The following is a 255,997-nucleotide window of genomic DNA, read 5'->3' as shown; positions in this document are numbered from 1 at the left end:
TCCTGCAATACTAGCGGCCAACTTCACTCTTCCAAATCCAAACACTCTCTCCAAAAGCCTGAACTCATTCCCATACTCAAAGTTGACACACTGCTCCACATAAACAACTCCCTCTGTCCTCCATCCACAGCTGATGATATAATCAATTTCGTACCAATAATCCCGTAAGAGATCCATCCTCTTGAAAGACCTCACATCCTAAACACCAGCACTATCTTTCATTTCAGTACACACTCCCAAAACCAAACCTATTTCATTTTTGATCATCTCCAAACGCTAATCTAACCTATCCTCAAACTCCTCCTTCTTTTAGTGAAAATGGCGAAATAGACATACAACCTTCTATACTAAAATATCCATTCCCTCTGCTCCAATAAACATCTTCTTATCCATGCCCTTCAACAACACAAAATTCATGCCCCCCACCTCAATGAAACCTTTCTCCAACCCCACCATTCCAAATGTGTATCTCCTTACATCCTACATGACACTATTAATACCCATTCTATTGCTCATGGTGGAATAACAATCGTCCATCACCAAAAGGTCGCTTTTATTCCCCAGCTATTCCTAAATGATCCAACTGAACAGCTCACTGCCACCTTCTTTCGCCAAAATCTCACATTAACCCTCGCTACTATGTGCATCCATCCTAACCATCCTACACCTGACGATATCCTGACCCATGTAGACTAAACTTTTACCACATACGTAAGTTCAGCTGACCTTAACTTCACCCCAACACACCTGCTGGAAAACGGTGGTGGTGTCAATCTATCAACAGCCTCAATGGCCACAATATCTCTATCCCTGTCCACACCCATCCTGACATAAATACCACCCCTAATTCCATTATTGTCTCCACCAACCTCTTCGGGTGCACCGCAGTAGAAGTCCTAGATTCAACTGGGAGTGATCACCTACGTGTTCTCTCCAGATCTCATATCATGTACCAAACGAAACCTGCCCCGCTCGTAATCATCTGCCCTGAAATATCCAGGATTATTACTATGCAGATGGGAATGCATCCAATGCCAAAATTCATACCATAATCGAAAGCCATGATTCCAACCCTCAAAATCCTGATGACATCCAAAGTGAAACTGACTTCCTACAATACGCCATGTCGGATGCAATTTCCAACCTATCTTTCTCTGTACTGTCTTCTACAGCTGTCCTATTCTCCCATCATGTGCTCTTGCCCTACTCCAAGAATCACATTGTACATACAGAGAATTCCTTCATACTCATGTCTGGAACATGTTCACACAGCACTGACAGCTCCAGTGATATGTTGGCAGCTGCTTACAAGTAAAATTATGTCTGGACTGGCTCTTGATGCGCACTAAACTAAACGAAACTACAATAAACTCTAGAAGGTATTTAAAACCATTCCATATTCTCTCTGGAAAATATCCCAATCCCACCTATCCCATTCTATAGAACAACAGACCACTTTCAGACTACCTCACCAAAGCCAAACAATTCACGTCCTACTTGGAAAACACATTCACCATCCCACATGCATATGAACATACCAACACAACTATCCTACCTGTATGGACTGATGACGAAGTATTGTCCCTCCCCCCCCCCCCCCCCTTTTAAACCAACCAACCAATCCCATCTCTCGCTCCAAACTTCCAGTACTTACACAGTACTCCACAAACAGTACTAAACACATCAATAACAGTTGATGACGTTACATAAACACTCACTAAAAAGCGAAACACTGCACCCAGACACGGTACATTTACCTACTGCCACTTCAAGTAATATCTCAGAGCCTTTCATGTAACCCTTGCCATCCATTATCCAGGTTATTATTCAGAGCAGTGGAAAACATCAAATGTCCTCCTCTTCCTGAAACCTGATAATCTACCCTCACAGACTTCATCACATTAGCCTAGCAGCCTCAGGTCAGTTTTCAGCAAAATCTTTGAAATCATTGTTGTCCAACGAATCCATCAGAACCTTGCAATCCACATACGCATTTCCAAAACCCATTGTTGCTTTCGTCCTAACTATTTCATCGAAGACAAACTTCTTTTTCTTACCCACTTAATGTCCTATCAACTGAATGACGGAAGTTTGCCAAATTTGTCTCCCTTGATATCCAAAAAGCTTTTGAATGGGTGTAGCAGTCTGAACTGCTCCTCAAGCAACAATCCTATGAACTCACAGTTAACTATGTCCAGCTTATAGAATCCTTTCTTCACCACCGTCCTATGTAAGTAGCAATCAATCTCACCTTCTCTTGAATCTTTCACCTCACTGCAGGTGAGCCTCATCACTCTGTTGTTTCATCCCTCCTTTACATCCTGTACTCTGTAGACATTCTCAAACTGCAGTCCCCCCAAATTACGTTTTTCAATATGCTGACGACACCATCTACCTAGCCATTTACCATAACCATCAACTCTCCCACATGTCCTTCCAGTACCGCCTGAATCTCCTGGTCGAGCGGTGCAGTACATGGAAACTTGAAGTAAGTTCACAGAAAAGCCAAGACAACATCTTTGGTCGCATTGCTTGGCTTTTCTGGAGTCCACATTTCCACCTCTCCATCTACAACCAATTCATCCCTCTGACTAAAGTATTTAGAATCAATTCCTGACAGTAAATTAGCATGGAATTCACACTCCCTTCCATGGAACAAAAGCGTGAAACTGACTAAAACTACTGTAGCTACAAGCACGTCACACCTGGGATCTACATCCCTCTACCATTATCCTCATCTATAAACCGCTCGTCCGCCCCATCCTAACCTACACCAGCATTGAATGGATCTCTTACTTATCTACATTCTGGAAGTTCCTCGAAATCCCAGAAAGACATGAATACCACCTTGTCTTCTGCATCTTCCTACCTTCCCCAACTAACATCTTATACTACTCATCAACTTCCTACACCTTCTTCTCTTCCTAAAGCACCTTTAGAACCAATAAATTAATCGCAAAACCCAGTACCAAAACAGAATTTTCCACCCATTAACAACCCTGCTACACCACTACATCTACAGTCCACCTTCCATGCAACTTCGCGCCTCATCTAATTTCTCCCACCAGAGTTTCAATCAACTCTAGCTCGTCAATAACAATATTTGTCCTGAGATATATCTCTCACTCCAACCGAAATCACAGTACTCCACCTAGCACTATCCTTCCATTTTCTCCTTCCCCTTCATCCACCTTGTTGGCTCCTAGTCGCTACTTGCAGTTCTACAGGGCCCTGTAGTCATACTCATCATTGCGCCTTCATCATGATGCTTTTCTCATGTATCATCTAGTATCACCATAACACCATGGCATCATATACATTCATTAGTGATTATAAACTATCTATAACATAAAATAGTCAAATAAGGTTTAAAAACCATCACTATTTTCTATCTATGTGTATTTTACAAAAACCTCATTTATCATCATCTGTTTTATGTAAAAATTGTAAATATCGTCCACCATTGAGTTTTCTTTTAAAAAAATCACCTATTATTGCCGCCTTTTTATATGTTTTAACGGTCTTTCAAATCTAGTTTATGTAACCTTTGGCTGAAGATCGAATTTTATGTGCTGGCAGCCGGCCCCTTTGTGGAGAATTGAAATAACAACAAAGAAAAAAAAATACTGCAGCTCCATTCATTTCAAAGATATATTTTGGCTTTTCGACAAAATCGGCAGATGTGTCTTTTGTCAAGGTATCCTTGTGACTGCAGTAGCCATTCTAGCAGACAAATTAAAACCAGCTATTTGTATGTTCAGCTAGTTCATTCATTGCAAATTTGGAAACTATTGCTGTTGTGGTCTGGCACTATGTTACCACTGGATGTACTCAGCTTCTCACATTAGAAATGGCTGGACCATGGAGGAGGAATTGAGCATTGTTCATTTAAAACACTTTCTATTTATTAGCCACAAAAGTATTATTATTACAAATTCAAATTGAGCACCAAATAATTATTATCAGTCAACGTCATCATAACGAGGGAATCACAATTTCATTAGAAAGAATGTAAAATGGAACCATGAAAACTTACAAAATAGATAACAGAATTTTAGTGCTCTTTCAAGACTCATCTAAGTTTTGTACAAATGTCCTAAGGAACAGGTTTGAAGTGCTTTAGATAAGAAAAAACCACACATATGAACACACACACATGCACACACACATACACACACACACACACACACACACACACACACACACACACACACACACACACACAAATAGTAATCTTTACAAATGATAAAAGATAGAAATACCAAACACAACTAGCAGAATACAGACAATAGCATGTCCTAAGACCAGTCAAGGCTCCCAGCTGATGTGTCAACCATAACAGGCATACACAAGATCCGCTCTGGCTGCACAGGCACACGCTAAGGGGGGACCACGTTACGATTGACTTCTACCCTAAACCAAAACCCTTTAAAACAAGTTAGGAAATGCGTATTATAGCCGGCCTTTTTACCATAATTAAAAAAACGGTGTCTCAAGAGAGGTTGCAAATTTCAACAAATCCAGAAGTGAAATACCAAAAGGTGGCTCAAACAGCCACACATGCTTCAAAAACTTTACACCAGCTACACTAACCTGAACATGATAACATACAAAGATGAACACAATAAAACAGAAACGCCTTGCAACAGAAGCCAATAGCGAAAACAAATTACATCCAAGAACTAGGTTAAACACAACATTGCTAGATCGACATGAACCTTCCAAAGTCGCACTTAATAAGCAATATGGGCATGTTTCGAAATAAAGAAGAAATGATACACCACAGCAGGGCAAACGGGCATGCTGCCTAATAATATTCCAAGAACTGTGCTAAACGCTCCACTGCTGTATCCGAGGAAAACCACCAAAACATGAGGATAATTACAGCGCTCACCCAGTCTAAATAACTTCAGGAGCAGCAAGGCTTAATTCTCCAGATAAACCAGCACCGTTAGCGAGATCTAGAAAACAGAAGTCGCACAGGATGCAAGTCTTCTCATTGTGGTGCTTCCCCAGTGCGGGAACGTCCTCCTTGGCATGTTTAAACTGTTTCTCCTTACTTATCCAGCGAGCTCCAAACAGAGTCCTCCCATACTAAGCGCCGCATAGCTAAAACACACCTCCAGTAACCTCTTTCAACGACAACTATCAGAAATATCTCCCCAGACGCGCCCCAGACTGCTCTGTCTATGCAAACCAAATAGAGCCTCATCTTGGAGCACCACAAACATACTAGTGAGTCGGGAACGAGTTATCAACCTTGCCGCATGGCTTAGCTGTATTCTCTTTCTTTGAAGCTCTCAGAAATGTGAAGGTGAATAATAAAATTTTTGATAAAGACAGAGCACAAAACAGAATGATAGTATTCATAATTCCACTTCTTCATCCGCTGCTGGGGATTGTATGAACCATGAACATATTATTTGTAACATTGTCCTGTATCATACATCTCCCGAAGCCTTTAAACACCACTAACTCATTATTTACCATTTAATATCAATAAATCGTACCTTCTCCAATGATCCTGTGTGCCAATGTTTTGGAACAGCATTTATTTATATGATATAAGTTATACTGTGGTTAAAACATAAAATACGCCAAATACACTCCTGGAAATGAAAAAAAGAACACATTGACACTGGTGTATCAGACCCACCATACTTGCTGTGGACACTGCGAGAGGGCTGTACAAGCAATGATCACACGCACGGCACAGCGGACACACCAGGAACCGCGGTGTTGGCCGTCGAATGGCGCTAGCTGTGCAGCATTTGTGCACCGCCGCCGTCAGTGTCAGCCAGTTTGCCGTGGCATACGGAGCTTCATCGCAGTCTTTAACACTGGTAGTATGCCGCGACAGCGTGGACGTGAACCGTATGTGCAGTTGACGGACTTTGAGCGAGGGCGTATAGTGGGCATGCGGGAGGCCGGGTGGACGTACCGCCGAATTGCTCAACACGTGGGGCGTGAGATCTCCACAGTACATCGATGTTGTCGCCAGTGGTCGGCGGAAGGTGCACGTGCCCGTCGACCTGGGACCGGACCGCAGCGACGCACGGATGCACGCCAAGACCGTAGGATCCTATCGCAGTGCCGTAGGGGACCGTACCGCCACTTCCCAGCAAATTAGGGACACTGTTGCTCCTGGGGTATCGGCGAGGACCATTCGCAACCGTCTCCATGAAGCTGGGCTACGGTCCCGCACACCGTTAGGCCGTCTTCCGCTCACGCCCCAACATCGTGCAGCCCGCCTCCAGTGGTGTCGCGACAGGCGTGAATGGAGGGACGATTGGAGACGAGTCGTCTTCAGCGATGAGAGTCGCTTCTGCCTTGGTGCCAATGATGGTCGTATGCGTGTTTGGCGCCGTGCAGGTGAGCGCCACAATCAGGACTGCATATGACCGAGGCACACAGGGCCAACACCCGGCATCATGGTGTGGGGAGCGATCTCCTACACTGGCCGTACACCTCTGGTGATCGTCGAGGGGACACTGAATAGTGCACGGTACATCCAAACTGTCATCGAACCCATCCTTCTACCATTCCTAGACCGGCAAGGGAACTTGCTGTTCTAACAGGACAATGCACGTCTGCATGTATCCCGTGCCACCCAACGTGCTCTAGAAGGTGTAAGTCAACTACCCTGGCCAGCAAGATCTCCGGATCTGTCCCCCATTGAGCATGTTTGGGACTGGATGAAGCGTCGTCTCAAGCGGTCTGCACGCCCAGCACGAACGCTGGTCCAACTGAGGTGCCAGGTGGAAATGGCATGGCAAGCCGTTCCACAGGACTACATCCAGCATCTCTACGATCGTCTCTATGGGAGAATAGCAGCCTGCATTGCTGCGAAAGGTGAATATACACTGTACTAGTGCCGACATTGTGCATGCCCTGTTGCCTGTGTCTATATGCCTGTGGTTCTGTCAGTGTGATCATGTGATGTATCTGTCCCCAGGAATGTGTCAATAAAGTTTCCCCTTCCTGGGACAATGAATTCTCGGTGTTCTTATTTCAATTTCCAGGAGTGTATTTGATACTCAGCTAATGTCCTGGGGACTCTATAACGATGCCAGGGTTCTGTTCTGGTGTTATCTACTTCTCGGATGTGAAATATGAGGTATCAGAGTTTGTCTAATTTCTCATTAATTTTTGTGGACTTGAGCTTGATAATTTCTACGGTAGGTGCTCTTCATGCAGCGTATGTGAGTATGTATCGTGAAGCCCAAAATATCCACAGAAGGACTCTATTTTGTAATACCTGGATGTGCTGTATTTCGGTCTGCTAGTGAGGCCCTATGATGTACTTACCATAAAAGCGATTTGATAGTACAGTTGCCTTGCAGAATCTAAGTTTTATTCAGATGTTGATCTCCCTACTGCGGAATAGTGGCATCAGTTTCCTCACCATACCCGAGGCTTTAAGTTTTATGTGTCTCACGTATCTATGAAAAAAAAGGCACAAATCCAGTGTGACTTCCAGGTGCTTGACAGTTGAGCTGCATGGTACGTCTTGCCCCAGGGTAAAAGGTTTCTGTCTCGTCGTGGAAGTTTTCTGCTAAAGTTTATTGCTGTTGTGTTGACTAAGTACTTACGCCACTCTGTGGTGTTCAGTTGTCTTCTGATGATGGCGTTATGATGACGGCCAGCCGTAAAGTATATGTGTCATCAGCGAATTGCCCCAGCTGAACGTTTCCAGTTGTTGGCATATCATTGATGCAGATTTTAAACAAGAGTGGTGAAAAGGCCGAGCCTTGTAGAATTCCGCCCTGTATGAGTTTGACCTCTGATCTGGCGTACTAGCATTTTATGTTGCACAGAAGGCTTTCCATAAGTTTAATATAGTAGTCTGGGATCGTTGTTTCATCTCTCATCTTCCGTAACAAGTTCTCAAATCTTATCACAGGCCCGTTCCACGTCTAGAAAAACAGCAGCAGTCAATGTTGTCGTATTGCAATTCTTCATGCCATGCTCAGTAATTGTCAATACTTGGAGCTCTGCCGAAATCTTCCGCTGGAACTCATATTGCACTGGTCATATCTTTTCATATTTAGTGAACATGTCTTGAAGTGTGTGTGTAATGAACCTTTTGAAAGATTTTCCAAGACTTCTCAGTAAACTGATTGGTCTGTGATTGTGAGGTTGAGTTAAGTGGTTCCTTGGTTCTGGAATAGTAATGATGTGCATGACAGCTATTTTTCCGGAAACAGCATTTGAGCAAGCACCTGTTGTAAATTCTAGTCAATAGGATGAGTGGTTTTCTCAGTAGTCTCTTGTGCTGTTCATTTGTTATGGCATCCATCCCAGGTTCTTTCTTGTTCTTAGGATTCTTTAACCTCTTCCTGACTTCTTTGAGTGTTGTTAGACAAGGAGCATTCCTGGTCCCATGTATGACTGTTCGTTGCGCTGATTGATTAGTTGTTATTTCGTACTCTCTTCCCCAGATGTCCAGGTCTTCCTGGATTATTCGATTTTGAGTTACAAAAATCTTAACAAAGGCTTGCGCTTTCTCGGACATGTCATTTAGAAGTCCGTTTCCAGTCTCCGGTGGGTATTTCGGCTTCTTTCTCCTCCTCAGTTTCTAATCAGTTGCCACTCATCTCTGGTTTGCAGCAGATATTTCGACATCTTGTCTTCCCATTTCTCAATTTCCCATTCCAACATTCGCTTCCGTAATCCACGCTGCAATCTGTTTAAATTTCGTCTCTCGCCAGTGTCTCGACATTGTTACCACCTCCTCCTGGTTCTTTGTTCTGGTATTTGTGTTTCTGTATTAATAGAGGTAAAGCCTGTTGTCGCCATCTGTTGCGTATATTCGTAGTACTGGCCTCATTGGTCGCCCTTAAATATCGCTATGTCCAATAAATCAGGGCGATGATTAGTTTGTATTATAATACGTATACGTTCAAGGCGTCCACTTATGATGGCACCTATGTGTTCCTCTATGTTCAACAGCTGTTCCCGCTTCGGATTGGATCTGGTTGAGTGTTACAGAAGGTGCTTTGCGTTGAGGTCGTCACAAAGAAATACTTTATGAAACTGGAAATATCATCTGCAGGTCGTGAGGTACTAGCTGGGCATTTGGTCTTAAATGAGCAGCTACCAGTGTTACTTGTCTTCTTGCTGTCCAGGTCGTTACTGCTGTTGCCTAAAGGTGCTGTAACGGTCGCAACCTTTCTTTTCAAAATGAGTGATGTTGTTGTGGAATGATACTACAGTCCTCTTCTATTTTGTCTGTTTGCTTTATAACTTGTCATATTTCTTAGTCAGAAAGTTTCAGACATGCAGAGATATGTTTCTGTTAATAACAGAGCCCCAATATTATTAGTGGAGATGAAGTCCTGTAGTTCTGTTTTCTTATTTCGATCTTCATTTATATTCCAGGTGCAGATTTTTAAATTCTTCGTCCATTTTCATTCCATGGTGTGTGATATTTTTGGTCAATGATGTTCACTAGTTCTTTGACAAAGATCATCATCCTAGTAATGGTGTCAGTTCCTTCCCTCAGCTTCCTCCCCATGTTGATCAATTTTTGGAACAAGCAGCCATTTCTTTAGAATTGTTAACAGTTTGGTAATCTCTCTGATAGGGTTTCACCAACTTCCAGGTTTTCTGTCTTGTTGTTTGAGTTTTTTGCCATCTCATTTTCCCATTTGTTCAGTACAGTTGAATACAATTTTCCTCCTGGAGCATTCTTCTTGATGCATCATGGCGTATGGTTTCATTGCTTATTGATGTACTAGCTTGTGTCGTTCCAGTTAGTTCTTTCGTCATTGTTAGTGTCAATATTTTCTCTGCAGGCAAATCAGAATTATTTTTGTTTAACATTGCCTCGTGGGCTCGGATCGCTTCCTTGACTTTCTTGCGTCCTTTCCAATCTGCTGGATGACCATCTTCTTTGTGGTCTGCGCATTTGTCTGGTTTGTCCTTCGGGTGAGTACAAGTTTCACTGTTGTGGGGTCCTCCACATCTAAATGCACCTTGCTGGAAACCAGCAGTCGTTTCTTGTGTGTGTCCATCTTTGGCAGTATTTACACTGAGGTGGATCTGTCGTGGAATATAATTTTCTGTCGTGACTTTTACACAACTTACGTATTTGACATCATAGATGGCATCTAGTGTTTTTTTTTGACAGAATAGCTATAAATAGAGCAGGTAGAACCATTTGTCCAGTTTTAGGATATTTCTTGTGATACTAGTGTAATTGTCAGACCATGAAATTTTTGTTTTGAACTTTCTGTAGGACTTCTTCTCCTGTATCTGGTGACAAGTATTTAATGACTACATTTATTTCCCTTTTCTCTGGTTTCTAATGGGTGCAGAATGGTATTTTGTTGACTTGGCGAAAGTAGAATCCTCTTGCATATTCTATCATGCTGTCAAAACAATATGACGTGTTGTATCCTTTGAACATCACTCTGAGTCTCCTTTGTACCATATTTTTGACAGCCTTTGTCAGTTTTATATGATCTGCTTCGTAGTGGATGACAAGTGGTGGTAAACATTGTACTTCTCAATATCGTCTTGTGGCTCTGTGACCTGTTGTGCAAGTGGCTCATTTGAGGTTGTCGCCAAGGCGTCGTAGTTGTTAGTTGTCTTGATGTTCATCTTCCTTTTTTTTTTTTGTTCATGTGCTCTTTGTGAAATCTCCTGACATATGGATCTCTGAAGCGTGTCTTTGATGAATTGTTCTTCATAATTTTCTTCTTCTGTGGTGCCTTGGTTGGTGCCTATTTGTACTTCCATTTTTTCCTTTGTGTGTGAAACGTCGCTAGGTTCTCCTTCACTGCATTCCTCTAAACTATTTTCTTCCTGTAAAAGGTCTTGTCAGTTTCTTCTGATTTCTTTTAATGTCATTTTTCTTCATTGTCTTCTGCTTCATTTCTTGATTTTTTTCCTTCCTTTAGGTAGATCTCTGTTGTCTTTGGCCTGGGTGATGTTGTGATTGGTTTTTTCCATTGTTGCTTTTGGCGGTGGTGGTATTGGGAGGTAGTTACTGCATGCCTGCCTATTGGCTGGTCCCACTGTATAGGACCCTGAACCTGAATTTTCCATCCCTAATTTCCAGATAATCTGGAACTATCCCTTGCCTGTCATGCACTGACGCTCTATTATACGTTGTAACAATAAAATCACAACATTTACTCTTCTCACTATCTCGTAAAGGCTCTGAGCTGTATGTGCAACTGGGATTCCAACCTGAGTGATGTCTTCATAGGGCTAATCTGGAACTATCCCTTGCCTGTCATGCACTGACGCTCTATTATACGTTGTAACAATAAACTCACAACATTTACTTTTCTAACTATCTCGTAAAGGCTCTGAGCTGTATGCACAACTGGGATTCCAACCTGAGTGATGTCTTCATAGGGCTAATGTACCTTCATTTATATATACCTTACGACAGGGCTTGTGGCATACTTTGGCTGAAGCACCTGGCTGAGGCCATATTGGATTCTGTCAATCTTATACACTCCTGGAAATTGAAATAAGAACACCGTGAATTCATTGTCCCAGCAAGGGGAAACTTTATTGACACATTCCTGGGGTCAGATACATCACAAGATCACACTGACAGAACCACAGGCACATAGACACAGGCAACAGAGCATGCACAATGTCGGCAATAGTACAGTGTATATCCACCTTTCGCAACAATGCAGGCTGCTATTCTCCCATGGAGACGATCGTAGAGATGCTGGATGTAGTCCTGTGGACCGTGCACTATTCAGTGTCCCCTCGACGATCACCAGAGGTGTACGGTCAGAGTAGGAGATCGCTCCCCACACCATGATGCCGGGTGTTGGCCCTGTGTGCCTCGGTCATATGCAGTCCTGATTGTGGCGCTCACCTGCACGGCGCCAAACACGCATACGACCATCATTGGCACCAAGGCAGAAGCGACTCTCATCGCTGAAGACGACACGTCTCCATTCGTCCCTCCATTCACGCCTGTCGCTACACCACTGGAGGCGGGCTGCACGATGTTGGGGCGTGAGCGGAAGACGGCCTAACGGTGTGCGGGACCGTAGCCCAGCTTCATGGAGACGGTTGCGAATGGTCCTCGCAGGTACCCCAGGAGCAACAGTGGCCCTAATTTGCTGGGAAGTGACGGTGCGCTCCCCTACGGCACTGCGTAGGATCCGTGCGTCGCTGCGGTCCGGTGCCAGGTCGACGGGCACGTGCACCTTCCGCCGACCACTGGCGACAACATCGATGTACTGTGGAGACCTCACTCCCCACGTGTTGAGCAATTCGGCGGTACGTCCACCCTGCCTCCCGCATGCCCACTACACGCCCTCGCTCAAAGTCCGTCAACTGCACATACGGTTCACGTCCACGCTGTCGCGGCATGCTAGCAGTGTTAAAGACTGCGATGGAGCACCGTATGCCACGGCAAACTGGCTGACACTGACGGCGGCGGTGCACAAATGCTGCGCAGCTAGCGCCATTCGACGGCCAACACCGCGGTTCCTGGTGTGTCCGCTGTGCCGTGCATGTGATCATTGCTTGTACAGCTCTCTCGCAGTGTCCGGAGCAAGTATGGTGGGTCTGACACACCGGTGTCAATGTGTTCTTTTTTCCATTTCCAGGAGTGTATATTAGAAATAAGATACTAAAAGCAAAGAAACAGACCCTCAGAGGAGAGACTTATGGACCTGTGAGCCTTACATGTCTTCCTAAAGTGCAATAAATAAAATGGTTAAAACTAAACCTTACTCAGTCATCAAGAAGCGGAGATCACTGAAGAAGGGATGCGACATTCATTATATTTTATTTTAAAACACCTATCAAGAATTGCAAATCAAAATGTGCTCCAGAAAGTGACATCATAGAAACGATTACTATTATGTCACTGGTCAAAACCGACAGTTTGTACCACGAATTTCTCTTGACTTGCAAATATTTATTTATTTTAAATAATTTTATTGGAATTTTGTAGCAAACAATATGGTTTATACTCTGAACATGCAAAGAAACTGGTATACATGCATACTGTCTAGTAGGGACCCCGTGAGCATGCAGAAGTGCCACAACACGACGTGGCATGGACTCTACTAATGTCTGAAATAGTGCTGGAGGGAACTGACACCATTAATCCTTCAGGGCTGTCCTTAAATCCGTAATAGTGCGAGGAGGTGGAGATTTCTTCTGAACAGCACATTGTAAGACATTCCAGATGTGCTCAATAATGTTCATATCCTGGGAGTTGGGTTGCCAGTGGAAGTGTTTCAACTCAGAAGAGTGTTCATGGAGCCACTCTGTAGCAATTCTGGATGTGCGGGCTATCGCATTATGCTGCTGGAATTCCCAAGTCCGTCGGAATGCACAGTGGACATGAATAGATGTAGGTGATCAGACAGAATGCTTCCATAAGTGTCACCTGTCAGAGTCGTATCTAGACATATAAGGGGTCCCATATCACTCCAACTACACGCTTCACACCATAACAGAGCCTCCACCAGCTTGAATAGGCCTTCGCTGATATGCAGGGTCCATGGCTTCATGAGGTTGTCTCCAGACCTGTGTATGTCCATCCACTCGATATAATTTGAAGCGAGACTCATCCGACCAGGCAAAATGTTTCCAGTCATCAACAGTCCAATGTCGGTGTTGATGGGCCCAGACGAGGCCTATAGCTTTGTGCTGTGCAGTCATCAAGGGTACACAGCTTGAATGGTTCATAAGCTGACACTTGTTGATGGGCCAGCATTGAAAATTGTAGCAATTTGCGGAAGGGTTACACTTCTGACACTTTAAACTATTCTCTTCAGTCGTCGTTGGCCCCATTCTTGCAAGATCTGTTTCTTTCCGCAGCGATGTCGATTTGATGATTTACCGGAATTCTGATAGTCACGGTACACGGTACACTGATGGTCGTAAGGGAAAATCCCTACTTCATCGCTATCTCGGAGATGCTGTGTCCCGTCACTCGTGCGCCGACTATAAAACCATGTGCAAACTTGTTTAAATCTTGACACCCTACCATTGTAGCTGCTGTAACTGATCTAACAACTGCGCAAGACACCAGTTGTCTTATATGCGCGTTGACGACCGCAGCGCCGCATTTAGCATGTTTACATGTCTCAGTATTTGAGTACGCATGCCGACACCAGTTTCTTTGGCGCTTCAGTGTACTAGTAACTTCAGTTAAATCTCAAGTACACATTTACAACATATAAACATAAAATCAAAAAATGAAAATTAGAAATTCAGTATTTTATATGCCAGAACTTAACATCCATCTCTTGTAGGTAACATATGGTCAACATCTCCATTGTCTCCTTGATGTTCAGTGCATGTTAAAGAGTCTTTCTCCGTTGTCTTCTGGATGTTCAGTGCATGTAAGAGATTCTATCATTTCAATCGTGTAGAGGCGTGCAGGAAACATCCATGCCCCAACCTTATTCTAATAATTAATGTTATGTAAGTCCCTGGGAGATTTTTCCGACTGAATAACGGTTTTTTTGTATATTTCAGTGGACTGAAGCGATGTTTACCACTGTTGTTCCCACTGACTGTATGCCTCCTTTTTTTTAAAAAAAAAAAAAAAAAAAACATGAACAGTATATGAAAGCTACGAAAATATCGGGTCTCCTTCTTTGATGCTTCGTTTTGCAAGAGCATCTACTACTTCATTTAGCTGAATACTTGAGTTCCCCTTTACATAGGAATTTATTTTCATTGTTGGTATCGTTATTATTTCCAGCACATAGTACATACAACTGTTATCAGTTTTTCACTTTCACTGCTCAAATTTCACCGACGCACTTATAGGATCAGCAAGGAATATTGTTTTGCTATCCTTCTCATTTCCAAACTTGATTGCTTCTTTAATAGCGGTTACTTCTCCAGTGTAAATACACTTAATGGTGGTAGGAAAATTTTTTAGGTGGCTGTAGCATAGGGCAGTAATAAGCCCAGCCAATTCCCTCATAAGTTTTGGATCTGTCAGTTTATACGTGTAAATAATGTGACCATTCACTTTCCAGGTAATTTATTTCTTCCGTATTAGCTCTAAGCTGTTACCTATTCTGTCTGGTGGATAAAAAAACCTTAGGCTGGCAGACTGTTTCTTCTTATTCTTTACTGAACGCTGGTAATATTCGCTCTTGGTTGTAGGCCATTACAGAACATATTAATCCATGCCATAGAATAAGGAATATGTCTGATAGGGCTCCCCATCACACACGGTTGGTTGGATGGTTGGCTGGTTGGTTGGTTTTGGGGAAGCAGACATCAAGGTCATCGGTCCCATCAGATTAGGAAAGGATGGGGAAGGCAGTCAGCTGTGACCTTTCAAAGGAACCATCCCAGTATTTGTCTGGATCAATTTAGGGAAATCATGGAAAACATAAATCATGGTCAGACACAGGTCAGAACTATTGTACTCCCAAATGCGAGTTACCACACATGTCTAACAATGCCCAACACATTCTGAGCTTTTTCTGCTTTAATAGCAGTGTTATTAATATGTTCTGTCCAGGTTAGTCAGCTACCCAAACAAAGCTGCAGTAACTTTGCTGATGATCGTATATTAAATCTAAAAGGTCACAGGCTTATCACATCCATTTGTTACATTTGGTGTTTTCGTGTGAAGAAAACTTCAGAAGGTTCTGACTGTAACAAATTGAGAACATAGCTGAGCAACCATGCAGATAGTAGGTCAGCGACATTATTCAACCATGATCAATACAATTCCAGGCTGAGTGGTGCTGTATATGTGCAGACATCATCTGCATATTTAGCACATAAATAGTGGAGCCACATATGTTTTACAAACCTGCTACATAGAGGGCATATGAGAGGGTACTTAGATTAGCAACCTGCAGAAAGATTTTCCAAACTGCAAAGGGTCCATATAAACTGTTTTCTTGCATTCTAATGTAAACAGCTCTACAGTGTAAACAATTTTTGAGAAAGCAAAGATAAATATACAGGACACCGAAGTGGTCTAACATCTACAAGAGTAAGAAGACATTAAAGGAATCATACACTCATGATATATCTCAGAATAAAGCAGTAAGATAACCTTTCTGTTCAAATTTTTCTTCAATGTTCCTCATGTGGATACTTAAATAGTCCATAGTCCTCCTTCTGAAAGCTGTACTGTGACACTGGTAAACTTTTATTATGTTCTAACGACTAATCGAAATGTAAATTGAGAAGTAATTCAAAATCCTTTGTTAAGCACAAAGACAGTACACTTGGACGATATCTACATCTGCACCTACATCTACTGCACATCTACACAGATACTCCCCAAGCATGATGGAGGGTATCCTGTATAACTACATGTCATTTCCTTTCTTGCTCCACTCTCATGTAGTAAAGGAAAAATGAATGTCTATGCCACTGCATGAGCCATAATCTTAGCTACCTGGTCCTTAAGCACAAGACATGTTGGAGGCAATAAAACTGTTCAGCAGTCAGTTTCAGGCGCTGGTTTTCTGAATTTTCTCAATAGTGTTTCTCGAAAAGAATGCAGCCTTCCGTCCAGGGATTCCCATTAGAGTTCCTCACGTATTTCCATAACACTTACGTTTTGTTTGAACCTACTGGTAACAACCTCTGAATTGCGACATGGTATGGATCTCAAAAACTCTCGAGCAGTCCTCAACAATAGGTCGCACAAGCGTCCTATATGCGGTCTCCTTTACAGGCTGTTAGTGGCTCTGAAATTAGAGTCCAGACACTAGTGAATGAGATGTGAACAGAAACTGAGAAAAGCAAAGCAAATGCTGAAATGCTCCACTCTGTTTTCTAATGTTCCTTTACTAAGGAAAACCCAGGTGAATTAGCCCAATTTAATCACCATACCACTGGAAAGATGAATGTAATAAATATTAGTGTCAGAAGTGTTGAGAAACAGTTGAAATTGTTAAAGCTGAACCAGGCTCCACATCTCGATGGAATCATTGTGATTGTGCACTGAATTTCCAGCTCAGTTAGCCCCATTTGTAACTATAATGTATTGTAGATCACTTGAACAATAAACTGTGCTCAGTTATTGGAAAAAGGCACAGGTCACACCCCTCCACAAGAATGTTAGTAGAAGTGATCCACAAAACTACTGTCGAATATCTTTGACATCTAACTGTTGTAGAATCTTTGAAAATATTCTGAGCTCAAACATAATGAGGTATTTTAAACAGAGTGACCTTGCTGTTGATGACCTTGAAGACAATATTAATGCTAAAATCAGGCTTTTCACAGGTGATGCAGTTATCTATAATGAAGTACTACGTGAGAGAAACTGTACAAATATTCAGTTAGATTTTGATAAGATTTTAATATGGTTCAGAAGTCAGCAAAATTTTGCACTTCAAAAAACGAAAAAAAGGTAGTAACCTACGATTGTAATATTTGTGAACCACTATTGGAATCAGCCAACTCATACTAATACCTGGGTATAACGCTTTAAAGGGATATGAAATGGAATAAACCCATAGGTTCAGTCATGGGTTATGTAGTTGCTAGACTTCAGTTTATTGGTAGAATAGTGGGGAAGTGCAATCAGAATATAAAGGAGATTGCTTATAAACCATTCATACAACCAGTTCTAGAATATTGCTGACGTTCATGGGACTTTTACCAGATAGGACTATCAGGGGATATTGAGAATAGTGAGTGAATGGTCACATGTTTGTTTAATCTCTGTCACAGAGATATTGAAAGAACTACCTAGAAAACTCTTGAAGACAGGTGTAAACTATGCTGAGTAGGTCTATTAAGAAAGTTTCAAGATTTAAATTATTACTGTTGGGATACACTCCAGCCCCCTAGATATCACTCACTTAGGGACTGTGAGGATAACATTAAAATAATTACTGTATGTACAGAGCCATTCAATCAGTTGTTCATCCCATGCTCCATATGTGAATGGAACAGAAAGAAATCCTAATAACTGTTACAATCGGATGTATCCTCTGCCATGCACATCATTGTGATCTGTGGAGCACAGATGTAGATATAGATGTAGGTGAACCACTCTTACTTAAATAAATCAAAGTCGACCACACATCTTCCCTTACATAGTTCTCACATGCTCGTCCCATTTCATATTGCTTTGGAACATTATGCCCAGAGGTTCAAACCAGTAGACTGTGTCAATCAGGACACCAGTAAAACTGTATCCGAACAGTACACCTTTGTTCTTCCTACTCATCCACATTAACTTACATTTTTCGACATTAAAAAGTAGCTGCCATTCATGATAAAACTAGAAATTTTGTCTAAATCGTCTTGAATCATCCTGCAGACACTCAATGTTGACACATTACTGTACACTAAAGTAATCAGCAAACAACCACAAAATGCTGCCCACTCTGTCCTCTAAATTGTTGATGTACATAGAGAACAATGAGGTCCCATCACAGTTCTCTGAGGAACTCCTAACTATAGCCTTCTCTCTGATGAAAATTCGCCATCGAGGACAACAAACTGCGTTCTATTATGTAAGAAGTTTTTGGGCCATTCACATATCTATGAATTTTTTCCATATGCCGTCCCTATGTTAACAGCCTGTAATGGGTCAGTAGTATATTTAAGAGAGTTCCTGCACAAACAGCACATGTTTTAAGAAATCTCAGACTTAAAACCTAAATTTTAATTTCGTTGTTTCCCCCATTTAAAATTTTTTCTATATTCATGAACGAAATTTTCATTTAATTAAAAAATAAAAAACTAATACATTTTTCTTCATAAATAAGTTCTCTGACATTGCGTTTATCTATATCTGTAAACGAGATTTTCATTTATTTAAAGATCTAACAAATTTTTGCCTCCACAAATAAGCTCTCCAAAATATTGTTTATCCATATCCATAAGCCAAATTTTCATTTATTTAAACAATAAGAATGTGAAAAAACTTTCTCTTTATAAGCAAGCTCTGTCTAACCTTGTCAATCTATACATCAGGTAAAACTTTAATTAAAAACTCAAACTACGTTTCAATCATAAAAGTATTAATTTTAGGAAATCTAACTCTTCATGAGTCAGGTACCTCAGATGTTAGAGCACTTGTCCATGAATGTCCTGACTAAAAGTCAAAGTCTGAAACAGTTTTAATCTGCCAGAAAGTTTGATATCTGCGTACACTCGGCTGGGACTGAAAATCTCATTCTGAAAACAAAATGTACTCCAAAACTGAGCTAATTCTAAACCTAGAAAATTATTTTAAAAGAATATGTGGATTACATTATGCTGGATTAGAAATTATTGTAAGGCTATTCAAATATAACTAGAAAAGATCAAGAGGAAATTATAGATTAATTGAATATGAAGAAATGAATAAGAGACAACTAAGATATAAAAATATAAAATAATTTCAATCTATTTGTAATATGAGAAATGTAAAAAATCTAAAGTAAATATTGACAATTCATCGATCTTATTCTAAATCCTGTTGACAATATTAATAATAGTCTGCCCCTGATAGCTGAGTGGTCAGACGATGGCATGACATACCAAACAGGTCAGGTTCGATTCCCGCCTGTGTTGGAGGTTTTCTCCGCTCAGGGACTGTATGTAATGTTGTTTTTATCATCCTCATTTCATGCAAGTGATCGAAGTGGTATCAACTAGAAATACTTGCACCAGGCGAACTGTCTATCTGATGGGAGGCACTAGCCACATGGCATTAATATTTTTAAATATAATAATAATAACGATAACAAATGGGAGAAAAACTTCATCAAAACTGTAAACCGAAATATTTTAAAAATCATTATCAATTTTATAAACAACACTCAATTGATCTTATCAATAGATCTGGGGATAACATTAATAATATGGATAGCGATAAAAGCTTCTAGTTGATAAATATCAAGAAATTAAACAAAAACAATCTGAAAAGTTTTTCAGATTAAAATTGTCTAGTTAATGACGATTTTTAAATCACCTACATGCCTTAATAAAGAACCTTCTTTTTTAAATCGAGAATAATCACTTTTGAAGTTAATAATGTTGATAATATTATTGAACCATGAGAATTTTTTAATGCAATTAAAGAAGAAGTAATCACTAAATTTACGAATATTTTAATACAAGGAGGATCAGTTAAAGCTAATATGAAAATTTACTGTATTATAAAAGACAAGACAAAATACTAGATTATTTTAATAACAAGGAATGAAAGTCTTATGAAGTACAACTAATTTATAAAATTATTATTAAAATCAACAATTAAACTATTGACTGAAATAAGAGAAATGCAAAGGAAAATATCTGGTTGGTATTTAATTTAGGCAAGTAAGTAAGAATTAAGTGTTAACAGGCAATCCAACTTTTGGTTTTTCTAAGTTGAATTACTAAAAGAAACTAAAGATAAACAAGCTGACACTAATGTAAAAAACACTCATCAAAAACATTTTCCTTATTCAATAAAATTAGTTTGATATGCAGGAGATAATGACGGAGAAAGAGTTAGCAAATATAAAATGATGGAATAGACTTAAATGAAATTTTTGAAAACAATGAATTTAATTTTCTTGTTCATTTAACAGATATTGCAAAATTTAAAAAGAAGTCAAATATTTCAAATAATGTTTACTCTTCTGAAGAATAATTTATTCTAAATTATCATTATCATACAAAAAATAATTAAGATTAACATGTTATCTTCTTTCAATTCGAGTTTAAAATAATTGACATCATTGTTGGGTAAAAAATTTATCTAGATTAATTAGTTTACAAACAAGTGAATACAATGAAAAAAATTATCCTTGTGATAGATGTTTCAGGAGCTATTACATGCTTTTTCAGCATATTTCAGCTATGAAATCTTCATGGGTTATGAGCCAAGTGGTGAACTTCGACGAAAGATGAAGAACACAATCGATAGAAACATTGCGACTAGAAGACGGCGCTACTCATCTGTAACCTGTGAAGATTTCATTGATGATATGAGATTTTCATTCATAAGAAAAATCAAACTATAAGGAAAACGATTGCAAAGAAAACAAGGAACTAAAAATAATATATCAGGTGAAAGAGGTGAAATTCAAAATAATAATAATTCATTACAAGGTCCATTTTATTTTTGCACATTTTGATTGTCTTTTAGAAGATGTTAACACTTGTGTACCAAATCCTGAAAAAGCATAATTAATAAATATTAATAACATTTACAAATTTCATTGGGTTATTATATGAAATGGGACTATGATGATTTTAAAAATTCTGTTAGGTATCCTGGTAAAAGGGCACCAAAATGCTAAAACATGAATCCAGAGAAATTGATAATATATATGTTCTAAATAAATCAATGACAATGAGAACTGAAGATAAAATAAATTTCAGAAATTCAAGAAGTTATTTTATTTGTGAAAAATTAAGATATTGTATCGTGTAACAGGACAATATCAAGGAAGCCCTCAACAAAACTGTAACCTTCATTATATGTACATTAAATAAAATCAATTTTACATCCATAATTTAATAAATTATAATGTTACTTTCATTGTTCAGAATTAACAATAGATCTATAAGATATTAACGATGTTCGACATAATGAAGAAAGTTATTTTTCTTTTAGTACAGAGGTCGAAGATTTTTTGATACATTTGAATTTAAGGTTTCAAGTAATGATAAATAGTCTTCAACAGAACAATATGATTTATTAATTAAAAAAGTTGTTTATCCTTACAAATACATGTATTTTGAAGGAAAGGTAAAAGCAATAAATTATCTAAAAAAGAATGATTTTAGGGAAGACGTAATAAATAAAATATTTCTGACGAAGATCATAATTGTGCGATAAACAATTTATAAAAACTTGATGTAAAACTTTTTGGTAGATATAGAACATTATATAAAATTTTTGACATTTCAACTTTAGCAGGTGATTTCGAAAATTTTAGATATATATTAATTAAATCTTATAACCTCGATCTATATCAGTATTTACAGAACAGTTTTTATCATGGGAGTCTATGTTAAAAATAACAAATGTTAAATTAGGTTTATTAAACAATTATGATTTGAAAAAGGAAACAGAGGATGAAATCCTCAATGTTTTAAAAAGATGTGCTTCATCAAACAATTCGTATATGAAACAATTCTACTGCAATTATATTGCGACAATATCTCAATTTTTAACATTTAGTGGTTTCATTTGGTAAATTTCAAAGTCTATGAATTCTGAAAAAAACACTTAAAACCAATTAGTAATATATATTGTTATATTTTACAAGTCGATTTAAAATATTCAAAAAATTACACAATTTACCTAAAGATCTACTATTAGCACCAGAAGGAGGAAGTAAATTAGTAACTACATTAAAAAATAAGGAAATATATGTTCTAAGTAATAGAAATTTCAGCAATGTTTAAAAGTACGAAATTCATAGAACTTATAATTTAAAGAATCAGAGTGGTTTAAATTCTTTTTATTTTGTTACCAAAATGGTATCGAAAAAAAAAGATTTTGAAAAAGATTTATATAAACTGCTGAAGAATTCAGAATTTAGTAAGACATTAGAAGGTATTATAAACAGACAAAAAACCGATTGAGAAAAATATACGAAAATTACACAGTACCAAATTGTGAACATTCAGAAATTCCAGTAGCATTTAATGAGAAACAACTCATAGTATATCTGGAATGATTATTCTAGATACTTCAGAAATAAAAATGTATGGGGTTAAGTGTAACATTATGAAAGAAAAATATGGTGAGAATAGTGACTGATGTTATATGGAAACAGATTCTTGTATGATTGACATAAGAACTGAAGTTTTTATAAAGATATGAAGGATGTGGTAAACGATCTTTTAAAATAATATTTATTCGTTAAATGACAAAGTAAACAAGTATCCTTTCGAAACAATAGAAGAGGAAAACGACTGAAAAACTGCATCAGAGTTTGTTAGTTTAATATCGAAAACATATTTTTATAAACTTGTTGATAATGAAGGAAAAATGTGAATGAGTTAAAGCATCTCATAGAAAATCGGAAATTACCTTTGATGAATACAAAATTTATTTAGATTACAAAGTAAACAGTATAGAATAATGAATGCAATTATCTCATTTGAACAACAATTGTTTATAGTTGAATATAATAAAATTGTTTAAATCCTGTTGATTATAAACATATTTAATTTAAGTTAGACTTAATACATTAACGTTTGGATATTATAAATTAAACGCAAAAATTAATAGATGTTAACAACGATTTCTTACATGAATTAACAATTTGATAGAAGAAACTAATAATGAATTAAAAAATTAATGAGTTTTTATTATTTTTTCATTTCATGGTAAATTTTGATATGTTTGGAGATATTCTTTACAAACAAACATTCCACAAAAGCAATAAACATATTTATAATACCTTCCTTTATGTTTGGATCACATAACTAATGAGGAAGTATTGAATAGAATTGGGCAGAAGAGGAGCTTCTGGCACAACTTGACTAGAAGAAGGGATCGATTGGTTGGACACGTTCTAAGGCTTCGAGTGATCACCAATTTAGTATTGAGGGGCAGCATGGAGGGTAAAAATTCTAGAGAGAGAGCAAGAGATGAGTACACTAAGCAGATTCAGAAGGATCTAGGTTGCCGTAGGTAGTGGGAGATAAAGAAGCTTGCACAGGACAGAGTAGCATGGAGAGCTGCATCAAACCAGTCTAAGGACTGAAGACCACAAAAACAACATGTTTGAATTAAAGTTGCAGCTATGAATACATTTAGAAGAATTTTTCATTTTTATTTTACAATTTACACATGTAAATGTTTTTATTGAAGTTAGTAGCAAGTTCTTTTATATATTAATATTTATTTTCACATTCTTTATATTTCTTTTTTTCAATCACTACATCCCACTTATTGATGGGTGGTCCTATTTGTATATTTTGTTTCATCATCAATGGCTTTTTCTTGTGCGGAATGGACAATTCATGTTACATCCACTTTATATTTGTAAACAAATTATTAGAAAAGCTAAACCTTTCCAATTAGAAAGTACTGAGGAGAAATTTAAAACCAGCTATTTTCATTGCAAAAACAGACATAATGTCTTATGGGATAACAGCAATCAGTGATTTTATAATGTAGCATGCGAAAATTGCTGGATTTGGACGGGTTACTCCTGTAACTGAAATATCAGATCTGAAGATGGTTCTGAATGAACCGAAACCGGTCATATGAATAAAAAAAATTAGCAATAAAGACGGTTCTTAAGTAAAATTACAGCTATTTTCACATTCCATTTTATAACGAAAACCGTAATTATAACTTTAAAAAAATAAGATTTCACGAAAGAAATCATATGTAAATGAAGTCTGTTTTAGATCTTATATATATCAACAAAAAGCTTTTAATAATTCTCTATGGAAATAACTATCCATGGTAAATGTAAAACAAGTTGATGATATATTAGGTTATAAATATTCTGGAGATGGTATAAAAAACATGTCAAAGAAAAATATTGTAAAACATATAAAAACCAATAAAATGTTGGTATGTAAAAATATACATCTTCATACAAAATTTATTAGGATCTGCACTTATATTCTTCGGCTTATAAATTCACAAATGTTATTTGCAAAAAATTTAATGATTGGTCTCATCAAGAAGTTTTACCACCAATTCGAAAACATGGTGAATATAAATCAAAGCTAAATGTAAAACAGCTCTATGAAGATTTAAAGGACCTAATAAAATTATTTAAAAATATTGTCTGAAATATATCTTCGCCCTGTAGTAATATTACAGAAAAGATGTGAACAATTAATAGTTTATTAGAAAATGTTGTTCTTTGAACAACCGATGTAATTTAAGACATACTTTTGTTGCTTTAAGATTATGTGTTAATAATTTTAAATATGGTTGTTATTTTTTTCAACATAAATAAAAATGTTCAAACACAAAGAAAGAGTATAACAAATAGACATCCAACTTGTGATGTCCTTTTAAGAATTAATTATGTCCAAAAAATTTGTAAAGATTGAATACTATTTCTCATGACCGAGCGAGGTGGCACAGTGGTTAGACACTGGACTCACATTCGGGAGGACGACGGTTCAATTCCGCGTCCGGCCATCCTGATTTAGGTTTTCCGTGATTTCCCTAAATCACTCCAGGCAAATGCTGGGATGGTTCCCTTGAAAGGGCACGGCCGACTTCCTTCCCTAATCCGATGAGACCGATGACCTAGCTGTCTGGTCTCCTTCCCCAAACAACCCCCAACTATTTCTCATGGAAATTATTTCAATATTTTGGATAATTATTTACAAGAACTATTCTATCCTTCTGAATCTGCTTAGTGTATTCATCTCTTGGTCTCCCTCTACGATGTTTTACTCTCCACGCTGCCCTCCAATACTAAATTGGTGATCTCTTGATGCCTCAGATCATGTCCAACCAACCGATCCCTTCTTCTGGTCAAGTTGTGCCACAAACTTCTCTTCTCCCCAATCCTATTCAATACTTCCTTATTAGTTTTGTGATCTACTCGTCTAATCTTCAGCATTCTTCTGTAGCACCACATTTCAAAAGCTTCTATTCTCTTCTTGTCTAAATTATTTATCGTCCATGTTTCACTTCCATACATGGCTACACTCCATACAAATACTAATCTTTTTTTCGCCAATTTTTTACTTAGTTTTAGTATTATTAAATTTGTTACATATACATACTTTCATAGTTTTTCCTTTTTACTTTCATTTATATTGTTGAATGTTGTTTGCTGTTATTTTCATCAATTAATTTCTGAACTACTTCAATGTCTTTATAATTCCCTAGAAGAGGAAAATTTTCAATCATTTTTCTTTTTAATGTCCTATTCCATTGTTCAACAATGAATCCTTTTAATTTGTTAATAATTGAATAACATTTAAAAATATTCTTTTAAATAAATTTTGAAATTCTCTGTTGTAAATGCCTTTACCATTATCTATTTTTATTTAACTTGGTTTTCCCCCTTGAATGTTTTTTCAAAAGAATTCAATTAGAATATCCTTGTAGTACAAATGTTTTTCTCATTTTTTCGTTTGATGTCCTATTCCATATTCCAACAATATGTGCTTTTAATTCCCTAACAGTTGAATAATATTTAACATTTAATTTCTCGATAAATTTTGAATTTTTTTATTGTAAAATCCTTTACAATTACCTCTTTGTAATTTTATTAGATTTCTTGCCTAGAATATTTTTTCAAAAGAATCTATTATGTTTTTGTCAGCTATATCTTTTTTTAATATCACAAGAAAATTTTGAAAAGGTGTCTGTAACAGTTCATAAATATTTTCATTCTTTATTTTTGAAATCCTTCAACTCACCAGATCCTTTTCCATCTGGGTCACCCTTCCATAAAGCATCAATTGGAAAAAATAGTAAATTTTCTTTTAAAAATGTTATGTGTTGGTTCATGTCAATCAGAAATAATGTGTTCACACATACTTAATAAATCATCTTAAAAAATTTTTCAATAAATTTGTTTTTTCAAATTTCTCAATTCAATGTATTCTCTCAGTTTTTTGTTTTTGATACTTAGTCAATAGTCTATGAGGATTATTTGAGTCAGTAAACTTTTTACACTTCATGCAGTAGATGCGATTACGATTCAGTCTTAGCATATAATAAAAAAATATTAAACGAATTTGACAACCATAATTAATCTTACGTCAACTGAATTAATTTGAAATGAATCTTTTGATCCTTGATTAGAAAATTTGAACTGTGTAATATTTTTATTGATTGGATATCAGGAGTTATTTTGTAAAGATTGTCAAAAATACCTATTGAAAGATCAAAGTCATTAATTGTTAACTATTTGTTTATACTTTTACCCACAACTTTATTAAGAATAAAACTATATTCGTTGCTCTATTTGTTCGCCACCAGTAATACAATATAATAAAATGTTTGTTTATCATATAATTTAAGATGTCTAAGTCGTATGAGTATGGAGTTAAAATACTTTATTAAAAGTAATATGGTAGGTTAGTTTTATTGAAATAGTTATTCTACTGTGTTAAAATAATTCTTCACTCAGCATTAGTAAGAAAAATATTTTTCTTCCTATAAAAGCTTTTTATTAGTTGAATAACTTACATATGGTAGATTCTTATGTTTAAAATCAATATAATTTTTAAAGTAAAAAATTTTGGCTAGTTATTTAAAATTGATTGTTTAGACCAGTCATTCTTGGATTTATGAAGATATAAACTTTGGTTGCCAAATTATTTTTCTAATTTTTCTAGTGACGATTATATATCTTTATCTATCGATGATTGATAATTTTTAACTTTGGTCTCTAACAACTCTGAAGAAATTTTTTTCTGGAAATTTGATATACAATATTTCTTATGTTTGGTTGAAAATATTAGATTTTTTGAAAATCTTCTGATTTTGAAGTTAATTGTTCTATTTCTAATAATCGATAATCTTTTATTTTTTTCTAAATCGTTGCAGAAATTTGCAACTATTTCAGTTCCAAAAATATCCTATTAATACGTTTGATTTATAACTGGTAGTTGCTAGTTTTAAAGCACATAGACACAAATGACTACAAATAAATTCGTTAAAATGTCGTATGGTTTTGGTGTTGTAATACACTTGTTTCCTAAACAATGTGTTTTATGTTATTTCCTCTAGATGTAACAAAAACAAATTCATACAATATTGGGTCCCAACATAATAAGCTGTATCTATGTTTACTATTGCACATTCTACATTTTTTGTCTTAGCAGCTATTTCAGAAGTTATAAAAAACCCCTGAAATTATTTAATTTTTAATAATTTAACTATCTTTTCTATGTCAAAAATAGATAAGGGATTTTTATTTTTTGTGCTTATCACTTTCTAGTTTTGATACTTTTTTAAACCTTATCCTCTATTTACCAATTCCTTGAATATTTCTTTCTTGTTATTCCAATTCTTTATCAGCTTTTGTTTTGTTTATATCTGCATTTTCAATAAATGCAGCTACTGCAGTAGCACCAAAATAAATGTAGGTCTGACAACAATAATGGCCAAAATCCAGCATTCTGTTCTGTTTCTTCTTTGTTCAATTAATATTCAATCATTTTTTCACAACAAGAACACCACTTAAGTAAACATAGATCCAACATTTCTTTTTTTTTCTTTGAATCAGTTAAAAACGGTTGAGTAGTTTTTATTGGTTCATTATTTTATTTGAGTTTTGTTCTGTATGGTTTCATTTCACATTTTGGAAGTTGACTGTAATCAATTAAAAAAATTATTCGTTTCTATATACTAATAACAATTAAAGAATTTTTATAATCCTCAATCGTTTTTATATACATCATTTCCCAATTCCTCATTTTTTCTTCATGCATTATTCCTCTAACAGCCGTTCTTGCTAATTTTTCTCCAATTCAAGAGACTGAACCATATATTCATTCCATTGCAGCTACCTGAAGTTTTTTATCAGCTTCATGCTTTTTCAAATTTTTTATAATCTCTATAAAAGATCTAGTCTTTATGTACTTTATTCTTTTTCTCCACATGCTAATTTTTCAATTACTTTTGTCCAATTGCCACACCAACTCTAGCCAGATAAATGCATTTGAAGTGGTAAATTATTAATTTCATCATTAACTAAGACTTTCTGTTATTCACTTTCCCCAATTATATGAGTTCTTTTATACAAAATTTTAAAAATATTGTAATTTGTTTTGGATTGTTAAATACAAAACTATTAAATTTATTAGTAAACCTTTTTGTTGTTATAAATCTTTCGTTATATTAATTTTTATTTCCAGCTAATTCTCCACAGTGGATAACTGTTAATGTGCAGATGTATTCAACTTGTTTTTTTTTTAATGTTTTTATTAATTCTTCTTCAACATTATTAAATGAATCATGAAGATTTCACTGTGAAGAACTAGGAAAATATCTTTCCACAATTTTTTTAAATGTTATTATATTTATTTGATTACATTTTGATTATTATCAGAATATACAGATACAGAATCGATTAAAATTGTAACGTAATTTCTAAGAGTAAATTGTATACCTAAATCATCCAAAGTAATCTGTTTTTAAAGTTAAAAATTCTTTTTCTATAAGTATCTTCGTATTTTTCACATATTTTTAATTTAGTACCATTTAATTTAACTGGATGGTTACCAATATATTACCAATAGAGTACCATCAAGCTTTAATCCAGAAACAGTCACTTCACAATGATTGATAAATTTTAAGTTTCTTTTTTAATGCCTTTGATTTCGATTTTCTTCTGTCTTCGGTTTCTTCTTAATATTTATTCAGTGAGTCATTTAATTCTTAATTACTTAATGTAATCACGTGTATCACAATAATATTAATTGTTTGGATGTCATAAAATGCACCTAAATAAGGTTGATTATAAGGAACTATTTGTTTTTCAAGATCTCTATTTTTTCCGTACCTTTCAAAACATTTTTATCTAAACCTTAGGTTTCTTCTTTAACTTGTTCATATGTATTAGTAACTGGTTGATCTCGTTGATTAAATTTTTCGTATTCTGCTCTTGTTCTTTTCCAATTTTAAACTTTTCTTCTAAATGTTCTTTTACATTTCTATTTTGTTGAGCTCTTTCAACTTGTAGGTCATGCTTTGAAAACATCTATTCAGGATAAAAATGCAATATTAATTTTTTTCACCTTATGTTCATCTTTTAAATGTGCTAGGTTCTTATATTAAACATTTTAATTTCATCATACTCTACTATATAATTCTGTAAAATAGTCGTATTTGAAATTACATTCCTACAAATTCATGTAAAATATGATTTAAATTTGTAACATTGTCTGAAAATTTTAAATAATTAGGATTATCTCTAACTTTTGCGGTAATTTTTAATAATTTTTATTGAGTAAAGCAATTAAACATTTATGTCTCCTTCTAGTAAAATGTTTTCTGGGAAAACTAGTTTTTCAGAAATAAAACTATCAAGAATTACAATTGAATTATTGTCACCTTCAAGCAATGCAATAATTGCATCATTAATTCAATAAATAGGGATTTTTCGAGTCTTTTCATAAATCCTTTTTTATTTGTGTTTTAGTATAAACCAACAAATGATTAATATTTTCCCTATGACTGAACACTGAGTATAGTTTGCTAAAAATTGACATGCTTATATTTCATTTTTCTCAAGGATTCTTATTTGTGGTTCCTGATCTGTCATTTATTTTACATAATTTTAATTAATATAAATGAACAAATTAAAAATTGAACAATAATTCATTTGTTCTGAAAAAATTAATTGTTCATAAATGAATACTAATAGAAATGTTTCACTAGTTGGTGTTTAGTCAACTTTTTTAACTTCAAATATTAGGACAAAATATAATAAATTAACACTAATGAAAAATATATAAAATTAATTACGTGTAAAGGAGACCGTTTGAACCAAATTATAGGATTTTATAATCAACTTATGGTGGCTAATGAGAAAGCAATTTTTAAAAGTATTCCTAAACTAATTTCATTTAAATAGATAAATATCAAGTTTAATCTAGTTGATACAATGTTTCTCTAAACATAATGTTTATTTTCACAGAAAACTGATATTATTTCTTGTTTCAAACCAAATCTTGAATTTTGAAGATCAAAGATTTATGAATTATTCTATAAATATAGCATTTTTTATACTATTCAAAATTCATCGATTACTAACACTGGGAAAAATGATAATTGATTGACTTGAGTTGTGCTTGTGTAAAAGTAATTTTAATAATAAATTTCTTCTGTATCAGTCATGAAAGAATTCAAGAGTAATTAATTTTCTTCATATCCTGGTAATGAGAAAATAGACAATAATTTGAATCTTCCTAACAAAGAAACAAACATTAATATTAATATTGGTGATGAATTGATTCATCCTAAATGTGCATAATTATATATGACTTCCGATGTTAATAATACAGATGGAACAAATTTTTCAGTTTATGATGGCAAATTAAATATTAAACTAATTGATTATTAAGTGTTAAACTTGTTTGACATTATTATAATTAAAGAAAGCAAACAACATTTTTTCTAGAAAAGAACATCCATTTATTTCTCCATCACCTCTCATTTAATTATTTTCCTTTCTATCAAATGAATTAATGATGGAAAGATTTATTCTTGACAATGACCAATTAAAACCATTTAAAATGAAGTACTTTGCCCATCCGAATTATTTGGTATGTTTTTAAGGCTTTTAAAGAATTAATTTGGGAAGAGATTTAACAGTAATTTTCTCTTGGCATGCATAAAAATATAATGAAAACTGTATTTTCTGATGGATAATTAATAATTATTGTAATATGCTTCTAAAAGAAAGTAAAATTGTTAAAAGAAATAGGGAAATTCGTGTTGCTGTTTTAAATACGAACAAGAATATTCAATTGAACTACAACAATAAAGACAGAAAAATCCAAAAATTGCCATTTCTTTCTTGGAACTACAATTAACTGAATTAGCTGGATTAAATGGAAAAAGAAATTTAGAACTAGATATCACAGATTATAATAACTGTGCTGAATTTGATACGTCTTGCTTTCTTTTCATTGTTCTCCAAACCAATCGAAAATATAATCAGGTAAATGATTCTTCTTTATTCGATCATGTTAATTTACAGAATATGTATATAAAAATAGGCAGAAGTGACGTTTTCCACTATAATTATAGATTCTTGAGACCCACCAAATAGTCTGTTACATGTTAACTATGCTTTTAGTGATTTTAAAAGATTAAACTTTTATATAGCAAAATTAATGTAAATACATTCAGTTTTATTCCAAATTTTCCTATCTATGTTCTCACTATGACAAAATGAATGAATGTCATAGCTAATCAGAAAACAACTATGAAATTATTTACATATTTAACTAAAATATACTTAATGACACAATCGCATATATAATTATGAATGGAAAATGACTGACAATATCGAATTTTAACTGAAAATTTTTAATAGTATAAGTGAATAACAAATTTAAGTATTTTTATAAAGATATAGAATATAAAAATTGAAAAAAATGGTTTGATGCATCTCTCCATGCTGCTCTATCCTGTGCAAGCTTCTTCGTCTCCCAGTACTTACTGCAAGCTACATCCTTCTGAATCTGCTTAGTGTATTCATCTCTGAGTCTCCCTCTACGATTTTTACCCTCCACGCTGCCCTGCAATACTAAATTGGTGATCCCTCAATGTCTCAGAACATGTTCTACCAACCAATCCCTTCTTCTTGTCAAGTTGTGCCACAAACTCCTCTTCCCCCCAATTCTAATCAATACCTCCTCATTATTTATGTGATCTACCCATCTAATCTTCAGCATTCTTCTGTAGAACCACATTTCAAAAGCTTCTATTCTCTTCTTGTCCAAACTATTTATCGTCCATGTTTCACTTCCATACATTCCTACGCTCCATACAAATACTTTCAGAAACGACTTCCAGACAATTAAATCTATACTCGATATTAACAAATTTCTCTTCTTCAGAAAGGCATTCCTTGCGACTGCCAGTCGACATTTTATATCCTCTATACTTCGACCATCATCAGTTATTTTGCTCCCCAAATAGAAAAACTCCTTTACTTCTCATTTCTCCTAATCTAATTCCCTAAGCATCACTCGACTTAATTCGACTACTTCCATTATCCTCGTTTTGCTTTTGTTGATGTTCATCTTATATCCTCCTTCTTCTTCATGGATTTTAATTCCTACTCCGAATTTTTCTTTTGTTTCCTTTACTGCTTGCTCAATATACAGATTGAATAACATCAGGAAGAGGCTAAAACCCTGTCTCAACCCCTTGCCAACCACTCCTTCCCTTTCATGTCCGTCGACTCTTATAACTGCCATCTGGTTTCTGTACAAATTGTAAATAGCCTTCCGCTCCCTGTATTTCACCCCTGCCACCTTTAGAATTTGAAAGAGAGTATTCCAGTCAACATTGTCAAAAGCTTTCTCTAATTCTACAAATGCTAGAAACGTAGTTTTGCTTTTCCTTAATCTTACTTCTAAGACATACTGTAGGGTCACTATTGCCTCATGTGTTCCAATATTTCTACAGAATCCAAACTGATCTTCCCCAAGGTTGGCTTCTACTAGTTTTTCCATTCGTCTGTAAAGAATTCGCGGTAGTATCTTGCAGCTGTGGCTTATTCAACTGCTTGTTCGGTAATTTTCACATCTGTGAACACCTGCTTTCTTTGGGATTGGAATTATAATATTCTTCTTGAAGTCTGAGGGTATTTCGCCTGTCTCATACATCTTGCTCACCAGATGGTAGAGTTTTGTCAGAACTGCTTCTCCCAAGGCCTTCAGTAGTTCTAATGAAATTTTGTCTACACCCGGGGCCTTGTTTCGACTCAGATCTTTCAGTGCCCTGTCAAACTCTTCACACAGTATTGTATCTCCCATTTCGTCTTCATCTACATTCTCTTCCGTTTCCAGAATATTGTCCTCAAGTACGTCGCCCTTGTATGGACCCTCTATATACTCCTTCTAACTTTCTGCTTTCCCTTCTTTGCTTAGAACTAGGTTTCCATCTGAGCTCTTGATATTCATACAAGTGGTTCTCTTATCTCCAAAGGTCTCTTTAATTTTCCTGTATGCAGTATCTATCTTACCCCTAGTGAGATAACCCTTTACATCCTTACATTTGTCCTCTAGCCATCCCTGCTTAGCCATTTTGCACTTCCTGTCGATCTCATTTTTGAGACGTTTGTATTCCTTTTTGACTGCCTCATTTACTGCATTTTTATATTTTCTCCTTTCATCAATTAAATACAATATTTCTTCTGTTACCCAAGGATTTCTACTAGCCCTCGTCTTTTTACCTACTTGATCCTCAGCTGCCTTCACTATTTCATCCCTCAGAGCTACCCATTCTTCTTCTATTGTATTCCCCCCCTCTCCCCATTTCTGTCAATTGTTCCCTTATGCTCTTCCTTAAACTATGTACAACCTCTGGTTTTATCAGTTTATCCAGGTCCCATCTCCTTAAATTCCCACCTTTTTGCAGTTTCTTCAGTTTTAATCTATAGCTCGTAATCAATAGATTGTGGTCAGAGTCCACATCTGCCCCTGGAAATGTCTTACACGTTTATCAAACAGTATTTTGAGAGCCTAGATTTTTTGTATATAAATAAAAGCAAACCAACATGAACATGAATACTAGCATTGAAAATCTAGTAATTGATCTTTACAGTTATAGGAATGGTTGTGCAGAAGTGATCCTAAGATTAGCAGTGCAAAAGGAAAATAAATCTAACACTGTTTCATAGGATGAATTTTTGATAATTAAATATGGTGAAAAAGCTTTATTACTTCTAGATGATAAATACACTCCTGGAAATTGAAATAAGAACACCCTGAATTCATTGTCCCAGGAAGGGGAAACTTTATTGACACATTCCTGGGGTAAGATACATCACATGATCACACTGACAGAACCGCAGGCACATAGACACAGGCAACAGAGCATGCACAATGTCGGCACTAGTACAGTGTATATCCACCTTTCGCAGCAATGCAGGCTGCTATTCTCCCATGGAGACGATCGTAGAGATGCTGGATGTAGTCCTGTGGAACGGCTTGCCATGCCATTTCCACCTGGCGCCTCAGTTGGACCAGCGTTAGAGCTGGACGTGCAGATCGCGTGAGACGACGCTTCATCCAGTCCCAAACATGCTCAATGGGGGACAGATCCGGAGATCTTGCTGGCCAGGGTAGTTGACCTACACCTTCTAGAGCACGTTGGGTGGCACGGGATACATGCGGACGTGCATTGTCCTGTTGGAACAGCAAGTTCTCTTGCCAGTCTAGGAATGGTAGAACAATGGGTTCGATGACGGTTTGGATGTACCGTGCACTATTCAGTGTCCCCTCGACGATCACCAGAGGTGTACGGCCAGTGTAGGAGATCGCTCCCCACACCATGATGCCGGGTGTTGGCCCTGTGTGCCTCGGTCGTATGCAGTCCTCATTGTGGCGCTCACCTCCACCGCGCCAAACACGCATACGACCATCATTGGCACCAAGGCAGAAGCGACTCTCATCGCTGAAGACGACACGTCTCCATTCGTCCCTCCATTCACGCCTGTCGCGACACCACTGGAGGCGGGCTGCACGATGTTGGGGCGTGAGCGGAAGACGGCCTAACGGTGTGCGGAACCGTAGCCCAGCTTCATGGAGACGGTTGCGAATGGTCCTCGCCGATACCCCAGGAGCAACAGTGTCCCTAATTTGCTGGGAAGTGGCGGTGCGGTCCCCTACGGCACTGCGTAGGATCCTACGGTCTTGGCGAGCATCCGTGCGTCGCTGCGGTCCGGTCCCAGGTCGACGGGCACGTGCTCTTTCTGCCGACCACTGGCGACAACATCGATGTACTGTGGAGACCTCACGCCCCACGTGTTGAGCAATTCGGCGGTACGTCCACCTGGCCTCCCGCATGCCCACTATACGCCCTCGCTCAAAATCCGTCAGCTGCACATACGGTTCACGTCCACGCTGTCGCGGCATGCTAGCAGTGTTAAAGACTGCGATGGAGGTCCATATGCCACGGCTAACTGGCTGACACTGACGGCGGCGGTGCACAAATGCTGCGCAGCTAGCGCCATTCGACGGCCAACACCGCGGTTCCTGGTGTGTCCGCTGTGCCGTGCGTGTGATCATTGCTTGTACAGCCCTCTCGCAGTGTCCGGAGCAAGTATGGTGGGTCTGACACACCGGTGTCAATGTGTTCTTTTTTCCATTTCCAGGAGTGTATAAAGTTACACTTCCATACCGCGATACTAAAATTGTTTCACAGGGCGATGATAAATTTGAGAAAATTGTTGAATTAAATATTTTTATCGAGTTAAAATCAAAATAAAGTTCAGTAGTTGATGTTATTGAATCTGAACAAATATTTAAATTTTTAATATTAATATTAAATTTTAATTGAATAAATTTATTGCTTTAATGAAACGATTATATCGTTTGCAGTTGTAGATAAATTTTTTAAATGGGGAAAGAACTGAAACCAAAATCTTGGTTTTAAATCTGAGAATTCTTAGAAAATTTGTTCTTTGGTCAGAACTCTCATAAATTTACTACCCGGGTCAAACGACCTCTAGCTATTCCGCAATATGGCATCTGCCTGTTGTCCTTCATCCAAATGAATCTGCTGGTGATGGAGCTTCACTTGCCTTTAGTATAGGTACAATAATTTGTATGGTGTATTCTAGAGCAACTTCGCTTTCTGTCCATGTTGCGTTGTAATGATCTCTAACTGTAAGGACTTCATACATTCAATATTTATTGTCAATTCTAGTTTGTCAAAACTTCAATATGTTTAAGGACCTCACAATATCAATAACCTTCACAAAAACTGTCGGTTGACAATTTACAAGGTTAAGAATTTCAATAGCCAAAAGAATGTGTGTGCTGCAGTTATATCAGCTACAACTTGAAACCAACTTAAAACAACGGAAAAGACCAAATGAGTTCGAGAACGGTTGAAAAAAAAAAATAAAGGAGCGTCTAGTCGCTTGTGAATTTACTGATGGAACTCAGAACAATGGACTTGAAAGGCCTCATGAATTATTTTTCAATGAGTCCTCCATTTTATATCAAGTTATTGGAGTTAAAATGAGATGAAATAGAGAAGCAAAATACCTTAGTGAGGGGAGCAATCGCAGTCGATTAGGGATTGGGCCTGACTTACAGATTTCTGGCGTCAGGCTGGTCACGCTATTGATCGAAGTTCACTTCTGTAGTATCAGCTACTGCACTTAGTAAAATTCTGTGGAAACCTGTGAAGTATTTATGTCTGCCTGACAAGGAACTTTTTAGGCAGTTAACGTAAAACACTTATTTTACACTTGGTGATAGTGCGGTGAAATGGATGTGTATTTCGCAGAACTCATACTAGCCATTGCAGATGTATGACGTATTTTTCGAAATGGGAGCGTTTCTCGAAATTGACATGTATTATACTCTAGTACCAATCTGTACTATATTTTCGAATTAATGGTGAAGTAGTGTCATAGGGAATACTCTGTTAGCCATCCTGTTTTGTATATACCAAGATTACTCTCACATGGGTCTATTAAAATTGTTTTATCTTAAACGACACACTAAAACTTGAATTTGAGTTTTGGTATACAAAACATTGTATTGAAAAATAAACAGTCCACACTACCGCCGAGTGTCTGGTTCCTGATACTCTGTCAATATCTGGATGGAGAATATTGGGAAACCGTTAAAACTTTACCTCACACTTTCAGTATATATTAACAATACTGCGAATATTTTGAGGTACATCAATACTATTCGTCTATACAGGGTGATAATAATTAATGTTAAACTTTAAAAACACTGTAGAAATAACACCACTGGTTAATATGATGTCAAATTGCAGCGGAATGTGATTGGAGAGTGGGGCAAACGTATGGCAGAAGGAAAGAAAGTGTGAAAATTGATCAATAGATGGTGCTATATTTCTCAGAATATGTAAATGAAAACACCTGTCGTGTGCACGACCCATTGAATTTGGTATAAACACGCTGGATACTTGGCTTTTCCTCTTTTTGCATATGTGACTTCCACTATGTGTGTATCAATGCAGGAACTCGCAGCTTGCAAAGCTGTATTTAAAGAATGATTACAGAGCACACATCGGCCTACAGAAGTTCTGGACACTGAAGGGTTTGAAAAAAGGCTTTAGATTAATGACTGCCGTGGGTCTGGAGAAAATGATTCGTTGGTGTGCAACATGGTAGAGGTAGGAAACGAACTGATTCGATGTCAGTGGAAGGAGTGGCCACAGCAATGCAGAAGGAGACGAGTGGAGTTGAGCAAACGTGTAGTGCACGGAGAATTGCCCGAACATTGGACATACCTGTGAGCATGATGCCTAAAATCCTATGGAACAGCCTTTTTTATTGTCCATTCAAAATTACCCATACGCACAAGTTGCTTCCTGTTGACCTGCCAGCAAGAGAGACCTTTGCTTTAGAATTTCTCACTCACATGGAAGTGGACAATTATTGGCCATGGAAGATTTTTTGAACAAAGCCCACTTCCATGTGACATGATACATCAACACACAGAATTGTTGAATATGGGCAACGGAAAATCCACACACAAATCAACCAGTACCACTTCTTTTTGAAAAGGTCACTATGTGGTGTGGATTTACGGCATCATCTATCATAGGGCCATATATTTTTGAAGTGATGGGTGCTTCCAGTCCTGTTACCTGTACAGTCACTGGTAAGCGCTATGAGTGTCTTTTGTTCAACTACATTATTCCAGTTCTCTAACAGCGTGGATGTGTGGATGGGATCATTTTCATGCAAGATAGCGCACCTCTGCATATTACAAATCCAGTTAAGCAGCTGCTGAAACGCCATTTCGGAAATGCTAGAATTATCATCTGCATTTCCCTACACCCTGACCGTCCTGATCACCTGATCTTAATCCGTGTGACTCCTGGCTGTGGGGCTATCAGAAAGATGATGTGTTCAGTGTTTCGATTCCAAACTTAACTGCATTGAAGGCACGCATTGCGCAACACATTCTGAATGTGATTCTTGTAACACTTCAGTCAGTTGTGGAACATGCTGTTTCTCGATTTCAACTTGTTGCAGAAAATGCTGGACAGCCGTAGTCACATGGAAATTAATAATCCAATTTTATTTTGATTGACGCTTTTTATGCGGTTTTTGGCCTCAGGAGAATTAAAAACCCGTGTGATTGATGCTTTTTATGGAGTTTATGTTCTCAGGACAATTAAAAACCGATGGGAGTGATGCCTTTCATGCGATTTTTGGCCTCAGGATAATTTAAAACCGGTTTTTCCCATCCGATGTGATATGACTTTGCCATCGATGATGGGCTTAATACCTAACAATATCACACCTGTACACCCATGCACAGTGAATAGTACAGTTTGTATAACGTCAAGCCTACACCTTAAGCACTGTTGTGTGATTCATTAGTTATTTGTTGTCAAACACTATTAAGTTATGATGCTTAAAGCGCCATCTATTGCCACATTTTGTAACTATTTTCTTCTGCAATAAGTTTTGTCCCTTCTCTGATAATATTCCGTTGCAATTTGACGTCTTTCTGACCAGTGGTGTTATTTCTACAGCTGTTTGAAAGTTTAATTATAATCGCCCTGTATTTCTTGTATGGACAATACATCAATACGCGCCCTCAGACGGTCAATATATTGGCGGTTTGACAATATTATTAAACGTGGAAGTCACCTGTATACACCCCTCACGCCTGTATTCGGATTGTGTCAACTTTGGCTAAGCGCGACATCTGTGATTTGGTGTGTTATCATTGGTCGATGCGAAAGATGGGATGTATGATGTCAATTTAAATGTTAGAATTTACTGTTTTTAATTTGAACTTCGTTGGAAATGTTCTGTTTGTACGTTTAAATACATTTGTATCAAAAACTGTTTATTCAGACTGCTGTTGCCATGTAAAGCTTGATGGGAGTCACCACGAAGCCCAATGGTCTATTGCGAATTTTGATAGGTACTTCACTAAGCATCTTCGGCTGTGTGACTTTTTGTTGCTGTACTGCAGATTAACAGGCTTGTATTGAGTTGTAATTTCTCCCCTATTTGTAAAACCGGAGTGATCTTTTGCATAAAAAATAGAGCACTTGGCAATTAACCAGACTGTCATAAATGCAGAAACATATCGCGCACTATATAGGATGTGAAAGTTAAAGAATTTTGATTTTAGTCACTCGTAAGCTTGTATATGCGAAAGTTTATCGAAACATAAAATATTTGCTGCCAGCTCTAATTCGTTTAGTTCTACTGAAATGTTAGCAGTTTAATACTGCTTTGAAAAAAGATTTCAGATAAATTAGTTTATGGAAATTCACTAACAACTTATTAGTTAATAACGTTGCTGACGGATTTAAGTGGGGCAGGACATGGAGTGTGTTTACTAATATTCGCAGTTAATGGAATCTAAAACTCTGTTGCGTAAGCTCCTTGTGTCGAGTTTTAGATGCACGCAATGAGGATACATTCTTCCATTATTGCTAGCCAGTCTCTTCTGTGCACCCTAGACAACTGTCTACTTTAGGATTTCATCTTTTATGTTAATAAATGCTTTTTAGCCACGTTTTTGGTGTTTCAGTTTCCTCCAACAGGGAAATATTTATTTGTTCAGGAACCTCAAATTCAGATAGGAAATAGACAAGAGAGAGTAAGGTGATGGGCTCAAGAATCCATGTTGAAAACCTTTTTAAACTACCTGTTCGCATCATTAGCCTTTCCACAGTACAATGCTGTTACAATTTTACCCGTGCAGTAAGGTGGTGCAAAGAAATTTTTTTTACTGTGTTAGCAAATTTTACTCTCCTGGACAATATTGATTCATTTATTTATTCATTCATTCATTCATCCATCCAGAGATAATCTGGAGTGTTCTAGGATTTGTCATTGTAGTACAATGAAAATAAAATGCTCAAAGTATACACATACATAGAATAAACAAGTATGTTTTTATGAGCATAGGACAGGTGGTTGGCCATGGCCTTGGTGTAGGAGCACCCTGGCATTTAGGAAGACCTTAATTAGAGTGACCTCACAGAATCTTCACCCTCCCATCCATTCAGTTGGTCGCCGTAGAATTGTGTTCCTTGATTTATACACAATTTGAGCCAGATACCTTCTAAAACATAGTTTTGTATTGCATCACTGCACACGCTAAGGACTCCTGCAACTGACTCTTGGACCACAAACGTGGTACTATTGTCCTCGCACTCCCTCCATTGTGTTCAGGAAACTGACTCCAGGTCTATAAGCATACAACTAAGCCCCATGCTTATCTTCATTTCCTCCCCCCATTCCACGTGAAAAGCTGAGTTAGTATTCCCCCATTGGGAGTTAGATTTTGAGCTTGGGAGAATGACAAGATATTACTGTAATGGACTATAGTTTTCAATTGGCACATGATTTTTTTCTAAAAGCATTACATTGGCATCCCGTATGCCAAAGTAATTGTGTAATGTGCATTACATATTGAGAAAGTTTTAGCTGCATTTTTGAACAGATCTGTTGTTGTAATTTTTTTCCTCTCCTTGGTCAATTTGTTATACAGTTTTATTCCATGATAAAAAATGCTGTTTTGACTTTTTCCCTTGGTAAATGTAAGTCAGAACTAGCTGTATCTCCACAATTATCTATAAATCTATTAGTGGAATATTTTGTAGGCCTATTGTCTTTCTGATCTCCATGCCAGGTTGGTAGATGTACTGACTTGGTGCAGTAAGTAAAGGGTACCAGTTCTTTAAGGAGACCACACCCTGCCCATCTAACCTATGTTAATGTAGGCAAGTATTTGACCCATTTCTGAAAGATACTATGTGATGCAGGACCTTACTATTATAACTGTAGGTTACATGATGCTAATAGAATCAAATGTACTAAAATCCATGTGATCCATTTTATAGTTTTTAAGAAATACTTTTTTAAAATTTATTAGCAGAAGTATTAAGTTTTTTCTGCAGAAAATATTCCTTATTTGGGAATATTAATGAATGTAGTACCAGAGGTGGCTTTTTATGTTATGCAGAGCCTCTGAAAATGTCTTTCATTTATCTTTGATAGTTTCTGATGTAATAGGACGTATGTACTGAAAATTTTAGTTTGCAGAAAATTGACTTTAAAGAAAAAACTTTTGGAATTTGTTACTTACAGTTAATTAAAACTGCCCTGCTGCATATGATGTCCCTTCTTTGGCCCCTAGCAGGTCTTCCTGCTTCTTTTTCACCTCCATCGGTGTTTGTCTTGCTTTCTTGGCCATATTAGATGCAGACCTGTCTGCATCAGCTACCCTCATTTTATCGCAGTGTTGCAGCCCAGTGATTAATTCCCAGCTTTTTCAGTTCCCAACATTTTCCTATATTACCACAATTGAAGGTAATAACAGCATCATGAAGTCCTAGTTGCATTGTATGTATGCCTACAAATACAGTTTTAGGATGGCGGTTCCAAATTATGCTGTTGAAACATTCATTTGGGTTCTATGTCTGCCCATGCAGACATTTTCTTAGAAAATCAGGATGAGCCAAGTCTCTGAAAATATGTTTAATTGTTGCAATAATAGCAGCAGGAAGAGAATTCTGGTGAGAATAAGATTCTCCAGTTGCCTGAGCTGTATTGTATTTGCACCATGAATTCTCTCCTGATGGACACAATCCATGACATGGCTTATCATCAGTTGAGGACTTAAGGAAGAATATGGCCCACACATCTCTCTTCATTGCCTCCAGATTTTCTTTATTTCTCCTAATCGCCTGCCCATAGTACACTGCAAGTTTTCTATTTAAGTTTTAGTTAACTGACCCTGTCTCGTCAACAATTTTCCATCTTCTAATTTTTTTTCCTCTCATATCAACAGTTAGTTTTCTCAGCCTTGTTCCTAAACGTTTTTGATCATGGCCTATACATTCTGTTTTGCTAATAACGTCATCTCCATATGGCTTAGAGTTCACCACATTGTTGTATGCCTTACTGTCACCATCGCCCAAATATTTGGTGTACCGTACGCCTCTTGTTTCTACAGAGCGATGAAATATTTCTTGTACTCCATGGACTTCCATACCACCAACTGTTCCTCTAAAATTAGCCACACAGTTGTGTTCTTTATGTTCATTGACTTTATAACATTTGCAATATTTAGACATTATCTCCACATCTAACACTTTACTGGTGTGTACACTCGTGGCTGTCACTACTCCATTCAGAGAAGTATGTCCTCTTTTCTGCCAACTTCCATCAAGTGCAACTGCAATGTCCGAACATCCATCATTTTCTTCCACTGATTCCCTAGCAACCAGTTTCATGCTTTCCTGACTGACCTCACGTACAGCTTTCTCTAATATTGCAGTCAGTTTTTCAGATTTATTTGGTGGTTGATGTAAGTTCATCACTGAACAAAATGTTCTCCCTGCAGCCATGCCTTTGCCAATGGATCGTTAGGCATAAAGTAATCTAGTATAGATTTCATAAGGGCCACTTGCATCTGGTTTTGAAGAACTCATAAATGAAATCACAGCTGAGCATTTAGTTCAAATTAAATCCAAAGCAATTGCTAGGCCCTTTCTCCCACTGGCACTCTCACAAATTTTCACACTCTGCTCATAATATTCTCGCATTTATAATAATGTTATTGCACCCCTTGTCACTTACAGTAAATTCTTCGTAACTCTCTTGAAATGGTGAGAGCTTTTTTGTGATGCACTTTTTAAAGAATTACAATTAGAAACATCATTGCCAGGTGACATAACCTCTTGTACAGAAAGCTGTCTAAACTTGCTTCCTCTAAATTGTTGTTTCTTGAAAATGCCTTTATGTTTCGTCATCTTCAATAAACACAACGTTACACACCTAAACAAGCACTGCAAACATAAGTATAACAACTACTTGCAATCACACTTGAACAAAACTAACTGCGTGTTTGAAAGTATGTTGTTTACAAACAGCAGAAACAAAATAATACCGACTGTTGCATTCCAAGGATAGCCAACACACCCGGAAGTGTGTGTGTATAAACAGCTAATGTGCATTGCAGGGGATGTAAAGATCTAAAATATGTGCAGAAAAGTGGGTGTAGCACATATACGTGGTAGGAATATGCTCTTTAAATGCAAGGGAAAAAAAAACCCTCAGCAAAATCCTTTTCAGAGTACTTAAATAAAAGCTGAATCTATCGAAATATGACGAAAACCGAAAAACGATTTTTTAAATTTATTTGTTATTTTTTTCCCGACCTGAACCACGGTGTGGTCCCCGTAAGTAGTTATGTAAATGAATCCAATGACTACTTCTAGTTATCTTGTGCCTTTGATCCCCAGAAAACAAAGCATCATCTTTCTAGCTAAATGTAATAAAACTAGATATAAGGAATTTATTGCGGGTTATAAGTAATGGAAGCAGTGCATAGTTTATTTGCATAATTTGTAAACTGAGTATTGTAAAGCACTCTTCTCAGGTGGTACTGTTACTTCATGATGTTGTGACCCTATACAGTTAAGGAACCACGGCCAAGAAATGCTGAACTTGCATGCAAATTCAAATTGCAAATGTACCCTAGACATGTTGGCTCTATGGATTGAATGGTGACAATCCATCGAGGGGAATGCTGTTCAAATTGTGTTGTGTACCACACACACACACACACACACACACACACACACACACACACACACACACCACTGTGCCATCTGGGACAGAGCAATACAGGGACTGCACGAACTATCTTGGCATGCCTCATGGCGAATCCACATTCCCATTGAGTGCCATCTATCTGCATTCCCTGTTCATTTCCTCCATGCTCACCATCAGATTTCCACAGGAGGCCAGACAAATTTGTGCATCCATATGCAAGAAGGTAGTTCCATTCCCCAGCTGGACTAATGAAATTATTTGAATGCGTGGAATCTGTCCTTTGCAGTGATAACACACCTGCCTAGTAAGCAGCAAATCTTGGGTTTGGATCCTGGTCCGGTTCCACATAATGTCCCAATGCAGCTGATAGCAGTGATTCTCTCTTTGCCTTTCCTTTCTTCCCCTCTCCACCTCCAATTTACATATCGTGCATAACAGCTTTGGATTCTGTGTGGTGTCTGTTCTTTTGGACATGTCCAAAAGAACAGATACCCCCCATTCATATAATTTGAAAAGCCTAACTGTATAGTCAGTCCACCTTCTTCAATCTGAATGCACAAACACATTCTACCTCCCGTGGGAATCTCAGAGGGCAAACATGAAGGAAATGGACAGGGACAGCAGATAGCTGGTGCTCGATGGAAACGTGGATCTCCCGTGAAGTGTGCTGAGATAGTCTGTGCAGTTGCAATAACGCTGTGTCCTGGATGGTGCAGTGGTTAATGCACCTGCCTGGTAAGCAGAAAATCTTGGGTTCAAATCACAATCTGGTCCATATATTCACCTGTCACCCATGATTCCGCATAATGTCCTGATGCAGCTGACAGCAGTGGTCCAATCCCCTCCCCTTCATTCCCTTTCCTTTCTTCTTTTCCTCCCCTCTCCACCTTCAATTACTAATTGTCTTGTCTATAAAAGTACATAGAACAGATGATATTGGAGTCTACTTATGATGAAAATGTGTGGGATAAAATAGCAACAGCTCTTTGAAAATGCACAAATTGAAATGGTATCAGTGACGATGATGCAGCTGTAGCAACAATGATAACTAAAGTACAAAGGGTAACTATTAGTTTACAAGTATTTATTTATTTAGTGATGTAAATAAAATAGAAAGAAACTTCCACATGGGAAAAATATATTAAAGACAAAGATTCCAAGACTTACTAAGCGGGAAAGCGCCGGTAGACAGGCACAATAAAATAACACACACAAAATTTCGAGCTTTCGCAGCCGGCAGCTGCTTCGTCAGGAAAGAGGAAAGGAAAAGGAAAGATGAAAGAGTGTGTGTGTGTGTGTGTGTGTGTGTGTGTGTGTGTGTGTGTGTGTGTGTGTGCGCGCGCGCGCGTGCGCGTGTGCGCGTGTGGACGCGCGCGCGAGAGTATATACCTATCCTTTTTTCCCCCTAAGGTAAGTCTTTCCGCTCCCGGGATTGGAATGACTCCTTACCCTCTCCCTTAAAACCCACATCCTTTCATCTTTCCTTTTCCTTCCCTCTTTCCTGACGAAGCAGCCGCCGGTTGCGAAAGCTCGAAATTTTGTGTGTGTGTGTTTGTGTGTTATTTTATTGTGCCTGTCTACCGGCGCTTTCCCACTTGGTAAGTCTTGGAATCTTTGTTTTTAATATATTTATTTAGTGAACTAGATATAAGGTGGTAGTAGCATATCTCAATGAGGAACTTGAAACTTAGCTCTGGGCTGTAGCGTCCAGAAGAGCTATGGCTCAAGTAAAAAAGGATAGTGACCATTCATGCCGTAGATATGTACATGGTAGAAAAGTTTATGATGGGAGGGACCTGCCATGGTATACAGTCGCTGTAAAGTAAAAGATTACAAAGGAAGAACGCCTATTGCATATTAGGTATAAAAACATATTGCTATCGATAGTGAGATGATATATGAAACATGTTTGGCTATCAAGAAGTCACCGAATTGTGCCTTCAAAAACTATGATGGTAGAATATTATCGGCAGATTGCTCACAAAATCCGGTGAAATTCTGGTCGTGGGTGAAAGCTATTAGTGACACTGAAGTTAGTAACCAGACACTAATGATCGAAAAAGAAAAACGAGGATTTATCCTTGCACTACTGAAAAGATGGGTGAGTAGATTTTAGTGTGAATGGCATTGAGAAAGCTGAAATTATTAAACTTGAAAAAAAGTTGCAGGACTTGATGAAATACTGAATTTGGAGCTGCGTTAGACCCTCTTGTAACAATAATAAGCTGTAGGTCCCTTGAACAAAAAACTGTGCCCAGTTGTTGGGACAATGCACTTTTGTTTTACCTATCTATAAGAAACATGGCAGAAGTGATCCAAAAAGCTACTGTCCAGTATCCATCCATTTCTTGTAGAATTTTAGAACATATTCTTAGTTCAAATGTAAGGAAGTATCTCCAACAAAATGACCTCTTTCCTCATGTGACATCCTGGAAGCTGGTAGATACATTCAGTATTTCTTGATTTCTGAAAAGCATTAGAATTGGAACCACAACCGTCACTTGTGTTTGTTATTGGAAGTACAGCCATGTTGGGTGTCAGGTGAAAATTATAACTGACTTGAGGATTTCTTGTTAGGGAGGAAACGTCAAATTATTGTGGATGGAGAGTTATCAACAGATGTAGAAGTACCTTCGTGTGTGACCCAGGGAAGTGTGTTGGAACCCTTTCTGTTCATGCTATATATTAATGCCATTGCAGATAATAATAGTAACCTCAGATTATGCGGTTATCTATAATGAAATATTGTCTGAAGAAAAGATGCACAAGTAATTTGATAAGATTTCCAAGTGGTGCAAAGACTGACAGCTTGTTTTAAATATTCAGATATGTAAAATTGTGCATTTCACAAAATAAAAAAAAGAAATATAGTATCTTATGCAATTTGTCCCAGTTCTGTTAGGATGCTTCTGTGAAATCTCAAACTGCAATTTCCCCCTGCGGGCTCAAGGGTTAGAATAGGCCTGAGGTATTCCTGCCTGTCATAAAAGCTGACTAAAAGGAGTCTCACACCTTTCGGCCTTTATGTGATGGTCCCCTGTGGGGCTTGACCTCCATTTTTCAAAATTTTTCCGAAGAGCAAACCAATTGGACAACAGCGCCTTACATGGTGCATCATGTCCATTGTGCATTGAGATCTTTAGCCCACTTTCTCGTCGTGGCATTGCGGTCCTGCTCATCCTCCATCTGTTGAATGAGGACACCTTTTTGGATGTATTTTCCTCCAGCCACTATGCAGTGTTGTTTTCTGTGCCAAGAAGGACCATTGGAATTCTTTGCACCTCATATCCAGCATGGTAGCCAGTCCATTGTGGTGGGCCGCAATGTACCCTGTTGGTTGTAGCCCCATGACAACACAGGGATCGCTCTGCTGATGCCTGCACCGTTAACTCCCCACGTATGCCATGGAGTAGATGCCCATCTCCCTGGGGCATCAGGACTCCCAGCAATGGCCATCCTGCCAGGTGGCCTTTGGTGTGGCTGGGTGGCACCTGTGGGGAGGGCCCCTGGTCGGAGAGGGTGGCATCACGGCAGATGAAAAGTGATGAAGCATAGTACATCATCTCTTGCCGGTGGTCAAACACCAGCAGTCTCTAAGCATTCACGGGATCAATTCAATGCACAGAAATACGACCCCAAATCGTTCCCCTCCCTGGCCACACCATGGGAGTAATGTTAGGCTAAGGATGGAAGCAGCTCTTATTCGTCCCGGTACCTCGTATGTTCGAGAGCTGATGGGAAATCTTTCATGATGATGAAGCCTCAGTTTTTTGTTGGGCATTTAGAGGACAAATTTTGGAAGGTGGAGGGCTTGTCCAAAATGAAGTCTGGGTCAGTCTTGATCAAAACAGCATCCTCTGCCCAGTCACAGGTGTTACTCACTTGTGACAAGCTGTGGAATGTTTCTGTTACCATCATGTCCTATAAGAGCTTAAATATGGTCCAGGGTATCATATTTCACAGGGGCCTTCTTTTGCAGTCTGACGATGAGTTGTTCGCCAATCTAGAACGGCGAGGTGTACATTTCGCTTGGCATGTCCACTGGGGTCTGAGGGATAATCAGGTTGCCATCGGTGCCTTCATCTTGGCCTTTGAGGGTGATACATTGCCCGAGAAGGTCAAGGTGATGGTCTACTGCTATGATGTAAAACCCTATATCCCTCCTTCCATGCGGTGCTTTAAATGCTGGAAGTTTGGCCCTATGTATTCCCCCTGTACTTCCAATGTCACATGTTGAGATTGTGGACGCCCATCACATCCCAATACTCCATGTTCCCCGCCTCCCATCTGTGTCAACTGCGAAGAGTACCATTTGCCTTGCTCACCAGATTGCAGGATTCTCCAGAAAGAAAGGAAAATCGTGGAGTAGAAGACCCTGGACCGATTGAACTACACTGAGGCTAAGAGGAAATTTGAACGCCTACACCCTGTGTGTATGACATCGTCTTACACCGCCACTACAACAGTTGTAGCCCCATCACCTCTGCCAACCCAAGGACCCCTTGGAGCCAGAAGACTACACCTGCCCCCTTTATGGTGGGGACGTCTGTCCCCCCTTCTAAGTTGGAGAAGCGTAAAATTTCTTTGGCTGCTGTTGCTAGGAAGGGGTCCCTTGGGTCACTCCCTTCCCAGGTTTCTGTTAGTGGGAAAGATGACACACGCCAGTGGCTGAAGAGCCCAAAAGCAGCAGGTCGTAGAGCTTCACGCTCATCCTCAGTCCTGGAGACAATCAGTGAAGTCCTCACAGCCAGGGAAACCCAAGGAACAGTGAGAATAATCCAAAAGGAAGATCCCCAAGACCAAGGGAATTGCAGTGGCACTCACAACACCTCTACCTCCAAGCTTGCGTCTGCTGATGAGGTGGAGATTGTGGCGTCCACTGAGGACCTAGATCTCGCTGGACCCTCAGACAAAACGCATGTAGACCGCTCAGGCAAAAAGTCGGTGGCAGCAGCTGACCCTGAGGCATAAACTACCTCATTGAATGTTCCATGCCTTCCCAGTCTCACGATGGCGTCATCCTCCAGTGGAATTGCTGTGGTTTTTTCCACCGCTTGGCTGAGCTACGGCAACTACTAAGCTTTACACCTGCTTTCTGCATATCCCTCCATGAAACCTGGTTCCCGACAATGCGGACCCCTGCCCTCCATGGCTATAAGGGATACTACAGGAACCGTAGTGACTGTAATCGAGTGTCAGGTGGAGTGTGCGTTTATGTTCTAAACTCATTCTGTAGTGAACCTGTGCCCCTTCAAACCCCTCTTGAAGCTGTGGCTGTCAGAATAAGGACGACACAGGAAAAACTGTCTGCAATGTATGTCTTCCTCCAGATGTTGCAGTGTCCCTGAAAGTATTAAATGCACTGATTGATCATCTCCCTAAACCTTTCCTACTTTTGGGAGATTTTAATGCCCATAACCTCTTGTGGGGTGGCACCTTGCTTTACTGGCTGAGGCAGAGATCTCGTAACTTTACTGTCTCAGTTCGACCTCTGCCTCTTAAATACTGGGGCTGCCACACATTTCAATGTGGCTAATGGTAGTTACTCGGCCATTGATTTATCAATTTGCAGCCCAGGACTTCTCCCATCGATCTACTGGAGAGCACATAACGACCCAAGGTGGACTGGGAAACTTTCACCTCTGCTGTCACCATTGAAACTCCCCCACACGGGAACATCAATGTGATGGTTGAGCAGGTGACTACAACAATTGTTTCTGTGGCAGAAAACACGATCCCTCGCTCTTTAGGGTGCCCCCGGCGAAAGACAATCCCTTGGTGGTTGCTGGAAGTCACCAAAGCAATTAAGGAGTGTCGGCAAACTCTACAGTGGCATAAGTGGCACTGTTCCCTGGAGCACCTCATAGCATTTAAACAGCTCCGTGCTCACATTCGCCAACTTATCAAATGATGGAAGCAAGAGTGTTGTGAGAGACATGTCTTGACAATTGGGTGCCATACATCGCCTTTCCAAGTCTGGGCAAAGATCTAACGTGTTTTTGGGTACCAGACCCGAACAGATGTTTCGGTGTTAACATAAAAGGATCGACGCAATTGCGGTTGCTGAGCACTTTTCTGAGCACTGTGCTCGAGCCTCTGCGTCAGAGAATTACTCCCCAGCCTTTTGAACTCTCAAATGGCAGCTGGAAAGGAAAGTCCTCTCGTTCACTACACGCCACAGTGAATCCTATAACGCCCCAGTTACAGAGTGGGAGCTCCTCGGTGCCCTTGCACATTGCCCTGACACAGCTCCTGGGTCAGATCAGATCCACAGCCAGATGATGAAACATCTCTCATCTGACTGCAAGCGACATCTCCTCATCATCTTCAACCGGATCTGGTGTGATGGCATCTTTCCATCGCAGTTGTGGGAGAGCACCATAATTGCGGTGCTCAAACCTGATAAAAACCTGCTTGATGTGGACAACTATCGGCCCATCAGCCTCGCCAACGTTCTTTGTAAGCTGCTGGAACGTATGGTGTGTTGGCGTTTGGGTTGGGTCCTGGAGTCGCAGGGCCTACTGGCTCCATGTCAGGGCGGCTACTGCCAGGGGCACTCTACCACTGATAATCTTGTGTCCAGAGAGTCTGCCTTCTGAACAGCCTTTTCCAGATGCCAACACCTGGTTGCCATCTTTTTTGATTTACGAAAGGCGTATGACACCACCTGGTGACGACATATCCTTGCCACATTATACGAGTGGGGTCTCCGAAGCCCACCCCCGATTTTTATCCAGAATTTCCTGTCGCTTCGTACTAACCGTGTCCAAGTTCGCGGTTCATCTCCCGCATCGGCGGCACAGGTCAGGGCTTTCAATTGCAGTTCATGTCCAATCCCTTCTTTCTGAACTGGAGTCCTTGCCTGTACCAACTATACTTGAGGTCCATTCATGTAAACCTCCATGGTGTACACTTAGGCCATGGCTTTGCCTGGACCTTTCACATGGCCCTAAGGGCTCAATTAACCCCACTGCTCTCCGCTGCTATTTCCTCTCGATTCTTGACATGTACCAAGGCCACGAAGTGGTTTACACCAACAGCGACAGCTCGATGGCTGATGCTCACATCGGCTTCGTGTATGTCTTGGAGGACATGTTGAACAGCATTCCCTTCCTGATGGCTGCAGTCTTTTTACTGCCGAGCTGGAGGCTATATCTCGTGCTCTTTGAGCACTCCGTTCATGCCCTGGGGAGTCGTTTCTTCTGTGTACTGACTCCTTGAGCAGCCTACAAGCTATCGACCAGTGCTACTCTCATCATCCTATGGTAGCGACTACCCAGGGTCCATCTATGCCCTGGAACGGTCTGGACATTCAGTGGTGTTTGTCAGTACCCCAGGTCATGTCGGAATCCCAGGCAACACACTTGCAGACAGGCTGGCCAAACAGGCTACATGGAAACCGCTTATGGAGATCGTTTTCTCTATAACTGACCTGAATTCAGTATTACACCACAATGTTTTGCGGCTTTGGTAGATGGAACGGCGTAACCTCAGCATGCACAACAAACTGTGTGCCATTAAGGAAACTACAAATGTGTAGCAGTCCTCCATATGAGCCTCTCGCAGGGACTCTGTGGTTCTCTGCCGGCTCTGCATTGGCCATGCGTGGGTGACGCACGGCTACCTCCTGTGCTGTGATGACCCACCTCAGTGTCGGTGTGGCTCCTGGCTGACAGTGGCCCATATCTTGGTGAGTTGTCCTTCTTTGGCTGCCCTACGATGGACTCTTCAGGTACCAGACTTGTTGCTATTAATTTTAGCTGACAATGTCTCATCGGCTAATTTAGTTTTACGTTTTATATGTGATGGTGGGATTTATCATTCTATACAAGTTTTAGCACATGTCCTCTGTCTCTTTGTGTTCTCCACTCTAATGCTTTTAGGATGGATGTTTTCATGTGTCACAGAGTGGCTGGCTTTTCCTTTTTTATTCTTGTTGTCAGCCAGCCATAGGCATCTGCTCTCTTGTTTTTACCCCTTCTTCCTGGCATTTGGGAGGACGATGGTTCAATCCCGCATCCGGCTATCCTGATTTAGGTTTTCCTTGATTTCCCTAAATCGCTGCAGGCAAATGCCAGGATGGTTCCTCCTTTAAAAGGGCACGGCCGACTTCCCTCCCCGTTCTTTCCTAATCCGATGAGACTGATGACCTCGCTGTCTGATCTCCTCCCCCAAAGCAACCAACCAACCTTCTTCCTGTTTCTTGCTTCTCTCTGTGGTTTCCTGTTCCTGTTTTGGCATTAGTAGTGTTGGTTGTCCTTCTTCTGGTTCTTCCTTTCTCCTGTTATTGTGTTGTACGTCTCCTTTCTTTTTTTCTTTCTCATTGTGTAATTATTTTACTGGGAACAAGGGGCCAATGACCTTGCAGTTTGCCCTCCCTCCCCTCCCCCACTTTTAAACCAACCAACCAAACTTCAATGCTATCTTGTATTGAGTTGTACCGTTATGTTGTTTGAAGTTTCAGAAACAGCTGTGTAGACAGTCAAAGCACTAGCTTTGCAGCAGCAGTCATCCTGGCCTTGAATGTAACAGTATATGCCAGGCACTTGTCATAAAATGGCGGTGGTCCAGTTAGGCAGCATAAAGTTTTTTTTTAGTCCTCCATTGTTTATGGTGAAAATTCGAGAAATTCAATATGAATACTGAGAGGCAGGTTCGTGGTTGCTCCACCATGATAAAACCCCAGCCTACAAACCAAATATTGTGAATGAGTTTTTGGATCGCAAATGAACCACAGTACTGGATTACCCAGTGTATTTGCCGAATTTGGCTGTAGCCAACTTCTGATTGTTACACAAATTGAAGTTGGCTATGGAAGGATGCCATTATGACACAATTAAAAACATCCAAGAAAATTTTACTCGAGTACTAAATGCAACTCAAAAAAGGATTACTGTTTCCGTCTCAAAATACTTTTAAAATGATTTCAGCTGTGTTTTGATTCAGGGGAGACTATCTTGAATAAATTCAGTGATTTTGTGAATATAGTCCTTGACTTATTTTTCATAGCCACACTCCTGATGGAACTTGGACACAGTGTGTATTGTTGCAGTATCAGTGAATCACAGTTGAAATTGGTCAGCTCATGAAAATACATGTTGTAACAATTTGTGGGGATTTTAAATGCAAGACTCATGTAGGCTCAGTCATAGGTACAGCAGGTTCATTGGTAGAACACTAGGAAAATGTAATCCCTCTACAAAGGAGATTGCTTACAAAACATTTGGAGGACTCATTTCAGATTATAGCTCAACTGTTCAGAACCTCTACCAGACAAGACTAACAAGAGATATTAATCTATACAAAGTTTAGTTCAGTTTAGTTTAGTACTTGTTCCATAGATCATGAATACGACACTTCGTAATGATGTGGAACGTGTCAGGTTAAAGAGGTGTCTATACAAGATATCACAATACACAATATTTTACATGACTATTTTTTTGTTGGGGGCTGGGGAAATTACCCACTTACTATATCCAAAAAGTCATCTAATGAGCAGAAGGAGTTGCCATTAAGAAATTCTTTTAATTTCCTTTTAAATGCTATATGGCTATCTGTCAGACTTTTGATGCTATTAGGTAAGTGACCAAAGACTTTTGTGGCAGCATAATTTACCCCGTTCTGTGCCAAAGTTAGATTTAACCTTGAGTGGTGAAGATCATCCTTTCTCTTAGTGTTGTAGCCCTGTACACTGCTATTACTTTTGAATTCATTCCGATTGTTAATAACAAATTTGATAAGTGAATATATATATTGTGAGACTACAGTGAAGATCTCTAGATCTTTAAATAAGTGTCTGTAGGATGATCTTGGATGAGCTCCAGCAGTTATTCTGATTACACACATTTGTGCAATGAACACTTTTTTACTCAATGATGAGTTACCCCAGAATATGATGCCATATGAAAGCAGAGAATGAAAATAGGCATGGTAAGCTAATTTACTGAGATGTATAACACCAAAATTACCAAGATGGGCAGTCCAAGTGCTCGCAGGTTTGTTTAATCTGTGGGAGAGTATAACAGAGATACTGAAAACACTGTATTGGCAAACAATTAAAGAAATACAGATTGTCCCATGGAAGTCCCCTTGCAAAGATTCAACAACCAACTTTATTTGCCGAATCCAGGAATATACACACACTCTGTATGACTGGCCCCCAGAGCTGCCAAGAAGGCAACAGTAGAATGATGACAGAGGTTTTTATGGAATCATTCTTCCAGCTCTCCATAGATAGGAAGCCATAACAACTGGTACAACAGAAAGTGCCCTCTGCCATGCACATCACTGTGATATATTGAGGAGTTATGTAGATACTAAAGCAAGAGCTCTAAAGATTCTGAACACCTTACAGTGTCTTAATGGCAGTTACTGGAGAGCAAACAGATATCCACTGTTGGTATGTTGCAGAGCCATTGTTCAATCACCGGCCAGGGTGGCCAAGCGGTTCTAGGCACTATAGTCTGAAACTGCACAACCGCTAGGGTTGCAGTTTCGAATCCTGCGTCGGGCATGGATGTGTGTCATGTCCTTAGGTTAGTTCGGTTTAAGTAGTTCTAAGTTCTAGTCCCCAAGTTCTAAGTCCCAAAGTGCTCAGAGACATTAGAACCATTGTTCAATCACAGCTGGAATATGGCTGTACTTTATATTATTCTGCTTGACCAACCTACATAAAGACCTTGGATTCAATGTTCCATGATCTCATTGACATGGTTACAGATGCCGTCAATACAAGCCCCTTACCCAGCTTTTGTGCTGAGGCTGGGGAACTGCCATTAATAGTCCAGTGGAAGTTCTTCACAGTGTAACATGCATATAAAGTCAGTACAGTGTCTCCAGCCTCTAATCTCATGGTTCACCAATTAAAAGTACCCAGGTAGTTAAATCACAGTGGAGCAAGGTAAAAAGCTTGGTGTTGTGTAGCTGAAATTTTTAACCCAGTGTTGGAGCACTGATGATTAGTAATGAATTCAAGGCTGTTTGAAATTTGACAAAGTACAAGAAATCTTCTACACTGGCTCTTACTTTAAACAAGCCTTTTATGGGTTTTTAGATCACTGATATTGTGTCATTTATTCTGATGGGTACAAGCAGGGTTATGTTGTCAATTGATCAGTAGTTTCTCCAGACAGTGTACATAGGATTTGACATCCAGATGAATTTATAGTCTTTGACTCTGAGCTTTAAGTAGCTATAAATCTGCTGAGGTGCCATTGGCAGAATAATTTTCTTGTCATCTGCCCTGATTCCCCAGTCCTTACAGGCAATTCAGTAAACGTATCTAGCTGACTAACTAGTACAGAATATACAAACAACCTATGACCTTCATGTTTTAAAACAGTAGGGAAAGGAAGTATCATTCTGTTGTGTGCCAAGTATATATGGGAATGAAAATAATATACCACCATATGCTGTCTGTTTGGGTGATAATGCATTGTTATTCTAGAGAGGAGTTGTGTGTCAGCTGGACAACTAATGGCTAGAGTTATAAAACAACACGCTAATGCTGGTGAAGCCACTGTTTCTGTCATGGTAAACATACCTCCAGCCACTCTGATGGAAAGATGCAGCTATAACACAACTGAATATACTGCACTGTCCAGTGACACACTGGTGTCTGACAGACAGCCTGCCAATATGTGATGCTTGTGGCATATCATTGTTGGTGCACCACTTTCTACTTGCTGCATTTTATATTCTAACAAGAGGGAGAAATTTTTTCTCGATAATGATTAATCCATTATTTTAAATAATAATGAAACGGGGTGTGAAAAAGGTTTGTGGGTTTTATATGTTGTTGGGACTCTACCAGAAAGGTCCTTCTTTTCTTGATTAGTAATAAACTAGCCATAATTATGTGAATCACAGTTTACTTCTGAGAAAGTGTACATTTGTAATTAGTGTGAGTATGTACATGAAAAAATTGCTGACAGATCCCAAGCTAATTCATGTCTGGTGCACCTTCTGTTACTGTTGGATCTAGAGATAACTCATGTATTCTGCATGCTGTCTGTAGATGTGATCTGGTGCAATATATTTTAACTACTTCTTACACCAGCAGTCAGTGTATTAAGCTTCAATGCCTTCATGTATTTTTTGCTTATTTAGCATTTTGATTCTGTTTTGAGATTACAGATAGTTAATATTCCGGCCTTGGCATTCCTCCTGCTTTTAGAGATGGCCCTATTCAAAAACAGAAGGAAATGAATAAATCTGAAACACTTTTGGAGGTATTTGATGATGATTGTTAAGATGTTCCTAGTGAGAATGAAGTGCCGGATGAATGATTTTAGAGTTCTGAGGACAATTCCAGTGACAATGACATTATTAGGCCTGTAAGGAACCATAAGGTGACTGTTTTCAAGTAATTCTGACAGTAATGATGAATGTGATTAAGTTTGTGTGAGTGATTCATTTTGTCATAATATTATCCCAAGTCTTGAGTGCCATCTCAAATGTGGGAAATGAGATTCAGATTTATGTGTAAGCATTTATAACATTGATATATAGTACTGTTAACAAACTTCTTCTTCTTCATTTACTTTTACTCCCTCCTGCCTGCATTAAAAGTAAGTGATAGTAAATGTGTGTAAAGTAGGTAACAGCACATCTTGCTGAGACTTCTTCTAATACCTCAGATTTCTTAAATTTACGTCACAATACACAAAGGTGTTGAAAATATACCTGATCAGCTAATTTATTAGAAAATGTAGACTCAAGGATTGAATATTCATGTCATCTGCATAAAAAGCCAATACTCAATGCAACAGGCTCATATTCTTATGGGACATACGTAACAGCTGTTCCATGATAAACATGAGCATAATCATGTTGGTGAGTTAACCAAAGGTCACCTACAGGAGGCATCAAGCTAATACTCTGTAACCATCTCTAACCTTGATGATGGCCTCAATTGAGCCAGGCAATGTGTGTATAAGTTGTTGTTTAGATGCTGTAGAGCTATCAAATTATGAGTATGGTAATTGTTTGTTTCACCTACTGTTCTGACCAGCCCAAGATTTTTATGCGCAATTAGGGTCAGAAGATTTATCAGGCCACTGGAGGTGCGATAAGATGTCTGAAAGTTTTTCGACTTACGAATGTATGTGTGCAGCCCTCTGAACACAGCTGTTGTCATCTTGAAAGAAGGGAGTGTCCACAGTATACTCATTATCAAGATTAATAAGAAAAGACATTTGATCACAAATAATGTTGAAATAAATGTCCTGGTTCGTGTTCATGATAACCTGAATGACTGGCCTCGAGTCATGGTATGAAAACACCCCCAAACATCACAGAACCATCTGTATCATGATCTTCGTTGGACATTCAGTGTAGTTGTCACCTTATATCATTTGTAAAGAAGCAAAATCATCTCTCGTAGGACCACAATTCATGTTTCCAATCAGCTGCTGTCCACTTTGTGTATTTTTTGGCCAACTGTAGCAATTGTATGTGCCGCTGTGAGCAGTGGTCATTTGTTAGGTATCAGATTCCCAGTGTACACTGCTTTGTCCACTTTGTGTATTTTTTGGCCAACTGTAGCAGTTGTATGTGCCGCTGTGAGCAGTGGTCATTTGTTAGGTACCAGATTCCCAGTGTACACTGCATGCAATTCCCTTCGCAAGGATCACTCGAAAAATGTTTAAGCTGTGCCTGCATTCACTGACAGCAGCAATTGCTGACATTTTTGAGACCAGTTGTTATTAACAAGTCATGACACTGTTTCCGGTCATGTTGGTTGGGACCTTTTTATGAGCACTGATCTTGCAGTGTGTTACATGACTCAGAGTGACTCACCATTTCTTGTAGTAATGTTGGACGGTCCACACTGATAAATTGGGGAACTTTATGTATGTTGTGGTGATGGGCAGATACAAACTTGATAACTCCTAACTAAACAGTCCATGGATGTACTAACAGTTCATAATGTCAAATGAGAACAACATTTTGGTGATCAGGCGTGTCGCCATAGTCAGCTGTGCTGAAGAACTGAGCTCCTGGGCTTAGCTGAGAGTGTTGCCTGCTGGTGAAGGCAATGCTGCTGCTGTTCTTTCTGATAAGACCTACCATGAGAAGATACAGAGCCTGCAAGACAATGATTCCTACAGGAAGATCAACATTGACCCCACCAAGAAGACAGACAAAAGGGTGCTTCTCAAGGACTTAGACTCACCAGAGAGGATCATCAAGAAATTATTACTATAAGGACCTGTACTACCAAGATCTTAAGGACTCCTTAAGGCCAATGAAAATACGATGCCCTTAAACCCCATTGTCAGCAACATTAGGGCTTCCACATATTTACTGCCAATACACCTGACAGAAATATTAATCCTCTAGGATTCACAACAATTAATATTAATTGTAGGTTGTTTTTAGCAGAGTATTATAGGACAAATGTACAATTTTTAACTTGTTTTCATGTTTGAGTCCTTTTTTACAATGCTTTACATATATGTAGCATTGGGATTCGAGGTAATGGTATTGAAATGGGTAAGATAAATGTATAATCACAGTTTTGCGTTCTGAATCGATTTATTACAAAAGCTCATACTACAATGTAACAATAAACATATTTACATACATTTCTTTTTGTAGTGAAATTATGTGCAGCAGTTTCCGTTTTTGTTGAAGCACAGAAAAACTTTGCATTTTTGGCATTGAACAAAAGTATTCTGTTTCTTGGAAATTTTGAATGTTCCTCTTGTGTTATTTCACCGAGGAAAGTGTTAATTTTGTCCTTTTGGCATTCTAGCACTGGAGTTATTGTAGTAGCAGGTTTCTTGGATTTTTTTGGAGATATCTTCAGTACTTGGACATCTCCTCTTGTCCAGCAGATATCAATGCACTTCCAAGATTAGCTTGAAACTGTCTGAGAGAAACATGTTTTCAAGATGGGGCCTTGCAGCCTTTTTTATATTTCAGCCAGCTATTGACAACAGCTATTGTTATTGCATGCCAGAAGATATACAAACACTGTCTTCTGGATTTTGAGATTTTTGTGTAGAGATGTCAACATGTCACAAAGACTTACTCCTCCCATATAACAATTGTACATTTGAATATGGGACAAGACTATGTTCTTTCTTAGTCCTATTCCATCTTTTTGCCATGTCCTTTGGCTCTACACCTGTTAGCGAAGATAACAGTGTAACACATTTGTTGTCATATCATTTCACAATGACGAACTTGCCTGTTGTGTCAACTTGTGAAGCTATACTGTCACGTCCTTGTGCTGTTGTCTGCTTCTAGTTGGGAGGAATACATTGCTTGGATCTTCCAGCTCTTATAGTGCCAGTATAATAAATACCCCTCTTCAGTAGGCTTTCAGCAACATGACATGGTGTGGAGAAATTGTCTGCATAAGCCCTAAAACGTGATTGTCTTCCAATGGTGCAGTTAGCTTCATCACAACATTGTAACCAAGAGGTACATGTACCAAGCAGGTACATGCTTTGTTGCCTTAGAAGCTGCACCTTGGTAAACACCAAAATTGTACAAATATCCTGAGGAACCAGCTCTAGCCCACATTTTGAATCCCCATCTTGTTGGCTTGTTTTGTATATATTGTCAAAGACTACTGCGTCCATTGTCAACACATTGATTCTGCTCAGGCAGTTTTCGCAGGCAAACTTGTGAGAACAAAGTAAGCCAAGGTCGAATTTTCCATAGCTTATCTTCTTTCTGTGTTAATTCAGTAACAAAAAGATTATCCTGGATATGCAATAGAGGTACTAGTTTCTGAAAGCAGCTTCGAGCCATTATATCAGAAACCAGATTATGCACCATATGCTTTTCCCAGTAACATCACACACTAGGCATTTGTGCTAAGAGCATTTGCAAATAAATACCTAAAAGCTGCTCCAGCTCAGCTAGGGTAATGTCAGTAGCTTTACCCCATTTCTGAATACTATAAATATTGGTTTGTTGAACACAGAGTTACAGTATTTCACGTGTCACGAGAGATCTGAAGTACTGCTAAGGGGTGAGCACTTTTTCAGGTTAGTCTTCTGGAAGCTGCATGAATGAATGAATTTTTGGAGTAAAGTCACCACCAATCCACAACAACTCTGTATCTTCTAGAACTTCCTCAGGATTTACTGAATCAAAAATAGCCAAATCTTACAACAGCTCCGGAGTAGAAGTTTCTCTGCCATCATGATATGTGCTACTATTAGTCGGAATTTCAAAATCATCCTCATCATGAAGTTCAGAAAAATCACTTTCATTGGGATTAGTTAGAACCTCAAGAATGTCATCAATTGTCAACTGGAAGTAAAAGAAAATGCCTAAATGTCACAATACTAATAAAATAGAAAGAAACTTCCACATGGGAAAAATATATTAAAAACAAAGATTCCAAGACTTACCAAGCGGGAAAGCGCCGGCAGACAGGCACATGAACAAAACACACAAACACACACACAGAATTGCTAGCTTTCGCAACCGATGGTTGCTTCTTCAGGAAGGAGAGGGAAAGACGAAAGGATGTGGGTTTTAAGGGAAAGGGTAAGGAGTCATTCCAATCCCGGGAGCGGAAAGACTCCCCTTGGGGGAAAAAAAGGACAGATGTACACTCGCACACACACACACACACACACACACACACACACACACACACACACACACATATCCATCCGCACATACACAGACACAAGCAGACATATTTAAAGGCAAAGAGTAAGGGCAGAGATGTCAGTCGAGGCGGAGTATGCTTATAGTGAGTTTATAGCAGTTTAATAGTAATTAAATAATAATGCAATTTGTTACATTGTTTCGCTTTTTGATGTACACTCCTTATCCCTGAACACTCTTCTTTGTTTGAATCTATGGAACACAGTCAGTGAATGAATGAATGATTATAAATCATGGTGTTTGGGAGGAGTCTTTTGATGTTATGCTCCCATTAAATGAAGCTCATTGACTTTGTTGTTCACCATTGCCTGTAGCTTTACTTCTGTACTGTTTTCATAAATGCTGTGTCCACCCCCAGTAGCTGAGTGGTCAGCGTGACAATGTCAGTCCTAAGGGCCTGAGTTCGATTCTCGGCTGGGTCTGAGATTATCTCCTCTCAGGGGCTAGGTGTTGTGTTGTCCTAATCATCATCTTTTCATCCCCAAGACTCTGAAGTGGCATCAGATCGAAAGACTTGCATCAGGCAAACGGTCTACCCAACGGGAGACCATAGTCACGCGACATTTATTTTTATAAATGCTGTTTTTGTATACAGTGTCTATATGACTGTACTAAAGCAAATGCTTATATTCAGAAACACACTGTTGTTCTAAACTTGTGCTGTCAGAAAAGGAAATATTTGAAATGTGTCTGAATTGCTTCCTATTTGTGTTATAAAAATATATAAGCTTCTGATTATATAATTTTTGTTATGTAACAGTTGACTTTTTTGCAGATGCTGCATTGTAACACACAGTTGCTTTTAACAAGAGGGGTTAGGAAATGGAGAGTGAATATGGAGGTACCTGTGATCAGACAGAACTGAAAACCTTGCTTAATGAATTGGAAGTGTCTTATAAAGTGAGTACTTACTAACATTATCATTCAGTATCATTCATGGTTATTTTATTGGAAGTACTAATAATACTGCTGTATCAGTTGTATTGTGGTAAATCTAATAATCTTTGGGAAATATTGTGACTCGTTGGGAAAGCAAATTTCTACAGTGTTAAGTTGATGGTGGAATGGCACCATTTTAACAAAGAGCATATAGATTAGGTCATAAGAGATTTACCAAATTATTAAAATCACTTCACTGCATAACTACCACAGTGGCACTGGTGCAGCAATCATAATACATCCTTAGAACAGAAAAACAGTCTGTTTCACAAGATTGTTTTATTTAATCTTAACATGCCACGCATTTAACCTGTTCTGCTCACTGAATATGCCTCTTCACCTATGTTAGGTATACCTTTCATGCTTCAGTAACTTTCTTTTTCCTGCTGTCATTACCTTTTTTCATGTTGCTTCTAGGTGATGCAATGTAGTGTCAGCAGGGCTATTTGGCTATTACCTCCAAGTTCTTTGATGCTCTTAATCATGTTTGACACTTCAGTTACAAGTAGGAAGAATTTTATAGGTGATGTAATGAAGTATCGACATTGGCTATCTGGCTGTTACCTCCCAGTTCCATACTCTTAATTACATTTGATGCCCCTGTTATGATTAGCAAGAAGTTTTTATTGGAAAGCTCAGTTATGATGCAATATTCTATGAGTTGAAATTTATATCCCTCACCACCCACTGAAACACAAATGTGGCCCTGTGCTCCTAGTCCTGTCAGTGTATGTCTTCCTCTAGTTATTTTTAATTTACTCACTTATTATTGCCTTTGATAGCAATTTATACTTACACTGGTTTATAATTTCCCCATATTGTCTGATGATGCCTAGAACAGGTGAAATGCATCACATGTGAAGATTAAATAAACTTAACTTGTGCAACCAAGACTGTTTTTCTGTTATTTACCAAATTACATATAATATATACCTAAAAATACAGCGTCTACTCACACACCATAAATACTTTCCTTTCAGTCCAAAATGCAATGTGGCACGAGATAACATTTACTGTTTCAAATATTATTCCTTTTAGTGGAAGTCTTCAGCCAGTAATCACATTCATATTTATTTATCAACTGTTGGCCATGTACGTGATACGTGTTTTGTCAGGTATAAACATAATAAGTAGATACACTGATCAGGCAAAACATTATGACCACCTGCTTAACAGTGTGTTTGTCCATATTTGAAAGGGAATACATCACTGTGACATTGCAGTCAAGGAAGATATCAAGAATGAAGGGTTGCAGGTGTTTTGCAGCTGTCAGCATGTCTTCGAGTACCACTGCAGGTCCCATGCAAGTGCAGGCAGGAGAATGTCTCCCATAGTTTGCATACATGGGGCACTGCACATTTCGAGTTGCTGTTCAGCTCAATGACGATGTTTGTGGACATGATCATCAACCTAGTCTTGCATAAATGTGATCCACCCAAAGAGCCGACATGTTTCCATTGATCAGTGGTTAAATTCTGATGGTCTTCTGCCCACTGCAATCACAATTTACGATGTTGTTGGGTCAACATGTGGACATGTAGGTGTGGTCTGCTGTGGAGCTCCATGTCCAACAAAATATGATGAATGGTGTTCTCCGAGACACTTGTGTGTACCCCAGCATTGTAATCTTTCAGCAGGGATGCCACAGATCACCATCTATGCTACTTTACAGACACACCTCCAAAACCCATGTTCTCTGAAGAGTCGTGAATGTCCAGCCTTTTAACACCTAGTGGTAGTTTCACCATCCTTCTACCTCTTTTTGTAAATACTCATGATGTGAACATTTGACCAGTTTCGCCATTTTTGAGATACTTGTCCACGGGCTCTACTTAATATAAGGGGTTGTTCAAAAAGAGATGAGCTGGAGGCACAATTACAGAAACCACTACCTGTATGTTAGAAGTATTGACCCTGGCTGTTGAGACACTTCTCCCACTGTGATACAAGGCAGTGAATGACTGTCTCATAAAATTCCTGGGGCTAAGAAGTTAACCAGTTCGGCAAGTATGGCTGGACATCGTCATCTGAGGTGAATTGTTTGCCCCTCAGAGACTTTTTAAGGGGACCAAAAGGTGCCCCCCTTCTGATTCACTTCCTGCAGCACAGGACAACAGCGAATGCCTGGCATTACTTCCAAACCTTGACCACCCTTTGCCATGCGATCAAATCAAAATGACCAGGAAATGTCACCCGTTGGGTCATTCTGCTCCACGACAATGCAAAGCCTCATACGGCCAACACAGTTGTGGCACTCGTGCAGAAATTCAAATGGGAGCCTCTCAGCCACCCTCCATACAGTCCGAACCTCTCTCTCTGTGATTACACCATGTTTGGTCCACTTAAAAAGGCTCTGACGAGAAAACGATCCACCTTGGATGATGACGTACAGCTGTACATGCAGAACTGGTTAACATCGCAGCCCCAGGAATTTTATGAGACAGTCATTCACCGCCCATTTTACATTTCATTTAAATAATCTTTATGTGGATAGTAACTTTTTTTGAGGGGATACTTTAACAATTTTTTGAAGCTGTCCAATTCTGATGCTTCTTTTAATATCTTTATGTGATTTATTATATAGTTTTAAGCTCTGATATTGAATATCATTTTGTGTTTTCTTTTTAGATGCAGGCATTCACTGTTTCTTGTGTTTGTGTATAGAGCTGTCTGTGGCACATTGATTTATGGTTGTTACTGATATGCATTAGTATTTGAAAATATAATCACAGGGGACAGTCAAGATTCCAAACTCTTCAAATCATTCCAGGCAGTGAGCCTGTTTGTTCTTTTTCATTATTATTCTGCGACCAAGCTTTTGTCATTAGAAAAAAGCTTTCAAAGTTTTGTCTGTTTGTGCCCCAGAAAATTATACCTTACCTAGCAGTTAAGTGAACATATGCATAATAAGTTACTTAGAGACTATTACAAATGCACACTGATACTGGTAGTGTTAAAGCATAGCATACAGATGGAATTCTTTATGTTATTCTTATTGTATGTTCTCTCCACTTCAGTTGGCTATCTGTAGCCATCCCTAAAATTTTTGTGTTATTTACACAGCTTACTAGGTCACCAGTTTGATTTTATTTACCATTGTTGTTATTTTTGTTTGTATATAAATTTATTCTGTTTGTCTTCTGTATGGTAAGTGTGGTGTTATTCGATGTCCACCTTTTATCGTGTCATCAGCTTTGCACAGCAGTAATTCTGGAATCTTAACTGTGATTTCTATGTTGCTGTCACCAACAAATGGAAATTTGTCTCCTTTCATGACTCTTTCTGGGTATACATTAATACAGACCAAAAATAAAACTGAGGACGATATACACCCCTGTGGAACTCCATTGATGAGATGTTTGGCATATGATTAATGTTTCCTACTTTGTGGCCGAGTATTTTGTGATCTGCTGTGTCGAATGCCTTGGACAAATTAAAGAAAAAAAAATACTGCTACACAATTGCTTCTATCCAAGGCCTCCATTATGACTCTTAGTAAATTGTGCTGTTGATGATTCTGTGCTACAGCCCCATCTGAATCTTGATTGTGATTTCATTAGCAAATTATATTTATTAAGAAAGTCTGTCTTTTATGGCTGTTTCAATTATCTTTCAAAATGAAAATAATAGTGATGCTGGTCTGTAGTTTTCTATTTTCAGAGTCACCCATTTTGGTACCAATAAAAATCTAGCTTGCTTTAAACTCTCAGGAAAGATGTCTGAACTGAAGAATTTGTTTTTAATGTGTGTTATGGACCTCTTTAGGCTAACTGTGCATTCCTTGAGCACACACACTGAAACTTCATGTAGTCTGAATATTTTTTATTTTTTAATCTGCACACTACCTTTCTGACATTCTGCTCTTTTGTGGGTAACAATACCATTGAGTCAGTCATGTAGCTTCTGGCATATGATATGTATGATTATGAAAAGTTTTGCTGTAGGTTAAGGGGGTAGGACATAAAATGGGCTGACTTGGAGCAGGAGAGGCATAAATTTTAATTTCCAGTGTCTATACTTTTACAAATAAGTTCATAAAACTTTGTCAGCATGACCAGGAAGGATTCAGGATTCACACTCATTGCAGTGGAAGTTCGAAAACATAACAAAATAATTTTCTTTTTTACGTGTGAAATTTCATTATTTTTTTCACTTGCTAATGGCTGCATTTGTTGCTATAGGTACACTTTTCTTCACAAGTTACAGAGATTCTTCGATGAATTTTGCACAGCATACATAACATTCTTACAGGGGTATGGCACTCTAGAATTTATTTAATTTATGAAAAAATGAACGAGCTGTTATATTTTAAACTTCATGTTTAGGAAAAACAGAAATATTATAGTTAATTACCTCAATTTTTACCACAGTTTTTTAATAGATTTGGAAAATTCTAGAATTTCATATACCTTGAAGTATGGTATTTATGCTGTGCAAAATTCATCATAGAATCTCTCTTACTTATGAAGAAAAGTGAACCTATAGCAACAAATGCTGCCATTAGTAAGTGAAAAAAATGCTGAAATTTCATGTTTTAAAAAAATTACTTCATTATGTTTTCGAACTTTCACTGCTATGAGTGTGAATTCTGAATCTTTCCTGGTCATACTGACAAAGTTTTATGAATTTATTTGTAAAAGTATAGACAGTGCAAATTAAAATGTCCTGTGGTGCCTCTCCTGCTCCAAGTCGGCCCATTTGACATCATACTCCCCTTAAGGTAATGCTGATGGAAATATACTTGTATGAAATTGGCCAGTTTGCTTGGGTTATGGATTAGAACTCCTCTGTCTCCTACTTGGGGTTTATTTCTCTCCAACTTCTCCTTTCCAGTTACCTTTTTAAGGGTTCAAGAGCAGTTTATAATACCTGTAGTGAACCACTTATTATTTTGATACCTCCAACATAATATAATACTTTTGGGAATGTTGCCTCAAATTTCAGTTTAAACACTGATGAAAACTTACAGTACTTAGCCACCACATTTCCTTCAGCATACGGTTTTTCCCCTATCTGGTGATACAGTTGCTTTAAGTCATACTTTTTGGCTTGGAAAAAACTTTTCTGTAATCGGCTTCCTGTAAGATTTTTATGTATGTATATTAAGATAAATAACTTGGCAGAGATGGTCAGAAAGCCCTAGACCTTTTTCAGTTAGCTCATACTGAGGTTTATAATTTTCAGTTATGTGATCTGATGTAATAGTTTGAGAATCTTATAAGACATTTTTTACACAGGAAGAAGACAATGAAAGAAATGCACTGCCAAAATTTTAGCTGCAAAGAGGCACTGCCATGTATTTTGTAAAAAAAATTAAAAAAAAAAAAAGGTTGAAGTTACACATTTTTGCTGCGTGAAGAACAGCTTATTATAGCGGTTTGTACAGCCCTGCCCACCAATGCGCGACTCGGCAAATCACTCGCGCAACACCACGTAGCAGAATTATCCGGAGTTCACAGACATGAATTTTAAGCACCTAAAGCCTGGTTTACAATGGAGCGGATGGAAACGAACATGTGTAAATGAGCATCTGCAGAAAATTCACTACCATTCGCGTGTATATTGGTAGGATCATTTATACTAAAGGGAACGGAAGAGAACACTAGGTAGCAAACATTGCCTATGAACTCTGTATTATTAGTTTCTAGTTTTTGGGGCTAATATTCAGCATACAGCATACAACTGTCTTGTTAGAGAGACAATGCGAAACTTTGCTATTCAGTGAGGATTATTTGGCTTGGTGAGCGCACTGTTCTTGACGGAGTTTGCAAAATGGTGCAGGGAAGGTAGAATTTAAGTGTCTGTTTGTATCGAAGCTTGACATGTGTGGAGGTTATGCACTTTACATGGAATTGAATCTCCACCTCTCCTTACCACTGGTCCAAAATTTTCCTTGTATGTTGCCTTCCATATTTCCCTGGCTTCTCATTACCATTGAGGGGAAATTTATAAACAGAACACTGATCACCAGCATCAAACATTATCTTAAGAGATGACACAGCTAGCTTTTCCATTCTTTGTGTAAGGTCTAAAGGCTTTTATTTCCCCCCTAAAACAAAAATCATCTAGTTGCAAAGTGCGTTTCGTGATCCGAGAGTGCAGGGCCAAATCCCGTTTAGACCACAACTTTTCACTATGATTCTTAACTGAACATTCACTTCTCACGTATGTTGAAATGACCATGAAAGACATGTGGTTCGGATTCCACGTTAAACTGCAGGTCTCCATTTTCCAGTTAGGTAACTAGGGAAGGGTAGGGACACGTAAGTAGCTGCAATGGCACCCAGTTGAAAGATCTGCAAAATGCCCACCGTATACCAGACAGAATTCATTTTGATCGTGCTTGTTAGCTTGTTTGCTCTGGCGAAAACCTGGATTAAACTATACAAACATCTTTTTGAATAACTTCATATTGACAGTTCAGTTCTGAGACGTGTAATGCTGATAAAAGTGGCTAGCAGAGAAAATAAAATCATGACAATGTTTGATGTCACAGGCGACTTCCATCAATGAGGCCTTTTAATTTGTTGAAATGAAATGTGTCAGGTGGTACTAGTTTTATAACAATTCCTTTAGGTCATTCCTTATAATTATGTTTGGATGTTGTACATTTGACTATCAGTGAAACAATTCTTTGTTTATTTCTTGTAGTCATCACAAAAATGCGAAGTATGTATTGAATGACAAAAACAAACATTTTTCTTGCACTGGGCACACTGGACAAAGGAAAATTGATGCAGTCAGGCATTTTGTAGTAACCACTAGTTTTATTTAGACAGGCCTGGGATTGGTAGGAATACATTTCGTATGAAATGTTGAAAATTATTCTTTCCCATTTTTCCAGATTTTCATAAGTTGATTACAAGATCTTTTGCAACTAAACAGTCCATTTTTTGTTTTCGGTCCTAATTTACCTTACAGTTCTTGAACACAGATATACAGTTGTGGAAACAGTACACCACTCATACTTATCACTGGAATTATTGTTCATGAATGTGGCAGTGCATCAATTGATTGGGCAATTGACTCTGCTTTTTTTTCATCCTGAAATGATAAACTGGTGTGCGCACAGTTGTTTAATGAAATCTGATTGATCAGCATTATAAACAGCAGTTGTGGGGATAACAGCATGTTTCGTCTTTACATCAGTTACGAATTTCTCTGTAGCGTTGTCTTATCACTGGCAGCTGCTCGACATGTTTTCATGTCAAAAACTTGGTAATTTTGTGACTTACTATTTTGTATGATTTCTTGAACCTGCATAGCTAGGTCGACGAAGCCTGGAAATTAACAATGTTCATGTCAGATGCAATTAGAAGGGCCCAGTGTCATAGATCTCCATCAGTAATGGTGCATAGCCTGTCACAAGCAGTTCTAAATCTTTGGAACAGTTTTTCATTCAGATGGTTTTGGGTTTCCATTTGGCACATATTTCTTACTTCATGTAATTCATTCTTCCATTTGTATAGTTCACACTCCAATTTTACGAAATGAAAATGCGTTTGCACAGTGCGTAACTTCAAGCATTTTTTTCCCTCTTTCATTTAACCAATATTTCACTGTCTTTTCTTTGTTGCTGAAAACTATTGCAGTACGTGTTTTTTTAGGCTTAGAAGGTATTCTTCTTCTTCAGAACTGTTACTGGCACAAGTGATGTCGTCTGAACCACAATTCATGGAATCATCACAGTTATTTCCTATTTCTTCTAACATATTCATAATTTCAATCAAGTGTTGATATCATTTGAATGAAAGTCAAGGAAACCAACTAACAAACACTTATGTACGCCCTCAGGAGAAGTAGGTGATTTTGGCTGGAAACCCCATTCTTCATATTTCATCATTCCTAAACATTCCTAAATTTAGAATGTTAATTGGATTCTACATTACTGTGAAACTGGAAGAAAAAAAAAGTACTATTAGTAGGCATGCCTTATGAAAGCACAATAAATATTAATTCAGCTTCATCTGTATTGTCAGTAATTACCAATACTGCAAAAAGCAACTGATAATTTGTAATAGATGTACTTGAGTGGCTAATTCCTGAGAATAGTAACTGTGTACTGTAATGTCAGAGAAACTATCAGTGAATGGTAATCTGAAATGTCCTTTACAAATTACAATAGGATTGTGTCATGTTCTCTGTTTACAAATGTACGGCTGACCTCAGCTGTGTGTGTGCATAGTTGCGCATGAGCAGTTGTTACAGTGCCAGTAGGGGTGTACATTGCTACTGCTACCTGTTGCGCTGTGAATTTGGCAATTTTTAATTTTTTTTTTAAAAAAGAAGCTGTGACTTTTTTTTAATATAATTTTCCCATGTCGAATGTTTCTTTCTTATATATATATATATATATATATATATATATATATATATATATATTAAAAATAAAGATTCCAAGACTTACCAAGCGGGAAAGCGCCGGCAGACAGGCACATGAACAAAACACACAAACACACACACAGAATTACAAGCTTTCGCAACTGGCAGTTGCTTCGTCAGGAAGGAAGGAAGGAGAGGGAAAAATGAAAGGGTGTGGGTTTTAAGGGAGAGGGTAAGGAGTCATTCCAATCCCGGGAGCGGAAAGACTTCCCTTAGGGGAAAAAAAGGACAGGTGTACACTCGCACACACACACACACACACACACACATATCCATCCGCACATACACCTGTAAATAAAACAGAAAGAAACTTCCACATGGGAAAAATATATTAAAAATAAAGATTCCAAGACTTACCAAGCGGGAAAGCGCCGGCAGACAGGCACATGAACAAAACACACAAACACACACACAGAATTACAAGCTTTCGCAACTGGCAGTTGCTTCGTCAGGAAGGAAGGAAGGAGAGGGAAAAATGAAAGGGTGTGGGTTTTAAGGGAGAGGGTAAGGAGTCATTCCAATCCCGGGAGCGGAAAGACTTCCCTTAGGGGAATATATATATATATATATATATATATATATATATATTAAAAACAAAGATTCCAAGACTTACCAGTGCGGATGGATATGTGTGTGTGTGTGCGAGTATACACCTGTCCTTTTTTTCCCCTAAGGGAAGTCTTTCCGCTCCCGGGATTGGAATGACTCCTTACCCTCTCCCTTAAAACCCACATCCTTTCATTTTTCCCTCTCCTTCCCTCTTTCCTGACGAAGCAACTGCCAGTTGCGAAAGCTCGTAATTCTGTGTGTGTGTTTGTGTGTTTTGTTCATGTGCCTGTCTGCCGGCGCTTTCCCGCTTGGTAAGTCTTGGAATCTTTGTTTTTAATATATATATATATATATATTTTCAGTGCCTCTTAGCAGTTACAATTTTGACAGTGCATTTCTTTTGTTGTCTTCTTCCTGTGTAAAAATTTTCAGTGTTGGTTTCGACATGTCTTAGTGGACTGTTACCTTGTTAATCGAGGCTATATTGAACTTGTTCATGTTGGGAATCAGTAAAACTAAGCAGAAGATGATCATAACAATAACATGAAGACCTAAAGGATTGAACTGCATATCACGAGGCATTGTCAAACACCATTTCCTTTCTAATTTATTGAGGTCTGCAGAGTGTGATGGGCTCTATCAGTAGTGATGACTGTCTGCTTCTTAAACTTCATCAGCATGAGCACTGTTGAGTTAAGCAATGCTCGGTAGTGAGGGTCATAATAAATACACAGATGCTGACAGTAACAGTACTCAACAGGTAAAAATTAACCTTCCCCTTTTATTGTGGGTATTAATTGTCCTATTCTTAGTCTCACTATGAATTAAAAAAAAAAAAAATAATTTGTATACCTCTCTTCACTGTAAGAAAATGTGACAGAGGTTTTTTTATACTGTATAACAAAGAAAATATTAGAAGAAAGATGAAGGCATTTGCTTCTAAATCCAGTTCCAGCCATCAGTCTATCTAAGGGCATACACTCTCAAGAAACGATAATACACATGCTTTAATAAATTAATTCTGTTATCATGCCATGATATCAATAAATTAATGTACAATAAACTCTCAACTATCTGTGAACAGATTATTTGCTTAGTGTATTATGTGCGGCCTATTTCTCCCACTTTTTACTGCTACTGAAAATTTCCCAATAACTTGAGAGTGGTCACTGGTAAGTGATAATCTCACATTAAAACACAGGCATAGTAAACAGTGTGCTGCTCAAACACTGCAAGAGCTGTACTGTATTTTGTTTCAAAGTACTGTAAGGTAATGTGAAAAATGAATGAAAACTTCTTTTTATTTAAAAATAATGTTTTTCATAATGCTTAGGCATCATCTGATTGCCTAAAGTGAAAAAGGAGGCTGATTAAATAACTATCCTATAAACAATATAAGGAATGGTTATAAGTTACACCAAAGATTTAATTAAAACTGCAAACACCACTCATGGAAAACTGTCAAATGAAGTTCATTGCAATGGCTGCTAAAGCTCCATGTCAGCCACATATGCACACAACCGTATGTATGAAAATCCAGTCATCAGAATAACTGAAAGGAGCTGTGGGAGCGTTGACAGAAAATTTTAGAAATCAACCCACAGCCATGGTGGAAACAAGGTCTGAAAAATTAATAAAGGAAACCAGTAAAGAAATACAAATACCTTTGACCTGTTGTAGCAAGAAATAGAGCAAAGAGCAGTGTCACAGGGTCTGGACGCCAAACAGCTGAGCAGTGTAACCAGCAGTGGCACTAGAATTACTAATTGAAGGATGGCCACATATAACTGCACTAATACAATGAAAGGACAATAGATGCTGTTAGTAACTTAAGTTACGGAAAAGGCTAATGTGGGGCTAATAAACCTTTACTTAACTATAAGGAATAACTTGAATTAAAATTAAGGTTAAAATGAAATGGAAATTAAAATTATTGAACAGGAAATATGGGCCATGCAAATCATGTACAACACTATGTTGCTTAGTGTACATACTAGGTAATAGTATTGTGGTAAATGACAGTAATATTAAAAGTTAGCCAGCAAGTATGACATGGATGAAACATACAAAAGCAGTATTCATGAACAATGAAATAAATAAACCAATAAAATTGCAATAAAACTTACACAGATCTTTAAAGTGTAAAAAAATTGTGTGTCTGTGTGAGGTGCAGAATGCTATGACACTGCACTATTAAATGCATGCTCAAATACCACAATTACAGTGAATGTTCATATAAGGCAATAAAAACCTACACATTTAAGTTCCCATATGTTAGTCAGGGGGTTAAAGCACATTATACACCATACAAAAGATGAAAAAGGGAAGGTCAAGAACCGATGGTACACACTGAATAGGTGTTGGGTTAGAAAACAAGAACACGATGCTAAAACAAGTTGTTGGAAGAATAGTGCTAAGCCGGTGAGGAGACCTTATGGCAGGTATCATTAAATCTTAAAATGTGTGATTCTTGCTAACCAACTGATCATTAAGAAGAGTGCCACTATGTTCATATCAATGTATAACAAATTTCCATCTCTTCTAACAAATTCAGCTTTTTTCCCTTTTTGGCAGAATGGAGGACTTTTAAATTGCTTAGCATCAGTGACTGATGGCCACCAGATTTTACGTGCCCTTTTCTGTTCTGTAAATACTCTACTTGTTTGTCCTATATATGAAGCATCATATTCACTGCAATTGATCTTATACATGCCTGAGCCAGCAAATTTATCTCTGTATAGCTCTTCATTGTGGATATAATGGTTCCGTAGATCATTGGCCAAACCAAAAATAATGTCTGCACCCTGTTTTTTTAAATAGTTTGGCTAGCTCTTATGAAAGATTTCCTATGAAGAGGATTATCACAAAATTAGGATTAATAGGTGGTGATGCGAGTGGGACCATGTGGCAATCTTCCCTTCGTAATTCTTGCAGGGAGTCTATGGCTTCGCAATGGCCACACTTGGCTGACGTATGGCCACTCCTCCAACTTGGGGATCCACCCAAGTGTGGGTGTGTAGCTTACTCATGGTGGCCCACGTTGTACGAGGGTGAGTCAAATGAAAATCTCAAATATTTTTTTAAATATTATTTATTGTGCAGAAGTGGTACAAAGCTGTATCACTTTTCAACATAATCTCCCCGTCACTTCGTGCAAGTCCTCCAGTGCTTACAAAGTGCATAAATTCCTTTAGAAGAAAATTCTTTTGGTAGTCTGCGCAACCACTCGTGCACCGCATGGCGTACCTCTTCATCAGAATGCAACTTCTTTCCTGCCATTGAGTCTTTGAGTGGTCCAAACATATGGAAATCACTTTCAGCAAGGTCTAGTGAGTATGGTGAATGAGGAACACTCTCAAAATGGAGGTCTGTGATTGTTTCAGTTGTTGTACGGGCAGTGTGGGGCTTTGCATTGTCGTGCTGCAAAAGGACACCTGCTGACAACAACCCACGTCGCTTTGATTTGATTGCAGGCCGCAGAAGACTTTTTAAGAGATCTGTGTATCATGCACTGGTGACAGTGGTCCCTCTAGGCATGTAATACTCCAAAATGACACCTTTTTCAGCCCAAAAGAGTCAGCATAACCTCCCCTGCTGATTGTTCTGTTCTAAACTTCTTTGTTTTTGGTGATGAGTAATGGCATCATTCCTTGCTCGCTCTCTTTGTTTACGGTTGGTGGAGGTGAACCCAGGTTTCATCCCCAGTAACAATTCTTTCAAGGAAGCCATCACCTTCTTGTTCAAAGCACCGAAGAAGTTCTTCTCAAGCATCAACATGTCGTTCTCTCATTTCAGGAATCCACTGCTGTGGTACCCATCTTGCAGACACTTTGTGAAACTGGAGTACATCATACACAATGTGGTGTGCTGATCTATGACTAATCTGTAAACATGCTGCAATGTCATTTAGTGTCACTCGGCGGTTTTCGTTGATGAATTTCAATATGTTTCACGTCTTCACTACGCAAAAACCGAGTAACAGAATACTGTTCTTCCCAGGTGCAAGTCGCAAGTGGGACGGCCATATTCATGTTGATACTGTGACGGTATGTGTGCATTTGCACTATGCTGCCACATACAGGCCATTCCGCACGCTGTTTGTAGCACACTTACCAACTTACAGGATAACGGCGCGAAATTTTGATTTGGTATTACAAATTTAAGATTATCATTTGGTCACCCTCGTATTAGACTGCTCGAATTTGGCCACCTTATGGTGAATCTCCTCCCGCCATGAACCATGGACCTTGCCTTTTGTGGCAAGGCTTGCGTGCCTCAGCGATACAGATAGCCATACCGTAGCTGCAACTACAATGGAGGGGTATCTGTTGAGAGGTCAGACAAATGTGTGGTTCCTGAAGAGGGGCAGCAGCCTTTTCAATGGTTGCAGGGGCAACAGTCTGGATGATTGACTGATCTGGCCTTGTATCAGTAACCAAAACGGTCTTCCTGTGCTGGTACTGCGAACAGCTGAAAGCATGGGGAAACTACAACCGTAGTTTTTCCCGAGGGCATGCAGCTTAACTGTATGGTTAAACGATGATGGTCTCCTCTTGGGTAAAATATTTTGGAGTTAAAATAGTCCCCCATTCGGATCCCTGGGCGGGGACTACTCAAGAGGATGTCGTTATCAAGAGAAAGAAAACTGGCATTCTACGGATCGGAGCATGGAATATCAGATCCCTTAATTGGGCAGGTAGGTCAGAAAATTTAAGAAAGGAAATGGATAGGTTAAAGTTAGATATAGTGGGAATTAGTGAAGTTCAGTGACAGGAGAAACAAGACTTCTGGTCACGTGATTACAGGTTGTTGTTGTTGTTGTTGTTGTTGTTGTTGTGGTCTTCAGTCCTGAGACTGGTTTGATGCAGCTCTCCATGCTACTCTATCCTGTGCAAGCTTCTTCATTTCCCAGTACTTACTGCAACCTACATCCTTCTGAATCTGCTTAGTGTATTCATCTCTTGGTCTCCCTCTACGATTTTTACCCTCCACGCTACCCTCCAATACTAAATTGGTGATCCCTTGATGCCTCGGAACAAGTCCTACCAACCGATCCCTTCTTCTGGTCAAGTTGTGCCACAAACTTCTCTTCTCCCCAATCCTATTCAATAATTCATCATTAGTTATGTGATCAACCCATCTAATCTTCAGCATTCTTCTGTAGCACCACATTTCGAAACCTTCTATTCTCTTCTTGTCCAAACTATTTATTGTCCATGTTTCACTTTCATACATGACTACACTCCATACAAATACTTTCAGAAATGACTTCCTGACACTTAAATCTATACTCGATGTTAACAAATTTCTCTTTTTCGGAAACGCTTAGTAGGTAAATATGTTTTGGGGCTAAGAAATTAAAGAGGAAGCCGCCTGCTAGAATTTTCCACAGAGCACAACTTAATCATAGCTAACACTTGGTTTAAGAACCATAAAAGAAGGTTGTATACATGGAAGAGGCCTGGAGAAAGGTATCAGATAGACTATATATAATGGTAAGACAGAGATTTAGGAACCAGGTTTTAAATTGTGAGACATTTCCAGGGGCAGATGTGGACTCTGACCACAATCTGTTGGTTATGAACGGTAGATTAAAACTGAAGAAACCACAAAAAAACGGTGGGACTTTAAGGAGATGGGACCTGGATAAACTGAAAGAACCAGAGGTTGTACAGAGTTTCAGGGAGAGCATAAGACAACAATTGACAGGAATGGCTGAAAGAAATACAGTAGAAGAAGAATGGATAGCTTTGAGGGATAAAATAGTGAAGGCAGCAGGTGATCAAGTAGGTAAAAAGACGAGGAAACAGAAGGAATATTGAATTTAATTGATGAAAGGAGAAAATATAAAAATGCAGTAAATGAAGCAGGCAAAAAGGAATACAAACGTCTCAAAAATGAGATCGACAGGAAGTGCAAAATGGCTAAGCAGGGGTGGCTAGAGGACAAATGTAAGGATGTAGAGGCTTATCTCACTAGGGGTAAGATAGATACTGCCTACAAGAAAATTAAAGAGACCTTTGGAGATAAGAGAACCACTTGTATGAACATCAAGAGCTCAGATAGAAACCCAGTTCTAAGCAAAGAAGGGAAAGCAGAAAGGTGAAGGAGTATATAGAGTGTCTATACAAGAGCGATGTACTTGAGGACAATATTATGGAAATGGAAAAGCATGTAGATGAAGATGAAATGGGAGATACGATACTGCATGAAGAGTTTGACAGAGCACTGGAAGACCTAAGTTGAAACAAGGCCCTGGGAGTAGACAACAATTCATTAGAACTAGTGATAGCCTTGCGAGAACCAGCCCTGACAAAATTCTACCATCTGGTGAGCAAGATGTATGAGACGGGTAAAATACTCTCAGACTTCAAGAAGACTATAATAGTTCCAATCCCAAAGAAAGCAGGTGTTGACAGATGAGAAAATTATTGAACTATCAGTTTAATAAGTCACATTTGGAAAATACTAACATGAATTATTTACAGACAAATAGAAAAACTGGTAGAAGGTGACCTCGGGGAAGATAAGTTTGGATTCCTTAGAAATGTTGGAACACGTGTGGCAATACTGACCCTACGACTTATCTTAGAAGATTGATTAAGGAAAGGCGAATCTACGTTTCTAGCATTTGTTTTGACAATGTTGACATGAATACTTTCTTTCAAAATCTGAAGGTGCCAGGGGTAAAATACAGGGAACGAAAGGCTATTTGCAAATTGTACAGAAACCAGATGGCAGTTATAAGAGTTGAGGGACATGAAGGGGAAGCAACGGTTGGGAAGGGAGTGAGACAGGGTTGTAGCGTATCCCCGATGTTATGCAATCTGTATATTGAGCAAGCAGTAAAGGAAACTAAAGAAAAAGTTGTAGTAGGAATTAAAATCCATGGAGAAGAAATAAAAACGTTGAGGTTCACCAATGACATTGTAATTCTGTCAGAAACAGCAAAGGAACTGGAAGAGCAGTTGAACTGAATGGACAGTGCTTTGAAAGGAGGATATAATATGAACATCAACAAAAGCAAAATGAGGAAAATGGAATGTAGTCGAATTAAATTGGGTGATGCTGAGGGAATTAGATTAGGAAATGAGACACAAAGTAGTAAATGAGTTTTGCTGTTTCGGGAGCAAAATAACTGATGATGGTCGAAGTAGAGAGGATATAAAATGTAGACTGGCAATGGCAAGGAAAGCGTTTCTGAAGAAGAGAAATTTGTTAACATCGAGTATAGATTTAAATGCAGGAAGTAACTTCTGAAAAGTATTTGTGTGGAGTGTTAGCATGTATGGAAGTGAAACATTGACGGTAAATAGAAGAGAGAAGAAGCTTTTGAAATGTGGATCTACAGAAGAATGCTGAAGATTATATGGGTAGACCACTTAACTAATGAGGAGGTATTGAATAGAATTGGGGAGAATAGAAATTTGTGGTACAACTTGACTAGAAGAAGGTATCGGTTGGTAGGACATATTCAGAGGCATCAAGGTATCCCCAGTTTATTATTGGAGGGCAGCGTGGAGGGTAAAAATCATAGAGGGAGAACAAGAGATGAATACACTTAACAGATTCAGAAGGATGTAGGTTGCAGTAAGTACTGGGAAATGAAGAAGCTTGTACAGGATAGAGTATCATGGAGAGCTGCATCAAACCAGTCTCTGGACTGAAAACCACAACAACAACAATGACAATGTGGTGAAACTGTAAACTTTCTGACACACAACTCCTGGTGCCAGTGGACAATGCCAAAGTAGCTGATTTGGTTTTACATTTTACCCGTGAAATTGTTTCTTACTCCTCAGTGTGATGTAGTGCATATTAGCCTCGTCAGCCAGTTGAGGGAGTTTTTTTTTAGGGGGTGGGTGTGCCCCATTGCCTGCTCTGACATGTGGGGTCCATGGCTGCCCTTGCTTGATGGTCTGATCTGGCTCATGCCCTTCCTACTTTTCTAATTCTTAGTATTCTTTTACATCTGTTGTTGGCTGACAGAGTCATAGTCATTGTTCTCTTTCCTGTGATTTTGTGTTGCATATGTAGCTAGTTTTCTTGTGGTGATAGAGGGTGTAGCAGCATTGGTCAGATGTAGAGGGTGTCTCTCTGGTCGCATAATGTATCCCGGCGGTCTCCTGTTGTTTTCTGGGTGGGTCAACTCTCCCACCTTCACCCTCCCCCCTGCGGGTTTGGGGGTTAGAATAGACCCGCGGTATTCCTGCCTGTTGTAAGAGGCGAATAAAAGGAGCCCCTCCCCCTCAAGGGGGTAGTTAGCACCTGCGTCCGGAGACGGACGGATTCACGACCTATATTTGCGTTCATTTTGGTTTTTCACTTCTTCTGGTTTCTTCCTTCCTTTGGTTGGTTCCTTTTTTTGTTCTTCTCCATCTCACTGTCTTACTTACTCTTCTCCTTGCCTTCTTCTGCTTGCCTTCTTATTCTTGCCTCCTTCTCTGGTCTCCGCTTCGGCATTTGAGACATTCTGTCCTTTCTTTTCCTCTCTCCTTTCTTTTTCCTCTTCTTCCTTCCTCCCTGTGCGTGCCTGAAGGCCGACCCACACGTTCACACGCGTAGCCGGTGACGGGGTAACGCGTGATTCCCCGCCCTGGGTAGACAAGTAAGGCACGCACGTACCCCCTGCTAAAGGCCAGGCCCAAGGAGGGGTGATTGCCTGAGCTGACACCTTCCGACCATGCCGATTGGTCCCTCCGTCGGTTTCTCGGGAGGTGTGACCTGAGGTGTGAAGAATCACCTAAGGCGGGAGTGCCTTCTGAGAGCGTCCCCACAAGGAAGGAGCGCACCATCGGAGATGCTGGCAATCATGGGGGATTCCTCTGCAACGGATTTCTCTTCTTCTTCTCTCTCGACTTCTGCCCACAAACGGAAACTTGACCAGCCACCAGTGACAAAAGTACTACCGCCTGCCCCACAGTTCCTCGTAGTTTCTCGATCTGAGAATGGAAAGGATTTTTTCCTCTGTCAACCCTTTCGTTATCCAGGAGGGCGTAGATGCCATAGCCGGATCTGTCAAGTCTTGTACCAGGTTTCGTAATGGTACCTTGGTATTAGAAACTGAGAGCGCCTTTCAGGCACAAAAACTGTTTCGGGTCACACTCCTGTACACGTTCCCTGTCCGGGTGGAGGCTCACCGCACTTTGAATTCGTCTCGTGGTGTGGTATATACTAGATCACTCGACGGATTGACTGACGAGGAGATTCAGTCTTCCTTCACTGAGCAGGGCGTGACGGCTGTCCATAGGGTCATGAAAAAGGTCAACAATGACCTTGTACCGAGCCGGACACTTTTTTTGACCTTTGATAGTGTTCATCTGCCATCGCACATCAAAGCGGGCTACGAGGTTATTTCTGTTCTCCCCTATGTCCCGACACCTACGTGCTGCTACCAGTGTCAGCGTTTTAATCACACTCGCCAGTCTTGTTCCAATGCGGCTACATGTGTGACTTGTGGCAGGGATGCCCATGAGGGTGACTGTCCAGCTCCGTCTCCTCATTGTGTGAACTGTCACGGCGACCATGCAACATCCTCCCGCGACTGTCCCATCTACAAGGAAGAACGCTGTATCCAAGAAATTCGGGTCAAAGAGAAAGTCTCCACCTCGGCTGCTCGCAAGCTATTCGCTAGTAGGAAGCCCACGTTGCTCCCAGCGGGGAAGTACAGTACTGTCCTCGCCTCTCCTCGGACTACCAGGGAGGTGGCGAAGCAGGCATGTGATCTGACCTTCAGCACTACGGTCGTCCATTCGGCCAGTGCTAAGATTGCCTGGTTGACGTCTCCTCTTCCTCCTGTCGCCCCTCCGACACAAGCACCCTTATCAGCTTCTGCCAGGACGAAGACCCAGAAGTCAGAATCACGGGCCTTCAAGAAGGAACTGTCTCGTGCAGCCCTTCTACGTACCTCGAACCCTCAGCCATCGACCAATCCTTCCACAAAACGACCTTCCAAGAAGGCTCATAGGAAGCACAGTTCTCCTTCCCCGCCACGGCGCATTTCTCCTCCTGTGCCACCCAGCAATTGCCGCCCCAGGCCGTCATCCGTTTTGCCTGGCTGCACTGCTGGTAGCCGAACATCTGGCCGTTCACCAGCGGAGGAAGCTCCCCCTCCCGGCCATCTTCACAAGATGGCCGATGAACCTATAGAACAAATGGACGATGACTGTGCGCCTCCTGCTAGCGACGGCAGTGCTCGCTCGAAGCTGGGCCCTCAGCGGCCTTCGAGATGACCCCTTCTTGCATCTTCTTCTTCTCACGATGGCACTTATTCACTGGAATATTCGCAGCATTCGCTCCAACCGAGAGGACTTGACATTGCTGCTCCGCTTGCACCATCTGCTCGTCGTAGCCCTCCAGGAAACGAAGCTACGCCAATGCGATCAAATTGCCTTGGCACACTACATCTCTGTGCATTTTGACTTACCCCTGCGGCAGTTATTCCGGCTCATGGAGGGGTTATGTTGCTGGTCCGGGATGATATCTACAATGATCCCATCACATTGCACACCGGCCTGCAGGCAGTTGCCGTCCGCATTACTCTCCCCACTTTTACATTTTCCATCTGTACCGTTTACACTCCATCGTCGTCTGCCGTTACCAGGGCAGACATGCTGCAAATTATTGCTCAGCTCCCAGCACCATTTTTGTTAACTGGAGACTTCAATGCTCACCATCCTCTTTGGGGCTCTCCATCATCCTGTCCGAGGGGCTCCCTGTTAGCAGACGTTTTCAACCAGCTCAATCTCGTCTGCCTCAATACTGGCACCCCTACTTTCCTTTCAGACACCTCTCACACATATTCCCATTTAGACCTCTCTGTATGTACTACTCAACTTGCACGCCGGTTTGAGTGGTATGCGCTTTCTGATACGTATTCGAGCGACCACTTCCCGTGTGTTATCCATCTCCTGCATCATACCCCCTCTCCGTGCTCAACTAGTTGGAACATCTCCAAAGCAGATTGGGGGCTCTTCTCATCCAGGGCGACCTTTCAGGATCAAACCTTCACAAGCTGCGATAGTCAGGCCGCACACCTCACGGAAGTCATTCTCACTTCTGCTGAATATTCCATCCCTCACACTACTTCTTCTCTACACCGTGTACCGGTCCCCTGGTGGACCGCAGCATGTAGAGACGCCTTACGTGCTCGTCGACGTGCTTTACGCACCTTTAAACACCACCCTACAGTGGCAAATTGTATCAATTATAAACGATTACGTGCGCAGTGTCGTCGTATTTTTAAAGAAAGCCAGCTGGGCTGCTTTCACAAGCACCTTCAATAGTTTTACTCCTCCTCCTGTTGTCTGAGGTAGCCTGCGCCGGCTATCTGACACTAAGGTCCACTCACCAGTTTCTGGCTTGACGGTCGCGATTGACGTCCTTGTGGCCCCTGAGGATGTCTCCAATGCCTTCGGCCGCTTTTTCGCAGAGGTTTCGAGCTCCACTCATTACCCCCCTGCCTTCCTTCCCCGAAAACAGGCAGAGGAGGCTCGGCCACCTAATTTCCACTCCTCGAATTGTGAAAACTACAATGCCCCATTCTCCATGCCGGAACTCGAAAATGCACTTGCCCGGTCACGGTCCTCCGCTCCGGGGCCTGATTCTATTCATATTCAGATGCTGAAGAACCTTTCTCCTGCGGGTAAAGGTTTCCTTCTTCGTACTTACAATCACATCTGGATTGAGGGACATGTTCCCGCACATGCTGGCGCGAGTCTATTGTTGTACCGATTCCTAAACCGGGGAAGGACAAGCACTTGCCTTCCAGTTATCGACCCATCTCGCTTACCAGCTGTGTCTGTAAGGTGATGGAGCGAATGGTTAACTCTCGTTTGGTTTGGCTGCTCGAATCTCGACGCCTACTTACCAATGTACAATGTGGATTTCGTAGGCGCCGCTCTGCTGTTGACCATCTGGTTACCTTGTCAACCTTCATTATGAATAACTTCTTGCGGAAGCGCCCGACCGTGGCTGTGTTCTTTGATTTGGAGAAGGCTTACGACACCTGTTGGAGGGCGGGCATTCTCCGCACCATGCATACATGGGCCTTTCGCGGTCGCCTCCCTCTTTTTATTCGTTCCTTTTTAATGGATCGACAGTTCTGGGTACGTGTGGGTTCTGTCCTGTCAGACACCTTTCGCCAGGAGAATGGGGTGCCACAGGGCTCCATTTTGAGCGTCGCTCTCTTCGCCATAGCGATCAATCCAATAATGGATTGCCTCCCAGATGATGTATCAGGCTCCCTTTTCGTGGACAATTTTACCATCTATTGCAGCGCGCAGCGTACATGTTTCCTGGAGTGCTGTCTTCAGCGTTCTCTTGACCGTTTTTACTCCTGGAGTGTCGCCAATGGCTTCCGTTTTTCTGCTGAGAAAACGGTCTGTATCAACTTGTGGCGCTACAGAGAGTTTCTCCCACCGTCCTTACGACTCGGCCCTGTTGCTCTCCCATTCGTGGAGACAACAAAATTTTTAGGTCTTACATTTGACAGGAAACTTAGTTGGTCTCCACATGTGTCAAATTTGGCTGCCCGTTGCAACCGTTCTCTAAATGTCCTCCGTGTTCTCAGTGGCACGTCGTGGGGAGCGGATCGAACAGTCGTACTTCGCCTATATCGGTCGATCGTCCGCTCCCAGCTGGATTATGGGTGTTTTGTATACTCCTCTGCACAGCCGTCCATCTTACGCCGCCTCAACTCCATACGACATCGAGGTTTACGGCTCGCGATCGGAGCATTTTATACTAGTCCCGTCGAGAGTCTTCATGCTGAAGCCGGTGAATTGCCACTCACCCACCGGTGCGATATACTGCTTTGTCATTACGCCTGTCGGCTACTGTCAATGCCCGACCACCCATCGTATCGTTCCTTTTTTGACGACTCTCTCGACCGTCAATACTGGTTGTATGTCTCTGCCCTGCTACCCCCTGGAGTTCGCTTTCGTCGCCTCCTTCAACACCTTGATTTTTCACTCCCTGCAACCTTTAGAGTGGACGAGAGCCACACGCCACCTTGGCTCCAGGCTCAGGTTCGCGTTCACCTTGACCTCCGCTCGCTCCCAAAGGAGGTTACCCCCGGTTCAGTATACCACTCCCGTTTTGTCGAACTTCGTTCGAAGCTCATTAATATGACCTTCATTTATACAGATGGCTCTAAGACCAATGACGGGTCAGGTGTTCTTTTATTGTCGGGGCACAAAGTTTCAAATACCGGCTACATGGCCATTGTTCGGTCTTCACAGCTGAGCTCTTTGCCCTCTACCAGGCTGTTCTTTACGTCTGCCGCCACCGACATTCTGCTTATGTCATCTGCTCCGATTCTCTGAGCGCCATCCAGAGCCTCAGTGATCCGTATCCGGTTCACCCTTTCGTGCACCGGATCCAATGCTCTCTTCAGCAGCTGGTGGACGACGGGTCTCCAGTTAGCTTTATGTGGGTTCCTGGCCATGTCTGTATCCCTGGGAACGAAGCTGCAGATGCCGCGGCCAAGGCTGCGGTCCTCCAGCCTCGGACGGCTTCTTGTTGTGTCCCTTCATCATATTGTAGCACAGTCATTTGTCGGCGCATTTTATCGCTGTGGCATGCCGATTGGGGTGCACTTAGGGACAACAAGCTTCGGGCCTTGAAACCTCTTCCCGCAGCTTGGACGTCCTCCTCACGTCCTTCTCGGCGGGAGGAGGTTGTTTTGGCCCGGCTACGAATTGGACACTGCCAGTTCAGCCATCGCCATCTGCTGATGGCAGCGCCGGCGCCGTTCTGTCCATGTGGTCAATTGCTGACGGTCCGCCACGTTTTAACGTCCTGTCTGGATTTTACTACGCTGCGTGTTGATCTTGGCCTGCCATGTACTCTGGATGCCATTTTAGCGGATGACCCAGGAGCTGCTGCTCGCATTCTTTGTTTTATCAACTTGACACACCTGTCTAAGAACGTTTGATTATGCTGTAGTTTTTTAATCCTATGCCTGTTAATACGTCTTTTATAGTGTTGTCCCTTTTAGTTGCTGTTTTAACCTTGTGCCTCGCTGTACATTCCTAAATTAGTCAGGGCGCTAATGACCATTGTAGTTGTGCACCCTAAAACCACAAAAAACAAAAAACCTTCACCCTTTTACCCCTCTCTTTCTTCCACTTGCTTTTATCTCTTGGCTTGCATGATTCTCATGCACAAGAGAGTCCATTGGGATTTGTCTGTTGTGTACTTTATCTGTGGGGACTATTCCCATCTTGACACACAAACGGTTAAGGGACTGATGACCTCATAGTTTGGTCCTTTAACTCTATCAATCCATCCATACATTGCCCAACTGGAAAAGAACAGGGCATGCTACCAATAACTGGTAAATACAACATAACACTTGGTTAAATGGAAACAATGTGCCCTACAAAAGCCAGAGACAATTATTCTAACACATTTCCTACCTTACGTTTGGGAGCACTAAGGACAAGGTAGTGGAAGGGGCTCCCAGCCAAAACATGGCAAGTTAGAAAAATATCCATAAAATGAGATTTTTTTCTGTTGTGATGTAGGGCATATCTTAATATATTGCGTGGGAGCCAACATTCTGTAGGAATTAGGTATCCTATTACATGAGTAGATTAGTACATTTACTTCTGTATGCATCCTCTTTGGTTTGAAGCTGGCACAGTACTTACAGTAGAATATCTTTGGCTTTCCTCTCAGACCCATGCCTCCATCTTTGCTACCCTCCTTGTTTACCTTTCCCTTGGGTTGTGAGTAACTGAATCCACTTTCCCTTCTTCCCCTTTTTTTGCCCTCTCTCCTCCCTGACAAAGGAACAAAGCTCCGGAAGCTAGGATACGTAAATTTTCTGTTCTGTTTTGTGTATCTATCGGCTGTACTGAGCTTAGGTAAGTACTGGCCAGCCCCTCTATGTCTTTGTTAGTATTTAGTACATAAATAATAAGACATAAGGACTTTATGAGAGAAGATGGTGGAATTAAAGTGGAAAAACTGCAATCAAACAGTAGGTTGTGAAGTGAAAGTTCATTAAGAGAAGTTAAAATTGATTTTCCAGCAGGAAATACTACGGTGTCTGTGTTTTGAGAGAAACAGGGTTTCAACATTATTGACTAGTTGAAAAAGAGAACATCCACCATTAACTCTCATGTTGTTGTTGTTGTTGTGGTCTTCAGTCATGAGACTGGTTTGATGCAGCTCTCATTACATGACATTATTAGACTGTTTACGCAGTGAGTTGAATATTTTGTGCAGGATATTAATCATTTTGGTGTCTCACACAACTGTCAGACCCCGACTGAGGTGGTAATTGATGTAATGTGTCGATAGGTCATCCTCACAAAAAACAAACCAGATTAAAAAGTGAAGCACACTATGATTTTTTTTTAACCTAAATGTGACATTTTGTTTTTAAGGTGAGTAGTTGTCGTTGTCTGTCCTATCAATCGGTTTTCGTGTTCCGTACAGGGCTTTCCACTACAGCTATAGCATTTTCTGTATTGGTATTTGTGCCTATATATTCTTATATCTTCTACTGTTTTAATCTTTCATAAATATTGAACTATCACTTATTTTCACCAGATGCAGGAAAAAGAAGCTAAGTACCATGTGATCAAACTTCAAGAAGAGAGCTTAAAAGTGAAACAAATCCTCTCAAAGATATCATTGGTTGTCAGATCTGCTGAACAGAAAGGAAATATTGATGATTATCAAGCACTTTATAAAAAGGCTATCGAGGTATGAAAGTATTATCTGCCTCTTTCATGCATTCTGTTCTATTATTATGAATAATTTCTTGGGTTGTTAAGACATGAGTTGTTATATTTATTTCATTTTTTAGGAACGAGATGAATATAAACTGAAAGCTCACAATCAGTCATGTGCTATAATGAAATTAGAAAGAGAGCTGTGTAAAATAAAAAACGGTATCTTGGACAACAAAAACGTTGGTTCAAATAGTGCATCATATTTGGATAAGGAAATTGATTTTTTGCATACAGAAAATGCCTCTCTCAGAAATGAACTCAAATGCCTTAAAAACCTTCTAAGTGATCAAGAGCGTTTGAAGAAAGAACTGTCTGACAGCAACTTGGAGAATATTTCTCTTAAAGAACAGATTGTGAATAAACAAACAGAGTTAATGGAAATGCAGTATCAGTTTGACAGTAAACTGAAAAAAGTACAGACAGAATGTGAACAACATACATTAAATCTACAAAAGAAACTTTCAGAGTGTCAAGAACAACTAACAGAGGCCAAGATTTCAAAGGAGTTGACAGAGAGTAATCTGAAGGAGAAATATGAATGTGCTTTGAATAAAGTGAAAGAAATGCAGCAGAAGCTTGAGAAAATGGTTGACGATAACGTAAGTACATCTTGAATGCTGTGCAATGAAACTTGATTCATTTCCAAGTACAGTAGGTGTATCAGAGTGAAGTTCATATAACAGCTTGCTGTGTATGTTGTATTTGCATTCATCATCAATGGGCTTAGGTATATTTCTGATGCTTGAAAATCAAGGTTGATGCTTGTTACATTTTCTATGGCCCGACGAAACTACAATTTTTCAGTCATAACTGTGGGTTCTTTGATTGTTCTGGGAGATGGTTGGTTGGAACTACAACGTATGAAATATTAATTCACCTTATTACATGAATGATAAAAAGATTTACTTAACTTTGTACAATCTTATACTTACAACTGTTACTGAATACTAAAATATCACTTGATGCACACTTTTACTATACTTTTCTCTCCAAATGCAAAGATCTCAGTGTTCAAAAGTACAGTTCCAGCAAGACATGATTAGAATATGAGCCCTAACTAATCAATGTTATTGTCTTGATTGGAGATCACGAACTTTGGCTTGAGCCTTCCTCTCCTCAGCTGTGTATTGGCATCCATGCAGTGGCATTGCGGTGCTAAGAGAGAAGGCATGGCTTTGCCAGTGCCTCCCATTCATTGTTGTGGAGTGCAGCAAGACATTATTAACTTCTGTGATATTGATGTGAAGTGCCAACTGTCATGGCACTTCGATCTTTGGACAATACCACAATTTTAATCTTATGTGAAGCCGCTAGCTGATAGGTGAATATTCAACTACTTTGTAGTAGTGAAATTTTGAACAGTGTTACAAATGAGAAACAGAAACCAGAGATACCTGTTACCCAACATTTCACCCTCTGTGAATTCAGGATTTTCCATTATAACTGCATAATATAATCTCTAAATTTATTTTCATGCAGGAGTTTTCACTCCATTTTGCTTACACCATATATGAAATATTCTGGGTTAACAGCCAGATTGTCATGGAAATATGCATGATATTATGCCCCCCCCCCCCCCACTCCCCGACTGAACAGTTAATTTTTTTTAAATATATATAAACCAAAAACATGCTTGTCAGAACATACTCCTCATAATTTTCATAGGAGGAAAGCATAGAGCTGCATATGTAATACATGTTAGCAAGAATTTGATGGTACACAAGCAATCTTAAAATTGAGATGTGGGGTGGGGACAGTGGCAGTTGTAGAAAATATTATTTCATTTTGGTGCTTACCTTCAATGTTAATAGAAGAAAACTGATTTTAATTAATAACTGTCATGAGGAAAAAAATGAAACAATTTTTAAGTTAAAATTGGCATATTCATGTAGTAGAATAAGTTGCAAAATGACGACAAAAGAATAAATTAACTAAAATACTTCATAGAATATTTTATGGCATGAATTGAATATTTCATTCCATTTTTCTGCTATGCCCAAGTTGAGATGACCAAATGAAAACCATTTTGAGAAAATAAAAAATAGATGACTTCTACATACCAAAAGAAGGGATGGAGGAGGAGGTGGTTACAGTTGTATTTCATAACTGCACAACAGTCTGGTGCATATTTAATGTTTCACCAGTTTTATTAATTGTTAAGAACTGTGTCTAGTACCTTACACACTGAATTTATGAAAATTATGCTTCTTGGAGAGTAATGTGTGATGCCTGGTTGGCTAGTTTGTTGTATACATTCTACGTTTAATGAAGTACATAAAATGATTCACATTACTGTTGCATTATAAAATGCTGTCAAACTGATTTGTATATTAGTGGCACTAGTAGATTTTAAGCTGTAAATTGATTCAATGAATGTTAATAACTTATGAAATAAAGCCTGAGAATTAAAATAATTACTCTGTAAATGAGTACAATATTGCTTAGTCCAATTGTAATCAAGTAACTTGTAGAAATACCACAGCTTAACAATTTTGTTGGACATGAAATGGAATTCTCACATAGGCTCAGTCATGTATAAATCACATGGCAGACTGGTTCAGTGGTGGAATAGTAGGGAAATGAAATTAGTCTACAAAGGAGGTGCTTACTAAACATCTGGGTGACCTATTCCACATTATTGCTCAAGTATGTGAGACCCATACCAAATATGGCTAACAGAGGATTTTGAATGTATACAAAAAAGGCCAGCATGACTGGTCAAAAGTAGGTTGAGTGCATGGGTGAGCCTCATGGAGACGATGAAAAAACTGATCTGGCAAACATTTGAAGATAGAAACAAAGTATTTCATTAAATCCTACTTAGAAAGTTTCAAAAATGAACTGTAAGTGATGAATCGAGAAATATACACTTAAAAAAAAAAGAGCAAGGTACTAAAGGTTGGAAATTGGTAAATGTGACAGACATGTGCAGCAAACAAATGATTACAATTTCAGAAAAATTGGGTGATCTATTCAAGAGAGAGCTTCACAAACTATGCAAGTCAGTGATGAGTTAGTCCACCTCTAGCTCTTATGCAACGTCCTTCTATGAAAAGAAATGGGACTCCGTGCCATCACTCTTGGTTGCTGGGCCATATGGCAAGTGACTGTTAGATTGGCATCCCATTGCTGCTTGAGGCATCTCCAGAACATCCTCTTTGGCCATCAGTGCTCAGTTCCAAGTAGGACTCATCAATGACGACAGTTCTACTCCCGTCTGTGAGATTGCAGACCGAATGTGCCAGACACCACTGCAAATGGGCTTGTTGGTGTAGAGAGGTCAATGGTAATTGGCAAGAGTTGCACTGTGACCTCAGATCTTCTCTGTGAGTGCCTATTAATGGTCCTTGTGGCCACTGAAGGACCAGTTGCACATCAAATTGATAAGGAATCTGGGGCTCTAAGTGCCAGTTTGATGATTGCTTGGTCCTCACGTTCTGCTGTCTCTTTAAGTTGACCTCTTCTTGATGCCATGTTCTGCCATGGTTCATCTGTTCCTGCCAACATCAAAAAGTGGCATTGCTCCATTAAAATGTTGAGCTATTTGCGATTGCCTCAACTGGCTTCTTTAAATCCAACTACTCATCCCCTCTCAAATGCTGACATGTGCATATTATTCAACTGTCTGTCTGTGAGGCATAGTTATTGTCCAACTCAGTACAGGGAATGAAATTCAAAACTAGTTTATGCCCTGGTATCAACATGCCCCTGTTTACTATCATTGCCAGTTGTGCAGTGATTGCACTGCAGTGTCAGTTATCCATCGACTGTGGAAGTTTACAATTTTGCATTTTCCATCGAAATCTGTGAGAGTATCAATTTGTGAATTTTAGAGTGTATTACAACCCTTATATATGATTTCTGTGGGGATACAAAGACAATGTTAGACTAATTACAATGCATTCAGAGGCATTTCAGCAATCATTCTTCCAATGCTCTATATGAGAATGGAATGCAAAGAAGCTGTAATAACTGGTACTATTGGTATGAATTCACAGAGGTTTCCAGAGTATGGATATAGGTCTATGCTGACAGACTGAGTGTGCCAGCATCAGATATGTGACTAGATTTCCACCAGGTAGTATGGATGCATGGTATTATATGTAACATCATTATCATGGAGGTTATAGTGGTTATTTTCGGGTTTTCTTTTGGTATTGTAATATCTTCACCTGGTATGTCCAGAGATTGAAAATTATTTGGTTATTTTATAGGGAAATATGTTGCCCAGTAGGTGTGCTTGGGGAGAATATTGATGTGGCTTTAGATGAGACAGAGGAACAGCTGATAGAATAATTGTGAGTTGACAAATAATGGAAAAACATAGTAGAGACAAGAAATCTCATAGGAGGCAGGTGACCATGGTTATATTATAATGTAATATTGTACTGGAGCTGAATAGTTCACTTCAAGAAAGCCATACAGCCAGTGAAAAATGACTCTTTTTACCCATACTGCTCAATTGACGAGTTGTGGACTTATTTCCCTCATCAGATATCCAAGAGCACAGAGGACCCAGGATACAAGTGCTAGTAGATGAATAAGTAACTTAAGTTGACAGACTACTCTGACTTTCAGTAGTCTGTCAACTTATATCCTTTCATTTTTCCCTCTCCTTCCCTCTTTCCTGACGAAGCAACTGCCAGTTGCGAAAGCTCGTAATTCTGTGTGTGTGTTTTGTTCATGTGCCTGTCTGCCGGCGCTTTCCCGCTTGGTAAGTCTTGGAATCTCTGTTTTTAATATATATATATATATATATACTTGTATATCAGATCAAACATCAGAAAACCCAGGATGGAATGTAACAATATTATGAAAAGGAAAGTTGCTACTTGCCATATCGCAGAGATGCTGAGTTGCAGATAGGCACAACAAAAGACAGTCTTTTTGTCATGCCTATCTGCGACTCAGAATATCTGCTATATAGTGAGTAGCAACTTGTATATCCGAAACACATCAATTGAGCAGTTTGGGTGATAATTATTTTTCATTGACTATATGGCTTCTCTGAATTGACCTTTCCAGTACAGTGCTACATTATAAAAAAAGAAAAGTTCTATGAACACAGTATAAATATGCGCTTCCTATATATCGATTTCAAACAAGCCTTCGATAGCATAATTTGGCAAGAACTATACAGAGTGCTGACAGAAATTGGTATCTGAGCCAAACTAATAAATCTAATAAAAACCTCAATGGCAGAGACAAGAGAAAAAGTACAAATATTTAACAGAAGTAGTATAAGCTTTGTCTTCTATTAAGGAGCCAAGCATGGGACAGTCTCTCTGCTGTGTTATTCAATATAGCCCTTCACAGTGTAGTACATAACATGAATAAAAGAGGCATTATACTTATGAAAACCAGCCAGATATGTGCTGAGGGTGGTGACAACAGTAGGAAGAAATGCTAACACACTTGAAGAAACATACATGGCAATGAAATAAGGGGCATTAAAAATCAGCCTTACAGTAAATGGAAAAAGGGGGAAAAAAGATAATGCCACAATCTGAGGCCAGAACAACTCCTACAGATGGAAATATAAATGGAAAATTTTTCAAAGGAGTCTCATCTTTGGCAACCTTGCATCAAATAACAGCAGTGTAAGCACTATAGGGGAAAGGCAACAAGCAGGAATTGCATTGTATTGTGGTAAGTTCCTATGGGATCAAACTGCTGTGGTCATTGATCCCAAGGCTTACACACTACTTAATCTAACTTATGCTAAGGACAACACACACATCCATGCCCGAGGGAGGACTCGAATCTCCGATGGCACGAGCTGAGGCAAGGTGCCCAAGACCAAGTGGCTACCCTGCACAGCAAGAAGCAGAAAACAGAGCTTACTTTGCAGATTTACAGCTGTTCAAAAGTAGCCTTGTTACAAGAAGAACAAAACTCCTAATATATAACTCCCTAGTTAGCCCAATTTTTACATGTGGGTTTGAGGTATGGATGCTGATAGAAGATGGCAAAAGCTCTTTAATAACCTTTGGGCAAAAAGTAATACATAAAATGTATGGCTGAATAATGGAAGAAAAAGGCTGAGGAGCACACTGTAACATCGAGCTACAAGCACTAATATGAGTAGGCGGTATAGTAAAATTTGTCAAATCATAATGAATAGAATGGGTAGGACAGTTGGAGAGAATGGCAGAGGGTAGAATACAGAAGAAAAGGATGAAAGGTAATAGTCATGCTGCTAGATGGAAAGGGAGACCTAGAAGAAAGTGAACTGATGATGTAATAGAACTCATCAGCATGGAGGTCTGTGGTTGCAAAAGAGCTGCAAAAAACAAGAACCATGTAGGAAAGTAATTGAAGCAGCCAAGACTCACTTTGGGCTGTAATGCTACAGAAGAAGTAATGTGGAAAACATACACTGTAAAAAGAAGAAGAAGACGTACCCAGGAAGGAATTATTGAAATGGACAGGAATCGGTAGATGTGATGTGCATGTACAGACAAACAAATGTCTGCTATTTCAGTAAAGTTAAAAGTTGCACGATTTATTCAGGAGAAAGAGCTTCACAAACTGAACAAGTCAGTGATGTGTTGGATCACCCCTGTCCCTTATGCAGGCAGTTATTTGGCTCAGCAATAATTGATAGAGTTGTTGGATGTCATGCTGAAGGATATTGTGTCAAGTTCTGTCCAACTGGCATGTTACACCATCAAAATCCTGAGCTGGTTGGAGTGCCCTGCCCATAATGCTCTAATCTTGCTGGCCAGGGTAGGATCTGGCGAGCACGAAGACAAAAAGTAGAAATTCTTTCTGTGTGCGAGCATGCTTGCTGAAATATAACCTCAGGATGGCTTGTCATGAAGAGTAACAAAATGGGGTGTAGAATATTGTCCACATACCATTGTCTGTAAGGGTGCAGTGGATGACAACCACAGAAGTCCTAGTTTGAAAAGAAATGGCATCCCAGACCACCACTCCTGGTTGCTGGTTGTATGTTGGGTGACAGACATGTTGGTATCCTGCTTCTGTTCGGGGTTTCTCCAGACATAATCACTGGTCTTCGGGCCTCAGTTTGAAGTGGGAATCATCACTGAAGACAATTCTACTCCAGTCAATGAGATTAGTGGCCAAAGATTTGGAGACACCCCAGACAGTGGTTGAATACCAACCTGACTGTCAGCCACCATACAGCCTGACAACCAGGAGTGATGGTCTGAATTGCCATTTCTTTTCATAGCAGGACCTCTATAGTTGTCTTTCACGGCACCTTTACAGCACGATGGTACGTCACTAATATTCTGTGCCCTGTTTTGTTGTCCTACATGGCAAACCATCCTGGGCTTACATATCAGCAAGATAATGCCCACTTGCACACAGTGAGAGTTTCTACTGCTTGTCTTTGAGGTTGCCAATCTCTACCTTGGCGAGCAAGGGCACTGGGTGCCTCCCTGATTGAGAATGTGTGAAGATATCCTCCAGTAGGACATCCTACGACTGTCAATCCATGCCAAGCCGAAAAACTGCTTGCCTAAAGCCCAGAATTGCTCAATTTGTGAAACTCTTTCTCTTGGATAAATTATCCAATTTTTCCAAAATTGTAATCATTTGCTTGTTTGTACATGTTCATCACATGTAGAGATTTTCGTCCCTTTCTGATAATTCATTTATGGTGCATTGTGTTTGTCTTAGTGTGTCTATATCATGACACAACTCTAATCTCTCTGCATCAAGAACCAGTGTTGATCATGTGACGAACCAAATTTGAATCCAAAGTGGAATTTGGGCTAAGGCATCAGACTTGCATTTAGAAACAGCAAGGCCCAAATCCTTTGTAGTTAACCAGATGGAGGTTTTCAGTGGTTTGTGTGGATAAATTTAAGTGAATGACAGGAAGGTAACTTCAAAAATAACATAGCCTATACTCTTCTCCATTCCTCCCCTAGTGGCCACTTTTATATTGTGACATTAAACGCTAATTTTTTTGCCTTCCATTATCGACAGAATGTTAAGTCCTAGCCTTCCTTTCTTTTCCATACTGAGATGTCATGTTACTCCTCAATATGAATATGGGACATAATCACTGGAAATCCTTTCTAAACTGATGTGAGTACTTGTGAGTTTTCTTATTAACTACGGTACTTGTATAACACGAATCATTAGATTTTTTAAAAGCATGTACAGGCATTGGCAGTAACATGGTCCTCTGTTTCAGGGAAATGAAGGTAGATGTATAGTGGGCTCTCCACCAGACAAGTCTGAAAGTAAGTGTGTAAACAATACTGTTGTCAGTTAATAGTTTTGTGCATGTTTTATGACTCAACTATTAAGAAGACTCATTAATTTTTGACATATTACCTGGTTGGGAGTTTAACAGAGAAAAAAATTTGCTTTACGAGGAGAAATGTAAAAATTGGAAAAAAAAACTGCATCATTTATTTGTCTGTGATTTATGTAGATTCAGTCAAGATGGCAAATGAATTTGCTGAATCAAATGGTTGTGAACAAACCAAGATCACCACTGTTATCACTACTACCAGAAGTAGCAGTAGTACCATTACTACTACTGAAAAAGTTTTGAAGACCTCTTATTCATCAGAAGATTCCCCAGAGGTAAGAATAATTAGTTTATAATACTTATGCCTGAAATTTTTGTTGATGTTATTACTGAAGGTACACTTCTTTTGTGTGGGCTACTTTTAAAGACACACTGCAGGGGGATTTTGCTTCCCTCAAAAAACATGTAGAGAAGGAAAGCAATTGGAATTCTATGTAATAAATGTAATTGACAGTAAGACATAAGTAGAAGATTTTTACTAATTTTTTGCATGAATTAACATCATTCTTCAGTTATAAAAGCAATTTGGTAACATCTTTAAATTCATAGGCATATTGATGAGCTGGCTAACATTTACCTTCAGCCCAGTGTGGGTGATAGACATTCACAAGTAGAGGCACGTCAAACCTTTGGAGTCACAAATTTCTTCTTCAGGATAGAAAAGATGAGCAAGGTTGGAGAAAAAGGAGAGAAGAGGTGGGTAGATAGCATAGTTCAATCAGAACTTGAGGAATCCATCGTGTCTTGTCTAAGAAGGAAAGGAGATAAAGATGAAGGTAACTGTGCCAGAGTAGGAAGTCAAAGGCAGAACATTACAATTTTGTTATTTATTTACAATGGTTTTCAACAACTTAATTATACAGCTACTTACAGTAATAACATGAAACACACAAATGAGTTTTTGTGCAAAACAGTTATTTTTAAACAAAACAAAACATCACATGCAGTAACAACTGTAAATAAACATTAGGCATTACATTTTTAGAAACCTGTGATGTGCAAATAACAGAGTTACAGTGTTTAGGAAACTACATAAAAATGGGTTTTGCAATAGTAAAGGGATGATTATGCTCATGGAAGATCAATGTATCTTTACTGCTTAAATGAAAACCTTTCACGAAAAAAAATAATAAAATTATTAGTGTTTGTTAGATATGGTTTTGCTTTTTATTATGAATGTGATGCTTTTTCCACCTTGGTGTGGAGCCTGCCAAAGTTAATACCAATAAATGAAGATACATTCAGTTTTTTTGAGGTAGGGAAGTAATGTGGCTTGTTCTTAACACAAAAGATGTGGCCCCTATCTCCAAATGAACTACTGCCAAGTCTATTTTAAGCATATTAGAATCAACCCAGAATGTGCAATAATTGAATTCCATTCTAATATATACCAAATTTAAGTGTGGTTTATCTGTTTGTGCCCGTTTAAATCCACAACCCACCCTTTTTTCGTTAAAGGACACTTTATGCCCTTTGCATACAATTTTACTAGCTGAGAAAAAAATTTACAGTTAAATGATGTGACTGATGCCAGATAAGCCGGCCGTTGTGGCCGAGCAGTTCTAGGCACTACAATCTGGAACCGCGCGACTGCTACGGTCGCAGGTTCGAATCCTGCCTTGGCCATGGTTGTGTGTGATGTCCTTAGGTTAGTTAGGTTTAAGTAGTTTTAAGTTCTAGGGGACTGATGACCTCAGAAGTTAAGTCCCACAGTGCTCAGAGCCATTTGAACCATTTTGATGCCAGATACTTAAACTTCTACTGCTGCATCACCAACTAGCTGAGCACCCAATGGTGCCCACTATGTATTTATTTCCCTCCTCTAGTAGTCCGTCTCCTCCTCATCCACCTTTCTGTCCACCTGTTCGTACCCCACTGCCTATGCGCTCCTTCCATCCCCCCCCCCCCCCTCGCCGCCCATCTCCTCCTCCACCCTTCTAGCTCCACGTTATCACCTTGACCCCAGTAGGAGGCTGGTGGGTCTTACCACAGCAGTACTTCATTTCAGATTGTAACTAACATGTGTACCAAATTTACTTGAAATCATTCCTGGTGTTTAGGATGAGCTTTTCACCCTTGGGTTTGCCCACGTACACACGTCAAATATATGTATCTCTGGTAAATTTCAGCCTGCAGTTTCATTTTCACACAGCTCAACGTATTTCCTGCATAATGTATCGTACAGAAATATATGTATACTTATAGGTACATTCAGCAGCATATGTGGATACTGTCTGTGAAATGTGTAGTGAATAGAGTTAGTACTAAAGTAGTTAGAAATTAAAATGTCATGCATGATTTGGCAGTTTTTCACACATCTCAGCATTTGATGTCATATCTTCTGAACTGTGTGTTGTACAATGATATATTTTGGTTGTTACATTCAGGGGCATATGCGAATACTGTCTCTGAATTGTGTTGCAAATACAGTTAGTAGTAAAAGAAGTAATAAATTAAAACATCGTGCTTCATGCAGCAGTTCCACTGCATGAACAGTGATTAAGTAGTAAGTGCACTGCATGAACAATGATTATGTAGTAAGTGCTAAACTTCTTTTTCATTTTATTGTATTGTGTCGGCGAGAAAAAGTTTTGCAAAGATTTGAAATTATGTGTGATATTTATTGCAAGTCACTAAGTGCTCTTATTTTCAAATTCTGAACGAATGAAGTATAAGATGTGTCATGTGCTACACTACTTTTTCATTCTCACCCTCACCTCTTGGATAGGCAGGTGTTTCTTACACTCACAGCAGTTCTTTCCAGACACTTTGATGATGTAATTCAAGGCACAAGAATCTAAATACCAGATCTCAATTTCATGAAACTGTTTAGAAGCTGCAAGGAAGACATTTTTGGTCTGGCTGTTTCCTAGTTACATTTGCTTTATCATTATTTTTTGATGAACATTGTCCTTTTTCAGCCTTTCTAGAAGACTATTTAGCAATACTATTTGGCCTATTCCTCTTTCAGCATTTAATAATGAGTTTTATTTGATGCTGTTTACGTAAATATAATGCTGATTGTTCATTTGCATTGACATGTCAAGTTTGACACCTTGTAGTAGCTTTATTTCAATAGAATCTCCGGTGATGTGTGTGCTGTTATTTTCATACATGGGAATAATTTGTCTGGTCCATGAAGAATATAAGGGGCCTTTGTCTCTCTTCTTCCAAGAAGCATCCGCTTCCATTTGATACAAAAGAGAGATGGCTGTAACATCCCACAGTTTGTCTTGCACTAAAAAGTGTTCATAGAAAAATTTCCGTGTTGAATAATTTTCACATCTGATCAGCATTACAACTGTCTGAAGTCCAGATGAGGATTTATCACTCATTTTTAGGACTGAATGTATAAAATAAATGGCAGTCTGTGCACGGAAATGATCACTCTGCTTAATCAATAAAAAATCGGCACACATGGAACTTACTTACGAACTGACTCTAGATGTCTGCGTGCAGCATCTATTGTTAACATTTATAAAATGTTGCTTTCATAACTGAGCACATAATGTTTTTGTGACACATTTTTAGTATAACTGACATGAATGGCTTGTAGAAGTATTTTTTATTAACTGAGAAAAGCACTATTTGCCCAACAGTGACTACACGTATATGAAAACACAACCACCACAGACTAAAGTGAAAACAAGGAGGAAACTGTTGATACTAATTTAGATATTTCAACAGATTTTGCCAGTGGTGAACTGAAACGAAGGAAAGAGAAAGGAAAGTGAAGAAATGAAACATATGAGGAGTGAGAAGCTCGTTGGGATAAGCAAAGTATGAGAAAAAAGCGATTGAGAGAAAACTTAACAGATGAAATTAGAGAAGAAGATTGAATGAGACACTCAGCAAGCAGACATAGAGAAACTCTGGATGGAACAAGATTATGTAATGAACTAAGTAGATTTACAATGATTAAAGCTTGTGAAACACAATGATTGCAAGTGTGTAAGTAAAACATTAGTGTACAAAAAGTGCAAGCAGAAGAATTAGATATTTCAGTTTCTCAGGTGGAGCATTCTTTTATGATCCCACTAAAAGAACAACAAAACAATTACAATGTCATTGGCAAAACGGATAAAGTATTTCACTTACGCGGTGTCAATAAATTCAGTATAGAAGCACCAGATACCTGTTGCATGAGTGGAATAGACCAAGCTAACAATTTTTCAGTTAATTTTTAAAGTTACACTACCAGGAAAAAATGCAACTCACTCAAGGACAACGCCATTTTATTGACAAGTGATTCATTGTTATAGGAGTATAACATAACAAATTCAGACCAAATGAAACACAGGTCACCGATACACAGTGTATCTCCCTCTGATGGCAACATAGCCATGTATTCTCACACACAAATGTTAATACAGGTGCCAGATGTCATCCTGTGATAGATTGTCCTATGAATCTTTAACTTTTTGTTGCAGTTTGGCAATGGTTCTTGTAAATGCTAAAGGACAATTAAGTTGTCACTTCTTCATGTCCTGTGTGTGTTCAGTTGCTAAGAGATCTACTGATCGTGTTGGTTGGGGCAATTGTTGTACACTATGAATAACATAATGTCCCAGCAGCTGTGTGCTGATGCATTACCCTGCTGAAAAACATATCACCTTTGTGATGAAGAAATGCCAGTAGTATGGGGTAACAACCTGTGTGATGTTGTGGTCACTGGTTACTTAACCCTGCAGAAACACCAAATGATACCACAAGCTCTGTCTGATGCTTCTCCCCCCTCTACCCTCACTCCCCATCGCCACCCCACTCCCCTCCGCCACCACACTCCCCACCGAGTGAACATGTGGCATCCCCGCTGCTGCTGGATTATCCACAGAATCCACTTGTCCTTGCATTGAGAGCTCTGCACCCACATGGATTCCTGGCCAGGTGCATGGAGGAGCATGCTGGTTGACAGCCATGGAGGAATTCTACTGGACTCTTCTCCCTTATCAGTGTCGACTGCAGGAACTTAGAAAAATTGTTAGCAGCTCATTTGTAGGAGAATCGGCCACATATGTTATCATCTATGTTTTAAAAGTTTGCATCAATCTTTTGGCCCCACCATTTGATTAGGGCTGCAAAGACAGAGACAGAATGTTATGAATTCCACGTCTGTGGCTGAACAAATTTGGGAGCAACATTATGGTCCATTGTCCAACACCAGCATGAGAAGAACTCCTTCAGTAGCAAAAATTCTGGTGAGTGTGGTGATTGTTCTCTCTGCACTTATGGATCAGCAGCGGACCGTCAGTGGACCACATAAGGAAAGTTGGCAGAACCTGCTATCATGGATGTGAGGACATCAGCCAGCATGGGATCATTTAGTGGACAACTCCTTGCTGTTATTCTCACTGATGCCAGTTGTCGACATGATGTTTGACCTGCGACATGGCGCTAGGGAAGCAGCTTATTTCACGAGACACCACTGTTACCTTGGTGCAAGAGCCGCAAGATAGTTCACTGGGGAGGTTGTGAGGACTACCTGGGGATATTGTTGATCCATGGTTAGTAGGGATCACTTCATCCACCAGTATTAGATGTTGGTGGAGGTGGAAGTAATGCTGCAACAATTTTGAGCATTTACTGGGAATGTGGTCTGACCATCCCTGTTGTACGTACTGCCGCACCTTTGCAAGATTGTGTACTTGGCCATGGCTGTAGCCACACAGGTCTCTGTGATTGGAAAAGTGCCCATGACCTGTTGAGTTTTTTGCCCAACTGGAAGCACAAGATCACATTTTGGTCGAACTCCACGTCAGGGCCCAATGGAAGAGTGCCTGTGTATTGCCTATTAAGTGGTACTGCAGAAGTGAATTTTGTAATTTTACCTGCAGACAAAGAGTGCCTAGTGGTGGAATCCTGTTGTGTAGGTTTGCTGCCAGACTGAAGAGGGAGATTATGGCTTATGACCTGTAATGAGATGATACTTTATTTCATGTAGGAATATATGGATTTTCTTCAGTGCAAAGATGATCGCGAGGACTCTCTCTCTCTCTCTCTCTCTCTCTCTCTCTCTCTCTCTCTCTCTCTCTCTTGAATAACACTTCTGCACAGCATTTAGTGTCTTCAACACAAATGCGATTGAATGTTCAGAGCCATGTGGGTCTCTGTGCCAAGATGGTCCCTGTGTTCTGTTGAGAGGCTTCTGCTGCCACGACTGTTTGCTTGATTGAAATATTTCTCAATATTGCTGACTGGAGGGCCTGCTTCAGGTTCTTGAATGCCTGTTCACATGCCTCCAACCTTACTAAAGGCATATTATTCTTCTGTAGGATGTTGAGTGAGTGTGCAGTTAATCCCATGCCCGGGACAAATTTTCTGTAATACATTATTTTTCTCAGGGAGTGGAGCTCCCTTAAATTTGTGGGTCAAGGAAGGGCAACAACAGCTTCAACGTCTGTCTGTGTGTATGTGGGTGGAGGGCTTATTACCTTAGCAAGAGATGATGTGTCCTAAATAATCCACCAACTGTTGAAAAAAAAGAGATTTTTTGAGATTTCGTTTAAGGCCTGCCAAATGGAGGTTGTGGAACTGCCACTGCTGGTTTCATAAGTATTCTTGCATTGTGGCTCCCATTGTCACAATGCCATCTAGGTATTTTATGTGGCCTAGAACAACCTGCAGCTGTTGCTTGAGGAACCTTTGAAAGACTGCTGGAGGATTGGTCACCTCTGAAACTAAGTGTTTAAAACTACTAGTACATTCTGTGGTTTCTCATCAAGAGGTAGTTGTAAATAAGCTTTGTTGAGATTGACATTCAAAAATACTGACCACCTGTGAATCTGTAGAAATGCTCGTCTGGTTTTGGGATGTGATACTTAACGATATCTGACTGGGAACTAACCTTAATCTCCGTGCAGGCACAGTTTCCGTGACAGTTTTTTCACAATAACCAAAGGTGTTACTCATTCACTTGCAGACAAGGGTTCAGTGACCTCCATGGCATCAAACTATGTGCAAAGCACGTAAGTTATCCAGGAAAGAAGCAAGGGCATGCCAATTTTTTTAATGTAATATGCACCATAAAGTCCTTCACTTTTCCTAGACACTATGGACCGAGTCATGGATGACAAATCTGAAAGCAGAGAAAACATTGAGACTGAATAGATCCTCTATCCCTGCTGTGAACCACAAGAAAGGTAGTGTGTTGCGTGACATTTTCGTATGTTGACGCACTTGGGGTGTTGCCCATTAAGTGCAATGTGTTATTTTCTATATGCTGCCAAGTGGTGAGCTGTGAATTAAAGGGGAGGTGCTCCCAGTTGGAGATGTTAGAGAGAGCAAAAGGGACACGGTGACACCAATGTCAACCTGTAGCTAAACTTGTTTATTGTACAAAACAATGAATAATTTCGTAGGTGACACCACAGTAGTGTGAGACTCCGATGAAATCATATTAGTGTCCGTTATGTCGTAGTGAGACGTGGTATTTTACAAAGGATAAATAGGACTCGGTAGCAACACAGTTAGGCAGAGCACTTGAAACCTGTCTCAAGTGGAATTGTTGATTAACTTCTCACAAATTTCGTCTGTCTGTATTATTCCAACTAAACAAAGAGGATTATTGGTACACATGTTGAGGGATTTATTGTGTACAGATTCATTTGTCATGGTTACTTGAGCTATAGGGAAAGGAGTATTTGACCTGAAATGTCTGAGGATTGTAAAAATGGAGTGGTTGTTTGCTTTCATGTGAACCCTAATTTGGATGGCAGTGTTAGTCAAATGGAGGCCGACATTAAGGAAAACTGTGGAGTTTGGAAAAGAGTAAGATAACTTTCAATAAAGAAATCAGTTAGTTTCTGGAAGGAAGTGGAATTTTTCATCTTAACCATAAGCCTAGGGCACAAACTATTGTTGAACCTCCCATGTGTCTTTGTGTTCTGGCAGGACACAGAAATTTTGAAAGGTGCCACCATAAGCATCACATCATTTATTGGACAGAGTCAATTTCCACCGAAGCCCTTACATCACAGATAACAGTTGCTTTTATGCATATCAATGAGTGAGTGCTATCGATTTCTGATTGTTCATCCAGTGCCTTTTATAATAACTACATAATAAATTTAGCTTCTTTTGTGGGTAATATTTGAAAGCATTTTGAAGTATCAACACTTGGAAATAATGGCATTACCAAAGTATATATTCTCTGTTAGATACAAAGTATTTGCTAGATGTTGTATCTTCATTAATAAGTCAAGTCCTAGTTAGGTGACCTATCAAAATGTTGCCGTACAATGGAACCATAATGGGTTAATTGCTGTCCACCAGATTTATTTACATCTCTGACCTTCAAAGATGAAGACCATACGTGTAAGCATGATGTTGATTAACGTGACAATCAGTGGAGTTTGTGGGATACTTCTAGCTTGTCATTGCAAGAAATAATAATTAAAGAAATAGTGTTAGACATAGATATCCTACATAGGAGGGATGCCGGTGTAAAGAGAGGTTGCATTAGTGACGACAAGGTAGGTTTTAGCTATAAGGGAGTTAGGAATATAGTCAAGGTGTGCAGCAAAATTGATTGTTAGTGACTTTAAAACATGCCTCAGTGAAATGGCCGGAATAGTGGTCTCTGTGTCACAGTACGTACTACTCTGCTTTGGTTTCCTACTATATCTCTCTCTCTCTCTCTGATGGATTCTCATTTATCTTTGTGTCCTTTCTTTCTGTGTCTACATTGTCATACATATTCTGCAAACCATTGTGAAATGTGTTGCATAGAGTACCTTTTCAAGCTACCCGCTAGTTTTTCATGTGCAGCAAGCACGAAGTCATTTTCTTGATAACTACTATAATTTATATATAGCCATTGTGAAAAATGACCACAATAAAAAACAGTAATTAGTTTCATCTTGGCTTTGTGGTCGCTATGAGAGTGAAGTGTAGGGAATTGAAGAATGTCTCTTGATTCTTTGCTTAACATTGGCTCCTCCAACTTTGGAATAATGGACTTCTGTCTTCAACCATCTACCAGGTCAGGATTTTTCAGCATTTCTGTGATGCTCTCTTGTAAGTTGAGTAAATTCGTGACCTTTCATGCTGCTTGCACATTCACTTGAGGATGAAATAGTATTGGAAATCAGTGTGGTTTGTAGTTTTGTAATTAATATTTGGTACCCAGTTTTAGAAAAAAGAAACCATATTTGTAATTAATGTATTGTACCCAGGTTTAGAAAAAAGAAACCGTATTGGTGTATTGCTTATTGGGATGTCTAGTGAAGATTACCAGGGGGCAGAAGAAGATAACTCCAATAACCCCAGACCCACATCAGAGAAGAAGGGAAATATCAAGGTCAAAAGACTAAGCCATTTGGTGATTGCTCTAGTTCATGGCTGTGAACAGAAGAGAGAGAGATGTTTTTAGACCATGGTTCAGAGGGCCATCTGTCTCGCAAGTCAGGTGATCCTGCAGCATGATTTGATTGGCAAGGCAGCTTTGCTAACAACAGTTTGGTCTATTCTGACATGAACAAGTTGATTGTTGTTGCATCAACGAAAGGTGATGGATGAAGAAGGTGGCCTTTTTGTAAAATTTAAATAATGAAAATTATTCACATCTGGGACACCTAGTACATATCTTTTCCTCTCCCTGAAAGAATTCACCATTGGTAAATTTGACAATCTAAGTGTAACCTTAAATCTAGCGAGTAACAAAATAACACAGTTATTACAGCTCTGTCTGGTGACTAGCTGGGTGCACAGGGCTATGACAGCCATGGCAGTACGAAGGTAGCCAAAGCTGGCTTCTGAGACATTTTTAAGGAGTACAAGTTACTGAGACACTTATAAGTCAAGGATTAGAACGTAACATATAAATAATCAGTACATGTTACAGGTTAGTTTTTTTAAAATATATATAACGATTAAGGAGGAATTGAATGATTGATTTCTAGCATAACTAGGAGAAGTAATGGATCTAGCATGATTTTCAATAGGGGCCACGTGATGTTGAAAGGCTTCTTCGTCAGATTGTAGTTTGTTTTTTAAAAAGATGTGAGCACACAGTGCCCTAGCTCTTTCAGGGATTGGGTAACCACCAGGGAGACACCGACTGGTTGTCAAACCGACAGTAAAGCAGATTGAAATCAGGGAACAGAATTTTGAAACACAAGAGTTATTTTAATTGTAACCAGGGAGGACTGAAGCATTTTAGGTAAAATTTGTTATGAGTTTGCTAGCACCACCGACTATGTCTTGTAAGTAATGTTGTAATTATTTAAGTGATCAAAGAAAAGTTTTAAAACTGAAAATATATTAATGTGTGGAAGGCACTAAGTTACCTTCTGAATTGAATCTGAGGATCAACCAGAATGATCCATGAAAGTAAACAGATTTGACTGACAGAAGTGTAATGTGACAACTACAAAATGTGAGGCTTCTCACTGCATTAATGCATCTCATAAATCAATAACAACATTTAGAATAAACACCTGAACGTTGATTCCTTTGACTCAGTTTTTTATGGTCATAACAGCTATGTAACTAAATTCTGTTAAACTGAATAAAACGATTGTAGAAATAACGCATCACAACAGAAGATCAAATGAATATAAGCACAATAATAAAACACCATTGTTTGAAACAAGTCACAAAGTAAGAAGATTATAAGACAAATACAGAATAATAGTGTAATTAAAGAAAACAGTCCTAGGTGGGATTACAAAATTATAGTTCACGACAGTAGAAAAACAAAAGTTAAGGTCAACTTTTGTATTTCATCTCAGTACAGTCCACTGGAATTAGGCGAAGGCATTCAATCATCTGGAGTGGCTGTATGCATTCTACTACATAACTTGCAAGTGAAACAGCAATATAGTCATCCTCAGTATCAGAATAGCAAGTAGGGTGAAAGTTACTGCGGGAAAAGCTAGGGTACAGAGAAATTTCTGCATAATGGCCTGAGACGAGTGAATCAGGCCTGACCGACTGCCATGTTGTCCTGTGCTGATGCTTTCAGCAGATGTGGTACCGGGAGGTGTGTGGTCAGCACACCACTCCTCCAGTCATTCTCGGTTTTCTTGATTATGAAACCACTAGCAGTTGGTCAAGTGGCCCTGTCGGATGATCTTATGAGGCTGAGTGCACCTTGTACTCCAACCAAGGAAAAAGCCTTATCAGTACCAGTAATCATGATGAGTGCCCAGCTGCAGATTTGGACACTACAGAAACACTGTTAAGTAAAATATCGTGGTAGTGGAATCCTCTAACATGAATGGCAGCTAGATCTAGTGTGGTTTGTTGTTGCTGCTGCCGCTGCCACTGCTGCTGCTGCTGCTGCTGCTACTGCTACTGCTACTACACCATCAACTAATCCAAGGACTTGACCAATTCAGTGTTTTTAGTCTCCAGAAGAATTGTTAAGATTGGATGTGTACTGCCTAAACTTAAATTCTGGAATGACTAGCAGGAATGGTTCAATAGTGGAATTCAGAGTTTCTTTCAGTTGTGTGTAGAACCAAAATTCAGGTTTCAGGATGTCACAGTTGGATGCTTTGAATAGAAATCTGATATTATTCAGTATTTGCATGAAGTGAAACTCCAATCGTAACTCACAAGTGAAACCACAGTTATATATGGGACATTCTATAACCTACAGCTTCTTATGCGGTAGCACAAAGGCTGTGTTAATTTATCAGTCAGGGATGTGGAAGTTGTTTAGTTTCTGCTAACAACAGAATAATTTCAAAAAGAGGGGTGTTGTTGTATAAAATTAAATCAATACAAATATAGTTTGACCTACAGTGGCAATTCTGTGACTACAGCAGACAAAGCTCTATTGAGTATGCTGTTCAGCACAGTGACTAATTGGAAGGACCATAGTTGGGTAATACCTTTATGATCACTCTCATTAGCCATCGTGCCAAGTATCAACTTAGTTTGTGAGGCCGATAGTTGCAAGTGAATAGGTAAAGTTAAACCCTGTATCATTCCAATTCACAAATCAGACAAGGAGGTACCCACAAGTGAAGAATAAGTTTGAGATAATTTTGAGTCAACTTCACAGTCACACAGTTATGAAACTGTGGCATAAAACTAGAAGCAAGGGGTATATCTTTTGAAGAGGCAGGTATAGTTGCATTAAGATATTTATAAGAGTATAAAGTAAGGATTCAGGAGGAATTAAAATCAAACTGACCTTATTTTGTAATCCAGTTTATATACCCAAAATAATACACCACATCCACTTGGGCATGATCGGAGTTTATTGTGCAAAACAGGGTTTTCTAGTATCATATCATACTTGCAACATCCTAAAGTCACAGCAAATTACTTAGTTGGCTTTTCATAGCATCCATATTTTGATTAATTAAATCACGAAGGAGTTTGTAATGAGATAGCAACTGAGAAGTGACCAGTGAACTTTGTTGCATATGAGAACAAACTGTCTTCAGTATGTTAAAAGGAGGAAATGAAGTCTACACAAGACATTGAAGTGTATCACACATGTGTAAGCAACGGTGATGATTTGCCTCGCCAGTGTCTTCTCGGAGGCAAGTTGTGTCTTGCAGTGCCGGCTTGCACTTATTCAGTTTCTGTTGAACAATAGGTGATTCCATCCGAAGAAAAGTGTGATCATATTTCAAAAAAAAAAAGAAAAAGCAAACATCACAGCAGCCTTTTCCATTGTACAGAGTTGCACCCTTGTAGCACAAGTTTTCATATTTCATAAACTTTGAACATAATTTTCCCATACCAGCCAGTGATGAAAACTATGCAGTGACAATGTATCAGCATAGTGAAACAATGCAAACATATGACAAAACCATTCAGTAGTAGAGGCACATAATAAAATATGGAGGAATAAGTAAAAGAGCAAAAAGAGGCTAAAAGGGCATAATGGTTCATTTGGTTGTAATGTGAGTGTGTTACACACAAATGTAAAAGCAGTGGTGTGTTAGTAGCACAGAGGGCTGCTAGGCATGTTACTAATTGCACACAGTGGAGAAAAGGCATCATAGTCCAGTCAATGAAGCAAAATTGGGGAGAAAAGTTCGTATAATTGCAAATTTTTGCACAGTTGTAGGAGAAATATACTAAAAGTTCTGACTGTGGGGCATGTGCACATGTGTTTGTGGATGAGTGGGAGGGGGTAGGGGGGGGGGGGGGGACTGAAGAGTGAGCGTGGTATTCCAAACACTCCATAATCCATTACTTCACTAAAAGGCGCTACAGGGTATTTCACACAGTTATACTGACCCTTCTGCATCTTGCTTCTTGAATCACTGGTAATGAAACATGCAGGTACATCTAGGTGATGTTTATTTTCCAAGAAGTGCATTAGCGCTATACATGGAACACATATATGGTTACAAATAACAGTAATGTAAGACAAGCATACGTACAAAGTCTTGTAAATCTCTGCACACTTTCGTACACTGCTAGAGAGGAAATTAATTCATAGTCATTCTGTATGGCAGTAATGTTCTTCGGGGAAAGTCATCTTCCCCCACCATGACCAGTGTTTGCTTTTTAGTTTACAGGTGGACTATACCCCACCAGCATTTTCTGTCCATTTCTCTTATGTGTGTGTAGAAAAAAATAGCTTCACAGAGCTCGTATTTATGTCGTGTGGAGCTATTTTCGCTTTATCAAGTGCATACTGTGTCTCAGCAGTTCATGCGGTGAACTTTGGAAGGGCTGATTTAATTTTGTGAAACACATTATAGTTGCTTCTTGTGAAGTGGTGTAGTTGAGAGAGTGGGACTCATCTACTGGGTCTTCAGTTTTCAGGCCTATGAAGGAGGGAAGTACAGACCACAATCCAGTGAATAGCTACGTTCACACATCATAGAGGCAGAATGTAAATTGTAACAGGAATTCATTGGTTGCTGTGTAAATGTTTTACTGGGCTTGGCTTTTGTGTCAAATGATTCTTTCTGAATTTAGCTGGATCCACTACAGGAATGGTGTATTGCCACCCTTTGCACTTGGTTAAGTGGGAAAAATGAGCTATAATCTTCTGATCTGGGAGCTGCAATTCAACACAGATAGGCAATGTGAAGTGCGATATCTGGAATGGTCCATCCAAATTTGTTAGCTCTACCTGTTTCCATAACCATTTGCCATAACATTACATGATCCACCTGATTTAGCAGCATCCTAGTGTTTTTTTTGAATATGGAACTGTTGTCTCTGTGTCACAGCTGCAATGCTCTGCTGAAATCTTTCATATAAACTGTAATCTTTTAGCCAGATACTTCACTTTGCTTGAATTTATTTTGGGCAGCATCTTCTTGATCTTGATAAGGGAACTCTTTTGTGACCATAAACATCCTCATAGTCTCAACCCTGTTGTTTCATGTACTGTGGCATTGTCTGATGAAATCACAAATAGCAATAGACAATCCTAACCTGAGTTTGAGCTATTCATGTAATAAGACATTTTAACTACAGTTTTATAAAAACAGTGATACCTGACGTTTCTTGTAAGGGGGTATTAGGCAACGATCTGCCATGAACGGTACAGGCCTGTGAGACAGCTATCTGGCTGTAGAACAGGTGGAAGTAAGAGAATCAGTAAGCACATTAACATGCTCATAACCAGAAAGCCGATCTGAATGCCCATGAATCTGTGCATGCACATTGTTGTTGTTGTTGTTGTTGTTGTTGTTGTCTTCAGTCCTGAGACTGGTTTGATGCAGCTCTCCATGCTACCCTATCCTGTGCAAGCCTCTTCATCTCCCAGTACCTAGTGCAACCTACATCCTTCTGAATCTGCTTAGTGTATTCATCTCTTGGTCTCCCTCTATGATTTTTACCGTCCACGCTGCCCTCCAATACTAAATTGGTGATCCCCTGATGCCTCGGAACATGTCTTACCAACCGATCCCTTCTTCTGGTCAAGTTGTGCCACAAACTTCTCTTCTCCCCAATCCTATTCAATACTTCCTCAGTAGTTATGTGATCTACCCAACTAATCTTCAGCATTCTTCTGTAGCACCACATTTCGAAAGCTTCTATTCACTTCTTGTCCAAACTATTTATTGTCCTTGTTTCACTTCCATACATGGCTACACTCCATACAAATACTTTCAGAAATGACTTCCTGACACTTAAATCTATACTCGATGTTAACAAATTTCTCTTCTTCAGAAACGCTTTCCTTGCCATTGCCAGTCTACATTTTATATCCTCTCTACTTCGACCATCATCAGTTATTTTGCTCCCCAAATAGCAAAACTCCTTTACTACTTTGTGTCTCATTTCCTAATCTAATTCCCTCGGCATCACCCGACTTAATTCGACTGCATTCCATTATTCTCGTTTTGCTTTTGTTGATGTTCATCTTATACCCTCCTTTCAAGACACTCTCCATTCCGGGCAGCTGCTCTTCCAAGTCCTTTGCTGTCTCTGACAGAATTACAATGCCATTGGCGAACCTCAAGGTTTTTATTTCTTCTCCATGCATTTTAATACCTATCCTAATTTTCTTTTTGTTTCCTTTACTGCTTGCTCAATATACAGATTGAATAACATCGGGGAGAGGCTACAACCCTGTCTCACTCCTTTCCCAACCACTGCTTCCTTTTCATGTCTGTCGACTCTTATAACTGCCATCTGGTTTCTGTACAAATTGTAAATAGCCTTTCGCTCCCTGTATTTTACCCCTGCCACCTTTAGAATTTGAAAGAGAGTATTCCAGTCAACATTGTCAAAAGCTTTCTGTAAGTCTACAAATGCTAGAATCGTAGGTTTGCCTTTCTTTAATCTTTCTTCTAAGATAAGTCGTAAGGTCAGTATTGCCTCACGTGTTCCAGTATTTCTACAGAATCCAAACTGATCTTCCCCGAGGTCAGCTTGTACTAGTTTTTCCATTCGTCTGTAAAGAATTCATGTTAGTATTTTACAGCTGTGGCTTATTAAACTGGTTGTTCGGTAATTTTCACATCTGTCAACACCTGCTTTCTTTGGGATTGTAATTATTATATTCTTCTCGAAGTCTGAGGGTATTTCACGTGTTTCATACATCTTGCTCACCAGATGGTAGAGTTTTGTCAGGACTGGCTCTCCCAAGGCCGTCAATAGTTCCAATGGAATGTTGTCTACTCCAGGGGCCTTGTTTCGACTCAGGTCTTTCAGTGCTCTGTCAAACTCTTCACACAGTATTGTATCTCCCATTTCATCTTCATCTACATTCTCCTCCATTTCCATAATATTATCCTGAAGTACATCGCCCTTGTATAGACCCTCTATATACTCCTTCACCTTTCTGCTTTCCCTTCTTTGCTTAGAACTGGGTTTCTATCTGAGCTCTTGATGTTCATACAAGTGGTTCTCTTATCTCCAAAGGTCTCTTTAATTTTCTTGTAGGCAGTATCTATCTTACCCCTAGTGAGATAAGCCTCTACATCCTTACATTTGTCCTCTAGCCACCCCTGCTTAGCCATTTTGCACTTTCTGTCGATCTCATTTTTGAGACGTTTGTATTCCTTTTTGCCTGCTTCATTTACTGCATTTTTATATTTTCTCCTTTCATCAATTAAATTCAATATTTCTTCTGTTACCCATGGATTTCTACTAGCCCTCTTCTTTTTACCTATTTGATCCTGTGCTGCCTTCACTACTTCATCCCTCAAAGCTACCCATTCTTCTTCTACTGTATTTCTTTTCCCCATTTCTGTCAATTGTTCCCTTATGCTCTCCCTGATACTCTGTACAACCTCTGGTTCTTTCAGTTTATCCAGGTCCCATCTCCTTAAGTTCCCACCTTTTTGCAGTTTCTTCAGTTTTAATCTACATTTCATAACCAATAGATTGTGGTCAGAGTCCACATCTGCCCCTGGAAATGTCTTACAATTTAAAACGTGGTTCCTAAATCTCTGTCTTGTTGTTGTGTTGTTGTCTTCAGTCCTGAGACTGGTTTGATGCAGCTCTCCATGCTACTCTATCCTGTGCAGGCTGCTTCATCTCCCAGTACCTACTGCAACGTACATCCTTCTGAATCTGCTTAGTGTACTCATCTCTCGGTCTCCCTCTACGATTTTTACCTTCCACGCTGCCCTCCAATGCTAAATTTGTGATCCCTTGATGCCTCAAAACATGTCCTACCAACCGATCCCTTCTTCTAGTCAAGTTGTGCCACAAACTTCTCTTCTCCCCAACCCTATTCAATACCTCCTCATTAGTTACGTGATCTATCCACCTTATCTTCAGTATTCTTCTGTAGCACCACATTTCGAAAGCTTCTATTCTCTTCTTGTCCAAACTAGTTATCGTCCATGTTTCACTTCCATACATGGCTACGCTCCAAACAAATACTTTCAGAAACGACTTCCTGATACATAAATCTATATTCGATGTTAACAAATTTCTCTTCTTCAGAAATGCTTTCCTTGCCATTGCCAGTCTACATTTTATATCCTCTCTACTTCGACCATCATCAGTTATTTTACTTCCTAAATAGCAAAACTCCTTTACTACTTTAAGTGTCTCATTTCCTAATCTAATTCCCTCAGCATCACCCGATTTAATTTGACTACATTCCATTATCCTCGTTTTGCTTTTGTTAATGTTCATCTTATATCCTCCTTTCAAGACACTGTCCATTCCGTTCAACTGCTCTTCCAAGTCCTTTGCCGTCTCTGACAGAATTACAATGTCATCGGCGAACCTCAAAGTTTTTACTTCGTCTCCATGAATTTTAATACCTACTCCAAATTTTTTCTTTTGTTTCCTTTACTGCTTGCTCAATATACAGATTGAATAACATCGGGGAGAGGCTACAACCCTGTCTTACCATTATATAATCTATCTGAAACCTGTCAGTATCTCCAGGCTTCTTCCATGTATACAACCTTCTTTTATGATTCTTGAACCAAGTGTTAGCTATGATTAAGTTGTGCTCTGTGCAAAATTCTACCAGGCGGCTTCCTCTTTAATTTCTTTGCCCCAGTCCATATGCACTTATTATATTTCCTTCTCTCCCTTTTCCTACACTCGAATTCCAGTCACCCATCACTATTAAATTTTCATCTCCCTTCACTATCTGAATAATTTCTTTTATTTCATCATACATTTCTTCAATTTCTTCGTCATCTGCAGAGCTAGTTGGCATATAAACTTGTACTACTGTGGTAGGTGTGGGCTTCGTATCTATCTTGGCCACAATAATGCGTTCACTATGCTGTTTGTAGTAGCTCACCCGCATTCCTATTTTCCTATTCATTATTAAACCTACTCCTTCATTACCCCTATTTGATTTTATGTTTATATCCCTGTAGTCACCTGACCAGAAGTCTTGTTCCTCCTGCCACAGAACTTCACTAATTCCCACTATATCTAACTTTAACCTATCCATTTCCCTTTTTAAATTTTCTAACCTACCTGCCCGATTAAGGGATCTGACATTCCACGCTCCGATCCGTAGAATGCCAGTTTTCTTTTTCCTGATAACGGCATCCTCTTGAGTAGTCCCCGCCCGGAGATCTGAATGGGGGACTATTTTACCTCCGGAATATTTTATCCGAGAGGACGCCATAATCATTTAATCATACAGTAAAGCTGCATGCCCTCGGGAAAAATTATGCCCATAGTTTCCCCTTGCTTTCAGCCGTTCGCAGTACCAGCACAGCAAGGCCGTTTTGGTTGTTGTTACAAGGCCAGATCAGTCAATTATCCAGACTGTTGCCCTTGCAACTACTGAAAAGGCTGCTGCCCCTCTTCAGGAACCACACATTTGTTTGGCCTCTCAACAGATACCCCTCCGTTGTGGTTGTACCTATGGTACGGCTATCTGTATCTCTGAGGCACGCAAGCCTCCCCACCAACGACAAGGTCCATGGTTCATGGGGGAAGGGAGGGGGGGGGGGGCATGCACATTAGAGGGCAGTAACTCACACATATGCAGAAGGGGGTACTCAGAGCATGATTCTTACTTGTTCTTGTTGAAATCAAGCAAAAGAAATATTTTTTCCCAACAAACTGTGTATTATATAATCTGTTTCTGAAAAGCATTGTTTGTACTGCATTATTTGTATTTTAGAAATGGAATGGACCAAACAAGCGTTAAGCATCCTAATTCAGCCATATAGTGAGGAAAGGTGTCTGTGTTACCATCACAACCCCTGTCTCAGAACTCATTTATTACTGAATAAATATGCATATAACTTGAAATGTGTGGTTTTCAGCTTGTGTATGTAGTGTTGTAATTGACAGAAGGTTACATTTGATTTGATTACATCTGTTTCTTCACTTCAGCAAGCCAGGAGGGAGAAACTGGCAATAGGCAGCAAGAGAATCCTATCACAAAATGAAAAAAACACATGGTTAAATTCTTACTTTCTGCTAAGTAAAACTGCCTCCTACATTATTTTGTTACTGATTTGTGGATCTTTGGGCCTCAGGTCCTTTGTTAATATGGATTATTTCCACTGCCTTTATCCATTCTTCCCAGCCAGGGTTGAACTCAACAATGTCTGGCTTTTCACCATTGTCCTTGTTAGTGTGCTCTAATCTAAGAGTTACAGGCACTGGAAGGCAAAAGCACTGAAAACAAATGCGTCCTCCTTGTGCAAACTTTGTATAAATGTAAATTTAAATAATAAATATATTCTTGTGCTATCAAGTGCCATAATATAAACTGAATAGTTCAGCCCATAATTCAGAACAGTAATAAGATAATTCTGTGACAGTTACATAAGAGAAGAACAGTTACGTAATAAATAATAACAAAAATAAAAACAGTTAATTTATAAGTAGGAACCTTCAGCTCTCAGAAATTTTTATTACAGTCCTCTTCAAGATTCACACAGTATTGACGTCTAGTGCACCTGCATGGATTCACATGAGGACTATCCCACATGCATCATGTAATTGGGCAATGTGAACCAGTTTGTCATTCTACCTTAGGTGCATGGGTAACATGGGCTGTAGAGTGAAATGGTGTAGTTGTCCACTTTTTTAAGTAGCCGACATACCTGTACCATAAGTTTGATCATTAAAGCTTGTCTCTCGGTGTGTTGTTATGCCTCTGGACTCCAAAATGGTAGTAATAAATGAGCGATGGATGCTTTCTCAACTGTCTCTGCGATCATATTTTCAATAGATATCATAATAAGATAGCAAGAGAAATGGTCACTTATGGGTAAAACTTGTCTATTTTGAGCTGTTATGGGAAACTGTCTCACAATATCAAGTGCAACAAGTTCAGAAGGTTCTACTGCCCCAGGTAGAGTTTTGAAGAGGTATATTTGGTCTTCACCCTTGCACTCTCTTAGAGGGAGACAATTTTGAATGAGTTCTTCTATATTTTTCTTTTTTTTTGTGGCCACCAATAATAATGGCCTGCAGTGTGAACTAGTGTGGTGCTTTTCCCATTATGACATGCCTGTATGCAATCATGACATTATCGCAGTGTGCACTACATTTTCATATATAAAATGTTATCTCTTGCTATTAAAGCTGCTGTGGTTGCCAGTTTCTTATGATCATTATAGAGTTCCTGTGCTTTTTTAATTCCTCTGTAAGCATGTTGTCTTCTTGCACGATCTCAATTTTCCTACTCAGGATATTCTTATTTAACGTGCCAGACTTGTGACATATTCATAGTGTTTTAAGGCCCATCTAACATCTCTAAATCCTCGCACAAATGAAAAAATGCGTGACATCGAAATAAGTGTCCAAGGAATATAAAAGCAACTGGAATCACTCAACAGAGGAAAGTCCACTGGACCTGACGGGATACCAGTTCGATTCTACACAGTGTACATGAAAGAACTTGCCCTCTTCTAACAGCCTTGTACCGCAAGTCTCTAGAGGAACGAAGGTTCCAAATGATTGGAAAAGAGCACAGGTAGTCCCAGTCTTCAAAAAGGGTCGTCGAGCAGATGCGCAAAACTATAGACCTATATCTCTAACGTCAATCTGTTGTAGAATTTTAGAACATGTTTTTTTGCTCGAGTATCATTTCGTTTTTGGAAACCCAGAATCTACTCTGTAGGAATCAACATGGATTCCGGAAACAGCGATTGTGTGAGACCCAACTCACTTTATTTGTTCATGAGACCCAGAAAATATTAGATACAGGCTCCCAGGTAGATGCTGTTTTCCTTGACTTCCGGAAGGCGTTCGATACAGTTCTGCACTGTTGCCTGATAAACAAAGTAAGAGCCTACGGAATATCAGACCAGCTGTGTGGCTGGATTGAAGAGTTTTTAGCAAACAGAACACAGCATGTTGTTATCAATGGAGAGACGTCTACAGACGTTAAAGTAACCTCTGGCGTGCCACAGGGGAGTGTTATGGGACCATTGCTTTTCACAATATACATAAATGACCTAGTAGATAGTGTCAGAAGTTCCATGTGGTTTTTAGCGGATGATGCTGTAGTATACAGAGAAGTTGCAGCATTAGAAAATTGTAGCGAAATGCAGGAAGATCTGCAGCGGATAGGCACTTGGTGCAGGGAGTGGCGACTGACCCTTAACATAGACAAATGTAATGTATTGCGAATGCATAGAAAGAAGGATCCTTTATTGTATGATTATATGATAGCGGAACAAACACTGGTAGCAGTTACTTCTGTAAAATATCTGGGAGTATGCTTGCGGAACGATTTGAAGTGGAATGATCATATAAAATTAATTTTTGGTAAGGTGGGTACCAGGTTGAGATTCATTGGGAGAGTCCTTAGAAAATGTAGACCATCAACAAAGGAGGTGGCTTACAAAACACTCGTTCGACCTACACTTGAGTATTGCTCATCAGTGTGGGATCCGTACCAGGTCGGGTTGACGGAGGAGATAGAGAAGATCCAAAGAAGAGCGGCACGTTTTGTCACAGGGTTATTTGGTAACCGTGATAGCGTTACAGAGATGTTTAGCAAACTCAAGTGGCAGACTCTGCAAGAGAGGTGCTCTGCATCGCGATGTAGTTTGCTCGCCAGGTTTCGAGAGGGTGCGTTTCTGGATGAGGTATCGAATATATTGCTTCCCCTTACTTATACCTCCCGAGGAGATCACGAATGTAAAATTAGAGAGATTCGAGCGCGCACGGAGGCTCTGACAGTCGTTCTTCCTACGAACCATACGCGACTAGAACGGAAAAGGGAGGTGATGACAGTGGCACGTAAAGTGCCTTCCGTCACACATCGTTGGATGGCTTGCGGAGTATAAATGTAAATGTAAATGTAACAAGTCTGGCACTAGAATCTTTTATACTCAAAAGCCATAGTAAAGCTACATGATCTGTAATTATTGTGAACTGATGATCATGTAGGTAACACCGAAAGTAATGAATGCCAAAAACCATGGCCAGAAGTTCATTTTTTGTTGTGCTGCATTTGGCACAGTCGATTCTGTTGGCATGATTTGTAGCCAGTTGGTTTTTCTTCATTGTGTTGTATTTCACTCAAAATGCAGATGACAGCAATATTGTCAGCATCAAATGATAGGATAAAAGGTAGCACAAAATCCAGATAAGCCAGACTGATGACCATAGATGTTAAGTCCCACAGTGCTCAGAGCCCAGATAAGCTAAGACAAATGAACTTAAAGAAGCATGGTAACCCACGGAATTTTAATGTCTCTGCCTCCAACATTATCTATGCCGACTGGCAAAAATGTTCCTTAGTCTGAAACATTAATTCGAGATGCCTCTCATATGCTGTTTACTGTCTAAAACTTCATTTCTTGTTTATGGATCTATTAAGAAAATATATCATCGTAAAAAAAAAGGCTTTCTTCACCTCTATCCAAATGATTTCCCCTGTACCAACCAATATTTTCTCAGCTTTATTTAACTTCAGTACTGTGTATATGATTTGGTGAGTTGGGAGTAGATTTAGCAAACAAATCACAAAAACACCTAATGCCAAGTACTTCATTTCAGCGATTTCAGTAGTCATTAGACATTGAGAGAGAGTAGATTGGGGTGCTCCATGGAACTCACGTACTTCACACATGGTCAGGTGATTGGGTGTAACTTATGTCATATGTCTGTGTGCGACATTTCCACACTCCTAAACATCCCTAGGTCCACTGTTTCCGATGTGATAGTGAAATGGAAACAAGAAGGGACACGTACAGCACAAAAAAAGCATACTGGCCGACCTCATCTGTTGACTGACAGAGACTGCCGACAGTTGAAGAGAGTCATAATGTGTAATAGGCAGACATCTAACCAGACCATCACACAGGAAATCCAAACTGCATCAGGATCCACTGCAGCACTACAACAGTTAAATGGGAGGTGAGAAAACTTGGATTTCCTGGTCGAGCAGCCATACATCTTGCCGGTACATCCCAAACGGCACCTCGCTTGGTGTAAGGAGCATAAACATGGGATGACTGAAAAGTGGAAAAATGTTGTATGGAGTGGCGAATCACAGTACACAACGTGGTGATCTGATGGCAGGGTGTGGGTACGGTGAATGTCCGGTAAACATCATTTGCCAGCATGGGTAGTGCAACAGTAAAATTTGGAGGTGGTGGTGTTGTGATGTGGTCGTGCTTTTCATGGAGGGGGCTTGCACCCCTGTCGTTTTGCATGGCACTATCACAGCACAGGCCTACATTACTGTTTTAAGCACCTTCTTTCTTTCTACTGTTGAAGAGCTATTCAGGGATAGCAATTGTATCTTTCAACATGATCAAGCACCTGTTCATAATGCACGGCCTGTGGCGGTGTGGTTACACGACAGTAACATCCCTGTAATGGACTGGCCTCCACAGAGTCTGGACCTGAATCCTATACAGCACCTTTGGGGTGTTTTGGAATGCCAACTTCGTGCCAGGCCTCACCGACCAACATCAATATTATACTGTGGGGGATATTCAACTGGACTTTCATGGGACACGTGTTAATAGTTGAAGGGACCATAACAGTTGCGGACTGTGTGAACATTATTGTGTACTGCCCAGATCACTTCATGCTAAATGTCTTCCTTGATTTTGATAGCAACTTCCAGCTGGATAACTGTCCCTGTCATAATGCCAGAGATGTGCCACATTGATTTGAACAGCTTGATAGTGATCTCACATTGATGTTTGTCTACCAAACTAGCCTGATCTGCTCCCAGTGGAACACATCTGGGAAGTTTTTGGGTGCCAACTCTGCACCCATAAACCTCCAGTTTGTAATCTATAGAAATCACATGACCTGTGCATAAACATCTGGTGCCACATACCTCCATAAACCTATCAAGCAAGGGCTTTTTTTAATCTTTGCCCCATAGAATCACAAAGATGGACCAGCACTATTAAGCAGGTGGTCATAATGTTTTGGCTTATCAGAGTGCATCAGTCATCTTTGCAGTGGTGTGAGAATTAAATTGGCACAGTACTCCTCTATCTTCCATTGTAAGGGAACATTTGAAAATGGTCACCATTTCCGATTCTGTTTTTTGCTGTAGGTTTGAGTTCTCCCTCAAGCATGGTTGTGTGTGTTGTTCTTAGCATAAGTTAGTTTAAGTACTGTGTAAGTGTAGGGACCGTTGACCTCACCAATTTGGTCCCTTAGGTTTTCCACACATTTGAACATTTTGAATCTGTCTTTGCTTTGCTGCTCTCAATTATGGTTCATGTCATTCTTGAGCATCTGAGCACTAACTTTTGTGCCACTTACAGCCTTTAAATACGACCAGGATTTGAGTTTTGTGAGAGATGTTTTGATAAGATTCTGCTAAAATAGTCATTGAAGGTTCATTTGCTTTTCTGAGAGCCAAATACTCTAGATTCAGGTTCTCCCTGTATACAGATCTCTGATTCATGTTTTACCTACTATACAGTAACATTTAAACAATGGAAACTCCAGGTAGGAATATCAACAATGTAGGGGAAGATAAATTGCTACTGACTGTAACGATAACACACTAAGTTGCAGACAGGCACAATTAAGACACTTACACATAAGCTTTCTGCCACAGCCTTCGTCGGGAAAAGAGAAACGCACTCCATTTATTCACAAAATCACACCTCACGCACACATGATTGCCAACTCCAGCAAGTCAGGCCACAGTGCTACAGTAAGTGTTGATCTGTCTTTTTCTACATTGTACACAGTAATAATTGTTAAAGTTCCTTTACAGCAACTGTATATTATGGAGCCTGGACTGTTCTACTAGGTTCATGTCTATCCAGAAAATGGTCATCTTTTCTTTTAAATTTGAGCCAGTGTTGCTTCTAATTGGCCCTGGCCAGGGTTAGTTTTAAAGTTTGTCTTTCAGATGTGACATGATGTGCATATTTATACTTCTTTTGGTTGCCATTTGTGCTTTAGTAATCATTGTTGCTACAACTGTCTGACGGTCACTGATACAATTTGCAATGTGGGCATCCTCAAAGAGGTCAAGTCTCTTTGTTTCCATCAGATTAAATATAATTCAATCATATATGGCCCCCTGGCTAATGGCTAGTTTTCAGAGAAGGCATTTGCAGTTATTTCGACTGTTGCATGATTGAAATCTCCTCCAGTTAGTGTGTTCAGGGTATCTCCAACCTTATCACTTTTAACTGGAGTTGGGTGGTAATTGGTGGAAGTGCCCAGTTTTTAACCTGGGCTCACATTTGATACTGAGTCTTGCCAAAACAATTTTACATGCAGCTCCAATTTCTATCTTTGCCAGTTTGTTTCATGTCTACTGAAACACTTATGTAATCACCATTCCCAATTGACCTTGCATTTCTCAGTACACATGCATAAGCCCAAAAATCTCACTGCTGATTGTTCCAGATTTTAGCTGGTTTTCTGTACCTGGAATATAAACTCCACTGCTTTTTACAAATTCAAATTGTGGAAAATTTATTTTGAATGTTTTGTTAGTTGTTCAATATGATTTTAATCAGATTGTGTGTGTGTGTGTGTGTGTGTGTGTGTGTGTGTGTGTGTGTATGTAGGGTTAGGGGTGGGGATGGGGGTGGGGGTGGGAGTGGGAAGAGGAGGGTCATTCCTGTGGGTCTTGCACTACAGCTATCATTTTCTGGATTCAGCAGAATCACATATGCCAAAAAAAAACCTTGTGTGAACTCCACAGACATTCAGCTAAATATCTGATGTGTAGTGCATGCATGACTCATAGAGGGTCCTTACAGTTCTCAGCCCTATGGTGCACTAACATTATGCCACTTAAAACCTTCACGTACAACTAGAATTTGAGTTTTGTGAGAGGTATTCCAATAAGATACTGTTGTGATAGTCATTGACAACTTCATGCTTTTGCCTTTTGAGAGCCAGATGCACTACATTTGGCTTCTCCCTATGTAAAGCCCTATGTTTCATTTTACATCTATCATGCAGTAATCTTTGTGATGTTCAGAGTTTCTTTACAGTATCTATACACCATAGAGGGTCCTAGTCCTCATGAACTTTTCTGCTAGGTTCATATCTATCCAGGATGCCAAAGTCTATATTGTCACAGAGCCTTCAAAGAGCCTGGTTTAAGTCTTCTACTTTGTTCAGATTGAGGGGGGGGGGATGATCATTCTCTAAGGACAATTTGCAGATTGTGAACTTTATTGTAACTCCTTGAGTAAGGCTGGAATTCTCCAACTTTTGTACCAGGTGCTGGACTGAACTTACTATGGTCTCAGAGACCAGGTGACAACTATCACTTAACAAATGATATGGGCCTGCTGTCTGTCTTAACAGGGGTTCTGAGTGAGCACACCCCCTTCATTATCATCTCTCTACCCCTACAGTTTTTCCTTTTTTTCGACTTTCTGCGTGTCCGTGTCCGTGTGTGTGTCCGTGTCCGTGTGTGTGTCCGTGTGTGTGTGTAGATATAAAGAGGGAAACATTGCATGTGGGAAAAATATACATAAAAACAAAGATGCTGTGACTTACCAAACGAGAAGGCATTGGTATGTTCATAGACACAATAAAAAACACACACACACACACAGATTTCAAGCTTTCGCAACCCAAGGTTGCTTCATCAGGAAAGAGGGAAGGAGAGGGTGTGGTTATATATATTTGGCTATAATAGGAGCTGACCTCTTAAAGGAAAGTCCAGTTCATTTGTCTCTTTGCAAATTTAAGAATTTTGTGACTACAATTTTCCTTTGAAATTATTATCATCATGTAGAGTGCCAATAAGCAATATATATATGGTGGTTCAAAAGTTGGTATGTTTATTCAAACTCTAGAAACGTTTTTTGCCTGTAATTTTATAGTCAGTTTACTATTGTTATACTTTTTTGCAGTTCTCCAAATCCTTTTACACTCATCACTCACTTATTTAAAAACACATCATTGCTACTTTTTTACTTACACATTTTCTTGTTGTATTTACAGAGGAATGGTTCAGACAAAAATAATAAAATAAAATTGAAAAAAGGAGTAGCAGTGTGCCTTTTGGATGATGAAGAGTAAGTAAAAAAAAAAATTAAAAAAACATTCATTACTGCCAAATTTGCGTTTACAATAAGTACAGTTTCTTCAGTAGTTCTTTCTGTGGTATGCACACACACCCCTCAATCCTTGAATTTATGTACTTTTATTAATGATTGCTATACCAATTTTTAAAGTTACTCGAGAAAACAATTGCTTAGTCAGTTTACATTTATCGACCAAGAATTAAGAAAAGTTATGTGATGTACTCATTTTATGGCTTTTTTGTTTGTAGTTAAATGAAGTTCAAACTTCTAAAGTCTCATCACCAGATGAACAGATGGCTAACACCATTTGTTAATGTTCATAATAAAACTGCAATAGCACGTTCTCTTCCTAAAGACCTTTCTCCAAATACCAGTTCCCAATCTCCACCTTTTTGCTCCAAAGCCTGTTCATTTCAAGTCTTCTACTCTAGAATCTACAACAGCTCTCACATTTCTCATGATAAAGTTTTAAAATATTTTAATTCAAATTTAATGAAATAAGAAGAGATCTTACAAGTAAATAGCTGAATGAGACTTCCAGTTAATTATGAAAACTAATTCATTAATTTATTTAATAGTAGTGATAGAAGCAGGAAAGAACTTCCAGTATTACAAGGAAGCTTTAGGTAAGTATAAACTTTAATAAGAGGGAGATTTCACTGCTAGATGGCAGACAGGTGAGATAATGTGACAAGACTTAAAAGTATTGTGTAAGGATTTTGCTAAGAAGGATTGGTAGTGAGGGGCTGGTTTGTAGCTCATAACTAATTATACTGTGGAGGATCTGGACTTACATGAAGATAAATTTGTGTGATAATTTTTAGGATGACTAGACCTTTTTTTAGGGTAGAATCAGTTGTTTGGTATTCCTGCTTGATGGAAGTTAGTGAATGGAGTAGTGCAGATCAGAAGGCTTGGTCAACATGGGGGAATTAGAGGCAAAGTGAATAAGATGGTAACATACCTTCTCAGATATCATTTGTATATCAGAACTTCATATACTTGGAAATAAATTATTAAGATTTCCTCTGGAGCAATATTTCAGACCAGATTCATCATGAGGAACACTTTGCAACTCACAATAGTGGCAATTTATGTCAAATTTAATGTTTCATTCAAAAGTATTGCTACATTAAACCACTATATATATATCAAATGTTTGGGGGATGTACATTGCTTCTTGAATTTTCAGGGAAAGACTTATGATAGTGGCATCTACTGCTGATTTCCCTGTTCATTTTAAAACTTCAGACACTTCACTGTGCCAATGTCAGTCCTTAAGACATAAAGCACATTTTGCATGCAGATTTCAATATTGTTTTGACTGATTTTCCAAGAGAATGACATTGCTGAATCTCATTGAGTCATGGAATCTGGTACAGTCAGTTTACTTTTCAAATAAAGTACAGGGAAAGTGCAGCACAAGTAGTAGTAGATAATATCTCCATTGTAAATTCTTTAGATTATTAGTAATATTGTGTTGGACTGTAGCCCCCAAACACTAGAAACCGTGAGCAAATCAAAGAAGAATCATATCCAAGGCAATTAACAAAATATTGTGATATGAGTCCACTTGCAATGCAGATATTTAAATCTGATATCAAAGGGCACATTTGACTAGAAGTCTACCCTACTGACAACTTGGAGGCCAAGCTGTATAAACTACCTATTTACCTGGCATTACCTTGGTACTTGTGTGTCACAGTCTTGTGTAGACAGGAAAAGCCATCTCTAGTAGAAAATCAACGTAATGTTATTGTATGTTTTAAAATGTATAATATATAGCATACAAATTATAAAATAAAATCTCATGAGAGGTGTCTGTGGACTAAGAAGTGCTATTCTCACTAGCTAGACGTTCCATATCCTGTGATGTATTCACAACATGGATCACCGGAACACGAAATAAATAAATAAATCAATCAATCAATAAATAGATGCCCAGAAATGAACTAAACGTATGAAAATGCCATACACATATCCTCCCTCTGCCCTTCTCCCCGTCTTTCCATTTCTTCCAATGCCCTCAAGACAGCCATTCACTTCTGAAAATTTCCAGGAAGTTCTGTTGAGTTCTTTTTGATTGAACTTGAACAGAAATGCCACTGGAAGATTGTGGTCATTTCTGATGACCACAAAAACTAAGGATTATGCACTAATTCTAGTTGTTTCCAGTTCTTTTTACATGTAGTCCGTTTCCACTACACCAGAACCCAAAAGTTAATGTAATTTAATGACTTTTAAAAAAGAAGCAGTAGCAGGAGAACACAAAGTTCTCATCTCATCCAGTAAGTCTCTTATGACCCGGGGTTTTGGGTGACTTATGTGAACTCTACCCATTTCCATTTCCTTCACATCACCAATCCTTTTCCATCACCCATCTTCCATCTCCTCCAACTGTTCTCTAGAAGGAGCCACTGCCTCTGAAAGTGTGCAAATTTCAATATCTTTAAGTGTGTGTTCTCCTGCCACTGCTTGGTGAGTTGAATGTTTTTAACCATCCAATTACATTATGTTTTCGTTGATACAGAACTCAGAAGGTGTCTCAAAAGCTTCCCCCATCTGCCCCTGGTATGTTAGTCACTACATGACCAGCAAGTTATCCTGAAATGGCTCAAAATGTTCCTGAAGTAGGCTTATTTTCAAATACTATCTTTTTCTCATCTGCTTCCCCACTTCACTCACACATGTGCTGCCCCACTTCACTTTTACGTGCGCGCATTGGGGGTGGGGGGTGGGGGGGAAAGATAGGCATGTGCATTTGTTTGGTTTTTGTTAGCTCACCCTCATCTTAACTCCAAATAATACGAGTGGTGCAACAAAAGCTGAAACATGACCGCACAATACATGCTGTAAAAGAACGTTGATAGTAAAAATTGTTAATTACATCATCTACATTATTCCAAGACTGAATTTCTACATTATTTTAGTGATATTAACACTCTGTCTCTTTCTTAAATTCTCTCTTAACTGTAACATTCATGTCTGTCAGAAATTGTTTCTAATTTCCTTTTAGATGGTATTCATTGTAGGTAGCAACTTATCATTATCATTAATTATTCATTTAATCATCATTAGTAAATTACCCCACATCCTTGTAATCATCATTAACGGTTTACTGCAAGTATTAACTATTCACCATTGTCGCTAGATCAGCACACATGCAATTATCACATTATATTTCATCTTGTCAGTGATCAGCCTTTCAGTTATTCTCACAAATTACATCCACCACTTCGCCTCTTCCAACTTATTTAATACATCAAAGTATGAATGAAATAACAATAATCTCAGAAGGAAAGTTGCTACTCACTGTATAGCGGAGATGCTGAGTCACAGGTCGGCACAACAAAGATTTTCACACTTAAGGTTTTTGGCCAATGGCCTTTGTCAACAATACAAACTCTCTCTCACACACACACACACACACTCACACTCACACTCTCTCTTGCAGTCTCAGGCAACTGAAACAACGCAACCGATGTGTGGCTGTCACTGGTGGCAGTACTCATAGCATCTGATACCAACCTCAGAATTATGAATAGACACGCCTGGTGTGTTGTCTGTGACAAATGACACAACAAAACTAACAGCAGATAAAGCAAATGTCAGATCGAAATTCGTTGGAAGAATGCTCAGGAAATGTACTCCACCCACAAAGGAGGTAGGCTACAAAACCTACTTTGAACCAGTACTTGAATATTGTTCATCAACCTAATATCTGTACCAGATAGGATTGACAGAGGAAATAGAGAAGATCCAAAGAAGAGCAGCACATTTCATTAAAAGTTCATTTCGTAAGCACAAAAGTATCGCGGAGATGCTCAGCCGACTCCAGTGCCAAACACAACAAGAAATGCATTCTGCATCACTGTGTGGCTTACTGTTAAAAGTTCTGAGAGGGTATGTTCCTAGAAGAGCTAACCAATATATTGGTTCCGTGAAGCATTTGTGAGCGAGCGGCAAACAGGAAGTGACTGTGGTACATAAATTACCCTAAGACACACACCACAATGTAGCCTGTAAAATAAATCTCATTAACAATTAAAATTGAAATATGTAAATTTTCTTGGGAAATTAATAATAGTTATAATTCCCTTTGATATTAGGACTAGATTCCTAAAGCTTTATCATCAGAAGGAAAAGCATTTCAAGTAGTACTGAATAATAGGAAATGAAACAATGCAAAATCCATGATGAAATGTAACAATAATAGGAAAAGAAAAGTTGCTACTCACCATATAGCAGAGATGCTGAGTCACAGATAGGCACAACAGAAAGACAGTGACAAATAAAGCATTCAGCCAGTAGGGCCTTTGTCAAGAATAGATACACACATACACACTCTCTCTTTCTCTCTCTCTGTATCTCTGCATTTCACACTCACAACTCCAGTCTCAGGCAAGGGATAACTGTTTACACCTTGAATAACTGAGTATGTCATTTTATGACTTGAACTAAATTTCTGTTTAAGTATTTCCTATAGTAAATTATGGGTTATGTTAAAATTGTAAGTTGAAAATTTAGCCATGACGATAAATACAATTATAACTACACAGTAAAAAGTTGTTTATAGTGTTGAGTTAGAATTATGTATCTTGTTAACCAATAGGGAAACCTCGATTTGTCACATTAAAAGGTATGTGTCAGCATGTGTTCCTTCTGTCCCATAACTACAGTAAAACTTGTGGGGGACGGACAAAGTTATGGAGAGAGGCAGCCTCAACTATACACCAGTGTCTCTCAGCAAAATCAAGTACATCCTCAAAAAGCATCAAGTAACAGTTGTCTTCTGCTTGCCCAATAAAACACAGGACTTACTAGGGTGTGTTAGAGATGACATTGGTTTATGAGAGGCAAGGGTACAGCCGGTTATTTGCCTTTATGGAATAACATATGGTGGGTAAACAGTGCACACCAGCAAAGATTGCTGCCGGGAATACTGGGCTAAATATCCTGCCATGTTGCCAGTCACAGAGCACTGTTCATCAGAGACACACATGAGGAAAACTAATGCACCATGGTTTTAGCACAAATATCAAAATACCGGGATACCATCATTTCGGAGGTCATCCAAATTGGACCAAATACAGTCCTATTCTGTGGGACTGAAGCTATACCCTGAGCAAGGCTATGGAACCTGCGCTGAGTCTAATACGATGAGCTGGTACTTAAGGTGGGTGTAGTTACTACATCCATGGCGCCACAGCTTGGGCGCCCAGTCGCTGATGCACACCCTCGGGCACAGGCCACGTATAGTGCAACCAATGGGAGATGTAGGGGGAGAGGACATAAGTTGGCTGTGTAGCCTCAGGAAGACAGTGCCTCTGACTCTGCTGATGTGTCTGCGTGCCAAAATATTTTCCCTGCCAGACATAGTGAACCAGTATAACAGCTGTGGACTATTTGATCAGATTTCAAGACTCTTAACTTATATTGCCCAGATATTGTATTGCTATGCTGTTCGTCTAAATTTGGTTTAAAATTTAAAGGAAAAATATAATATTCTGTATACAGCCGTATACAGAAGGTTCAGATCAAACAATGAAATTCTGGAATGGAATAACAATAACATGAAATCGCTTCTCACCACATAGATGAGGCCTGAGCAACAGAAATGGCACATTGAAACACAGTGTTCATCTTGTGTGCTTGTCTGCTGCTAAGTACCTCTTCTTTGAATGGGGCAGCATTTTATACTGAAGGTTTGGGCTCATGTTTCAGTGTAGCATTGTTTCTAGTTCCGCAGTGTTTTAAAACCATATTGGTAGGGCAATAATAATTGTAATATTGAGTAAAAGTTTTGTATTTGTTGTCAGACCCTTTCACCTGATAAACAGTTTCTCTTTTCTCCTTTGCTATCTTATTTTTATAGCTGGTAGTTAATTGTATTCATAGTTTGTTTCCGTTAGACAATTGTTGTTATTTTTGGCATAGCTGAATTCAGGTACTATCTGACGAGTAGTTTGATTAATTAAAATGAAACGTTATATTTGAGATTTCTGTTGATTGTCGCATGATCTATTCCAGTGAGGTTTGCATCAGTTTCTCTGGTGCTGTAACGACCAGGGGGATGGCGATGGCTACTGGTTGGTGGGAGTCATCTGAGAGGTTGTCAGTAGGTTCTCGAGCTGAACCTGGGACATTGTGGGCTGTTTTGTTTGCTTGGAAGACAGAACTGATATTGTGGGTAATTGCAGAGAAACAAAATGTGAACACAAACTGTCCTTTATTAATCCATTAAACTTGAATAGGCATTTGAGCGCGCTCTCGCTCTGATTGGCTCGTAATATCCCCACGAGTAGTGATAACTAAGGTAGATACAATGTGTGGTGTACACACACTGTCCAGGGGGTATTGCTGGTAGATCTGGAGCTAAGTCAACAGTAGTGGCCAAGCACTGGACTTGGCCTTGTTACAACACAGGGCAATGCAGTGACTTCTTTTAACTCTGCAATAAGTTGTGGTATTGCAGTGATATGTTGTGGCATTGCTTAAAGTCAGACTGTGAGCAGAAAGGGGCAGCTGGCAGATAACAGTGATGTAGAGGCAGAGCTGAGTGGTTTTGTTTGTGCCTTGACCATGAGGTGGCAGCTTGTACATCAGTGAGCAGTCTCATTGAAGTGGTATTGGAATGTTGGCTGTCATAGTTAGGATGGTGCTCCAAAGCCATGGCAGTAGAATTCGTGGAAACAACTGATACCCAGCAGGCACTGTGCATAGCCCTGCCAGGTCAATCATGACCCACTCTGCTTTGTGGGAGTTCAGATGCAGCTGTCTGGTGACAAATATAACTGCTGCATTCTGTCATTCTGTTGAAACCTCTGGCTGACACAGAAACTTCGCAAAAGTCCGTGTTCCAGTCTCGGCTAATTCTGGGTGGCAGTATGTTGAAACATGGAAGTGACCAGCCTCTTGCTGAGGGTGCAGAATTGGCAAGTAAATGACTCAACTGAAGCAGTCAGTGTCTGGAATTAATTGTTGTGGATACATCTCTAGTCCCTATCTGTGTCGTATGCTGCTACAGTTTCTCCCTCCTTAGGAAAATCCAATCCCTTTACTTCAACTTGAGAGTGTAGCTGTAACAGAGAAATCGTAGACACATGCTTTACATACACCTACCTCAATTCACAGAAGCACATCTTGCATAACTTCTATCTTTGCATGTGCTTCTTCCCTTTCTCTGTTTCACTAAAAGCACTGTCTCACAAGCACTGTGGCTGAGTCATAGGTAGCCATAGTGTCATCTCACATTGTGGAAAGAGGATGGGCAATATAAGAAAGACATTGTAACAGTGTGATCTCACTAGTCTTCCCACTTACTATTTGTACACTAAAATTCCCATCTCCCAAACTCTCATATTGCATATATCATATACTTATATTAATCTAAATCAAATTCTCATGTAAATAATTAATCGAAAATCTCATATAAAGTTGTGAAACAAATACTAACAAAGAGATAGAGGGGCTGGCCAGTACTTACCTCAGCTCAGTACAGCTGATAGATACACAAAAAACAAAAAACAACCGAAAATTTACATTCCTATCTTTCGGAATAAATGTTCTTTCACCAGGGAGGAGAGAGGGGAAAGAAAGGGAAGAAGGGAAAGTGGATTTAGTCACTCACAACCCAGGTTATGAAGCAACAGGGAAAGGAAAACGGGTAGGGTAGCAAGGATGGAGGCATGGTTGTCAGAGGGAAGCCAAAGATATTCTACTGTAAGTACTGTGCCAGCTTCAAACCAAAGATGATGCATACAGAAGTAAAGAGGTATATAGTATAAAGATGTAGGATGAAAAGATGCATGAATGGCTAAAGAGGAAAGGGAAAGAGGAGAAGACTGAAGAGTAAATGGGAGTTAGGTTGTTTAACGTAGGTTCAGTCCAGGGGGATGGCGGAATGAAAGGATGTGTTGGAGTGCAAGTTCCCATCTCCGCAGTTCCGAGGGACTGGTGTTGGGTGGGAGAAGCCAAATGGCACATACGGTGTAGCATGTTCCTAGGTCCCTAGAATTATGCTGGAGGGCTTGCTCCACTACTGGGTATTGGACATCTCCTAGGCGGACAGTTCGTCTGTGTCCATTCATGCGCTCAGCCAGTTTAGTTGTTGTCATACCAATGTAAAAGGCTGTGCAGTGCAGGCATGTCAGCTGATAAATGACATGTGTAGTTTCACACGTGGCCCTGCCTTGAATTGTGTATGTTTTACCAGTAGCAGGGCTGGAGTAGGTGGTTGTGGGGGGATGCATGGGGCAGGTTTTGCAGCGGGGTCGGTTACAGGGGTAGGAACCGCTGGGTAGAGAAGGTAGTCTGGGAATATTGTAGGGTTTAAAAAGGATGTTACAGAGGTTAGGGGGGCGACGAAAGGCAACTCTGGGTGGTGTGGGGAGAATTTTGTCAAGGGGTGATCTCATTTCAGGGGTTGACTTGAGAAAGTCATATCCCTGGTGGAGTAATTTATTGATGTATTCGAGGCCAGGATAATATTGGGTGACAAGGGGGATGCTTCTGTGTGGTCTGAGGGTAGGAACATTGTTGTTGGACGGGGAGGAATGTATGTATGTATGTATACATTTCTCCCCATACAGTCTTCTCCTCTTTCCCTTTCCTCTTTAGCCATTCATGCATCTTTTCATCCTACATCTTTATACTATACACCTCTTTACTTCTGTATGCATCCTCTTTGGTTTGAAACTGACACAGTACTTACTTTGGCTTCCCTCTGACAACCATGCCTCCATCTCTTGCTACCCTACCTGTTTTCCTTTCCCTGTTGCTTCATAACATGGGTTGTGAGTAACTAAATCCACTTTCCCTTCTTCCCTTTCTTTCCCCTCTCTCGTCCCTGATGAAGGAACATTTATTCTGAAAGCTAGGAACGTAAATTTTCGGTTGTTTTTTGTGTGTCTATTGGCTGCACTGAGCTGAGGTAAGTACTGGCCAGCCCCTCTATCTCTTTGTTAGTATTTGTTTCAAATTCTCATATGTAATGTTACGACATGTCTTGCACTTTCACAAACAGTATTACATGCTTTTCAGTTATAACATCAAAAACTCTTTGACCTGTGAACTGGTTTACATTAATCTAACTGCACGCTATCCTGTTGCCTAACAAATGATGAAAACTGTTAACAAAAGAAACGAATCAGCGGCAGCATTACATTCTCAGTCGTACTAATTGGAGAAAACACAGTCCATTCTATCTTCCTAATACAAGCAGCAGTTTCACAATACATCAATACTCTCTCATAATACTTCATAATATTCCTCACAGTACTTTAGGATGAGCCTCTTTATTTATATTCACAACTACACCTGATTCAGAGATTCTACAAGCAGTCAAATGACCCCACTATAGTGAGCTCTCTGCTATCGTTCCTGGGTCACAGCTGCCTTTTAGCTACCCTCCTGTGCTCCTGATACACTATGAAAAACGTCATAAAACTTCCTCCAGTACTGGATGTGTTCTCCCATAGCAACAGATTTCTACAGACATCATTGAAAAATTTATTGCTATTATGTACAATGTATCCAAGCAGACTTAGAGTGATTTAATTGATGTCACATCTAACAAACATCTTGCATCTGTGTGGTGTCTCAGCATATTATTGCTTTGGCTCAGTGTTGCATAATGTAAAGACACAAAATCTGAACCATCTGAATGTGTTGTGACTCTACTTGGTTTGTGCCGACCTACCAGTGGTTACATCTACCTTATTGCTTAACATGCTATGCTTTAATTATTTGCATATGCCATGTAATAGAAGTCTAATCTAAAATCCTCTAACCTGTTACATAAACTTTACTATTTACAGCACTCACTTTACTTTACAAAATTCTTTTTAACACAAAAAAATTACAGCTATTTCCTAAGCTATCTCAGCACCCAAGATTTCCCATGCCAAAGTCAGGCGTTTGTGTAACCTAGTAAAGTAAATAACGCTGTGTCTATGTTACCAGAGTTCATGGTTTGGCTCTCAGGCCTTTACCAAATACAGTTAAGTCTTAACAGAACAGGCTACAAGGATGCAGAGGATGCAAAGATACAAAAGTATGGATTCCACAAGTGCAAAATTACACATCTGTGCCACTACTCACATATATTGCTGTCTCAGCTGGATGACTGTTTGAAGTGTTCTGTCATCAGAATGAAACATACATTCTTCTTTGTCCTCAAAACATCCGACTCCTGACACCAGAATGTCCAGGAGGAAAAGACCATTGCCAGTTGGTGGGAGCCATCTTGGAGGTTTTCAGGAGGTGCTCTTCTCCCACCTGGGGTGTTGTCAATTTGTTTGGTGGCAGAGGAAACAGAAGTTGTGGTGTCATCTGAAGAACAAGGCAAAGTTGGTATTTCTCAACAGAATCACAAGTAAACATATTCACTGCCAGATGCAGCAATGAATGAGTGACATAGGCATAGATAGTCTGTAAAGAGTCCCTTATGCCACTGCTACAGAACACTTACTTATGGCAGAGCAGAGTGCCACTCACATCAATCTGCAGTCATTGCCGAAGATGACGATTGTCTCACTCCAGCCATCAGTGTGAGAGCTGTATTAGATAAAAGTGCAGCAATGTTTATAATCAGTACTTCTAAGGAATAGACTATTATATTGTTCTACATCAACTGATATGTTAGTGTTCAGTGACAGTAACAAATACATGTGACATTCCTGTGGCTATTAACTTTTTCAGAGCTGAGTATTTCAACTCACAAAAAATTAATCTAATATTTTATAAGTGTTATAGTATAAACTGAGCCTTTTCCATAAGTAAATATAAGAACCCACCACTGTGGTGACGAGTGTTATTTTGCCCGGTGCAACAGTAGTGATGTTGTGGGCAGCTGCAGAGAAACAAATGGTTAACATAAACAGTTATTGTTAGTTATTAATCCATTAGATTGTCATCTAAGAACACCTTTGTCTCTGACGCAGTTTAGTGTTGACTTGTAATATTCCAACTCATAGCAGTGGGCGATGTAAACTCGGCATGTGGTGTACATGCGCAGCCTAGGTGGTGGTCTGCTGAGCAATTGTTGCTGGCATGCCAGACAGAGGCAGCCAAACACTGAACATGTTCCATTGCGGTATGGTGTAAGAAAGCGACGTCTTCCAACTTCATAGTAGTCCACAGCATCCCAGAGACAGACAGCAGTGTTGCCCAAAGTTAAACTCTGGACCGATGACTAGAGAGCAGTGGCAGGCAGATGGCAGACTAATAGTGGTCCAAACATGGAGATTGAGTGGCCATCTGTTCATGCCTTGGCCATGAGGTAGCAATAAGTACGTTGGCAAGCCATCTCATTGAGATGCTGGTGGAATGTCAGTGGAGCCATAGTTACAGAGTGTCTCTAAGGCTACATCAGTAGAACTCACGGTGATAACTGACACGTCAGCTGCCATGCAGACCCTGCCGTGCCAGTCATGGCCTGTTTGGCTTGACGGGGGTTTGAATGCAGCTGTTCTATGCTGAAACAGGCAGAAGAGATATTACTGTCATATTATTTCATGTGATTGAGCCCACTGGCTGGCACAGAAGGATCCCAAAAGAATTTTAGTGTTACAGACCTGGTCGTTGAACCATGGAAGTGGCCGGTGTCATGCAGAGGGTGCAGTGTTGGCAGATAAATGACCAAAGTGATCAAGGTCCAGAATTTGGCACTCTAGATATATACACTGATCAGACAGAACATTATGACCACTTACCTAATAGCTGGTATGTCCACCTCTGACACAGATAACAGTGGAGACGAGACATGGCATGGAAGCAGTGAGGCTCTGGTAAGTCGTTGGATGGAGCTGGCACCACATCTACACACAAAAGTCACCTAATTCTGTTTAAGTTCTGGGGGAGGGGGATGGGGGTGAAGGGGGGGGGGGGGGGAGGCAATGTACTCTGACACCAAGTTCACACACATCCCAGATGTGTTCGATCGGGTTCAGGTCTTATGAATTGGGGGGCCAGCACATCAACTGGAACTCGCCACTGTGTTCCTTGAACCATTCCATCATCCTGGCCTAATGACACGACACATTGTCTTTCTGAAAAATGCCACTGCTTTCGGGAAACATGATCATCTTGAAGGCGCGTACATGGTCTGCAACCATTGTATGATACCCCTTGGCTGTTGTGGTACCTTGCACAAGTTCCACTGGACCCATGGCTGCCAATGTGAGTGTTTCTCAGAGCATGATGCAGCTAGCTTGTCTCCGTCCCGAAGTCCAAATGTCAAGGAGCAGTTGCCCTGGAAGATGATGGATTCGCGCCCTCCAATTGGCATTATGAAGAAGATATCGTGATTAATCACACCATACTATGCTCTGCCACTGAGCCAATGTTTAATATCAATGGTCACGTGCCAATTTCAGTCATAGTTGCCAATGTCATGGTGTAACATTGGCACCTGCATGGGTCTTTGGCTGCGGAGGCCCGTTGTTAGGAGTGTTTGGTGCACTGTATGTTCAGACGTACTTGTACTCTGTCCAGCATTAATGTCTGTTGTTAGTTCCACCAGAGCTTGCATCTATCCTGTTTTACCAGCCTGTCCAGCCTATGATGTCCGATATATGGAAAGAGGGGTGGCGGTCCAACTCCAAGATGTCTTGACATAGTTTCACCTATGTTTAGCCTTGTTTTGATGACACTCACCTCAACGCTCCTCAAACACCCGACAAGTTGTGCGGTTTCCAAAGTGCTAGAGCCGAACCTGGAGGCCATCATAATCTGCCCTCAGTCAAACTCGGATAGATTGTGCATCTTCGCCATTCTACACATGGACAGATGGGGAAGGTGGATAGTCATCTTCGGTTCATTGGTAGAATTTTGGGAAGATGTGATTAATCTGTAAAGGAGGCCACTAATAAAGCAGTAGTACAACCTATTCTTAAGTACTGCTCGAGCGTTTGGGATCCCTGTCAGGTCGGATTGAGGGAGACATAGAAGCAGTTTAGAGGTGGGCTGCTAGATTTGTTAGTAGTAGGTTTGATCATCACATGAGTGTTACGGAAATGCTTCAGAAACTCGGGTGGAAGTCTCTGTAGGAAAGGTGGTTTTCTTTTCGTGAATCACTACTGAGGAAATTTAGAGAACCAGCGTTTGAGACTGACTGCAGTACAATTTTACTGCCGCCAACTTATATTTCGCAGAAAGACCACAAAGATAAGATAAGAGAGATTAGGGCTCGTACAGAGGCATATAGGCAGTCATTTTTCCCTCGTTCTGTTTTGGAGTGGAACAGGGAGAGAAGGTGCTAGTTGTGGTACGAGGTACCCTCCGCCATGCACCATATGGTGGATTGCGGAGTATGGATGTAGATGTAGATGTAAATGTAGACAGCATGCTCACTGATACTACGTGCACCATGCATGTTCCTGACTAGCTGTCATTCCTCGCCAGGTGATGCTGCTATCGCCTATATGGGTTTAAACTGATAGTAGGTTGATGGCCATAATATTCTGGCTGATCAGTGTATCTCTGGACACTGGCTGTGTTCTGTGCTGCTACAGTGCTTATTGTATTTATCAATTGTATGAGTTCAATCCATACATGAGTTTCATTTTTTTTATACCGTCAGAATTAGTCATAAAATATAGTGAGGTCAGGACCAATTTGACCATCTGTACTACTAACTCCTTCTTAAGAGTGGTGTTAAATAAATAAGAGAAGTTTTAACTGCAATATGTTTCACACAAAAAGTTGCCCACAATAGCTAGTTCCTAGTGAGTAACTTTCTACTTTATAATGTAGTGTTCCACTGGTTTTTAGTCCTCGACAGGGCAAGGCAGGCGACGGTGGAGAGGTCGAAGGGACTGGCGAAGGGGCCGGCGGCGAGGTCATGATCATAGGTAAGCTCGACGTAGGGAGCATGTAGTCACTCAACGGAGTGTGTGAAACCGGAATAGAGGGCGAGGTTGGAGGAGAGCTTGACAATTGGAGCTGCAAGTCACTTGACGGAGTGTGTAAGTCCGACGTGGAGGGAGTGGTCGCAGCGTCATGAGTCACGACAGTGAGTGTCGTGGTCGTGGCCTGAAGTGGGGTAGAAGAAGGCTCGACATAAGCAGGCTTAAGTCTGTTGAGAGAGACTGTAATAGCTGAATCTTTCATCTGGATGTCATAGGTGGGTGTTGGGTGAGCGCCGGAGAACTCGGTACAGGCCAGTATGTGGAGGTTGGAGGGGAGCACGGACAGTGTCATCTCGGAGCATGATGTACTCGCAATGGTCCAGAGATTTTGGGACATGAACCTTAGGGCAGGAATCGCTGGCGGGCGGAGGGATATTGGAGATTGATGAAGTGGCGTCTGACGTGGTCCACAAAGGGAGGTAAGTTAGACTGAGGGAGAGAAGTGGAAGGGCTGACAAGTTCGCCAGGGAGAACAATGTTCTGGCCATATACGAACTCGGCTATTGTGCCTCTGAGGTCTTCCTTATAAATCGCACGAATGCCGAGTAGCACAAGGGGGAAGGTCCTCTGCCCATAGAGTGTTGCAGCATCGAAGAGCCGCCTAGAAAGTGTGGTGCCAGCGCTCAACTAGCCCGTTACTTTGCGGGTGATATGCTGTGGTATGGATGTGCCAGATGCCGCAAACGTTACAAATCCCATTGAACAGGGCTGACTCAAATTGTCTGCCCTGGTCAGTCGTGATGATAGTTGGACATCTGAAACGCAATACCCATGACTCGACGAAAGCTCGAGCAAAAGATTCTGCCATAATATTGGGGAGGGGGACAGCCTCGACCCAGCGAGTTGTTCGGTCGATAGACGAGAGAACATAACGAAAGCCGTTAGAGTGGGAGAGAGGGCCGACAATGTCAATATGAATATGCTGGAAACGCCCAGGAGGGAATGAAAAGGCGCCGAGGGAGGATGAAGTGTGCTTGTGTGCCCATTGCTGCCAGTCCTTGTTGACATTTCTCCACACAAAGCGCTGCGCTATGAGGTGGGCAGACGCACAAACACCGGGGTGGGCTAAATTATGCAATTCGTTGAAGTCAGCTCGATGGCGCATGGTTGGGATGAGGGGGCATAACATGCCCGTATTGTCGTCGCACCAGATCTCACCAGAAATGCCAGGGAAGTTGGTGCAGACGAATTGTAGTGAAGAAGTAGAGTCTGAAATCAGGTTTTGTGTTTCCTTGTCGATGGGTTGGAGGTTCTGCAGTTCAGAGAGGTCTAACAGCGAATGGATGGCGTCAGCTCGTGAAAGGAAATCAGCAACTATAGTGTCAGCACCCTTTCTGTGTCTGACATCGGTGGTGAACTGAGATATGAAGTCCATGTATGTGAAGCGGTGATGAGGTGGGTCAGCTGGCAGGTTTGTAATGGCCGCTGCCAGGGGTTTGTGGTCCGTTAAAACTTAGAAAGGGCGTCCTTCAACACCAGTCTTAAAATGCTTAATCACTTCGTAGACCTCGAGCAACTCCCTGTCAAACATGGAATATTTCCGTTGTGCATTGGTGAGCTTGCATGAGAAGAACTGCAGAGGCAAAGTTTGGCCATCGATTGTCTGGCTAAGGACAGCGCCGATGGCAGTATCGCTCACGTCTGTGGTGATGAAAAGCTGTGCATTGGGATGAGGATGCACGATTGTGCTGGCCTCGGCAAGAAGATTTTTGAGGGCAGAGAAAGTGAGTCATGGCAGGTGTCCATTGGATGGGCCGAGATCCAGAAGTTTTGGTGGCTGCCAAGGCGTCCATCAGTGGAGCCTGAATCTCCGCAGCCAGAGGTAGATGTTGGCGATAATAATTAATCGTCCCCAGAGAGCACCGAAGCTCTTTGAATGACGAAGGTCTGGGTAGGTTTAATATTGTTTACTTTCCCAGTTGGCGGTGAAATGCTGTCCACAGAGACCCGAAAAACAAGAAATGTGACAGCGGGTTGATGTAGCTGCAATTTGTCCCGGTTGGTCTCTATGCCTGCTATCGCGAAAGTGTTAATAATAGTTTGCACATGTCAAATGTTGTTCTTGACAGAGGAGCTGAACACAAGAATGTCATCAAGATATGCAAAGCAGAATTTTAGTGTTTCCAGGTCTGGGTTGTGTTTTTCCAACCAAAGGGCATGAATCAAAACTGAAATAGCTCGATCGGGGTGGTGATTGCTGTCTTCTCAATGTCTTCAGGTGCCATGAGGATCTGATGGTAGGCCTGTTTGCAATCAATGACAGAGAACGTGGTCGCACCTGCGAGGGAACTGGTTAAGTCGGCAATGTTGGGGTATAGGGTAGGTGTCCATAACTGTTCGTGGGTTTAGCCGACGGTAGTCTTCGCACATGCGCCAGGACCCGTCTTTCTTGGGTCTCATATGTGTGGGCGTAGACCAGCTACTGGCAGAGGGTTCAGTGACGCCGGAGCTTAGTAGTTCAGAAATCTGTTTTTTAAGTTCAGAGAGGCACTCGGGACAAAGTCAACGTGGTTTACTGGAGATCGGGGGACCTGGCTTGAGGCAAAGCTTGTGAGCCATGCTGTTGATGATGACGGAAATGTTGTCGGTGACACGGAAGGCGGTTTGTTTACAATCTGTGGCGGGCGGGACAGGTGAGGCGTGGTCGTGGTGTTCGGAGCCACTTGGTGGGTCCGACAGGAGCCAAGGTGGCAAAATGTCCCAGAAGTCAACGCGACAAGATGGCCGCCGGCCCAAAGTAGTGGCACCCTGGTCGGGTGAGCTCGGTAGAGTTTGTGAGCCGTTAGAGAGTCCATTGTTCAAGGGCGCGGCCTGTGGCAGTCGCATGGTGGCGTGCAGGAGCCGAAGTTGCATAATTTGAGGTGCTGTCCACGAGGGGCAGGGTAGGAGCCATCAGTTGGCGAACACGTGACGCTCGTCGCGCATTCGCACTTGTGTCCGGCCGAGTGTCAAACACTGCCGTGTTAGGAGGGTGTGGCCCTGTGGAACTGTCAGTACACGTTATGGCAGTCTTGATAGCACAATTGCAACGGTAGCGGGAGGTACACACACGGAGGCTCAGTTGCTGGGATTGCAAGCAGATTCAGCACACTTACTGACCCTGCTTTGTCCTTTCTGTAGTGTCTGTAATTCCTTTGCTGCATCGGAGAGCTGGAGCTGTGTTTCGTGGAGCCGGAGGGAGAGCTCGAAGTTTTCCTTGCATAGGTGAGTGACGTGTTCAAGCTTGACAAGGCACTTTTGTGTGGTTTCTTGTAACATCGTCCACAGAGATGATCATGTATGAATGAGATGAGCCTGGACCGATGTGTCACAAGAGGAGTTGCTCGACGGAGCACAATGGAAGTGAGTTTTGGACGGACGATGAAACACGGTGTTTCGCACTAGGTCCAGTAAAAGTTTGTGGTGTCGCAAGAAGTCAATGCCTAGTATAGGTTTGTCAGTTTCGCACATTAAAAAAAGTCCACTCGACTTTGCAGTTTGCGGAGAGTGAGACGACGTGGGAAGTTGAACTCGAGCATTGTAGTTTAGTTGAATTCACGACTTGCAGTGAAGTATGATAAGGGCAAATGTTCGACGACACTAAGGACATAGGCAGCAGCGAAACATCAGCACCTGTGTCCACTAGGAAAAGGTATCTCAATGAAATGTCTTTAATGTAAAGTCGTCCAAAATTATCCGCTCGTTCCCAGAAAGAATGGAGCACTGGGGGATGCCTGTCATGTTGTGCGCAGGAGGTGGCACCCTGACCTGCCTGCAGTTGGGGTTTGGGAAGTAGCAGGGTGGTCTGCAGTTCTGTGCTGCCTCACCAAATCGTGTGTGGAAGTAACAGTACGGGTAGCGAGGTTGCATTTCCTGCGCAAAAGTTCGTTGCCAGTGGCGGTGGCCGAGGTTTGGTGTGGGTTCGGTTGCAGGAGGGGGTGTGACTGTGGGCGGAGCCGGTGGCATCGCAGTTGCTCGTTTACTGCTTTCTGGAGCGAGCGGAATGGTCAGCACAGTACGGCCCCAGTCGCATCCGGCCGCAGGGCGATGATCCTGAACCTGAGACTTGTCAGGTAGGCGGTGGCTGTCAAAATAGAGCAGTGATACTTCGTGTATCTTGTCAGCAATTGTCATTCTTTGCTTGACAGGTTCAGGAGACCTTCGAGCCAGAGCAAAGCAGATGAGGAGATAGTTTATCTGACCAGATGGCGAGGAGAGCTGTGTCAGAGAATAGATTGGCACTGCCCAGGACACGTAGCCGTCTCCAGAGCTGGGAAGGTTTGCCGTTGCCTAGCGTGAAGCACTTGCCGTATTGCTGCCTCAGTTGAGCGTGCAAGCTCAAGCTATAATGTACCGGGTAGATGAGTCCAGGGCGTTGGCCAGGTCAGCAATCAAGTTCTACTGGTCGTGCAGGTGGGTGATGAGGCACAGAAACCTGGTTGACTCATCGAATTTGTAATGGTTGAACAGTTCATCCACAATTTTGAACCAGGTTGTTGCTCTGTCGGAATTAAATGGCGGCAGCGACTGTAAGCGTTGTAGAATGTTCAGAAGAACAGGTTGAGTTGAGTTTGTTGGGGCACTGCCTGAATTGAGCTGTTGTTGCTGTTGTATTCCAGGAGAGTGTGCCTCCAGGGGATGTGGCAATGACATCTGTTTGGGTGGCAGCATGATGGTGACACGTTGTGGTTGAACGCGATCCATTGTGATGTGGAAGGCCGACGCGGGTGAGACACCATAATGTGTCGATTGCGGTTGCAGAAGCTCAACACGTTGCGGGTGTGTTCAGATTGACGCATTGCGGAAGTCCAGCGCAGATGAGGCTCCGAGATGTGCCGAGAACGGTAGTGGATGCTCGACTGGAGCCGGCGCAGGGGCGACAGGTGAGAAAAAGTTCAAAGTTTGAGAACACGTGTTAGTCCGCAGAAAGCTCGACATATGGTCAGAGCCGGGGCCACCTGTGTTGCAGGGAGGCTGCGGAAGTGTGGGCTGTGCAGAAGCACAGTGTGAGAAATGATGTCGAACGTGGGACAGAATGTGTGAATGTTCACTGTTCATAGTCACTCCACTCAAAATGGTGTGTGGATAATGTGAATGTCGTGGCACAAAACACTGAGGCATAGCAGTGGGACGGAGGTGGAGGTCAGGCACAGATAACAAGTTATTGTTCCTGTTGCAGGCTGAGGTATCGAAGTAGGAAGGCATGTGCTGATGCTGAACTGAGGCAGGCGTGGGCGTGGTCAGATGCTGAGGAGGTAGACCTGTGAACGAAGCAGTTCCGGGCACGTTGCAGGTATCCGCGTGGTACTGCATGGATTGCGGCATGGCAAATTGTTGTCCTGGTGGTAGTAGGTTGTCCGACAAAGCATTTGCAGAAATTTGCATTGGTCCCGCACTGCACGGAGATCCATAAGAGGTAACTGCACAGTCGATGAGGGAGGGCACATGTGGTGGGAACAAAGGCATTTGATAGCCGGAGTCGTGCGCACTCCAAACCTCACTTATTGTTGCAGGCTCAAAAATGTCCGGCGAAATCGGTGTAATCATTGAGTGAGAGGCATTGTGTTGCAGTCCCTGCGGGTGTACTTCGCCCACAACACGATGCATGTCGATCACAAAATCTGGCGTTAGGCGGTGGGCCGAAGTCATTGTTCAAATGCTGTGTCGATGTAATACGCGTGAAAATAACCGACGTGGAGGTTGCGGACACAATAAAATGGTGAAAACGGAAGACGTTACAAGTTGGGGTCACCAGTTAGGATGATTACCAGGTTGGTTGCACCAATAATCACACCCATTTAGCAATAGTTCATTTATTAACCTTAACACATATAAGGATCACAAAGAACTGAACTGAACATGCGGAACAGCCAAAGATAATGCTTAGAGTCCAAAGATGAATGCATAGCTATGTTGGTGTCGATTTCATCGGCACCGCAAGCTCATTCTTTTGATCCCATGTGCAGTTTGTTGTCCAACTACCACCACACGTAACTGCATGTTATAGCACCTCGAGGTAGAATTCTACTGATGCCGCAAGAAAACAGACCAGGGCCAGGGCAGCCGAACTTCACAGCCTTAGCCGTAAGTGTTAATTCGTTACTGATGCCCATGATGACTCTTATGCAGTTTCTATTGTGTGTGACACGATTATTTGTTTAGCTCTGGACACAGGTAGTGGGTGGTCAAATTGAAGTATGGGGTGATGTGGCAATAGTGTTAAAAGATGTGTGCACCAGGATCACAGATAGTTTGCACAAGTGGTGGTGATGGTGGTAAACATGTGGGCCCTGCACACCGAGTAGACCAAGGCCATCCAAAGCAGCTGTGACCACCACAGTGCCAGCATCAGCATTCTATGTTTCCATCTTTTCCTTTCTGTTTTGCCCAGCATGAACATTTGGTGTGCCCTAAGTGCTGGGCTACTTTTAATGCTTGCCAGAAGAAACACTACTTTGCCTTAATGTGCTGTTTGCCAAAGGTTGCTCAGGATATGGACATATACTGTGAGACTCCAAAGCTTGTGACTTCTTGCAAGTTCTTTATCGAGGTAAGTGATTTTTGCCAAGTGCTCCAGCTACAGATCAACACAGGTGCTGCAGTCACATTATTGAATTCTCAGAGCTGAGTGAGTTTAGGCTCAAAACCATCATTGACACCAGTCACACAGATGTTGGTCAGTCCCTATTGGGACAATTTATAGCCTCTGGCTGTTACAAGTCAGTGGTTCATTCCATTACATTTTTGGTGGTTGCTGATACTACTTTTGAGAACTTGTTCGGGATGGACACATTTTAGGCATTTGGATTTTCTATCACCGATGCGATTTCCTATCACTGACACAGGTCACCTTGTGTCTCATCAGGTACCATATTCTCAATTGGAAACATTGTGTGACGAGTTTTCAGACTTGTTTTTGGAAGGCGTAGGATGTGCTACGAATTTGTGATCGTATTTCTTTGATATCCATGGCTCGGCCTTGTTTTTGTCATGCACATCCTATTCCTGTCACACTTAAAAATCAAGTGAAAGCAGAATTGGACAGACTTGAGTCTCTATGGGTAGTCCAGTTTGTTATGACTAGTGAATGTTTGTCTCTGCTGCTCGTACTTTGGAAGGTGTTGGGGAAACTTGGTCTCTGTGACGACTTCAGTACTATTGTCAGTGTGCAGTCGAGCATGGATACGTATCCTCTGCCACACCAAGAAGAACTGTTTTCAAAAATATTTGGGTGCCCAGTACGTTTCCAAAATTGATATGTTTGAAGCATACCTGCAAGTTTCTGTGGATGAACAATGTCGGCAAGTGGTTTTGAATCCTCCTTTTGGTCTCTATCAATATTTGTGCCTTCCTTTTTAGTTCCCTGTCCCAGTTGCATTAATTATATGGGTGATATTGTTACCACAGGCTCCTTCATGGCCAATCACTTGAAAAATTTGTGAACTTTGTCTTCTGTCTTACACTCTGTACACCTATGGAGTAACCTCACGAAATTTCAGTTTTTTCAACATTCTATTGTTTATTTGGGGTTTGAGGTATCGCAGGATGGGGTTCACCCTCTTCCACAACATGTTTCCACTGCTATGTCTGTGCCCCACACCTCATTCATGAAGAAACTTCAGGCCTTCCTAGGGAAGAGAGCCTACTTAGATAAATTTCTGCTAGTGGTACCCACATTGACTGACTGGTTGCATGCCTTATTGTGCAAGAATGTACCTTTTTGCTGAAACCCATATTGCAAATGTGCTTTTTAAATGTTCAAACCCAAACTACCCTCAGCCCCTTGTTTAGCTATGTTCTCTCTGGACCAGCACATTGTTTCGGTGACTGACGCCTCACAGTATGGCCTAAACATGGTGCTAGTGTGCCAATATGCTGACAGCTCTGAACGACATGTGCTTTCGCCTCTAAATCTCTCACTCTAGCCCAGAAATTTACTCTCAGATGGAAAGAGAGGCTCTTGCCATATTCCATGATTTCTGAAAGCTTCAAATATTTTTGTATGGCTCAAAGTTTCCCCTTATTACTGATCTCGCACTTCCTTTCATGACAAGGCAGCATACTGCTTACAGTGCTGTTCTTGTCTTGCTACTATTACAGAATCCATTTTTGACCTACATCTAAACATGCCATTGTGAATGCCTTGTCTTGTCTCCCTGTGTGTCATGATCCTGACTTTGCTTCCATCTTGAAGTTGAAACTCAGGCCACAGTCAAGGGCTTCCCAATTACCATCTGGCATAAAGTGGCTGATGTTGCTCCTGAGCCAGTTCTCCACCAGGTGATTCGGTTTGTTCCATGAGGTTGGCCAGATAAACCACAGGTTCAGGTTTCAGACCCCCTGCACAACTATTTTTCCTTATGGTATCATCTATTTGTTTTTGACAATGTTTTGCTGTTGTCCTCTCCTAGAGTAGTTATTCCTGCTGCATTTCAGTACAAGGTTCTGTCCCTTCTCCACCAGGGCCATTTGGGAATTTCACACACTAAGCTCTTGGTTAGGAGACATGTTTTTTGGCCACGGATTGATGGCAAAATTGTCCATTTTGTTACAGCTTTAGAACAGTGTGCCTGACGACAGGCAGCTCCCAGGGCATCCCTGTACCATGTCCCGCTCCCCCCAGCCATAAGAATGCATTCATGTAGACTTTTACAGGTCCCTTCTTGAATTCCTATTGGCTCTTGGTTGCGGATGCATTTTTCTAGGTTCCTTGTGTGTGTGTGTGTGTGTGTGTGTGTGTGTGTGTGTGTGTGTGTGTTTTGTGAACATTTTCTGAGGTCACAATTCGTACACTTTTGAGGGCTTTTTCTATTGAGGGGTTGCACGGTACTTTAGTTTGTGATAATTGGCCCCAGTTTATTTCCCACACCTTTCAGTTGTTTTGTTCCCCTCTTGGCATTTGGCATTTTACGGCTCAACCATTCCACCTCCCAATCAAACAGTGAGGCAGAATGACTAGTGCGGCATTCAAGTCCGGAATGAAAAAGTTTGTTGTGGATTCTTCACTGGATGATGCCCTTCTCTGTTTTCTGAGCATCTATCGCTTCACACCCATGGGAGAGCAGGGCCTGACTGAGTTGCTTCACAGCCAGCAGCCACGCATGCTCCTTCACCTTGTGTGGCCTGTGCTGCACTGTTGCAGTTCATCTGGCCACTTCGCACTGGGATCGTTGGTGTAGGTTGATGGTGGCCCAAGTGGATACTGGCCACTATTGTCTGCTGTTGGGGATGTAATCATCATGATGTCCGTACGGCTGAGTGTTGGTGATGCGCCACTTTGATTAGTAGCATACCCTCTCACTGCTGGAAGCTTCAGGTTTGCAGGTGTGGCCCTTGTCACAGCAGCCCTGCTGCGGAGACACCCCCATTCCATTGGTTGCCTCATCCATGTTTTGCACCCTGTGGTTTCTGTTTCCCAGCACCAGGCTCCAAGTCTGTCTCTGATCATAGGTGCATTGCCACTGCGTGCTGTTCCAGTCAGGTCACGTTCAATGGCCGCTTCCTCAATGTCGCCTCAGCCAGTCACCTGTGGGTCCAGCTCTGTCTCCTCTGCTCTGGGACTTGCCTGCTGATGACGATGCCAGAGATGGCGATGGCACTCTCCTCTCCGGTGCTGTCGTTGGATGCTGCAAGGTCCCACCGAGTTTGGGCATACCTATGTCCTCGCACATTCTGGCTCTATGCTCCGCTGTGTGCCCAGGACATCCTCCCACTCTGTGCACGGTGTTTGGAGTCACTGCATGTGTGTGCTTGAATGAGTCACTAACTGTACCAGCATGGGTCAGCCACTGGAGGCTGCCTGCGGGAGGCATGAGCATGGCTTGGTCTCTGCCACGCTGTCTGCTGGAAACTCACACATATATATGTGTGGACCACCACAGACTGACCTGCACTGTGTTCTACTACCAACAACAATTGTTCTGTGTCTTATACATGTGGGTTCATGAGAGCCTTGTTTCCATTACTGTTATGAATAAAGCCATATTTATATTGCTTGGATCGGTGTCATATTAATTGGTAACTACGTAGGTGGGTAACTTATTGGGGTTGTAGAAGTGCAGTCATGTGTGTAATGTAAGCAAGCAAATATTATAGTGTGAGGTTGCACTGTCTAGTGACACTCAATGTCCAGAGCGCATTTATCAGCAGCAAGTGGCAAGACAGTCCATATGGTGATCCAGAACGGAAGTCAATTACTGTGTTGTGGATGAAAGATTGGCATTTGATTGACAATATTTAGAATTCGAGAACTCAACTTTACCCTTTTAAGATTGTGGTCTGTGCTTGGCGATTATGAGTTAATCATATGACACAGCAATACTTCCAACTTAAGGATGAGAATAAAATGACCTAATAGTGGACCTAAAAATGAAAAGCACTGGTGTCCAAGAAGAAATTTAGCTTTCTAAATAAGCAAAGAACATAAGGATGATAACAAGAAATTAACAATGATCATTTTTGTTGAAGCAGAGGTTAACTGAGATGCCAAAATATTATGCTGAATCCTTCACTAGTACACTCCCCAGTTGTTTGTGCTCTTGTGAAAAGCAGCAAAATGGGGGAGGGGCAGTGGAGCATAATACTACTGAATCTCAAGAAAGCAACAGCTGCATCTGTTCTTCATAATGTTTCTGCAGTAACTGTAAATGCAGCTGGTGCCATGGCTGCTGTCTTGAGAACAGTTATTCCTGAAGAGCCAAGTGCTAATGATGCTTCACATACTGTTACATTACAAGGATGCTCTGAAATGTTCTCACCATTGTCCATAAATTAGAGCACTATTGCATGACTAAGGATGATAGAATGGTCAAATTGCTTAGTGTGAAAGTGCTAGTCATTCCCTCCAGTTTTTGGCTGTAGGCAGGTGTCTGAATAAGGTACACTGATGAATTCTTGGAAAAGGAAAGGGGAAGGGGAGTAGAGTATCATGAAGTGATAAACTTTCTATATGAAAGTAGGGTTGATGCCAACTAAATATCATTCAAGGTTTATAAATGTGTATGATAACACTTCAGTTTCCACCATGAATAAATGGACTTCTGAATTTAAGCAAGGCTATAATAGTGCCTAAGATGATCCATGTGTAGAATGTCCTGGAAGTGTAACCTCACCAGAAATCATCAAAAAAGTGCACAATATGATTTTGGAAGATCTGTGTATGAAGGTATGTGAAATTGCCAAGATTGTAGGTATTTCAGATCACCATGTCGGCTATATTTTGCATGAAAAATTAGACATGATACCCTTTGGGATGTTGCAACTGCCCATGGTGGATCAGAAACAAATTCATACAGTTCCTAATAGTGTTTAGTTGAATCAGTATGTGGTAATGGATGAAACATGGATTCACCACTACACACTGAAATGGAAACAACAATCTAAACAGACAGCTCCAAAGAAGGTGAAGGTGATGTCATCAGTGGGAAAGTTCATGGTACCGGTGTTTTAGGAAGAAAATGAAAATATGGAAATTGACCATTTCCAAAAACTAAAACATTAGCTGGAGAATATTATTTTAAACTTCCAGCGGATTTGGATGTGAAAATTAGAGAAAATAGACATGGTTTGTTGCAGATTGGGGGGGGGGGGGGGGGGAGAATCATTTTGTGTCAAGACACTGCACCTGCCCACAAAAGTGTCTTGGAAATGGCAACGTTGAAGGATCTGCACTGTGAAGTATTGGAAGCTCTGCCCTATTCCCCAGTTTTGACTTCCGCAGACTTTTGTAATCTCAATCTTCCTTGCTGGTAAGTGTTTTTTCTTCGGCCAAGAACTGATTGTAGATCTAGATGAGTATTTTGTGGCAATTTCATACCACTTGTGCTTTAGAATGGAATAATGTCACTGAAGTACTGGCGGTTGAGGTGTTTTAAGATAAAGAAGAAAGGGCATATGGTTAACATGTCAACATGTCTGTCCCCACCTTTAATGCATCCCTCCACCCAGATTATTTCACATTTCGGTTATGTTGTAACCTCTTTCAGTATTTTTGAGTTCTTTGCAAAAGTAAATATGGTGTTATCGTTGGCATCTGCCTATCCATAAGATGTATATTTTTATCAGAATTTAGTATTTTGTCACTGTTCGGTTCCAATTTCAGTGAGCTTTTTGTTCCTAGTATTATGTTGGCATTATTACCTATAATAAGCAAAAAGTAATTCAGATACCTTTACATGGATGTTCCTGCAGTTTGCTAATATTAAATTAATTTTTTTTTCCTTCTGATCAACAAGAATGTAAGCGGCTTCAAATCAGAGGACCACAATTGATTCCAGATAAAATGCAGCAAATAGTGAGGCTTACATTACATGTAAAGAACACAGCAAGCACCAGTTCAGCGAACCCTATAATGGAACTGAGGATGGTCTGATTGCAGGAGGTAGACACCATTACTGTAGTACGACCTTTATACCCAGTACGCTTAGTAGCCTTTGGCAAAGCCTACAAATCTCAGACAAGACTTTGTAACAAATTTACTGAATATACATTGGCCTTCTTTTCTGCTTTACCCACTTTTTCCCTAAAGGCTTCCATCACCCATCTAAAGCTGGGCCTCCCAATGACCAAAATACCCTCTGTGTTTGTCTGATCTTGGCAGAAAAGTTGGCAATGAGGCAGTCTCTGGCTGAGATTGTTATCAACACTAGGGAGCACTTCATATCTGTTGCTAAGGCACAAGGGGATGACCATATTCCCAGCACCCACATGCAACTTCCACACAGATACATGCGAATGCACAATTGTCCAAACCAATCAGATGATGTGCATCAGATGATGCAATGAGATCCTGTTTTCCAGGGATTGACAACAGCACCAGAGATGTTGCAGCTTTCACCACTGGTACCACAACATCACTGCTGCTAAGAGAAGTAGTCTGAAGTCTGACAACACTGGGTAATATAGCTCCAGATTTTCTCAGTGTGTGGCCAATGCATAAGATTGAGACTTGCAGTCATCACTGTGATCTTAGGTTATTGCTGTGTAAGTTGTAAATGTCAATAAAGAAATTAAATTTTTGTCTGTTCTACCCTGCAAAGTATTCTGTTGCACTTCCTCCAAAGTTTTTAAAATTTTGATCCTAAAAATTTGGGACACCCTACATATGATGTTAGACAGATACCTTTGTTCCCATTGATCTGATGCAGAGCATGTCTTGAGTATTTTGACTTAACCACTATTTGTGATTTGGTTGAGAAATGACAAGCCTAGAACTATGAATAAACTGGTAGTATAGAGTATTAGTTCTAATAGTTATTGATGAACATTACCTTTTAAAAAATCAAAAATTAAGTTCCTGGTTTGTTAGTTTTCTCCTGCTGTATAGTTATAAACAGTCCAGTTTTTCACCTCCTGTGTAGTTATACACAGGCCAGTCACATTAATGTGACCAATGCCTATGTTACACATCAGTATGCAATAACTGCTCACAGATGGCAGGTGGCAGGTATATAAAGCATGCCGGGGGCAGAGAAAACAGTGCAGTCTTCGTTGTAATGTGGAAACGGTGATTATCTGATATCCAAAAGGGCATGATCATTGGCTTTTGGGCTAAGTGTGGAAGTATTTCCAAAATGGCTGTGTGTGTAAACTTTTCTGTGCTGCCATGGTTAAAGTGTACCATGCATGGCAAAATGGAGCTATCTAAAACCAGTGCCAAGGCAACTGTGGTGTAACGGGCCGTAGATGACAGGCGTGAACGATGGCTGCGGAGATGCTTACAGGTGAATAGACATGCAACTGTTAAGCAACTGACCACCCAGATGAACCAAGGGCCACCAAACATGTTTTTTCAAAGACCGCTCAGTGGACCTTGCTTTTGTATGGGGCTTCTATGGCAAGCACCTGGTTCATGCATCCATGCTGATTGCTGTTTATTGTTGATGAAGGCTGGAATTTACAGACCAATACTGCAATTGGATGCTTGCTTGCTGAAAGATGATAGGTGGCCTTTTCAGATGAATCATGTTTTATGCTGCATCGGACAGATGGACGTTGGTGTGCACAGGGAACACATTCCAACAGTCACTGGAAGGGTCCAGGCCGGAGGAGGGTATGTTATGATCTTGGGTATGTTTCTGTGACATTCCCTGTGTGATCTCATCATTCCGGAAGGCACAATGATTCAGTATAAGTATGCTTCTATCTTTGGTGATATCTCCGCCTCTACATGTAGTTTATAAAATAGAAAGAATCTTCCACATGGGAAAAATATATTAAAAACAAAGATTCTAAGACTTACCAAGCGGGAAAGTGCCGGTAGACAGGCACAATAAAATAACGTGTTTGTGTGTTATTTTATTGTGCCTGTCTACCAGCGCTTTCCCGCTTGGTAAGTCTTGGAATCTTTGTTTTTAATATATCTACATGTAGGACATGCAACATGTCACAAAGCTTGCAGTGTATCTGCATGGTTTGAATAGCACCAGGATGAGTTTACTGTACTCCCCTGGCCATAAATTCTCTAGTTTTAAACAAAATTGAGAATTTGTGGGACAACCTTGATCAGGCTGTTTGCACTGTGGATCTCAACCAAGAAACATAGTGCAGCTAGCCATGGCACTGAAGTTGGAATGGCTCCACATCCCTGTTGGTACCTCCAGAACTTCACTGACGCTCTTCCTACGTGTCTTGCAGTGGTCCGCACTGGAAATGCTGGCAGATTTTCATTTTTCATTGTTAAAAGCAGAACCAAACTGTAAATGTTCTCTCTGTAGTTATTTGTTTATTTATTCATTTTGAATACCTGCTTGTAAAGTAAGCAACAGGAAATACGGTGTTACTTTCATTTTCTCAATTTACGGAAAACTGATTTTTTTTTTCTGTTATTCTAATGAAATGGAAATTTTATGCACTTAACTACAGTTTGAATGAGGAGCTGGAAGCTACAGATTATTTAGAACTTACCTGTGTATTGGCTGAAGTGAAACATTGGTGTTATATTTATGTATTTTTGGAGGTCTAGTCTTTCCTATGGTTTCATTTCTGCTGCGAGTATTGGTGTGGCCGGGCTTTTTCTTCAACATTCATTTTTATTTACAAACTGAAAGGTAGAACATTAAATACTCTCTGTGAAACATACTACTACTGATTGAGATGATCCCACAACCTTTTTGCATTAAATGTGCCAAGCAGCAATGTAAGAATTCATTAAACATGCTACTCTTACTACATGCTGACTGAGCGTGGACTAAAAACTGACCTGTACTATGTACATATTTCAACAGTACTAACACCACACAAAAACTGCCCCAACTGAATAGCTGTCATAGTATTGTTCTTCAAATTTACAATTTTTCGTAGTTTTGCTTTTTACAAATATTTTTTAAAATTTAATCACAACTTTGAATTTGTTCGTTATGCCCTCATATGTTTTTATACAATGTTGACTTGATTTCCTCTTGCAACATGAACACATGTGTGCACACAATTCATAAATTTTATATGACTGATACAGAAAATCATAATTAACAGACATGTGTCATAAATTACGCCAGGAGCACAATGAAATACTAGTTTCTAAATCTTTTCTTGCTCCTTTTTTTCCCACCTCCCAAACACACAACTATCTGACGCTGTGCCTTTTGGCATTCTAGTCCCTGCACACAGCCCAGACAGTGTTGATTTCTCTCCCCGTCCATATACTACTATCCCTTCCCCTTCCCTGCCTCCCTCCAGACTGCTTCTTGCATTCCACATGATAGTGGCATTCTGGCCTAAGGTGCTTGAATTGGCGGTCGTGTGTGCATGAGGTGAACTTGCATGTGTGAATGGTGTGTGTTTCTCTTTTGCTGATTAAGGCTGTGGCTGAAAGCTTTATGTAAGTGTCTTTTGATTTTTTTTTTGGTTGTGCCTGTCTGCAACTTAACATGTCTTCTTTATGGTAAGTAGCAATCTATCTTTACCTAAATTGTTGATATTCCTAGTTTATGTCCTCTAATTCAAAGTCATTGAAACATTTTATTGAATATTATCAGTTTTGAAATTCATAATTTTCCTTGATTAGAGCCTGATAAGATGAAAGCTGGACTACAAATTAAGTAAATATAAGTAACGATATTTTTTACATGAAATCTGCCAAGCAGCAATTTAGGAATTCATTAAAAAGTTGCCTCAAATTGCATTACTGTTAGCATTTTCATTAAGTGTGTTGAAAATAAGTTAATTTACAGACCACATGTATCACTGGGAATGGATACAATATTTGTCACTATCTCATTTTATCTAGTTATTGTATAACACATTAATTTGGTTGTTTACATTCTTTTCCAGGCAGCCGGTGGTTAAAGAAGAGGAGAGGTCAGGTAAGCTTTCATTAATTAACTCCATTTGTTGTGGTTTCCAGGCATCTTGCAATCTGGTCTTGGTTATTTGCCTTCTTTATAGCTGTAGTTCCCCCATTTACCCCTCTCCTACTGAATGGAAACAATCCACAGATTGAGTTTGTACCATTCATTGCAATATCCATTTTTCCAGTGGTCCTAATTTAATGAGATATCCAGCAGAACATCTATGGAGTTTGGAAAGTAGCTGAGAGTTGTTGACTGAATGAGAGCTGTGAAGGTGGATCATTAACAATTCCTAAATAGTTCGGTCTACAAGAGCATTGCTAGTGAAAGGCAGGAATCTTATTTCAAGTTCCATTCTATCACACAGTTTTAACATTTTAGTGCATTCTTTATTGGTTCTGCAGTAGCGTTGTACTTCATAATTTACAAAATCACATTCTGCCATGTATTACATAATTTTATTTTACAGTGAAAATAGGTTTGTATATTATACAATCATGGATGAATGAAGTGCAGCTCAAAATTAAGTATTAATTTCATGCAAAAATGAATATTTTGGCGTAATTTTGCCTTGCAAACACTGTTTGCTAAACCAAATGTGTTGTGTTGACTTTGCTTTTTGTTTCAGTAATCTACTATAAAAGATGGATAAATGTGCCACAACAGCACAATTATCTGTCTTTCATAGTAGATTACTGAGACAAAAAGCAAAGTCAACCAACACATTTGGTTTAACAAACAGTGTTTGCAACGCAAAAGTGCGCCAAAATACATCTCCATAAAATATTGTAGAACAAAAGCAAACTGGTGCTTTTCATTTATTATAATGTTGTTCTACCAAGAACCGACAGAAGATTCTGTTAACATAAAAAAAGGCAATTGGCAATAGTCATTGCTTTGTATCTCTGTAATGATGTTAAATGGTCTGTTGGAAATATAACACTCATATTCATATCAGTATATTGTCTGCCTTCAAACAAAAGTGTGTCAAAGCCTACTGGTTGCAAAATTAGTGAATGTTTATATTTCTAATTGTAAGTTGCTATAATGTTGCTGAAATTAGCTGTCAGGTGTGGTAGACTTGTGGGTCTACTGCAATAAGTAAAGGAAAGGTGAAGCTGTGGTTCATGTTTTTAAGGGAGGCCAAATGTTTGAAATGAGGAGAGAAATACAAGTATAGTATCCAAACTAATATTCTAGAGCTTCCAGGTGTTTCTATTATGGCTCTGTTGAGAATTGTGGTTGAACACTAAGCTGTATGAAACTTTGTACATCTTGGGTGGTGAAAGTACACATGAAGATTAAGAGTGCAAGTGCAGTTATGTTTCTTGAGTGGCTTAATGAGGGAGATGAGTTTCTTTCCCATACTGTGGTGAAGCAATGTCTCTCTTACTGCAAAAAAATCCTGGTAGTAACTGTCATTTCAATTCCAATCAATTACCAACTATTTGCTAACTAGAACATGTGGGGGCTGTTTAAGGTTCAACCGTTCTAAAGTTTTCTATAAAATTGTATTATTTTGGGGGATCAATTATTTGCTGTTCATTTTGCAGCTCTGGACAGTTACTTATCACCAACATCTGACTAGGGTCTCAGGCTTGATGTCTTCTACATTACCCTAAGAATTAGTCGCCGAATAGCAGATGTGTTGAGTTGTTGCTTCTGCTATTCTGTGAGTAGTCTCCATTGTGCCAAAAGTATTTACATTCTGCCTGAACTTTCCCTACTAAATTTGTCCTAATAATAAAATAGATTGTATCTTAAATTTGGTTTCCTGTCTACTTTAATGAATTTTAAATGCATTAGTAATTCTCATTGGATTTGGCAATATACTGCCCAAGGGTTGTGCTTTTTGTGGACATATTTTCAACATACAACTTTCTTTTCAAAAGAAAAGCTTTATGAAATGCCAATGGAGGATTCTAATAGGTGTAACCACCTCAGATTTAATCCAAAAGGAAAACTTGCGATTCGCATCACTTCCCTTCCCTTCATACAGGAATGTTGCATGGGCCTAGAGGCTTTATTGAGGGAAACTTGCCATAAATGTTTGTGATGTCCACAGTACTTTCGTAATTTGCTCTTACCTATTAATCCCATTTTGTCCCCACTAATATTGTTAAGAATTATACAAATATAGTAATAGGTGAGGGGTTTTATAAGGTGAAATGGGTGGGTCAAACAGAGGTGAGGACAGGAGGAGGAGTCTATTGAAAGGAGACTGACTGGTGGGAGGGAGAGGTATTGAGTGAGTGGCATAAGAAGTGGCGCTAATGAGCCCACCTTGGCATCTACAGTCATGGTCTAGTGACTAGCTTTGCTGCCTGTGGTTCGCGGTATCTTGAGTTCAATTCTTGGCTAAGTTCTCTGCCCGTAAACTGGGTGTTTGTGTTGTCCTCATCATTTCATCATCATTTATAAATTATAAAGTGCAGCAATCAGTTGTTCTTTTTTAGATTCTAGGGCATATTGAACAATGGCTTTGAGTTTTTTCCATTTGTTCTCCACATCTTTGTTCTCATCACCGAATATTTGATGCTGAGTGCTGAGATATTCTGAAATTTTTATCCTGTCACCCTTACTGAGCAAATCTACCTTCCTACCTTTCTTAACATTCCTTGTAGGACCCGTCATCATAGATGCTGTCACAGCCATATGATCACTGATATCTTCCTCTATGTAACTGAGTCGATAAGTTCAGGTCTGTTTGTTTCCAGGAGGTCTAAGATGGTACCCTCACAAGCTGGTTCTCTAACTATCTGCTGAAGGTTATTTTCGGACAAGACATCCAGAACAATGCCACACAAATCACTATCTGTGGTACCAGTTTTGATTCCATACCACCCGCAATCTGTACTTGGCAAGTTTAAGTCACCCCCTATTAAAACAGCACGATCGGGCAAATTACTAATGATATTCTGCAAATTCTGTTGCAAGTGCTCTACAACTACAGATTCTGAGCCAGGTGATCTATATAAGCATCTGATCGCCATATTTGACCATTATTTGATACTCAATTCACACAGATTAATTCACATTCTGAATCCGTGATAACCTTGCTAGATTTTATCGAATTTTTTACTGCAATAAACATGCCGCCTCCATTGGCGTCTTTACAATAAACATTCCTATCCGAACTTAGGATTTTGTTGTCGTTGCTGTATGGTTTCAACTAGCTTTCTGTTCCCTGTGCTTTATAATCTTCAGTAAGTAATACTAATTCTGGGACCTTTCCTTGGGTGCTCCTGCTGTTTTCTATAAGCATATTAAACTTTTCTATCTCTGATCTGTGAGGACCAAGATTCTCTAAGGTCACTGTGACTGATTTAACAGGCAATTTGTCTTTGATCCCATGGGAGGGGTTCTCTAATCTAAAAAAGCCCCATGTGCATGCCGCACGTATTCTGTTACCCTAGTAGCCACTTTGTGTGTGTAGTGCACACCTGACCTATAAAGGGGAACCATACAATTCTGCATCCAATAGCGGAGGTCGAGAAATTCACATCAGATACTGTTGCAGAGTCACCTGAGCCTTTGGTTTAGACCTTCCACTCTGCTCCAAACCAGAGGACTACAATCAACCTTGGGTTCAATGCTATAAACAGACAGCTTAGCCTGCACCTCGCATGCATTGCTAATAGCCTTCACCAAATCAGCCAGCTGCCGAAAGAAGCCGAGGATGGCCTCAGGACCCTAGTGCCAGGTGTCATTTGTGTCAACATGTGCCACTACGTGCAGTCGGTTGCACCCAGTGGGCTCGATAGCCGTCAACAGGGCCTCCTCCACATCATGGATGAGATCTCGCAGCAAACATGCCTAATGCACACTGAAATTCTTTCCTGCCTCACTTGCTATCTCCCTGAGGGGCTCCATCACCCGTGTAACATTGGAGCTCTCAATGACAAGCATACCCACCCTCAGCACTTGTCTGGACTGGGCAGGGAAATTGACTGCTGGCCCAACAGGAGAGGCATCTCATGCTGGCTCAGACTTGTCAACAACACTGGGTAGCATCTCATACCTGTTGCTAAGACATAGGGAGCCAGCCACACAACTTGCTCCCTCTTTCGCCTTCTGCCCAGTGACACACGAACCCACTACTGTCTGCCACCCACTCTGGAGTGAGGACAGACCGCTCAGATGTTGCGTATCAGTAGCTGCAGCAATGTCCGGGTCACCAGGCAATTCCAATGGCACCAAAGGTGTCGCAGGTCTTGTCACTGGTGCCCTGACATCACCGCAACTTTCAGCATTAGCCAGAAGCTTGTCAAGGGTAGTCAATGCAGCTACCAGCTGTTAACGGGCAGTAGCCAACTCCCCTTGTCTGCTCACAGCAAGCATGGTCCCCAGCCATATCATACTCTGTATAAATAGATATAAGGTCTCAAATGGCGTTACTGAGTTTGAAATGTGTACAAAATATACCAAAGGAGAATAAAGTAACACTAAAAGTTGCTGTGCAGATTTCTCACTGTACTCTGAGACTGCAAGCTATTAAACAGGAATAAATTTTATGACCACAAACTCCAGCATCTCAGGCCAGACTGAAGTTATCACGTGTGATGCAAGCAGTAACCTGTAGGGGGTGAGGAAGGGGGAAGGATAGTAGTGTATGAGTGGGTGAGAGACAAATGCTATCTTGTGGAGTGCGCAGGGACTAAAATGCCAACAGGCACAGTGTCAGGAGGTTATGGGGCAGGGAGGTGGAGTAAAAAGAAGCAAAGAAGGGAAAGATTGGTGGATGAATTGGCAGAGGGCACCAAATAAAAAGGAAGGGAGATGAGAATGGGGAGGAGATGATAGGACAGAGGGGGTGGAAGTCGTTGGGTGGAGGGTGCAGTGACAGTACATTACTCCACAACTCTCGTATGGATACGACACCGTCTCTCTTTTTACCATATACATTCCATCATCCACACCAATGGCAAGAGCTGATTTCCTTCATGTCCTTGGCCAGCTTCCACCCCCTATTTGCTGGTTGGGGACTTCCAACGCCCACCACCTACTTTGGGGATCTCCGCGTCCTTGTCCGAGAGGCTTCCTATTGATTGACCTCTTCCACCAAGATTATCTTGTTTGTCTCAGTACTGCGGAATCTACTATTTTGTCAACCTACTCTCATTTGGACCTTTTGGTCCATACTGTTCAGCTAGCTCGGCTCTTTACATGGTTTGCTCTTGCTGATACACAATTGAGTGATCATTTTTCATGTGTCCTTCGATTACAACCATGACTGCCATCTATTCACCCAAGATACTGGAAGTTTTTCCAAGCTGATTGGGCACTTTCCTCCTCTCTAGCAACATTTGCTGACCATCAATTTCCTAGCATCTGTGATCAGGTCACTCGTGTTATGGAAGTTATTTTACAGTCATAGAATGTTCAATACTGTGTAGCTCCCCTTTGTCCCAGCAGCCCCCAGTTCCTTGGTGGTACAAGGCGTGCCATGACGCAATATGTGAGAGGAGACGTGCTCTCCACGTTTTCCACCATCGTCCTACGTTGGCCAACTGTATCCGCTATAAGCAGTTACGTATGTGATGCCATCACATCATCCGTGATGGCGAGAAGGCCAGCTGGGACTTCTTTACAAGTTCCTTTAACACCTTCACTCTCTCATCTGTAGTATGGAGACGAATTGGACAGTTATCTGGCACGTCTAGTTTCTCCCCTGGTCTCTGGACTGAGATACCTTAGTGGACCCAGTCACAATTTCTAAGTCATTGGGTCAACACTTTGCTGAGATTTCAAGCTCTTAACATTACCCACCAGCCTTTCTCCTGAAGAAACAAGCAGCTGAAGTGCAACCTCTTGGTTTCTCCTCGCAAAATCGTGAAAGCTATAATACTGTTTTTTCTATGTGAGAACTCCAACACACACTCTCATCCTCTCACTCTTCTGCCCCAGGACTTTTTCTCTGCATTTATCATGCCGTAGCCTTTATCTCCTTCACCTTTATAATCGAATTTGGACTGACAGTACCTTTCCCAGAAGATGGCAGGAGCTATTGTCATTCCTGTTCTGAAACCTGGAAAGGACAAACATCTCCCCTCTAGCTATTGCTCCATCTTCCTCACGAGTCGTGTTTGTAAGGTTTTGGAGCGTACGGTAAATTGCTGTTTAGGCTGGTGGCTGGAGTCCCGAAACCTTTTAACACCCACCCAATGCGGTTTCTGAACGCATTGTTTCACAGTTGACCATCTTGTTGCTCTCTCCACTTATATCATGAACAATTTTCTTAGGAAACACCAAACGGTAGCTGTATTTTTGGTCAAGAGGGGGATGCGATACCTGTTGGAGGACAGGCATCCTCCCCACACTGTTCTCTTGGGCTTTTGAGGTCAGCTACCCCTTTTCATCCATGAATTTATGACAGAGCGCACATTTAAGGTGCAATTGAACACTACTCTCTTCTGTACCTTCTACCAAGAATACGAGTTGCCCCAGGGCTCCATGCTAAGTGTTGCACTGTTTGCCATTGCCATAAATCCCATTATGGATTGTCTCCTTCGCGATGTCTCAGGCTTCCTCTTTGTCTACGATTTTGCAATCCACTACAGCTCTCAATGGACCAGCCTTATTGAAGGATTTCTTCAAGGATGTCTCAATTGTCTGCACTCATGGAACATGAAAACTGGCTTTCGATTTTCTCCCAGTAAGACCGTCTGTGCAAATTTTTGGTGACATGTGGAGTTTTATCCTCCTTCCCTATATCTAGTCCCTATTGACCTTCCATTTGTGGACATTTCCAAATTCTTGAGACTATGTTTGACAGAAAATTGTGCTGGTCTTCCCATGTTTCATATCTTTCGGCGATCTCTCAATACTCTCTGTGTTCTGGTGGTACCTCCTGGGAAACGGACTGACTGGTCCTCCTCTGCCTATATCGCACCTTAGTGTGCTTGAAATTGGACTATGGAAGCATAGTTTACTCCTCTTCACGGCCGTCTATTCTTCAGCGTCTAGACTCTATCCACCACAGTGGATTGTGTTTAGTGTCTGGCACTTTTTACACTGGCCCGTGGAGAGCCTTTACGCTGAGACTGCTGAACCTCTGCTGTCTAATCAGCGAGCTGTCCTTCTGAGCCATTACGCTAGTCATCTGTCTTCCATGCCTGCTCATCCAACCCATGCCCTTTTTTTCAATGCCTTGTCCGATTTAGGGCATGCAGGCCGCCCTTCCTCTCGTCTAACACTGGGAGTCCACTTCCGTCAGCTGCTGCATTCCCTTTCCTTCCTGTTTCCTGAAACTTTCTTGACAAATGGGGGTATGGTGCCACCTTGGCTTTACACCCGGATCTGACTTCTCTGTGACCTTTGCCAGCTTCCCAAGGATAGTACCTCCCCCTATAGTTTATTTCTGGCATTTGCTGCTCTATGCTATGTGGCGGATGCTTTTTTACACTGATGCCTCAAAGATCACCTTTGGTGTTGGGAGTGCCTATATTGTTGGCGACACCCCTATTCGATTTCAGCTTTCCGACCAGTGTTTGGTTTTTGCTTTGGAGCTTTATGCTGTTCTCCAGACTTTCCAATACATCCGTTGCCATAAACGGATAGAGTATATTATATACTCAGATTCACTCGGCTCTATTCTTGACCTCCAAGTTCATTATCCTGTCCATCCTCTGGTCCACTGGATTCAGGACTGCTTCTACATGCTCCACTTGGGGGGCGTCTCTGTTCCATTCCTCTGGATCCCAGGGCGTGTTGGTATCTGCAGAAATGAGGCAGCCGATATAGTGGTAAAGGCTGCAGTCTGTCTTCCTTGGCCCACTGTTTGCACGGTTTCCTTTGCCAATCTACAGTGCATTTTATGTCGTCATATTGCTCTTTTATGTCACGTACATTGGTATGCACTACCTGATAATAAATTATGAGACATAAAACCTCTTCCCTGTGCTTGGACCTCTTCCTCCCGGACCTGTTGTTGGGAGGAGGTAATTTTAACTAGATTCTGGATTGGCAATGTCTTCTTAGCCATCAAAATATTTTAAGTGATGATACTCCCCCACTTTGTCCCCATTGCTCTCAACCTTGGACAATGAGACACTTTTTACCTAAGTGCCCCTATCTTAATCTGCTATGTGCCCGTTTATAGCTGTCACCTGACATATCTTCCCTTTTAGCAGATGACACGCCCTCAGCTGATCACATCCTTGAGTTTATCAGTGTCAGTGAGATGACATCGGTCATTTGAAGCTCTTTTTGGGGATAACAGACCCCTCTCAATAGCTGTTTTCTAAGATTTCCCTCCGTTTTTAGTTTCCCTCCTCCTTGAGTTTTGCTCCCATTGCAACTGATTTAAATTTCGGTTTTTTATCCTTCACTAAGCCACAGAATGGGCGCTTATGACTGTAGCAGTTATGACCATAACAGTTTTGTGCCCTAAAACCATAACAAAAAAAACAAAAAAACAAAAAAAAAAGAACATTACCATAGGTTGAGACCAGGGTGATAATGGGAGCAGAGAATGTGTTAAAACACCCTGCAGTGCCTACCTGGCTGAAGGCCTCCACCAATTATGACCCATCTATCTATAAACTCTGCCAGAGTGATCCTATCCCATCCCCTCCAATCCCTGCTTAAAGCCTTAGGCCCTTGCCAGAAAATCTCCCCTGAATCTATTTCCCTCTTCACCCCTATGTCACTCCGCACACTCACTTTCTACATGCTCCCCAAAATCCACAAATCTAACAGTCCTAGACATACCATTGTGGCTGGTTGTTGTGCCCCCACTGAAAGAATTTTGGCCCTCATTGACCAACACCTCCAACCAGTTGCCCTTAATCTAGCCTCCCATGGCAAGGACACCAACCACATCCTTCACCAATTCCCCACCATCCCCATCCCTTTACCTCCTGGATCCCTACTTATCACTGTTGACATCACCTCCCTATACGCCAAAGTCGCTCATGCTCATGGCCTTACCGATACTGAACATACCTTTCACAATGTCCTTCAGACTCCAAACCCACTACCTCATTCCTCATACACCTTACTAACTTTATCCTAACCCACAACTATTTCTCCTTTTAAGGGAAGGTATAGAAATAAATCTGCAGCACAGTTATGGGCAACCAAATTGTGACCCCCCACCCCCACCCCCTCCTATGCAAACCTTTTTATGGGACCAAATCCCTAGTCTGATTCAGGTTCATCGACCATATCTTCATGGTCTGGACTCATGGCCTAGACGTCCTATCTTCATTCCTTCACAATATCAACACCTTCTGTTCCATCTGCATCATGTAGTCCTCCTCCGTCTCAGATGTTGACCACCTACTCTTTGATGGCTCCATCCCCACCTCCGTCCACATTAAACCCACCAACCGCTAACAGCACTGCATTTCAACATCTGCCATCTCTTTCACACAAAAAAATCCCTCCCATACAGCCTGCAGTGACAAACCCTCCCTTGCTCTATATGCTGAGAGTCTCACCAAGGCCTTCACAGATAGGCAGTATCCCCCAGATCTAGTCTGTAAACAGATCTCCCATGCCATTTCCCCCTCCCCCCCCAATCCTCCCACCACCCCCAAGAACCAGCCACAAAGGAATGTCCCCTCCATCACCCAGTACCATCCCAGACTGGAACAAAAGAACCACATCTTCTGCCGGGGTCTTCATTGCCTATCATTGTGCCCTGAAATGAGGGGCATCCTACCAGAGATCCTTCCTGAACCTCGTGAACTGATGTTCTTTTCCCCATCCAACCTTCACAACATCCTAGTCCATCCCTATGTCACTCCCAATCCCAACCCCTTTCCCCAAGAATCATATCCCTGTGGAAGACCTAGGTGCAAGACTGCCCAATCCTCCCACCCAGCACTTCCTATTCCAGTACTGTCACAGATGTATCCTACCCCATCCGGAACTGCCCCACTTGTGAAAGCAGCCATGTGATTTACCAGCTCTGCTGCAATCATTGGTATGGCTACCAGTCAACTGTCCACCACCTTGAAGCTGCCACCACCAAACTGTTGCCAAGAGCAAAGTAGACCACTTGTTGGCACAATATACAGCTGAACATAACACACTTGATTTTGATGGCTGTTCACTACCCAAGCCATGTGGTTCTGTCCCTTCACCATCAGCTTTTCTTAACTGTGCAGATGGGAGATATCCTTACATCACATTCTCCGCTTCCATTATTATACCAGCCGGAACCTATGGTAAGATACTGCCTCCACCCAACAGTTTCCACCCCTTCTGTCCTATCATCTCCTCCCTATTCTCATTTCCCACACTGTTTATTCACTGCCCTCTACCAACGCACCCACCCATCTTTCCCCGCCCCTCTCCATTTTCGCTCCTTTTCCCCCCACCTCCCTGCCCCACAACCACCTGATGCTGCACCTGTTGGCATTCTAGTCCCTGCACACCCCACCAGATAGCATCTGTCTTTCTCCCTACCCATACACAACCCCCCCCCCCACCCCCCTCTCTTCAGACTGTTGCTTGTGTCCCATGTGACAGTTGTATGGTTCATGTGTTAAACAAAAAACTTGGACTGTAGATATAAACTGTTAGTGGTGATGTATGTGGAATGTTAGCTGCTGAAAATGTATGATATATTTTAAACAGAAACACAAGAATGGTTGTAAAATTTGATAACAGAAATACACTTTCAATGCATGCCAGTGAAAAAAATTTGGTGCTGATGTTACATTTCAGGCTGAAAGATATTTTACAAGGTAGCCATCTCATAATTAGTCATGGGGCTAATTAATATTTAGCAGCAAATGCAGAACTGATTTCTTGTTAAGCACCATCAAAGCAAGGATACTCTACAAGAAATATCAATGGTTAAATGTTGCTGTGTATGCTAAAAGTACTTATGCTTATGGGAGTGATGCTTAGGTGGCTGAAGAATATCTCTCGATTCTTCATTGGTTCTTGAAACTTTGCTGGTAGTCTTGGTAGTCTTTGGTGGTATAAGTGGCATCTTATCATCAAGAATATGCCAGAATATTTCCATGACACTCTCAAGTGAGTCAAACATTCTGTGTCTGTTTGTGCCACCTTTCATTGTATACCTTCAGCATCCCCTTTTATTCCTATCTGGTATTTGTCTCACACACTTCAGAAATATTCTGAAATGCAGAGTTCCAAGTGATTTGTAAATAGTCTCTTTTATAGACTGACTGCGTTTTGCAAGTACACTGACAATAAATTGAAGTATTTCACTTATCTTACCTATGACATGGTCTGTTCTATTTCATATCCTTACCAATTATTACACCATGGCATTTGTATGGGTTGATCAGATCCAAATGTGAATTATTGAGTTATGTTAGGATTTTTTTTAAGTTTTTTGATGGATATTTACGTGAGATCCTGCTGTTGAAATCACTGGTGGGTGCAGGCACAACCCTATTGAAGATCAAATGCTTTTCATTCTGCACCTCTCTATCAATAGTTCTATGCTTTTATTAACATCTATTGCGCAGAAGTTGCTATTTCTTTAGAAATTTCTTTGCACTGACTGTATACTGTAGAGGGTCACTCCTGTCAATACAGATCTATACAGTTCATGGTTCACTATTCTTGTAAACTTAGCTACAGTTCTTCTACATGTTACTGCGCAGAGACAAATGAGTTCAGTCACTCTTTGAGATGTGACATAACTGCTTCTAAATCCAGCGTACTGAACTTGGGAAACTTTCTTCTTTTTGAAGCTGTTGTTTGTACTTTAGTAATCCTCTTTCTATAACAGCCTCATGGTTTCAACGTGGATGTCCTCAAAGAGGTCATGTCTAATTTTTACTGTAAGTCCTAATACAGTGTGGGAACAATAAAACTGACCCAGAAAATATTTACAATAAGACTGGTGTGTGCATGAACCTTGGTAACCCTCCGTTACACGCACCGCGGACTGTGAGTCTGCAGTTTTATCTTTCCATCAACAATCGCTTATAAATTCAAGATTTCCATTAGTGGCTTTTTCTACCTTCCCCTCCTTCCGTAATGAATTACTAGCAACAATTGCAGTTAGTCATTATTGCCAGAAGCAGCAGTCTCGTGAGGTGCGGAGTGTCAGTCTGCGTGTGTGCATTCGTTTGGCGCAGTTCTATCATCAGTTCTTTTATGATGTATTGCAGGTAAGGAGGTTTCTTCCTTTACAGTTATGTTTAGAAACTTCTTATTTATTATCCAAATTGTCATACAATTAAGAGCTGTTTCATTGACCAACACCGATTAGTTGGAGTTGGGTTGTTTGGGGAAGGAGACCAGACAGCGAGGTCATTGGTGTCATCGGATGAGGGAAGGATGGGGAAGGAAATCGGCCATGCCCTTTCAAAGGAACCATCCTGGCATTTGCCTGGAGCAATTTAGGGAAATCACGGAAAACCTAAATCAGGATGGCCGGACGCGGGATTGAACCGTCGTCCTCCCAAATCAGAGTCCAGTGTCTAAGCACTGCACCATCTTGCTCGGTACCAATTAGCGAAATAAGTTATACACTTTTTCTTCTCAGAAGAACGGTGGATGATGATCAGGTTTTGCAGTGGTTGGACGAAGAGTTGGTAATGAAGAATGCAGTGATCTGGAGTCAATATTTGAAAGTGATCACTATTCAGATAGTGAACAGTCGCTGGACGAAAGTGATTTTATCGAAAAATTTGACTTGTATTTGGGGAAAGATGGTATGCAATGGAGCCATTGACCTCTAATCCAAAACAGAAGAGTAAGAAGACCTCAACATAATATTGTCAAGCATTTACAGGGAGTTATAGACGAAGCAAAAAATGCCAGTCATCCAATTGATTGTTTATGTTCACAGATGACATTTTAGAAGAAATTGTTCGCTCCACTAATATTTAAATTGCTACCATCTGTTTTAAATATTCCAAAGAAAGAGATGCTGCAGACGCTAACATTACAGAAATCAAAGATTGTTTAGGACTCCTTTTCTTGGCGGGTGTGCTACGAACATCACAGACAAATTTACTAGATCTCTGGGCTGCAGATGGTACTGGAGTGGAGTACTTCAGACTTTCAATGGGCTTAAACCGTTTTCGTTTCTTGCTGACACATCTGAGATTTGATGATTTCAGAAACAGACAAATTAGCTGCTGTCTGATTCTTGATAGATCAGTTCAATGAAAACTGCAAGAAACATTATAGTTTATCAGAACTGGTTACAGTAGATGAAATGCTGGATGCATTCAGGGGCAGATGTGGATTTATACAATACATTCCATCAAAACCAGCAAAATATGGTATAAAAATGTTTGCACTTACAGATGCAAGGATGTTCTATACCAGCCATTTAGAAATATACTGTGGAAAGCAAGTGGATGGACCTTATCTCTGTGATAACACACCTCATGCTATTGTCAAAAGAATGGTGAAATGCATATCCAAATCTGGCAGAAATGTAACATGTGATAACTGGTTCACATCAATCCCACTTGCGGCTGACTTGGAAAATGACAAGCTGACAATGGTTGGAACAATTCGAAAAAATAAACGTGAAATTCCTCCATTTATAACAGTAGCAAAAGGTCGTCCTGTGGATGAGGACAGTATTGACAGTAATTCAGAAAATTGCAAGCCAGAAATAACAACATTTTACAATGAGACTAAATCTGGTGTGGACAAAGTTGATGAGATGAAATGTACATACTCTGTGACAAGAATTACCAGAAGATGGCCATTTATAATTTTTTCCTTTCTTCTAAATATTGCTGGAATCAATTTACAAGAGCAATTCGGATTCAACATTTCCCAGAAAAGATTACCTAAAAGTTCGTGCCAAAAAACAGACCAACAAGATTTTCCTGCAATGTGTGCAATAAATTTGTATGCCTGGAACATGTTGGTGCATATCTGTGCAGTGAGTGCAGTGAAAATGGCAACCACCACAAGTGGTTTACTCGAATTGACAGTGAGGCTGTAAACTATAGTTTTCTGAAAAAGTTTCTGAACTAATTTACTTAAGATAAGTATTGGTTAATATTCATATAGAAAGCAGTGAAAAAATAGAATGAACATAAATTTCAGCGAGTACAATAAATGTTCTTATTGGTTTATGGGTAAATTATTAGCTAAAATATTTTATGTACACTACTAATGCTGAAATACATCGTGTTTATGAATTCATTGTTTTATTTATGTTATCCAGACTCGAATCTATTATTATATTTGCCAACTGTAATGTCAGAATTGTTCATGAAAATAGTATAAAACGCAATGCGGACTCTCAGTCCGCATGCGTGTAGCGGTGGTAAAAAAATCGCACGTGTAGCAGAGGGTTAAGGAACATCACAGGTGATGCTGGAAATAGCTACTATTGATGTCGATGCAGCACTGCACTCAGTTTATTGAACTGAGAGAAATGCATAACAGTTGTGTCTGAGGCATAGCAGCAATAACTTTTTCATTGTTCTGATGTAACTTTTCCAGTGTGTGAGAATTATTGGAGTACATCTGATCCTTCCTTCTGCTCCACAGGTAAAAATCACAGGGGGAGAGATCACACAGTCAAGGTTGCCAGGAGAAAGGACAGCTTCGGCTGATTGTCTTACCATTGAACACCTCATGCTCTGGCGACAAGGTTTTGTTAGTGGTGTATTCTGTTGCTCGATCTTGTTGAAAATATCCATACAGTTGTTTGTTCTCTGCAAACTGATCCACGTACTGATCAAATAGTTTCTGATCATACCAGTTTGCATTAAAAGATGGGCACAAGACACTGTGTACCAAAGACTAATATTGAGACTAAGCAGTGGCTCTTCAAATCACTGACAAGGGTTTTCTGATTCATAATGGCTTATATCTGTGATTTTACATACCCTGTCAGGCTGAATCAAACTTCTTTGAAAATATGAAAAGCTGCAGATCCAAAAGTCTTGATTCCACTTCACTGACAAAGGGAGGCCCCGATGTTGGGATCGCAGATTTACTTCAAACTTTGTACACCTTTAATAGGCCATTAAAACAGCACAGTGTGCACTATTTTGTCAATTATGAGAAAATTGCAAGAGAGGTTTTATGCTTCAACTACGTAATTCATATATCTGTGCATAGGTGCCTCAGGTTAGAGTTCATGGTGGTCAAGTGGGTAGCGTTTAACCTCCATAAAACGCTTGTGTATGTAACAATGGTTCGACTACCAGTCAAACTTAATTTTAATCTGTATTTTTTTCATCAGTGGTCATATTATTTAATTTGTATGATGTTTGAGAAGTAATATGAATAAAGTAACTTGTGTATTTGCATGAATTTTTAATGAATTTAGTGTTATTTGATTACTTACTATCTTTAATTTAAATTTAATTATTGGACCAAACATGCTTATATCTATCTACAAGTAAATGAATAAATGCATATAGTTATCCTGAACATGTATGCCTGTCATGATTTGAGAGATTCCTTATACATGCAATCTGGTAAGGTACCCAGAATCACTTTCCACCTCACACAAAGGCAGGACCAGTTTGCAGTTAACCTGCAAAGAGGTGAGACATTGCTAATGTTGCAAGAACAAATAGTGTAGGTGTTACAGAATTTACACTTGTACTACAAAACGAATGTTTAAGCGGGAGTCAAACTGTCACCTCGTACACATTCATCTTCCAAAGCTCAAATGCTAATAACTTTTTTTTCAGTTTGTTGTTGGTAACTGTTCATTGCATTTTTTCAGGGTAGTCATCCCATGACGCTTGAAGTTCATCATTGATTCATGCATTCAGTTATTTTATTACACAGGGCAGGTAATCCTCTGACCAAACACGCTGAGCTACCATGACAGCATTTCACTTGACCATCACGAACAGTCATTATGTACAGGGATCACACTGCTGGTGCCTAAGTTGCAACTTCCCAATCTGGGACTCTGGGCAACGGCTAATATGCCAGGCAACCTTCGCTGTGGTGGGGTGGCACCCATGGGAAAGCCTCCGACTGATGTGAGTGGTGTATCAGGAAATTATCTGCAATGAAATGGATCAAACACAGCCTTAGCAGTGACTGTGCCAACATGACTCTCAGCAGACAGAAAGCAAGATTTTAATGCAGAGGCTTACAACCGCTTTAACATTACTGTCTTTGTCCATGCCATGGGATGAAAGTCCATCAAGGAGAAGTGGAGGTACATTTCTTCCAGATATTGGTATGCTCCAGAATCGAGAGAGAATCTTTCACAACATTGTAGCTAATGTTTTTCATTGAAAATATTGAGGATTGTTTCAAACAAGTTGCTGCAATGAAGCATATGTGTAATGGATCATTATGGATCTAAACACTGAATGCTAACCAGTCAGTGACACTTCACACCTTTCACAAGCTTGGGGATTTACCAGTTACCATCTCTACTTATAACAAACTCAGCAGGATTCAAGGGGTCATCTTTCATCAGGACCTAATGCTTCAAATGGATGAAGATCGGTGTGGAGTCCATTTTGATCATCAATCCAGAAAAGATTTAAAGATAATAGGGTGATCAGTGGAGTATTCATCCTAACCTCTCATGGAAATGTTTTCCCTGAGAAAATGAAGGTCATGGTTTATAGTTGTGATGTCAAACTGAAGTCTCAAAGGGACAAGAAGGATAAATTGGAAGTTAAACTAAACTCTACAGCTCTGCTCAATCCACCATCCCCACTCCCCCATGGTCAAGCCCATGAAGACTGATGAAGAACGGCACATTCAGGTGGTGCAGCAAAGTAATTCATATTCCTATTTCCCCTTCACTGCTTTCTCAGATCCCATTCTGATGTTCCTTTAATGGAACTGTAATGGCTACCATTGTCAAATGGCTGAACTCTGTCAACTAATGGTACTCACTATGTCGTTGGCATGGCGCTTCGGAAGATATGGTTCTTTAAATCCCAATTCCCTACTATTAAAAATTACAAATTGCATTGACATCGGAAGGGCATCTGGAGAAGTCTGCACCCTCATTCAGTCTGACACTTTCAATGAACAGGTGCCACTCACTGCTGCGTTGGAAGCCTTGCCTGTTTATGTCTTCCTGTCAGTCAGGGTAACAGTATGTAATATCTATCTACCCCGAGACAGATCTATACTATATTACGAGCTGGTGGAGCTAGTGGGACTGTTGCCTCACCCCTCTCCTGCTTGGGGACTTCAGTGCTCATCATCCTCTGTGGAGTAGCCAAACCACACCTAGCAGAAGCCACGCAATTGAGCAGTTACTTTCAGAACTGAAAGCCTGCCTCCGTAACAATGGAACTATAACACATTTCAGTATGATCCATACAACATACTCCACCATAGATATTACAACTGCAGTCTGAGCACCTTGCCCTTAATGCAATAGTCGATCCATAGCAACCTCTGTCACAGCGACCACTTTCCTATCACTCTCTTTTTCTAAATACATAGACTAGTGGAATATGCACCTCGACAGTCACTTCAGAAAGCCAACTGGTAAGCTTCCACCTCCAAAGCAACTTCTGAAACCAGTCAAGAGAAGATTGTCTTAGAGGAGTGGTACAAGAGGCTGTTGACATGATTATACACACTGTGGAAGCTTCAGGCTCTTCCATATGGACACTGGTGAGATGTCAGTCTCAAGAAATAGGTGCAGCTGTCAGAGCATTGCAGGGTAGTTAAAAACATAATCACTGTCCTTCTACTGAGCATTTAATAGCATTGAAGGCATGGCTTTTAATAAAGAAGAGAAATCAGAAATGTTTGGAACAGTATGGTATCATCTGTGGGAGCCCACACACTATCGTCTCAAGTATTGACTAAAGTCCACTGCATTTGTGGCCACCCATCATCCACAGTAGTTCCAGCCATCTCACCTCAATGCCAATATCTATACTGATCGTGCAGTCATTGCTGAATGCTTTATGCCTTACTTCACCAAAGTGTCCACATGCAGTAACTGCCATGCTAATTTCCTGATTCAGAAATGCCCACTGGAGCGAAACTCATTAGCCTTCCTTACAGAAGACTTTGAATTGTACAGTGTTCTATTTAATGAATGGGAGTTCCACAGCACTTTAACAGTGTTGAGAGACGGCCCCTGGCCCTTATAAAAATCCATAACCAAATGCTTAAACACTTTAGCAGTAGCAGCATAAAACAAACTCTTCGGTTATCAATTGTATTTGGCAGGAAGAGTGTTTCCCTCTCAATGGCAGGAAGTGGAGTTTGCCTGCCAATGGTTGGAGGGTGTTGTTATTTCTTTCCTGGAACTGGGTAAAGACTATCAAATTTTGACTAATTATCGACCATTTTCTCTAACAAATGGGCTGTGCAAATTATTTGAAAGAATGGTTTCCCAATGTCTGCGTTGGTGCCCAGAAGCTAGGGAACATATATCACAATTTCAAAGTGGCTTTCGGGAGTTCTGCTCCATTATAGACCAGCTGATTCATCTGGAATCGGCAGCATGTTATGCTTTCGCACATTGCCACCATCTGTTCACCATATTCTTTGACCTACAGAAGATGTACAATACGATGTGGTGCCATCATCTTGTCTACACTGTGTGAGGGGCTTCTGGGGCTGTTCACCCATTTCTCTCCAGAATTTCCTACCCCTTGAATGATTCAAGGCCTGTATAGGTTCAATCATCAGCGACCAATACTTGCAGGAAAGTGGAGCTGTGCACAGATCAATTCTGAGCATAACCCTCTTCGATATTGCAGGTAGTTGTGTCATGACTGATGTGGGACCCATAGCCTCATTATCACTTTAGGTGAACAACTTTTGTCTGTCTTACAGCTCTCCATCATTGCAAACCACAATGTGTCAACTTCAGAGGGCCATATAGCGTCATGGATATCAATTTTCACTTGTGAAAACTTGGGTCATGCACTTGTGTTGTCGTCTCAGGACTGTGCAATTGGACCAGAACTTTGTCAGTAACCAGTTGCTTGAAATCGCTAAAATTTTCAGGTCTTTTGTTTCACAATAAGATAACTAACACAGTTACCATATGTGCACCATCTCAAGGCAAATTGCATTAGGGAGAATATCCTCAGATACCTTAGTAGCACCTGCTGAGGCACAGACTACAAGATCATTTTCTGTGATTTTATAAAGCTTTGATTTAATCCCAATTGGACTATGGACATGTTTGCCTACAGATCAGCTGTGCTGTCAGTACTGAACTTGTTAGATCTGGTTCACCACAGTGGTGTGCTGTTAGCATCTGGAGCCTTTTTATGAGCCCTGTAGATAGTCCTCCTGAAAGTAGTTGGTGCCCCACCACTGAAGGTCAGATACCAGCAACTCTTGGTGAACTGTGTGGGCATAATGTTCAGGTGTCTACCTATCTGTGTTAACTCTGTTTCACAAACAGTAGTTCAGACTGTTTACAAATTGCTCAAAAATGGGTAGACCAACTGAGATACAATGGGGAACTCTGTTCAAGGGCCACCAACTGGGGTCAGATACCAGCAACTTTTGGTGAACTGTGTGGGCATAATGTTCAGATGTCTACCTACCTGTGTTAACTCTTTTTCACTAACAGTAGTTCAGACTGTTTACAAATTGCTCAAAAATGGGTAGACCAGCTGAGATACAATGGGGAACTCTGTTCAAAGACCACCAACTGCCCCTTTCTTATCTGTCTTTGTAAAGTTCTGTCTTGGCATTCCCTGTGATATCTATAACTAATCCTGTGATTCAAATGTACCTCTTTGCATCCCAAAGAAAAATGCAGATTTAACCATTCTCAGATGCCTATTGCTTTTGCTTCTCGGTGACTACCCAAATTTGACATACATCCACATGGATGGATTGAAAACTCCTCATCCAGCCATCCTGATTTAGGTTTTCCATGATTTCCTCAAATGGCTTAAGGCAAATGCTGGGATGATTCCTTTGAAAGGAAACCTGAGCTTGTGTCCAATATCTAATTGCCAACCTGTGGGTGGGATGTTAAATACTAATTTTTCTTCCTACCTTCCTTTCTTTCTTTCTTTCTTTCTTTCTTTCTTTGCACATGCTAAGGAGCATGAGAAGTATTGTCTGCCAATTATATACAGTGTATACACTGCAGAGTTAGTCCCCATATTACATGCTCTGCAATAAATCAAAACTCTTGCCCCATAGGATTTCCTGGTTTGTTTGCAGCTCCATGAGCTGCTTACGAGGTACATCTTAGTGCTAGCCGAAAAAGCTTTTGGTTGCTAACATCTAAGACCTCCACAACTCCAGAATGACAGTAACATTCATCTGGACACCAAACAATGTGGGTATACTAGGAAGTGAATTTGCTGACAAATTAACTGAAGAATCATCCAGAGGCGTCAAACTTGAACTTGGAGTTCCAGACACAGACTTAAGATTGCAACCGCAACATCAAATACTGAAAACATGAGATATTGAGTAGCAGGCTACCCTCACCATCACAAGTTAAGAGCAGTCAAGGGGTCTACACGGTACACATGGTGTACTTTTCTTCTGGCTTCTTGGAAAGGTGCCATTACAATGTGCTGTGTGCATATCAGCCACACCAGACTTACTTATGAGTTCTTTTTGTGTCAAGAGGACTCTCCTCAATGCAGCTGTGGTAGTCATCTTACAGTTGTCCATATTCTCATTGAGTGTGCACTGCTGCCTCATCTTAGATGATTGATTAGTCAACCTATCTATGTCGCTCCTTCAGATACTTGGGATGGGCAAGCAGCCACCAAGGTCAAACATTTCCAGTGGGAAAACGGATTTTATAGCAAACTTTACTACATCTCCATGTTCAGGGTCAGGGACAGTCTGGTGCATGTGTACGTGTGTGAGAAAGAGGTGGGAAGGGGAGGAGGGGGGGAGAGTGTCTCTCACTGCGGTGTACGCCTGAGTGGTGTCACTGCACTGTTGTGCATTTTTGTACCTTTACAGTTAGTTGACTACTGTGGCATATTCTCCATTTCCCATTAGCCTATCCTTTCTATATACATTTAGATTTACACCAGAAATGCCACATTTCTCAATTTCTCTTTTTAACCAGCTGACTGTACTTAGTATTACAAGCTACTGCTTTTTAAGATTGCTTTAAACTCGGGAATTTGTTGCAAATCATTTGGTAGTTGATTTTAGTCATTCCATCTATGTTGACCATTTCTGTAAGTCTTGCACTAATGCTAGGTCTCTTAGAGCTGTCATTATCTGGATTGGATTGAGAGCCACCTAATCAAAATATCCTTCATGTGCACTCCACACATAGGCAACTACCTAGGTAGCAGCCTCCGATGTACCTTTTTATGGGGCCCCTACCATTTTCATCCCTTTGGCCACGAGACCAAGAAACCACAACTAGCTTGTTACAAAACCTTTGAAGTCAGTGGTTCAAACTTCGTACTTAGTTTAGAACCAGAGGGCGTCAGTCAGTTCTGGAGACAATACTGTGGATTGAGAGCGTCATTGAAATTGTGAGCAAAGCTGTTTTCAGTACTCTCTGCCAGTTGGCGAACTGATCAAAGTATGATCCTGAATCCCAGATGACGAGCATCACTTGCTCAGGCGTGTGCCAGTCTGCAGTTGGATGGACCTGAGGCACACACAGAGTGCACAAGGTGACTTTTTTAATCCATTGTTGCCAAATTTTCCTGATTGAAATTTGCCATATGTTTGAACTGGGGATAGATGTAATATCCTAACTGATCACTGCCCCACCCCCCTCCCTCCCTGTCCCCTTCCTCTTCCACCTATACCAGGCCCCTAGACCTACCACTGACGTGCCACTCATAGTGTAGTGGACAATTGGTGACAGATCCTGTATTTCCTGTAGAGGAGGGTGCCTCTACAAGAGGGGACAGTTCAAGAGGTAACTTTGGTAACAATATTATTTTAGTTTCATGATCTCTGTTACACTTTGAGGATTGTAAAGTTGCTTAAAATCCAAAGCCACAACATCCATGAAAGTGTCCTGTGTAAATAATGGATAGAATTGACAGGTTCCTTAAAAATAAATTTGTTTCTTAGACTTTTGATAAGGTTATGCTCAAATAGATTCATGTATCAATGTCGAAAACAGAGCTGGTATACACATATTTCGACAGTAATAATTTGTACAAAACAATATTACAATGCAGTTGCTGAATTGATAAAAGCAAGGTTTACACTGTGATCATAAATTTTCAAAACACTGACATAGAAGAAGCAGGTTAATTAGTGGAGAAAGTGTTAAACTAAATGTTGTGGTTGGCAGGAGAGCCAACCGTGTTCCTAAAGGAGGCCGAAATGCATGCGTTTTAGCTCTCGCAGGCTGGTGTGAGGTCTGGAACATGACAAGGGAATTAGAATTGAGAAAAACGGACGTAGCTGGTGAAATACTTAACTTTAATCCATTAATGATGAACGTCGCTCTGGACATTACATGATTAACAATATCAATAGAAACTGATCATGGCGCCTTGCTAGGTCGTAGCAAATAATGTAGCTGAAGGCTATGCTAACTATCGTCTCGGCAAATGAGAGCGTAATTTGTCAGTGAACCACCGCTAGCAAAGTCGGCTGTACAACTGGGACGAGTGCTAGGAAGTCTCTCTAGACCTGCCGTGTGGCGGCGCTCGGTCTGCAATCACTGATAGTGGCGACACGCGGGTCCAACGTATACTACCGGACCGTGGCCGATTTAAAGACTACCACCTAGCAAGTGTGGCGTCTGGCAGTGACACCACATTCCTCCCCCACAAATCAGCGTACGGTTATGGTATAAGGCTGCCGCCCGCCGTGGGGAGGACCCCATGTTGACGTATGCGACGAGGTGGGGTGCCTAACAACATACGAGGCTGTACCATCCGCACCCTGCCATTCGGACCGCGGGGAGCTAGGAAACGCCTGAAAACCTGCTCCAGGGTGCAGGCCAACATGCAGTGTATGCGCCCGTAGAGAGACAGGAGGGGCCGAAGGGTCGACCTCCATCGGGGCGGGGCACCCGACGGGCGAAGACGACATATGGTCCGGAGCGGGCAAGAGTTCCATGTCGGAGGACAACTAGTCACTGAAAGCGATTGGCGTCGCGTGACCCAGGGAGGCACCTGGCGGTTGTAGCGACGCGTCCACTACGGGCGTCGCCGGTGGGAGAACAGGCATCGGCGGCAGCGGTGGTGCGTTGCCATGGGGCAAAATGGAAGGCAGCGTTGGTAACACCTGGGGCTGAGGCGAGTCAGTAGATGGGTCCCCAGGGCGTTGACCGGACAGCACCATCGCTGAAAGCAGTAGGCGAGCGGCAGATCCCGTGCGACGACAGAGACGCAGCTGATTGAGTCACCGACGCACCTCACCAGAGGCCCCCAAATCCAGATACATAGCACGGCCGAGGCAGTGAAGTATGTGCCCTTCGAGCCAACGCCGTGAACCTCGATAGTGGCGATAGTAGACAACGTCGCCTGGAGCAAAAGCAGGTGTCTGCCGCTGCACAGAAACATGATGCGGCGGATGTATCAAAGACATCAAGGTTCGATGATGACCGTGGAGCAACTCAGCCGGCGAGCGACCATCTCAGGGCTGAGAGCGATACGAGGATAAAAAGAGCAATAACGCGTCCTCCCGAGAATGCGACTCTTTCAACTTCGACATCTGTGACTTGAAAGTCCTGACCAATCGTTCAGCGGCACCGTTTGACTGTGGCGAAAACTGTGCGGACGTCAGATGGTGAATACCATTGGCCTTGCAGAATGACTGAAATTCTGCAGACATGAATTGTGGGCCATTGTCGGAAACAATAGTCTGTGGAAGACCTTCAATGCAAAAGATAGCAGATAACGCTTGGATGGTGGCAGATGATATCGTGGAAGACATCCGGACAACAAAAGGAAAATTACTGATTGAATCTACCACAACCAACCATCGAGCATTCCAGGATGGCCCAGCAAAATCGATGTGTAAGTGTTGCCAAGGGGAAGTGGCTTTTGGCCATGCAAAGAATTTCTGCGGTGGTGCCGATTGTTGTTCGGCACACACCATACAAGAAGAGCACATATTCGTAATCGCGGCATCTATTCCGAACCAAGTACACTGCTGACGAGCAAGTTGTTTTGTTCTTAGTATACCCCAATATCCTTGGTGGAGAATCTATAAGACAGAAGACTGTAACGAACGTGGTACCACGACAAGGACTGATCATTATCAGAACGCAACAGCAAAACACCACGTCGTACAAAAAGTCTCTCCTTGTGAGCAAAAAATCGGCGAACCAACGGGTCCCCAATCTGTGACTTTGACAAGGGCCATTGCATAGCAACAAAATGCAGAACGGGAGCAAGGACAGGGTTGGCAGCTGTGGCTGTAGCTACACGACGAAAATCAATCGGAAATGATTCGACCACGTCATCGGTTTCCGCATCAAGGAACATGCAAGCAACTTCGGAGGAATCGAATGCCCTATCCGCAGCAACAGGCAAGCGGGACAACGCATCGGCGTTTCCGTGCTTAGCAGTGGACCGATACAAGATATCGTAGCGGTACTGCGAGAGGAAAAGAGACCAGCGAATGAGTTTCTGCACTGTACGTGGAGGTACAGGCTTGGTCGGATGAAAAAGCGATGTCAAAGGTTTGTGGTTTGTGATTATGGTAAAGTGACGACCATACAAGAAATCATGAAACTTTGTAACACCAAATACAAGAGCCAATGCTTCTTTCTTGATCTATGAATAATTTCTTTGCACAGACGAGAGCAATTTGGACGCAAAGGCAATAGGGCGATCGTGCGATCCATCTTTGTGCGCAAGCACAGCACCGATCCCGAAATCCGATGCATCCACCATCAACAAGAGCAGCTTCTGGGGATCGAACGGCGTAAGGCAAGTATTGGAAAGCAACGCCGATTTCAACTGGCAAAAGGGGTGTTCGCATTCCGTTGTCCAGACGAACAGAACACCCTTACGGCATAAGCGATGAAGCGGAGCTGAAATGGAAGAGGCATGCGGCACATATTTATTGTAATACGCAATTTTTCCCAGCACACTCTGTAGTTGCTTCAAATTCCGTGGCGAAGGCAGGTCTTGTATGGCACGAAGGTGCATTGGACTGGGATGTATGCCTTGGGCATTGATTACATGTCCCAAGTATGGTAAGTCCCGAGCAAAAAACACACATTTGTCCTTCCGCAAGCGAAGACCATTTTGTCGCAAGACCTGAAATAATGTTCTGAGATTGGCCAAATGTTCTTCTTCCGTCTTTCTGGAGATCACAATATCGTCCAGATAATTTGCTGCAGTAGGGACAGACGTACAAACAGTTCGGAGATACTGCTGAAGCAATGCCGGGGCGGATGCACACCCGAATGGCAGTCATTTGAATTGATACAACCCAAGATGCGTGTTAACCACCAAAATGCGCTGGGATTCTTCGTCCACCGGTATTTGCAAGTACGCATCTGCCAGGTCCAACTTCGAAAAATATTTACCCGGGCACAGTTTTCTGGGCGGGGTAAAGGAAAAGTTGCAATCACTAGTTGTGGATTCACTGTTGCCTTGAAGTCCACACAGTGTCTCAACTTTCTGGAAGGTTTTGGCAAAATTACTAAGGGTGATGCCCAGAGAGAAGCCTTCACACGTTCAATTACACCTTGTGATTCCAATTTGTGTAATGTTTTTGCGACCTCATCACGCAATTCGTGGGGAAAATTGCACGCTCTGAAAAATTTCGGTTGCGCGTTTACTTTCAGTTCCAAATGTGCTTTATAGTTCTTAGTGCAACCAAGTCCCGGTGCAAAAATGTCTGCAAATTCTTCACATAGACAAGAAACACTATCTGAAGGCACAGTCTGGTTCACTGATAGGACCTGATTTACTATAGACAAGTTAAACAACTGAAATAAATCAAAAACAGACAAGTTCACTGCAGAAGAAGAACGAAGGACATAAAATGACACAAGTTTTGTTTGTCCTTTGTATGTTGCAAGAAGGCTGCACTGTCCTAACACAGGGAGCTCTTGACCCGAACATTTGCGGCACGCAATGGAGGTGTTCCCAGCAGTTCGTAAGTGTCTTGATTGATCAGTGAAACTTCAGCTCCGGTATCGAGCTGGAATGGTATCACTTTGCCGTTAATGTCCAAGTCTACAAAAAGTCTACAAACGACAGGCGCGTCTCGAGCAACGTGAACTGACACTGGTACATAATCACTAGCGACTTGACGGGAGTTCCAGCAATGTCGACGCACACTATTTTTGGGACGAACACAGGCACTGTTAGAGAGAGTGGCACTGCGCGGAGTGGAATGAACTACATGAATTTCCATGGGCGAAGTTTCGTGAGCCTGAGTATCCTTGGTTCGATTCCGATTCCGGCGTGAAGCAAAGGGCCTGGAACCGTTTGAGCTTCCGATCTGAGCTTTGTCTGGCAAACACTCTGAACATGTCCTTTTTTATTACAATAAAAGCAAATAGCTTGGCATGACGGGCAGTTCTCACGCGAATGTTTAGTAGCACACTGCGGGCATGATTTGATCACTGCATTTGCTTGCCGGCACGGTACACGTGGCTGAGAGCCTGGCGGCCAGGCGCGACAGCTATTTACTGCTCCGTGCAGCTCGCTTGGCGGGCCGGTTAACGTCACACACTGCTGGCGAAGTTTCAAATGATTCCTGAGCAAAGTCAAGTGTGTCCTGCCGATCCAATATGTCCATCACTTGTTGAAGGGAGGGATTGACTAGTTTCAGAATCTGTTCCCTTAACATCAGAAACGTTCTGTGCAATTGCATCACATACCATAGTATCTGAATAAGGGAGTCCACATTGACACTCAAAAGCACAATCCCTAGTAAGGCCCTGCAAGGTTGCAACCCACTCCCGATTAGTCTGACCTGCCGTACGGTTTGTACGAAAGAAGTTATACCGTTTGGCAACTACATTGACTGATTCTATGAAATAAGCATCTAATGCAGACAAAATTTCTTCGTAGGACAGAGTTGCAACGTCGCGTCATGGAAATAATTTGACTATCACACGGTACGTGGTCACACCTACGGAAGAAAGGAGAAAAGGCTGCCGCTTGTTACCTTGAATTCTGTAGGTGGTGAGATGGAATTCAAATTGGTATGACCACTCCGTCCAGCTTTCCAATGTAGCATCAAAAGGTCGAAAAATTGGTGCAACAGTGTGTTGTGGCTGCGTTAGCTGTGGAGCAGCTGCTGCCGCATCATTTTGCATCGCACGTTGACCCTGGACGAGCTGTCCAAGGGCATCCAGAAAGGCCCGCGTCTGCTGATTCTGTAAGCGATAAAATTCGGACAGTATATCTGGAGATTGTGGCGAAGCCATTACACAAGTAAATCAGGGCAGTTTAGATAAAAACACTTTTACTCTCGTCGCCAATGTTGTGGTTGGCAGGAGAGCCAACCGTGTTCCTAAAGGAGGCCGAAATGCACGCGTTTTAGCTCACGCAGGCTGGCGTGAGGTCTGGAACATGACAAGGGAATTAGAATTGAGAAAAACGAGTGGAATACTTAACTTTAATCCATTAATGACGAATGTCGCTCTGGACATTACATGATTTACAATATCAATAGAAACTGACCATGGCACCTTGCTAGGTCGTAGCAAATAACGTAGCTGAAGGCTATGCTAACTATCGTCTTGGCAAATGAGAGCGTAATTTTTCAGTGAACCATCGCTAGCAAAGTCAGCTGTACAACTGGGGCGAGTGCTAGGAAGTCTCTCTAGACCTGCCATGTGGCGGCGCTCGGTCTGCAAGCACTGATAGTGGCGACATACGGGTCCGACGTGTACTACCGGACCGTGGCCAATTTAAAGGCTACCACCTAGCAAGTGTGGTGTCTGGCGCGCTGTAATAAAGGGAGAAACAACTTTCTGAAAAAATATTGCTACCAAGAGTTACAGAATACACTACTGTAACTTATAATTTTTCCCATGTGGAAGTTTCTTTCTATTTTATTTACATTATAATTTACTATGGAATACATTATGCGCAACAGTCATAAATTGCCAGAATTTATCAAAATACACCATGCCTCATGTAAATACACAATGAAATTAGGGAACATTTGTTTTTGAATGAGGATGCTGTTGGCAAATATTTCTACAGGTAAAAGAACAGGCTCAGTTCCAGTAAACAATATATTTCAAATTTTGTGCAATACACACAGCAGCTCAAAAACACCCAGTATATCACATTATACATAAGCCATGAGAGAATCAAAGAAAGATTATGAGAAAACAACGTGAACAGTAAACTATTATAATCTATTACTTCAAATTTGAGCTATCTGCTGCACATGGTCTCATACTAAGAAAAATCCAAGAATCACCTTTATATGCAAATAAACACATGAAAAGCATGGACTTTTTACATAGCTCAATTAATGACAGCCCCCACACTAGTGTGCCAGTAATGACCATTGCAGTGTCAGTTTGTCAGACTCAAAATAATTAAAATCATGTATACCAACAAAGCAAATCTCCTGCTTCAGACAAATAACAATGCAGCTACTAAGTCTTGAGATGAACTACCATCTCTGTTTGCCTTCTATACATAATTACTCAGTATTGTATTAATACTTGTCAATTTCTTGCAGATGACTGTGAGGATGAGGATTTGTCAGAAGAGGAAGTTGATGAAATGTAAGTTCTGTGTTTCAAGCTTTTTTATCTTATATCTCATTAGTTAATAAGTTCAAGAAACCTGTGTTTTAAACTGTCCTTGCTATAGCTCAATATTGTTTGTTGTTACAGCAGCAGTAGCATTTTGCTTATCATATTTGTGTCACTATCTGTAATAGTTGTAAGAACGTGCGGATTTCTTGGCTAGAAATGAAAGTTTCCTATTTTTTACAAAGACGTGAAGATCACCTTCAAAAACTAAGTAACTGATATTCTGGACACCATCTGATCAATACTTAGAACACAGAATTTGAAAATAACTTAAGTTCATTTTTAGCCAAACTCATAGGAGTCAGTGTATGATTAAAAACAACTGTCACTTCTGTAATCCTTCTGGCCTCTATCTCCACTGACCCACTGTTTGAACACCCTCTGCCCAATAACTTCCCCATCCTCCGCACTGTCACTCTCCCCCTCCCGGTCCCTCTCAGTCCATGTAGTCTTCGCGCGCCATACCTCACTGGCTCCTCCCACCCCTCCCTCATTTCTAACCTGATCTCCTGACATGTGTGCCTGTCGGTGGCTCGATGTTCCTGTTGTATGATGGGTGTTCTCCCTTACATGTAAATCATTTAATTAGAAACAGTTATGTATCATTTATGCTACCAATCATTTTAGGTTGTAATAACATTAATGTTCAGTGTTACCATAACCTGGTGTTATTGTAATCAAAATGATTAGTAACATAATTAATAAATAACAAGTGCAGAAAATGAACGACTCATATAGTTTCTCAGAAATTTTTTTTCCAATCTCTTTTTGTTTCTTTTATTGTCTGGATGCAGTGATTTGTGGAAGCTTTAATAAAGTGCGGCATGAGGGGTCAAAACACATCATTATAGCATGGCTGCAAAGTTTTGCTATGAGCTGTGGGCACTAAATATGTCAAAATGATTTACTAGGGTATGTGGTATAGCCACCAGTTGCAGATCACTTGCAAATAAGAATATACACATGATAAAAAAAAGACAAAAATGCTAGTACTTGAAACCACACATTTTTACTGATGGTAAATACTTTCCTCTCGTTGATTAATCATGTTTCTCTTTATTTAGAAAGACAGAAATGTTAGCAACTGAGTATGTTGTCAAGAGATGCAGCTATTCCAATGAACTATAGAAATAAATGCAGCTCTTTCACATTTAATCTCTTCATTAAGGAGGTTAATGGTAAGAAGAAGCATTTCTTTTCGTACTTTTTTTTAAAGAAAAAGAGAATAGGTTGTCAATTTTTTCTGTGCACACAGCATCTCCTTTTCTCACAGCACAGAGCCAGTAAGTGTGTAGCAGATGGTAGCTGTCCTACTTCTCCCATCCTATTATGACAGGAGTATGGGAAAAGACAAAAGAGCACACATTGTTTCAACTGTAATCTACAATGAATCTATTTCTGTTGTAAATGCATGTTTTTAAGTGAGTGCAGATCCTCTGTTTATCATTAATCATTTTAAGCTGTTTGATAGAATTTATCTGTGTACTATTTGCCAGGTTAATTGATGCCCAATCAACATTGGAAATAACTGCCATCGTTCTTTTGTAACAAGTTATTCTTTTAGTTCCTTGGTATTTATTTAAAAATAAGTATGCTTAATATGTAAGTGTGAAACCATTCTCTCATGCAATACCACTCAATACCACTTTAAGTGAAATTGAATCTACACATGTACTGCAGTACAATATTTGTACTAAATAACAATGTTACTTCTATGATTTGTTACAATTACTGACAGTATCTTAACAAAAATAAAAATGAGCCACCAGCTGCACAAGAAAACATGGTTTCAGCAGTTTAAACTGTCATCTTCAGAAGTGAAATAGGCTCATATGCACAACATCAAAATAAGAGTGGGATGGCAGTGTCCTACAAAGTATTGAAAGAAAATACATGTATAAAAACAGATGTGCAAAGATTGAACTGAAGTAGTAAAGCAGATCTGAATGTAAAGGAGTTAGGTTTGAGAATCACAACATACCTACTATGCTGCAGTATTAATAAAATAGTGACGTCTTTAAAATATGATATGTGCAATGAGTAGCAAAACAATGAACTGCCAAATCATGGATTGTGTGTAGTGTGTGCAAAGGAAACCAACCAAATAATGGTGATATGAGCAACATTGAACAAGCATATATACAAAGTGGGAGCACTGGTGTGCATATAAACTGTAATGAAGTCTAAAAAACAGTTGAAGTTCAAGTATATGTTAAAGCTTATAAAACCATATAAAATGATTAACAAAAGCATTTAAAATGCCTTATCATTTCAATACATTGTTGATTAAGTGTTGCGTATTCACAAGTGTATAACAATATGTTATATAAGCGTAGAGTGGACACGTAGCAGTTGCATAACCAGTGTTGAAAATGTAGCTGTGCTTCATCTCAGTTACACAATGAATTGTTATCTTTGCTTCTTGCTGTGTTTGCTTTCACAGAGCAGTGCACAGATTAAAAATGGCGCCTTGGAAAGTGACAGTAATGTACTGATTGAGCAACTCAGCTGCTCAATGTTGGCTAACATCTTACAACTATAATATTATATCTTCAACAGCTTTTATATCTTTTGCTACTTAGATTGCGAAACAACAAACTAAAATACATTGGAAAAGATTATATGTTTTTCTTAGTGCAGCATGTTTTCCCCAAATACAGTACAATTTCAGCTTATAGACAATTGGCATAAGATGCTTGATGGCCTCTGTGAACCAAAATTCTTAAGATGCTCATAGTTTGTAAAGGATGGTGGTAACTTGATGCTTGCTAGTTAAATCCAAATAGATCGGTCATGTGGTACATGGAAGACCCTAGAGATCCATCCTCCATCTATTGAACTCATGGTTCCAAAACCAGTAGAAAACTGTTCTTTTTCTTGTGATTTTTGTCTTGTGGCCATTAGGCCATGGTCCAAGGCATATATGATGTACCTAACATTTTGTCTTCCAGTGCTGAAGACATCATCAGAGGCTACAGAGACTCAGAAAACAGTACAGGCTTAAAGAAGCTCAGCAAATCAAACTGTTTTATGTATCTGTGCAATGGTCAGACTGAGATGCCCTCAGACTGCTGAGATCACTGAGTCACACCAGCATATGTTGTGGAGCTTGCAGTGGAGAAGATTTGGTACTGTTATTTACCGCTAAGGCTCACCAGCTCCTTCTCTTGGCCTTGAAGGCCCAGTGGATTTTCACTGGCTGCCATGTCAATCTTTGCCTGCAGATGCAGTATCGAGGGACATGTGGTCAGCATGCCACTCTGCCAGGTGTTTTGCCAACTTTCCATACCTCAGAGCTGCTGTTTCTCATTCAAGTAGCTCCTCAGTTGGTATCACTAGGCTGAGTACACTTCTTACTAGACGTCTCAACCAGGAAAAATCCTGGGCAGCTCGCAGCTTATCTAATTTCAGTCCTTCTTTTCTAGTAAAGTTGTTTCTGTGCTTTTAAATTTCTATGGCCTCTCTGTACACCCGAGCATAATTATGATTCCAGCAGCTTGATAAAACCAAATTGTCAGAGAAATAAATTTGGTGGTTTCTTGATACCAGTGCATGATCCGCTTCTGCTGATAGATCTATGTTTCACAAACTCTTCTCTTTCTTAAGTTGGATGTTACTGCTTCTTTTTGCAGTTTCTATGTACACTTAACCATATGTGCAAGAGGTTTAATTTACTCCTGCTGTGACAGGCAGTGAGCATATGATTTGTGCATTGCTCAAATTTTTCTGCACCCGCAGTGTGTCAGTGTCCGTCTTTTTGGCACTCTGCTTCTGCAACTTGTAACTGTTTTTACAAGTGAGAAGAATACTTTCCCAGTAGTTGGCTCTTTTTCACTAGCAGCTCCATATATTTTAGGGTGCAGTGCCATATTTATCCGAGTAGCCATTTCTTCTGTAAGCAGTCCTACATGTGGGGCTTACTGTGCTTCCAAGATTTTTTTACCCCAAGCAATTAATGTTTTGATCACTCTTCTTTTTTTGCAAGGGAAAGTGACTGGTATGCCCGTGAATATATCTTCCCATGTGGGGTTCCTGTAGACTTTGTATCCTGAAGTTCCTATGTGTTTTCTAAGTAGTTGTATATCCAAAAATGAAATTTGAATTTCTTTCTCCTTTTTTTCCACCAAAGTGAAGAGCATATTAGAAATAATATCACCAGAAAATTTAGAAATTATGATGGTTCTTGTTCTTTCTGAGAAAATGCAGTGAAATTGGCTCCAGTCTGCTGAAACCAACATGAGAGTTTCTCCTTTGCCATCTAAAGGACTACTTTTTCAAATTTTGACCATATACAAATTCTCTGCAATTATGCTGAGTGGGTTTCCCATAGCCACTCTGTCAGATTGTCCATAGCATTTGTTGCCCTGTTCAAAGTAAATTAATGTGAGATAATGTTTAAAGAGATCTGCCATACCTTTAGCAGAAATCCTTTCCAACTGTGACATTCTTATTAAGAGGAACCAAGTAAACAATGATAAAACATCAACACTGACCCATAATGTCTCCTGGACGCAACATGAAAGATTTTAATTGTTTGATAAAATGACTAAAATCTTTAATATAAGTATCAGTATTTCTATAAATAGCTGTAGGGCAGTGGCAAAGCATTTGGTTATCCCATAGTTTGGACAGTCAATAGGGCTGACAGTAGGTCTCAGTGGAATGCCAGGTTTGTCAATCTCAGTGGTAATTTTTCATTTGGTAAAACCTTCTTGTGATTTGGAGAAATAAGAGGCAACTTCTTTATTATGCTAAGAACAGAAGTTACACCTTCTCCTTTAAGGTGTTTGTATCTTTCTGCTTATAATATTTTCTGAATTTTACTGTAGTATTGCCCTTACCTGATGGAACAATTTGAATGCCCTTGTTGTCAGTCCGGAGACTGGTTTGATGCAGCTCTCCATGCTACTCTATCCTGTGCAAGCTTCTTCATCTCCCAGTACCTACTGCATTCTACATCCTTCTGAATCTGTGTAGTGTATTCATCTCTTGGTCTCCCTCTACGATTTTTACTCTCCGCGCTGCCCTCCAGTGCTAAATTTGTGATCCCTTGATGCCTCAGAACATTTCCTACCAACCTATCCCTTCTTCTAGTCAAGTTGTGCCACAAACACCTCTTCTCCCCAATTCTATTAAACACCTCCTCATTAATTATGTGATCTGCCCCTAGCAAAATGTAAATGTCAAGAGAATATTCATTTAACGTTTAGTAAGATACTACTAAGTGGTTTGCTTCTAAGCAGTATTCTGAATTATTCCACGTGTAATTAAACTACAGGTTGTTTAAATTAAAAAAAAATATCAATCTTCAATATTAGCAACAGTGCCTTCTACTGGCATTCTAGAAGGTGCAATTACATAATTTCATCCTTTGGCAGTACGAGTCATATCTGCAGACTATTGAATTTTTCCTTCTGTCTATTAACTGACACCACAGAATCTACTTCTATGGTTTGTAACATTAAACTATCCAATTTATCACAAATATTATGACAGAACTTATTACTGAAGAAAGTTGCAGCTCCATTAGCTTAGAGTTCACAGAATCACATGTGATAGATGCACTCTCAGAGGAGCACTAACTCTTTGTGATCGTAGATATCATGCACAGTTGCTGAAGTGAAGTTTCTCTTCCCCTTAGAAAATCCGGTGTTGTTGAGGTGTCTCTGCATCACAGCAGCAAGGTGACGGAGCTAAATAAAAAAGATTTCTTGTGAAACTAGGGAACCATGAAACTCATTTCTCCAATATCTTTTACCAAGATCCAATCATTACTATGCGAGAATTTATAGCAAGAAATTCGAAAGGACAAAAAACGTTTAACAGAAAAGAAGATGGGCTGAAATTAGACAAGTGCTAAATAATGCAAACAATGCCAACTCTTCCCCCTTACAAGCTCCACAACATGGGATGGTGTGACTCAGCACTCTCAGGCAGTGGCCTGATAATGTCACGATCCCATCATTGAGGGGATATGTATAAAAAGTTGATTTACTGAGCTTTCTCAGTCTTTATAACTCTGATTATGGCTTCAACATTGGCGCACAAAATTTTTTGTGTGCACTTTTCCAATTCCACAGTTAACTTTCATTCTCAATGAAGAAGTTGAGATGCATCAAGCACTCTATCAATTTACTATCATGGTACAATAGGGGCACTATGAATATATTGTCAGAGTATCCTGATTATCTATTAGGTTTTAAGACTGCATAATTGAGCAGTTTATTTTCAAAATCTTGCAATGCTAAATTAGCCATCAGTTACAAAAAGAAACTACTAATCATTAAATCATCTCTCTCTTCAAAATTCTGGTTTGTAAATAAATAATAAATGGAGCTTTGCCCATATTTATGATACTATTCCCAACTCAGGTTTGCAGTTAATGAATGATAAAGATTGAGCATTAGATACTTCAGTGAATAGCAAAATTAACAAACCAGGGCTGTGAAATGCATTGTTTTTCTCTATACAGGATGAACATTAATAAAACCAACACACTGCAGGGACAGATTCCTAACTGGAAATGCAGGAAAAAAGGTCCTATGAACTTGTGTCCAAAAGTGGGCGGCATGTGTGCAATGACAACATCCATGTCACAACAAATGTTCAAAGTGCCCTCCATGGTATGCAGTGAACAGGTTCACACATCACATCATGGATTGCTTTACTCTTTCATAAGTTCCAGTCTCTTTATGAATAGCGTCACAGGCATCATGAAGATGCTATTGAACGCTCTACACATCAGTAACTAGTTTAGCATAAACAACATTTTCAGATGTCCCCAGAGGCTAAAATTCAGGGAGTTTAAGTCCACTGATGTAGCAGGCCTTGCTACAGGGCCTCCACATCCTATCCAATGTCCAGGGTAGATGATGTTGAGGTGCCGGTGAACTGTAATGCGGAGGTGGTATGAAGCTCCATCATACGGAAGCCACATAACCTACTGTATTGTCAAAGTCACATTCTCAAGAATCCCAGACAGAGGTTTCTGGAGGAAGTCCAGTTACGTTTTTCCGTTGAGGCATTGTGGAATAATAACTGGTGCAAGAATGTTGTCACCAAGAATCCCTTCCCACACACTGATGCTGAACCAATGCTGATGAGACACCTCAACTATTCCCCTGGGATTGTCTGTCATCCACAGGTAATGATTATGCAGGTTGATGATGCAAGTTCTGGCAAAAGTTGCTTCGTCGATAAAGAGAACTGATGACAGAAATCCCATAATTGTGATGATCTGGAGCCAAAACCAATGACAAAATCCTTCCCATAGATATCCACTTCTGATAATTATTGCACTTGTTACAGGTGATTGAGATAGTAGCGGTTATCATGCAGGTTACACATAATTGTACTTTGAGTTACACCTTTTTAGTGGGCCACTTTCCTGGAACTATATGAGGGTTCATCTCAAAATCCTGTAGAATCAGGCCCTCCAAGTCTGGTGTAAGCACATTCTGCTGCTTCCCTGCACATTTGTCTTTCTGAGAGGACCTGTGATCACACACGTGCCCAAAAAGGGCTTGAAATGTTGTGTAATGTGTTTGGTGTCTGTGAGGGTACTTGTTTTGGTGTAGCCTTGGTGACTCTTGACCATTTCCATCTGCTTGTCCAAACACAAACACCATCTTGGCTTGTGAATTTTAAAATTTTCCCGGCGAATTGACTGTTCAAACAAATTTCGGACTTGCAGCCAGTCATCATTCAATACTTCACACGATATTTCACCTGGGCACCTGCCAGTCAACTTCAGGTGAGCCGTCGCAGACTGGCGAAAACGTCCTCCGTTCTGCAATATATAGCGTACTGTAACTATTGTGCGCATGTGTTGAAAACTTGATAGATGAACCACACTGCTCGCCGGCAGCGCCCTCCCTGGTGGAATAGCAGAACTCAGTCGCCTTCTGCGTTCCTGTTTGTCACGGCCGTCGACGCACTCTGTCGTCTTCGATTGGAGCAAATGATGGAAATGATGGGATTCCACACACCGTCCAGCTGGTAGCCGCTGTCATGGTTTAACAGATTTTCCGCCAGTCGTATTTCTACGGATTCTTTAATAATGGAGTCCCAGAAAGACGTTGCTGTGGACAAAATCATTGTTTTCTCATACTCCATTGAATGTCCAGTAGAAATACAATGTTCAGCAATAGCACACTTGCTTGGCTGCAAAAGGCGGATGTAACGTTGATGTTCAGTGCAGCGTTCTTTCACGGTGCGTGTGGTTTGATCTATGTAAGACATACCACTTTGGCACGGTATCTTGTAAATTCCGGCCTTTCATAGTAACAGATTGTCCTTAACTGATCCCACAAGGTCCGCAATCTTTGGTGGTGGGTGGAAAACCATTTCTACCTGAAATTTTCGGAGGATTCTTGCTATTTTGGTGGCCAACCTTTTTATGGAGGATTTTGAGGAGAGAGCGCTTGAATCAGCTGCCCTGAAACCAACAGTTTTTTGGAGGTATGTGGATGACACTTTCATAGTGTGGCCCCATGGAGAAGATAAATTAATGGAGTTTCTACATCACCTCAACTCCATTCATAGCAACATCCGGTTCACCATGGAAATAGAGAAAGATGGTTGTTTGCCTTTCTTGGATGTCCTGTTTCGAAGGAAGAATGATGGTTCTCTAGGGCACTCAGTTTACCGGAAACCCACTCATACTGATTTGTACTTGCAAGCATAGAGTTGCCATCACCCATCACAAACTATGAGTTTGCTTAAAACACTTGTTCATAGAGCTCATACTTTCTCAGATCTAGATAGCTTACCTCAAGAACTCACCCACCTAAAGACAGTATTCAGCGAAAATGGGTATTCCATCTGGCAGATTAACAGGGCACTAACAGTTAAAACTAAGAAGAAGAGGAGAACGTGCCGGAACAATCTTAAGCTTTTCTTCCTTTTGTTGGCAACACTTCATTTAAAATAGCAAGAATGCTCCGAAAATTTCAGGTAAATGCTTAATTTCCATGTTAGAGCTCATTTTAGTTTCGTCAGTATGTACTGTACTTCCTCGATTCACTGCCATGATTTCGTATGGGATACTCTACCTGTGCTGCTAGAACATGTGCCTTTACAAGTACGACACAACATGTGGTTCATGCACGATGGAGCTCCTGCACATTTCATTCGAAGTGTTCTTATGCATCTCAGCAACAGATTCGGTGACTGATGGATTGGTAGAGGCGGACCAATTCCATGGCCTCCACGCTCTCTTGACCTAAACCCTCTTGGCTTTCATTTATGCAGGCATTTGAAAGCTCTTGTCTACGCAACCCCGGTACCAAATGTAGAGACTCTTTGTGCTCTTATTGTGGACGGCTGTGATACAATACGCCATTCTCCAGGGCTACATCAGCATCAGGGATTCCATGCGACGGAGGGTGGATCCATTTATCCTCACTAACGGAGGAAATTTTGAACATTTCCTGTAACAAAGTGTTTGAAGTCGTGCTGGTACGTTCTGTTGCTGTGTGTTTCCATTCCATGATTAATGTGATTTGTAGAGAAGTAATAAAATGAGCTCTAACATGAAAAGTAAGCGTTTCCTTACACATGTCCACATAATATATTTTCTTTCTTTGTGTGTGAGGAATGTTTCCTGAAAGTTTGGCCGTACCTTTTTGTAACACCCTGTATATGTTAACATATATGATACGTCATTGCTATTTTGCAACATCGTATACTGTAGCTATAAAGGATTCTGTTTGTTTTTGTTTCTTTCCTCTGTGAGAGAACTGTAGTAAGTCCCTCGATAATTGGATGTGTCATTTGACAATTAAAGTGAAAATAGGACAGTGAAAGGTACACTGAAGTTAAAGATCACATGATTGTAAGAGTAGAAGAAACAGCTCCAGGGAGAATGAAATATAAAAGTCTGAAGCAGTTAACTCAGAACCAGGCAATTGCCAATCTGTGTAATCTGCAGAGATGGCAAATTCTCCTGAGGGTTTGAATTTCTGTAATTTATCAGTATTATATAAACATTTCTCTTGATCCATTCTGGGATTTGGAAGAAACAAGGCCTTAGGATGCGAAAGAAAAAAAAATGCTTGTATTTTTCTTTATATTTAAATTATAATAATGCAATGTAATCTCAGAGATCACAGTGCCCACATGCTCTACTCACAAGTCTAGTGATTGTCTTTAATTTGCTTAATCTTACAGCTAATTCATAACAACTGAAAGTGCTGCTTTTTTATTCGTGATGTAGTTCAAATACTCTCCTTTAGGTGTGACCAAGCATTAAATAAATAAGTAATAAGGTAATAAAGCAACAGATGTAACTAAATATAATTATACACTCATATCAAATAAATAAAGTTCAAATTGTGTTGTAGCAAACTATGTGAGAGACATTGCATCACTAATGGTCGATGATATCCCTGATTATTAACAAACAAAGTGCATCTGTGTAGTGTAGCTCACTGGACCTACCATAGAATCAATTTCTAACAAACACTGCTGTTTCAACCGACAGTTGGTGATTTGACAACTTATGTAACAACTACTGTATTCACAGCTTAATACTCCATTCCTACATTTGTTCATACTCGTTTGCTTATTACAGGCAAACTTAAACCCAGTATATACTGTAGTATCTCCATGTATGGTCCAACTTTCTTGACACACATTACATTCAAAGCTTAAATCTTTGCATGATTACCCATTACAGACAACAATTTTTTTCAAAATGAGGTTTATGGACATTGTATTATATTCACATGGACAGTGAAATTTTTCTTGGTGTTCTACTGTATTTTCCGAAAAACTAGGTGTAGTGCTGATACATTCTACTTTTTCCTTTACTTTTTGTTTGACATGTTCAGTTTCCTCCAAACTAGTCAAAGTGTTTGGGGTATGATTTACTTCACCAAATACATTATTTTTTCAAACACCTCCATTTTGTCTCTTTGAAATGTATAATTAATATCTTAGGTTCATTGTGTTCCTCAATAAACTGTTCATTCATTTCGTTTCTTACTGGATTATACTGTTTATGTAGTTCAGTCTGTAACTTCTCAGGCAAATTTAATAAGGTCTATTCTATATTAGAGATTTTATCCACTTTCGTAGCTACCTAAGTTCCTTGTGTTTTTAAATCTGTAACACTATTTGACAACTCTTCTTTATTGGCTTCCATACTGTCAGATAACTCTTGTGCAGTGGCTTCCCCATGAGTTTGGAGGAGTTTAACACTAGTTGACAGTTCATCTAATTTCTTTAATTTCTCTGCTTGCTCTTTCATAAGAGCCAGTAATTCTTCTTTTTGTGTGTGGTGAATGGCATACAGTAATAACAATATATATACTCAAGAACACTGAAACCTCTTACTCTTTTTTTTTTTTTTTTTTTTTTTACGGTAACTCACAAGATTAGTGAAACATATTTTGCAATACTTTGCTTTACAACTCACCTAATCGAGCGTGCAGCAAGCTGCACTGCACTGCTGATGTGATTTGCATGGACCCAGTGACATGGAGATGAGCTGCTGCATATTCGTTGTGGAGCCATCTGACTGGCTGCTGCACTGTGAAGTGCAGCTGCACCATTGTACTGGTCAGGTGCCACAGGGGCGCCCTTGGAGATCCATGCTACAACTGTAGCCTCAAAGTCACAACACAAAATTCTTCCATGTTGCCTATGAGATTCTTCTGCACAAACGAGCCAAAAGTTGCTTAAGCAGAGTAGTGTCTATTGCTGTTGAACTTCTTAGTTATTCGATTTAATTTAGGGCAATACCGCAGCATGTGCCCACTTATATTTTCTCAGTTTTGACTTTGGTTGCTCTGGGCAGCTTTGTATCTTCTTCTTTTATTTTCATTAAAATCCATGACAAATCTTTATTGTAACCAATGCTCTCTTTCTTTTAGTACATCTAATTTTCATCCTGCATCAGGGTGCCAAAATGAAGTGTAATGTTGTGACAATTTTTGTGGTTACACCTATGTACAATCTGTTTCCCGTGTAAGTTTTACCTTGTAAATAACTTCTGTTGCAAAGCGCGGTTGCTGGAAAAGAGTGCTGATCTATGCAAGCTACTAAATGACAAATGCATTTCACTGTCAATTCTTCTGTATTTACTACAAAATCTTAAAATTGATTACAATTTGTGGTGAACAGATGTTTTATAATGAATAGTTCTCAGAAAGTCATAGTATGCATTTAATGCCAGTAGATAGACTACTAAATCAGAAGTGATAGTTCTTAAATCTCATCTCCAACTTTTCTGCCATTTTCATTTATGCCAACGTCCTTTTCTCTGAGACTTCCAAGCCATGTTGCCAAAGCATGAGTGAGTGTCACAGCAGGAGCAGATACCCAATTGCTGCCAGAGCTTGTTGATGTTCAGAACAGGTGGATTTCACTCCAAATCTGTACATAGAATAATAATATACATGAACATCTTCTGTTGGCCTATGAGTATAAATGTGGAACATGTTGTTCCCAATAATCCCCTATTACACCACACCATTCTGGCGAAAGGTGACTTTAAGATGGGCTAACTCAGCTGACAGACTTCGAGTCATAGTAGGCATTGGCCCTATGAGCCAAGGTACAAAGTATGCCTTCACAATGAGGTGGATAATGACAACTATCAGCCTGAAGATACAAATTAGTGTGAGCTGGCTTCCATAAATAGCATGTCGCAGTGTACCATGAACCGTCGTCCTGACCAACACATAAAGGATGGGAAGGTAGCAGTCGTTCTCCAACACCATAGTGAAGCAAATATTCAATTACAGGGCAGATCCCTCAGTCTTTCATTAACCAATTTGCAATAATAGGTAACAAAGGCCTCACATTGCAGACTCCCTCTGTCTGCTCATTGAGTAAACCATAAGTGGAAGTCAACGTGTTGAAAAAGGTTATTTAATTCAACACCAAACCTAGCCCCAATTAACTGTAATTAATTTGACTGAGGAACATGAATGAAGAGAGAAATCACATCAGAATTTATTAAAATATCGGACTCATTCGAACTCAGTCCCTCTGATCAATGTAAGAAATCCATAAAGCTCCTAATGTGATGTACTCACCAACCCTTGTGGACTCAACAGATAGCAAGGTGTTTTGCTACATGGCATATCAGAGTACATACATTACTCACAATTGATGTTCAGAAAGCCATATAATCTAAGAGGATGTGACAAGGAACACTTTTTCTAGAGGTTGTTAGCCTTCCCTCAACACTTTTTCTCAGGTCAGTGACACACTAGATAACACAGAAAACTCTAAACCTTTTGAACATAATCCTAATTCCAGAATGAGATTTTCACTCTGCAGTGCAGTGGAGTGGAGTGTGCGCTGATATGAAACTTCTTGGCAGATTAAAACTGTGTGTTTGGCCGAGACTCGAACTTGGGACATTTGCCTTTCGCGGGCAAGTGCTCTACCATCTGAGCTACCAAAGCACAACTCACACCCGGTACTCACAGCTTTACTTCTGCCAGTAATTCGTCTCCTACCTTCCAAACTTTACAGAAGCTCTCCTGTGAACCTGCAGAACTAGCACTCCTGAAAGAAAGGATACTGAGGAGACATGGCTTAGCCACAGCCTGGGGAGCTTCTGAAAAGTTTGGAAGGTAGGAGACAAGATACTGGCAGAACTAAAGCTGTGAGTACCGGGCGTGAGTCGTGCTTTGGTAGCTCAGATGGTAGAGCACTTGCCCACGAAATGCAAATGTTCCAAGTTCGAGTCTCGGCCAGGCACACAGTTTTAATCAGCCAGGAAGTTTCATAATCCTAATTGTCCAATACAGCAATAACATTGCCCTTGTCCACAGATAAGGTAACAAAATCAGGATTCATCCTTAGTGAATGCAAAGCAGCTCCCCGAGCTGTTGTAATACACTTTGACGAGAATGCTCTAGTCAACAAACTGCATGGCTCTGTCACAAACAGTGTCTGAAGATATTTTAAAAACAGTGCGTTCAATAGAACTTACAAAATTAAGAACTGGTAAATTCTTAGGTGTCTGCACAGAGTTTGATCATTTCCCTAGCACAGATAAGGCTGTGTCATCCAAAGATTTCTCTCTTGGATTAATCACAGAGCACCAAAATGTAATATAACACTCCAACCCACAGAAACATTGAAACTCAGCCAAATGCCGAGCAATTAGAGAAGAAATTCCCAGTCAAACTGTAACCAAAAACCAATGTCCAGCCAATCCCAATTAATTTATTAATTTGTTGGATTTTGTTTGCTGAATTCATCTAGTCTTTTCATGCACCTGTAACTTCTTTTTCTGCTGGACCAGTTGCCATCCATTATCGTAGGTATTTAAATCTCTCTTCCTTTTGAGTTTTTTCTCCTTGTATTATTTTCCATTCCTTTATTATTTTCTATATCAATTAATTAATTGTAATCTGACACTTTCTCCCTGCACATTTGCTACTCAAGGTTTTTCTGCCGAGAGTAAAAATCTGTTTCAAGTAAGCTGTGAAATACTGAAATCGTGCAATTAAAAAAATGAATCTCTTACAACACTTCTGTGAGAAGTTACTTGACAAATACAGGGTCCCAATCGTTATTAGTGCTATTTCTCTCCCCATGTGGCAAATCTAACTTGAAGCAAAGAAAGAATAAAAGCCTTGTAACCAGCTGTTTTCTCAACTTGCTGTACCACCAGTATGAGAAGAGTATACTGGAGTTGCCATACAAACACAGGCAATAGATATTGGTGCACACCCATTTACATGTAAATTTACATGCAATAACTTCAAAGTTGATAAGCCTACAGCTACTTTCATATACACTATGTGATCAAAAGTATCCAGACATCTGGCTGAAAATGACTTAGAAGGTCGTGGCGCCCTCCATCGGTAATGCTGGGATTCAGTATGGTGTTGGCCCATCCTTAGCCTTGATGACAGCTTCCACTCTTGCAGCCATATGTTCAATCAGGTGCTGGAAGGTTTCTTGGGGAATGGCAGTCCATTCTTCATGGTGTGCTGCACTGAGGAGAGGTATCAATGTCAGCCGGTGAGGCCTGGCACGAAGTCAGCGTTCCAGAACATTCCAAAGCTGTTCTATAGCATTCAGGACAGGACACTGTGCAGGCCAGTCCATTACAGGGGTGTTATTGTCATGTAACCACATTGTGTTCCATGACTTGTGACTCCACACAGCATTTTTCCACTGTTCAATCATCCAATGTTTATGCTCCTTACACCAAGTGAGGTATTGTTTGGCATTTACAGGCATGATGTGTGGCTTATGAGCAGCCACTTGACCATGAAATCAAAGTTTTCTCACCTCCCACCTAACTGTCATAGTATTTGCAGTGGATCCTGATGCAGTTTTAGGAGTGTGGGAATCTCGTGTACAGATTTATGAGGTCTGTCTAAAAAGTATCCGATCTTTGATTTTCCCATGCGAAATGGAAGAAAGCATGTCACTACTGTACACAGTAAAGGAAGAGACCTTTATGTGCATGCTCTAATGGTTTCGGCGACAAGAAGAGAAGCGGTGGAAAACTGGATTGCAAATTTCACACTTCTCTTACTACAGTTGAATAACTTGAAACATTTAGCTGATCTTCTTCTCTGAATATGCGGCTGTGTCAATCACCACAACTTATTCTCTCCGAAGAAATAATGCTGGTTACAGGAACTAACAAATACTCTCTCTGTCTCTAGAAATAACTCGGTATCCTCATACCTGCAGTTAAGTTCAGGTATATTTTCATCTCCACAAATTCTTGCAGCTCAACTACAAGGATACCTGTTAGATACTATTACATTGTGGTGCGTTTCATAACCACCAGAAATTCAAAAACAGGTTTTGCTTCTCGCAAGTCTTACACCATGATTAAGACAAAGTCTCTAGTCAAAACACGTTTCATTGTTCATAACAATTACAATCATTATGCCATCAAAAAATAATGTGTGCTCACTCCTTGTACATCACACAGCTTCTATGCCGCGAGCGGCAAACACTTGACAGCATCGCTCATCCGACGCAGCTCCTGTCCTCCAAGGTCCATCGTCCATCCTGCACACACACACGTGTTGTGCAGTAAATAGGCTCTCTCTAACACTTATCTTTAAAATATCGCGTGTTTGAGGCGAAGGTTGAGTGGTTCTAGAATTTACCTGTAAATTCTTGAAGAACTACATATCCCCCTCCTCAGATCGAACACGCAGTATTTTATACATAACCATTATGTACATTAATATTGCAGTAGTAACAATCCACCCTTCAAAAGTAATCATGTACTACATAAAATTTTATGCACAATTTCCTCTTTTTTTCTTCATAAATCCTTGTACTCTATAGGCTTTCTACTGATCCTTTGATCTACTTTGTTTTTAGAACATAAGCCCCTATTTATGATTTAATTCTGCATTTCTTTTACTTATAAATGGTGAGGACTTTCTTTTCAGGTCCAATCATAAATTCCAGATGTTATGGACATTTAAATATTTCATCATCTATTATTATTTTTTGTACTATTTTTCCTCAGTAGCGACTAGTATCATTATTCACAGTAGTTTGTATTCTGGAGGAACTCTGGGCAAATTAAAGTGTTCTTTCCAACACTCTTGTTGTTGTTGTTGTTGTTGTCTCCCGTCCTGAGACTGGTTCGATGCAGCTCTCCATGCTACCCTATTCTGTGCAAGCTTCTTCATCTCCCAGTACTTACTGCAACCTACATCCTTCTGAATCTGTTTAGTGTATTCATCTCTTGGTCTCCCTCTATGATTTTTACCCTTCACGCTGCCCTTCAATGCTAAATTTGTGATCCCTTGATGCCTCAGAACATGTCCTACCAACCGGTCCCTTCTTCTTGTCAAGTTGTGACACAAACTCCTCTTCTCCCCAATTCCTTATTAGTTATGTGATCTACCCATCTAATCTTTAGCGTTCTTCTGTAGCACCACATTTTGAAAGCTCCTATTCTCTTCTTGCCCAAACTATTTATTGTCCATGTTTCACTTCCATACATGGCTACACTCCATACAAATACTTTCAGAAACGACTTCCTGACACTTAGATCTATACTCGATGTTAACAAATTTCTCTTCTTCAGAAATGATTTCCTTGCCATTGCCAGTCTACATTTTATATCTGCTCTACTTCGACCATCATCAGTTATTTTGCTCCCCAAATAGCGAAACTCCTTTACTACTTTAAGTGTCTCATTTCCTAATTCCCGTAGCATCACCCAACTTAATTCGACTACATTCCATTATCCTCATTTTGATTTTGTTGATGTTCATCTTATATCCTCCTTTCAACACACAGTCCATTCCATTCAGCTGCTCTTCCAAGTCCTGTGCTGTCTCTGACAGAATTACAATGTCATCGGCGAACCTCCATGGATTTTAATACGTACTCTGAATTTTTCTTTTGTTTCCTTTACTGCTTGCGCAATATACAGATTGAATAATATTGGGAAGAGGCTGAAACCCTGTCTCACTCCCTCCTCAACCACTGCTTCCTTTTCATGCCCCTCGACTCTTTATAACTGACATCTGGTTTTTGTACAAATTGTAAATAGCCTTTTGCTCCCTGTATTTTACCCCTGCCACCTTTAGAATTTGAAAAAGAGTATTCCAGTCAACATTGTCAAAAGCTTTCTCTAAGTCTACAAATGCTGGAAACGTAGGTTTGTCTTTTGTTAATCTATTTTCTAAGATAAATCGTAAGGTCAGTATTGCCTCATGTGTTCCAACATTTCTAAGAAATCCAAACTGATCTTCCCTGAGGTCGGCTTCTACCAGTTTTTCCATTCGTCTGTAAAGAATTTGTTTTAGTATTTTGCAGCTGTGACTTATTAAACTGATAGTTCATTAATTTTCACGTCTGTCAACACCTGCTTTCTTTGAGATTGGAATTATTACATTCTTCTTGAAGTCTGAGTGCCCCTGTCCACACAGTATAGATCAGCCTTTCTTAGGTCTGTCTCTCTGTCTTTTATATTCAGTAAATGCTGGTTGTGCTCCCCTTGTCCTGTATGAGTAGGCCTCGTGAATCCTTTCCCTAGTATACATCTTTATGTACACTATAATTAAATGTTTTCTGGTAAAGTAACAAATCTATTTTACACCTCTACTCCACTTCTTGATACTTCATTTAGTCCCTGGAGTCCTCCCCTACTTTTCAACTTATACCTACTTGGTATATACTATGTCTCTATACACCATTCAATACATAATATGTTTACTTAGGTTATAAGAGCCCCACTATTCTACAAATCGTCAGAATATTTGTTGGATTGACATTACTTAATAATTACCCCAACTTATTTCTCTCTGGCTTATGTTCATTTTTCTTGCTCATGCCTCCTTCTTATGTATACTCGGAAATCATTGCATTGTCATAGTTCTTATATGTATATATATTTTCCCCTATATACGTGCAATGCAGAGCCTTCACAATAAACAACAATGTGTGTACGAGCAATGCAGAACCGTCACAATAAATGACAATGTGTGCATTCTGGGGTAAACATTCCTTCCCCCTAAAACGCTTGGTTCTCCCCTTTACATGTGTAAGATAATTGTTTGTGTAATCATATGTTTGTGTGTATGCGTGTGTTTGTGTAGCCTGATTCTTCAGCCTACTTATATAAAATAAGTTGTAGGTTTTTGGAAACCACGGAAAATAAGGAGGACTTCAGGAATAGAAATATATGAATATGGAAAGAGGGAAAGATAGACTGGCACTTAGATGAGAAGTAAGAAAGGAAAAAGTAGAAATGGTTGCTTAGATCGAACAAGAGAAAGAAGGTAACCCCAAAGACAGGAAACCCTTCCCACCTCCCTATCCCAGGATTCCTACTTCGCCGTTACTTGAGTGAGAAGCCGGAGGAGGTAAGGTGTTAAATTGTCTCCTACAGAACTGACATTGTCACCCTCACCCTCGAGGTCCCCGAAGAAAATCTTAGCAACCCCTATGGAACAGCAAATGGTGAAGAATCAGTCACACGTATTTGTGAGGGTCGTTTGAAAGGTGTGGTGTGTGTTCTGTGTTAGCCATGTTTGTATTTACACTACCCACCCAAAAACTAATACAAACCCTCCCATCTACCTCGCATTTCACACAGGGTATAAAATATTCTCTACTAAATAAACAGGTATACACTAGAATCAAATAGTTATTTAGTTAATCACTTTACACTATTTTTTATACATACATAAAATACTGTGTTCGGATTATGTCGTCTAGAAATCACTCGGTTCAAACAGTGTCATCGTATTATACCTTTCACACAAATAATATTTTATTCATTTCATTTCACGTGTAGAAATCACTGTTCATCTATGATTCTCTTAAGTTCACTACCTTACCATCATATCTGGTTTTCTATGTACTAAAATTATAGGATAGTTAAAGAATTTAAGAATAGATTACAGAATAGATTAAGATTTGAAGGGAATTTGGTGCAGGAAAAAAAAGCACAGAAGAAACACCAAAAACAACTAGGGATCCAAAGATCATCACTCCGCCCGTTAACGTCCCTGGGATATATACAAATTTGTCTTTTACATTGTATTTTCCTTTTTCTGATCCTGTTATAGGATCTACTGAAAGTAAGGCTTTGGGATGTATTACCGCTTGTACTTGGTAAGTTCCTTAATACTTTTGGCAAAATTTGTGTCTCATCTTCCTCAGGGCAGAGCTCTGAAGATGCTGTTTTATGAGAACTAGGTAATCGACCTTGTGCTGAGGTTCGATGCCTTTCCCCATTATGTTTACTCACTCATTGTTGTGCTTTGACAACTAGATTTTTAGAAACTATTTCCGGTTTCATTTGGTAATCATCAGTTGGTTGTTCAGGCCAGATGAAATATTTAAGAAGAGGTTCTCCTACAAGGGGTCTGCCTATTACTTCTAAAGGTGTTAATCCTGTTCTCTGCCCTCAAAGAATTAACAGACAAAACCAACCTATAGAGATCTTAACCACCCTCCCCCACACACCACAAAAAAAAAAAATCCTGAAACCTAAAATGTCTCTCTCCCTCCCTTTCTCTCTCCCTCTCTTTCTCTCTCTGTCTCCCCTTTTACACACACACACACACACACACACACACACACACTAAAAAAAAAAAAAAAAAAAAAAAAAAAAACTGTCACCTCTGAAAGGTTCAAAACAACCGCCAGGAACACCTTCAACTGTTCCACTGTCAGCCATCTTGTTTTTACACCTCCAGCTGTTCCACTGCCAGCCATGTTTTGTTTTCATAGCTGATAAACAGTGAAACAGTGAGTGACAGTGACAGTGGCAGTGGCAACTCAATATTCAGTGTTTGACAGTGATGAAGACGAAAAAAGAGTAAGTGAAACACCATGTAAATAGACACACACACACACACACACACACACACACACACACACACACAGAATTAAACAATTTAAGGCATAATAATAACATAGTTCTTCAAATCGTAATTTTGGCTTAAACAATTTATCTACTTTAAGGTATAAGTGGTTGCAGATGACAAACTGTCGGTCACTATAGAAACACAAGACGTCAGAAAAACCACACCATTTGGTAAAAAGTTATGGATTTTCATAATTTATGTGTTTCTTCAAATATCTATAATTACATTCTTTAAAAACTAATAGCTACATGTATACAAAACAACAAAGAACGTTCTTTATCTTTAACAGATGGAAAATAAAAGCCCACTGAGGATGCTGCAACTGCAGTGAAACATGTTTGGGTTATAAAACAAAACTGTGTTTTGCTAAAGGCGGACCCTATCCAAAAACATATATATTGTTAAAGCAAACACGGGAAAAAAAAGAGCTTCAATACCAAGATGATTATTGTTGATAAATGTGGTAGTTCATTTAAAATAAGTTCAAAGTCATTGATCTTCGTTGCCAATAAAGTATGTTTTTCATGGTAGAAGGTGCGGCGTAATTTCCCAATCTCTTTCAGTACTCATTCACACGAATTTGACAATGGGCTATAGTTGGATATTAATACTTGACGAACACACACATTTTTGTCCTCATGGAGTGTTGGTCGAAGTACGTTAAGTTGCATCTTATTAAGAAAACAAATACAGCACCATGATATACTGTCTACAACAATACTTTCTCGTGTTAGGAAATCCAAAATGATTTCTATCCAATAATGAGCCACAGTTTGTCAGTAATGAATTTAAAGACTTTCTAGAATGGGAGGATGTTCGTCAAGTATTAATATCCAACTATATACTTTCAATAAATATATAGAGACAGAACAAGACAACCCATTACAATCTATGAATTATTGTCCAAATTTGAGAAAGCACAGTATTTTAGCGCGATGGTCCTGACTGCTGGATATTTGCAAATACGGTTACATCCTGAATCAAAGAAATATACAGCATTTTTATTTGATGGGAAATCGTATCATTTTAAGGTATTACCATTCGGGCTCAATATCGCAGTATCTGTGTTTATACTTTTTACTGGACAAGGCATTAGGAAGGGAATCATTAAAGAATTTAATAATATATGTAGAGGACATAATGTTAATCTCATCTACCTGACAAGAGCGTTGCCTGACCTTGTGTAAAACTCTGAAAAGGTTTAAAGAAAAAGGTATTACAGTAAAATTGTCTAAATCGCACTTTGCGAGGCAAGAACTTAAGTTTTTAGGGCATATCGTATGAGTGCAAGGAATTAGACCAGATCGGGAAAATATAAAAGCCATTTAGGAGTGTCCACCCCTAGGAACATAAAACGATTGAAGGGATTTATTGGAATGGCTGGGTACTACAGACGATATTTACGAAGTCAAGAGCTGAATGACTTAAGACTTTTATGTTTATTAAAGAGGGGAATACCATGGGTTTGGGACCAAGAGGCCAATGATGCATTTAAAAATGTAAAAAGAGTGGTCGAATGACACACTTTACACTATCTGGTTATGAGTGAGCCATTTAAAATTTCATAGTGACTATGGTATAGCAGCAGAACATTTCCAAGGAGAAGGTTCCAAGACTTATCAAGCGGGAAAGCGCCGGTAGACAGGCATAATAAAATAGCACACACACACACACACACACACACACACACACACACACACACACACACACACACACACACACAAAATTTCTAGCTTTCGCAACCAACAGTTGCTTCTTCAGGAAAAAGGAGAGGAGAGGGAAAGACGAAAGGATGTGGGTTTTAAGGGAGAAGGTAAGGAGTCATTCCAAACCCGGGAGCGGAGAGTCTTACCTTAGGGGGAAAAAAGGAGGAAAAAAGGACAGGTGAACACTCGCACGCACACACACACACACACACACACACACACACACACACACACACACATCCATCCGTACATACACAGTCACAAGCAGACATTTTTACAAATGTCTGCTTGTGTCTGTGCATGTACGGACGGACACGTGTGTGTGCGTGCGAGTGTACACCTTTCCTTTTTTCCTTCTTCCCCCCCCCCCCCCCCCCAAGGCAAGCCCCGCCCCCCTGCCCCCTCCCCCAAAACCCACATCCCCCCGTCCCCCACGAAGAAGCAACCGTTGGTTGTGGAAGCTAGAATCCCGTGTGCATGTTCATGTTTGTTTGTGTGTCCATCGACCCGCCAGTGCCCCTGTTTGGTAAGTCCGATCATCTTCGTTTTTAGGTATATTTTTCCCACGTGGAATGTTTCCCTCTATTATATATTTGCGGGAAAGTGCCAGTAGACAGGCACAATAAAATAACACACACACACACACACACACACACACACACACACACACACACACAAAATTTCGAGCTTTCGCAACCGGCGGCTGCTTCATCAGGAAAGAGGGAAGGAAAAGGAAAGATGAAAGGATGTGAGTTTTAAGGGAGAGGGTAAGGAGTCATTCCAATCCCGGGAGGTAAGTCTTTCTGCTCCCGGGATTGGAATGATTCCTTACACTCTCCCTTAAAACCCACATCCTTTCATCTTTCCTTTTCCTTCCCTCTTTCCTGATGAAGCAGCCGCCGGTTGCGAAAGCTCGAAATTTTGTGTGTGTGTGTGTGTGTGTGTGTGTGTGTGTGTGTGTGTGTGTGTGTGTGTGTGTGTGTGATTTTGTTGTGCCTGTCTACCGGCATTTTCCCGCTTGGTAAGACTTAAAATCTTTGTTTTTAATATATATAAAAAATAGAAAGAAACTTCCACATGGGAAAAATATCTTAAAAACAAAGATTCCAAGACTTACCAAGCGGGAAAGCGCCGGTAGATAGGCACAATGAATAAAACACACAAACACACACACAGAATTTGAGCTTTCGCAACCGGCGGCTGCTTCGTCAGGAAAGAGGGAAGGAAAAGGAAAGACGAAAGGATGTGGGTTTTAAGGAAGAGGGTAAGGAGTCATTCCAATCCCGGGAGCGGACAGACTTACTTTAGGGGGAAGAAAGGACAGGTTTCCACTTTTATGTTCCTAGGGGGTGGACACTCCTTAATGGCTTTTATATTTTCCCGATCTGGTCTAATTCCTTGCACTCGTACGATATGCCCTAAAAACTTAAGTTCTTGCCTCGCAAAGTGCGATTTAGACAATTTTACTGTAATACCTTTTTCTTTAAACCTTTTCAGAGTTTTACACAAGGTCAGACAACGCTCTTGTCAGGTAGATGAGATTAACATTATGTCCTCTACATATATTATTAAATTCTTTAATGATTCCCTTTCTAATGCCTTGTCAAGTGAAAAGTATAAATACAGATTCTGCTATATTTAGCTCGAATGGTAATACCTTAAAATGATACGATTTACCATCAAATAGAAACACTGTATATTTCTTTGATTCAGGATGTAACCGTCTTTGCAAATATCCAGCAGTCAGGTCCATTGTGCTAAAATACTGTGTTTTCTCAAATTTGGACAATAATTCATCGATTGTAATGGGTTGTCTTGTTCTGTCTCTACATGTTTATTCAAAGTACCCGCGTATAGCACTAACCGGACAACTGCCATAGCCCTTTTTTCTACTACTAAGGGGTTATTCATGATTCTAGAGCTACGTTCTGTTATGTTATTGTCAATTGTCAGTTTCCTCCTTAACTGGTTTTTTTGAGACTTGCTGGTGTTGGGTATGGCTTACAGAAAAATGGAGTATTATCTTTGATTTTAAATTTACATATATAGTCACTAATAGTACCCAGACTATCGCAAAATACCATTTCATATTCAAATAGTTCGCTTACTTTGTTTTGTATCTCAGCTCAATGTGATAAACGACTTAAGTTATTGATTTTTGGTGCCAGTTGTGCTGTTGCTGATAATCTCAGACATCAATTGTCTGTTGTTCGTTTATCAATGTAGAGGTCTGTCACAAATGGTATCCAGTATCTACTATCTCCTTTTTCAAAACATAGAACATTTTCCTGAAAGTTTAAAATTACTTTATATTCCAACAGCCAATCTAATCCAAATAAGATATCCCTGTTAATATTTTCTACTACTAAAAGTGTCTGATGAAATGGGATATCCCCAATGTTGCAGTTTACTTGGGTTTTGTATTTGACCATCTTACTTTTCATTCCAGTTATACCAACTATGTACGCTTCAGTTACTGGCAAAAGCAGTAAGTGTTGTTTAGCCTGTAATGTGTTAAAGAACGCTCTAGAAATCAGTGACACCTCACTCCCGTAGTCTATAAATATGTTATCTTCAACATTCTCCACTTTTCCTACTATTATTGGTTGTGGATTATCGATAGTCCAGCTTGGTTCTTCTAACAACAACCATTCTTTTGTTGGTATTTTATGCATGAAATTAACATACCTATTATAAACCAGGCCTCCTAATGTATTTCTAAGACCTGAGACCTGGCCCTGGATCCAGATTGCACTAAGTTTTCCTCATTATTGGTGATCACTGGTTGGTTACCAAATTGAGGTATTACGTTACCATTTTGTACTCTGTTACTGGTTGGTACAAATTCTTGTGAAGTAACTGGGCCTAAATTTGAAGGTGGATGCTTCTTTTGATAATCTTCATTATCATTATTCCGGTTACACTGGTGTACTCTAGCTAAATTGGCCTCATGTCTCTTAAAATTGCTATTGCTTTTATTACTACCTCTTCTGAAATTCTGATTTTCACTTTGATGCAAGTTCTCATTGCGGTCTTTAAGGCATCTAGTGCATCTACAAAGGATAATAATTCTTCTACAGTTTTCCACCTGCTACATAATATATCCTTTCTTGCGTAAATAGGTAAATGTCTTATTAAAAATTCGCACCAACCCTTCAAAATTAGCCACATATATTTTTAAATTATTATTATTATTATTATTATTATTATTATTATTATTATTATTATTATTACCTCTTCTATAATTCTGATTTTCACTTTGGTGTAGGTTCTCATTGCGGTCTTTGTTTAAGGCATCAAGAGCATCTACCAAGGATAATTATTCTTCTACAGTTATCTTTCCTAGTGTAGATGGTTAATCGTCTTATTAAAATTCGAACTAACCCCTCTTCCTCCATGAGCTTGTCTAATTACTTAGCACATGTCAAATGCTAGTTGGAATACTTTCGCATAGTATATCATAATCTGTTGTAATACTTTGGGTCCCACAAGTCGGATATTACTTTTTCCTGGGCGCTTGCTGATCAATACTTCTCCTTAAACTTCTTCTGGAAGTCTACCCAAGATGAAAAGTTTTTGATGTTTACTGTACCCCACTCTGTGGCCTCTCCTAATAGGTACCCCACCACAAGTTCAATCTTTTTTGAATCTTCCCAAGTCTTGATTGAACCTTTCCAAAAAATGAGAATGATGTACTTCCTCATCTGGCTTAATGTTAGGGAACTGTCTGGATAACCCTGAATTTGCTCCCCATTGTATATTTATTGGTCCTGTGAACCATACACTGTACAGGGGTACATAAGGTAAATCTGTCATTACTTCACATGGTTAACACCATGTTAGGAGAAGTTGCCTTCTTGTCTACCTTATCCCGAATAAGTTTGAATTTTTTCCATAAATTATCTATGCTTCTCATAGTATCAGTAAGTTCTCAAGCTAAATTTGAAAAATCGTTGTTGGAGGTTACCATCTCGGCAACTTTTTGGTAGATTATTTCCTGCTGTGCAGGAATAGCCGAGCGGTCTAAGGTGCTGCAGTCATGGACTCTGCAGCTGGCCCCGCCGGAGGTTCGAATCCTCCCTCGGGCATGGGTGTGTGTGTGTTTGTCCTTAGGATAATTTAGGTTAAGTAGTGTGTAAGCTTAGGGACTGATGACCTTAGCAGTTAAGTCCCATAAGATTTCACACATATTTGAACATTTTTTGATTATTTCCTCTACCTGTTCCTCCAGATTAATTATATTTACTATGTCTGAAGTGGCTAGTTTATCCTTAACATTTCGTTCCACGTCATCTACTTGAATGATCATGCGTTCAATTTGTGATTGGATCATAGGTTGTAATTTATCCTGTTTTTCCAAACACTCTCTTAAGATGTGCAACCTCTGCTCCACAGCATCGAATGTGACATTGCATATGCTTTTTGCTAATTTCAGTTTCTGCATTATTACATTTATCTTCAATATCAAATTCTATTTTCTTAGCTAAATTCTGAAATTGCTCATTTTGTCTGTGGTCAAAGTCAGTAAACAGTTGATTACATGAGTATTCAAAGAACTAGTTAGTTCACTCTTTAAATCTAACTTCAGATTTTCACCTTATTATTTGTTGTTGTTGTTGTTGTGGTCTTCAGTCCTGAGACTGGTTTGATGCAGCTCTCCATGCTACTCTATCCTGTGCAAGCTTCTTCATCTCCCAGTACCTACTGCAACCTACATCCTTCTGAATCTGCTTAGTGTACTCATCTCTCGGTCTCCCTCTACGATTTTTACCCTCCACACTGCCCTCCAATGCTAAATTTGTGATCCCTTGATGCCTCAAAACATGTCCTACCAACCGATCCCTTCTTCTAGTCAAGTTGTGCCACAAACTTCTCTTCTCCCCAATCCTATTCAATACCTCCTCATTAGTTACGTGATCTATCCACCTTATCTTCAGTATTCTTCTGTAGCACCACATTTCGAAAGCTTCTATTCTCTTCTTGTCCAAACTAGTTATCGTCCATGTTTCACTTCCATACATGGCTACACTCCAAACAAATATTTTCAGAAATGACTTCCTGACACTTAAATCTATATTCGATGTTAACAAATTTCTCTTCTTCAGAAACGTTTTCCTTGCCATTGCCAGTCTACATTTTATATCCTCTCTACTTCGACCATCATCAGTTATTTTACTTCCTAAATAGCAAAACTCCTTTACTACTTTAAGTGTCTCATTTCCTAATCTAATTCCCTCAGCATCACCCGATTTAATTGGACTACATTCCATTATCCTCGTTTTGCTTTTGTTGATGTTCATCTTATATCCTCCTTTCAAGACACTGTCCATTCCGTTCAACTGCTCTTCCAAGTCCTTTGCCGTCTCTGACAGAATTACAATGTCATCGGCGAACCTCAAAGTTTTTACTTCGTCTCCATGAATTTTAATACCTACTCCAAATTTTTCTTTTGTTTCCTTTACTGCTTGCTCAATATACAGATTGAATAACATCGGGGAGAGGCTACAACCCTGTCTCACTCCTTTCCCAACCACTGCTTCCCTTTCATGCCCCTCGACTCTTATGACTGCCATCTGGTTTCTGTACAAATTGTAAATAGCCTTTCGCTCCCTGTATTTTACCCCTGCCACCTTTAGAATTTGAAAAAGAGTATTCCAGTCAACATTGTCAAAAGCTTTCTCTAAGTCTACAAATGCTAGAAACGTAGGTTTCCCTTTTCTTAATCTTTCTTCTAAGATAAGTCGTAAGGTCAGTATTGCCTCACGTGTTCCAACATTTCGACGGAATCCAAACTGATCCTCCCCGAGGTCCGCATCTACCAGTTTTTCCATTCGTCTGTAAAGAATTCGCGTTAGTATTTTGCAGCTGTGACTTATTAAACTTATTGTTCGGTAATTTTCACATCTGTCAGCACCTGCTTTCTTTGGGATTGGAATTATTATATTCTTCGTGAAGTCTGAGGGTATTTCGCCTGTCTCATACATCTTGCTCACCAGCTCGTAGAGTTTTGTCATGACTGGCTCTCCCAAGGCCGTCAGTAGTTCTAATGGAATGTTGTCTACTCCGGGGGCCTTGTTTCGACTCAGGTCTTTCAGTGCTCTGTCAAACTCTTCACGCAGTATCGTATCACCCATTTCGTCTTCATCTACATCCTCTTCCATTTCCATAATATTGTCCTCAAGTACATCACCCTTGTATAAACCTTCTATATACTCCTTCCACCTTTCTGCCTTCCCTTCTTTGCTTAGAACTGGGTTGCCATCTGAGCTCTTGATATTCATACACGTGGTTCTCTTCTCTCCAAAGGTCTCTTTAATTTTCCTGTAGGCAGTATCTATCTTACCCCTAGTGAGATAAGCCTCTACATCCTTACATTTGTCCTCTAGCCATCCCTGTTTAGCCATTTTGCACTTCCTGTCGATCTCATTTTTGAGACGTTTGTATTCCTTTTTGCCTGCTTCATTTACTGCATTTTTATATTTTCTCCTTTCATCAATTAAATTCAATATTTCTTCTGTTACCCAAGGATTTCTAGCAGCCCTCGTCTTTTTACCTACTTGATCCTCTGCTGCCTTCACTACTTCATCCCTCAGAGCTACCCATTCTTCTTCTACTGTATTTCTTTCCCCTATTCCTGTCAATTGTTCCCTTATGGTCTCCCTGAAACTCTGTACAACCTCTGGTTCTTTCAGTTTATCCAGGTCCCATCTCCTTAATTTCCCACATTTTTGCAGTTTCTTCAGTTTTAATCTACCCTTATTATTTAGAGTGTCAAATTCAGTCTTTAATAAAGATATTTTTGTTGCTTGACTGTTCAAGTTTTCACTCTGATTACTTAAAACTTCACTCTGAGCATCTAATTTAATATTTAATTGGGTATTCACCAAATCTAATTTAAGACTTTAAGCATTTAAAACTCCACTCAGTGCTTCTAAATTTTTACTTGAAGTATTAATTTGGGCATATGACTCTGTTCTTTGGTTATCTAATTTAAAAGTGATTTAATTAAATTTGCTATTGCAGATCAGTGTGACATTTCCCTTGTCACTTTAATAGCTGCGGGTGGTTCTGCTAGTTGCTGTTCTTGATCCATATTCTTTCTACTTTTAGATCAAGTTATCATAAAAAAAACCTCACTTCTAAATATACTAACTATAGTCTTTGAATGGTATCTGTAACTTTCTATTCAATCAATCATTGTCTCTTGCTCACCCGGCGTAGAGTTTTAGGCTGTGTTGGTGAACAGGTGTGGAATCAGCACCGGTGAACAGCTTGGGCACCGGCGGTGTCGAATGTTGGTTTCAGCACCGACGTTGGCTGCGATGTGTGTGAGAGCTGTTTACTCTCCACAACAAATCTTCTTAGTTGAGGTATTCTGAGCGTAACTCCTCTAAAGGTTGAGGTCTTCTCTCTGTTCTTTTGACATTAGTACTTTCTTACGGCTTTTACTGTGTTGCATTTGCAACTTTCTTCCACTTAGTTTCTTGGACTCAATCCAATTACTTGAAACAATTCTCGTATCTTGTTATGCCTGGTTGCTATGGCAACTCAAATTATCTTCTTCCCTTTTCCATCTTAAAATTCCCGTTTTCTTCGGGTCCTGTCACTTAGGTCGCCACGTTCTAACAGTTTCAGTGACGAGAAGTGATGCGAAACTGGATGGCGAACTTCACACTTCTCTTACTACAGCTGACTTACTTGAAATGTTCAGCTGATCTTCTTCTCTGAGAATGTGGCTGTGTCAATCTCCACAACTTCTTCTCTAAAGAAATAATGCTGGCTAGAGGGACTAACAAATTCTCTCTCTCTCTCTCTCTCTCTCTCTCTCTCTCTCTCTCTCTCTCTCTCTCTCTGTCTCTCTCTCTCTCTCTCTCTAGAAATAACTTGGTACCCTCATACTTTGTCACTGTTTGTCCTTCCAGTGCATATTCGTGATGCACAATCCCATGGACATCAAAGAAGGCAGTCAGCATCACCTTGATTTTGCTTCGCACCTGCCACACTTTCTTCGGCCTTGAAGACTCGGAATGCTTCCAGTGCAATGAATGACTTTTTGTTTCTGGGTCGTACCCGTACAACCATGACTCATCTCCAGTTATCACAGAGTTCAGAAACCCAGGTATATTTTCAACTCCACAGGTTTCACATGATGATGATGATGAAGATGATGATGATGATCACGATGCAGTCCCATACTCAGAGGAGCGTAGGGGACGATGCGGGAAACCCGCACCGCTGTACTAGGCAATGTCCTAGTGGAGGTGGTTTCCCATTGCCTTCCTCCGACGGTGATGGGGATGAATGATGATGATGAAGACGACACAAAAACACCCAGTCATCATGAGGCAGGAAAAATCCCTGACCCCTCCAGGAATCGAACCCGGGACCCCGTGCGCGGGAAGTGAGAACACTACTGCAAGACCATGAGCTGCGGACAGGTTTCACATAAACATACAAATTCTTGCAAGTCAATTACAATGATGCCTGTTAGATACTATTAAATATAATTACATTGTGGTGGGTTTCATAACCACCAGAAATTCAAAAACAAGTCTTGCTTCTTGCAAGTCTAACACCAAGATTAAGAAAATGTTTCTAGACAAAACATGTTTCATTGTGCATAAAAAATACAATCGTTACCCACCGTCAAAGAATAACACGTGCTTGCTCCTTATACGTCACATGCGGCTTCTATGATGTGAGCGGCAAACACCTCTCGGCTTCGCTCGTCTGACGTAGTTCCTGTCCTCCCAGGACCAACGTCCATCCTGCACACACAGACATGTGTTGCACAGTAAATAGGCTCTCTCTCATACTTATCTTTAAAATATTGTGTGTTCGAGGTGGCAGAAGGTCGAGTGGATCCAGAATTTACGTGTAAATTCTCGATGCACTACAATGCGTGAATTTTGTCCCCGCCTTCCGGTGCATCAGTCGCTGCCTGTCAAATTTTGTGAAAAGCTTTGTGATTCTCAAAGCTGAAACAATTCGTAAGATTCAGCTGGTGTTTGGAGAAGATGCGAAGGGTGTAACACAAATAAAGGAGAGGTTCAACCGATTCAGAAATGGACGCACATCATGGAGTGCAGCTGTTGTTGAGAGGGTGCAAAATTTGGTGATGGCAGGTCATTGTTTGACTGTGCGGGAGATTGCCCAAGAGGTTGGAGTAGAGTAAAGACTCTGTACATGCAATATTGCATGATGATTTTAACATGCACTGAGTGGCTGCGAAATTCGTGCCCCAGTTGTTGTCGCTACACAGGACCTTCTATGCACCACCAACACTGATCCTGGGTTTCTGAACTCTGTGATAACTGGAGAAGAGTCATGGTTGTATGGATACGACCCAGAAACAAAGTCATTTATTGCACTGGAAGCATCCCGAGTCTCCAAGGCCAAACAAAGTGTGGCAGGTGTGAAGCAAAATCAAGGTGATGCTGACTGCCTTCTTTGATGTCCATGGGATTGTGCATCACAAATATGCACTGGAAGGACAAACAGTGACAAAGGAGTAATATCAAGATGTTCTCCAGCAACTCCATGATGCAGTTCGGTGCAAAAGACCAGACATGTGGACGGCGAAAAACTGGCAACTGCATCATGACAACACTCCCGCACATTCATCCCACTTGATCCAAAATTTCTTGGCCAAACATGGAATTACAGCCGATTGCCAACCTCCCTACTCTCCAGACAATGCTCCTTGTGACTTCTGGTTGTTTCCAAAATTGAAGATGCCATAGAAAGCATCCCATTTTGAGAGTACAAAAGAGATAATATGGAACACGACAACAGAGCTGAACACCATTCCAAAAGAAGACATCCAGTGGTGTTTCCAGCAGTGGAAGGGTCGGTGAGCTAAGTGTGTGCAAGCACTAGGGGCCTACTTTGAAGCGGATTAGGTTCCCAACCCTGTCAGGTATTCAAAATATTTTTTTCTGGCCAAAGGTTGTAAAGTTTTTAGACAGGCCTCGTATTGCACAAATCAGACCCAATCACCTGACCACGTTCGAAGTCTTTGAGTTCTGCAGAGCCCCTCATTCTGCTCTCACACGATGTCTAATGACTACTGAGCTCACTGATATGGAGTACCTGGGAGTAGGTGGCAGCACAGTAGACCTAATATGAAAAACTTATGTTTTTGGAGATGTCCGGATACTTTTTATAACATAGTGTATGTGTTTCAGTAGAAGGCATTAATATATTGCACAGACAAACTCGTCACAAAACCAGTTGCTCAAGTAGTTCAGCCATTTACAATTAGCCTACAAGCCAAAATCCATACCCAAAAAAGGTAAAATCCAAAGAAGCCCAGCACAAAACCAACAGATAGCAGGTAAATATTAGTGGGTATTCTCTGAAACGAAACTAGAAATATATACTATCGAAGTGGGAAGTTATCTTACTTCTCCACTGACTGCCCAACTTGTCACCAAAACAGAGAAACAGGACAAAAGAAAACACCTTATGATTACTGCAGTTGAATGTAAACTGCTTAAAACTATAAGTGGATGAAATAAACCTTTCAACACAAAAGCCCTCTTGTCTATAAATAGAAGAGTCATATTATAACCCTATGTTTAAAGGCTACAGTATACACAAGAAACTTGGTGAGTATGCTAAGGATAACTGGCAGTATTCATCGATAATACATGCAATCTCATATTCGTTACACTTGCCACACCTCTATATAAGCAGTTGCTGTCCAGGTTTACACGCCATTTGTGTGTGTGTGTGTGTGTGTGTGTGTGTGTGTGTGTGTGTGTGTGTGTGTTCGTTCATGTTCATGTTCTCCTGTACCTCTCACTTCTTGACTCTGTAGATAATTAGGCACTTGAGGTTCTAATCCCTCCCTCCTTGTCGCTGCATCCTCCTCATTACATGCATTGGGACATTAATAATATTGTGAAAAGGATAGAGTGCTACTCAGCGTAGAGAGGAGATTTTAAGTTGCAGAAAGGCACTGTGAAAAGGCTACTATCCATCTTAGCTTTCAGCCAAGAGGCTTTCTTCTAAACTAGAAAACGCACACACAAAAGAAAATGCATGACCACTGCCTCTGGCCACCGTGGCCAGAGACAGTGATCGTGTGTGTGTGTGTGTGTGTGTGTGTGTGTGTGTGTGTGTGTTTGTTTTCCTTTCTTTTCTGAAGGCTTTGGCTGAAAGCTTAGAGTGTAACACCCTTTCCATTGTGCCTGTCTGCAGCTCAACATGTCGTATTTACAGGAGTAGCAATCTATTCTTTTCATATTTTCTGTGCGTTTTTTATTTTAGAAGGAGACCTCTTGGCCAAAAGCTAAAATGTATAGCTGTCTTTTTCTTGTGCTGATATGCAACTCATTGTGTCCTCCATAAGGCAAATAGCACCCTATCTGTCCCATAATTTATTGTTGTTCTATCTTGGACTTCCCCCCGTAGGGACTTAACATTTACTTTGGTGGGAATCAGTTAATACCAATGCTCCTCTTTTCAAATGATGTCTGCCATGTCAAGTGAAAGAAAGTGACACACTTCATACCACTGACAGATCATCTCCATTGATAAACCCAACATTTCGCTGTTTATTACTGTCTGATACTGTCCGTTGAGAAGTGGCAGAGAATTTGCTCTCCTAGTGTCAATTTTCTCATGTGGATCCACTACCAGTTTATCGGTGCTTCAGCACATGCCGCCAAGTCACCTAAATTGTTATTCAGAGGTACCACCTGGATGCTTTAGTACTAGCTGTATTTGAATACAGATCCACTATCCAGGACATGGTAGAACTTCTCACTGTTGTCATCCACAGGGCTGATGTCTGTTAATTCTGGTAGATGGCTAACCCCTGGTGGAGTGATGTGGGTGCCATTTACCTTTCAGAGCAGGTAGGTGGTACTGAGAAAGCTCTCTCACAATCCACTTGCTGATGACAACCTTACAGCCTTTTTCTGTATTTAGGCAGGTTCCATCAGACTGGACAAAGCAGTAATCACACCAATCTTTAATCATGGAAACAAAAAAGATTGTAACAACTACAGAGGATCTCTTTAATCAGCGTTGTGGGTAAAATCTTCTCAGGTATTGTTGAAAGGAAAGTGCGAGTATTAGTTGAGCACCAATTGGATGAAAATAAGTGTGGGTTTAGGCCTCTTAGAGGTTGTCAGGACCAGATCTCTAGCTTACAGCAAATAATGGAGAAGTGTTATGAGTGGAACAGGGAATTGTATCTATGCTTTATAGATCTGGAAAAGGCATATGACCGGGTTCCTAGGAGGAAGTTATTGTCTGTTCTATGAGATTATGGAATAGGAGGCAAACTTTTGCAAGCAATTAAAGGTCTTTACATAGATAGTCAGGCAGCAGTGAGAGTTGACGGTAAATTGAGTTCATGGTTCAGAGTAGTTTCAGGGGTAAGACAAGGCTGCAACCTGTCTCCACTGTTGTTCATATTATTTATGGATCATATGTTGAAAACAATAGACTGGCTGGGTGAGATTAAGATATGTGAACAAGAAAAAGCAGTCTTGCATATGCGGATGACTTAGTTGTGATGGCAGATTCAATTGAAAGTTTGCAAAGTAATATTTCAGAGCTAGATCAGAAATGTAAAGACTATGGTATGAAGATCAGCATCTCCAAAACGAAAGTAATGTCGGTGGGAAAGAAATATAAACAGATTGAGTGCCAAATAGGAGGAACAAAGTTAGAACAGGTGGACAGTTTCAAGTACTTAGGATGCATATTCTCACAGGATGCCAACATAGTGAAAGAACTGGAGGCGAGGTGTAGCAAAGCTAATGCAATGAGCGTTCAGCTACAATCTACTCTCTTCTGCAAGAAGGAAGTCAGTACCAAGACTAAGTTATCTGTGCACCGTTCAATATTTTGACCAACTTTGTTGTATGGGAGTGAAAGCTGGGTGGATTCAGGTTACCTTATCAACAACGTTGAGGTTACAGATATGAAAGTAGCTAGGATGATTGCAGGTACTAGTAGATGGGAACAATGGCAGGAGGGTGTTCACAGTGAGGAAATCAAAGAAAAACTGGGAATGAACTCTATAGATGCAGCAGTCAGGGCGAACAGGCTTAGATGGAGGGGTCATGTTACATGCATGGGAGAAGCAAGGTTACCCAAGAGACTCATGGGTTCAGCAGTAGAGGGTAGGAGGAGTCAGGGCAGACCAAGGAGAAGGTACCTGGATTCGGTTAAGAGTGATTTTGAAGTAATAGGTTTAACAGCAGAAGAGGCACCAATGTTAGCACTGAATAGGGGATCATGGAGGAATTTTATAAGGGGGGCTATGCTCCAGACTGAACACTGAAAGGCATAATCAGTCTTAAATGATGATGATGATGATGATGATGATGAGGCAGAATCCCAAAATAAATGGGAATTAACTGAGAGGATAAGGTTGGTCCTCAGCTCCAATAACACCAAAGACTACGAGGGGCATCACTTTTGTATGAAGGAGTTGAAGCCTTTTGATACATGTGGCTTGTAATACAACAGCAGTGCCAGACAAAGTGTACAAAGACATGTTGTGAATTTGGAATACTGACCTCAAAAACTAGCTCCTCATGTGTTTTAATAAAATCTAGTCTGAGAGAGAATCGTGAACCCCTGCCTGAAACCTGATGAAGATCACAATAGCCCAAGTAGTTACCTGTTGTGTAGTGAAGATAGAAGAGCAATAAATCAACAATACTGTTTGAGACTTCCATGACTTAACAACTGCTTGAATGTTTCATGGGTGTTGCATTGGTTGGTGTTGTGTAAATTGTGCAATATTGCCACAAGGAAGTTACTTGTAATTTTCAGATGCTACTGATACATTGTTGTGGTTCGCAGTTATTGTGCTGGCTCATCAGAAATGAACAGATGCCAAGGGGGAGGGGGGGGGGGTCTGTAATGTATTTCTAGAGGACATCAACATCCAGAGTGTCCTGCTGGAGAAACAGGCTGCAGTGTCCACAAGCAGTCACAGGAAACACCCTACCACAAGCTGTGAAACCCAGTGTATGCTTGCAGACAAGGCTTTTAGCACCCAGTTTAACTGTCCTAGCTTTGAGTCCACATCTGTGTTAATGTGTCACATTGTAAGTCTGTGTCTGACAAGCTGCAGTGCCACTGATGCTGTTTCTCATGTTTTGCTGAGTTGATGTGTGTATCTAATAACTTAACAGAAATACAGAATATTTAAACTGCTTCTTTAATGACGGAGCCCAAGTACATGGAGGTGGATGAGAGGATCTTCGCTTCTCCATAATTCATCCTTTGTTCAGGAACTACACTGATAGAGGGCATTTTACATCTTTTCAAACAAATGCTTACCTCAACTTACTATTTACTTAGAGACCAGTATTTTCAACAAACTGGTTGTGTTACTGTGGATAGCCATCCTCCTCCCATAGTAGCCACTCTCTGTGCAAGACTTCAACCAGCCAAACATCTGCTTCACCATGAAAATGGAGTGTTCTGGTGTAAAAGTCAGGTGCTGGCATGATGGTCAGGAATAGTCGAGAAGAGAGGGCTGTGAAGAAGACGTCAGCCAATTTAACTCTGACTGATCCAGGACGACACCGAGACAGCAGCGGCCTCTAGGCAAAGAGAACATAAGGGCTGTGCCGTGTGGTTGCAGCCCAGTTGAAGACTAGCTGTTTTACGAGCTCTACAGCAGCAACTTAGGGACTTTATTGTTTTACTTGTATTAGGAGTTGTGTATACTGAAGAGATGTTCTTATTTTGTCTGTTGCATATTGCTTGTTACCCACCATTGTAAATTGTCAAAGTTAAGTATTGTCATTTATCTTGCTGTAGTAAAAATTCATTAATATGATTTGCTTGAGTTGTTGTCTTGCAACGTGAGACAGCAGCTTTCCTAGGCACTGTATATCAGACGAGTGGGCAGGACAGCATGAAGAAAAATGGAAACCTCCTGTTTCTGGACATCGTGGTTTGTAGAAATGAAGAGAGCTCCTTGGGCACAGTTCAAGAGTGCAGCAGTGTATTACAGGCCCTTGTTCGTAGGCTTAGAGCTGACTGATTCAGAGACCTTACCACTAGAGATTAACCATTCCTGTTTGATGCTTGTCTAGAATGGGCACTTTGACAAGCAATGAATTTTGGCAGCATGCACTAAACCTCAAGAGCAGCGCAGAAGAAATGGAGGACTCCATGCGGATGGTGTTCTGCCTTATGGTGGTGGTGTACCCTTTAAAATTGGCAGGCTGTTTAAGAAATACTTATTAATTAAGTGTGTTTTCTGTCCTGCAGCACAAGTGCAAATGATACTGGGTTCTGTTAAAGATGGCCTAGATCTAAGGAGACCAGGAATATATAAAATGATGTGCCAGTGTGAGAAATCATAGATCAGCCAGACATGTTGCACTGTGGAAGACACCTACGGTGAACATAGACATCAGATCAGATTGGGTTAGTCAGAAAAATCTGCTGTTGGTGAACAGTGTCTTGATATGGGACACAGCTTGAACTACGGAGAGACCAAGATCCTCTTGTCCACTTGCACTTACTGGGACCCTATCATTAAAGTAGCAATCCATATATGTATAGATAAGGACTTATTTAACAGAAACACAGGGTTTCAACTCAGCAGAGCATAGGAACAAGCATTGGCAGCATTAAGACATCCATCGGCCACATACAGATGAGTACAAGTTAACACAGATGGTGAATCGAGGTCAAATCAGTTGAGCCAGGTTCCAACACCTTTCCCTTGTGCATATTCCCACTTCCACATCTTGGGTCCAGGCTTTTTGCACACTGTGCACGCAGGTATGGCCCATTTCTCCAGCAGGAGGCTCTGGGACTTGATGGCACTACAGTGATGGTACATCTCTAGATCCTGTTGCCTATGCTTTTCTAACGTGCCTATGTGTAAATTGGTGACCAGCAACAGCAGTACGTCAGTAGCACCTGAAGATAAGTCTTGTGGAAATATTGTGCAGTTTATATAACACAACTGGACTCGTATTCGGGAGGAGGACGGTTCAATCCCGTCTCCGGCCATCCTGATTTAGGTTTTCCGTGATTTCCCTAAATTGCTTCAGGCAAATGCCGGGATGGTTCCTTTGAAAGGACACGGCCGATTTCCTTCCTCATCCTTCCCTCACTCGAGCTTGCGCTCCGTTTCTAATGACCTCGTTGTCGATGGGACGTTAAACACTAATCTCATCCTCCTTATATAACACCACCCTAGCCAATGCCTCTGAACCACTCAAGTCATCAACAAGTTCTTAGTTTGGTCTCTAAGAAGCAGAAAAAGGCTCAGTGTTCTTCAAAGCAATTTTGATATGTTCCATTTAAGACAAGATCAGACCAAAAATTTTTTTGGAAAAAAAAGTCTCACTTTCTTTTTCCTTTTTGCCCTATATAAATATATTGGTGCATAAGTTTTGTAATAATTCAGTATAGTGTATTTTTTAAATTTTACTTCACATAACACGATGTCTGCATTGATCTTTGATCCCTTCAGATATATATTCAAATCTCAGAAATTATGTGATATAGAAGGCTGCGCTTTAGCTAATATTCTCTTTGGGCCTGTTTATCACAGATTGGTTTCATTGGTTATGAAATATTCCTTGCTCATATGTCTTCATGGAAAGTGTTAGAGAGGCATTTAACTATACTGTGAGTCTTTCTAGGCATAAAAACTTATATGTTAGGTGTGTGTGATGCAGTGATATCCTTCATGGATAGAATTCCTTAAGAATAAAAGTCCTGGATCAGCTGGAAATAAATATAGAACAGAATACAGTAAGAATATTGACAATTACAGATTGATATAAACATAAAAATTGTGGAAATTATTAGTATAGTGGACCTGATTATTTATTTATTTATTTATTTATTTACTTATTTAGTGTATGGCTCATAACATCACAGTAAAAATCACCTGATTATATGGATGTATGATTAATGTTTAGAAACTATATAATTGATGCTGTGTTGTAGAAATCACCATTCTTCTTTAAAAAAAAAAGTGTGTGTGTGTGTGTGTGTGTGTGTGTGTGTGTGTGTGTGCGCGCACGTGCGATATTCCAGATTGGAATATCACAATATATGGAAAAGGATAGATAGCTACTCACCTTAAAGATGAGTTGCAGACATGCACAACGAAAAGACTGTTCTGTTACCTGTCAGCCAAAGCCGGCAGAAAAGGAAACACACACACACACACATTCACACAAGCAAGCACTCATTACTCTCTCTAACAGCTTAGACTGGACTGCAACTGTCATGTGGAACAAAAGCACCAGTCTGGAGGGGGCAGGGAAAGGGAAAGTATAGCAGGTGTGCTGAGAATGAAGAGTGCTGTCTGGGGAAGCATGTACGGACTAAATGGAGGCATGACAAGACTGCCACCAAGTATAGTGTTGAAAGGCTGTAAAGGAGTTGGAGGGCGGGGGTGACAAGTAATGGAAAAGAAGAGCACTACAAAGCAGCATGATGACAAATAAGAATTTATTGCATGTTGTGTTTATCGTTCTTATGTGTCCTCTTGATTTGAAGTGTAAGAAGATTCACAGCACAGATTAGAAACTACATAAGTTTGTGCAGTGCCATAACAACCAACCATACAGAGATTTTTTTTGGTATATAAACTCTTAGATAACTCACATTGCTCCTTTCGTGATTGCCAATGCCTAAAATACATACAATAAACATTGTTTTTTACCTGTTCAACACTTTCAGCATCCCCCCCCCCCCCCCCAAAAAAAAAAATATAGTGGTGGTTTTTCAATAAATTTAATTTGCAGGTGTAGGCAGGGCACAACAAACTTTCAGCAACAAATTGAAAAGTGAGAATGTAGGGAAATCAGTAAAGAGAAAGAAAGTGTTTTGTTCGGTAGTTTCCATGGAAGAGGTGTTGGCCAACTTTTTCAGGATGAACTAGGATCAGAATACCAGGTCACCAATTTTTTTATACCTAGTGCTGGTCTGGAGCATGAGACAGAGGATTTAGGACTACTTTGCAAATATTTCACTAAGGAAGACACTGTGGTTATAGTGGGTGGGGCAGGTAATAGTAGTGACAGAGATACTGGGTACATTATAGACTGTCACCTAGCAAAGATTGCATTAGCATCGAAGCATACTAGTGTTGAGTTTGTATCTGTTCTTGGGCGCCATGACTGACCTCATTTGAACTCTTCTGATGAGAGAGTTAATTTGGAGTTGGAACGGCTGCTTATGTTGAGTGCAGGGTCACACATTGGTGTGGTTCCTATTGATTCTCTTAGTAGGTGGGATTATACGAGGCATGACCTTCACCTCAACAGGAAAGGGTATGGTAAACTGGCTGGGAAAATAGCAGGAAAGTTGTAGGGGGCACTGTCATGAGTGATAAAATACCAGTGGTTATTAGAGATGGGCAAAACTATTCTTTTCAGAAATCGGATCAGAACTGTTCACTCCCTGAAATGAACTAGCTCTTTTTCATGACTCACCACTCATTCACAGTAGAAAATAAATGGAAGGCACATTGCCCTTTAAACTTGGTTTATTCCAGTACTATACCTGTATTTTGATCTTATTTGATCCTATTTTTAAGTAACACAGATAATGAGTAAGAATTGTATATTGTTTGTTGAAATTTCCACGATACGCCAAAGTTTTTGATTATTTATTTATTTTGCACTATCGTGGTTTTTTGGGTGATCAGAAAATGTTGTAACTTTACATTTACATTAACAATATATTTGGCTATAATGTACTAAAATTTCATTAACCTCGTACAAATACATCGCAAGCCATATATTTTTAAACTGAATGTTTCCTTCCGAAGACGTCTAAATTAGCAAAATCCATACCAGAATATATATATATATATTAAAAACAAAGATCCCAAGACTTACCAAGCGGGAAAGCGCCGGCAGACAGGCACATGAACCATGAACAAAACACACAAACACACACACAGAATTACGAGCTTTCGCAACTGGCAGTTGCTTCGTCAGGAAAGAGGGAAGGAGAGGGAAAAATGAAAGGATGTGGGTTTTAAGGGAGAGGGTAAGGAGTCATTCCAATCCCGGGAGCGGAAAGACTTCCCTTAGGGGAAAAAAAGGACAGGTGTACACTCGCGCACACACACACACACACACACACACACACACACACACACACACACACACACACACACACATATCCATCCGCACATACACAGATACAAGCAGACATATTTAAAGGCAAAGAGTAAGGGCAGAGATGTCAGTCGAGGCGGAAGTACAGAGGCAAAGAAGTTGTTGAAAGACAGGTGAGGTATGAGCGGCGGCAACTTGAAATTAGCGGAGGTTGAGGCCTGGCGGATATCGAGAAGAGAGGATATACTGAAGGGCGAGTTCCCATCTCCGGAGTTCGGATAGGTTGGTGTTGGTGGGAAGTATCCAGATAACTCGGACGGTGTAACACTGTGCCAAGATGTGCTGGCCGTGCATCAAGGCATGTTTAGCCACAGGGTGATCCTCATTACCAACAAACACTGTCTGCCTGTGTCCATTCATGCGAATGGACAGTTTGTTGCTGGTCATTCCCACATAGAAAGCGTCACAGTGCAGGCAGGTCAGTTGGTAAATCACGTGGGTGCTTTCACATGTGGCTCTCCCTTTGATCGTGTACACCTTCCGGGTTACAGGACTGGAGTAGGTGGTGGTGGGAGGGTGCATAGGACAGGTTTTACACCGGGGGCGGTTGCAAGGGTAGGAGCCAGAGGGTAGGGAAGGTGGTTTGGGGATTTCATAAGGATGAACCAAGAGGTTACGAAGGTTAGGTGGACGGCGGAAAGACACTCTTGGTGGAGTGGGGAGGATTTCATGAAGGATGGATCTCATTTCGGGGCAGGATTTTAGGAAGTCATATCCCTGCTGGAGAGCCACATTCAAGGTCTGATCCAGTCCCGGGAAGTATTCTGTCACAAGTGGGGCACTTTTGGGGTTCTTCTGTGAGAGGTTCTGGGTTTGAGGGGATGAGGAAGTGGCTCTGGTTATCTGCTTCTGTACCAGGTTGGGAGGGTAGTTGCGGGATGCGAAAGCTGTTTTCAGGTTGTTGGTGTAATGGTCGAGGGATTCAGGACTGGAGCAGATTCGTTTGCCACGAAGGCCTAGGCTGTAGGGAAGGGACCGTTTGATATGGAATGGGTGGCAGCTGTCATAATGGAGGTACTGTTGCTTGTTGGTGGGTTTGATGTGGACGGATGTGTGCAGCTGGCCATTGGACAGATGGAGGTCAACGTCTAGGAAAGTGGCATGGGATTTGGAGTAGGACCAGGTGAATCTGATGGAACCAAAGGAGTTGAGGTTGGAGAGGAAATTCTGGAGTTGTTCTTCACTGTGAGTCCAGATCATGAAGATGTCATCAATAAATCTGTACCAAACTTTGGGTTGGCAGGCTTGGGTAACCAAGAAGGCTTCCTCTAAGCGACCCATAAATAGGTTGGCATACGAGGGGGCCATCCTGGTACCCATGGCTGTTCCCTTTAATTGTTGGTATGTCTGGCCTTCAAAAGTGAAGAAGTTGTGGGTCAGGATGAAGCTGGCTAAGGTGACGAGGAAAGAGGTTTTAGGTAGGGTGGCAGGTGATCGGCGTGAAAGGAAGTGCTCCATTGCAGCGGGGCCCTGGACGTGCGGGATATTCGTGTATAGGGAAGTGGCATCAATGGTTACAAGGATGGTTTCCGGGGGTAACAGACTGGGTACGGATTCCAGGCGTTCGAGAAAGTGGTTGGTGTCTTTGATGAAGGATGGGAGACTGCATGTAATGGGTTGAAGGTGTTGATCTACGTAGGCAGAGATACGTTCTGTGGGGGCTTGGTAACCAGCTACAATGGGGCGGCCAGGATGTTTGGGTTTGTGAATTTTAGGAAGTAGGTAGAAGGTAGGAGTGCGAGGTGTCGGTGGGGTGAGGAGTTTGATGGAGTCAGGTGAAAGGTTTTGTAGGGGGCCTAAGGTTCTGAGGATTCCTTGAAGCTCCGCCTGGACATCAGGAATGGGATTACCTCGGCAAACTTTGTATGTAGAGTTGTCTGAAAGCTGACGCAGTCCCTCAGCCACATACTCCCGACGATCAAGTACCACGGTCGTGGAACCCTTGTCAGCCGGAAGAATGATGATGGATCGGTCAGCTTTCAGATCACAGACAGCCTGGGCTTCAGCTGTGGTGATGTTGGGAGTAGGATTAAGGATTTTTAAGAAAGATTGAGAGGCAAGGCTGGAAGTGAGAAATTCCTGGAAGGTTTGGAGAGGGTGATTTTGAGGAAGAGGAGGTGGGTCCCGCTGTGATGGAGGACGGAACTGTTGCAGGCAGGGTTCAATTTGGATAGTGTCTTGGGGAGTTGGATCATTAGGAGTGGGATCAGGATTGTTTTTCTTCATGGCAAAGTGATATTTCCAGCAGAGACTACGAGTGTAGGACAGTAAATCCTTGACAAGGGCAGTTTGGTTGAACCTGGGAGTGGGGCTGAAGGTGAGGCATTTGGATAGGACAGAGGTTTCGGATTGGGAGAGGGGTTTGGAGGAAAGGTTAACTACTGAATTGGGGTGTTGTGGTTCCAGATTGTGTTGACTGGAATTTTGAGGTGTTGGGAGGGGGGGGGGGGGGGGGAGTGGAGCTGGAAGTGGGAGATTGAGTAGATGGGAGAGAGTGGGTCTGTGTGCAATGAGAGGAGGTTGAGGTTTGTTGGAAAGGTTGTGGAGGGTGAGTGGGTTGCCTTTCCGGAGGTGGAAAACCAGGAGATTGGATAGTCTTTTGAGGTGGAGGGTGGCATGTTGTTCTAATTTGCGGTTGGCCTGTAGGAGGATGCTATGTACAGCCGGTGTGGATGTGGGAGAGGAAAGATTGAGGACTTTGATTTGGGATAGGAGTTGACGGGTGTGTTCATTGGCCGAGTCGATGTATAGGTGAAGGATTAGGCGGGTGAGGGCTATGGATTGTGCTGTTTGGAACTGGTATAAGGACTGATGGAAAGAAGGATTGCAGCCAGAGATGGGAACTTTAAGTGTGAGGCCTTTGGGAGTAATGCCAAATGTCAGACAAGCCTGAGTAAATAAAATATGGGAGTGTAATCTGGCTAGGGTGAAGGCATGTTTGCGGAGGGAATGTAAATAAAATTTAATGGGGTCGTTGTAGGGATGTTGTGAGGTTGACATGGTATTAGTAGGTGGAAAGGGTAATATGAGGTTAAAGTGAAAGTAAAGAGAGATTTATATAGGGAGAGATAAAGGTGTGAAAAAAAGTCGATAAAGTGTTGGTTTGAGATGAGCTATGTTGATCATGTGCAAAGGTTGGGTAGTTATGTTGTCTCCAGATCACGTTAAAGGGTGGGGAAATTCAAGAAAATTTCGAAAAAAATTTTATCGAAAAAAGTTTCGAAAAAATAATTTGCGAAAAAATAAAATTCGAAAAAAAAATTTCGAATAAAATCTCGAAGAATATGTGTGTAAATGTATTCAAAGGACTGGTTATGTACTGGCAGGTTATGATAATGAGGCTAACAATTGTTTGATGAAGAAGTAATAACGTGTAAACCTGTGGGAAGCTGCTAAAAAATGATCGGTTTTGTGGGAAAAACAGGAATGGAAATAAAACGAAAGTTGTTGGAAAAAAACTGAGATGGTTGTGTAATGGGTGAAAGGAACTGAAGCTGTGAAATAGTATTCACGAGTTTACACGAAATGTTTGTAAACTTGGAACACTGGATTTTATAGCAGCGGTTATGTTAAAAGTGTTGAAAATTTTAGGTTATGATTTGGAAGTAAATTACGTATTATTGAGTATAATTAGGCAGGATAAAATGTATGGTAGATTACGGAAAAATGGAAGATGAATACAAAGTGAAACTTCTTGTAAAATATATATATATATATATATATATATATATATATATATATATATATATATATATATATATACACACACACACACACACACACACACACCAAGCGGGAAAGCGCCGGCAGACAGGCACATGAACAAAACACACAAACACACACACAGAATTACTAGCTTTCGCAACCGATGGTTGCTTCTTCAGGAAGGAGAGGAAAAGATGAAGGGATGTGGGTTTTAAGGGAGAGGGTAAGGAGTCATTCCAATCCCGGGAGCGGAAAGACTTCCCTTAGGGGAAAAAAAGGACAGGTGTACACTCGCGCACACACACACATATATGGATATCTCTAGTGGTTATAGGGTTCAGAAAATACCCTTTTGTAGGATAGGGAGGACAGAAAGAAACCAAATTTTAAGAGAGGTTAGGTCTGAGACAAAGTTTCAGTTTGAGTAAGAAACCAAAAAACATAATTCTAGCTTATTACATCAGCATAAACAGCTATTGGTTAAGAATTTTCAACAGTCAGCAGATACTTCAACTCTACCCAATTTTAACTCAGTCAATGTGAAATGTCAGCTATCTTTATCTTGAGGACTGAGAAATAAAATTAATGAATTAATTATCTGCATAGATGAATTACTCTTCAAACCCATCTGACATAATCTGCCTCTCTGAACATCATGTGACCACTGTTATAGAACTTTTAAGTTTTACAGGGTTTAGGTTAGCATTCCTTTTTGTAGAGCAGAAATGTAGAAAGGAGGAGCTTACACATTCATCAGGAACTGTCATAAATTTAAGAACATAGACATTCATAAATTTTGCATGTGCAACAGAAGTAGAATTTCACAAAAAATCCTTCTTAATAATAAGTGTATATCGAGCACCTGCAGGTAAATTTAATCTGTTCATAAACCACCTTGTAACTGTACTGGCCGTCTGGCCATCCTGATTTAGGTTTTCCGTGATTTCCCTAAATCGCTCAAGGCAAATGCCGGGATGGTTCCTTTGAAAGGGCATGGCCAACTTCCCTCCCCATCCTTCCCTAATCCGATGAGACCAATGACCTCGCTATCTGGTCTCCTTCCCCAAACAAACAAACAAACAACCAACCAACTGCACTGTCTCATTTAACAAGCAAAAACGAAGACATAGTTGTTGCTGGTGATTTCAATGTAGATTTCCTTAAAGACTCTCCTAATAAGAACTTATTTGAGTCTGTAACACCATCATTCAACTTAGTACCCACTGTAAAGTTCCCCACTAGGGTACCCAATAGCTCACAAACAGCCATTAGTAATATCTTTATAGAAAAGTCCAATGAACAAAATTATATTACAGAACCAATAGTCAATGGCCTCTCAGACCATATCATGCAGTTCCTTCTGTTAAATGTTAATACTGAACAGGATATAAAACCTGTTAAATCTTAGCTCAAGAGGGTAATCAATAAGCCAAAAATTGATTATTTTGGGACACACCTCAGAGACATTCAGTGGGCTGATGTTTACAGTGCTCATGGCATGAATGAAAAATATAACACTTTTGCTAATAGAGTGCTTACCTTATTTGAACACTGTTTTCCCCAAAAACTAACCAAGGTTAGAGCAAAGTCTACAAAGAAGCCATGGATTACTCAAGAAATAGGGGTATCTTGTAAAACAAAAATAAAACTGTATCTGTCAATCCAAAACAGTTCTGATGTTGATACATTACAAGAAATACTGCAAAATATTGAAGACTGTAATACGGACATCAAAGAAAATATATTACAAGGAAAAGATAGTCATATCAGCTAACAAAATAAAGGCAATAGGGGCTATAGTGAACGAGGAGACTGGTAGAACCAGACATGAAGAGGGACAAATAGCATGAAGAGTAAATGATAAATTGGTGACAGATGTGTATAGTGTTGCAGAACTTTTCAAAAAAACATTTTATAACTGTTACTGAAAAGATGGGGTTGTCAGGTTCTGTAGATGCTGCCATGGAATACCTCACACAAGACATTTCAAGTAACTTCCATAATATGAATTTGACCCTCATTACCCCAGCAGAAGTAATGTCCATCATAAAATCTTTAAAATCAAAAACATCTAGTGGCTATGATGAAATATCAACAAAGTTAATTAAAGAATTTGATTCTAGGTTAAGTAACATATTAAGCTCTCTGTGTAACCAGTTGTTTATCAGTGGAATATTTCCTGAATGGTTGAAATATGCCGAAGCTAAGCCACTGTTTAAGAAGGGAGATAAAGAAATAGCGTCAAATTTCCCTTTCGCCAGCATTCACAAAAATTAGAAAACTAATGTACAATTGCCTTTATAACCATCCCTCTAAAGCGTCCTGATATTGAGAAGGCCATCTACACAGTGAAAATGTACTTAATTCATTAGACAAAAAATTGCAGGCAACTGGTATATTTTGTGATCTGTCACAGGAATTTGACTGTGCAAATCACAATATCCTTTTAAGTAAATTATAATATTATGGTGTGACAGGAAATGCTGCAAAATGGTTCATATCTTACATCTCTGGCAGGAAACAAAGGGTGTTATTAGGAAAGAGACATGTATTAACCTATCAAGCATCATCTAGCTGGGAACTAATTACATGTGTGGTCCCCACAAGGTTCTGTTTTAGGCCCCTTACTTTTTCTTGTGTGTATCAGTGATCTTTCATTTGTAACATTACCACATGCCAAGTTCGTTTTGTGTGCGATGATACAAACATAGTAATAAATAGCAAATCAAGTGTAGTCTTAGAAAGATAGGCTAATAAAATATTTGTGGACATTAATCACTGGTTCATAGCCAATTCTTTGTCACTAAACTTTGAGAAAACACACTACGTGCAGTTCAGAACCTGTAAGGGAACATAAAAATGAAAAAGACTGGCATACTATGCTTGCTTTCATTCCATAATGTCATATGGGATTATTTTTTGGGGTAATTCATCAAGTCAAGCTAAAGTTTTCTGGGCACAAAAATGTGCATTAAGAGTTATATGTGGTATGAACTCGAGAACATCTTGTGTAGGGAACTAAGGATACTAACTACTGCTTCCCAATATATTTATTCCTTAATGAAATTTGTCATTAAAAATATATCACTTTTTCAAACCAACAGCTCAATTAATGGAATAAATACTAGAAATAAGAATAATCTTCACAAACAGTTGCGCATTATTCAGGAACACACATTTTCAATAACTTGCCAACAGCCATAAAAAGCTTATCAACCAATGAAATTCAGTTTAAGAGAAGCCTAAAGGATTTATTGGTGGCAAACTCCTTCTACTCCATTGATGAATTTCTCAGTAGAACCAACTGATTTGTGTGTGTGTGTGTGTGTGTGTGTGTGTGTGTGTGTGTGCGTGCGCGTAAGTACAATCACCATTTCACTGCTGTAATGTGTTCATTGTAAATAAGTATTTTAGTAGTTCTATTGCATGTTTATTACCTTATAAATAAAAAAAACTTTATTTTAAATTCAGTGCATTAGTGTTTGTAAAATGATTCTTTCACATAGTGTTCATTAAAAAAAAAATGACGATCATTCCACTTGGGACCTGTGGAATGGTACATTAGCTTATTTTCTTGAGTTGTAAAAAATTGTCATGTATTATTGTTTTTCTGACATGTTCTACATCCTGGAGTACCTCCTCACTACGGATCAATTGGATTGAAAGTAAATCTAATCTAATCTAAACCATTAGTTTCACAATTTTAATCAATCACACAGTAATCAATAGTCAATATTTTTCTAAAAAAAATGGATAATAGTAACGGTTTCATAATAGCATTTCTAAATTTCTCAGCCTGTGATCATTGCAGAGCTTTGGTCATTATGTCTGCTAATTGTTGTTCTGTACTATCATAATGTATCCCAAACAACCCTTCTCTATACTGTTCACAAACAGTGAAATTTCACATCTATGTGTTTGCTTCATCTAATTAATGACCTGATGTGATCATGTGTATAGCCCTTTGATTATCTGCATGAAGGTATTGAATTTTTTTTTTTTTTTGTGCATTCTGCTTCTGAAACATATTCTGCTTCAGATGTTGGTGTAGCTGTTGCACTTTGCTTCTTGGAACACCAATTAATGGGGGGCACAGTTATAAAGAACAATGTGTGCTGGTGTACTCTTCTGGTAAATCCTGTGCATAATCAGCATCACAAAAGACATTTTGATGAATAGTGTCACATTCATCTTCTTTCTTCGCATGGAAAAGGCCATAATTCTTGGAATCTTTTAGTATCTCGGAGTTCTTTTTACATTTTGGTAACCCTGTTTCTTAAGGTCTTCTGTGAAGCAAATCTCGTAATTAACTGTAAATCCAAGATCTAGTCCAGTTTTACGTGACAAACACACAAGACTTCCTATGGCTTCACAATATAGAAATTTAATGTGTTCATCTTTTTGGTTTTCTTCACTTGTCTTTCCCTCTGTAACTAATGGAGTCTTTGTGGCCTTAGTCAGTCATATTGAATTTTTTTTAGTTCTTTCTTCACATAGTGTTCTTGGTGTAGAAATATTCATTATTTGTACCCCTATGTGCATATCTGGATTTTCTACCACAACTATTTCAAAATTTTTTTTAAGTTCCTTGAGCATATTTTCAGTTTTCTCCAAGTCTTTTCGCATTATGATTCCATCATCAACATGTATAACCATGTATATTTCTTCTGTTACACCTTTAAATATGGACTGATCTGACTTCAGTGAATTAATCCTTCTGTTTTTAGGAAATCTGTCAGTCTTATTCCATCTGGATGAGCTTGTTTTAAGTTCATACAGAGATTTCTTCAAAACACAAATTTTTCCAGCTACTTTTTATCCTTTATAAAAATCTCTTCATCAAGTTTCCCATACAAAAATGCTGTTTTTTATCAAAAACTCTTATATGGAAATTTTTCTCTGCTGCCAGAGCAAACAACAGTCTGAATTGACATTTATCTACTACTAGGTTGAATAATTCCTTGAAATCTGTATCTTGTTCTTTTTGACAACCTCTGACAACTAGTCTAGCCATATGTCGACCATCATTTGCTCATTAATATCTCTCCCTTTTCCCTCCTGTGTATTGACCAACTTCCCTGTTTCATTCTGTTCAATAGATTTTTTTTCTTCTGCTATAGCTGTTAACCAATTTTCTTTGTCTGGATCATTAACACATTCTTCATATGTAAGCGGTGATGTTTCAGGACAACCAAGAGTACAGGATGATGGCATCACCATAAAAGTGAATGGAAACTTGACATACAACAAGCCAGAAGTCGAAAACATTTTAAATAATCATTTCTTAAATGTTGTAGAGAAAATGGGATCTGAATGTTCATTAGAAGAAGCAAGGCAGTTAATGGAAGAGGCCTTACCCACACCATTTGGTACAATTGAAATTCCACCCACCTCTCCATCTGAAATTAGGAAGATAATAAACTCTCTCAATAATAAAATCTCACATGGGATTGATGGCATTTCCAGCAGGATAATAAAAGCTTGTTCCCAAGAAATAAATGGGATTCTTAGCCACATATGTAATAGCTCTCTGAAGCAGGGTATTTTCCCAGATAGACTGAAGTATGCCATTGTTATACCACTGCATAAAAAAGGGGATACATCTGATGTCAACAACTACCGCCCAATCTCTGTTCTGACTGCCTTATCCAAAATTCTTGAAAAAGTTATGTATTGAAGAGTAGCTTCACACCTTTCTAAAAATAAAGTTTTAATAAAATGTCAGTTTGGTTTCCAGAAGGGTTTTTCAACGGAAAATGCTATATATACTTTCTCTAATGAAATATTAAATGCTCTGAGTAACCGGAAGTCACCCGTTGGGTTTTTTTGTGATCTATCAAAGGCTTTTGATTGTGTAAATCGTGGACTACTTCTAGATAAGCTCAAGTACTGTGGTATGAAGGGGACAGTGCTCAAATGGTTTAAATCGTACCTAACGGGAAGAGTGCAGAAAGTTAAAATAAAGAGTTCACATAATATGCAAAAAACTGGTGATTCCTCAAACTGGGGAACAATCAAGAATGGGGTGCCGCAAGGTTCGGTCTTGGGTCCTCTGCTGTTCTTAATATATATTAATGACTTGCCATTCTATATTCATGAAGATGCAAAGCTGGTACTTTTTTGCCAATGATACAAGTATAGCTGTCACACCCGACAGACAAGAATTAACTGGTAAAATTGTAAACGATGTTTTTCAGAAAATCATTAAGTGGTTCTCTGCAAATGGGATCTCATTAAACTCCGTAACATCCTTGTTAAACCCTACAATATTCCCAGACTACCTTCTCTACCCAGCGGTTCCTACCCCTGTAACCGACCCCGCTGCAAAACCTGCCCCATGCATCCCCCCACAACCACCTACTCCAGCCCCGCTACTGGTAAAACATACACAATTCAAGGCAGGGCCACGTGTGAAACTACACATGTCATTTATCAGCTGACATGCCTGCACTGCACAGCCTTTTACATTGGTATGACAACAACTAAACTGGCTGAGCGCATGAACGGACACAGACGAACTGTCCGCCTAGGAGATGTCCAATACCCAGTAGCGGAGCATGCCCTCCAGCATAATTCTAGGGACCTAGGAACCTGCTACACCGTATGTGCCATTTGGCTTCTCCCACCCAACACCAGTCCCTCTGAACTGCGGAGATGGGAAGTTGCACTCCAGCACATCCTTTCATCCCGCCATACCCCTGGACTGAACCTACGTTAAACAACCTCACTCCCATTTACTTTTCAGTCTTCTCCTCTTTCCCTTTTCTCTATAGCCATTCATGCATCTTTTCATCCTACATCTTTATACTATACACCTCTTTACTTCTGTATGCATCCTCTTTGGTTTGAAGCTGGCACAGTACCTACAGTAGAATATCTTTGGCTTCCCTCTGACAACCATGCCTCCATCCTTGCTACCTTACCTGTTTTCCTTTGCCTGTTGCTTCATAACCTGGGTTGTGAGTGACTAAATCCACTTTCCCTTCTTCCCTTTCTTTCCCCTCTCTCCTCCCTGATGAAGGAACATTTATTCCGAAAGCTAGGAACTTAAATTTTCGGTTGTTTTCTATGTTTCTATCGGCTGTAATGAGCTGAGGTAAGTACTGGCCAGCCCCTCTATCTCTTTGTTAGTAATTGTTTCACATCTTTATATGAGATTTTCCATTAATTAGTTACATATGACTTTACCTTTTTCTCAGTTGTTCGCACTATGTAATGTTTCTCCTTGGCACCCTGTTGTCACCATTTCTTCTTTTTCCATAGTTTTGCAGTTTTATCATGTTTCAGTTCCATCCACAATATCGTACAGTTCCTGTGTATTAAATAATATTCTAACTTCAGCATCCCACAAGCTGAATATTCTACTGTCTTTCAGCACTTGTACACCATGAGGTTTTTCGTTTTCTTGAAACATAAGTGTATTTATTTATTTTTTAGAGCTATGGCCCCATAATCTGTTGTTTTTTTTTATTATTTTGTGTTCATCTTATTGGAAGTATAATGAGACTCGAAACACAGATTAGAAACTGCATAAGTATAATGACTAACTCTTCGATAACTCCGAATTGCTTTTTTGAATAGCAGTGCTTAAACACACACACGCACACACACCATTGTCTATTTTTTTTTTTTTTAAAAACGGGACTCTGTATTTACAGTTGTAAGTAACTATATTCGTAGGATATAATAAAATAAATATGAAATTACAAGGAGGAGGTAAACAGCAGCTGTCTTTCTAATTTAATATGTTAAATTTAGCTGGCACAAACACAAATAGCAGTATGCAGTGTAGTGATAGTTTGTTGTTAATATAGTGTCAAGTTTGTAGTACAAGCTTGTCTTTTGTTTATTTATACTTTAACTTACCCCTTGAAGGTTCTACCTCTTAGAAAGATCTACAGAACACATGAATGAATGGAAAGGAGGGTAATGTCCTTGTTCCATAGTAAACATTTCTTTGTTCTTAACAGTATTTAGCAAACTAAAAATGAAGTAATTAATAGTTATTTATGATAGCATCTGCTTCATAGCAATTTTATGCGTATACTATGGAATCATGAATAGAATCTATGGCTTGTATGAATAGTGGCTTACTACACTATTGTTTACATGCAGATGAAGTAGCATTTGTGAACTGGTAGAACGCACAATATAAGGAGCTAAAGCTATTGTTCATTCAATGCCTTAAAATTTTTTACATTATTATTATTATTATTATTATTATTATTGGTGGTGGTGGTGGTGGTGGTGGTGTGTGTGTGTTCAATATTTATTTGATTAATCTTCTTTCTGCAATTCTGTACATTTGTTCTAGCCCTTTTACACTCTTTGTTTTATAAATTCATTAACCGCATACATTCCCGGCTCAACTTCCACATACTGATTGCATCTCTGATCCCTCAGACTGACACTTTCTTGTGTATCTCGTAAGTTTCATTTCATTGACTTGCATATGCATTTTTTCGTGCTTTCATGGTGTCTATAACTTTGATCCCTATGTTAAAATGGATATAGCCATTACATAACAAATTTTGTTTTTGATTCTTTCCACACTTTGTTGTCTAGTGTTCTGTGTGTTGTACCACATATCATCTGATGTTTATTCAGTTTGTTCTGCATTCTTAAGTCACGCCTAATAAGTTACCATGCTTGATCTAAAACATACCGCTTAGTCCAGTTATGAAATATACAGGGCTTTTCCTTTAAAACCCATTACTCAGGTTATAATGTTTGTTTCTTGCTGCAGATAACTTGTATTAAGTGCTTTAGGTAGCCTTATTTTTCTAAAATAATGCGTAAAGTACGTCAACTATATTTCCATATTAAACTCTTTCATTTTTTTCCCTATGATTTGTTGTATTACAGTAATATAGTTAGTACAAGATCTTCCCTGTGTAAGCCCATTTGCTCGTCTAATAGTAGTAATTGTGCTGTGTTTCTAAGACAGTAGTTGATTCATATGGCATAAAGGTTGGAACATTTATTATGAATAATTATTGCATGGTAGTTTTCTGTGGTATTACCTTTGTTTTCGAGGAAGTGCTTATTACTTTCAAGGTGTGTAGTTCCAGAATTGGTCCTCCATATTTTAGTAACTTTGTGTTAATTCCGTCTACTCCTGCACTTTCTTGTGAAAGTATTTGGGCTCCATGTACCCTCAATGGTTATCTCACCCACTTGGTAAATTTCATTGTACCATTGGAGGCATTGCTTGTATGTGTTGGCTCATTATCTTCATTCTGTAGTATCTGATAGTAGCTAATCCAAGTTGCTTTCGTAGTTAGATGAGTTTGTACAATTATTCAATGTTTTCATGTTCCAGGAAATGGTCAAAGTACTAAGTGGAATCTTTGCCCCAATACCTCTATCTGACCTTCTTTTTTTGCAATGTGATGTGAATTTCTGTTGTTTGCTCCATATACCATTACCTCATCTGAAGTACACCTCTCAAGTTTGATAGATATGTCAACTAAAAGCAGCTGATTTTAATTTTTACAGATGCATCCTGTTATGAAACCAACATAGAAGCAGTGTGCCAGAAGAAAATTTATGTATTCTGAGGATGGTTCGACTGAAAGTGCTATGCTTATGGATAGAAATGTTAGCGCAAGTGCATCTTGCAGCAATGGATAACATTTTTCCCTGTATGCATGCATATGGTATTAAGAATAGCTTCAAAAATGAGGCTGAGATGCAGACCATTACAGAATATTGTCACATGTCAGATAAGAGACAGAAGACACATACTGATAAATGCATGATAAAGATTGAGGTAGATAATGATCAAGTTTAGACACTGTAGAAAAGAAAGGGAGTAGAGAGAGAGAGAGGGAGAGATAATGCAGAAATAATATAAATTTGCTTATGCTGCATCAAGAATTAATTTTAAAAAACAAGTCTTAATAATCCTAAATATGTATCAATGCAGAAGTTAGTACTGGTGTGTTTGTTAAATACCTGCCCCAGTGGACATCTTTTGTGTCACTAATGGCACATTAAAAAAGTCAGATGAGTTACAAACTTGATATTTGAGAGTCATAAGAGAAGACTAAAACAGTTGTTGTAATCTAATTTTTAAACTAGTCATGTCCATGTAGACATATTTGTCTTATTTTTGATGACAGGCACTTACGTTCAAAACAACGCTTCTGTTTGTGAAGGTTCTGTTTGTTTCATTCCTTTCTTGTAATTCAAAATGACAAGCTTCTCTCAAATGTTATGAAATGGAAATTCCATGATGAAGATAGGCCAACTTAAAAAACACACAAACTTGGTAGTTTTTTCTAGTTAAAAACAAAGCTTTCTTCAAACCAAAGTTTGGTTTGAATACTGTTGGCCCCTACTAGGCATGGTTCTATTGGATATGGTATTTGAACTCTGAATCATGTGCAACTTGGCCTTTGTCATATTAACAGATCACTGACAGAGGTGAAAGAAAAAAGACTTGACAGAATAGGTCTGAGGACTGAATCATGGATTTTTGGACATACTTCTAGTTTTGTACATCGAAGAACAGAAGTCTCCCATCTGCAGCTCTGGTAACACTGACCATTGGGTGGTTGCCAGGGCAAATGGGTTAGGCAGATGGCTCTTCGCGGCAGTCTCAAAATGTAGGTTAGAGAGGTAAAGGACAGAACAGTGTTGGTAAAGGAGAGAATTTATTTGGAAATAGTAAGAGGAAAGGTTGATGGCAAGGGAGTGTTGCATAGGATGGATAGATATAGGTGTATGGGAACAAAATGAGTTTTAGGTCAGAGGGATGTGGAAACATATGATGTGCTGTGAGGGGAAGTTGTCTCCTGAAGAGCTTGAGGTAGCAACTGATGAAGGAGGAGGGGGAGATTCTTATGATTGTGTTATTTAAGCAGCTGTTACCACTCAGGTTTTGTAGCTTGCAACTGTGCAGCAACTAGGTTGTTTATGTGGGAAAGAAATGGTAGTATGAAGTAGGTGTTTTGCTAAACACAGGTTAGAGGCCTCACTAGTCCTGAGCTGTGACTGATGCTAGTGATGCTAGGAGCACAGACCAGGTAACTGGTGTCTTTAAGTGCAAGGTTGTCAGGTGATGTGTTAGAATACCGCTCCTTCCTCAGGGCTGATAGATTGGTGAAAGTTACAAGAGCTAGTCATGAAGTTTTAATTATTACCTCAAAAATAAAGTTATGAAATTATTTTTTTTACTATTTTTGGATATATATGTGGAGTCTCTGTACACACTGAAATCCGCACTGTACTGTAGAATGCTGCTAGAGTAGTCAAAATGGAATGATACAGCATGTCTCCATCATTCATTTGGTTTTGACCTCTCTAGTGGTGTGGGGCATTCTCAGTGTACCAGGGCTGCAGTTATGTATCAGAAAACAGACAAAACATTAATTACTTATTTTATTCTTTCAAAATAATTAATAAAATTTTGAGTAACCATCATAATAGAGAAGAGCAGGTCTCTTAGATCCCAGGAGGAGATGGACACATAAGTAGTTAGAACAAGCCTAGACCAAAGAAAGAAAGATTACTGAAGACATAAAATGATCACCACGTATCAAAATAGGCAAAAATTGCAGGCAACGCTCAGACAGAACAACAGGTGATGTCAGAAGGGCGGTTAATTGTATCAAGAGGAAAATTCAGTCAAGAAAACTATTGTATTATGAGACAGAATTACTGGCCAATACCCATACATTCAGGCAGATGGGGGGGATATACACTTCTACACACAGAAAAATTAAAGTACATGACACTGTAACTCTGTCTTAGGTTTCAGAATTGTCACTTTCTTCCTCAGGTAGGAAAGAAGGTTGGAAGTAATGTTAAAAGGGCAAGACAGGTCACTATGACTCAAAGATGATGGAGACGCACTATAATGAGGATGAGGGTCATAACTATAGACAGGTCCCTCTTGTCCTTTGGACTGAGTGATGTGTCTTCCTTTCTTTTAACTTTCCCCAAACTATCCTTGCTTCTCCTCTAGGAAGGAGCTAGTAGTTCTGAAACTAGGCTAGTGTCATCTATTTATACTTTTGTGTGTGTGTACCAGCAGTACTAAAAATGAAACTTGTCACAGAGAGGAGAAGAGCATTCGTTTGTGGGATTTCAACAAAAGGCCAATAACACTGTGTTTATAAACATACTTGAAACGCCACTGTATGAAAGGGACTTGGTAATTCTGTTTCCACAGTTTGTTAGTGGATTGACACTTTGGTTTTATGAGTATTCATCAACAGTTAATTATCTCCTCCCCCTGCACCTCCCCCCCCCCCCCCCCCCCTCTACAAGAAAAGTAAAGACTTACTGTTATGTGGAATTCTTAATGATAGTACAGAAAAATCACTTGAATCATGAGTATTTATTAACTGGCATTTATTTCATGGTGCTATGTCATAGCCAGATCAGCTGTTAGCTGTGCCACAAGTAAGGCTCTGTCAGCTAGGAGCCAGATGCCGACATGAACAGAAAATGTTTTTGCCGGAAACAGTTTAATACACTGCCAGTATTGCCTAAAAACAGATTATGCATGTACGTGGCATGATTCAGTAAGTGCAAGTGAAATGATGCTTTACTGTGCCTTGTTAGCAGTGTTGTGTGACACTATTGTTAGCAGTGGTATTTTACTTTTGTACAGTGGAGGGAGCCTTGATTGAAATTGGAGATACTGGGTTTCTAGCAGTGAAAATAGATGGCAGCAGCACATAAAGTCACACGTTCAGAATGATTTTAAGAAACTGAATTTAGTTGCTTTGATGGCTAAAGTTAAGTGATTGCACATTTAGTTCTTGCTTGTAAAAGGAACACATTTTGTAAAATACCCAGTTTTGTTGAGTGTCTATAAGAATTGGGAACGTCTGTTCTATCTGCAAATAATAAGTTCAGTTGTGCATATAGTAATTAGAATATGGTGCAACCAGTGGAAAAATGCTCCTTTTAGAGCACAAAAAATGTGAATATGCTACACTTTTAATTAACACTTGCTTTCCTTGGCTTTACTTTCATACACTGATTTTGTTCCTTATATTTGTTATTGTTACTGCTACTATTTTTCATCACTGTTTTTTTATTTCAATTTTATTTAAATAGCTTTGTTGACCACATAGCAACATTGCTGAGTTTTTAACTGTTAACTATACATTCTATTATGTGAACTTTTTGATAGTATTGATGTAAGCATTCAATCTGAATGTTAATATATATTTTGCCAGTGAAACTTCAGCTGCTTTACCAATTGTTTATCTATTAAAATACATTACTATTCTTTGTGTTAACTTGACATAAGTCTGTTATTATATTTTTTACAAATCTGATAATAAAGGAGTCAAAATTACAATCTTCAGAGAGAAAGTGAACAAGGAATGACTCAAAGTGGTCCAATGTGGCCAATCAAGTTAATAAAAAAAATAAAAAGTTCCCACAAAATTCAAATGCATTGATGGGAAAAAATCACAATACCAAAAGATAATATAGGGTAATGAAATTTCAGGAATACATTTTTATAAGTAACATATTTAAGTGATAAATATTGCAAGATCACAAGTTAATGTAAGTGAGAGACAAGCCATTACAAATGTGGAATGCTAGTACATTAATAAACAGTATAACCACCAGAATGCTGAGTGAAAACATGGATGCATCATGTTGTACAGGTGCAGGATGTCAGCTTGTGGGTTGGAGTTCCATCCTGTTACATTTGGTCTGTCAACATAGGAACAGTTGATGCTGTGTGTGGATGGTGTTGGAGTTGTCGTCTGATGATGTTCCATATGTGTTCGATTGGAGACAGGTCTGGTAGTTGAGCAGGACAAGGTGACATGTCGACACTCTGTAGAGCATGTTGGGTTACTACAGTGGTATGTGGGCAAGCATTATTCTTCTGGATAATAAGCCCTGTAATTCTGTTCATGAATGGTAGTACAACAGATCGAATCACCAGATTTACATAGCCTACCAATGTGCATCAGGGTGCATGGCATAACAACAGGAGTGCTCCTGCTGTCATACAAAAATGCACGCTAGATAATAACTCCAGCTATAGTCCAGTGTGTCTTGCACACAGACAGATCGGTTGCAGACCCTCAGTTGGCCTCCTACTAACCAACACTCAGCCTCGACTGGCACAGAAGCAGAACTAGGTTTTATCAGAAAATGCAACAGACCTCCATCCTGCCCTCCATTGAGTTCTCACTTTACGACACTGAAGTTGCAAATGGTGGTGGTTTGGGATCAGTGGGCTACAGGGAGTCTGGCTTGGAGCTGCCCTTGAATTAACCACTTTGTAACAGTTCGTTGTCACTGTGGTGCCATCTACTGTTCAAATTGCTGTTGCAGATGAAGTAAAATGTGCCCCAGAGCCATACACTGAACCAGATGGTCTTCCCTCTCAATAGTGCCACATGGACATCTGGACTGTGGTCTTCTTGCCACTGTACATTCTCATGACGACCACTTCCAGCCGTCATGTACAGTGGCTGTATTCCTGTCTAGTATTTCTCCAGTATCACAGAAGGAACATCCTGCTTCTTCATAATCAGTGAGGTGTTGATAATGGTATCTTTGTCACCTTAAAGGCATTCTTGACTAATGTCAACTTACCCGGTCCAATCTCAAACTTTGGTTCAAGTTGCACAACCCCACCTTGGTGTTGCATTTTTTTTTTTTTTTTTTTTTTTTTGTGTCAGTGTATAAGTGAAAAAAAATCTAACCTGAATCATAATTTTAGCATACATTTAACATATCCATAGCAAAGTGTGTAGTAACAGCTTGATGTTTCATTATATTTATGACAGATAAAGACAGACAAGATCAGAGTTGCAGTTGATTACTTTCTTAGTTCAGGATTTTACTCCACGAACACTATTTCATAACTCTATTGTCTCTACAGTGATTTCTCTGTCTGAGCAGAATATGATTATTTATTGAATTGATCATTTACAAAACAAATGACACATTGTCAGTGAATCCACAAAAAACGTAGAGATTAGAAACTAAAAAGAAAAGTCATTGGCAGATTGTGACTTAGATGAAGGCTTCCTAACAGACTATCTTTCATTGTTCCAATTGCTAATTGAATAGTAAAGGAAGAAAATGAAAGTGGTGCCAGACTGCCCTTGGCCGAACACCATACTTACAGAGTATAGATGTAGATTCAGGATTACCAATTTCATCTGACTAGCCCTTTCAAGGCCCTAAGGTCAGCTGCAGAACACATGGACATGTGCAAGACCACTACAGAGCCACTTCTTCATAATATAAGCAAACTCACAGAATAGGTAGTTGTCCAGATTCCAGTGAAGCACAGCCACTTAGGTTTAACTAGTGCCTTGTTCAGAAACAAGTGATTCCAATCTACAACTTCCTTTCAGCAAAGAATCCTAGTAATATAATAATTTTCACACTTTTATTCTTCTTTTTAGGCCAAGTTAAATTGTTAGTTATTTATGGTTGTTTCCATTATAACTTCATGAAGTTGTTCATGACTGTCATCAATAATCCCTGAAGGTGACAACTGTTCCATTTATTTAAATGTGATTAATATCTGAAGACTTAAACTGCCTGACATTTGAGACTGCTGTGAAGACTTAAAGGAAACACCTTAGATTGATTGTGTTCCATGACTCAATGAAAATTTGGTGTTCCCCTACCAGCCTTCCCTGTATTATATATCACTGCAAGTTTGTTAGTGAGTAGGATTATTAATACTTCCTGAGAGACTGTCCACCTCTGTATCAGTCTCTCTATCAGATGACATAGAAGCACCTTATAAGAAAAGTGATCAGTGTAGGGGCTATTCTGACAAGGGCAAGAAACCAACTGACTAATGTGAAATTTTGTTTGTTTGGACCCTATGGTGTTAAACAGGACAACAGTATTTTGCAGCTTAGAATATGAAGCCAACATTGGTATTTACAGCAGTGAAGAATCAGCGCTGCAACCTGAAATTTTGTAGAAGTATGGGTTCTGCTCTGTTGCTACATTTGACTTGAGAGCTTCATTTATGATTTCTGAACAATATTTATTCAAGAGTTCCAAGTTCTAGAACAGTTACAACCAGGAAAACACCAAAGTGGCATATGACTACTTTGTCTAAATTTCCAATTTACACCTATATCTACATACATACTCCGCAATCCACGGTGCGTGGCGGAGGGTACCCCGTACCACAACTAGCATCTTCTCTCCCTGTTCCACTCCCAAACAGAACGAGGGAAAAATGACTGCATATATGCCTCTGTACGAGCCCTAATCTCTCTTATCTTTGTGGTCTTTCCGTGAAATGTAAGTTGGCGGCAGCAAAATTGTACTGCAGTCAGCCTCAATGCTGGTTCTTTAAATTTCCTCAGTAGCGATTCACGAAAAGAACGCCTCCTTTCCTCTAGAGACTCCCACCCGAGTTCCTGAAGCATTTCTGTAACACTCGCGTGATGATCAAACCTACTAGTAACAAATCTAGCAGCCCGCTTCTAAATGGCTTCTATGTCCTCCCTCAATCAGACCTGATAGGGATCCCAAATGCTCGAGCAGTACTCAGGAATAGGTCGTATTAGTGTTTTATAAGCAGTCTCCTTTACAGATGAACCACATCTTCCCAAAATTCTACCAATGAACCGAAGATGACTATCCACCTTCCCCACAACTGCCATTACATGCTTGTCCCACATCATATCGCTCTGCAATGATACGCCCAAATATTTAATCGACATGACTGTGTCAAGCGCTACACTACTAATGGAGTATTCAAACATTACAGGATTCTTTTTCCTATTCATCTGCATTAACTTACATTTATCTATATTTAGAGTTAGCTGCCATTCTTTACACCAATCACAAATCCTGTCCAAGTCATCTTGTATCCTCCTACAGTCACTCAATGACGACACCTTCCCGTACACCACAGCATCATCAGCAAACAGCCGCACATTGCTATCCACCCTATCCAAAAGATCATTTATAAAACAACAGTGGACCTACCACAATTCCCTGGGGCACTCCAGATGATACCCTCACCTCCAATGAACACGCACCATCGAGGACAATGTACTGGGTTCTATTACTTAAGAAGTCTTCAAGCCACTCACATACTTGGTAACCAATCCCATATGCTTGTACCTTAGTTAGGAGTCTGCAGTGGGGCACCGAGTCAAACACTTTCCGGAAGTCGAGGAATATGGCATCAGTCTGATAACCTTCATCCATGGTTCACAAGATATCATGTGAAAAAAGGGCGAGTTGCGTTTCGCAGGAGCGATGCTTTCTAAAGCCGTGCTGATGCATGGACAGCAACTTATATTCGAACTGAGAATCCTGCAACAAACCAATGTTAAGGATATTGGTCTGTAATTTTGACGATCCGTCCTACCCTTCTTATATACAGGTGTCACCCTGCACTTTTTCCCAGTCGCTTGGGACTTTACGTTGGGCAAGAGATTCATGATAAATGGAAGCTAAGTAAGGAGCCTTTACAGTAGAGTACTCTCTGTAAAACCGATTTGGAATCCCATCAGGACCTGGCGATTTATTTATTTTCAACCCATTCAGCTTCTTCACAACCCCAGGCATGTCTATCACTATATCCTCCATACGGGAATCTGTACAAGACTCAAACAGCGGTATGTTTTTACGATCCTCCTGGGTGAAATATTTCTTAAATGCTAAATTTAAAATTTCAGCTTTCATTTCGCTGTCTTCCGTTGCCAAGCCAGACTGATCAGTGAGAGACTGGATGGAAGCCTTCAACCCGCTTACCGATTTTACGTAAGACCAGAATTTCCTAGGGTTTTCAGCAAGATCTTTTGCTAAGGTATGACGGTGGTAGTGGTTGAATGCTTCGCGCATTGCTCTTTCTACAGCAGCACAAATCTCTACTAACTTTTGCCTGTCCTCGTTCTCCCGATCTTTCTTGTACCGCGAGTGCAACTGCCTTTGCTTGCTGAGCATTCTCCGAATTGCGATTCTCCGAATTGCGCTGTTAAACCACGGTGGGTCTTTTCTGTCCGTAACCCACTTTTTCAGCACATACTTGTCCAATGCATGATTTACAATGTGTTTAAAATTTACCCATAATTCTTCCGTGTCCATCGTACCGGAAGTAAATGAAGTCAATTCATTTACTGAGTGGGATGCTAACAACTGCTTCTCTGCTTTTTCTAGTAAGAATACTCTCCTAGCCTTCTTGACCGACTTTATAACTTTTGTAACCATAGTCGTAATGACAACAATATCACTAATCCCTGTCTCAACACTGACACCATTGATTTGGTCTGGTCTGTTCGTGGCAACCAGATCTAAAATATTTCCATTACGCGTTGGCTGTCTATTTAGCTGCTCAAGACAGTTTTCAGATAATGTTTTCAAAAGTAATTTATGCGATGGCTTGTCTGTACCACCTGCAATGAATTCATAGACATCCCAGTCTATACTAGGTAGGTTGAAGTCCCCTCGACTAATATAGCATGATCCAGGTACTTCTAATATAGCATGATCCAGGTACTTCTGCGACACAGAATGTAGACTCCCTTTGAATGATTCTAGAACTGTCACAGTGGAACCTGGTGGTCGGTAATAACACCCTACAATTAACTTTATTTCCCGTAGCTCAGTTAAACGTGTCCAGATAACTTCACAATCACACTCTACTTCAACCTCAGTAGACACAATATTTTTGTCAACTGCAATGAAGACACCACCTCCTATGGTGTCTAATCTGTCTTTCCAATACATGTTCCAGCCCTCACTAAATATTTATTTCAGAACTTCTTATCTCAGGGTTCAGCCAGGTCTCAGTCCTGAGAATAATTTGCACGCCACACACTTCCTGGAGGGCAGTAAATTCAGGAACTTTATTCTGAACACTCTGAAAATTTACTGCTAATATCTTGATAGCTGAATTATCTTTACACTGAGTGTGTCCTGATTTCCCTGCCTGCACGTCAACTGGTGAGTGTTCATCAGGACACCTCTCACGACTGCCTAGCCTAAAAAACACCCATGTGCATGCCACAAGTACTCCGCTACCCGAGTAACCGCTTCCTTTGTGTAGTGCACCCCTGACATATCTAGGGGTGTCCTACAATTCCCCACCCAATAGCGCAAGTCTAGAAATCTGCAGCCAAGACCATCACAGAGTCGACGAAGCCTCTGGTCGAGACCCTCCACTCGGCTCCAAACCAAAGGACGCCAATCCACTCTGCGAACGATGCTGCAAATAGAGAGCTCTGCTTGCACCCCGCGTGCAAGGTCAGCGGTCTTTACCTAAACCACAAGCCACCTCTACGAACTCAGGATCGCCTCAGAACCCAAGCGACCGGCATCATTGGTGCCGACGTGAGCAACTACTTGCAGACGACTGCACCCCGTACGCTCGATAGCCGCAGGCAAGGCCGCCTCCACATCTCGGATGAGGCCACCCGGCAGACAAACCAAGTGCATGTTGGATTTCTTTCCAGCCCTGTATGCTATTTCCCTAAGGGGCTTCATCACCCGCCAAACATTGGAGCTCCTAATAACCAGCAAGCCTTTGCCCCTGTGTGCGTGCTCGGGCCCTGCTGAAGGAGCGGCCACCTGCCCACTGACAGGATGAACGGGCGAGGCCAGCTTCCACATTAGCCCCCCTCCTCGAGCGAATGCGTTATAGTCCTCCACTCACCCTGAGGTGAGGGCGGCCCCAATGCGCCGGGTACACTAGAAGGTGCCTCGGCAACTGAGTCAGCGGACACAGCAAGCGACACCTGGGGTGTCTCAAGCAACGCGCCAGACCCTCCGCCGTTGCTGCACCTCGAGGCATCAGCCTGAAGACGGCTGACTGTGATCAACAGCACGCTCAGCTGCTCACGAACCACAGCCAGTTCCTCCTGCACCTGCACAAAGTACGCACACACCTTATCCATCCTACTGCTAATATCTACTGACTCCGTGAATTTATACTCTATGGCTATCAATAAGCAATATTATTCCTCTCAAATACGAAAATATGCAAGGATTTTATGTAATTAAATATGCAAATGCACAAATACTCGGAAAGAAATGAGGAATCAAACTACAAAACAAAAATGGAAGCTAAATATGTGACTCGCTACTGCACTGATACTACACCAGTGGCTGCTCAAGGCTCACTGATAGTTCATTACACAGTTGTGACTAATCTTGAAACAAGTTGTTGGGATTAACATGATTTGAGCTAATTGACCTTTGTTTGGCATGAACAAAACTAAGTCTGGAGGTTTCACAGAACAAAATTCTTTATTTTGGTAACAATGTCTGTTGAACAGATTGGACAAGCAAGTAGTCTCTAAGTTGAATACAATTCTGAACTTTTAATTCACAGGTGAAATATTCTGTATGTGCATATAACACAGGAAGAGGCAAAACAGTAAAATGGTCATTGACTCTGTATCCCTGAGAGACTGGCACTCACCGAAGAAAAAAGAAAAAAAAATGGAATAAACAAAATCATATAAAAATTCAAATGTCAAAGCATAAACAATACAAAAGAACACAAAACATATTATGAAACACTGTGCCCCTGGTGGTTGGCATGGAAGCTGTTTGACAGCTGCAACTCATTTGTTAAAACACACACACACACACACACACACTCTCTCTCTCTCTCTCTCTCTACACTGCACTACTGAACACAATACCATTGCTGGTTGGCACGAACTTCCAAACATGCCAAATCAGCCCCATTGCTGGAAGCAGAGTGTCATCAAGGAACCGGACCGGGAAGTGTTTATGGCGGTATGCCACGTAACGTGAAAAAATAATATTGAAGAATTTCGCAAATTCAACAAAACTGACGTTATAACGAAATAAATATTATCACAGAAAAACTGAAAAGATTATGTAATCAACTAATATGATCTGTGATTGTTATTGTAATCTCTGTTCCTTTTGATAAAGGATCGGAAACCCTTCCCTATCATTTCTTGGTAGTGTAAAAAGCCATTTTGTGCCGAGGCATGAAAACATGTAAGTTTCATGTAATATTTAGACTAAATATAATCAAAAATTACTTAAAAGTATTGCTGATGTTTTACTCTAACAACTCTTATATTCATGAAGTGATATATATTAATGATTTGTGCTAATTTTATAGAGGAACACTGGTGCAGTGGTCAATGCCGTAGTTCTAGATGATAATGGCCTAGAGTCGTAATAAATATTTTAAAATTTGCTAATTGTGACAAATAATTAAAAATAAATGTAAATGTTGGAAATTTCTCTTGAGTAGCGGTTCTTCTTTTGAGGCAGTAATAGCAGTCAGTTTTTCTAATATTGAACCACGTTTATTTAACGTGAATTCAGTAAATTTTTTTGAACTCCACATAACGGAAATTGCGAGAATCTCCTCAGTGCTGCAATATCACAAAAGTAAATCTAAATTATTAATACTGCAGCGGTATATCTAGAATATTGTGTGTCGGTGGTGTCTTTTAATATAAAAACAGCGTGTTGGGCAAACTAACTGCGAGAAGTACAATAACTGAGTCCATGGCGTAAATAATTTTCCAGTTGTGAAACGGGCAGAATCATACTAACTCCAACTTTACATAACATATAAACATCAACAATACACATACGTAAAAAGAACCTCCACAGTGGCTCGAGTCAGTCGTGCGCTCTTGTCAGTCAATGCTGGCTGGTCATTGCTCTTGAGGTAGGAGTTGTGGCGTCAGTACTGAAGGCTGCTGTAGCCACAGTGCTGCGAGTGGTAGTTCTTCTTTAAGCACACTTCAGGTTTGACATGATTAATGGCAATAGTTGCAGGCTTTGCTATTTACCACAATATCTAAAATCTGCATGTTTTGTCATAGGACCCGGTATGGGTCACTGTATGCCAGTAGCAGTGGTGCCTTAATAGCTATTTCGGTTGCCCACTCCACATAACTATCGACTGAGGCATTGTGTGTATGCAGCTTTCCAAGTCACAGGGCTTGTAAGTGGTTGGCGTACTAAGTGGGGTGCCATATGCATGTGATATGGTCTCTTAATTGTTGAAAAAATTTAGACCGATATTGAGTTGGTAAATGAGCTAACCTTGATAAGTTCCCCGTGAAGATTGTCATTCACTGTAAACTAATTCCACAGCCGAGGAGTCCAAACCTTGCTAATACATTGTATGCTCAGGAATACGATCAGAAGGGCAGAAGTCCATGATAAATGACCACCCATAAGTGGCCTTCATGTATTGGTAGCACCTCTGAACCATGCTGTTACTAGTGGGGTGATAGCTAGTAGTTTTATGATATTTCTACTTGCAGAATCTTGCCAGGTGGGTGAACAGTTCCAATTCAAAGTGCCTGCCTCAGTCGATAGTTATGTAGAGTGGGCAGCCAAAATAGCTAGCCAATTAGACATGACAGCAGAGGCTAGGATTACTGTGATGTGTAGTCCACAGGTACCGCATCTGGCCAGCACGTAAATTCGTTGGTTATTGTAAGGAGATATCATTGACCATTCGATGGGGAAAGTGGTCCCACAACATCAAACTGTACACGGGTGAAATGAGAGGTTGTGTCTGGAAAGTTACTCTCTGGCACATGCACATGGCAGGGCACTTTGCAATGCTGGAATTTGAAGGCAAGTTTGCATCCACTCTTGGAAATCCTTCTCCATATTTGGCCAAACAAAGCATTGTGACATGAGGCTAAAAGTGGGTTGGGCTCCAGGGTGACTTAGATCGTGATCACTGTCTAAGGCTTATCATCGGAAAGCTGATAGGAGGAAAAGGTGATGTCTTCCTCAGGAGACATCATAATATAGTGTGGCATCATCCCCTGGAAAGGAGCAGTGCTGCATTTGCTATGCTTCTTTTGTGGCCTCAAAGACAAAACACATTGTTCTAGCCAACTGCACTGGAGTGCCGCCACAAACCTTGGAGCCAGGAAGTGGTGCATTGAATGACTCTTGCAGTTATGCTGCATGGGGTAAGTGTCAGCAGTAATTGTTTAGCATGCCCAAAAGCCGGCATAACTTCTTGACTGTCATCAGTTGTGATATGTGCAAGATTTCTTTGACCTTCTCACTTAGTGGTAGGGAGTCTGTAGATGAAGTACAGCAGTCTAGGAACATCGCCTCAGGCTGTGCAGACACATACTTATCCACATTCAACACCACGCCAAATTTCTCGCTTATATAACATTGTAGAGGCTGGTTATGTTGCTCCCTGGTGGCAGAAAATACATGTATGTCATCCAGGTATGCAAAGTAAAACAGCAATATTCATAGGACAGAGCCAATAAACCACCGCCAGGTTTGTGCAGCATTCTTTGTTAATACAAACATTAGAAATTTGTTTGCAAATAGTGTGAATGGAGTGATTATCACTTTCATAACAATGCCCTCTTCTGCCACTGGTATGCGCATATATGCCTCCCTGCAGTCCAAAACACTGAATATTGTTGCACTGAGTAGCGCACACAGCAAGTGCACGAGATATCGATGAGACATGGATTGTGTGTTGAATGTACCATAGTCACTGCATGGGCACCAGGCTCCTCTTTTCAGTGGAATAAGGTGCAGTGTGGATGACCATGGGCTACTTGGTGGCTCGATTACACCTTCCTTAAGCATCAAATTGAATTCCATTTTAGCGATGGCCAAACAATCAGGTGTCAATTTCTGTGGTACCTACCACATACTGCTAGTGTCCACAATATTCAAATGGCTGTGGCTCCACTTGTACCACAGCAGGGAAAGCAAGTCAGCAGGGAAGCTAGCAGAGGGCAACTCCGGAAGTCACGCCAACACTGCGATCGTCGTGTATAGCTAGAATTGGCGTGCGCAGATCAGCACTATGTTTTGCTTCCACGGCCCAGCTCTCCAGCCAATGAAAAAATAGTAATCCTCCATGAAGCGGAGATTTAAGCTCTCACTGGAGCAGCAGAAAGGAGCAACATTGCCTGCCCACAGCTGATGATGATCTTTAGAGCCACCACCACTCCATCTGTTGTTGCCCAGTCCATCGTTCACTGTAACTCTTCTGACCAAGCCATCGCGCTGCAGGGACTGGGCACTACCAGCTAAGCAGTTCTGGACTAGGACATCATTTTGGGGATTGTACTGAGGAAATTTAACTTGACATGACTCGTACTTGTAAAAGAACTTAGCATTCAGGATGAGTGGACTAGTAGCATTTCTGAACTTAACTTATGTTTCCACTCTGTATAGTTTAGCAAGTGACTTCATTCTTGGCAGTGGCAAGAAAACCTTTTATGCCATCTAAGAATTACAGAAGAAATGTTAACTTATTTGGTGCTTAGCTTGGTAGACTCTGCAAGTACATTTAAGTTGTTTGGTTAAATAATCAGAATTGTGTGAATAAATAATTAGATCAATCAAGCATGTGTGTCTTGTGTTACACACAAAACCAATCTCCTGGATCTACACGACATCAATGGACCATCTGTGGTTTCTATATGGTGTACTGTGTGGTGAGCCAAGTGCATTGGGCCCCTGGTGGCCTGGTCAAGGTCAGATATTGCCCTGGCAATGTGGTATACTCCTTATCACACCCATGTATCAGCTTGGTTCACAGATGTGTAGTGGTGAAAACTTGCTGCAGTCAGTCCAGTAATGTGATCAACTTGTGTGGTGTTGGCTGCATCTGGTAAAGAATGGTAATGTGCCAGAAGATCAACTCCTATTTTCAGCTCTGTAAGGTCGGCAATGGTAAAATCCCATGTAAATGGATAGCGCAGTCCAAAATTTAACTGTATTCATTGCATCCCATACATAGAGATGGATGAGTTGTTTGCAGCAGATAAATGTAATGCAGTCGATGGACTACAGTCGTTGACTAAAGTTCAAGGCACTTAAGTCTGAATCAGCATCTATTAGTCTATTAAATACTTCTGTCTGGATCACCTATCGATAACAGACCGGTGCCATGATGTTCTTGATAAGTAGGTTGTGTCTACTGCTGGCTGCCACTGGCATTTGGATGCGAACATGGTGGTGTACATTTACATGCATGTTTTCCAAACCTACGGTGGTACCATCATGCAGGATGTTCCATGTTCGACAAAGCAGCATTGGTTGATGATTGGCTTCTGAATCTCCTACTATTATGTCCTCTACCATTCCAACCACCACTCTGAGACAGCAATGCACTGATTTCCGTGTGCAGCTGTTGGTGCCACCGTCGCTCTACTGCATGGCACTGCTACAGTATTAAACTGTGCTGGTGAGAGCCTCCTGAATCTGACCCATGAGTTCTGCCACTGCCTCCAACTAGATTTCTGTATGCGATGCCACAATGACTTCGACTTACGGAGGTAATGGGCTGCTCCACAGATTGTATAGCGAGTTGTAAACGATGATAAATGTATTGACTTTGCTCCGCAGATAAGGCAAATACTGTGACAACTTATGGTCTCCGATGTCTTCGTGTGTCAATAACTGTCTGATCTGCTCTTCATGCGATGCAGCAGCTCTCTGGATTAATTTCAATTTGAGTGTTACATATCAATTTTCAAGCGGTGGTGCAGTAATCACTACTTGTATCTCTGAAGTGTAGCAATGAGGGTGAATCTTGTCAAGTCAGCCTTAACTCCTGTGTATCTGAAACTGGCTTTGACTTGAGTAAACCATAAGATTGGGTTGTTAAGCCAGAATGGAGGTAAACAGACCATTAATCGAAACACTTTTAGCATTTTGTATCTTGCATGATATTTCAATTCCATGGTTCAAAATCTTAAACATGGTTGTGAAGCAGCAGCTGTGTAACTCAGAATAGACTGAAAAATCAGCCAGCCAGTTGTAAATAAAGGTTTATCATCCCTTGACCATGGATTCGATATTTGTAAAAATACTTCTGAATAAGATATTTTTGCATATATCGAAATCACATTCAAGGGATAATAAACCTGTATGTGCAACTGGTTAGCTGGTTTTTCAGTATATTCTAAATTCCATACTAGTCACTCAACATACTTCTTCAGACCAGATCATCTCAGGGTCACCACTTGTCGGGATTAGCACAATTTGAGCTAACCGACCTTTGCTTGACATAAAAAACTGAGTCTGTAGATTTCACAGAACAAAATTCTTTAATTCAGTAACAGGTATGCTGAACAGATTGGACAAGTGATTATTCTGTAAGTTAAGTACGAATACAAATGTTTAACTTGCAGGTGAAATGTTCTGAATGTGCATATAACACAGGAAGAGGCAAAACAGAAAAATGCTTATTGACACTGTATCCTATATCCAGTGTCGCCTGAAACACAAAACATGGAACAAACAAAATCATTAAAAAATGCCAAAGAATAAACAATACAAAAGAACATAAAACATATGACAAACAGTACCCATAGTGGTTGACGCAGAAGCCGTTTGATGACTAGGTTAAAAGCAGTCTGGAATGTAATTGCAAGTCATACTGCACTATTACAGTGTTAACTGAATAGTAAATCACCACTCATAGAAGTAAAAAGTAAAATAAAGAGGGAGACTACAACAGAGCTAAGAAATAAAGCTGTAGCTTCTTACTGGTAAACTCCTGACCATTGGTATTGCAACATTGTGATACAGTATTTTACATATTGTTTGTATACAGTCTATTAGGAAGAATCCTTATAAATAAAAATTAATTGCCACATATATGAAAAAGTCATAACCTAAGAATAGCTTGACCGATTTGGTTGATTTTTGTTGTTGTTGTGTTGGTAATTGTAAATAGTAACAGTATTTTTGGTATGAAAAAGAAAATTAAAAAAAGAAATTGCATTCAGTTTGACGGTTCTGCTGTCCACGCCTTCATAGTAAAGGAAATCAGTTTGACAGTTATGCACACAATATATAAATACATATGTAATACGTAATGGGGAAGCTTTGTTATCACAAATCATGAAAAGTTCTTGACCGATTTATTTCCAGTTTTTACATGATACTCTACTGAACATTCAGGCAGAAATAGATGTAATGAGGGGGTAGGAGGCTATACACAGGGGTGGGAGGAGGAGGAGATGAACAGAGAGGGATGGAGGATGGACAGAGAGGGGAGGTAAGGAATTTACAATATATAATCTGTATATTGAGCAAGCAGTGAAGGAAACAAAAGAAAAATTCGGAGTAGGTATGAAAATCCATGGAGTAGAAATAAAAACTTTGAGGTTCGCCGATGACATTGTAATTCTGTCAGAGACAGCAAAGGACTTGGAAGATCAGTTGAAAGGAATGGACAGTGTCTTGAAAGGATGATATAAGATGAACATTAACAAAAGCAAAACGAGGATAATGGAATGTAGTCGAATTAAGTCGGGTGATGCTGAGGGAATTAGATTAGGAAATGAGACACTTAAAGGAGTAAAGGAGTTTTGCTATTTGCTGAGCAAAATAACTGATGATGGTCGAAGTAGAGAGCATATAAGATGTAGACTGGCAATGGCAAGGAAAGCGTTTCTGAAGAATAGAAATTTGTTAACATCGAGTATAGATTTAAGTGTCAGGAAGTCGTTTCTGAAAGTATTTGTATGGAGTGTAGCCATGTATGGAAGTGAAACATGGACAATAAATAGTTTGGACAAGAAGAGAATAGAAACTTTCAAAATGTGGTGCTACAGAAGAATGCTGAAGGTTAGATGGGTAGATCACATAACTAATGAGGAAGTATTGAATAGGATTGGGGAGAAGAGAAGTTTGTGGCACAACTTTACCAGAAGAAGGGATCGGTTGGTAGGACATGTTCTGAGGCTTCAAGGGATCACCAATTTAGTATTGGAGGGCAGCGTGGAGGGTAAAAATCGTAGAGGGAGACCAAGAGATGACTACACTAAGCAGATTCAGAAGGATGTAGGTTGCAGTAGGTACTGGGAGATGAAGAAGCTTGCACAGGATAGAGTAGCATGGAAAGCTGCATCAAACCAGTCTCAGGACTGAAGACCACAACAACAACAACAATAACAACAACATGCAATTCCCGTACGTGCTTAGCAATTGCAAAGCATTGCTGGGTTCGCTTATACTTTATTAAACTTGACAGTGATTTGGGAGTTGGAAAAGCTGCTGTGTTCTTTGTCAAGAGAAGGCAAACACAAGAGAGTAAGGGTCTGTTAATAGTCAGCAGTTCAGATGTACAGCATTGTACAATTAGCAGCATTGTCCCCAGAACTGTCCAATGCCCTACTGGTTCTGAGTTGAGGAGAAGGACTGAACCAGAGACTTCAAAGGTTCTGTGACAAGCTAGGCTGCAACATCCTGTTTAGTGTTTCGAGAATTTACAAGTAAATGCTGGAACCACTTGACCATCTGCCACCTCGAACACGCGATATTTTAAAGATGACTGTGTGTGTGTGTGTGTGTGTGTGTGTGTGTGTGTGTGTGTGTGTGTGTGTGTGAGAGAGAGAGAGAGAGAGAGAGAGAGAGAGAGAGAGAGCCTATTTACTGTACAACCCATGTCTGTGGGTGCAGGATTGACATTTATCATGGGAAGCCAGGAGCTGTGTCAGACGAGAGGCACCAAGTGTTTGCCGCAAGAGCCACAAATGCTGTAGGAGAGGACACAGAGTAATTAAATGCTACACTTTGTTGTATTAGTGAATGTGATTGTTAAACAACGAACATTTGACTATAGACTTTTAACTTAATTCCTATCTTAGCTCTGAACGAAGCAAGACGCAAGGGATGTCTATAAATTATTTGGTTGTTAAAACCTGGCAGTTGTGAGTGATTATGTTTAATTGTATCTAAAGGGTGTTGTAGCTGAATTACAAGAATTTGTATGTTTATGTGAAACTTGTGAAGATGAAAATATACCTGAACTGAACTGAAAGTATGGGGTTACCGAGTTATTTCTAGTGAGAGAGAGAGAATTTGTTAGGTCCTCTAACCAGCATTATTTCTTTGGAGAAGAAGTTGTGGAGATTGATGCAGCCGCATATCCAGGGAGGAGGATCGGCAAAAAGTTTCAAGTAAGTCAACTGTAGTAAGAGAAGTGTGAAGTTTGCAATCCAGCTTTAAACTGCTTCCCTTGTCGCCGAAACCATTAAAATGTGGCGACCAACGCAATCAGGACTCGAAGAAAGAGGAATTTCGGAACGAAATCAAGATAAAAGGATATTGTGAGTTGCCATAGCAACCATTAGTATCAAGACAGGGAAATGGTTCACAGAGTAGGATTCTGCCTTAACGGCAAAAAGTACTGAAAATTAATAAATACCATACAAGAAAAGACGCAACGAAAATTTCAACAGTTTAGACTAAGAAGAGTTACAATCAGAACTATTTATGGGGGGTAAGCAACCCTCACACACATTGCAGGAGCGCGGACCCCGTAACCAGCGACCGACTTCAACGACGCCAGCTGCTGTTCATCGGTACTGACTACAAATCCTGTCTCTGACACCGAAACTAACCTTTGCCGATGCCGGCGCCCATGCTTTTCAATGGTGCTAATTCCACACCTGTTCACCACCGACGCAGCCTAAAACTCTATGCCGGTGTGGCGATACCTGTAAGACACCGCTAGCCCACGCCTCTTGCGGTGTGCGTTTAACCCCATTTAAATGACGCGCCAAGCGCGCGCCCAGCGGCTGTACGATTAATTAAATAATCGGCGTGCTGATCACAGTTGATATCTCTGGTCCAGAGGGACGTGAAGAGGCTGTGGTCCAGAGAGAGAGTAGAGTCAGTCGAGTCTTGTTCAGTCTTAAGAGTCAGTCGAGCTAGAAAGTGTCTTGTGAAACGATCATTCTGTAGATAATATTAGTGTGATGATTTCTTTTATATGTGTTGTGTTGTCTTCTTCGATGAGTAAAAAAAAAAAAAAATAGGTAAAATAAATTTTTGTGATGTCCATCAATAAGTTCATTCCAGTAAAAATAGAACCACTTCCCTTCACCTTTATTCACCCTTTTTTCTTTCTTTCTTTCCTTTCAACAACAAGATAAAAACAAAAAATTACCTCTCCCCCTTTTTTTTTTTTTAATTCCGGACATCACACTGGCGACCGTTTACAGGACGCCAATCTTCGGATTTTACTGGAATGAACTTTAACAAGGGCAAATTAAAGTAAAATCATACGTGTAGTAATATTTATTGTCTTGTACATTGGCTAAAAAAACTGTAATTTTCTCTTTCATGCCCAATATGAAAACGAGAGCTAACGTTGTTTCAAGATTAACAAGATTTCTGCAAGCTTCAACGCAGCGCGGTGAGTAGTGCAAAAGCATTTGTTCTGCTATGCCATTGTCCAGCGTGCGCCTCCCGCCTATGCTAACTTTTATTCCCATTTCCCATGCCTTTCCCTAAACAAGAATCATACCCTTTGTCAATGGAATTTCTATTATTGTAACATTGAAATTCAACAGTAAGATATGCAGAAGTCATTGTTATGAGTCAATCCTGTTTGTTACGTCATGTCACCACTTTCAGATTAGCTACGCGA

General features: G+C 40.3%; 1 protein-coding gene across 6 annotated transcripts; it reads left to right on the top strand.

The window, feature by feature from the left end:
- Positions 1 to 39,256: 39,256 nt before the first annotated feature.
- LOC126336272 (muscle-specific protein 300 kDa-like) lies at positions 39,257 to 238,945 on the top strand. 6 transcript variants are annotated; one of them, XM_049999801.1, is made up of 11 exons: positions 39,280 to 39,489; positions 56,320 to 56,494; positions 61,558 to 61,682; positions 86,214 to 86,369; positions 86,473 to 86,997; positions 94,572 to 94,620; positions 94,815 to 94,969; positions 121,929 to 122,002; positions 152,170 to 152,201; positions 180,654 to 180,699; positions 235,123 to 238,945. In XM_049999801.1, the coding sequence occupies exons 3-11, from the start codon at positions 61,605 to 61,607 to the stop codon at positions 235,136 to 235,138; spliced, it is 1,131 nt and encodes a 376-aa protein (XP_049855758.1). In that variant the 5' UTR covers positions 39,280 to 39,489; positions 56,320 to 56,494; positions 61,558 to 61,604; the 3' UTR covers positions 235,139 to 238,945. The 6 variants fall into 6 exon arrangements, with proteins under 6 accessions (XP_049855728.1, XP_049855739.1, XP_049855749.1 ...); XM_049999771.1 differs by lacking the exon at positions 56,320 to 56,494 and having other exon boundaries at positions 39,257 to 39,330; XM_049999782.1 differs by lacking the exon at positions 56,320 to 56,494 and having other exon boundaries at positions 39,262 to 39,489.
- Positions 238,946 to 255,997: the final 17,052 nt, after the last annotated feature.

The sequence above is a fragment of the Schistocerca gregaria genome, chromosome 1 (assembly GCF_023897955.1).
Source record: "Schistocerca gregaria isolate iqSchGreg1 chromosome 1, iqSchGreg1.2, whole genome shotgun sequence".
Taxonomy (NCBI): Eukaryota; Metazoa; Arthropoda; class Insecta; order Orthoptera; family Acrididae; genus Schistocerca; species Schistocerca gregaria.
The sequence above is the reverse complement of the archived record's forward strand: the minus strand, read 5'-3'. Positions and strand labels throughout refer to the sequence as shown.

Excerpts from the sequence above, each read along its gene's own strand:
- LOC126336272 (XM_049999771.1), top strand. The coding sequence starts at position 61,605 with ATGGAGAGTGAATATGGAGGTACCTGTGATCAGACAGAACTGAAAACC. Across the intron at positions 86,998-94,571 it reads AGAAAATGGTTGACGATAAC|GGAAATGAAGGTAGATGTAT; the intron begins GTAAGTACATCT and ends CCTCTGTTTCAG. Across the intron at positions 122,003-152,169 it reads TGCCTTTTGGATGATGAAGA|GCAGCCGGTGGTTAAAGAAG; the intron begins GTAAGTAAAAAA and ends ATTCTTTTCCAG.